The sequence below is a fragment of the Phascolarctos cinereus genome, unplaced genomic scaffold (genome assembly GCF_003287225.1).
Source record: "Phascolarctos cinereus isolate Bilbo 61053 unplaced genomic scaffold, phaCin_HiC Scaffold_7;HRSCAF=346, whole genome shotgun sequence".
Classification (NCBI taxonomy): Eukaryota; Metazoa; Chordata; class Mammalia; order Diprotodontia; family Phascolarctidae; genus Phascolarctos; species Phascolarctos cinereus.
In genome coordinates, this window is record NW_027556180.1 from 54826774 (window position 1) to 55044448 (window position 217675).

A 217675-nucleotide genomic window follows, 5' to 3' on the forward strand; every position below is an offset into this window, starting at 1 on the left:
TCCAGCTCATTTTACAGATGAGGAAACTGAGGCTAGCAGGGTTAAGTGACTTTCCCAGGTCACACAGCTAGTAAGTGTCTGAGGCCAAATTTGAACTCAGATCTTCTTGACTCTAGGCCCAGCACTCTATCCACTGCCCTAGAATCAGAGGATGTGAGTTTAAATCCTGTGTCAGCCACTTACTGACTGTGTGGCCTATGACAGGCAACTTTGCCCCACTGGGCTTCTCCTCATCTGAAAAATGAAGGGATTGGACAACACGATTTCTAAACTTCCTTATGGCTCTAACCCCATGATCCTATTCTTTGCCCCACATGAATATCATTGGTTTGTTTTGATATTGCTCTGTTTGGTGATAGCCCAGTCTGCTGGATTCACCTCCATATTCTATTTTTTCGCTCATAAGTGATGCTTGTACCCCAAAGTGTCTATGAGTATGCCTTCCGCTTATGCACAACTCAACCTGCTTCTGAGACTTACTTGACCTTGGTCAAATCATATCATTTCTCTGGGCCTCAGTTTCCTCATTGGTGAAATGAGAGGACAAGGACCAGACTAAATGACATGGGCATAAGGTCTTTTCCAGCCTTAAATTTATAACCTCATGCTCTAATCCCTACTCCATGAAGGATATTTCCCCAGAACTTTCCTCTGTCCTCCTCCCGTGGTCCACAGATAAAGGGAGCATTTCTAAACAGTGGTTGGGAGATAAGCTATGGTATTGACCTGATGGGTAGGTCAATTTTTTTTAGCCATACTTTCTTTTTATTTGATTTTTTTTCTTTCCAGGGAAAACATGCATTTTACAGTATTTGTAAACACATCAATATGTTTACACTGATTTGTGAACTTAGTACTTTTTGGAATGTTGTAATGTCATCAAACCCAATGTAATATGCAACGATAGCAAAAGAGAGAGGAATGCATTAAATTGGGACATCTTATGGTTAAAAATACTCATAGCAGCAGCTTTTGAAAGATGATTTTATTAAATGAAATCATTGCATTGGTCATTTTATTGTTATAGTAAAACAAGACTTTTATTATTATAACACCTTTCTTTTCTGATTTCAACTGTCTTATTCTGCTCAATCATTTTAAGTTTTCATCTGGACAAATATATATACGTATGTGTATATATATATGTATGTGTATATATATATGTATGTATATATATATGTGTGTATGTGTGTATATGTGTGTATATATATGTACATGTATACACACATATACATACATATATACATACACACACACGTATATGCTCTTTGGTGAGGCAATTAGGGTTAAGTGACTTGCCCAAGGTCACATAGCTAGTGAGTGTTATATGTCTGAGATCAGATTTGAACTCAGGTCCTCCTGACTGCAGGGCTGGTGCTCTATCCACTGCACCACCTAGCTGCCCCGGGACAAAAGATTTAAAAATAATCTGGAGTACATTTCTTTGTGCTGTGATCACAGTGAGAAATACAGAAAATAAATTTCTATGACATCAGGCCTACTTGTCTATTTTCATCATTAGAAAATCTTAAAAGGTAATATTTCTGAAGAAAAATATTTTACAGACACAACAAATATTTTTAAAATTGGGAGTATTCATTTCTGATGCCTTTAGGAAGGTAAGTGAATACTGAATCAATGCATTACATGTCAAAAATTGGTGTACCTGTATACGTAGTACATTCTCAGATGATTTAGCATTTTAATGGCCACTGCAGATATTACACAGATGACAGGTCAATTCTTTTTTTAAATCATAGGATCCTAGTGCAAGAATTGGCATCAAATGCCTACTCAGTGGAGGTCTCCAACTCTGCAGGTCCACAACAAAATATATGAGACAACTACATGAATATCAAGGTAATAATGTTAAATCAGCTCAGCCCCACATTTAAGCACGAAATCTATTTCAATCGCTTAATAGTTGTTTGTATCGATTTTCATTGATGTTTAGTTATTTGTGTTGAGTTAATGTTGCAGCTAATAAAAAAAATGAAAGAGGAAATCCTGAAAGTAATAAAGCAATCACATCAATACGGGTTATATATTAATAGCTTTCTACTTATCTCTATTAAAAAAAACTAGCTTGATTCTCTTCACAAGGAGGATTCGGTGGGGTTCTGACAGGTGATGCAATTGTCAATTTTGTTCTTTAACTTGTTATTCAGTAAAGAGGTTTCTGTACCTTAGAAATCTTATTGGAGAAGATCTGAACCAATAATACCATGAGAACAAAGGACCTAGAAGGATCCCTAATCTGACCTTTGCTTCTTCATGGCTAAGGGTGCTTATTAATTAAAATAAAGGGGAGTCCACCAGGTAGAGCACTGGTATGTGTCCCTTTCTTGGTGGAGCACCTCAGGGAACCAGGCAAAGACTCAGGCTGTTCAGAAGAAGAAAGAGCCAAGGATGCACTCTTCTGAAAGCTGATACCTTCCTTCCTTCTCTTGATTCCTTCTCTTGATACACCTTGTCCCTAAGAAAGAAGAGTCATTCTTGCTCTGAATCCTGTTCTGAAAGGCATTGACCCTTTCCAACTTATCTAGCCTTGACAAGTGCCCTTCATGATCCCATACTTCAAGTAGGTGAGATGATGTCCTAGCTAGTGGTCATCCCCCCCCCCTTTTCATCCTTCCCCCAAGGCTCCCTTTTTTATCCAACAATTTCACTTTCTTCATTTCCAAAGAGAATGACAAATAGCTACCCAGAGCCAGGAGAATTTTCTTAGTCACTCAAGTCCTTTTTAATTTTTCTTCCTCTTTCTAATGTGCATTGCACTATTCTCCTATCTAAGCTGGAATAAGAGGGGTAGGGATCAGACAATCAAAGATCCAGAGCTAGAAAGAGATCATAGTGCAATGCTTTCATTTCACAAACAGAACTGAGGCCTGTGGAGGTTAACTGACTTGCCCAAGGTCACCCAGGCAGTAAGCATGAGAAACAGGATTTGAATCCAGATCCTCTGACTCTTTTCCTCTTATTTTTTCCCACTGTACCAGAGAGTAGGGTACAATTAAAAGACTTTGTTGGTTCAGTTGGTAACCCATTGGCCTTTTAATCTGAACCTCCAAGGGTTCAAGTCCTTACCCAAAGGGAAGTTTTTTTCTATCTTATATTTTAGTCATCTATCAGTTATCCTCTTCTGTATCTCACTACCCATGGTACACACTCCTAAAGTATCTGTTGAACAAATGAAGAAGGAATTCTTCTGGAACCCAGAGACCTAGGTTCTAATCCCACCTCAAACACTTAATAGGTAGATGATCATGAGCAAATCACTTAGCCTGTGAGAGCCTCAGTTTCCTTTCCTGTAAAACTGAATGGAGAGTACTTGTACTAGCTGTGTCAAGGAATGATTATAAATAAACTGTCTTGCAGACCTTAAAGTGCTGTAGAATTGTGAGTTATCATAGACTTAGAATCTTAGGGGCCATTGAAGCCCAATCCCCCATTTTACAGATGAGGAAATAGAGGCCAGAAAAGCTAAGTGACCAAGTCACTTACTGAAGTGTTTGAGGTTGGATTTGAACCTCTAGTGCCCTTTCTGCTTTACCGTGCTTTAATGAAGTTGGAAAGCACAGTCACCATTCTGTTCCAGTTCTGTATATATATAAAACATTAAACAGGACACAAAAATATATCAGCCATTCAATTCTGATTTCAACAAACAATTGATTGTCAATAATATTCTCCCATCCCGTGGACCCAGAAATGAACAAATAGTACCTGATTCTCTACTGAAATGTGGTTCCAGTGGAGAAAGTCCCAGCCACGCAAAAGGGCTCCCTTGCTATGTGGTTTCAGTGCCCGTGGAGATAACTGCAGAGGGCTGTCAAGAGTGACAAGCCTCAACTCTGGAGTCTTAACTGAAGCCAAGAATCCCGGCGAGAGGGGAGGGTGAGGCTATTTTCATCCAAGAAGAAGGTTGCGAAGCGATGAGTGCGATGACAAAGCTGTCAGAAACGCGTAGCCCTGAAGCAGATTTCTTCTATAACTCAAAGCTTTAAAGATGTCAGTGACAGAGAAAGAGGAGGAGGGAACATCCAAGAGATAAATAGAAAGGAAAAGGACAAGGGGCAGTTGGGAAAGGGAGAAGGGGGTATGGGGTGGGTTTCTCATACTAAGATTATGACTATCGACCTCTCTTCTGAGTGATACAAACTCTTTTCTTTATATGAGAGAAGCCAAAATACCAAATAGGATATTTTTGTTTCCCAACTTTCACTTTGAATGCATATAGGTGTAACCAAGGCTTTCAGCCCTTCTGTTCAAGGTGGGAATTTCAATTACCCTTGGAGAGAGAGGTTCCTGAGATATCTACCTATGCTGCACCTATACATTTAGATATCCCACCATGTGAAAACATATATTACATGAGGATTTTCTCTTACAGAGATCATGATGATGAGTCGCCATATGTAGTATGGAAATGGAAGGCAAGAGAGGAGATATGGTCATTTTGGGTGAGCAACAAGGGAAGAGCCAGTTTGGAATGGACCTTGAGGGAAACAGGAAGGAGGAAGAAAAGGTTAACTTTGGCGGAGGAGGGCGGGGCATGATACTGCTTTCTTTTTCCTGGTAGGTTCAGAATGTTTCTTTTCTAATTGCTCATTCACAACAGAAAGGTTTGATCCGACAGAATGAGTCTCCATGGAGTAGATTACAAAGCAGATTGATTTTATGTGTGTAACCAGAGAAAGAAATTAAAATGGTATCCTTAGAACATGGTAAGTGTCTGGCTATGGAATGCAAAAATAATCCAATCAATCAGCAAACATTTATTAAGACCTTGGCTCTGTTCCAAGCATTGTTCTAAGACCTGAGGATACAGAGAAAGGTAAAAACTTGCAACAGAGATTCTTTATCGTAGGGGTTAGCCACTTCTTTAAACTGCCTTTCTTTCATTTGGGATCTTGGATCCCAGTGGATCTGTGTAGGAAAAAAAAGGAAAACAAGAAAGTAATGGTAACTACTAACTTAGTAACTGATTGAAGCATTCTCCTCAATATGTGTGCCCAACTACACCTATTACCTATATGTGTGTTTGCTTTTCTCACTGGTAGTACATATCTTTGTAGAAGAATGTGCCTCAGGTTTCTGAGGGAAATGATCTATTACCATTTTCCTGCTCTGCATTGAGTGCTTTTGATTTTGAACGATTTGTCTTACAACTGACTTCAAAAGGTAAACACATTGGTGGGGGCTCATGAGCTATGGTTTTGAGTAGATAAAGAAAGAGACACAGAGGGGGGGCAGCTAGGTGGCAGTGGATAGAGCACCAGCCCTGGATTCAGGAGGACCTGAGTTCAAATCCGACCTCAGACACATAACACTTACTAGCTGTGTGACCCTGGGCAAGTCACTTAACCACATTGCCTAACCAAAAAAAAAAAAAGGAACCACAGAGTACCATGAATATGGAATAACTTTGTCTGGTGGCCCATTATGAGTTAGGAGGCTTCCCAAGTGATATAGACACATTCTACTTTCTAAGTAGATTTAGCAGTGAGACTTGGAAGATGGAGATGGAAGAGAAGTATAGTTGAAGAGAAAGATGAGTTAAATAGGCCATGATGATAGATAATGCTCCTACATCCTTATGATGTGGCAGATTCAGCCCTTCATGAGAAATTTGACTCTCCCTACTAGGAAGGTTCCATTTGGGAACTGGCAGAGAGTGATGGAATTTTCAGGACCAAGAAATGAAAGAAAGACAGCTGCTAAGGGAAATGACCTCTGTGTCTCAGCTTGCTGATACTGAAGGGAATTTCCTTTCCTCTACTGAGCAGATAATTGAAGTAGCAATCTTTTCCACGGATGAGCCTAGTGCTCATGCCTGGCTAGGGGCACGATGCAGGCCACACTCCTCTGGACCCTGGTTTCTCTGACAGAAAACAGAATTCCTGGGCCTAACCAAATTCCAGGTCAAAAAGGCTAGGCTTCAGGATCCTGCAGACTCACGTGCCCTGATTATGCCCATTATACTTAATTGGGTCGCAGGTGATTAGAAGGAAAAGCTTGCCTCTGATTTATCTTGTATATAACTGGTATGTACATGACCCCATTTGGGGTTTTCTTGGCAGAGATACTGAAGTGGTTTGCCATTTCCTTCTCCAGCTCATTTTACAGATGAGGAAACTGAGGCAAATGGGGTTAAGTGACTTCCCTAGGGTCACATAGCTAGTTAAGTGCCTGAGTCTTGATTTGAACTCAAGAAGATGAGTCTTCTTGATTCCAAGCCAGGCACTCTATTTACTGTACCACCTAGCTGCCCAAAATGCTGTTATGAGATCTGTTATTTCACCTGAACCAAAGAAGGGGGAAAAAAAAGGAAATAGGAATCAATCATTTAGTAAGCAAGAACTTTGTTAAACACTGGTGATATCAATACGATGAAAGAATCTCTACTCACAAAAAACTTACATTTTATGCAGGGATTCATAACCTGGGACCCAGGAACTTATTTAAATTTTTTTGATAAATGTTTTTCAATATGCTCCACCTTTATGTGCATAATCCATTTAAGAGCATTATTCTAAGAAGGTACCCATAAGCTTTGCCAGACTGCCAAGGTGGGGATGTTCCATGACTCTGAGAAGCTTAAGAATGCCTATTCTACAATAGTGGAATGTGACAGAGAAAAAGAGGAGGGAGCAAGAAGAAAAGAGGTACAGGCATTAAGGGAGTCTTATAGTAGCTCAATTAACTAAGAAGTTGTCAAAGCTGTTGTCAAAGTAATGGTATACTTATAGTCATGGGACCTGGCTGTGCTACTTATTAACTGTGTGACCTTGGAGAGGTCACTTGACTTATCAGGGCCTAAGATTTTTCACCTGTAAAATGAAGGGTTAGGATTAGATGCCCTAAGGTCCTTTCCAGCTCTGTGATTTTTTTGCCACTCACATTTCAACTGCTCTAAAGTACGTATTCTTGACATTAGAGAACATGAAAACTAACACTATTGCTTTCCTTTCCAATAGGGAAACCAATTAATCAATAAGATTTGACTGAGTGACCAATACTACCCATATAAGCTATATCAGAGTGAGCCTAGAGTTCATTAGGTGCTATTCAGAAAAGACCCCTTGGCTTTCATATATCCAGACCCACAGAACATTGAAGACAAACTAGACATTCCAAGGAAAATTGGCTTCAGGACACTACCAGGCCAAGCAGACAGCTACTTCAAACGCAAATTCATGAGAATTCTGTGAAAGGAGAAAAAGATTTCTAGTAACCAGAAGAAGAGATTACCCATTGGTCACATTTTCTCAGCATGAGCCCACTTTCCCCAGGGACCACTTTGAGCAAGAGAAATGTGTACCTTCAGTTTGGGGGAATTAAAGAAAAATAACAGCCTTGCCATACCTGCCATATGTCCTTTCTAAAAGCTGAATCATTCTGGCTGATAATCATTGGAGTACACTGATGGGGGCTTGTGAATGACTACTAGAAAATACCATCTTCCTTAGAGTTGCTTCTAGAACTTCGAAGGTGTAGTAGTAATCCCCCTCCAGGGACCCAAAATACTAATTTGAGTGGAAATGGGGAAAATAGCCCAGAGGAGGAGCTACATTGTGAAGGATGACCTCAGAAATCTGCTAGAAGACCACTCTCCTACACATTTAAGTTCTTACTGTGTGTCAGGTACTGTTCTAGGTGCTAAGGATAAAAAGACAGAAGGAAACAATCCCAAGACTTGGGATGCCCTGTATATGTATATATGTAGTTTCCCATAGAATATAAGCTCCTTGAGGGTGACTGTTTTCTTTTAAGCTATTAAAGCTTAAAATTTTAGTAAGACTTTTCAGACACCCTATTATATTTGCATATAATATAGTTATATAATATCACATATAATTATAATATGTTATATATGATGTACATAATATACAGTATAATTATATTTATATGTTATATATGGTATATGATATATTATAATTATATACGATTTATTATCATAACACATTTTTAAAATTTTTTGTGTTTAATTTTTTCTTAATTACATGTGAAACAATTTTAAACACTTGCTTTTAATTATAATAAATTGTCATACGTTATTTTATAATTATATGATATACATAATGATATTTTTACTTTGTATGTGTTTTCCATATATTTACTTTTTACACAATATGTTTACTTTGAATGTATTTTCCATACATGGAAAATACATACAAAGCAAAACAAGACAGTTTCAGAGGGAGTCAGTAACATTTGAGGGAGTAGAAAATGCCTCACGTAGGAGGTGGCTCTTAAGATGAGCTGTGAAAACTAGGGAATACAGAAGCAGGAGGTGAGGAGGGAGTTTATTAAAGGACTTTCAACACTTGGGAACATCTAATTCAAAAGCTGGAATAGTAGGTTGAGACCAGACTTGACTCAATTAAATGGAGGTTGGCTTTTTTTTTTTTTTTGCAAATCTTAGAAGGCCCTAGAAGTGTGAGCTGCTATTATTAGTTTTTCCATATATCTGTCCCGGCTGTTCGTGAAGCTGCGCTACTCAGAGGTTCAAAACCCAATAAAAAGAGTGAAACAGGACTGAGGCTTTACTGTTGCCTAGCAACAGAGACACAAGATTCCAAAAGAAAACCCAGAGTTTTTGCACCTTCTAAGGCCAGAGACTCCAGTCCCTTGCTTAACACCTCCTATATTTGATATTGAACCTGATCTATTCCCTGCATTCCATGTACTTGCGGATATTCTGTAGCCAAGGGAGAGCTGGTTTCTAACAGTTTCTAATCTGCTTCTAACTGATTGTGTAAGTATCTTTGTCTCTGCTTGTGGGTCTGGTGCCCAAAGTATTGATTAGGCAGGAAGAAGTGGAGGAACTTGCCATCTTGGATGGGCAGCAAAACCTTCCATTTACTTTCAGGTAAGAGACACAGAAAATGCTTTGATTGTTAAAATGTGCTATATGTTTTTAGGAATGGTCTCCTTTCTTATTCTCATTCTCTTCTACTTCAGGACACCCTGTAAACAAAGAAATAAGACAAAACAAACAAAACTAAAAACAATAAACGGTCACAACTGGGAAGGACTTTCAATCAGTCTCTTCACTTAGCTAGCTGAGCCTAAGCCTCCCCATCTGTAAAAATACACAGCTGGACTAAAGGATTTCTGAAGTCGCTGGACACAATGCCTGGCGTGAAGTGCTCAGCACACAGTAAGTGCTTAGTAGATGTTTGGTGATGGATCGATTAACATGATGAGTTTGATCACATCAATGAAAGTAAGGTAGCATTATCTATCTGATGGCATTGATTGGTAAGGGGAAAAAAAGTCTCTAATGCTTTTGGTACATCATTCTTATTAGCTGTGAATTGGAATGATTTAGTGACTTGAAAACCCCAGCGAAAGGTAGTTAACTAAGCGGAGTTTGGATGACTTTACCCCTAAGGCAACTCTTTGGAGGGAGGTTAGTTCCTAAAACATGTCCTAGACAGCTTTTCCTAGGTGTGGGTAGGACAATGTGGCAAATATAGCCTTGGAATGAATTGAATGCAAAAATACTAGGTGAAGATTTCCTTTCTGTCTGTTTGTTGGTCTGCTTCTCATTCAGGCATCATTTTCTGGTTTACTGAACATAATGATCAGCAATTTGTCTGCCATAATTGTAGGTACCTGAAACCTAACACCTGAATGTCTTTTTCCATGAAACAGAAAAAAAGGGTAAGACCATTCATAAAAATGATTTCAGGATCTTCCGTGTTGACATGTAATTCACATCTTAAAATCATATTATTTGACCAACTTTGGGGACATGAACCAAGTACTTTTATCTTAGGACTTAGGCTTCTGCAACTCAAAATAGAAGGTACCTTTAAAATCATCTTAGGATAGAAATGGGTACCTTATATAACCTATTGATAAGTTACTTAGTATTTAGGGGCAATGTATCACAATGTATCACAGGCAATGTATGGAAACAATTTTATTTTGTAGGAGTTTATAGTGGAAATGACACTGGATTAAGGACTGGCCTAAATGTTTGCAAGGTCCCAACTAATTTTAAAATTCTATAATTTCACAAATAAGGCCAGGATTCTAATCTTGGCTCTGCTACTTATTATTTATTCAGTTATAGGCAAATTACTTAACCTATGTAGGTCTCATTTTCCTTATCAGTAAAATGGGAAGGGTGGACCAGATGAGCCCCAAGTTCCTTTTACAGCTAATAATATTTATAATAATATATAAAAATTATTATATAATATATTAATAATACATATATAATGCTATTTATAATATTCATATTATAGTATATATAATGGCATGTTATTATATAACTATTTTATATGATAATAAATACTGATAAGTACAGTAATAATAACTCATTTTTATAAAGCACTTTCAGATTTACAGGTTATTATAACCTTCATTATACAAGTAAAACACAGAGATGTTGAGTCCAAGTAGAATGGATATTCCTTAGGACAGAGCTCATTTTCTTTTTTTGTATTTGTATTTTCAGCACTTAGCATGGTGCCTGCCACATATGGCTTAATAAATGCTCACTAAGTTGATTTTATCCAGAGTCATAAAATCATTAAGAGCCAGGAAGGGACTTGAGCGGAGATTTGTCTGACTCAAAGACAAAGGTTCCTTCCACTCCACTGAACTGTTTCTCATATTATCAGGTTGATATGTAGGATGGATGGAACTAGGTCCTACACCGTGCCTGTGATTCTATTTTCTTTATATATTCCTATGTAATATATATACATCCCAAACTGAAAATGATCAATGTAGAAGCATAACTTCTTTTAAACATTTTAATTTATTATTTGTTTGTTAACATTTTTTAAAAAATTGAGTTCCAAATTCTCTCCCTCCTTCCTGTTTCTCACCCACCCATCAAGAAGGCAAGCAATGTATCAATTATGCATGTGAAATAATGAAAAACATATTTCCATATTAGCCGTATTTTTCAAAAAGCAAGAAAAATAAAGTGAGAAAATTATACTTTAATTTGCACTCAAAGTTCATCAATTCTCTCTCTTTCTGGAGGTGGAGAGCAATTTTTCATCATGAGTCCTTTGAAATTGGGTCATTGCACTGATCAGAGTAACCAAGTCTTTGACAGTTGATCATCATTGTAACATTGCTATTGCTAGGCACAATGATCTCCTGCTTAGAAGCACGATTTTTGTTCTATAGTACTGTGCAGGCACACCTTAGAAATTCAGAGTCATGAAACACTCCCCACTCCCAATACATACTTATACATTCCTGGGCCCTCCACAGACATAGAGGGGGTATATGTGTAATAGTGCCCCATCATCTTCTAACACTCCAGTTGAGAAACTGGATCTCTGGGTTGGAAAAATGGAAAAGATATATGTGTGGGTTAGGGGTGTAAAAGGTGGCCAGTATAATTATTATGTGAAAGCAAAGTAATTCACTCCCTTATTTTAGCCAAATCTGTCACAGATCCATTATGTATTAAATGTATAAGCCAGGGGTGGGGAATCTGTGTCATTAGGGCCATATGTGGCCTTCTAGGTCCTCAAGTATGGCCCAATTTGTTCTGTGAAGTTTGGATTCAGTCAAAGGACAGCACTTGGGGACCTAGAAGATCACACATGGCCTAGAGGCTGAAGGTTCCCCACCCCTGGTACGCATATTTACTTGGAGAAAGGTTCTGATCAACGGTTTCTTCTGCTGATTCAGAAAAGACATCTCCCCCGGCAGATTCTGACTCACATTTCTTTCCCCACATTTATGTAGCGTTTTAAGGAGTGGAATGTTTGAGGCAATTGGATGATATAAAATGACAATACCTAGGAAATGTATTGGGATTGGCTAAAGAGGCTAAGTCTTATTTTGTGGGATTTGAATAAAATAGCAAGCCAGTTTGAAACTCGTAATTTCAGTAACAAGCCAGCTAGGAGGAGGGAACAGCTTTAGCAAAGTCCCAGAAAGAGAAATTCTTGGGAGGAAGGAGAGGAAAAAGAATATCTCCTCCATTGCCTTTTGTCCTTGACTAGAAAAAGACTTTACAAACTTCAAAAAATCAGAAGATTTTTTTTAACTTCCTATGAGCACTTAGCAATGTAGGTTTAGGACAAATTAAACCTACTGAGGAAAAGGAACTCCACAAAGAGCCCAGCAGAAGGCTACACCACACCTAATGGGAACTTCATGAGGGCTCTCTGAACAGGAGAAGCATACTTCTAGTTATCAGAAGCTGTACACTTACCCCTTTGCCATATGAGATTTTCCCTTAATTCTCTATAAGGAAGAGTGTGTCACATTTGTCCCAATCATTCTTATTATTCCCCCTTGGTAAATATTTGTATCTAAAAGCTAATTAACTCAGTCTGGTTAATTAATGTAAATTTATAATCAGTAGTCGGGAAGCACACTGGTAGGGGCTCATGCACAATTATCTTAGAAAGGATGCTCCACTCCATCAAGGTGGGGAGGAGCAGTTACAGATGAAGTGACCTGGCCTGCCATTGCCAGTGGGGGCTTAGGAGAGTGAGCCCTAGAGCCTCTACCTATAAGATAAAAACCCAAAGAAAGGACTTTCTTAGAGCTTTGAAACCAGAATTTTGATCACCTTACATTGGGGAGTCAGTTGTAAGTTATAATTTTCCACATACTGTGCCTGTCTTCCTGGCTTTACTCTTGTATTCATCCAGGAGCATGTGAACCTTGAGATTTTGGTTCTTATGAAATTCAAGAGAAGGATTCTTATTATAGGCCCGTAATTGCTACTCCTGAGCTTGGGTTTTCACAGTAAAAATGGCTGGGTGGTAATGAAGCCAGACCTTTTAAATTAGGAGGTTGAAGTAGTGGTACTGTGGTAGGTAAGCTACTTCATAGCATGGAGAAGAGGCATGGGGGTGGGGCAGCATGGTGGTGCAGTAGATAAGCTCTGGCCTTGGAGTCAGAAGGACCTGAGTTCAAATCCAGCCTCAGACACATAACACTTACTAGCTGTGTGACTCTGGGTGTCACTTAGCCCTTATTGTCTCACCAAAAAGGAGGAAAAAAATAGAGGCATGGGGGAAAAGTTCAGGATTTTGAGGAAAAGGACACGAGTTTAACTCTAACTCTGATAGCTTCTGTGTGACCATGAACATGTCAATTAACCCTTCCAGCCTCAGTTTCCTCATCTGTCAAATAGGCATAATACCTGCAGTACATAATGGGGGTTGTTGTGAGGAAAGCACTACATAAATGCAAGTTACTATTATGACACATTATTATACTTTTGTGGTTTTTCTATATTAGCACAGGGTTTATTTTGTTATTACAGTCGTGCCTCGACATTGAGAGGTTAGAGACCCAGGATATGTATGAATGTGAAAAATCATAAATGACTCTAATCCCCACCCCAAGCTTTTATTTTCAATGATTCCGATCATATTTATTTAACACACTAAACAAGTAAAACAATACAATGTACCTATAAAAAAAGTACACAAGATACAAAGATCATGTGGATGAAAATCACTGTGACTGGATTTGAATGGTAGAAGACAAAGAGGAGGTGTTCCCAAAGAATGTGTGTAACCCATAGTTCTTTAGTGCACTGGAACTTTTAACAAAATTTAACTGATTATAACATATGTATGGTAGTAAATTATAAAATAGATTAATAACTAAGTATTGTTTATTTATGACATATTAATGTATTATAATTAATATATTATATTATTCATTTATGACTTACTAATTTTTTGTTTGTTTTTGTTTTGGCTAGGCAATGGGGTTAAGTGACTTGCCCAGAGGCACACAGCTAGTAAGTGTTATGTGTCTGAGGCCAAATTTGAACTCAGGTCCTCCTGAATCCAGGGCCAGTGCTCTATCCACTGCGCCACCTAGCTGCCCCCTTGACTTACTCATTTTTTTGTTTCCTTTACATAGGCGTCATCTGTGATTTTCTGCACTGTGCTGCAAATCTCCAAAAAACGGCGAATAACCAAAAGCACAAATGTGAAACTCCCGAATGCTGAGAGATGACTGTATATTCTGATCTTGACAAACTCTAGCAAACATGAACATTTATAGATACAAGAGTAACATAAAGAGACTTACAGTCTCTTGCCTCCAATGGAACTACAAATTCTCCATCACATACCATAAGGTTTAGCTAAGTGGGTACTTCAGTAGACCTGTGACATCATGAACGTAGATACTCCTTCCAATGATGCAGATTGCAACTCACCTATGCCTACCTATGCTGTGTGATTCTTGTCCATATTCTTCTGCAAACCACCACAGGGGTCCTTCCTTTAGATCTCTTAACCTTATATGGATTCCCATGGAGCATATGAGGTGTCCTTGATCTCATAAACAGTAAGGGAAGAAACCCTGATTCACTTACTATGGTCTTTCGGAAGATAATTTGGTCATCGAGGTAAAGAAATGCAAAAACAAAGCTGGCTAAGAAAATACATATTTTTTTTGTATGCAATTCGATCATCAAGCATTAATTGTATCTACTACGTGCCAGCCACAAATCATATCTCCATTATCTGTATCTGAGGTCAGGGCTACCTACTGAACAGCATTGTGATGGAAAGAATCAGGAAGCAGGGCAAATTTATATGAAACTACTCAGTGAGTTAGTTACCAAGTTGCAACCACCTAGATATTTCAGTTCAATTCAGCAAACATTAGGTCCCCACTATGTTCAAAGCAACAGGGCTACAAAGACAAGAACAAAATAGTACTTGCCCTCGAGAAGCTTACATCCTACTAGTACAGATACACAAATCTTCTGCCTTAAGACTCATAGAGTGAGTACAAAGAAAAGGTTCTGAAAAAAAATTCTTGGAGTATGTTCATCCTTAGTGTGTGGGAGAAAGATTGTGATCAAGAAAGGAATGGTCAGTTAGGTAGAAAATAGGTTGAGAGAGTAGTATCATGGAAACTATAGGAAGAGAGTGTCTAGGAGGAAGGGGTGATCAACAGTGTCAAAAACATCAGAGGGAACAAGAGAAGCATTAAAAAGGCTTTGCAAGGTAAGTAGATTCCATTTATTCTGGGAGAGAGCAATTTCAGTAGAGGGTCAGAGCTGGGAGACAAATTGCAACAAGAGTAAGAGGTGAATGGGAAATGTAGAAAGGGAGAAGCTGAAAAGCATAGTGGATAAGTCATTTGACCTGTCTCAGCCTGGTTCCTGATTTGCAAAATGAGGGTATTTGGATTTCTTAGCCTCTAAGGAGTGGTACTGGTGCAGAGATTCCTGAGACCCTTTTGGGGAGGTCTTTGAGGTCAAGACTTTTTTAATATAATGATACTAAAACATTTTAATTTCTAACATCTATAGCTTATAACACACGAAACTAAAAACTCTTTGGCAGGTCTTCAGTGGGCATTTTTTGGTGAGGCAATTGGGCTTAAGTGACTTACTTAGGGTCACACAGCTAGTGTCAAGTGTCTGAGGCTGGATTTGAGGGTCTTCAGTAATTTTTAAGAGTGTATAGGGGTCCTGAGACCAAAAAAAATTGAGAACTATTGCTCTAAGATCCCTTACCTATCCAACTGATTCATTACCGAACTCATCAAAGTCCCATTTCCCAACCTTTTCATCCCTCTTCTAGAATCTCCCATGTCTCCCTCTCTGCCACCTTCTCCACTGAGAAGCTTGCCTCATATTTCACAGAAAAAATTGAGGATATTCAGATTGACCCCTCTATCATCCCAACTCTTTTTTTTTTTGTCTTTTAAAAATATTTATTTAGTATTTAATCTTTCCCCAATTACGTATCATCCCAACTCTCTCACTAATCTTCACTTTTCTTATCTACTGGCATCTTTCCTACTACCTACAAACATGCCCATGTCTCCCCCATTCTCAAAAATTCATAACTTGATCTGTCTATCCCACTATTGTCCCACATCTTACCTCCTTTTTATGGCTAAGCTCCTTGAGAAGGCTATCTACAATAGGTGCCTTCTTTTCCTTTCCTCTCACTCTCTTCTTAACTTTCTATAATCTGGCTACTGATCTCATTATTAAACCAAAATGCCTCTCTCCAAAGTTATTAACAATCTTTTAATTGCCAAATATAATATCCTTTTTGCAACTTTCATCCTTCTAGATCTCTTTTCGGTCTCTGACACTGCTGACCACCCTCTTATTGATAATCTCTTGTCTAGCTTTTTGTGACTTGACTTTCTCTTGGTTTGCTTACCTACCTGATCACCCCTTCTTAAGTCTCCTTTACTGAATTTTCATCCAGATCACACCCCCTAACCATGGGTATCCCACAGGATGTTGTCCTGGTGCCTCTCCTCTTTTTCTTGTTATACTTGGTGATCTCATCAGCTCCTGCGTATTACATTTTCATCTCCCTGCTGATGACTCCCAAATCTTCTTATCTAGCATCTCTCCTATCCTCCAGTCTCTCATCTCCAACTGCCAATTGGACATCTCAACCTGGATTTTTATAGACATATCCAATAGACATGTCCCTTCTTCCTAATTTTCCTGTTACTCTTGAGGATACCACCATCTTCCCAGTCACCTAGCTCATAACCTAGGTGTCATCCTTAATTTTTCACTTTCATCTCCTAGGTCAAATTTGTTGCCAATTGCTAGCAATTCTACCTAAGAAATAGCTCTTACACATGCCTCCTTTGGTCCTTTGACACTGCCCTGGTGCAGGTCCTCATCACCTTCTGCTTCGACCATTGGGAGAGTGTGCTGGCTGGTTTCCCTGTTTTAAGTCTGTCTCAAATCTCACCCGTTCTCCACTCAGCTGTCAGATTGATCTTTCTGAAGTGCAAGTCTAACCATACAAATAATATCAATAAGAAAAACTATAAACACTAAATTATTATAGAAATGGCATAATATAAATATATATATATGCATGTAAAGTCTATGGAAACCAATTATAAAAATATTTTGATGAAGTACTATACCAGTTAATATCTTTAAAAAAATTAAAATGTATCACAATGGAATGGGTTTTTTCCTTAGCATGATAAAAAATGTTTAAGTGAAATAAAGAGCTAGCATTAGCTCTTTATTAGAGAAGTATTAGAAGCTATTATATTAAGAACAGAAGGCTGCATTCTCACCATTCCTATGTGACATCATTTTAGAAATGCTAGTTATGACAATAAGGTAAGAAAAAGAAATTAAGGTAATAAGAATAATTATTTTTATTGTTTTCATTAAGTCTTTTTGGTTGCTTGAATATGACACTAAATCAACTTTCATTTCTGATTTGAGTGTATGATTTTTCTCTTCATTTGCTAATGGCCTATCAATTTCATATTCTTTTAAAAAAACTCTGCTTGATTGTTAGTTCAATTATTCTTTTATTCATAATTTTATTGATTTCTCATTTTTGAGGGATCTATTATTGAATTCAGTTTCTTCAGCACTCTATTCATATCTATAACTTCATTCTTTATCTTTTGATTTGATTTATTATAGTATCACTAGGGTTTTGAAATCTACTATTATTGATTTTGTATCTAATTCATTTTGCAACTCCATTAACTTTTTTCTTTACAAATTTACTTGTTATGCAATTAGGTATATAGACATTTATTACTGACATTAAGTCATCCTGATTTGAAAATGTCCATCATTTGTCTTCAAAAATAATACTTAGCTTTTTGGGAAAGCTGATTTTGGAATGAAGTTGTATAGCTCAACTTTTTTTATGATGTATTTCAGGTTCTCTTATTCCTTCAGTATGTAGAAAAATGTAAAATTCAAACTTTTTTTTTTTGAGATGTCATGGTCTTTTTGGCTGGTTATAAGATCATACTGCTATTGTAGACTTGAAAGTTGATAATGATGTTTCTGGGAGAATTAAGTTTTGAGTTTACCTCTGTTGATGTTCTTTGCATTTTGTCAATTTCCAATTTGTCCTGCATTTGAAATATTTATGAAAATTATTTTAAATGATTTCCTGAAATGTAGAATCAACAATATTTTCTTTGTCATAGTTTTTGGGAAGTCCAGTAACACTTGATTTTTTTTCCTTGCTCTGTCCTCCATTTCCTTCTCCTTACCTACATTCCCTCCAAATTTTTTTTCTAGTCAAGTAATTTTATGGGTTTATTTTTCTGTTTCTGTTGTTCCTTCCCAAATTCTGCCCTGCAACAAAATAATTCTACTTTTCATTGAAACTATTGTTTTATTTATATTTTCCATGTACATTTTATGCTCCTCTATGAAGTCCTACTCTGATGCCTTAGCATGGTATTGTGGTGAATGAAAATTCATTGTTTTTATTTGAAGAAAAAAATTTACATGTGCTTTTTATGTTTATATCATAGTCATATATTAGTAAATCCTCCACCACCAAGTGAGCTTTCTCCTGCAACAAAGAAAAATGATTAAGCACAACCAATCAACATAATGATCTAATCTTACAATACATGCAACATTTCACACCTGTATTCTTCCACCTTTCTGATGCAAGGAAGTAAATACATGTTCTCATCTCTTTTCCAGGTCTGCCATTTGACTCTTGGTATAGTTACCAATACACCCTCTGCTGCAGAGGATAAATAAGTAGAAAAACTCTAGGAAGAATTTGACAGGATCCTTCCAGAATAAATCAACATACACTTCGTTACTTAAATGCAAAGATGGTCTTAAAGGAGAATGGAGAAAATATATTTAAAAATATTATTTGATTTGAGAAACAAAAGAAGGCAAAGGCTTATGGACTATCCAGAAGCCTCACACAGTTATGTACCAACTCATGAAGGAAGGAGAGGAGGAATGGTCCTGAACTCCCCATCTGGGGAGTCGAATTGGGTATTTCAACATTTCAAGCACTGCAGAAATAGAAAATATGTACAAGACATTGAATATTTTGCAAACCTATACTTTTTACCTACCTAATAGAGGCCTTTTGTCTGGAAGGGTGAAGGTTACTTAGAAGTCTATGGGTTACTTAGAGTCACTGGGCCAATGACTTTATTGAATCAGGAATTGTTTTGTATTTGCACAGATTTAAGAGCTGTGTTGTACTCTGGTTACAAGGATTCTTAACCAGAGGTCTATGAACTTGTTTTTAAAAACATTTTGTCAACTATATTTAAATATAATTTGTTTCTTTTGGAATCCTACATTTTATATCTTTTGCATTTTGTTCTGCAATATTTTGTTATACAATATTGTTCTGATAAGGGTCCACAGACTTCACTAGACTGCCTAAGGGGTCCATAATACATGCAAAAAAGATTAAGAACCCTCAGCTTACAGGAATTGATGGATTGTCATCCAAGATAAGTCTCCTTGAATTCCATATTCAGGTAATGAGAGAACCTTGCTAAGAAGAGCAAGGTGCTTCATTTCTGCTCAACACTAAAACTCTCCAAAATTGTTATCTCAGTAACATGACCCTTTAAAATTCAGAAATGGTAAAAAAAAAATTACATGCTGGATGATAATGATCTGGCTTCATCCCCGGGGAGTAGGGCAGGTCATCATTTCTCAAACTTGTTTCATGGGGAGCAAAATCTCTATGTGCTATTTTACAGAATAGCATAAATAAACTCAGAGGAGTTCCCCACAAGCAAGAACAGGGAGAAAACATTTTTTTTTAGCCCCTCTCCCCACAACCCATCTCTTTCTTTTTCTAAGATGAATGAATTAACTTAGCTGATTAGTCATATGGAATGAACATTAGATCAAAATTAGCGGTGACTCGTGAATGCAGAATTGAAATTGGCAAGAGCACTTTCTTCCTTTTCTGGTTTTTTTCACCTTATTTTTGTAGGTGTGTCAGTTAGCAGGTGCCTTTTTGTGCATGTGACCCAAAGTTTTTGTTGTGTTTTGCTGTTGGTCAAGACCTACGATTTCATTAGTGTTGGGAGCGCTCAGTGGGGAGACTGACTTTATTGATGTAGGTTGGCACCGTTCCACAATTGGTCGTCTTAGAGATTTGTCTGCTTTGGGGCCATGTAGCCAGTATGAATCAGAGGAAGGACCTTCCTAACTCCAAGGGATTCTTCTCTATCTACTCTCAACCAAAAAACTGCTCTTTTAAAATGGTACAGTCTTCTATTTTTTTCCCTTCATTTTCCATTTTAATTTTCTAGACTCAAGGAACATGAGGAGGCATTGAGATCCATCCGCCCCTTGATAAAAATTATCTTTTACAATGACATCTCTTCAGGATCCCCATCTGTCACACATGTCTGGACCCATCCCATGCCCCAAGCTTCTGAGGACTTACCTGCTTCCCAGCATGTGTGATGAAAAGGGTCCTATGAGGATGCTATTCTAATATCCTCTACAATGTGGTCTGCCAACCTGTGTTTGAATACTTCTAGTGATGGAGAAATGTCACCACCAAAGGACCATTTAGCCTGGAGAGACACTGAGTAGAAAAAAGAACTTTTTTCCCAATAAAATCTGACTTTCTTTTTTTTATCATTTTTTTTTAAGAAAAAGAAGCATATTATAAGCTTGTATATTAAAACTTAAATGCAAAATAAGAAAAAATATCATGTGCATAGCAGAATATGAGATTATTTAAAATATATAGCAATAAATTTCCATTTCAAGAAAGCCTATGTAATAAATACTACACATTGTGTTGAGCGCTGTCCATCTTTTCTTTGCTTCCTTGTAAATATACTTTTGTTCTCTGCTGTGCACTTTTTGCTTTATTCTTTTTCACCCCTTCCTCCCCACCCCCAAGAAGACTACAGCTAAGCATGGATATTAAAGTCTGATTTCCTTAAAAAGAGAACCAGAAGTACTAACACATTTTAATCACCATTATTTCCAAATGCGGAGTGTCAAAATAAGCATCAGACAACAGCTTGGAAGAAATCTCTTGCTTTGGCACTCCCAACCACACTGGAAAAAAGGATGCTAAAATCGCAACAAGATATGTTCCATTATTTGTTCGCCATGCTAGTAAAAATACCAGGCAGCAGGGGTGAAGAGGGAAGAATGCTGAATTAGGAGTAATAACACCTGGATTCAAATCCTAACTCTACCACTTGCTGCCTTTTGACCTTCGATGAGTTATTTCTCTTCCCCAGGCCTCAGTTTCCCCTTTTGTAACATGAGAGGATTGGACCAGACCACCTCTTCCATCCATCACTCTATGATGCTATAGATTCCAGAGTTGTGCTTGGTGAGTAATGGACATCTGGATCCTGGGTTCTGGGGCAGGGTTAGAGGAGCTGAAGGCAAACTTGAAAGCCCCCTATCAGATGCAGAGACCCTTGCTGACTTTACAGTCTGTTTTAATGGGGAATGGGGAAAAACTCACAAGTGGAATCAAAGCAGCATTTGGCCATCCAAGATGAAAAATTAAAATTTAAAAAATATTATTGTTGGGAGGACTTGGGAAGGAGCTAGTGTGGTGCCTTTTACACAAATATTGTGAGTCACAATAACTTTGTTTACCTTATTTTTCCCTAGGCAAATAAGGAAACATCTGTGGGGGTGCTGCTGTTTATTTTTTCTTGATGAGCCTGGTAATAGTGGAAATATTTTCTACAAGATTGTAGGAATGGAGGAACAGTGAGGCAGAGCAGAGATTTCATTTGGAAAATAATCTCACCATGGCCTGTGAAACAAGAAAACATGAGAATTCTAAGGAGGACTGTATTGGTTAGAGATGTCAGGATTCGAATCTCTCTTCCTTTCTTTCTGAGATGCCAGGTCAGGCTGGTAGACAAAACTCAGGGTTGGGAAGAGGATTCTTGCTTTGGTCAATATGAAATGATTTCCATTTTTTTTTTGTATCTCAGTTTCCCCAGGTGCAGAAAAGAGACGACAAACCTTGTTTTCATGCTTCACATGGGTGTTGTGAAGTTCAATGAGGTTGCCTGGGAAAGATCCTCATCTCTTGAAGAAAACCCCAGAAAAATAGCCCATAAATTCATATTTGATTATTGTCCTACCACCAGAATATTGGATCTTCATTAGGGCTTGCTATAGGACGTTCCAGAAAGGGTGACTTGTATCTTCAAGGTGAGAGAAAAAAAGGCTCTGCCTTGCTGGGAATATTGTGTGGGGGAAAGTAGCAATGGTAAGCCAATTAATTCAGCCTGTTACTATAGGTACTATTGAGGCTTACCCTGGAAAGAATCAGACTGCCTATAGTCAAAGATGGCCTCTGACACTCTCTATCTGTGCATTCTTAGGGAAGTCACTTGACCTCCAGGGACCTCAGTTTTCTCATCTCTAACAAGAGAAGGTTGGAAGCTGATGGCCCCCGAGGCCATCATTACATCTATAATCCATTGATCCTAGGTCACTTCACCTCTTCACCCTGGGCCTCAATTTTCTCATCTGCAAAATGAGGGAGTTAAAAAAATGCTTTTCAGTCCCTTTCTGGCTCTATACCCATGATTCTATGACTGAGGAATCAAATAGCTAGAAGCCTCAACATGAACTTCCAGGACATGCTGTATATTTAGCCTCGATGTCCTGTATCTTCCATATCTGTAGCATGGGGCAGTAGCATCTATGTGAATGGCAGTGCAGTGTGGTGGGAAAGCTTTGGATTAGGAGTTAAGAGAACTCAATGCTAGTCCCAGCTCTGCCTTTAGGAACCTCTCTGGGCCTTATTTCCCTCATTTGTTAAATGGAGAAGTTGAAGCAGATAATACGTATGATCTCTTCTAGCTTAGAAATAATAAAATGTGGCTCAATAGAAGGAAGCACTTCTAAAAAATTAGAGCTCTCCAAAAAAAAAAATGGACTGTGTTATGTCTTGGATATTAAGCATTCTCTGTACATGTCCAAGTTTCTTCCTCCCAGGAATGGCTGACTTGAAGTCCCCAATTTGGTAAAATTATGTCATGGACAAGCTTTTTCTTTGGCATTATCCCTCTCTTCTGAACTTCTTGACTTCCACAGATGTGTTTGGGCACTGATGAGCAATGACTAAAGGAAGAGAGGACCCAAAAGGAGAGTGTGAAAGAATGCCAGAGATAAAACTGACCCATCACCTGTGTAGGCTGACTTCTCCAGTGGGACCTTTTATAATGGAAACACCTTGGTTGGGTCACCATGGGGCAAGGATCAGAAATTCAACTTTATCAGAGGCGATTAGGCTTTGGGGAACAGACTTTTGCTAAACAAACTCAAAAAAGACTAGTTAGTAAAACAGAAAAGAGATTTCTGAGAAATATAGTTGGCTAGCAAACCAGTACTCTAAAGGTCATGCCTTCAGGGTAGGTAAATCTCAGGAGAATAAATGACAAAGAATCAGAAGACTGAGCCCAGAAGTAGAGTCAAGGGTCTTAAAGGCAATCTCAGGGAATGTTTTCACCTAGCTGGGGCAGTAAGAGTGTAAACTCACTGAGGACAAGACTGTTTGTTTGTTTTTTTAGTATCTATAGGACCTAGCATCTTGCACATTTTGGAAGGTGGGGAGGAGGGTTCCAGATCTATGCTTTCAGCTCAGTATGGAGTAACTCCCTTGGAGAAGATTTCTCCAACTAGACATATCAACAATTACTCTGTAGCTTAAAGTCATAGAAAGTTTCCTGGGAGGAGAAAGTAAAGAGACTTTCCCATGCTCATAATAGTAGGATGTTTCAGAGACAGGTCTTCCTGACTGGAGGGCAGTCTTTTATCTATGATCCTATGCTGCCTTTCTCTGCTTTGTACACAGTAGGCATTTAATAAATGCTTATGAATTGATTTGTCTTCTACTCTAAATATATTTGAATGAATGAAAAAAAAAAGCATTTATTAAATGCTCTCTAGGTGCCAAGCATTAGACTAAGTGCTGGGGATAAAAAAAAAAAAGAAAAAGCACAAAGATAGTTTTGCCTGCAAGAGGCTTATATACTAATGAGGGAGAAAGCATACAAAGGGGAATGGTGGCCAGGGAGGGGCACTTGGGTCTGAAAAGTTCTAAGGATGATGAGTGGGGAAGCCTAGGTGAGTACATTGGCACATGGTCCAGAGGTATGCTGGGGTCAGCTCTTACTGGCTTGGGAGAGCCAATGATTAAATTTCAGCGTAAGCATTTCAACGTGAACATTTCCTGTGAAAAATCATCAAATGCTATAAATGAAGGCTGGATTTATTTTTGTTGATTATTGACTTAAAAAAGTGATGGAGATGTTAATAATGCAGATTAAATGTAATAATGTGTTGGCACTACACCATGCTCGTTGCTAAACATTTAGCAGCACACCTCATCCAGGAACAATACTAGGAGATGAGGGTATCCACTTAGGAGCAAGATGACTGGCAACACTGGAATAAAGTGAAGCATGGTTGGGCTTTCCTTGAAATAGTGAGAAGCATTCACCAACCAGGAGCGTATACATTCCTATATAAAGGACTTGCACTGGTTTTCCCAAAATAAAGCATCATCTTCCCAGGGCAGATGTTAGGGGGAATGCTAACCAATTCTTCCTGTTAGATGCTCCCTTTTCCATATTCCATACATACCTTAAAGGACAAAAAAGAAGATTCTTTCAAATCTCACCCTACTCCTTTCATTCATCGTACTGGACATGGATTTGGTGGCTTCCCGGTTTTCATTTATATGTAACATCTTGTTATAATAATTAGCTTGGTTTAAACATAGATGGCAATATAATGGTCTCTAAGGTTCACGTGGTTCCCTCATCTTTGACATTAGGAAGTTTATTTTAGATGAAGACTTATGAGTTTAATCACAGTGATTTTGAGCCCTCAGTTGGAAAAATTCCCAATACTTTAGGCAGAAGTTGGGCTTACTGCAGAACTTCACCTCTCTCTCTCTCTCTCTCTCCTCTCTCTCTCTCTCTCTCTCTCTCTCTCTCTCTCTCTCTTTCTTCTTCTTCTTCTTCTTCTTCTTCTTCTTCTTCTCCTCCTCCTCCTCCTTCTTCTTCTCCTTCTCTTCCTTCTTCTCCTCCTCCTCCTCCTCCTCCTCCTCCTCCTCCTCCTCCTTCTTCTTCTCTCTCTTTCTCTCTCTCTTTTTCTCTCTGTCTTTTTGTCTCTCTCACTCTCCTCTCTGGTATCTTTGTGGTTAAATTAAAATTCAGTTTGCTAGAAACATCTGGGTAACAAAGAAGAAGATTAAATTATAATGTCAGTGACAGACACCAGGAAAAGCAGCTGGGGGAAAAAACTGACTTTGTCTCAGGACTTCCCTTAGTCTGAGCTTTCTGCTGTGAGATGCCATGGAGCCAAAGAACTTGCTCCCTCATGGCTTCCACCTTGCTTCAGTCTCTTCTTCTCTGCCACAGATCTTTCAGGGATGTGTTGGGAATGCCACACAACTTCTTGAATTCTTTGATTCCAGCCAACTTGATGCTCTGACAAAGGATTCAGGTGCCATAATGAAATCCCCTGGCCAACTGGAGTAGGCTTCTCCTGGAATTGTTTTACTTCATCTAATGATTTTCTTTCTTTTTTTTTTTTCGAATGGCTTTCAAAGACTTTTCACAGTCTAAAGCCTATGGCCGAAATTGATTATTTAGGCATCTTGTCATTTACTTCAAGTGGAGTGAGGTAGTCTGAGTAAATAACAGTTATACCGCCTTTTCAGTCTCCCTCCAATTTTGACTTTTTCTGTCCACATCAAATCTACCAGAATGTGTTTGGCAAAGTACACAGTCTCATATCACAGATAACTTTTTAGTCACTTGAGGAGGTTCTACATTTCATTTTTGATTGCCTTCTTCACTAACTGGTCCTAAAGAATCTTACAAAAAGTCTAAGTGGTACAGTTTGAAATCAAACCTGGTAATAATTCACATTCTTCTTACTTTCAAATACATGGTGGTACAATTGAACAAATATCATTTTTACAAAGTCCTAATGTTTTACAAAATCCTAATAGGTTAATGCCCATCTTGTTGTTTCCAAAAATGGCCTTCCCCAACCTCAAAAACAATTAATTAAAGAAAGGAAAAGAAAATGAAGTGTTCTTTCTCCCAGGGAAGGCTTAATCCCTGCAGTGACCTCAGATTACCTGATATTCTCCCCACAGGGATTAGGGACCTGGGATTGAATGGAAGCCACTCTTTGACCCTTTGCTGAGAAACCAAACTGTTCTAGGTGAAAACTCAAAACTCTTTCACGATTGCTTCAGCTTTTAAGGCTATCCACCTGGCATCTGGACGCCCTTTTCTATGCAGGGTACACCCAGATTCCTCTAGGCACTTCTGCCCCATTCCCTAAGAAGATCATGTCAATTTCTTCTGGGTCCTTATTCCAAAGGGCACCTTTGGAATGCCCAAGCAACACTGCCTCTTCGAGGGCACGCCTACTGTAATTCCAAACTCATTCAGTAACAAGCCAAATAAACTCCGTTAAAGATAACAGAAAACAAGATCAAATAAACCCTAAACAGGGGGAAGGTTTCCCTTGAACAAGGATTAAGGATTTAGGGTTGATTACCAGAAGTTTCTGGGCCAACAAATAAATTGTATCCAAAGGATCTAGACCAATGATTAAGCATCTTATTACTTTTTACAAATGTGGGAAGTTGACTTGTTTTAGTAAATATTAATAAAACTTACCCTTACTTACACACACACACACACACACACACACACACACACACACACATACACACACAGAGTTAGCAGTTGAGGATCCAATCATTCAGGGAAGCAGCTGCCTAGGTTGCTTGTGATAGAGAATAGGATTAACTCCTTCCTCTTGTTGTGGTTGTTATTCAGTGATTTCAGTCCTGTCTGACTCTTCAAGATTCCATTTGGAGTTTTTTAGTGAAGATACTTGCCATTCCTTCTCCAGCTCAGTTTACAGATGAGGAAACTGAGGCAAGCAGGGTCAAGTGACTTGCCTAGGGTCACAGAGCTAGTAAGCATCTGATTTCAGATCATCCTGATCCAGGCCTGGAACTCTGTTCACTGGGACACCTACCTGCCCTCCTTTCAATTACTGTTTCTTGTGTGTGTGTGTGTGTGTTTGTGTGTGTGTGTGTGTGTGTGTGTGTGTGTATGTGTGTGTGTATGTGTGTGTGTGTGTGTGTGTATGTGTGTGTGTGTACACACATACATATACATATGCATATATCCATACATATACACACACATATATGTACATAGGTACACATATATTTATACATACAAATATGTTTATATATTTAATACATGTTGATATTGTTGAATCATTTCAGTTGCCTCCTGACTCTTCATAACTCCATTTGTAATTTTCTTGGCAAGGATCCTGGTTTGCCATTTTCTTCTCCAGCCCATTTTACAGATGAGGAACCTAAGGCAAAGAGGGTTAAGTGACTTGCCCAAGTTCACACAGCTAGTAAGTATCTGAGGTTGGATTTGAACTTGGGAAGATGGATCTTCCTGACTCCAAGCTCAGTGCTCCATCCATTTAATACACACACACACACACACACACACACACACACACACACACACACACACAATGTGCATATACATATTATATATCTTTTATGTAAATAGCTGTTTGTATATTGTCTCACTTATTACAATGTAAGCTTTTTGAGAACAAGGTCCATGTTTTTGCCTTTCATTGCATTCCTTGTGTATAGCACAACGCCTGGCACATAGTAAGCAGTTAATAAATGCTAGTTGACTCTGTGTAAAGGTAATCAAATCATGAAACCTATGACAGTTGTTTCTCCTGTCAGGCCCATCTTTTCTCCTGCCTTTCTTACCTCCTTCCCACTGCCCCCCACCCCACCCCTTGCTCCAAATCAGTGGCTCATTCCTGCAAATCCCTGCTAAGGTGTTAACTCAGCAATTGGCCAATCCTGGCTGAAGCCATAGGCTACAGGTCTGACCCTTCCCAGGGACATTGGTTCTTGACAGAGGATCATAAAAAGTCCAAAATCTTTCAAAACTCAAAGGAATGAAGTTGCAGAGACCACTGGAATAAGTGGTGGATGGGATTGATATTTTTGGACAAGGAACCCTGTGCAGGCTCCCTCAAATAACACCCTAGACTCCTAGTGTGAAGCTGACCCCAAATAGAAATCAGACTGAAACAGGTAAAGGGAGCCAATAAAATGAGCTGAATTAGGAATTTCCAACTCACCATGAGCTCCCAGCAGGAAGAGACTTATCATTTGCTATAAACAGGGCTTTAATTAGATCCTGGTGGATTTAAATCCACAGGTTTGGCATTGGTATTTGAGAAAATACCGAAGGGCTAATTGGGATTGGTGAACCATGATTTGGTAGAATCTCAGTATTTTTTTTTGTAGAGCTGGAAATTGACCTTTTACAGATGAGGAAACTGAGGCTGTAAGAGGGAAAGTCACTTGCCCAAGGTCACACAGCTGGAAACTAGAAAAACCAGTGTTGGAATCAATCAATCAGTCAAGAGCCCAGGTCTAATTTCTCCTCTAAGGCTCTTTCCACAAGAAGAGGAAAAGCAGGAGATAGAAGTAGAAGATACTGGAAACAAAGGAAATGGAGCCAGTGGACATTGCCTCTAGTCTTTAAAATGACAGTCGCTCTTTCTCAGAAACAAGCTATGGGGTGCTGGAGATTTCTGGGGAGCTGTGCAAAATATGCCGCCCCCTCTCAGTGACCTTTGTCAAGAATGTAGAACATCAGATAGAGAAGACAGGAAGGCTTAACCAGAAGGAAAATACAAACCTGGAAAAGATTACAAATTAATTGGAAACTCTAATCTGTAGCCCTTGGCAGTAACTAAAGAGAGGGCTACCTGGAACTCCCTCTCTGCCTATTTATAAGAGAAATACGGGGACCCACTCCAGCCCAGACCGCATTAGAGAATGAATGAAACGTGGCATTGGCCTGCAGAGTGTCGTTTCCCCAGGAACATCATCAATACATTATAAACAATAATCGTGGTGCTTCAGTTCTTCCAGGAGCTCATTAATGTGGACCTTCCGTTGACATAGATCAAAGCCGGTCTTTATCTCCTTAGACATCACCCTTTGGGCGATTGTTGTCCTTTGTGCTAGAAGAGGACCAAAATGACATCACTATATCAGGGTCAAGGTACAGTGCTTCTGACTGTGGCTGATCAGACCAATATGAGCTTGGAAGATTCTTCCATAGTTAGAGCACAGAGAGTTCTCAGGCCAAAGAATTTCTGACCTGGCAGCCAAACTACCGAGAAATGTCTCCAAACTTGGACACATATATGTAACCGATCATCTGATTGAACCCAAATTTCCATTGTATTCTCAGTGGAGTGAAATTAAGGCAGTTCCATGCCTGAAATGTGTGGCCTTGAGTGTTTGCATGGGATCTGGGGAACTGTTTTCGTTACATCTGTGGAAACTGGGACACAAGCTATACCTGGATTTTATTTTGGAGACTTCCTGGAATAACTCCAGGTGGGGGGCAATGAATCAACAGCAGAGTTTCATTAAGTGCTAGGCCGTGTGCTAGACAGTATACAAAGAAAGGCAAAAACAGTCCTTGCCCTCAAGGAGCTCACATTCTAAGTGGGGAAGACAGTACATATGTAGGTATATGAAAGAAAGAATACATAGTAGGTAGCTACAAGGTAATTATAGAGGCGCCTGCCTAGTGGGCGGGGTGTGAATGGGGAGTTCTAGGAATTGCCTTCTGTAGAAGGTGGTCCTTGAGCTGAATCTTAAATTAGCCTCCAAAAGAACATGAGCTTTTGGGGGTCAGCCCCCAAGACTGAACGGGTTCTTTCTTGGGACCTGGCAGTGTTTGTGCTAGACTGGCAAAGCCTTTTGGTCACCCTCCCTGGAGGAGGATTTTAGTTAAGGAATAAAAAGTAAAAATCATACCATAGTCATTCTTTGATAATGGAGAAACTTGCCTGTAATTTGTAGATTCTGATGACGAATAAGATTTCAGAATAATATTACTTATTAATTAATGACAACATATTATTGTCACCCACAATAATCAATAGCATTAAATATAACAACTGCTGTTAATTAAATGAATAATATTTGTTGTTCAGGTGTTTTGGTCATGCCCAACTCTTAATGACTCCATTTTGGGGTTTTCTTGGCAAAGAGACTGGAGTACTTTGCCATTTCCTTCTTCGGCTCATTTTTATAGACAAGGAAATGGAGGCAAACAGAGTTAAGTGATGACTTGCCCAGGGTCACACAGCTAGTAAAGTGTCTGAGGCCACATTTGACTCAGGAAGAGGAGTCTTCCTGATTCCACCCTGTGCTCTATCTACACATCTACCTAGCTGTCCTAATTAATAATACATTTAAATACAATTAAATATTAATGGTAATTAATAGCAATGAATGACAATAACACTTATTCATGATCATCAATAATATATTTATGCAACACTTTCAGGTTTATGTGGCACTTTCCTTACAGAAACCCTTGGAGCTCTATGGTATAAGTGTTATTACCCCCATTTTTCAGATGAGGAAGCTGAGACTGAGAGAGACAAAGGGCTGTTACAAGAGTATGCTGGAGCCAGCTTATACCACTCAGCAGATTGTTAAACTTTCAGTGTGAGCATTTATACTTTGGAAATTGGCAAACACTACAAATGATGGCTTGATTTATTATTTTAATGATTTCCTAAACTTAAGAAAGTGACAGAGCAAATGTTAAAAAGGCAGATTGAACTTAAAAGTCTATTGTACATATACCTTTCCCCCCCCCTTTCCAGAGAGCCAGTTGTTAAACATTTACCAACCTAGGGGTTGTGCCCAAGGCCACAGGAGGTTAAGTCTTGTATATTAAGTGTCAGAGTTGGGATTTGAAAGCAGGTCCTCTCCAATCCCAATGCTCTTTCTAGGATATTGGCATTAAAAAAAACAAAACCAAACCAAAAAACTCTGGCTAAAAGTTTTCAAAAATATGGTCCATCAGGTCAGTATAGTGGAATGTGTCCTGATGCCACTGGGACAGGACTCGTGTTTGAAGAGTATATGGGGGGTTGGGGTGGTCTATAAGGTATAAGAAGACTGGAAATCAACAAGCATTTATTAAGTGCCTAATATATGCTTAGTAGGCATTAGGGCCCTAACTTTATGGATGTTCCAGGGCTATATGTCCAGACTGAGAGGAAATGTAGGGTATATTTTATTTTGAGGGCCATACTACATTTGATCTAGACCTGGGCTGACCTAGTTGAAATATAGCACTCGTGTGAATGTGAAGTGGTTCTATTGGGGTGCAGTGGAGAGTTAGCCTCAGTTTACCAGGCTATCCCAACTTCCTAGGAGACCTTTATACAGGAGTTGGGAAGTGGGGACTCCCTAGCAGAGCCTTAACAAGAGGCTTTGTCTTTACCAAGATGAAGACTAGGCTAACAATACTTCCCCTGCTTTGGAGGTAATAGAATCAACCAACCTCAGCCCCTAGTTAGCAAGAATAATTAATTAAAATAGGAAGCTAGTATACTTCCTTCTCACTTATGCCTCTGCTTACTTGCTCTGGGGCAGGTTCCCCAGCAACCATTTCTGGATATCTTTGAGATCTCTTTCTCAGTCTCCTCAGCTCCCTTCCAAATGCATTGGCTTAACAAGTGTGTGAATGAATAGAGTGAATGTGATCATAGTAATTCTAAAGTAGGATGAGGTGTCAGAATGCCTAAATTGATAGCTTGGAATATTATAAAACACACCTGCGAAACAAAAGGAAAAGGCAGAGTTGTAATTCCAACCTTGTAAATCTAACATTGCAACGCTGTAATTTCTTATAGTTGTCCACAAAACAAATAAAGTGGATGCAAGTGTTACAGAGATAGAAATGGAATGGCTTTTAGCTGTATGGATTGCAGATTACAATCAAAACCACATTCTCCTTAGAGCCGCCATTTGGACAAAGGCTTCGGGTTTATTTAACACAGAGAAAGAAAACTGAAATAAAGTGCAGAGTGAAGGAACCTTTACTGCTCTTTTCGGTTGGTTCAATAGCTTTAAAAGTCTAATTTAATTGCATAATGTTAAAAAAAGAATTACTGGAAAGACAGCCAATGCAGATGAGGACGCAGTAGCTAATCGCCTTGATATTTTGAAAAAAATAATTGAAGTTTGATACACTGATCAACAAACTTTTAATGTGGATGAAACATTCTGGAAAAAGATGCCATCTCGAGCTTACATTTATAAAAAAACAAAAACAAAAATAAACCTCCCCCCCAACATCCTGGATTTAAAGTTAAGCATGCCTAACACTTATCTCAGAAGTTAATGCAGAAGGGGATTTTAAATTAAAACCAGTGCTTGTTTCTGACTTTTGACATGCTTGAACTCAAAGGCTACAACCATTGATTGTTTCCAGTTCTTTGGTGGTCAACTAAGAAAGCATGGGTGTTTCCGAAGACTAGTTTTTGAGTTACTTTAACCTATCTGTTGATATCCAGTTTAAAGCATGACTGATTTTAGACAATGCTCCAGGTTATCCAACCATGTTTGGCTCATGTGTGAGAATGTGAGCTTGCAAATTCGAGGAGAAGCTGGTAAAGCTCCCTCCACCTACCAGAGGTATTCATGAAGATCAGTCTATCCTGTTAAAATGTTTTAAATGATAATAATGATTTTTCGTATCATCAATATAGTCTTATCTTTAGCTATGATATTCAGTAATTGAATTTTTAAAAATTTTGCTTTCTATAATTACTCTTTTATTTTGTAATAAACTTGAATCAGAAATGCATTTGCTTCAAAGTGCCATATTAGTTTAGTACTTAGCACTGTGCCTGGCACATAGTAGGCACTTTAGAGATGTTGATTGATTATTGAAGTATGAGTGATCATTAACAATCTGTTCATCCTTCTGCTTTCAGAAACTGAACCATCGTAGTCAGATGATGATTGATGGCTTTTTAGTGAAATTAGTGATGATAATGCCCATGGCATTAATCTTACAGGATTGTGTGGGGATTAAATGGGATTATGTATGAAAAGTGCTTTGCAAACCTTAAAAAAGCCAGCTAAATATTATTATTCATAAGCTCATTGAGCCTCAGTCTTCTTCATCTATGAAGTGGGGATAACTATGCCTATAGAACCTTGCAAAGGGGTTGTGTGGTTTGGTTTCTTTTGAACTAGACAGTAGATTTCAATGGTAGAGAGTTGAAGAATGTATTCCTCATCAGGAAAATTTCTCTTCTAAGTCAGATCGGCCCTTTTTTAGCAGGTTACCATTTTAGAGAGTTGCGTAGAGATTCCAGGACTTCCCTAAGGTCCAGAGTCACCCAGATAGTAGGTGTCTGAGGCCCTGCTTGAGTCCCAGTCTTCCCAATTTGGAGGCAATTTCTCTCAGATCGAATACTAAGATACAATGCACATCCAGTCAAATTCGAGATCCTGCATAATGGAGGCTGTTATTTTTCCTGGATTTGAACAGCATCATAATATATTTTTTCCTTTGTCCTGCCCAATCCTTCCCCAACATTCTTGAGCTAATAGTGGCTAACATTTATGTAGCCATTTACTAACTGTAGCATTTGTCACATTTCTTATTTTATTTGATCCTCACAATAGTAACCCTTAGAAGTAGTTGCTCATTCTACAGACCAGGAAATGGAGCCAGACAGAGTCTCAGTAACTTGCCCAAGGTCACCCAGCCAGAGGCAGGATTTGAACTCAGGTCTTTTTTTTTTTTTAAACTCCAAGCCCAACTCTATAATCACTGTGCCACCTAGCTTCTTCTGTGATAAGGAATGGCTGGAATTGGAGACCTGCTTCTGATACATACTGACTGTGTGACCCTTGGCAGTCACTTAACTTCTCTGTGCTCTAGGTAACTCTTGAAGACTATAAGTTTCAGAGAATGTGGCAACCTGCATTGGTAGAGGGAGTTTCCTCACTGGGGAGTTCCCCACAAAAGTGAAATCACAAGTCCAGTTCTGATTCTTGGATGAAGTGCTCTGCTTGGTGCTGGGGATACAAAGTAAAAGGAATAAAAAACAAAAAAACCAACCCAGAAAAAAAAGAATGGCTGGAATTAAAGTATCAAAAGCTTAACTTGGAAGTGATTTTGGTTAGTTGTCATGGAAGATCTCCTTTACTGACATCGCTCATCCATTGCTACAATATCCCATATGTGCTCACTGAAATGGACATTCCCATCTTGGAGGATGACTGGACAGTAAAGCCAGAATAAGAAGGCTTTAGGGAGTAGCACACTTCCCCTAAGTCATCTAAAATTATTTCAGTGCTGACACATTATCAGTTTATTCATCTCCGAAGTGTTTTTCTGATGTAAACAGGACTTGCCTAAAGTGATGGGAGGGAAGGTCATTAGAAATGTTGGATACACTTCCAAGTGGAGTTATTTGCCTCAAGAATGCAGCGTTGGAAAGGTGATCCCACAACTTACTTCACTAATTGGCAGAGCCGGAACTAACCAAAACAGGACCTGGAGCAAATGCAGTTGCGGGCAGGAGGTCAGAGTTTTCAGGAAGCATGCCCCCCTCACGTTGGCTCCTTGAGGCAACTCATTATGGCTTTGCTGATCCATCACAGAGGCATCATTTGAAGACTGTCTTTCACAGCAACCTCAATGCTGAGGAAACCTTTTAATTTTATTTTTAAGCTTTAATTTCTAGTTCCAAATTCTCCCCCTCTCCTACCCATTGAAGGCAAGAAATAGGATACTCTATACATATGAAGTCATGCAAAACATATTTCCCCATTAGCCATGTTGTGGGAAAAATAGCAATTACAATATAAAAAGTGAAAGAAATGCTTCAGTCTAGCATTTTTCATTATGGGTCCTTTGGAATTGTCTTGGATCACTGTCTTGATCAGAATTGCTAAGTCCTTCACAGTTGATCATCGTTACAATATTGCTGTTATTTGGGTACATTGCTGAGGAAACTCTAAGAGTACGTATGGTCAGGTTTAGGTTTAGGCATTTTGGACTAGGAATTCTTGCAAAAGCCCTCACATTGTGCTTGGCATTTACTTTAAAATGAAAGTAGTGCTAATGATTAATTGCTGGCATTCAAATGGGGTTTTCTACATGAGACCTATTTGATCGTCACAGCAACTCCATGAAGTAGGTGCTAACATAGCCCCACTTTACAGATGAGGAGACTGGAGCTAGTACTGAAAAGGAATTCAACATTCTGGCAAAAATAACCCTCACTTGGGCTCCTTTTAGGCTTACTTTTTTATTCATACTTTTTGTTTTGCCATGTCCAACACTTTTTTCAATAAACAATCCTCCTTGCCATTGTTCTTCTTGTGAAAAGAAGAGTCCATCACAACCAGCTTATGTAGCGATTGCAAAGGACCAACCGAGTAACTTTCCACTCTGAAAGCCCAACATTGCTTAGCAGAAAAGAAGAAACATGTTTTAATTGAAGTCTTCTGGAAGCAACATTTGGCCCTTAATTTTCAAAGCAGTTTTAGGCCAGGGCTATTTACTTCCCTGCCACAAACGTTAGTATCTATTTTTTCTTTGTCATTGCCACCAAAGCCTCCCCAAAACTGAGGCCTAAAAATAGACCAGATCTACACTCGTTGGCCACACGCTCTTAGCGTTATGCCAAGTACGTCCCACTGAGCGAAGGAAGAGGGCCGCCAAGCGGCTTGCCAAAGGTAACAAAGTCAGTGATAGGGATGGAACCCACAAACTTTTGAATCTCAGTTCTGCACCCGACCCTCTTCACCTACTGTGAAGTGCACATGCCAGATCCTAAATATTTTTCTCTGACAAATTACAATGCAGTCCTATCAACCCTATCTGGCTTCCTAGTCGATTTTAAATAAAAAGCATCCCAGGCAGGCTGTTGGCAAACCAACTGAGTCCTGTTTCCTATTAGTCACCATAGCCTCTTAATATGGTCTCCATAGCTAATTGCCCTAATTATATTCTGCATTCCTTCTCTGTTCACCTCCCACTTCTCTACCTCCCTCCCACCTGACCGTCCATTAGAATGTTTCATTTATAACATTTGGTCATTTCAAGGATAACCAAATTCCTGTTCTATTTTAACTCATGTCTCTAAAGGATGAAAGCAAGGTCCATGGGGATATAGTCTTAGAAGGTCAGCTGAAGTGCAATGAATCTCAATGATGCAGAATTGTGTGGCTCGAGAAGAGCCCCAGACAGCTTGTTTAGAAAGTACCAGCCCAAAGGAAGGTAAAGATAAAGACATAGGTCACTTAAAGATCAGAGGAGTTTGAACTGTTCAGGAACCGAGGAGATACTTAATTTACCCTTCTCCTTTTGCAGATAAGATACTGAGGCCCAGAGAAGTGTATCTTGTCCAAGGCTACACAGTAAGTCAAAAAGTCATTAGGACTCAGGTGTCCCGGCTTCAAATCCAGTTCGACTTTTGCCCTCTACCACTTAAGTGTTCGGATCTTCAGGCATATTGCTCAGAAAAGCATTGGAAAGGGGTGGAATTCACTCCTAAATGCCTGTAAAATGGGCAAAGGAAGCCCTTGTTCCTTCCTCACACAGCACGAATTTGTCGGTATGTTAACAGACATTTATTAAGGGTCTCATGTATGCCAGCTATTATATCAGGTACTAGGGATACAAAGATAAAATTGTTACTGATCCTGTACTCAAGAAGCTTACGTTCTCATTCTAATATGTAGAAGACAGTGTGACACTGTGTAATCATCTCTGGACTCATACCACTTGTGTTTGAAACCCACCTCAGACAAGTCACCCAAAGTCCCTCAGCCCCAGTTTCTCCATTTGCAAAACGAGGAGGCTGTTCCAGTTGACAATGTTTAGGGTGTACCTGATACTGGCACCTTCATTCAGATTTGATGTTGGGACAAACTGAGGCACTCATAGGTCATTGAACAGTTAACAAAAAATGTGCTTAGCCCTCCCAGAGCAAGTCACAAAGATACGGTGACACTTAGCTTCCATAGACACTCAGATCCCTCACCTTATCTCAACGTGGAGATGTGTCTGGTCAGCCAGGCATGGTGTAATGATTGTGTAGTCTTCAGACATCCCTCAAGTTGGAGGGGTAAATCTCTTGCCCTGTGATGGGGAGATTACCATTTTGCCAGTTGCAACTTGGTTAAGGGCCACTTGGGTTGGGTAAGTGTTCATACTGGGACAAGGAGCTTACTTGGGCAGAAAGTTGCCTCGTCTTTGTTTTAGGGGGATCATATGGTCCTGTGCCCATGCACAACATGGCATCAACACTCCAATGTCCGTATTGCCAACAGACATACTTCTTAATCTCTGTTGTAATGGCTCTAAAGGCCCTTTTATGGGCAGTTTTACTAGGGTCCTTATAGGTTGGTCATCAATTGCTTTTTTTAAATTTTATTTTGGCAAGGCAACTGGGGTTAAGTGACTTGCCCAGGGTCACACAGCTAGTAAGGGTCAAGTGTCTGGTCTGAGACTGGATTTGAACTCAGGTTCTCTTGACATCCGCTGTGCCACGCAGATGCCTCATCAATTGTTTTCTTAACTCCCTGTTTCCAGAGCCACATCCAAAGCTCCCTCAAAAAGAGTGTGTCGTCATTGCTTTCTGCTGGCCTGGCAAGGTGGTAGGCAGGTTTTGTGAATCCTGCCCCATTCCCAGAGTACTTGTTCACCCTGCCAGTGTTATTTACCCAAGTCACAGCGATCCCAAATGCTTGCTCGGATTTTATCAGCTGATCAGTTCACACCTGTATTGTGTGGCAGAGGAGATCTAGATGTAAAGTCTGAAGCTATTTTGGTAGGGCCCCCCCTAAAAGGGAGGATCTAATAGTCCCACGCAGGCGGGCCTGGTAGGTCTCACCAGCCTAGATCCATTTCCTTCAGGAATTTTGCAGATCTTCAGGAGAAAAAAAAAATCTTTTTTTTTAATATGAAAATCTTTATACAGATGGTGATGATGGACAGGAAGGTTGGGAGATCAAGATCTTAGCATTTGCTTCCTCATCTCACCACGTCTCCAGGTTGGCTATTTTGTCAGAGAGAAGTTAATTAGAAACATTCTCTGGAGAAAAATAACACTCTTTTTTTGGGAGGGTGGGTGGGGTGTTGGGATTTTTGTTACCAACCATCAGTGTTACTAACACTGCCAGGTTTGAGTAAGCTTTAAAAAATGTTCCATTTGTAGTTTATAAAGTGCTTTCCCTACAACAAACATGAAACTGGCAGTAAATGTATTATTATCACTTTGCAGATGAGGAAATGGAGCCTTAGAAAGGTAAAAGTGACAAGTCCCAAGATCATATGGCTAGCAAGTAGCAAAACCAGGTTTCCTGTAGAGTCCTCATCTGACTTAAGACATAGCACAAAGATCTAGCAGAATATTGGCTTCCTCATCCATTTGAAGTAGGGGTCAAACATGAGCTGCCAGTAATGGACAGAGCATCGTCAAAGCTAGAGATGGTAAGATTAGATGAAGTCAACCAGGAAGTCAATTACGCAGAAATTTTGAGGAAAATTACGCAACAGGATAAGATTAACGTTACTGGATAACAATACTGTTGGATAAAACAACAGATGATGGGCCCCGAGCCTCAACCAAATTAACGACAGGATTGGACACAGTAGAAACTTTGGGCAAAATTACCATCAGGTGAGGTTTCACGTAGGGGTTGTTGGCATGAAAACCCAAGCCCCAACAATGTCAGATAACTGCTGATACCTCAAAGTGGGTTCCAGGTTCTTCTTAGAGGTGGGTGCAGGAATGGAGAGGAGATACTCTACAGGTGGATCTTGATACTTAAGGAACTTGCATACATCAAGAGTATCAAGGGTGACAAGTTTCCTATCCTTGTTTGACTTGTATTGGCTCTGGGATTTCAATTGGGTCTTCATTATCACAATAGGTTTCAGATTCAACAGATGGTCTCTGGAGAGTGAGCTAACCCAACAGGAGAATAGTAAATTGCATTCTGAAGACCCTGCTGAGACTTCTATCAGGATCTCCCTTTTCCTACACGAAAGGGACATAGACAGCTCCCACATAGCTACCTCCAGCAAAATCCAGAAATGTTTACCAGATCTGATAATGATTAGGGACTGTAATGAGAAAATTTTGAGTATGTGACTTCTACCCCAGAACTGCACAAAAAGGCAGCTGGAAGCCCACAGGCAAAAGGGCACTGCCAGTAAAGCCAGTGTCAGCTCGGGCAAACAAGCTGGCAGTCTCCCAGCATGACCAGAGATGGACTAATGTAATTGTCATGTCAATAATACTGACTGCCCTGAGATGCCCCAGGTGTTCCTATAGACAGAGCTCTGAACTTCAAGGATTCAAGGAGGCCTAATTCTGGGAGGTAGAGGCCACTGAAAGAACCCAGATGATCCACAGTGAAACCAAACTGGACTGACAGCCCCATTCAAACTGCAGCAGGGGGTGGAGCTTGGCCCTGGCACATAGCCTGGGGTGGGGTGAGTAAACCAGAGAAGAGTGACCTGTACAAAAAGTTACTGCAAATCTCTAACTCCCTCAAAAGAAGACTTACTCCATAAAAACTGCAAGCACAGACTCAAAAGAAAAAACATATTTTTTAGAAGGACTACATGATTACATAGAAGACATGAAGCAAGAGATTAAAAAAAAGTAAAATGGAGAATAAGTAGCTTATTAACAGAGAATAAAAGAAATGGAGAAAAAGTAGCTTAAAAGTGGTAAACTTTACCTAATTGTGGATTCCCTGAAAACCAGAACAGACCAAACAGAAATCAATGACTCTATGAGTCAGCAAGAAATAATTAGAAAATCAAATGAAAAATACAAGACATCTAACATGAAAAAAAAACAAAACAAACTAAAACCCTAACCTAGAAGGCAGGTCAAGGAGAAATAATTTAAGGATCATTGGCTACCCTGAAAATCATGGTTTTTAAAAATTCTGGACATTCTATTTTAAAATTCACAAATGAAAACTCCCCAGATCTATTGGAACCAAAGTGAAGGGAAAAGGAATCCATCGATAACCTCCTGAAAGGAGCCCCCAAAGGAAAAGTACTAGAAATGCTATAGTGCAAATCCACAGCTATCACAGAAAGACACACAGACACACACACACACACACACACACACACTCTCTCTTCCTCTCTCTCTAGCACAAATACAAGTATCTACAAAGTACTTCAAGTACTAAAGAAGTAACACAGTCAGAATCACACAAGATTTAGCAGTCACATCAGAAAGGAGTAGAAAGATTGCAATAGTCCAAAAGGCAAAAGAGATAGGTTTACAGCCATGAATAATTTATCCTGAAAAGTTGGGTATAATCCTATGTAAAAAAAAAAAGGGCCTCTCCTGGAAGAGAGAACTTCCATGCATTTCTGATGAAAAGATCACACCTGAGTCAGAGCTCTGAAGTACAAACACAAGACCGCTAAAGGTCGCTTTATCTGAACAATCAATGAGCTGTATGATATGGTGCTGGCATTCTAATAGAGGAAGAACCTAATGCCCCTTGAGGACCTGAACCTGAATGCCTTCAAAGGGTATCGAGGGAATTAAATACTAGAAGGACCAGGCACATCACCAGACAAATTCTGTCCCCTGGTGGGGAAGGAAACAAATGGAAATCAGCCCCAAAAGGCCCAACTGCCACTTTGCACAGAGTACATTAAATCGCTCCCTTCCCCCATCTGTTTTAGCATTCAATCATTTCATTATCATTGTTCTTTCTTTACTTTATAATCATTTAAACAATTCTGAAAATGCCTTGGAATCAGCAAAGAAATCAACTTTCATGCAGAATAAGTAGGCTTCCTGTAATTTATTTGAGTAATTTTTCAGCAACAGTTACAAAAGTTTTAAACTTTTTTAATACTCTTGATAAGAAAATAAAATTTAAATAAAAATACATTTTTTAACAATACAACACTTACACAAATGAAAACTACAGTTTTGATAACTTACATTTCAAACTGGACCATAAGCAAATATTAATTGTTAGGTTAATAAAAATGCAAGTTAACTTAACATTGGCATTGGTATGGGACAATCATTTGACTCTAGAATGACTTGCACATTTTTAACATCCTGAAACAACATCTGAAGTTTAGGCCTGGTTTTCTGCCTTTATAGGATGTACCATCAGAGCAAATTAAAAGTGCATTTGTTAAAAAGTCTCTATTGAAGGGTTTCTGAAATATGAACTTCAGGTGACATGAATGAGTCTTTGCTGATAAATAACTGAAACTAGCTTAAAAAAAACCCAACAGTTGTAAGAACAATGAAGCCTAATTTTTACTTTCATCATTATCACAGTGGTATTTTAAACTTATTTTAGAAAATAAAATATTTCAGTTTGATCAATAAAGTATATACCCTGGAGTCAAAAATCTTTGCTTTGGCTTTGTCACCTGATTTAAAGGCTATTTAAATTTTCAGAAGAACTTTCAGTCTATAATTAAGTTTTACATTATTTTTGGCTCATTGAAATCAATGGGGTAGGTCAGCTGGGGCAAGTGGTTAAAGGAAGAACCAGTAATAATTAGCACATAAGGACACAGCCTTTCCATGCCCACCCCTTTCTTCTTGCTTTTCAGGATTCCAGGGTAACTCCGGGTACCAAGAGGCCAATTCTAGTCAGGGAAGAGACTTAGGAAACAGAAGGGTATAGGTCTAGGATCTAGGAAGATTAAGGAATGAACAGATGGACAAAGTTAAAGAATATTACCAAGCAGTGGGGTGGAGTGTGAAGTCACAGAGATGCCCGTCTGCTTCTACTGTGTCAGCCTCTCACTAATTCTTTTAATGAAGTCAACCTTACAAAGAAAACTAATTTACTTGTGTTTCCCATTCTTAGACTGAGTCAAGATCAGGGCATTCCAAATTGGTGGTCTGAGCGACATGTAGACAAGATGACAGTGGATGACCAGTGTTTTGTCACTATAGACACGGCTCTGTTCTTGTGACACATGCTGTCTCCTTTAAGGACAATGACACAGGAGAGAATCTCTGTTGCCTTTAGGAATCACAGAGTGAAACAGCGACTTTTGAGGCCTCAGCTGCAGTTACCTTGACTGGCACAGGCCATAGGTAGGTAGCTCCTGGTTCTTTTAGACAGGGGGAATTCAAGGATTGAGAAAAAGGTAATATGTTAAATTCACATGCCAAAATATATTATGAACTGTAGCTTATGTTTAAAAACATCAACATCACCAATACAACATAATCCAGACTTATTTGATAAGTCACAGTTTGAAACAGAAAAACATAAATACTCCAAGAACGAAGTACCATAGGAAGTGTTTCTGCATTTAAAAAATAAGAGAGTACCATAGTTTTTAATACTGATGAAGCAACATTTATGCCTCCTACCATCTGCAAAGAGGCAACTGACTTCTCTGCTTCTATATAATTATCATTTTTAGGGTAAATTTAGAGAAAACAAAATTTGAATTTCTGACAGGCAAAACTTGCTAAACCAAATTCCCCCGAGTCTAGCAAATTCTAAAGAAACACAAATGCACTACAAACATGTTCACTTAAGAAAATGTTTTTTAGAATCAAAAAGACAAAAACAAAAACAAACCCCTCCCACTGATCATTCAACTGATCATTAGACCATTAGATACTACAAGGTATCTAATGCACAATCTGGGACAGGCCAGATTTGTAAAGTGCTCTGAGTGATTATTGTGGAGTAAAATTCTTTAACGTGAGATGAGCTGGGCCTATTTAAGATGACCCTTCATTTTTCAGGAAGTAAGTGAAATCAAGTGATTTTTCTAACCGCCATCTTTCACTGTATCCTTTCTTTCCATTTTCAGAAAAGATATCCGTCTTCAGAAGTGATAATACCCTGAAATTTCTATTACAGAAAAATGAGTACCTGATTTTTTTTCTTTGTGAAACACATAGTGGTCTCATCTTATTTTCATCTGCCATTACTCATTCCAAATGTAAACAAGATGCACAAATTCCCTGATTTCTCCTACTTGAATCATATTTAAATTTTAAAAGCAAGCACTGGTTTACCTACCAACCTGGCAGTTTTCCAAAGCATCTGCTTCAGTCACCTTTGTGACTTGTTATGATCAATGGATTATCAAAGAAAATTATTATTTTGAATTGGGAGCTCTGGTTATCCTAAATGGAGAGCTCTGGATAGGTCGGTGCCATGTGTTGGAATTTTCTATTGCAATAAACTGTTGGCAGCATATAGCAGGCACTGGTGGTGAACACAGGTTCTCAGACCACAGACAGACTATGAGAAGCTGTCTGCAATGGGAGATTATAGCCTTCATCAGAACTTATTTCCTTAGAAATATTCTTTCCAATTAAAAGCAGTTGCAGAAACATGGCTGCAAACACATTTGATATGAAAAGAACCTCGACTTGAAAATTTTCTGGCAATATAACACAGGAGGGAAGCCTCAATATGGCTTCCCAAACAGTTCCATCTATTACATATTAAATACAATGTGAACACAGATAACATCGAAGCCAATGTCCATTCTTAATACTCTGGACCGTATATATTATTAATAAAAAAACTCCAATAAAAACAGTAATTCCAGTTTCTTCTGAATCAGCTGGCCATATTCTAATCCGATTAGGACACTTTCCCAACAATTGGATTTTCCCTGAAAAAAGATGAAAAGTAATTGTAAAACTTTTAATTTTTAAATTTTTAAAACAAAAAAGAATGTCAATTGTTTTTGTACCCAATACTTTTTATAAACTGCAACCCTAAAATGTTATCTCTTTGAAAGAAAACAACATGGAGACACACTGAATTATTATGTATAATTATGGTTTAATTTTTTTTCATGGAATAAAAGTGCTTGTTCGGTTTTTTACTTTCTTCATCATTTCCATCATAGAAGCAGGGGATTTAGGATTATACCTAAATATAAACATAAACCCTTTTTTCACAGAAGAGGAAAATGTGATAAAGTACTGCAGCCTTTGGGCAGCAGCCCTGAGCCTGGCATTCAGGTGTGATGATACCCAAGCCAAGCCTCTTCCTCCTTCAGCACATCTTTCCTTGTCACTACAGCCCACTACCAAATGTGTGACAATAACTACACATACATTTGACAGACACGACGTGGGAAAACAGGGGTCCTAGACTTGTACCACTCTGGTACCTTTCTACAGCAGGCCCTGGGTTATCCTGCCATGGGTTTGCATGAAGGATTACAGTGTAACAATGAATTGAATTACTCTCAGAGAACTTACTGCACCGACAAGTGAGCATCTAAAACAAGGCGATCACGTTTAGAATCCAAGTTTTTGGTCCATAAAGAATAAGAAAAAAAGTACCGTGGTCTAATTAAGGAGTCATATGGATGGACCTCCTTCACTCTAGCTGCCGAAACAGTATGATCAGTAAATTGTGTGTTTACATCTTAGTTTTCAAAGAGCTTTACAAACAGCTCACTGAATCCAAACAGTGAGAAGGAAGTAAATCCATTCATTTCCTGGAGGCTTAAGAACTCTTTAAGAAGCAACACTTAGTGCCCAGAAACTTAAAACATCTAAGCAATGGCTAGCTAATTTTCAGTTCTGCACATTGTGGATTACCTGGTGGGACCAGGGGCTTTCCTTTCAAGGGTATGGTTGGGCTTTGGGCCAGTATCAAGGTGAGCCAAGAGGCAGCAGAGGAAAGTGAATTTGTAATGTATCAGAATGACATTACTAAGAAAATGTAAATTCATTTGTGGCTGCCTATTTTAAGCTGTCCTTCTCACTCCTCTCCTGCATTTGCCAGGGAAGCTATAGGGAAAGTCTATAAAAATTCATACAGGCCAAAGTACTCACATGATGACCAAAGTCCATACCTGGCTTTCTCTTTTTATCTGCAGACCTATTTTAATTAGTCAAGCAGGAAACTGATTTTGTAAGATCTTAATCTTGTTAAGATCAGTCACCTTGCGTGACTGTGGGGGTGGGGTGTGTGTGTGTGTGTGTGTGTGTCTATTTTTCCTGAGATTTACCTTCTATTTACATTTTCCTGTGATTTACATTCTATTAATTAACTCGTTAGTACTGTATTTACTGTCCTTAAGGCTCTGTGTTAACTACTGAATCTGAATCAAGGCTATGCTCTGGCTTCCTCTTTGGTTCCAGCCTGCCTCCCAGTCTGATTTCAGAAGACTCCCCTTCCTGTGCTGGCTCCCAGCTGTTCCTGGGCATGCACAACCCCCCACACCTGGAATCCCTTGTCTGGTTTGTGCTTGGCTCTTTCTACTCCTCTGGACACATTTTGTATTCACTTATCGAGGGAGGCAGCCGATCCTTTCAGTAGAATACCAGCTCTGAGGGCGGGGACGGTTTTGTTTCTGTATTTTTGTTCCCACTGCCCAGCAAGACAATGTACTGCATTAGAGAGTGGGCCAGCCTCAGACTCAGCATGACTCGGGCCAGTCACCTTGCTTCTCATGCCCTCAGACACTCTTTAAGACTTTAAGTTGCAGAACAGGGGCCAAAAGACACTGACAAAAGAAGTTTCCTCCCTTGGAGCTCCCCACACCAATGTAACCCCCCCTCCCCCCATGTAGGAGCAGACACAAGGTAGTACATAACCCAATGTCAGCATGGTGGAGTGGAAAGGATGCTGCATTTGGAGGTGGAGGACCTGGGGTCTGAGACCCAGATGAATATGTATATATGTATGCATATGTTCTTTAAATGTCCACAAACATGGCCTTTTCCACAGAACATATCTTTGTATAGCCTGCATTGAAACAGTTTTGGTTACACCATCCTCGCTGTTGAGCCAAACCCTACTCATCCTATAGTGACTCAGCTCCATTCTGTCCTCCTTTATGAAGACTTCACATGCTTATGTGTCCTGTAGTCTGATCTCTCCTGCTATACACACGTGTCACTACATCAGGCATCTGTGACTCTGCTGGTGTGAGGACACCCTCCTCTGATGCAGATTGCAACCCATCTGTAGCTCAGCAGAGAGAAAGCTGCCTATGGCTCCCTCACCATGGATGCCTGGCTGGACCATCTCACAGATGACACGAGCCTTTCTAACATCAAGGTTAACTCTACCCATCATGCCATGACGCTTGTGCAGAACCACGTGTGCACACGTGCACAGACACAGACACACACACACACACACATATGACCGTCTGCAACAAATACTCACTCACTACCATATTTGGCATTCGTTGATCTCTTCTTTCTATACTTTTCATGAGGTTCATTTAGCTTTTCAAGGACGACTTTTATTTGCTGAAGTGTTTTAAAAGTTGTTACAGAGTCCTCAATTGTAAGATAGGAATAATCATCTGGCTCTGTCCGTGGTCCTTGGTAAACCGCTATACTCCCACAAGCCTCTATCAAAGGGAGAAAACATCTGATTATGAAATTATCCTCACTGCTATTCATATAACCTCTCTCTCCTTTTGGCAAGAAGAAATTTTAAATCTCTCAAGAAAATTAATTATGAAATTTAATTAATCACATCACACAAATCATACTAGTATTTATCCAAGTCATATACCATCTCCTAAAATATTTACAAGCCCTAAGATTTATCTGCAATGGGCACCTTATTGGCTTTACTTAATCTGTAGCCTTTTACATTACAATTTCCAAATGGTTCTTCACCAAGACTTCAGCGTTTAGAGTTCTTTTTAAAATGAGGCTGAAGAACCAATTTTGTTTCTGTTGCAGCTAGGCGGCCCAGTGGATAGAGCACCAGGCCTGGAGTCAGGAAGACTCGTCTTCCTGAGTTCAAATCTAGCCTCAGACACTTACTGGTTGTGTGACCCTAGGTAAGTCTTAACCCTGTCTGTCTCAGTTTTATCTGTAAAATGAGCTGGAGAAGGAAATGGAAAACCACCCTAGTACCTTTGCCAAGAAGGCCCTAAATCAGATTACAATGTCAGTCACAACTGAACAGCAAGAGCCCTCCTGCTAGGATTTGCGGGTTTTTCCTTGTCCCTTACTTTCTATTTTTCTCCAAATGGGATTTTCTCAACAAAAATGGAGGGTAGAATTTCCTGTACCATGCAATATAAAACACTATAGTTACCATATAGCAAAAACATAACTCTAGGACAAGATGAGATTTTAATTTCCCTTTAAAGAATATTTAAAAAGTATATTTTCATTCAGTATTGTCGTATGTTATCAGTATTTGGATCAATGTTTAAAGGAGCATGAATTGCAACCCTCACGGTCCACTCTGAGTTTTGGTAGTGGTGTTAAGCAAATGGGAAACTACCAAACAGCGCACAACACACGGGTGAAGATAAGAAAGGCCTGCTAACTTCTTTAACAACTTCTCGTACTTCTGTGGTTATTTTAGTTGCTCTCTCATGTTCTCTCACTGACTTCTCCTATCCCTTCTCTCACTTTATAACCACAGGTTAAAAACGAAGATTAGTCTGATCAGTGTCACAAACACTTTCTATGTGTTAGCTGTTATTGCATCATTATCTTCAAACAAACAAAAAGAGTGCCATCTTGCTCATTCACTGACTCACAAATCTGTTTCTGTTAAATCTGGACACAATATATCATTCCTTACCTGGGTAGTCTACCTTTATAAAGACTCAGTGTTCATACATACGATAGTAGGAGAAGGAATATTTATTAACATAATAAAATACTTACGTTTTAAAGAAAATGCTATAGCTTGATGGATTATACTGGTCCTCTCACATTTTTCCTCCACCAAAATGAGCATGACTTTCTTGTGTTGGAAGGGGCAAAGGGAAGGACAGGGACTAATACTGATGGTTTCCTTTGCTCCTTTCAGAAATGCTACCTTAGATCACATAAATGTAGATAAATTTTAAATTTACCTTCCATCTTCTGCAGTTTAGGCATGCAAAGGGTAAAAAGGGAATAAATTCTTTCTGTTTCTCTGTCTTCATCAATATCTATTTGGATGTCTGCAGGAACACCTCTATGTATAAAACAAAAAAACAGAATTAATATGCTAACAAGGTAACTTGCTCTTCTAAAAGTGTTTGCTAATTTATTTATCCAATTCCAATGAGATCTGTCTGAAGAGACTGATGAGGATGCTAAGGGAACACTCATCAAATCAGATATTAAAAAGAAATGTAGAGACAAAAGAAGCAAGCATGCCTTGGTCCTACAAAAATAGTGCCATGAATGTTAAAGCTCAGAGTGTGTGGTGGCTGCCGAAGGAAGCCAAGGACAATGTGGTACAGCGGCGAGTAGAGGGTCAGCCTGGAAACCAGAGAAGACCTGGGTTCAAAATCACGCCTCTGACACAGCCCTGCTGGGTGACTCTGGCCAAGTCATTTAAGCCCTCAATGCTTTAGGCAACTATCGAAGATGTACTTAAATTGCAGAGAAGGTGCTGGTCTGGTTAGTGGAAGGAGTTTCCCTACCCAGGAGTTCCCAGTCCTAACAAAATCCAGTTTAATTCCTACCTCTTACTAGCAGCAAAACAAGAATGAAAGAATGGACTGGATGGGACGATGATAATGGAAAACAGAGGATGCATAACTGTTCAGTTCTCATTATGTTTCTATTTTCTCTGCAAAGAAAATGACCTCTATGCTAGAAATGACAGGAAAAAAAAGACAAAGAGAAACTGATCTTCAGAGAAATAAGGACCTATTGAGAAAGTGCCCTTGAACTACCCGGATGAACTACCACCTTTTGCGGCCCTGAAAGAACTGGCTGGGAAGACCCTTGAGTCATTGCTGATATTTGGAAGAGTCGAGGACAATGGAGAGGAGCCGTAAGCCTAGACAGGATAAATATTGCCTCAATTTACAAAGAAGGTGAAAGAACAGACTCTGCCAAGGAGTCTGATTTAGATTCCTAGAAAAATCTTAGTAAGGCTCATTAGCGAAATGGCTAGCAAATATGTAGAGAAAGAAGCTATGACAGCAAAGAGTCAGCATGCTTATTAACAACAGGCGACTGCAGGTGACGATGAAGAGAAAGTGCTGGTCTTTGAGTCAGAGAGATCTGGATTTGTATCCTGCCTCAGACATTTCCGAGCTGTCTGACCCTGGACTCCTCATCTGTAAAATGGGGATAATAACAGCACTAATCTCACAAGGACAGCGTGGGGATCAGATGAGATTTTGTCTGTACATAGAATAATGATGATAGTAACAAGAACGTTTATGTAGCATTTGCTATGTGGCAGGCACTGTTTATTATCTCATTTGACCCTAACAACAACCCTGCGAGATAGGTATTCTCATCTTCAAATTTAACAGTTGAGGAAACTGAGGCAGAGGTGAAGTGACTTGCCCAGAGACACAGGGCTGTCAAGCATCTGAGGACAAATCTGAACTCAGGTCTTCCTGATTCTAGGACTGGCATTCTCCATCTACTGTGCCACCCTGGCTGCTCTATATGTTTATATGTATGTGTGTGTATGGATATATGAGTACTCATATATACAAACACTATATAAATGTTAATTACTATTATTTCTTTTTTTGACAGGATTACTAAACTAGCAAATAAAGAGGACTGCAACAGACACAGATCAGTGAGACTTCACCAAACTTTTGAAAAAGTATCTCATACTATTCTTGAAGAGAAGACGGGGAGATACGGATTATATTAGTGGTTATCATTAGATGATAATATGATCAAAGAGATTCAGAACCGGTTCGATGGCTTGACTTAATGGTTTCAGTAGAGTACACCAGGGATCTGTGCTTGGTTCTAAAACATTACCATGACTTGGATAAAGGAATTCAAATTTGCAGATGATATAAAGCTAGGAGAGGGAACTAAGACAGGGATGAGAGAGTCAAGATCCAACAGGATCTTGTGGTTAGAGCAATGGGCTCCATCTCATAGTAAGAAACTCAACAAGTGTAAATGGAGAGTCTTATACTTTGGTTCAAAAAAATCAACTTCCTAGTAAAAAAATGAGGAAAACACAAACAGTAACTTTTTCTAAAAGGAGCTGCGGACATCAGTGGACTGAAAGCTAATGGGATCGTGGACTGTGTTGACAGTGGCAGTGTTTCCAGGACAAGGACAATAATAAGCTGAAGAGTGTCTAGACTTGGCCTACCAGGATGGTTAAAGGAGGCCTTGAGCTATCATGACATATGTAGAAGGAACAGGACATCCTCAGCCTTGAGGAAAGAAGAGTTAAGGAGGATGTGATATTGTATTTGTGTATTTTAAGGGCTGTTCTGGAGTACAGACTTCACTTGCTCTGTCTAGCCCCAGGGCAGAATCTGAAGCAATCAGTGAAAGTCAGAGAGGGGCTGATTTATATTTGACAGTGGGAAATACTTCCTAACAATTAGAACTGTCCAGGTGTGGAACAGACCACCTAGCGACGTGATGGCTATCTGCCTCCTTCAAGGTCTTCAAGGAGAGGCAAGATGACCACTTGTTGGGTGTTTTAAGAGTGAGGATTGGTATACAGGTGACATTAGATAAGAAGTGTCAAAAACGTGGCCCCCACGCTCCCCAGCGCTGCTATACCAGATTAAAATGTAATTAGAGAATATTCAACAAAAATACAATAGAACACATTGAATGTTATTATGTAGTTTTCTAAAGTCTATATGTGATCTGCACAAGAATCTTTTATGTATAGTTTAGTGGTTGCATTTCTCTTTGAGTTTGACACCACTGGACCTAATGACTACAAGTTCCTTCCAACTCTCAATTTGTGATTTGGGAATAAAAGCTGCATCTTTGAATGTTTTAGAGCTGGAAGAGACCTCGAGGTATGTAGAGTCCAAACACTTCTTTTATAAATGACAAAAGCTGAACAACACTGAAAAGACAAACAACTCTAAAAGACTTAAGAACGCTGAACACCACAATAACCAGCCATAATTCTAGTGGACTAACAAAGAAAGATGCTGCAGAACTGATAGAGCGGTAATGGACTACAGGTGCATATTGAGACATCCTTTCTGGATGTGCCCAATCACTAAAAAATGTCATGGGCCTTTTAGAAGTTAATTTTCCTAATTCTTATAAAACAAGGAAGAGACCACAGGGACTTGGTTTCCTCTAATACGTTCAACTATGATGCAACTTACGCAGTACACGGAGTGCAGCCTGCAGCATGCTCGCTGGTAGCTTTACAGCAAAGCCAATTTCCATTCAGGTACGCCGAGGGATGGTAGGCACTCAGTCTCCTATGGTTACAGCGGCTTACCCTACACAGTACTTCTATCCACTCACTTGCCTCAACACAGTTATTTGCCTGGACATAAAGTGGTTTCTCTATGTGTGGTTTTTCCATATGTATCACTTGGAACATCTGTGTAGGAATTAAAAAAAGAAATGATCAACACTAATTTTTAAAAAATTTTATTATTATTTGCATTTGTATTGTTGTTCAATATCATACTGGAAACGTTAGCTTTAGCAATAAAAGAAGATAAAGAAACTGAAGGTATTAGAATACGCAGAGAAGAAACAAAGCAATCACTCCTTGCAGATGATATACTTAGAGAATCAAGTAAAAAACTACTTGAAATAATAAACAACTTTAGTAAAGTTGCAGGCTATAAAATAAACCAACATAAATCATCAGCATTTCTATATGCTACCAACAAAGCCCAACAGCAAGAGACAGAAAGAGAAATTCCATTTAAAGCTACTGTAGACATCATAAAATATTTAGGAGTCTACCTACTGAAATAAACCCAGGAACTATATGAACACAATTACAAAACACTTTCCACACAAATAAAGTCAGATTTAATTAACTGGAAAAACATCAGTTGCTCATGGGTCGGCCAAGCTAATTTATAATAAAAATGACAATTCTACCTAACCTAATTTATTTATTCAGTGCCATACCAATCAAACTACCAAAAAAATATTTTATAGAGCTAGAAAAAATAGTAACAAGATTCACTTGGAATAACACAAGGTCCAGAATATCAAGGGAACTAATGAAAAGAAATGCAGGGGAAGGTGACCTAGCTGTTCCAGATCTTAAATTGTATTATAATGCAGCAATCATCAAAATTGCTTGGTACTGGCTAAGAAATGGAGCGGTGGATCAGTGGAATAGGTCAGGTACACAAGACACAGTAGTCAATAACTACAGTAATCTATTATTTGGTAAACACAAAGACCCCAGCTTCTGGGATAAGAACTGCAGGGAAAACTGGAAGAGTATGGCAGAAACTAGGCACAGATCAAAATCTCACACCATATATATACCAAAATAAAGCCAAAATGCTTTATGATTTAGATTTAAAGGCTGATACTATCAGCAAACTGGGAGAGCAAATTATAGTTTACCTGTCATATTTATGGAGAACAGAAGAATTCATGACCAAACAGGAGAGACGGAACATTATGAAATGCAAAATGGATAATTTTGATTACATTAAAATGAAAAGTTTTTGCACAAACAAAGCCAATGCAACCAAGATTAGAAAGAAAGTAGAAAATTGGAAAAGAATTTTTACAACCAGTGTCTCTGATAAGGGCCTCATTTCTAAAATACATAGGGAATTAAGTTAAATTTGTAAGAACACTAGTCATTCCCCAATTGATAAATGGTCAAAGGATATGAACAGACAGTTCTCAGATGAAGAAATTCAAGCCATCTATAGTCATATGAAAAAATGCTCTAAATCACTACTGATTAGAGAATTGCAAATCAAAACAACTCTGAGGTACCACATCACACCTATCAGATTGGCTAACACGACAAAACAGGAAAATGATAAATGTTGGAGAAGATGTGGGAAAATTGGAACACTAATACATTGTTGGTGGAGTTGTGAAATGATCCAACCATTTTGGAGAGCAATTTGGAACTACGCCCAAAGAGCTATAAAAATGTGCATACCCTTTAACCCAGCAACAACACTTCTATATTCCAGAGAGATCGTACAAATGGGAAAAGGACCTACATGTACAAAAATATTTATAGCAGCTCTTTTTGTGGTGACAAAGAATTGGAAATTGAGGGGATGCCCATCAATTGGGGAATGGCTGAGCAAGTTGTGGTATATGAATGTAATGGAATACCATTGAGCTATAAGAAATGATAAACAGGCAGACTTCAGAAAAACCTAGAAAGACCTGCATGGACCGATACTGAGTGAAGTGAGCAGAACCAGGAGAACACTGTACACAGCAACAGCCACACTGTGCAATGACTAACGTTGGTAGACTTAGCCCTTCTCAGTGATGCAAGGAGCTAAGACATCTCCAAAGGCCTCATGATGGAAATTACTATCCACATCCAAAGAAAGAACCATGGAGTTTGAATGCAGATCGAAGCATACTGTTTGCTCTTTTTTTCCTTCTGTTTTGTTTTCTTTCCTCTTTCTGATGGTTCCTCCTATTGGTTCTAATTCTTCCTTACAACATCACTAATGTGAAAATATGTTTAACAGGAATGTATATGTACAGCCTCTATCAGATTGTGAGCCGTCTTGGGAAGTGGGCGGGAGCAGAAGAAAAATTTAAAACTAAAATGCTTATGGAAGTGATTGTTGATAAATCAAAATGAATTAATAAAAAATTTGCATTACTGTTTAAAAAACAAAAACTAAGAATTCTTCTGTATTATTTTTCATCAGACACTACTGCTATAGCTTGTGAGCTCATCTATACAGCAACATCTGTTTATCCATCAAATATACCTGCAGGTTCAAAGCACTGAAGGAGGCCCTTGAGGAAGTTACAAAACTAAGAAATGATTTTTTACTTACAGAAGCTTACGATCTATGAGGACATGGGGCATGTACACTAAAAACTATAATATAAAAGAAACATCAGTAGTACATAAAGAGATGTATCAAGTGTAGTGGAAGGAGATGGTATTTTATCTGGGTCTTAAAAGAAGGGTAAATTCCTTCTGTTCAAAGGAATAGATAAGAACTCTAGTACACTTTTGAGATAAGTGGTGCTAAGGAGAAAACTAAAATACAATTTTAAAGAACTGAACAATGAACCCTAGAGCAGAGGTTCTTAACTTTTTTTGTGTCATAGACTATTATCATGTTTTAGATGCACAAAATAAAATATTCAAGATTACAAAGGAAATCGATTATATTGAAATATAGTTATTAAAATATATATTTAAAAATTCATGAACCTCAGGTTAAGAAGCTTTCCCTAAAGGAACTGTCTGAAGTTTAGGGAACTGTCAATCTGGAAAATTGGTTTTTAGAAGTAAATTTCCTTGATTATCTGAAAATCTTATTTTTTGCAAATCTACCAAGAAACCCAGTAAAAATGGCAAAGACAAAGTTTATTTACCCATAATTTTGTAAACTACTACATAAATGTGAGCTGTAATTTCTCCAAAGGGTTCTTCATTCCAGAAAACATTTCTTTGGAGTCATTAGTTTAAGGTTCTTATTATTTTGACAATTATTAATTGAAATGAATCAATAACCATTATGTCAAAATCACAAATTTAATTCTTTTCCCTACTCCTTGTTTTGAGACCACTCTGCCACTATTCATCTATTTTGACTGATGCTCTAAACTCTAAAACAAAACTTTCTTGGGATCAAAGAATGGTTAGTGATGCCATTTTTAAAGAATTCAGTTTCATTTTCTTTTCAATTCCAAATTCTTTCTTTTCCACTTCCCCCACCCACCGAAAAGGCAAGAAAAACAAAACCCATTATTCACCATGTCAACCAAAACAAATTCCTGAATTAACCATGTCCATACAAAGAAAGAATACATGCTTGAATCTGCACGTTCAGTCTACTGGCTCTCTGTCGAGTTGGATAGCATGATTCATCATCGGAATTGTGTTTGGTCATTGTACTGTTCTTAAGTCCTTCAAAATGGATTATCTTTACAATGTTGTTATTGTATAAATTATTATTTTTGTTCAGCTTATTATCAGTTCATACAAGTCTTCCCCAGGTTTCTCTGAACCAAACGCTTTATCATTTCTTACAGAACAATAGTATTCTATCATATTCATATGCCATAACTTGTTCAGCTATTTCCCAACCAATGGCTGCCCCTCCCCGCCTCAGTTTCCAACTTTTTGCTATCACAAAAAGAGCTGTCATAAATATTTCTTGCACATATGGGTGCTCTTCGTCTTTCTTTAATCTCTTACAGGTGCCGACTTAGTACTACTGCTGGGTCAAAAGATATGCACAGTGCAATAGCTTTTTGGGGAATAGCTCCCAACTGCTTTCCAGACCAAAGCTCCAACAGTGGGTTGGTGAACCTGTTTTCTCATAGCCCTGCTAGCATTAGTTGTTTCCCTTTTTCTGTCAACTGTGCCAATTTTACGGTGTAAAGTGGTACCTTAAAAATTGTTTAAATTTGCCTTTTTTTAATAAAGATTTGGAACATTTTTTAATCTGGCTATTTCTTCCTCTAAAACCTAACTATTCATATCATACCCTTTGATCATCTGTCAATTGGACAGCTCTTATTCTCATACATTTGACTCATTTCCCTCTATATATAATTTTACAAATCACACACTTTTGTCAGAAATCTACAGAAATGATGATGATTTATGTGGTTTATATCCTATAACTGAAGTTGTTAATGGTTTCAGTTAGTTTCTTAGTTGAGTCTTCTCGAGTTCTCTAAGCAAACCATCCTATCATTTGCAAAAAGAGATATTTTATTTCCTCTTTGCCTGTGCTCATTCCTTCCATTTCTTTTTTTTTTTCGTATGTGTCTTATTTCTATAGCTATCATTTCTAGCAAAACACTCAATAGCAATAGTGATAATGGTCATCTTGCTTTCCCTGATTTTACTGGAAAGGTCTCTAGCTTACCCCTCTTAGACACTACTTACCATTTTAAGGAAAACTCCTTTCATTCCTATCCTAATGTGGGATTTTTTTGTGTTAAAAACCAAAACAAAACAGGAACAGGTATGGTATCTTGTCAAAAGCCTTTTCTTTATCTATTAATATAAGCATTATGTGGATTGTTTTTGTTATTAACAAGACTAATTATGTTTACAATTTTCCTAATATGGAACCAACTTGGCATTCTTTTTTTTTTTTTTTTGGCAATTGGGGTTAAGTGACTTGCCCAGGGTCACACAGCTAGTAAGTGCCAAGTGTTTGGTCTGAGGCCGGATTTGAACTCAAGTACTCCTGACTTCAGGGCTGGTGCTCTGTCTTCTGCGCCACCTAGCTGCTCCCATCAACTTGGCATTCTTAGCATATATCTAGCCTGGTTATTGTGTAAGACCTTAATACTACGGTACTGTAGTTTGTTCGCTAATATTTTATTTAAAAATATTGCATTAATATTCATTAGGTATGTTGGCATAATCTTAGTTTAGGAAACCGCAAGGGTAGTTTATCATTATTATGATTAGTTATTTAATTTTTTAAAATTCAGAAGGAAATATCAAATAATACGGCCATTTCCACATACAAAGTAGAAGATTTTATAAACTGAAGATAGAAATATGTTTCATATACAGCTTCCTTCCTTCCAAGTACGTAACAAATTAACATAATACTTTAAAACCTATTCTGCTTATCTGTTTCTTTCCTTCTCTTTTGTGTATTTAAAATACACACATAACATATACATACGTGTATGTATATACATACTTTTTAGGGTAACTATCACAATATCTCATCTCCCTGCCAATACCCCACCCCCAAAAAATAAAGAAAAAATCCTAATCATTAAATATGTATAGGTAAGCAAGACAAAATTTGATGCTTGTCATATAGAAAAATGTGTGCCTCATTCTGTATCTGAAGCTGATCATCTCAAAGTCAGGAGATGGGTAGCACGTTTCATCACTGGTACTGAGGAATAATCATGGTTGGTCACTGCACTCATCAGAGTTCTTAAATCTTTTTTGGTTGTTTATTTCCCTTTTCTTCTTTTTCTTACGTTGTCATTACTACTAGCTATTAGTATTTCTAGCCATCTATCAAATAACAATGGTGATGATGGACATCCTTGCTTTTACCCCTAATTTTATTGGAAAGGCTTCTAATTTACGCCCATTATATGCTGGCTCTTGGTTTTAGATGGATATAATTTATCATACTAAGAAAAGATCTATTTAGTCCTATGTTTTTTAGTATTTAACTAAAAAGGAATGGGGGATGTGGGGTGTGGGTTGTAGTTTATCAAAAGACCTTTTTGCATTTATGGCTATAATTATGATTTTACTCTTATTAATATGGTCTATTATGTTTATAGCATTCCTAACACTGAACCAATCCTGAATTCCAGAAATAAATGCCACCTGGTTACAGTGTATGATCTTTTTAATATGCTGATATAGCTGCTCTGCTAATATTTTAATTTAAAATTTTCGCATCAATAGTCATTAAGGACATTGATTTATCTTGGTCTATGTATCAAGATCATATTTGTACTAAAGAAATAATTTGGAAGGATCGTTTCTTTTCCTATTTTTGCAGTTTATGTACTATTGGAATTAATTTTCTTTGAATTTTTGATACAAGACAGTGGCTTATGTAGGCATTTTTTAACACTAAATGTTACCAAAAGGATACTAGAAAATATATTGCTATAATACAAGAGAGAACATAGGTTCTTTAAGGAAGGATACAGGATTTAGGTTCAGAGAGACCACTTCTAACAGAAAGGATCTGGGAAGATTTCCTGGAATAAGCTAGCTCCAGGGTTTGGCCTTGAAACCTGAAGATTTAAACAGGCAAATACGGTGGTGGAAGATGGCAGGACCATCCAAGACCCAGCTGGTAGTTCAGTCTGGCTGGAATGTATACTGTGAGAAAGAAAGTAGTGTGAAAAAGACGGGAAGAGTAGTTTGGCCATGGAATATGGAAGGCCTTGCAACAAGTTTCTTGGATAAATGTCTTATTTCCAAGATAAATAAGGAACTGATTCAAATTTGTAAGAAACAGAATCATTCCCCAACGAACTGATGCAGAGTGAAGTAAGGAGAACTAGAAAAACAATTAACATTATAATATTATCATTATTAATTTATGCTATAATATAAAAGTGAACAGTTTTGAGGACTTCTATACAATGATGAAGAATGAAAAGAATAGAACATGGAGAATAATATTTACAACAACATGGTAAAAACAACTTTGAAAGCTGTAAGAACTACGCTATCCATTTACAGACAAGTAATAGATTTAGGATACAGAATGAGATACATATTTTTGCATACAGCCATTAAGGGAATTTGTTTTGCTTGACTGTGCATATTTATTATTCCCCCCACAATTTTTTTTTGATGGAATGGGAAGTGGAAGGGAAAATACACTTCTTTCAATTTGTTAAAAATAGAGAGGTGGGGGAGATACACTACAGATGTGAAATACTTGATGCACTTTTAGACGATGTCACTGTCTTACTAGTTTTACTTCACTGCATTTGTTACAAGAGACCTCTCACAAAGTGGGAGTAAGCAACAATGTTTGTAACGTAACAATAAAACACATCAATGCAACTTTAATAAAAAGAGGGAGAGGTGGTCACAAATGTAAGAGGTAAACCAGGGGAGAGCAGCTCCATGGAGGCCAAGGGAGGAGGGATTATCAAGAAGGAGCAATCAAAAGGGCCAAGGAAAATGAGATTTAAGAAAGTGTGGCTGGTTTGGCAATGAGGAGGACATGGGTAACTTGCAAATAGCAGTTCCCCTGGAGAACATAAGCTTAAGAGCAGGGACTATTAATTTTTGTCTAGCAACTAGACCATTTAATAAATACTTTCTGAATTCAGTTCAATTGCAAAATTCCAGCTTGATACTGGCTAAATATAGAGGTTATTTCTGTGGAAGACTGGTCTAGTTAAGGACAGAATTACTCATCACCAGAAACTGTCACTAGGTAATGAATGCTTTGGCCGCAGCAACTCTAGAAAGGGCTTTATACAGCCTCCAAAGCAAGGTGACATAATATTTTGAAATGTGGTGACATTAATAATGAAAGTAGGTATAGGGAACAACAGTGTAAAAATATAGCAAAAAAATAGTGAAAACAAGATTTGGGAAGGGAAAGAGGCAAAAGTCTCCAGTGAATACTTTCTCTAAGAAAAGAGTGGAAAGATTTAAGACAAGGCAATTACTACACAAAAATCACAAAAAAAGTTTAATTGGCTATAATTTAATGGACAGGAAATGAATAGTTATTATTGTGGGCATTATTTCAGAATCCACTATCAGTGTACAGTTAGAGATTATCTGGTCAGAGCAAAAGAAAATTAACATTAAAATTTTGAAAAAAGAATAATGATGAAAAGATAGATCCAATCGGAATAATTTAAATATATGGATGACTACGAAAGGTGGGAAATGACTCGGGGGGGAGGGGAAATACATTAATTGCCATTACTTATGAGATAAAATTAAACTAAACTGACGATCTGCTGTAAAAAGGAGGCAAAATGAAGTCTGGAAATGGCTATAACCAACAAACATTTTTCCTTGACAAGTAGAGAGACATGGTAACCAAAGGCAAAGTCAACAGTATGAATATAAATTAATTTGTAAAACATTATCAGGAATAGGATGATGGAAAAGTATAAGCAGTTTGGCCTCAGAAAAAGCATAATAACATGGAAGGAGGAAAAGTATCCCACAGAAAGCTTGGCATGAGACTCAACTAAGCCAGATCGTCCTGGAAACATTTATAGAATAAACTGGAAGGACAAGTACAGATGTGAAACTGAACAGATATCTTAGTACTTCTCTACTTTTCTAGTGTTTTCACTAATGACACTGGAATTACTGTCTTTTTGGATGGTAACATCTGTATCTACCATGTAAGGAAGTAAATATGGAATTTAAGTTAATTAGATTGGGAAAATTGCCAGATCTGATAAAACAGAAAGAGGAAATGCAAACTGGGGTTGACAGTCTTAAAGGCACTCAATATCAGTAATTACCAATACATAATACATACATACTAATTCATACTTTTTTAGCTTAACAAAATCTACCCACTTATCTCTCAGATACCATGAGTTTCCAGTGGATCTAGCTGCCTCTGCTCCATGACTTACTCCAGCAGTGATCAGGAATAGAGCAGGTGAGGGTAACTGAGGTTTAAGCACCAACCGAGCCTAACTGACAGGGGGACCAGGGCAGAAGAGGTGGATATTGAAGGGTACAAAACATGAGAGCTCAAACGTTTAACTCCAGGCTCAAGTGTGTGAAGGGAAGAACTAGCTAAGGAGAACAGGGAGGAACTGAAGGACTCCAAGTGGTTCAGTCAAGCCAGCAAGTCCACAAGCATTTTTTAAGTGCCTACTATTTGTCAGTCACTATGCTAAGCACAGAGGACACAAGCAAAAAACCTTCAAGGAGCCATGCTCTCATGTGGGAAACAGTATACAAATAACCGTACATATAAGATCTACAATGGACCAACCAGAGATCATCCCAAGAGAGGGTACTAGTACAAGGCACCTTACAAAAGGCGAGATGTTAGCTGAGACTTGAAGGAAGCCCGGGGAGTCCGGAAGAAATGAGAAGGGAAAAAAGTCCAGCTGTGAGGGAAAGCCAGTAAAACTGCAGGAAGTGGGGAGAGGGGAGTGTCTTGTGTAAGGAGCAGCAAGGAGTCCAGTATGATTAGATCACAGAGTACATGGAGGGGAGTGAGGTATAAGATTGGAGAGACAGGAAAGGACCAAGTATGAAGGGCTTTAAAAACCGAACAGAGGACTTTATACCTGATCCTAGAGGTAACAGGGAGTAAGTGGAATTTTCTGAATTGGGTTTGGGGAAGGTAGTAGTGGTGGTATGGTCAGATCTTTGTTTTAGAGGATCAGTTTGACATCTAAGTGGAAAATGGAGTAGGGAGAGACAAGCAGAGACCAGCCAGCCAGCTAGTGGAACAGTGCAGGCATGATGAGGGCTTGTACCAGTGTGGTAGCTGTGTCAGAGGAGAGAAGAGGATAAATATGAGAGACATTAAAGAATACAGAATCAACAGGACTTGGCAAAAGATTGGTAGGGGGTTAGAGAGACTGAGGAGTCAAGGAAAACATTCCACAGAAAAGGCCTGAATCAAGTGTGTTCAAAACCTTCATAGGTGGCAAGCATGGGTAAACGGGAGGATGGTGGTGTCCTCAACAGTAATAGGGAAGTTTGGAAGTAGGGAGGGTTTGCGAGAAAAGATGAGTTCAGTTTTGTTGAGTCTGAGGTGTCTCTGGGCCATCTAGTTTGAGATGTCCCATAGGAAGTTGGAGATAAGGAACGGTTAGGGCTGGATAAGTAAATTTAGGAGTTATTAGCACAGAGATGAAAAATGAATCTATGGGAGCTGATAAGAACACTACGTGAAACAGCACATAAGGGGAAGACGTGAGGGCCCAGGAAAGAGCCTTGGGAGATACCCGTGGCTCTACAGATGAAGATGCAGCAAGGCGGGCGAAGTAAAAGCCATCAGACAAGTAGGAGAAGGAAAGAGCAGTGCAATGAAGGAGTAGAGGGAAGAGAATATCAAGGAGAAGTGGAGTGATCAACAATGTCAAAGGCTGCAAAGAAGTCAAGAAGGGTTGAGAAAAGGTCACTAGATCTGATAACTAAGATATCACTGGAAAATCTGGACAGAGCAGTTTCAGTTGAACGAGGCTGGAAACCAAACTACTGAGGGGAAACAATGAGAAGAAAGAAACTAAAGGTACCAACTGCAGTCTGCCTTCTCAGAGAGACATGACAGCTGGTGGGTATGGATGAATCAAAGGGGGTGGGGTGGGGATGAGAAAGTGAGGGAACAGAGGTTGAAAATGGGAGAGATCTGGCTGTGTAGGCAGCAGGAAAGTCCCTAATAGATAAGAAGAAACTGAAGATTAGTGAGACTATGGGAATGATCAAGGGGGTCAATATGCTGGAAGAAGACAAGATGCAATGGGATCACCTATGCATGTGGAAGGTTTTGCTGGGGCAAAGAGAATGATCACCTCCTCATGTGAGACAGGAATTAAGGAGGAGGTAGTAGCAGAAGGCATGTGGGTGATATGAGATGAGGAGGAGGTGACAAAAGAAACTCTTGGGAAAGGCCCTAATTTTTTGAGAAGGCAGGAGTGTGGGAGGTCTGGGAAGGGATGAAAAGGTTTGGAAAAGCCTACTGTGGTGAGTGTTCTGGACAGTGAATTGTTGCCTTGCTATGATGTTGATACTGTGATGGAGGTCAAGTAGAGATTACATTACAAATTTGTAGTGACCTCATTCAACATTCTTCGGTGATTTTTTCCCAGCCTTGTTCAGCATGCTGTGAAGACAATAGATGATAGGAGCAATCTAAGACTGGACCTTAGCAATGCAAGAGTGGCAACTGGATGAAGCTGCAGGGGACTTCAGAAGAAAAGTACTGAGTTGAACGCATTCCTTAAGGAGTCAAGAAGAGGGAGGAGAATGTAGTTAGTGCAGGGGTGATGGCCTAGGAAAGAACTGACGGTTGGAGAGATTGGAGGGCACAGTGAGGACAAACAATAGGCTTAAGGGTTGTTAGATAGAGGGGAAAATGGAATGACAAAATATTATGATCAGATAAAGGAATTTCAGAGTTTACGAACAAGGAAACAGAGGAGTTGTGGCTGAAGGCAAGAGCAAGGGAATGGGATAATTTCTATAAGTAGCCGAGAAGACGTGGAGGAGGAGGTCATAAGAAATGAGTAATGAGGAACAGAGAGGGTGGAGTGTTCGAAGGCATATTAATATGTACGTTGAAGCCCTCTGGTGTGAGGGAAGGAGTGGAGGAAGAGAGGAAGACTGAATTAGGCACTTAATTCAATGAGGAAGGAAGGAGAATATTCTGGAGATCAACGGATAACTGCTACCAGAATCTGGACTGGGTGATAAATATAGGCTGAATGGACCTCAAATAAAGAGAGGCTCCTGAGTGATGATGGTACAGGGAGTGTCTGGGAATGGCAATGGGTTTAGGAGAAGTGAAGTAAGACTGCTGGAAAGGACAGGGAAACAATGTTCAGAAAGGAGAATCCCAGAATTCAAGACCAAGGAGATGGTGCAGTTTGGAGGTAATGCTAAAGTCTAAGGTGGGACTGTGTTTATGAATGGCTATGGTGGAGCAGAGGTTTATTAGTTCATGGGAATTAAGACTCATAAGGCTAGTATTCTCGAGAAGACAACATGTGCTCAGAAATAATCTCCTCCAGGGAAGAGCCTTAACTTTTTTTGTCATGGATCTCTTCTCAAAACTTTTTTAAATGCATAAAGTAAAATGCACAGGAATTCAAAAGAAGTCAAAAATAAGCTCATGGACTCCAAGTTAAGAGCCCCTGATCTACTCCAGCATTTTGCAGATGAGGCAATTGAGGCCCAGAGAGGCTTTATGACTTGCCTAGTCACAGAGATGAGAAAGAGCAGTGAAAGAGAAAACAGTATGCTTTGATCTGCATTCCAACTCCATAGTGCTTTCTCTGGACATGGACAGCATGAGTCTTTTGGGGTTGTCTCGGATCATTCTATTGCTTAGAGGAGCTAAGTCTATCAAAGTCAGTCATTACACAATGTTGGTCATCACACATTGAGCAACATACTTTTAACAACTCTTACAGTCTACCTTGTAGAAAGTTTCAATTACTAAAGGGCCTATTAAATGAAAGGTAATTACATTCACTTGTATAACTTACATTTTTCTTGTTAAAAGAGCTCTCTTCCAGTTTTTCCACAGCAAGAATGTTTCTGATTGGAATGGTATAAATTGCATCTTTGCCTAAAAGAATGAAATGGATATATAAAATGAATTGAAATAATCTTGAAAAACAAAAATGAGAAATCGCGAATAGAAGGTAGACAAAACAATAAACACCATTTGTTACATACTCTTTTCCATTGCAGATTTAACCAACATGTAGCTTTTTTAGGCTTTAGTTGATATCCCATACTCACAAGGAGCCCCAAGAATTATATTTCAATATTAAAATCACAGTTCTTTTAGAAGAAATGTGCATTTCACATTTAGGTAAAAGTGTGAGCGTGAGTATGTATAAACATATATACACACATGCATGTGTGCATACACATACACAGTGCTACTTGGATGTCTCATCACGTATGGAGGTGATCCCGGGTTTTAGAAAGCTTCATTAATGCAGTACAAACTCTGTGTCCCTCCTCCCATTCTAGAAAGGCTACGAGCAGGAGATGAATGAATTTGTATGTCTATCACCTGAGGACCAACACAGCTAAGCACAAGGCTCATCACTGAGGAAGTCTGCCTGACTGATTAAACCACTATGGAAAAGCTGTGACCTGTGCTAGTGGTTACAGTGAGTATATCAATGAAATCAAAGGTCATTAGATGTATGTCTGTATACACTTACACAGATGCTTTACACTAGAAATATGTGAGGTCTTTCGTGAAAGATGAAGAAGATAGAACCAGAACAATTAATACACATCAACTATAGCAATACGTATGTGTGTATATACATACATGCATACATATATATGTATATATATATGTGTGTGTGTATTTATAGTTAAAGCAGCAGCAATTAAGCCAGAGGGGGGAAAACACAGAAGAGTAGAGGGTACATGAAAGTAAACAGGCATTTAAAAAAATTATCTTATTTAGGTTAATATACACTAAAAACAAACAAAACCAAATTGTAAATGGAGTTTGTGTCATTTAAAAATCGTGTCTGCATATTTGGATGTTTCTGTTGAGTTATTAGACTTAAAATTTATTTTTTAAAATGACCCATTTACAAGTGGGTATCCTTCACCACCTCTTGAGTTCTGTCCAAATTCATGTTCGTTGTATGTGTATATGTGCATGTATATGTATGTATATGTACACACGTACAAACTCACATATATATTTGTACGTAACCTATATACAAAGTGTTAAGTGAGATTTTTTTTAACGATAAATTTAAAAAATTCTATCTTAAAAGCAGCACATCTTGTTCCTTTGTTGATATTGTCCGGTTGTTTCAGTTGTGTCCAACTCTTTGTGACCTCATTTTGGGGTTTTCTTGGCAAAGATACTAGAGCAGTTTGCCATGTCCTTCTCCAGCATGGCTCCATTTTACAGATGAGGAACTGAGGCAAATACGGGCTAAGTGACTTGCCCAGGGTCACATTGCTAAGTGTCTTAGACCAGATCTGAACTCAGGTCTTCCTGACTCCAGGCTAGTGCTCGATCCTCCGCACCACCTAGCTGCCCCTATTTTTCCTAAGCACACCAACAGAACTTTATCTGCAGCAGACACATGAAAGACCCATAAATAAGTAAAAAAAAAAAAATTAAAGCAAAACCCATCAAAATACCCCACAATACAGAGTAAGCACAACTACCTGGCTGCTTGTGGTAGGTGAGTTCTCTGCTTGTGAGGCAGAACCATCGTTTCTTGAAATTTTTTTTTCCAATCCGATTTCTTCCCTGAGCCCTTTTGTACATTTCCCTGTTAAAACAAGGCACATATTAAGGCCCATAGACTCACTTGGGTAATTCAATATTGGCAATACTAGCCTTTGAATAGATCTGTGTGTATCTAATAACAATTTTGGAAGGCTGTCTTTACCTACCTATCTCACATAAACTCAATCTTGCACTTGAGTACTAAGGCATAAGATCAGTATTATTTTAGTGCCTATACTTACGTTACAAAGCATACAAAGGCTGGCTGGGCGCTTCTGGGATTAAAGGCAAGTGCTGATCAATTTAGTAAAGGCGTCAAGTGCTACCGCCGCCACCTTATACTTGTTCAGTAATTTTAACTTTTTAAAGGACAATGATGTAGGGAGGAAATGTGTTATTCATGCATTGAGGCAGAGGAAGAAACCACTACAGAGTCACATGAATTTAGTTACAGTAACACAGCTGGTCAGCGGCAGAGTAGGGTGGTACTAAATCTCCAAAGGATTCTGGCTCCCACCAGCTCATATACTCTGCACCAGTACATGATGTTTAATCTCCTTCCTGTAACATAACTTAAAATAAATAAATGAATGAAAACACACACACACACACACACACACACACACACACACGATTAAATTACCCTTCTTTTAGATGTACTGGCTCACTCATACCACTGGGTTCTTTACTTTCAGTAGATGAAATTTCTTCCAAGAACTAAGTAAAGAGAAAAGTTTTTTACATAAAAATTACTGACATAATGAAATAAAGAAGCTGGACCGCTCCTTAAATTCAATTTTTAACACAACTTGTTCACTATAAAGGTAAAGCTGCTAGTTAATAGAAATTTAATAAACAAAGATTGCATAACACAAAGGTCCCCAACTTATATCCTCTAAAATTTAATTTTTATGGGAAAACGTATCCTGCACCATGGCAAGAAGGGAATTTAGATCAATAGGTCCCACAGCTACAACCACGCTGGCTTGCCCAATGAAATAGAGCCATGTGGTCAGGAAAAGCTTTTCCCTAAACCACTGGCCACCTGGATTCCAGAGAGAAAAGAACAATGACTGAGAAATATTTTTCTCCTGAACCAGGAATGTAAGAAGAAGCTAAGAGTGGTTTCAGGGACCAATTCTTACTGTGAGGTCCAAAGGGGTCCCCTACCATCTTGGGGCCTACTTTCACGTCCCCAAGATAGGTTGCACTGTGTCTAATTTGATAGAACTGTCAGCTTTAGGGCTCGAAGGAAACTTTAAGATTACATAGTACTATGTCTTTATTTTACTATAGGAGGCAGACCACCAGAGAGGTAAAGCCTCACAGTGACCAAGGTTGTACATAAGGAAGAGCTTGAATTCAAACCTTTACCAGCTGACATCTAATCCTGTATCCTTTTCTAACAGTCAGGCTACATGACTCTTCAACCCAGGTCCTTCCCAATTAACAAATAAATTACTGGGTTCCTTCCATGGACACTTGCTCCTTTGAATGGACTCTTTTAGAAGTAACAAGGGTATCGAGGGAGAAAAAGACAAAGAACACTGCCTTCAGGGATCTCAGTCCTTGAGCAGAGGTACGCAGTAGAATTAGAGGGATTCTCCAAGTAACTACCTCATTTCTTTGTGACCCACAAATGACTACCCCACAAACTAGACACAACAGAGTTACTCAAGGCCTAAGCCTCCCCACCTCAGCCTCTTTAACAAAACCTAGCAATGATGATGATGATGTAGGTAACTAAAATTTAGGAACATTCTTTAGATTTTCTTCTCCTAAGGACTGTCTTTTTCCATAGGCTATAAAGAACTGACAGCCAGAAATATTAAACTAGGGTAGAACAGTGTGAAAGAAGGAACCAGTTACTATGTAACTAATGGTCTGACACCTACCAGCTGAGCTTTCCTTAAGAGAGTGCCAATGAAAAATCAGACACTAGAATGTATAACATTTTAGAATTTCTAGTACTGTACATAGCTAGCCTTAACCAATAGCCATGTAGAATACTAGCATATCGGGCTAAAAAAATCTTACCAGTCCAGGTGCCAAGAGCAAAATTTGAGACTGGGGGTGGAGTATGGTAACACTCAATGAGAACGTGAGTGGGTGATTCAGGGCAAAGAGAGAACAAGACTAAACTCCTACCATTCTTAAATCTTTTCTTGACTGACATTATCAACTGCATATTTTGATTATATCAGCATATGTTCAGCCATAACCAACTCCAGAAAAAATCATTTTCTGGCACACCAGTAGCCAGAAAACACAGGGAAAAAAAAAGGCCACATCTTTAAAACAAAAGATAGTGCATCATAACCTTGCCAACATAACTCAGCCCACGATGTCCTACTAATGTTTCAGCAATGTCCTAGGAATAAAAGGACAGCTTAGCTTTGCCTGTTCTTTTGAAATAAGAGAGAATTTACAGTCAAAGACCTCAATGGCTAGCATTTTTAGTTTTGAAAAACTATCTTTTTTCTTGCTTTGAAATGAAACCTACCAATTTTGTCTTTCTGTCTTTTCTGTCATTTTCATTTACTAAATGCTGCCTCTGAGTAGGACATACTGGCAACATCCAAAAATAGTCTTCAGGGTAACAGAATTTCTTACCTTCAGAGGCGGTACATATAATTTTATGGATAAAAACACATTAAAAAATAATTTCAGAAATGGAAGGGCCTTCAGAAATCATCACTTTGAGCCCATAACTAAACAAAAATCTGACCTCTAATACATCCTCCCTCCTGTTTTTCTCCCCACCTGGGTAAGTGACAAACTTCCTGGACCTTAATTATAAAACAAGTGGCCTGGATAAGATGGCCTCTGAGGTCAATGGTTCTAAGATGAACAAATGGTCATTTAGCTTTAACCGATCACTTTAGTAAGGGAGAATGCACTAGTTCTTAAGGCAGTTCATTCCAATTTTAGGCAGCTGTAATTGCCAAGATGTCTTTCCTTATGTCAAGTTAAAATCTGCCTCTGCTTCTTCTTAATTTCTGGGACCAAGGAGAACAAGTTTAGTCACTTATGTGACAGTTCTTCAAACACTTGAATCCCCTCCCACGTCCATGTTTTCTCTTCCTCTAAGTGAAACGTCCATACGTCCATCAATCAATCTTGATATTGCACTGCCGTGACTCACTTGGACACCCTTCTCTGATGATGTTTTAGTTTGTCCTTAAAACCCTGAATTGAAAACAGCATTCCAGATGTGATCTCACCGAAGCAGAGAGCAACAGGACCACTGCATTCTTCATTCTGGACAGCATACCTCTTAATACAAACTAAGCTATTGTTTGGCTGTCATGTCATACTGTTAATTCATGATGAGCTTGCAGTCCACTGAAATCCCTAAAATTTTTCCCACAGAAATCAAGCCTTGTCTTCTCCCCATTGATAAAACCTAAGTATAGTATTTTCACTTACTCCTACATGTCATCTTATTTGACTTGACCCACTGTTTTGGCATGCTGAGATCTCTTGATACTTAGGCTTTGTCATTTAATGTACTTGATATCCCTCTGAGTTTTATGTCCTCTGTAAATGTGACAAGCATGACATTAATGCCTCTGAAGAGCCATGGAAAGATCCCTTGGTCACTAGTATATTGGGGGCTTCCTCCAAGTTGGTTCTAAACCATCAATCTCTTTCGGTGTGATTGTTCAACTATCCACCTTGTCTACACTCTATACCTCTCCATCATGCCCACAAGTATAAAATGATAAGACTTTACCAGTTAATAGGCTAAAATTTTCCTTTGTGAGTTTTTCAAGTATTATTAGTAAGGCAAGTCATGTCCAAAATCAGCAGCCTTTTCAAAGTAAGAGCTTGAAATATTAAGTATTCAATGTGCTTTTTATGGCTAGATAGAATCATTACTTTCATTTACTGGGAACCTCACGTTTTCATATATAGTGACATACATACATTACTAAACGTAATTCTTTCCACTACCTTAACCTTGTCTTATTTAATATTCACTGACTTTAAATTATTATATTTCAAAATAAAAGTAGAGTCTTTAAAAATATCTTATAAGTAGGGCTTTTCATTAAAACACACCAGCCTCTCTCTTACCCTTAATCATTCCATAATAGTGATGGCTATTTATTTATTTGTTTATTTATTTTTGGACTGTACAATGAGACAACGGAATTGCTGGCTTCCAGGGTTGAATGACTTACTGCTTTATAGCACAGAAAGTTCTTGCCTTTCATGTACTGTAGGGCTTTAAAGTTTAAAAAAGAAATTAAATTTAGCTTTAACCCTGAAAACAACATGAAGGAATTTGGAGAAAATGATAAAAAAAATTCACAGAAAAACTTTTTTTGCCTTTCATGTCTAAAATATACTATTTTATTAATTCAATTACACATGGTAAGGAATTCTTAAGTATTAACAGAGAACAATATTTTATTATACCTTTTTAACTGCTTCAATATATCTCTCTTCTTGAAACATTTTGAAAAACTCGCACATGAATGTCTCTTTGAAACTTGACTAAGAAAGAAAACAAGATTTCTGTTAGTAGAAGCCTAAATATATCAGTACAACACGATTCATACACCAAAAGACAAGACATGAGGGAGTCAAAAAGGCAATGGAAGAGGATGACTATGAGAGAGGTCTCATAAATGAATGGGGTGAGCAGGCTTTATGATCCATCCATCTATCCTTGCACTAGATTTCTTCCACCTCCTAGCCTTGAGATTTACTTCAGAGACCACAATGAAGCTCTGCAGAGAGCTGCTTAGGGAAGGTAGAAGACTGCTGTGTTTTGTCCATCATGATTTGCAAGAAGGCAGGGGGAAGGGATGAGAAAGAAAGGATTTGTGGTTATGATGGCTACAGATTTGAAAATGTCTATATTAGAAAGAACTACACTCACCTTGCTTTTAGACAGACTTCCCCAACTTCCCAAAGTCTGAATGGCTTTTGAGATGAGAGTTAATGTTCTAACTGTCTGTGCATCCTAAAGAATTTTCAAAAAAAGCAATTATGTTTTTGATAAGGTATGAATAAATACACTTTATGTCAAAAGTAGACATGACAGGTCAAGCAGCCTGTTTTTCCCCAAAAGCAGTAGGGTAAAAAAGTAGAGCAGAATAAATTTAAGTCAATGATTCAGCTGAAAAGGAGATTATTTCAGACTCAAGTCATAAACTGGAGAAATCAAAGACTAAAGAGTTCTAGTCAAATGAAAAATTTCTCCTGGAGAAGTCAGATTTTAAAAGATAATTATTTAATCAATGAATACACAGTAAGGATATTATCCCTTTCCTTAAGTTTCTGATACACCACACCCATTTACGCATTTTTAGGATGTCCACCTTCTCTCCCTTTTATCTGAAAATAATAGTTCATAAACATACTCTGTTCAATGGTCTTACATATGTTCAATGGCACTCATGACCAACCTTTCCAGCTGTATTAATAAGACAAGAGAAATTAAAGGACTAAATATCAACAAACACGGAAAAACCTTGGAAATTAATAATGAATTTAAATGGGAGGGGGAGAGAGAGAAATCACAAGGGAGATCTAAGGAAAACGAATGAAAGGATTTTAAGGGTTGCCATTAAACATATCACATACATTATTATGTGTGTCTGTTTGCTTTATACCATCACTTAAATTTATTCACAAGATTTCATTTAATTCTTAACTCAGTAACTGCATATGGCCACCTGGAGTTCTACTTATATATATATGAAGTGCTTCTACAATTCTCTGTCAAAACAATAAAATTCTTAAAAACTGTCACTAGGTAATTTCAAATTTGGTGTTAAACTCAATATTCTATCTATGTTCAATTATCTCTCCTGAACAGAAGAATGAAGCAAAGGCCATCCTATGTGGCATAGTAAAATGAAAAAGAAATGTGGCATGGAGTCAGAAGTTTGGCTATTACCTAATATGTGTCATCCTTAGTTTTCTCATCTGTAAAATAGAGATATACTACTTGTACTGCCAACCTTTCAGGGTTATTGTGGAGAAGAAGTGGAGGAGAAAATTATTATGCAAATTGTATAATGTCATAAAAACATGAGCTATTATTCTTCCCCATCACAGGAGGCTGGCATATTTCAGGTCTCGGACCCTAACTTGTGGCTGGCAATCCTCTTATTTATTTCTTGATGTTTCTGGTTTACTACATTCCTCACATTTTTTATTTTAAACCATTTTTATGCTGATCCACTCAAAAGATTACTTACCTCCTACTTTACTAAAAAGGTTGAGCACATTTGATGACATTCCTTATACATCTTTCTTTTCACCTCAAAATAATTTCTTCCTTTCTCAAATGAAAAGGCACCCCCTCCTTTCAACAGCAACTCCACCCATGTCCCCAAATCATGAGAGAATTCTATCTTTGTTTTCCCTAGTATCTATATATAGTCTCTGCTTTTCCACTAAATGACATTTTTTTAATTTTTACCACCAAATTTCTCAATAATGGTTTACTATATTAACTTCCTTTGTTACTTTAATATCCCATTCCTCCTCAGTTCCCAGTAATACAGCTTCTACCCCCCAATCTTCTCCTGAAACTGCTCTTTCAAAGGTCACCAATGATCTCCTAATCAAGAAATCCAATGGCCTATTCTCACTCCTTACTTTCCCTGACCTCTCTGCAACCCACAACAATATTAATAATTAGGTCATCACTAAGATTCTTTTCTCTCTGGCTTCCTCAGAGCTCTTAAATGCTGGTCAGACACTTCCATTTGGATATCCCACTACCATCGATGTCTAAATGGCCTATTTACCCTCCTCCTCTCAACCCAGAGGAATCACACCTCATGGCTGAAGCCTCTGTGGCAGTGCTTTGTTCTTAACCTTCTCTACCCTTTAGAGGGAACTCAGGCTTACAAACCCTCTCTTCCTTAGCCATTCTTAATTTAGTTCGAGTAATTTACTTGGGCAGGAATAACTAAAATTTAATATGTAACTGCATTTTTGAGAAAGTGAAAACTACATATTGTCACAAAACTTTGATATTTTTGCCAAGGGATCATGCAACATGATTATATACTAGAAAATTGCTGAAACGGTATCTCTTTCCAGCTGTGTCCTGTGTTGCCCTGACCTATTGGTGTGGTATACCGCCGGTCAGCAGGGACCCTCCCAACCCACAGAGGGGCCAGGTCCAGGGTACAGTGGCAGTAGGGCCAAGGGTACATGAGCAGGTCACCTCAGGCCTGATCTAAGGTTCAGTCTATGGTCTATTATACACCTTCTCCACTGGAATGAAGGTTCAGGGAGGATGTGGTCAGCATGTTTTTTCTGAGGTACCATGAATACCAACATAAAGTCAATTGTTTTCTCATGAAAAGTAAAAAAAAAAAAAAGAGGTAATGGTAATAGAGTAGACATATGAATATATCTCATACAAAGACGAGAATAAACACAACCTAAACATAACTGCAGAGAAATTTAGGCCCCATTCCATCATGAAATACCAAGGCTGAGAAAACAATAAAAAGGGCTCCTGTCTGTTTAGTTGCTATCATATGAACTGTGATGATGGTTGCTCCATCCATTGTGAGGACCTTCACCTCCCCTCCTTCAGGCCTCAGAACATCTGTTTTCACTCTCCTTTCCTTCTTCCCTTTGTTTTCAGGAGCTGGGAGGAACTCCTTGGCCCCAGGTAGGTCAGTTACAGCACCTGGGTCCCTGACCTCATTCTGCCTGGGGCCTTGTTCCCACTGATCATTCCTGACTCTATTCATCTTCAGTCTTGTTCTCTGTTGGTTCCTCCATTCTAAAAAAAAATCTACCACCTTAACTGTCTCCTTCCCTTCGAAGCTAAGCTTAGCAAAGGAGCAGAAGAAGCTTGCAGCTTTTACTTCAGTATCAACTCAGTCTCCAGCCTCTGGCAATCTAACTCCAGTCTCTCGTCACTCTTGAAACTGCTCCCTCTGAGGTCATCAATAAACACTCAAGCCTTTGGGATTCAGCAAACCTCCTACCTACCTGGCTCTTCCTTCTCAAGTCCTTTGCTGGTTCCTCTTCCTTCCTCATCTTCCTCCAGGCTCTGCTCTTAATCTCAATCTCTCATATACATAAGGATGTGTATGTACAAACATACACACATACAAACGCACACACGTACACACACACACACACACTCTCTCTCTCTCTCTCTGCTTTGACAACTTTGTTCACTCTCATGGATTCAGTGATCACTTCTGCACAGATGACTCCAAAACCTCTTCGTCCAGCCTTAATCTCTCCTGTGAACTCTTGCTACAAACTGCCTTGTGGGATGGCTTCACCTGGCCAGTTCCTCAAACTTAAAATGTCCAAAGATGAATATTTTCCTCAAAAAACCTGTCTTATTCCTAACTTCCTATTTCTGCTGAAGGCATTAAGAGAAATACTGGCAGAACTTTTAGCTCTTTCTTCTCCCCAATGCCAATAACCCACTCGATGTCCAATCAGCTGACACATCTATCTATTCCATCTTTATAGTATTTTGTACGTCTATTCCCTCCTCTTCATTCACATTGTTACCACCCTAAATGAACTCTACTCAACTCTTGCCTACATTATTATAATGGCCTTCTAAATGCTCTCCTTGCCTATAGTACCTTCCCCTCTGTAATCTACCTCTCATATAGGTATAAAACTACCTATGTTACTAATATAGAAGACTCACTCTATCCTTCTTTTAACTAAAAAACCTTCCATGGTTTCTCGTTGTATATAAAATAAAATACAAAGTCCTTAGTTTGGCAGTCAAAGCCTACTCGAATCTAGTTTTGATCTACCTTTGCAGCAGTATTTCACGTGCTCATCTTCATGCACATGACTTTATAGCCAAATTGGACAACTAGTTATTCCTCAATTTTATCTTGTTCTCTACTGCCTCATGCAGGCTGTCCATATTGTCTGGAACACATTACCTTCACTTCTGCCTACAAATATATTCCTCTCCCTTCAAAGCCCAGTCCAAGCACCAATTCCACCATGAAGTCTTTTCTGACGCTCCAGTAAAGTGATCTGCCTCCCATCAAATTTTCTTACAACATTTTGAATTTCCCCTTCCTCCCCATCCCAATTACTTTTTTTTTTAACTTTGTTTTATATTTCTCTGTACGTATGTCTTATCCTACTAGTACTGTAAGCTCTTTGGAGAGAGACTTTCATTTTTCACTTCTGCAACCCCAGTAGCTAGCACCTTAACGAAGGTATAAAATAAATCTATTGGATTAAAGTAAATTACATATAAATTAGCAAAGAGCAGAAGTAGGCTGTATTATGCAAGGAATAAAAACACAAAAGCTAATGTAAATGGAAATTAGGTATGAGGGAGTTAAATATTATTTAGATCATATGGTAGCTCTGACATTATAGTTTTAGATAATTAAACGTGGTGTTAACATTATATCAGACAAAAAAATCATATAATTTTTAAAAACATAAAGGAGCTAATTTCTTGTGGTTTAGAAAAGGCCTTATTTCTATACAACCTGTTCATTTGTTTATCATATTTTTGCATTTATTCACTTGAGGTGAAATCCTAAGAATTCAATATTGTGATAAAAAACGTGACAGAAAAATTAAAAGCTAATTAAAATACAGATGTAGTGCTTAACACATTTAAGCATTATCCATAACAAGAAAGTTCCAAGACTTTCAATGGTTTTAGGTCCTATTTCCTTAATAATATCTATAAATGAAAGAAAAAAATTGCCAGCTTTTTACTGGATAGCTTAAAAGGGTACAGCAAATATTAAAATAATGAACTGTCACAGAATACAACCAAAGAAATTAGTTCACTATTATTTGTCTTTCTTCACTCTAATGAATGCACGTAAAAAGGAGTAGTTTGAACAGAAGAAACACTTACTGGATGGTGAGGTCGTAAATGAAAAGTATGAGGTGACACTACGGCTACAGCAAAGAAACGAAGAAATACAAAGCTGCTGACGGCAGAATACTGTACATGAGGGTCATCTGCAGAGAAAAATGGGGACATGGGACAGTCATGAGGGCCAACCATGAGCACGTAACAGAGAGGGCAAAACAAAAAGATCCTCCACAACCATGCAGTGAACTGGTCCCCGACTGAGGATCAAGAGCAGGCGAAGTGACAAGGATGACTATCAAGGGCGGCTTAAAGAAACAAAAAGAGAATCCCTTAGAGTAGGCTGAGTGTCATCCAACGGAACGCCGCACAGGGAGATGAAAGAGCCAGGCCGGTAAGAAGGCTCCAGGCCTATGTCAGTGGGAGAAAGAGCTCCTGTTTCAATAGCAGAAGTGGACTCTAGAAAAGATAAGCAGCATCTAGCACGACCTAGTGGCAATCCCAGAACTTGACTAGGCCAGATAATAAAGCTCTCCAGCTGGTGCGGGTCTAACCTTACCAACTCGGCTGACAGGCTCTTGAACCTTAAGGCCTAGGTATTTAACATAAAACTCCAAAGAGAGACTAACATCTACTTGGGTATCTATCTATGGCTATTCACATGCATGTGCCCTTGAAAAATTATGAGTGCTTAAGATAGCAAAGCTTCCTCATTGCATCTGGTTGTAAAATATATATATATGGGAACCAACAGGTACAAACAGCTATGGCCATCTATACTGGCTTTGTATGCTAATTATTAAGTAGACATTTCTGCTACAACAGGTAGATATATAAAAGCAACTTTATCAAATCAACTGAAATACTGAAGCTATAATAACACCATGTGTTATAATTAGGTAACTACACGGAATTTTGCCATTACTAAACTTTTTGAAGCAAAACCTCCAGGAAGTAGCTGCTGCTCTTAATATATAAAGTCTATGTAAAGTATGTAAAGTATGATTAGAGTTCTCTGGTGAAATTAAAAAGCCAATGAGGTATTTCTTTCTTATTTTTTTTTGGGGGGGGGGCTAGGCAATGGGGTTAAGTGACTTGCCCAGGGTCACACAGCTATTAAGTGTTATGTGTCTGATGCCGGATTTGAATTCAGGTCCTCCTGAATCCAGGGCTGAGGTATTTCTTAATACAAAAAACACTGCCTTAAAAAAAAAGAAAAGAAATTAATCAGAAAAAGATGAACTAAGTTTTGACTCAGAGGAGACAGCTATCCTGGGTGAATGGGAGAAGAAATAATCAAAATCTGATGGCAGATGATAGATTTGGAGACATTTTTTTTTAGTGGAGCATTGTGAGGTGATTAGAAAAACAAAAACAAAACCCTGGCTACTAAAAGACAGAGAAAAGTACACATAGGATCACGTATAGGTAAAGTTAACTCAAGATCCTTCTGGAAATGACAATCCTAGACAAGTCATAACTTCAGCTGATCAAAGATTTACAAATTTACGAGACCAGGAAATGACAGACGGCCCCTTCCAACTTCCAAATTCTATATAGGGATTGTTTTATTCATTGTATCTGCATCCTCAGTGCCTGACTGACATTACTTAAGGAGACAGGACTTACTTAAGATATTTCAGTACTGTATAGAAGCACAACGTTGGCTAACAGGTACTCATTAAGCACAGATTATGTGTCAGACATTGTGCTTAATGCTGGAGATACAAAGAAAGGCAAAAAAACAGTTCTGGCTCTTCAAGAGCTCATGCTCTAATGGGGGAAACACAAGCTAACATCTAGGTACAAGTGAGATCTCTGCAGGACAAACTGGGGTGAGACTTTAGCTGAGACTTGAGAGAAGCCAGGAGGTAGAGAGAGGGAAATGTTAAAAGGAAATCCAAAATGACAACAAAAAAAGGGATGGTAAATATAGATTCTGCGAGGAATTTTCATCAGTTCTATTCACCAGACTCATCAATAGTTCGCAGAAGTGTAACCATTAATATATCTTTCCTTCTTTGCCAGGGACACATGTCCTAGTTATCTTTGGGTAGTTTTCACCTGCTCCTCACCTGAAGCTGTGTCTAGACAGCCTGACAAAGACCACTTCTTAAAGCTGTCATGAAACAAAACTGATAATGTGGCTTTGAATTTAAAGGAAAAGAAGACTATATATTGTTCTTGTCATAAGATGGAACTATTCACAAATCAAATACCCAGACAACTGTACCTGAAGCACCTTAACTCATTCTTTTTTCGGACTGGACCTATGATTTTGCTGGTATCAGTAACTCCAAGTGATGACCCTCCTTCTATTAATGCAGAGTGGCATCCTTCTGAAAATACAGAGACCTTGTGTGGTAAAGAGACTTGTGCCAGGCCCCTGGCTATTATGTATCTGAGGCAGGACCTGGGCCTAGGACGCTTTAAAGTTAAACACCATGCATGGAATGCGATGTGAATGCCTGACAAAGACAAAAGTAAAAGATGTGGCCATAGATGCACTTACTAGGAAATCTCTGAGCAGCCATATGTCTCAGCGAATAGAACACATCACACATGACAGTGGGGCAGCTCATATTGGACTGTATAATCATACTGAATAATTTCTCTACATAGTAGCGCAGATTCTCCTATAAGAGTAAAATAACATTAAGTATTATGTAACTTCAACAAGGTTTTTCCTTACATTTCGCTTGAACATGACAAATGCAATACAAAACATCGTTATTACAAAACTACTGGATGGTATTAAGAATACCTAATCTTAAAAATTCTGCTAGCACAGAAATCCTTAGTAATTCTTAAATGACTGACAGCCTCCTAGCTGCTGCAGATTAAGTTGTCACCAGCTGTTACTATATAACTACAGAGACTTGTGTATAGCTTAATTCTTTCATGCAGTCTACTTTCTTGACTATATATAAGAATTTTTGGAATAAACTATTCAGGATGATGATTATATCTGAGAAACAGAGAGCTTAATAGTAAATTCATGAAGTTATAAAATGACTTAGTTCATGAGCTATTTCAAGGAGTTAAAAGGCCAAACAGTGAAGCAAAAATACATGGGCCAAAGCTGGTGTGAGACATGTGGAGCTAAAGCGTCTCAAAGGTAAGCTAGGGACACAATCAGTGTAGGTATGCAGGGTGGTAGGGACTGTTCAAACCATAGCTTTGGTCATGAATAAATCCGTTTTAGCAAGCTGGGGGAAGAATTAGCAAATGAGAAATGAAGTTCTTCAAATCATCCTCAAGTATGTGTTGCTCACTGACTACAAACTCCGAACACAACCACAGTCTCAATTTAGTACTACTGACGCTAAAATTTAAAAGAACTAGGAACTGAAATAAAAATTTTTGAGGAAAAAGAGTTAACCATGAGAAATATTACTATTAATAATGTTAATGAAAATATAAGATAAGCTTCCCTTACTCTATCATTATAATTATATAGCTAGGAAATGGATTCAACTTTAAATACAGCTTTATAAAGGCTTATGAAATAAAGGTTCACCTTATTACTTTCTACATTATCCCCTTCTTTCAATCTGAGAGGATCAATTTCACAGGATTTTGAGGATTCACATATCTGAAAAGAAAATTGCTTTGAGTTACTTTATTCTCTTCCTACATTTCCAGAGAATTATGCAAAAATAAATTCCCAGAATATTCAGAAAAAGAGATAAGTCAGAAGCACAAAGTTAGAATATAAAAAAGCTCCAAAATACAATAACTTACTGAAGAAAACTAGAGAGAAACGCCAAGACATTTCCCAAGAGGTTAACCTTGTTCTTTAAGTAGTCTTTCAAAAGACCAATGGTCTCCTCAGTGTGAGGACACTATCTAAAGACACAGATCACAATTTCTCCATACCTTGGCAGACAGTCCTCATGATCTATTGTAGTCAAAAAAATTCACCACCTGGTGGCCAATCCTGAATGACAGGCCTCTTCAAACTCAGACTGATGAGATACGGGGATTGTACTATATTTAGTGTTGGGGGGCCTGGATTCCAATCCCAGTTCTGCTACCTACTAGCTAGGCCTCGTTCCTGATATATAAAATGAAGGGGTTGAATTAAATACCCTCAAATGACAAACATAAGTCAGGTGCTGGACCTATATTCAAACCTTTCTGGCAGTCTTCAAAATATTTAAAGGACTCTCATGTAGAAATAAAATTAGGCTCATTATGTTTTGTTCCAAATGGCAGAATGAGAAGCAGTGCAGAGACACTTCAGGGAGGGCAATTTTGTCTCTGTGTATGAGCAAACTCCTCAGTGATCAGAATTATAGAAGAAAGGAACTGACTTCTCCTCCTCAGACACTTAAATGAAGGATGGAGGACTCCTTGTTGGGGACGTTGTACAGGTGGTTCCTAGACAGGCCTCTGAGATATCTTCCAGCTCTAAGAACCCATGGCTCTGGAAGGATGTGCTGCATAAGAAAGTGTTCTGTTGGTGTCAAGAACCCAGGTACTGGCACTCACCTGCCATCGAGAAGCATCAGAACAGAACTGTTGTGGACGTTTAAATAAGATACTGATGAATTTAGCTTTTTGGATAGCTTCTTTATTTTAAATAACAGACTGGTGGATTTGGCTTTATAAAGCTTATGAAATAAAGGTTTCCCTTATTACTCTCTACATTATCCCCTTATTTCAATCTGATAGCATTAATTTCTTTAGTTTAAATGACATATCGGTGAATTTAGCTCTCTGGATTACTCCTCTTTGGTCAACATGTCACTTTTAATCAAGAGATTCTTGAAGTGCACAAAGTACAGTATTGGTAGCTGCCACAATACCTCATCTAAGATAGGTTTTAATGTCACTTTCAGGTAGTGCCTTCCCACTATTTTCATCATCTCATCCAGACATCGAGTAGCCAAGGAATTTCCTCTAAAAATTGTGTTGGCATCTCTGGAATAAAAATGTTCCCAAGTTAATATCAACTTTAATAAACAAATTATCTATGTTGGCAGATGCTGAATTTAAATTTAAACAAGGTATCCCCAATTTGTAAAACTTATACAAAAACAATAAAAACATTACCTTTAGGTTCTTAATGTTTTAAGGAGCTGTGATTTTGTTATTGTGGGTGTATCTATAACTTTCTATACACACAGAATGCAAACCTTTTACAATTTTTACAGAATGCTTTTGAGGGCTGCTCTTGTTGAAAATTAATCACCCTAAAGTCAAGCAGTTTGTTACCAGGCCCACCCAAATTTGAGCCCTTGCCAATTTAGCAGGACTTACTAAAGCTTGTGCTACCATGGCATAATCAATGAATGAATCAATCAAGAAGCATTTGCTAAGTATTTACTATGTAACCTTTAAGAACCATTTTCCCAGTCTCCCAGTTTTACAACCTGGACATTTTTCTTAATGCTTCCCTTTCATTCACTCCACATATCCACTCAACTGCCAAATGTCATTTCTAGCTTCACAACACTGCTCATATTCAACTCTTCTCTCTATTCAAATGGCCACCTATTTAGCTCAGGTCCTCGTCACCTCTCAAGTGGACTGTCTCCTGGCCTTAGATCCCTACCCACACCAATGCACCCCCTACAAAGCAGGTCTGACCACGTCACCTCCCCTACTCAATAAAATCTAGTGGCTCCCTATTGCCAGGAGGATCAAATATTGAACATTGACTGTATGTGGCATTTAAAGCCCTTCACAATCTGGTCTCAACTTTTCTTGCTGTTCTAAAAACACATGCCATGCAATTTCTCATCTCTGTGCCTTTGTATTAACTATTCCCCCTGCTGGAAACGCACTCTATCTTCACCTCCTCCTCTCAGGGTCCCATGTCCTTCAAGACTCTGTTCAAACACTACCTTCTACATGAAGCCTTTTCCAATTCTCGGCTCTGAAGCTCACCATGCTCCATGCAAATTGTCTTATATTTATTTCGAACATACTTATTTATGTATATTTGTTCCCACTGAGACAACGTAAGCTCCCTAAGCTTCCTTTTTACTTCTGTAAAGCACGTAGCACAATGCCTGTCACACGGCAGGAGTTTAAGAAATGCCTGTTAACTGAATAATGATAAGGCATGAAGTGCAACTTTATGGTAGGTGCTTCTTATACTTTTTCCAAATTGTAAATGTATAGCATTAAAAAAAGTCAATACAACCAAACATTAAGATGTTATACTAATATTTGGGTATTAGAGAACAATAAAAAAGGTGGATTTTACAAATGAATTTGTTAAGATTTAGGGGTGGAAAAGGGTAATTGTATGAACCCTAAGAAAGGTTATTAGTTTCTGTGAAAATGTGAAAGCACTTTTTTCCTTTATAAAATAAGCCTAAAGCTTAGTCAATATAATAGCAATTGAATTACAAAAAAGGTGACTTTGAATAATTTTTTTTGTAACTTTCTATAGCTGTCAACTACATCAGAGCGAACCAAAGACAATAACTTTGTGAAAGGGTAGATTGCCAGGTTCAAGAATGCTGATAATTAATAGTGTATTAATATCTAAAAAAGTGAAGCACTTACTGAGTATCCTTCAAGTCTAATTCAGCCACTGCAGTGGCAAAAGGAACAAACTTATTGTGATGCAGCAGCAGTCGCACAAGAGGCAAAACAGCATCATATTTATCTCGACAAACTTCACCCAGAATGTAAGCAGCTGAGGAAGAGATAGGCTAGAACAGAGCACGGTGAAAACAACAGTCATAAATACAGTAAAAAAAAGAAAAAAAAGAAAAAAAGGAAAATAAACCCTCAAAACTCAGTTGCATGTCTATGTAATAATCATAAAATCAAAGTAGCAAAAATAGTAATGAAAACTGCATTCCAAATAATTCCAAAATGCATAAAATATCTAGGGATTGATCTACCAAAGCACATAAAAGATTTGTAAAGATTCAATTACAAAAGGTTTCTTAAAGAAATAAAGAAGAACTTAAAACACATGGAAGAATATTCATTGCTCACGGTGAGGCTGTGACAATGTACTAAAAATGACAATACTATCAAAGTTAATTTACCTTTCCAATGCTATATCAATCACATCACCAAAGGGATAGTCTATAGAACGTGATTAAATAAAAACAAAGTTCATTTGGAAAAAAAAATCTAGAATATCAAAGAAAATTATGAAAAAAGGTAGAGAATAAATGGGGAATAGCACAATGTGGGAACTTAAACTAGACTATTAAGCAGCAGTCCTCAAAACTAGCTGATACTGGCAAAAGCAGAAAGAGAGTGACAGATCAATGGAACAGACTAGACAAAAGAGAATCACAAACAATTCAATAACCCTGTATTTGACAACACAAATTTAAGAAAAACTCCTATTTGATAAAAAATATGGAGAAAAGTGAAAAGCAGTCTGGCAGAAATTAGGCTTAGACCAACACCTTACACCATATTCTACAATGCAATCTAAATGACACTTTTAAGTATTAAAGAGCACATGCCAAAAAAATTAGAAGAGAAGCAGATCATATGCCTCTCAGAGCTATGGGTAGGAGATATACTCTACACAGATAACATTAGCACATCTAGGATAAGAAGATAAATAGCTGGAGAGGAAAAAAAAATCTAACACAGAGAAGACTAATAGCCTTCCCCTAACAGATACATAGTCAAAGAACATGAACCGCTTTTAAAAGAACCTGCAAAATATTCACAACCACATGAAAGAATGCTCCAAATCACTAATAATATGAAGAAATCCAAACCAAAACAACTCTGAGGTTTCAACTCGCACTCTGCAAACTGCCAGAGATGACAAAAAATGGCAACAGTCAACATTGGAAGGATGCACTAATATGCTACTGGTGGAGCTGTGAAATGGTAAAACCATTCTGGAAAGCAATTTGGAATTATGCAAAAAAAGGTGTCTAAAATGTTCATAGCCTTTGAACTAGAAAAGCTATTAGTGGGCTTATTCCTCAATGAAACCACCCTAAGACAGTCCCCATATACACCAAATTACTTATAGCAGCATGCTTTGTGATAGCAAACACCTGGACATAAAGTTGATGTCCATCAAACATGTGAGTCTGTGAATGTAACGGAATAGTACTGTGTTGTGAGAAATGATGTGTAATGAATAGAGAAGCATGGAAAGATCTACATGAACTGGTGCAGAGTGAAGTAAGCAGAGTCACGAAGACAACAGAGTTACTATGACAATATAAATGGAAAGGCCTCCCCCCTCCCACCCATCCCCAACCAAAAGTGAATATAACATAAAGATCAAGCAGGACTCAAACGAAGAGCTAGGAGAGGACATGCCCAACGCATCCCTTCTTGGAAACTGAAGGTTCTCAGGTGCTGCACATTCCATATCTTTTGAGACTTTTAAAATTATATAACTCATGGCATAAAGATTGGTTATAGTCCTAAAAATACTTACGTATCAGCTGAAAAAGAATGACATACAATTGTTTTTTAAAAATAATTTGTCAGGCGCCCCCCCCCCCATTCAAATAAAGATGCTGTGTTAATTGCTTCTCATTACTGCTCTCTTCAGGTTTGTCATCTTTATAGGTTTTGTATGAGTCTGAGTTGGAGGAAAATGCAGCCTATTTTTAGGTCAATACTGTATTTGAATATACTTTATGTGTTTCAAATAATTTATTCAATATTTGTTGGCTATTTTTTCAATACTTAAACTAAAAAAAAAGTTTAATTAATGTACCTGAACATCTGGGGATTTTAGCAGCAAGCTTCTCAAAGGACCATAGTACTCTGAAGGAAGCACATAGTCTTCTGTATAGCATATGTATAATCTAAGCGACCCCAGGTCATCAGTTTTTGAGGACTTATTTCCATTGTCTCTTGGCTGTAGTAAGTACCTAAAGTAAAGAGTACAAAATTAATTCTTTTTAAAAACTTCACCTTTAGGATTAGAAAATATCACGGTTATGTTAGCTAGGAGACTTTTTTAAATACTGGTTTCGGTCTTTAATATATAAGTGGGAGTAAAGAGGTTTTTCGTTTAAGAAAACAAAGGAAAGTCTTTGGTTAGGTACAAAGATCAGGGTCTCAAAGAATTTGATCAGTTAGTAGCTCCAGAAAAGAGACTGAAAGGCAACATACTTCTAAAATTCAGTGCATAATAAATAAGGAGAAATTCAGAACCATCTTTGCCAACCTAATTTCTAAAAGAGCAGACTTTATTTACAAATAGTTAATATAGCACACTTTACACAACCCCAATCTGGGAAAAAATCTTGATTTGTACAAAAGACAAATTAAGAAGATACTTGTTTTAAAAGAGAATTTAACTTAACAAAAGACTTTAGGGTAAAACAGCCATTATGAAAACATAAGTCTACACACAAAATACCTAATTTGTAAATAGCCTTTTAGGAACCACCTAATATAAAGTCAAAGCAAAAAAGTGCTACGAACACCTAAGGAATCTAAGACTCACATGGGAATCAGGAGATAGCTTTTTGGCATCAAACATAAAAATTTAGTAGTTATGCCTCTTCAAACTTTTTAATCATATCACCACAGTTTTCAATATTTTAGAAAAATTGATAAGATAAGCTGATTAAAAAAGACAGGCAGAGGCAATGGACAGGCTTTATCTCCTCATCCAAAAGCTGGTGCAGAAAGCAGCACAGGTTAACAGAAGAAAGTGATGTTAAAGTTTTAAGGCCCTCCCTGTTCGACTTCCTAGTTTGTATTCTCCTCAGGGAGTTGCAAGTCTTGGTTTGAAAAAATATAGCTTTAAAACTATTATCAGTGAGTGAAATCACTAGGAACAAATACTTCAACCACTGAGTCCTCAGTAAATATCATTGTTCTGGATGGGGAAGATGACATTCCTGCTGTGAACGCTCACCGCTTTCGCTTCAGGAGGACCCGATGCCTTAGAAAGGGTCCCAGAGCAGCAGTTGTGTTTTGTTTTGTTTTGTTTTTTAAAGCTTTAGCAGGGAGGGGAGAGAGGAGAGAAATCACTGCTCAGGCAGCACAGGGGCTCCTGTTGATGAACTGCCCCGCTCAAAAAATTATACCAAAAACAGTTAGTGCTCATCAGAATTAGCTTGACTTAGCAAATAATTTGGATGAAACAGTGATGTCACTTACATAAAAACCACTGGCATATTCATGCCAGAAGCGGTCATGCTCAAACATCTGATAACTTAGACCTGTGATTACATCACTTTAGGGAACTCCAGGGAGGAAGCTCCCTCTGTCAATGCAGACCAGCAGCTGTTCTGAACCGTGGAGCCTCAGAGAGTTGACCAAGACACGGACACGGTCGCAGAGCCTGTAAGCATCACAAACGAGACCTGAACTCAGGCCTTCCTCAGTCTGGAGTCAGCTCTCTCTCACTAAACGTATGACCGCTGCAAAAAGCAAACTAATGAACTACTTATGAGACCAGTGTGAACTACCAGTGGCCTGAACTAGAGCTAAAAGAGGAAATTTTTATCTTTCTATCATGAATGAAATCTGTTACGAAAAGGAAAGTTATCTATCAAGTAAGTTAAATGAGATAAGATATGGCCAGAGCTTAGGGAAGTAAGTTTTGGTTATTTCAAATGCAGCTTAATACCTTTGTGTCTCATAATTTGAAATTTTAATTAGACCCAAACAGGTTACAGGTCTGAAAGCTTATAAACAGACAGTTTGGAACTAGAACAAGTTTTCTTGTAGTACTAGATTAAGACCAATGGTCTGTCTCAGTCTAGCCCACAAAATCTTATTTAGCCCTTAATATACCTTAGTCATGTCACATACACATGTCTATACACATAACGACATGCCTTTATATCAGTGTAAGACATGCAAAGTCCTTTCTTCACAACAACTCTTTCACATACAATGCTCGTCCAAGTATTACTGCTCTAATGTGATATATGGGAATTGAAGCTGAGGCTCTCAGTCACTTGCTTAGGGTCCTCCAGCTCTTCAGTGGTCTCAGGCAGCATTTCCTAACTCCAAAATTAGCTCTCTTTGCACCCCTTCCCTCCCTCTCTCACTACATATCATTGCTTTCATAGGAAATGTGTCCTAGTCCCAACCTGGGATTCTAGATGCACATTCTTTCCCTTCCACCCCCATGCTGAAGAATTGAAAAAATTTTCTCCCACATCTCACCCACTAGCCAGGCAGTTTGAAACAATCACACTCAGCTCCAATGGGCAGTAGAGCAGGGAAGGGGCTCTGTCTAGTAGGGACAGGCAGAGGTGGTGGTGGTGGGGGGGTTTAGTATCCTGGGGATAGAAATGTCCAGCGGCAGTTCCTGGTTCTTACTTTTCTTTTACAGGCTCCAGAGACTGGACTACCTCGCTACCTCTTGCTTCTGACCAGTTTCCTTCCTTAGCGTGCCTTGAAACAGAACGCGTTCTCTCAATGTCTCTCCTAAATTTCTGTCTCTGAATAAGTACAAAGTCCCACTGAAGTTTTTTATCTCTACTAACACGGGGGGATAGAAATACAAATGGCCCCTTCCCTGTTGTTGTAGTACAGCACCATTAGGCTCTGTAGGGGATCTATGAAGGACCTCAGAAACCATCACATCCAACCTCCTCATTCAAAAGATGAAGAGCCTGAGGCCCAGCCAAGTCAAGCTACTTCCAAGGTCACAGGGATATTTGAAAATAGCCTGTCTCAAGTCCTCTGACTCCAAACTGCCTTCTCCCTCTAAGGCATTTATCGTTCTTGTTCTCGTTCACTAGGTTCAGGCATGTCTGCCTGTTCATGACCCCCATCTGGGGCTTTCCTGGCAAAGATCTTGCAGCAGTTGGCCATTTCCTTCTCCTGCTCATTTTACAGATGAGGAAACAGGGTGAAGTGACTTGCCCAGGGTCACACAGCAAGTAAGCATCTGAGGTTAGATTTGAACTTGGGAAGATGAGTCTTCCTGACTCTGGGCCCAGCGCTCTATGCACTGTGGCGCCCCTTAGCGCCCACTCCATCCCCCTCCTTTCTTTGACTGGCTCCAGGGCACAAAGGTGCTAAAGGAGAAATTAAGTATGAAGCACACAATAAACTCTATCTACATTTCAATGGAGTCATCTAGACAAAGGAAGAGTGAAAGCAGGAATCAGAGTTCCAGGAGAAGAACAGGAGGTGAGGAAGTGGGGCAGAGCTCCTCTCTGACATCAGGGGACAAAGAAGCAAGGTGGCTGAAGTGCAGCAGGCAGTGCCAGCAGAAGTTTCTGAAGCTTCTACTGGCAGGAAAGGGAAGGTCCCAGAGATACGAGCCACTCCTGGGAAACTCTTCGGCCTCTCTCCTGAGTCAGAAGAGACTTTTTAAGCAGTGATTAGTAAGCCACGAGTTGCTTCATCATCACTGAAGCCAGCAAGCAGCCCTTGCTCACATGCTGAAGTCTTCATAAGCTCTCAGGACAGAGCTGGTCATATTTACTTTGATGGAAAGAGAAAGCACTTTAAAGTTTTGAAGCATCAAATCTTTACGGTGTAAATGAAGCGAAAAGGACAAAACCAAAACACTTTAGGGTTCAAACGTTACAGAAGATGGAAAACTACAGTCTCACAGTAGACTCATGAAAACTAATTATTTGGCTGTCATTCCTTGCTTCTTAAAGGTTATCCATCAATGGATTTCCATTAACGAGAGGTTTGCCACCATTACCGAAATTAAAATTGAAAAAGGACAAGAAAGTGAACTAAAATAAGACAAGGGACATATTCTGACACAAAAGAAAGAGGCAAAAATTAAACATGCCAGGTACTCAAAGCTTTCTGGAAAGGAGAAGAAATCATGTTAAAATTTATTATAGATTGTCGAAGGATGTTTTTCTTTTGAAAGCATAAAGTATGTCATAATAGCTAACGTGCTTCTCACAATGCCTTTTTAATCTTAACAAGGAACTATCAAGCTGTACTTACCAAGCTTGTTCTACCTATTTGTCCTTTATAAACACGACCAGTATATATATGTGCAACTAATACACATATCCACACAATTAATCCTTCTGACTCCTTTCTTCTTTCCACCCCAAAGGGTAAGATCCTAATCAAAAGCATATTTATATTATACATAGGGAATTCTGTAGGATAACAGATACAGTGTCGGAAGGGATTGGAGAGATTCTTGAATTCATACTTCTCACATTGATAAGAAAATTGAGGTACAACGATATTAAGTGACTTGTTCAAGATTACAGAGGCATTAGGTGGGATCTGAACTCGTGTCCTTTGACTCCAAATCTAGAACTCTTTCCACGGGGCCACACTGCCTCTCTGTGAAAAAGCCCTGCCAGAATAAGTGTGCTTTTGTGAATACTTCTATTCTTAGGGTTGTTTGGTTATATGAAGTCTTCTATCTTTATCAGAAGTGGTTTCACATAAGATGATATGGTTAGTTTGGCTTCTGGGATGAAATGAATATGCTGTATTCACAGCAAAGGACAGCATTATGGAAAGAAATTCAAATTCTCAGACCAAGTTCTATTCAGACATAGAGAGAATGAATTAAGCACCTAGTTCATCTTCTAGCAAGAGAGCCAACCCTTATCACAAAGAACAAAAAGGAAGAGGAGATACAGCTTAGCGAAGCTAACTGACATAACCACCCTGTCAGGCACCTTCAGTATTGTTCCATGTCCACAGGCTGAGACAGAGACTCATAAATCTGAAATGGGAATAGATGATTCCTAAGCTCCCTTCTAGTTTTAAAATTCTATTGCTTACCTGCAGAGCTAATGATTAAAGAAAAAGTTATCTCATAAGCAGCATGGACAGACAATTCAGAAGGAAAAACTCACATCAAACAAAGGAGAAGGCACTCAATACTAGAAGCGCAATCTTACGATTTGAGAATTAAGATAAAAATTCTCACTGAAGAAACAGCTGAGAAACAGTGTTCCAACAGCTGATTCTATCTAGCAACTTATGTAATAAAAACCCAGGAAATAGATATAGGTACTTTCCAAATATGAGAATTAAGTTTCTGAAAATAATTATATTTCCTACTTTGAAGGCAGGCATAGAGACATCTGAAATCATATGAAAAGGCACGGAAATAAATCACCGGGAAAAAATGTTTTAGCATTAACATTTGCAAATTAGAATTCCTGGGCTGTTATGCTATTAAAATAACCTCCACAAGGGGATGCTGTGGGGCTGAAAATGGAAAAAGGAACCTACTAACCAATCATAGCATTTTTATATTGGATTGCATTACTGATGTAACAGGAAGTTCTGTTCATTTGCAGATTCCTGTCTCTATCAGTTAGCAAATGCTCAGATTTCACCTCCTCTATTAATACATTTAGCACGAATATTTCTAGGGGACTAGTTCTAGGGGCTCATGACAGTGTGTACTCCTTTCTGGGCCTTGGAAGGACTACCGGATATACTTCTAAGCCTGGTCATTAAAAGGTTATAGAAGTCTTACCTGAGGTGATCACTTTGCTCCCTGTCCTGCTGACTTAGAAACAATTAATGGCTGGAAAAGTTAGGGGCTGTCACCTGGCACAGTTACAATCACCACCAGATGGTATTCACTGGTGAGGACAGGCAGCTCCCTACAGACAACCAGCTAGCCCACTGAGTAGAGTGCTGGGGATAGAGTCAAGAAGATCTGAGCTCAAGTCCAACTTTAGACGTGTACTGGCTGTGTGACTCTGAGCAAATCATTTGACCTCTGTCAGCCTCAGTTTTCTCAAACATAAAATGGGCAATGATAGCACCGACCTCTCACAACCGTGAAGATCAAATGAGATAATATTTGTAAAGTGCCTGGCACATCATAGGTGTTTAATAAACATTTGCTTCCTTCCTTTTTTTCAGCAAGTGGAAGCTTTCAGATACGAGATGGCTGAAGGAATGAATGTGTAACTAAAGTTATGAATACCTTAAGTTTCAAATCCTGTTAATTACATTTGTTTACTGAAAGATAACCTGTGCAGATAGTATAGTACTTCACAACATTATTATGGGAAGCAGTGGTCCCTTTATCTTGCCAAGCAAGATCAAAGGTCTAAAGACTTCCACTTGGAATCTGGGGCCCTCAACAATCTGGTATCATTCTCCTTTTCCAACCTGTTTTCTCCTCAATCCAAACCACCTGCCAGCCCCCAGACACTCCATACTTCACTGTTTCCTACCTCAGTTCACAAAATTCCATACGTATGGAATGTCTTCCCACTCCCCTGCTTCCATCCTTTAATGCCTAAGATCTCCCATGAAGGCTTCGTTGATGCTTCCCTAAGGGCTAATAACCCTCCTTCCCTGATGGATCATCTAGTTTGCTCCTGGTAATGGACTTTGCTATGCTACAGGTATTTGTGTAAGTGCTGAATCACTATGTACATACTAAATTCCATAAGAAAAGAGATTACGTTCTACCTAGCTCTTGCTTAGAAAGCACAACACTCTGTACACAGTAGAAACTTAATAAATGTTTGCTGAATTTGTTTTGTTTGTGAAAGAGGCCTGGGAAAGGGTATGACGCTGATAACTGAGGCATCTCCGACCATCAGGAGCATGATGAAACATTTCTAGAATTAACTTTGGCAAAATGGACAAATGGAGTCCCTAAGAGCTACTTTCCAGGCAGTTTTCACATCCCTCCTCTTCACACAGGACACACTCCAGGCACACAGACCTTGGGAGCTGCTTCAACTGCAGCCTCCCACAGCAAAGGTGCTTGGATTCCTCTAGTTGTTACTGGTCTTTTCCTTCCTCACACTATCTTGTCTTTACATTCCTAATACATTTTCATTTGTGTCTGTGTCCCCAACATTTAGCACAATGCCTTAAATATAGAAGCTTAACCAATGCCAGGTGAGTGGCAAAGAAATGTAAGGCAAAATCTTTCATTTCCTTTTTCAATAAGATAAGAGGAGATTTTTTTTTAATGTCAAAAAACTGTCCAAACAGAAAAAAATGAAGACTGAAAAACCCAACTGAGCAAAGCATTACTTAAAATTACAAAAAATTGGCTCAGATTTTCACAATCTAGCCAATAGCCCACAGATGCTCAGATTCCTTAAGAGTCTGGTTAATATGGCAAATCTTCAATAAACCTTGTTTTAGCTGGAAAAAAAAATCTACAAAAAATAAACTCTGGAGATAAACATGCCTTTATGTGTATATACACAGCGTTACCTGGGGAAGCACATAAACGAATAGTTACGAGGTGTGGAAAGTGTTGACAGTTTATAAAAACATGCTCACTGTCAGTCTGAGGATGTACATTAACTGCAAACAGGAAGCTGACAACAAAGTTCTTATTCCTCACTAAGGATACAATAGCTTCCGATCCTGACCACATCATAGGCTCTAACTGAATCCAAAAAGGGAAAAATAAAGAGAAAAACAAGGGCTTTTTTTTTTGAAGAAAACTTCTATAAACAACAGTTTGTTGAACAAAAGGGTTGACAAGACTTAATGACAGACCACTGAGTTCACCAGATTGTCCCAAACGTTCTTACCAGGCTTGATGAGAGGAATCATTTCTTAACACCTTCACAGGAACTTTGATCTCTCCCAGAAAATTATCGGCCAAGTTTCCATTGTTCCATAAATCAACCCTGAAAAGTGAAAACCAATTTGTTTATTTTTTCAATGTAAGAAGACACATGCCACAGAAGAGCTTCAAACTATTGTAGCATTAATTTTACATGCTCAAAGTAGGAGATGTTAGCACTGTCAGATATAGCTATGTAGAAAACAGAAAAAAAACGCTGTAGTGGCTTTTATTTAGAAACAAAGAAAGCAACAATTTGTCAAAATTTAAAGCATAAATAAAATGTCATTTAAATTTGTGCTCTTTTTTTACCTGTAGAAATCAGGACTACAGTGATTGTTGGATTTGAGAAAAGAAACACCAATAAAAATACTATAATTTCTCTCAAGTAGTTGCAATCAATATTTAAATATAGTTAATTCAGTAGCACACATTATCCATATATTTTAATTACATGATTAATACAACCTTTAAAATGAACACACCATTAACACCACACTTATCTTATACATGCATTTACAAAAAATTATTCTCTTAACCAAGCAACAGATAAAATATTTGAGACCTAAGAAAGATAAGCGACTCCAAACACATGCACCTGGTTTAGTTATCTTACTGTACATCTTACCTCACTGACATTTCAGTTAGACAGCAGATATGTTAAGAGGAATAAGACAATTAATTCGTGAATGTGGTATTGTTGCTTTTCTAAATAGTATCTGCATCTATAGTGTTATGATTAAAGAACAAAAAGGTAATAAAATCTGAAATAACAACAAAATGTTCTAGAAGGCAATTTGGGTGGATATCTGTAAAATAAAATATACCTTGAGTATTGCACTGTGGAAAAAACCTTTAAAATAAAAAATTAAAATCTAAATAAGTAACTTTTAGAAGGAAAAAAACTCTGCTAAATTAAAAGCTTTTGAAGAGACTTGTTATTTCAGTGGTGTGAGAGACTCCTGGTATGGAGACTGCCTCTATAATGCAGAGCACCAACTCCTTAGTCCCTTATAATTTTTAGGAGTCGCCTGGAGGAACTGAGAGGCCGTGACTCGGCCTTGCTCACACAGAGGAGGGCTCATAACTGCAAGCGCCCCTCTAGTTACTCTACCACATTTCCTCTCTTAACTTTAACATTTCCTCTCAGTTTATAAGAAACTAAAAAGCAAGATGAATTGTTTTCAACAATCTAGTAATTTTTAGTAAACATGGAAGCAACTTGGTTTCAATGACAATAAACATATTTAACACTCTACTTGTTCAAAGAGCTATGAATGGAAGTCAGTAAGTATAGCAAATGCTTATTTTTAATGGAAAGGATTTCTACATGTGTTTCTACCTACCCTTACTACACTGACTGAATACATAGTATTTCTATAGTTTTCACAAGATAAAGTTGGCATTTGTTCGTTTAGGTTTCTGAAATTATTTTGAAGACAAGGCGTAAAACTCACCTTAGTTACTGAATCTCTTGTATATTAAGATTTCACAACTTCACTAGTAATAATAAATTTTTCTTTAAATGCATGAAAATAGTAATTCTCTATGACATCAAGAAACATACCTGATTTCTAGCTTTTCAATGTCTTCCTCCTCTACCTGAAACTGGGATTTTTTGGTGTAGCTACTAGATCTGGTTACCTGTAAAATAAAATTCTTCAACAAATATCCTTTACAAACTCAAAAGTTTTCCCTCTCCACATCCTTTCTTGTAAAAGATATTTTCAAATGACGTACTATCCTGTGTACAAATATGGAGAAAATTTTATTAGTCCCATTCTTTGTTCAAAAGCTGAAACTAAAAATAATAATGAAAGAGATAAGCAACAGGGAGATTGGGGTTATGCTCCTAAAATACATGGAAAACATTCCATATGTGATCCATTTCTCTCTCCCTATACTCATCCCTATCTTGATTTCATCCATTCCTATTCCTTTATTTATTATTTCTATGTGCATAATCCTCATCCATGTCCTAACAAAAGAAAAAAAGACTGAAATAAACAAAAATCTCTATTGCATTAGTATGTCAATTTTCCATGTCATTCTCAAAATACAGGTCCAAATTTATACCTGTTTATTGGATATTTTCTCTTAGATATCATGCTAGCAATCATAAGAGCCTATTTTTCATGCAAGTCACTATGTGAGAAGCACAAATACAAAAGCGAGACAGTTTGTACCCTCAAAGAGCTTACACTCTACCAAGGGAAATACACAGAGGGGAAGGGTTTCCAAGGAAGGGAGTTCTGGTCCAGTCGGATGCAAAGCAGTAGGTTGTCTTGTTTTTACTATGATACTATTGACTTATGTTCCAGAATAAAAGGAGAAAGATAAAGTAGGGGATATATAAATGCTGTGACAGGGCAAGCGGCAAGATGAGATCTAAAGCATGGTCTGGAGCATTTAATCTCAATGTAAGTTTTCATTCAACAAGTATTTATTTAGCATCTACTATGACAAGGTAGAAGAGGAGATACGATGACAGCTAAGACCTTCACTATCCTTAAAGTGCTAACAATTTTGTACAGGAGATAACTGATGTATACAGATAATGATAATACAAAAAATGAAATAAGTATTGCAGAAAAGGTATAGAATGCTAAAAGGGTTCAGTCCAGGGAAAGAATTATTTATTTATTTATTTTTTGGTTTGGTGGATGAAGTGGAGAAAAGGAATCAGAAGAAGTTTCAGGAAGAGGAAAGCATTCTGACCTTGAAGGACAAGATTTAAATAGATGGTGATTAAGGCAGCAGGAGGCACTTTGGAGTGAGTAGAGTCTGAGGGAAAGCACGTTCAGACAAGAGTAAGTAGTTTAATTGACAGGTAAGTAAGACATGTACACAGGAATGACAGACAAGTTAGCGTAGAGGACTACAAGTCAGGAGACCCAAGTTCAAAGTCCAAATTTGCTATTAACTAGTTAGGTGACAAGATGTAGGCTATTTAAATCTTTAGCTTGAATTTTCTCATATGCAAAATGAGAGGGCTTAACTAGATGACCTAGCACCAAGCTCTAAAAATCTATAATTATTTTGGATAGTGAAAAAAAATTCTAAGAAAGGTAGAATGAATTACATACTAAGGAGTTCAGACTTAATTTAGTAAGCCATAAGAAACAATGCAGATGACACAAAGATAAAAATGACAACTAAAGCACTAGATGACAGGATACAAAAAGATACTGACACAGATTAAAATAATGGGCCATTTGGGCTCAAAAGATCAACTTTACAGATACTGGTTGGGGAAGGCACAGCTAGACAACATTCACACAGAAAAGATCTGAGGGCCTCAGTAGACTGCAAGTCAATAATTCAACAGTGTAATATGGCAGACAAAAAGTCACTGTGATCTTAGGCAGAATTGATAAAGGCGTAATACATAACGTCTGGAACAAAGGAGGTCTTACTCCCAATTATCCACTGCTCCAGTTAGACAACATGTGGATGATTGTAGTCACATTCATTTCTGGGGACTACATTTTAGGAAGAACATCAATAAGACAGAGGATCCAGAGAAGGGCGACCAGCACAGTGAAGGACCCAAATCATATGAGGATAAGTTGAGACAACTGAGGATGTTTAGTCTTAACATAACAAGGAGGGGTGGACTGTTGCATGGAAAGGGGCTTCAACTTCTTCTGTTTGGCTCCAGAGGGGAGAATCTGGAATAATAGGTAGAAGCTACAAAAAGGCACATTTAGGCTTGATGTAAGGGGAAATTCCTTAAAATGGAGCTATCCAAAAATGGACTGGACGGCTTGGAACTAGTAGGTTTCAGCTCACTGCAGGTCTTCCAGAAGATGCTGGATGACCACTTGATAAACGATGTCTAATGAGGATTCCTCTTCAGGTACAGGCTGAACTAGTTGAGAGTTTGCATGAATTTGGATGGGAAAATAACTACATCTTTATTTATACTAACTTCTAAGTGAAATTTTGTATTGTCTTCAATTATTTAAAAAATTATTCTGCGAAATGGTCCACAGGTTTCACCTACCTGCCAAAGGGGATTATTACACAAATAAAAGTTCAGAATGGCCAGGTAAGAGAGTATCTGCTCTCTTCTAAATATGAGATCCTGTCACTTGACCTCCAATTGGTCACATGTACCAGAATCCACAGCTTCTGACTCCTAGTCCAGTGCTTCCTACTTCAACAAACTTCTTCCATTCAATTAAAAACTTCTGCTGTCTCTACTACATGCAAGGTAGTGTGCTAGCTGATGGGAATACAAAGGTTATGAGAGACCCACGACAGCTAAAGAAGCTTATTATTGAAACTATACAAGAGTAGGAAAAAAGGATCTTTAGAGATCATTTGGCCAACTCCCTCAATTTTCCAGATACAGAAAATGAGTTCCACACAGTCACCTGTCCAAGTGTGACTAGTTCAAGATAATATGGCAATTAGTGACACAGCTGGGATTAGAACCTCCCACTTTGATGCTGCTTCTACGCTATCATAATACACATCGATGTTCATTTAATGAGGAGGAGGAAAAAGCTTTCCTCAAGGATAAGCTCCAGAGCCATGTCCTACACAAATCCTGTCCTGGTTCCCCCAGGTGTTAGAACCTACACCACCAAGCTACTTTTTATATGTCTTGTATTTATTTATTGTGTACACAATATTCCCCCTCTTCCCCTACAGAATATAAGTTCCCTGGAGGCAGAGACTTTCATTTTTGTCTTTGAAACTCCAGCCCCTATGCACAGTGCCTGGCACAGAGCAGGCATGTAATAAACGGCTGTTGAAAAAATCCACCCTTCCAAATTTTCATCATATTTCATTCAGTTGTCTGTCAGGATCTCTTTGAAGTTTGCTTCTGTGATCCAGAAGAGTATAAGCTATCCTTCCCAGCTTTCTGTCATCTGCAGATTTAGCAAGCACGTGCTTTATGCCTCTATTCAAGCCAATTATAAAGATGTTAAACAGCCCAGATCCCTGGTGCACTCCCCTGGAAATCTCCTTCCAAATTAATATGGAACAATTACTGAAAATTCTCTGTAACTATTTAACAAATTTTGAAACCACTAAATTGTGTATTATCGTCCAACCTATATTTTTCTACCTTTCCACAAGAATGGCATAGAATGCTTTTAGAATGCGACATTCTTTAACCCCCCGTAAATGCTCAAGCCTTCCCTCTGTTGATTGTTTCCAATTAATCCAGTATAGATCGTATCTTGTGTGTATGTTGTCTCCCCCATTAGACTGTGACCTCTTTGAAAGCATGGACTATTTTTTGTCCAATACACAGCACAGTGTCTGACACACAGTAGGCACTTAATACATGTCTGCTGATTGAAGTTTAATCCTGAGCATGAATGAAGCAGAATAACTTCATTTTATAAATAAAATTTATTTAATGACAAGCAATGATCATATGATTTTGGTTACTTAAAAATGATAATTATCTTTACAGTAGTCTACTTAAATGTGTGAAATACTATTAAAACCAATTCTCAATATTAAAAACAAACAACTTGAGTAGTTATATAGAAAAAAGTTACCTACCTCAAAATAAAATATTTCATTAAACTGTGGATTGCTTGTTTTCTTCTTTACCTTTGTCTTCTTCTGATCATTCCTGTTCCAATGTAGTAAAGTTTTACTTTGTAGAACTTAAAAATACACAATTATAAAACGTGCTATTTTCAACCAGGGAACCCTCTGCTTAACTTTTAAAGTCAATGGGAAACTCAGGATGAGAATAAAAATTCTTACATTCTTGTAAGTTAGAAATATTACCTGAAGTAATTTGTGAACGGAAAAACTACCTCTTCAAGAGGAGTGAAAGAAAGGTTGCTTGGCACAGTGGAAAGAGCACTGTGAAATTAGAGGATATGGATTCAAATCCTGCCTTTGATACTTACTACCTTTGTGACTTCAAGCAAGTCATCTACCATCTTTGGGCTTTGGTTTCTTTGGGTGTAAATTGAAAGGATTAGATGAGAAGGCTTCGGAGCACCCATATATAAGTCTGGCAAATGTAAAGATGGCATTAGTGGGATATTCCTTTACCCTGTCTACGTGCCATATCTATGTTAAGTTTCAGACCAATTTTTTAGCAGATAGCATGACAGAGGCAGTAGCAACGATAGCCACAAACTGTTAAAAGAACTAGGGGAAATTCTCCAGTGTGGTGGGTAGACTCTCTGGGGTGGGGTGGGCAGGGTTGTCTCAGGAAGCTCATGGACAGGAATCATACAGGAATTATCTCATTCTCTGCATTTCTACCTTTACTGCCCAGCACATAACAGGCACTTAATAAATACTAGCTGAGTGACTGACAGAGAAGGTATGGATGGGCCACTCTCCATGCTGATGAGAAGGTATTGAGGACAAAGCATGGGTTGGTTACCTGTCAGCTCTGCTAAAGTACAACCTAAGTAAGAGCAAAACATTTTATAATGTGACATATACCAAATGATGTCTGGCAAGCAAAAATCAACAGAATATAAACTAGTTTTGCTAAATTGGAAATTAAGAAAACTCAAATATGTTTAAGCCCATTACACTGGCATTACAGGATTACATATACTTTGGTAGCTTAGTGGTATTATTGCAGATTTTTAAATAAACATAGCTATATTTAAGTAGATACAATTTAGGTTTAAAACATTTTCATTTTGGATTTCTTTGTCCCCTGGTCTTTTCTCACGTGGTTGGTGATTTGTACCAAAAAAACTGCCACTAAAAGAGCTTCAAAAGAACCTAGCTGTGACTCCATTTGTAAAGCAACATTCTATGTGCAATTATGTGGTAATTCTGTGAACTACGTACCCAGTACAGTCAATATAAGCAGGTGTGCTCAATGCATTAGTAAAAGTAATTATACAAATCTGAATTTGATAAAGATAATAATATATAAATATGTATAATTATAAACTGTATTGAAATAATTTTCCCTTTAGAAAAAGGAATTCCTTTAAATTTCCTGTAAATTCTTTTATTTTAATTGTGACTTACAAAAATTAAATTTATGCACAGCTTTTAAGAAGTTAATTATGTAAAATGAGGGTGTGCATCTGTAAGGAACATAATAAAGCACTTTGTTCAATTAAAGAGTACTTCATGGGTTCATAAATTATAATACCATGCAGGGACCTTAGAGATACATTTGCCATACAAATATTTACCAGTGGCTGTTAAGTCATTAGCAAAGGAAGATAAGATACCAAAATCTATTTGTTACTTTGTGTTATTTCGGTTTCCATCTCCCTTCCTTCAATTTCATTATTAGCATGACCTGATCATTATTTCCAATTTATCCTGTACATAGCCTGTTTGTACGTAACTGTTTGCATGTTGCCTCCCCTTTAGACTGGCGTGCTTCTTGAGGGCAGGGGATGTCTTTTGGCTGCCTTTGTATCCCCAAGGCATGGAGTAGGCACTTTAAAAATGTCTGACTGATGACTTTTTCAAAATTTTAAGTACAACTAATTTTCACTTACACAGAGTGGGTGAGGGCTGACATTATCCTATAAAAAGAAATTTTCTATAAAAAAAGAAAAAATTTAAATATATTTCATTATTATGTTCATTTTCCCTAAAAATACTTTATGTAGTAGTATCTACTTTGTATATGTTCTAAGCTTCTAGAGAAAAATCTTTCAAGATAAGAAAGGAGGAAGTGGTTAGTTAGGAAGGGGAAATAGCTACAAAGAAAATATGAGAAATGTCTCGTATAGAAATGTTTGTTTAACTGACTGACTGAAAGTGTCTCAGTTCAATGTTACATAGAGGATGGGGAGACATTAAAAAAACATATATATATTTATCCCATCCCCAAAATAATTATTTAAAAATATCATATTTTTTAAAAAATTGTCTTCCTACCCTCTATGTAATGTTGAACTGAGACACTTTGAGTGAGTCAGTTCAACTACATATATATAAAATCTGGGACTCCAGCTTGTCTACACTTTGAGCCTAGGGTTCACCACCCACCAAAGCATGAGGCTCACCAGAAATAAAGTCATCTTTTAGTATTATGTTCTGAGTTACTTTGAAGTAGATAATATGGAAATAACCTTCATAAAATAAATTGCAACATTTATTAAAATAATATTCTACCTGTATAGTATCTGTGAAATTTTAATGTAGACTACCTGATCTGATACAAATCGTCAAAGCACTTTAATTAGCATAAAATCACTAATGTACTCAGAGTTGTTGCAAAGATCAGTCTAACAGATCTGAAATGGCAATCACCTTTGTCCTTCAGAAAAATGAAAAAAAAGAATTCACTTTGGATTATCTTTAAAAATAAATATTCATTTATTCAAGTCTCTAGTAAAAGACTATTAAGCTATTTAACAATTTCTCTTAGCGAGCTAATTCTGTATCTTCTAACCAGAAAATTCCATACTTAAGAACCACATATTTTAAAAAAAAATCTTACCTTGAAGGTCCCACAAGAGAAACTGTAGCATAAGGGTCACAGCTCTGTCCATTTATGAGAGGCAACCCATGGCATGCCTTGATACTAAAAGAAAATAAATAATTTTTGTAAAACTGACCAATCATAAATCAAGGTAAGAGAGAAACCATTAATTTTTAATATACAAAAGGTTTACAGCTATGTATTTTATTTGTATAGCACTGACCCGGACTATATACGTTATTTCCATAAAATATAACTAACAAATGATTATAAAGAAATCCTATGTGCTGCATATTACATTACACTGAAATATCAAACATGTCAATTAGGAAGCATCCAGACCTCAATTTTATTCAATACGCTATTCTTAAGTCTTTTAAAAACAAAAGCTGCAAATAAAAAAACATTCAGGGACGTTTGTGGTGTGACACTCTATCAAACCCACTGACGTTTTTAAAGAAAGAAAGAAAGAAAGACAAAAAACAAGCAGCACACATTTAAACTGCATGACCCGCCAAACCAACATAGAGCGTCATATCCTTTACCAAGGTGTGAATGAGATATAAGGAAACAACTGTGGTTTCAACCTTCAATTCATAAAATATGTGGGTAAGCTTGCATGAGAAGTAACCTTTTCAACCAAATAACATCTTGCATCATTACACATAATTATGAAATTTTTTATTTTGTACCTTGGTAACAGTTGGGGCTGCATTTTTTTTTAACAGAAAATATTTTCAACCTTAAGAAACAATGTTTTATCATTACAGTTGGTGAATTATTGTAGAGTAGTGACTTGCCACCAAGATCTTTCTGAAGACTTGCTGAATTCATGAGGTCAACTTCTGAGAGCCTGTATTTCTTAATGAATACTGGGTGTGGACAGTGTAGTCTGTGATGAAAGATGCTGCCCCAAATGCGGACTAAGTGGGGAAACATTCTCACTCCTCTATTATCCACCACAGAGGTGGGATAATACTCTGCTGAAGGTACATTAAAATAAAACATGAAAAACATTTTCTGAAATAAAAGAAGTCAAGTATAATCCCAGATAACATGTTCTAGTTTTTAGTTCTAAACTTATGTAGATTCAAAAAATTTCTCAACACTCTATGCTACCTGACCAGTCAGTCCTAAAATGTCAACTCACTTCTGTGGAGCTAAATCACAGCAATGTCTGATCATATTGTGTTAATCTCATAAAACAAAATTTATCACAGGTTAACCTCAAATTAAGGAAGACATAATGAATTACAGGGTATATACTCAACATACAGAGTTACACTTTCATGCAAATATATGAAAGATTTCAGATAATCCATTCTGATATAACAGTTAAGTGGCAAAATCAAAACGTTAAGAATGCCATCATTCTAGGTCTTTTTCAAGTTCATTATGAGAGAAATGTAGTGTACACAGAATGGAGATTTTCGGATAATATATCATAAACTGAAAACGCTAAACAGAAAAATATTTTTAAAATGTTTTTATTTTGCTAGGCAGAAAAATTTAAATAAATTGTGTTCTCTTCCTTGATTTTAACATTAGTGAAATGAAATTATGAAATAAGATAATATGATGGTCATTTAAAAATTCTAAAAATACAGGAAGAATCAGTGATTTATTCAGTGTGGGGCATTCACAGTATGGGTTCTCCCTTTAACAAGGCAGATCACAACCTCAGACTCAGTAGAGCAGGCCTAGGAAGGTGTTTGAAGCATACAGAGGGTAAGTGATGTGGGAGACGGGAGTGGGACACAGGGGCAAATAGCTAAGTGCCAGAGGCAGGATTTTAACACAGATCTTCCAAGCCCTGGCTCTATGCACTATACTTCACTAAAAAATCAAGAGATAAGAAACATAAAAGATCTTTTTTTCAAGTGTTTTATAGATCTACTTAACTTTGTGAGTAGTATACTTTTACATATACACACTTATCTGAAATATTATGTCATAACACTTTTCCTGGGGGAATAAACTGTCTTTTATAAATCAAACCACAGCATGATATTAAGAGCATCTGGGCAGGACATACCTTTTTTCCTAATGATTTAAATCTAATGGGCACTACTTTGTAATTTGTTTGCTTCTATGTCACTAAATACCTGAACCCCAAGTTTTAGTTTCTCTGTGTCAGGCAGTGGCCAAAAACAAACAACCCCCCCCCAAGAATAACAACCAAAAAACCCCACAGTTTCTCTTTATTCCTTTTTGAGTCAGACAGTCTCTAAATGGAACTCTGTGAATCTTAGTTTTCCTAACTAAAAAATCAAGAAAACATATAACTTCTTTTCACTGGATCAAATGTGATAATATATGTTAAGTGAAATAGAAATGTAAATTATAGGGGCAGCTAGGTGGTTCAGATGATAGAGCGCTGGCCCTGGAGTCAGGAGGACCTGAGTTCAAATGCTGCCTCAGACACATAACACTCGCTAGCTTTGTGACTCTGGGCAAGTCACTTAACCCTAACTGAAGAGAGAAAAAGAGAGGGAGAGAAGGGGTGGGGGGGAATTCTTTGTATGGAGTTTATTTCTCTTTTTTTCTTAGGCAATGTAATTTTAGAAATAATTTGCATTTCTTTTTTTTTCTTTGCTTTTTTTTTGGGGGGGGGCGCTAGGCAATGGGGCTAAGTGACTTGCCCAGGGTCACACAGCTAGTAAGTGTCAAGTGTCTCAGGCCACATCTGAACTCAGGTCCTCCTGACTCCAAGGGTGGGGCTCTATCCACTGCACCACCTAGCTGCCCCAGAATTCCTTTTTCTTAAAAAGAAAAAAATTAAGTAGCAAATAAATGTCCATACAAAAAACACTCTAATTGCTAATTCCTGGATCAGCTGTAAGTTTTTGAAGACCAGATTTATGTTTCAGATACAGGCTGTACCAGATATGGATAACTCTAAGCTTACCAATTACCAAATCTAAGAGCTTATAATTAATATATTTTAATGCAGCAAACAACATGAGCTTCTAGGCGCCTTTGTTTTGTTTAGTTTCATAACACAATTCCAATCTGGGAGGGGCAATATCTGAGAAGAATCATCACCTATAATAAATTAATAGAAGTCAATGAATTACGACCTATCGTAAGTCACAGATTTAACTGAATAAATCTACTTTTGTAAGGAGAACACAAAAATTACAAGCACAACATGTGGGGAGCTCCCTGACCTCGACTTTAATAAGATCTGGGCTAACTTCTTTGCTGTACTGTTTTGATCAATCTGCCTATTCTGGATTCTATTATTACAGATGATAAAAGAGAAGGGTAACTGGGAGGAGATGAGCTTAGAAGTCTGGGCCTGCTTTGACCTACTACAAATCACTTCACACTCAGTGTCCCAAACAACTCTTCAAGGCTCTAAGCTGCTGGTAATGTGCCTAAAGTGAAAGCACTCGTCTCTTTCTTTGACCCCCTCCCCAACAATGAAAAGAAAGATGTCAGGCAAGCCCTTATTGCCTGCCAAACAACCAAACACTACATAGGCAAGTATACATATATGTACTATTAGATCATTGGCTTGTTTTTAATTACAGGATGAATATTTTCCATTTATATTTTCATATACCTTTCTCCACAATTCATTTAGTGAACATCTATAAATACACAATGCCTTAAACTACAAGAAGACAAAAACACACCACAACCCACTAGAAAGCCGAAAATGACTCCATCTGTTTCACGCTGAAAAATTCAAAGTTCTACACATGCTTAAGTGTATTTGCTAGATCTAAGAGGTTTATGATGAGGTATCATGTAAGAAAGTTTACTACTTAAGAGTCTTCTGAAAACATTTCAGATTTTAATGATAACTGGTAAGAAATATAGCTTAAGAAACCACTATTTCCTTTCTCACTATTTCTAGTATTAACAGTACTTGTCTAAATAGGTCAGGTGGCTGTTATCTCAATTGCTTACCATCTTGTCCTTTCATTTTTATCCCTTTTGGTCTTGATTTTGAACTCTGCTCTAACGAGTGGTGATGATCTGACTATACAGACAGACAATTCGGAAATGACTCCCACATCAGTAAGCAGTCATTTCCTGTTTTTAAAACTATAACCAATTCATTTTTTGTGATATTACTTATTGACTCTATCCAGCGCCTCCCAAGGCTAACTCTGAAAAAAGCACTCACGATACACAGGCATGAAGTTTCAGCCTCTGCTTCTCTTGATTGTTACTCTTGAATTACATTTTGCCAGCATTTGGGGAGTGTGGGGGGGTGGGAAGTAGGGGTGCACAGGACATAGACAAAAGTTGTATGGGAAGGGAAGGCCCATAAGGGAGGAATAGACAACATCACAGCGTGGACGTAGTGTACCGCAGGCACTACACTGATAAAAGGTTCACCCAAAGCATTAATAGGACACAAAGAAACAATTCCCCACTGGAACAACTCAATCCCAAATTACAGATCAAAAAATGGGGTATAAGAATTCTAGCTGAAAATGGAATACTATAAATAAGAAGCAGCACATCACAGCTACAAAAACATTTATGGTAATTCTTGTCCTTCAACTTTGGAAATACTCTTGCTTAAATAACACAAGGTTCCAATGTCACAACAGGAAGACGTTTATCGCCTCTGAAAAACCTTATCTTAGGACAAATCTCATTGATGACAGTTGTCGGCACTGTGTAGATTTGGAGGAATGTATTAAATAGGGTATAAAAGCACCAAGCAATGATAATGGCAAGGCAGAGTTGGGGGAAACATTCAGGTGTGAAGGAATGCAAAGAGTAATGGTAACAGAAAGGCAAGAACAAGCCAGTGACAGTCAATAGCCTTGTTCTAGACCACTTCAAGTGACATCTGTGGAAGGAGAACTCATTACAAAGAATAAAGACACAATGGGACTTCTTCCACTCCCTCACAGAATGTTATCCTATTTTTAGGCTTTCTATTGCACCACCCGGAGACAATAAGCATATTTTTAAAGTATATGGGTATTCATGATCTAAATCTATTTTCTTATCTAGAAAATGAAGGGGATTGACTGTGGTATTTACAATACCTTCCAATTTTGATATTCCATAATCTACAATTTATTAACCAGAAAATAAGGAAAATGTATACAATTACCATTTCAAATGAATTTGACATAAACTTTTTTGCATAGATATTTTTGTATATAGACATGGAACAATGTTAATTAAGAGAAAAATAGTATCTACAAACTTAAGGTATGTAGGTTCTGTACTGAACAAAAACTTTTTTTCTGTTTAGGCTGGGCATATTACAACTAGTATAGTGACAACATTGTCCTCCTTCTCTCTTCTAGAATTTCATTTTTAAAATTTTATAAAAACACTCCTCTTGTCTTCCTCTTCTTGTTGGCTTCTTACTAGCAATAACATCTCCCTGTGGAAAGGCCAAACAAGTAATATGCAAAGGTCTGAGTTGCTGATTTTATAAAGCCCCAGAATATCACCTTGGAAGGTCTATAAGATCAGATGTGATGTTACTGTCATTGGTGTTCTCATTTTATTGGGAAACAAGGGTAATAATATTGGGGCTACTGGCAGTGCAAGGGATAGAGTGCTGGGCCTGGAGCCAGGAACATTCACCTTCCCAAGTTCAAATCTGGCCTCAGACACTAGTTGTGTGCCACTGGGCAAGTCATTTAACCCTGTTTGCCTCAGTTTCCTCATCTATAAAATGAGCTGGAGAAGGAAATGGAAAACCATTTTGCCAAGAGAACGCCAAAGGGGGTCATGGAGAGTTGGATGTGATTGAAATGACTGCACAACAACTATACGTGTGATCAAGTAAGACATTGTTAATGGCTAAAGCACAGTATTTTACTTAGGTGTACAGCTTATTTCTGAAATTATTTTTCTCTTTTAAAAGTATACACAAAGGCAAAAAAGATCACAATGTGAAGTCAAAAGACTTGGGTTTGAATTATAGCTCTTTAAATCTACTAGTCCTGAGATCTTGGTCACTTCATCATCCTGGGCATTCTTAGAATAGATGATCTCTAGTCCCCTTCTATCTTAAACTTGGGAGTGGGTGGGGGAGGAAAAGTAATATGTATCATAATAACCGAAGCCTTTGTGGAATTCTGTGAATAACGAAAGGACCAAGACACTTCATAGCCTTCAATGATGTGCCTGCCTATACTCAACCCAACATATAAGTTGTCTAGGCAAAATCAATTTTCTTAAGGGTGTGAAGCTCTTAAAAGTAACCAGAATGAGAAATTACAAATCACAAATCTAGATAAGATACCATCAACCTAATTTATTTTATAGAGCAGAGTTTCTGTTATTATAACTATTAAATTTTCAAGAGAGAGACAGATTTAGGATTATCAACATAGATACTTTTGTCTGGAACCAAGTTTCACTTCTCATTATATTTTTACAAGAACATCTGTTCCTTACACGTGAGATATTTCTTTTCTTCTAAATTATTTTGAAATTTCTCCCCCCAACAGTTCATTCTCTGTGGGAGGGGCATGGCTTGTTTCACATGGTGGGTTCTTCATAAAGCCAGATGGGCCTGTTAGACTTGCCTTTCTAATTCTCTACTCCTTGGCTTCCAGTGCAACAGTGCTAGATGATATATAGCTGACTAAGCACATTTTGGTGGGCAGAGGAGGTATAAATTTTCAGTTTATAATTTGGTCAGAAGCTATCCTGGCCAAACAAAATGTATGGAACCCCTGAAAAGCCTCTGGATTCTCTCAGACATTCATTATCCAATCCTACCTGAGAACTCATGTCAATTACATCTGACTCTAGTTTCATCTCTGCCTCCTCAAAAATGAAGCACACAATCCTTGTTAAAAAGGAAAAAGGTGAACTTAAAGATGTTACCTACTGGTCTCCTCACTACTGTAATGGCCTCCTCACTAGTCTTACTGTTGCCAATCTTTCCCTATTCCAACAGGGGAAAATTTTTCACTTCTACTGAAGGCATTTTAAAAATCAAATAGACAGATCTCTGACTGTGCTTTGCTCAAAAAATGACAGTAGTTCCTTACAGTCCACAAGATAAATGCTAAATCCCACAGCTGAGATCCAAGGCCTCCCATACTCTGGGCCTGGCCAATGTCTTCAGTCTTATCACATACATCCTCTCCCTTATCCAATCTATCCACTGAACCTTTATGAAGCACCCACTGTGTGCCAGGCACTGTGCCAAACACTGGGGATGCAATGAACAAAAAGAAAGATAGTCTCTGCCCTCAAGGAGCATATTATCTAATAGGTACAGTCCTCATTCAGGCTCCAGCAAAACAATACCACGTCCCCCAATCATATCTCTTCCTTCTCACTCGACTTTGTATATGCACACATCATCCTCCTATGTGGAACAAACTAGCCATATATCTCTGCCAAGGGAAATCTTTCTTTTCCTTTAAGATAGGTAACCATGTGGTGCTGTGGATAGAGTAAGGTGCTTGTAGTCAGGAAGACCTGAGTTCAAATCTAGCCTTAGATACTTACTAGCTGTGTGACTCCAGGAAAATCACTTAATCCCTGTTTGCCTTAATTTCCTCATTTGTAAAATGGGGAGAATAAAAACACCAATCTCCCAGGGTTGACTTCAGGATAAAATGAGAAAATATTTGTAAAGTGCTTTGCAAATCTTAAATCTGCATGTGTATACTACTATATATGACATACATGCATATACTTCTCATTATATTTTTTCAAGAACATCTGTTTTTTACATGTGAGACCTTTCTATCCTTCCAAATCATTTCGAAATTTCTCCCCACAACACTGCATTCTCTGTGGGAGGGGCATGGCTTGCTTTCACAGTGGGATCTTAGTGAGGAACACACATATATATACCCACACGCACGCGTGCATATGTATGTTACGTGTGCTAGCTTGTAGTAATAGTAGTTGCCCTAGTTGAAGTACTGTCTCTTCTATGAAACTCTCCTCGATTCCCAATTAGAAGAGATTCTTCCACTGGGAATGTCTCATAGCACTGCAGTGTGTGTGTGTGTGTGTGTGTGTGTGTGTGTGTGTGTGTGTGTGTGTGTGTGTGAATTTTAGTTCCATATAGACATGTCTTATTCTAGTTATTTATGGACATGATCCCTCAGGCAGAGACTGTTGTGCTTTATTCTGTCTTAAAGACTTCACCCAGTACCCTGCACACAGCGTTGAATAAATTTTCATTTGTTGTTCAGTCCAACATCTTTCAACTAAGCACTTGTATGCAAATGCCAGGGGAAAAATAAAGTTTAGAAAATGCAGCCTGGGGCAGCTGGGTAGTGCAATGGAAACAGCACTGGACCTAGAGTCAGGAGGATCTGAGTTCAAATCCAGTCTGACACTTGACACTTACTAGCTATGTGACCCTGGGAAAGTCACTTAACCTTGACTGCCTTGCGAAAAAAAAAAAAAAGAAAAGCAGCCCAGTTTCTATTTTCACAGAGCTTATCTTCTAACAGGGAGATTTGGAACGTATAAAAACAGTCTTCATAAAACAAAATAATTCACGAGCACACAAGAGACATAAATAAAGTGCTCTGGGAGGATCAGGTGGCCTCTGGGCTGGACTTTAAGGAATGGGTAGGAATTCAATAAGGCAACAGGAGGTGGAAGAGGGAGAAGGAATGAGGCATTTCACGCAAAGGAAATAGCAAGAACAAAGAAAAAGAGATGAGGCATACGTGGGAGCGGTGAACAGTCTAGGGTGCCTGGGTGACTGAACACGGAGATGGGAAGAGAATTAGGTGAGGCTGACAAGGCAGGGTGGGGGCACAAGGGGTGAAGGGCCTCAAATGCTAGGCTAAAAGGCAGTGAGGAGCCAGTGAAGCCTTCTGAACAGTGAGTGACAAAGCCATGTCTACAGCTCAAGGAGCTGGGCTTTTGTCAGCAAGAGTTCCCCTAACGAGCTACTGCACCACAGTGGACAGCCTTATCAGCTGCTGTGACCAAAAATCCATCACCCTGCTTCTAACTTGATCATGAGTCCTTCCTAACTTAGCTGGGCCAATCCTTAGAAAATGAGGCAGTTTGCTGCTGGCTATCCTTGAAGTCATCCCGACTGTGTAGGACCTACAGCAGCTTCACTGGAGCAGACAAATACGTTGGAGCAGAGAAACTCATTGATCAAAAATAATCAAGTCCGAAAGTGAAGGAATTTTTTTTTTGAGGTGGGGGAAGGGGATGGGTATAAAGGGGAAAAATAAGAGTAGTGTTAGAATGGGCAGCAAATACCTTCCACAGACAAAGACGAGAAGAGGGTCTGTAGTTCAGCCCCTCAGATTTGGATGTGATGGGCACACAGTAATAGTAGTGGAAGCTGTAAGAGCAAATGAGATCGCTAAGGATACAATGAAAAAAGAAGGACAAAGCCAAAAGCCTGAAGAATACCCACCCCAAAGATGACATGAAGAAATGAAGAGTGAATGAAGGAGATATTAGGTCAGTCAACAAACATTTATCAAGCATTTATCACATGTGAGACACAAACACTAAGTGTTAGGGAGAGAAAGAAAGGCAAAAATAGAGTCTTTGCTCTCACATTGTAAGGGGGGAAGACAATATGTGAACAACGATGTACATACAAGAGATATACAGTATAGATGGCGGGCAATTTCACAGGGAAGGCACGAGTGACGAGGGCTACCCAGAAAGGCAGCTCCCTTTGCACAAGGCGGGATTTAAACTGAGTCTTAAAGAAGGCCAATGGAGCCAGGAAGGAAAGTGAGGTGAGGGGGCAAAGTATTCCAGATACAGCAGATAGGCAGTGAGGAGGCATGGAATTGAGAGAAGGGAAGGGAGGAGGCATTTGTTAAGGGTCTACCATGTGCCAGGCTGTGGCCAAGCACTTTACAAATATTATCTCACTCGATCCTCAAAACAATCCTATGAAGTAGGTGCTATTATTATTCCCTTTTTTACAGTTGAGGAAACCGAGGCAAACAGAGGTAAAATGACCTGCCCAGGCTGAAAGAGCTAGTTAGTATCTGAGGCTAGATTTCCCAGCTCCAGGCCCAAGCGCTCTATCTGTTGCACCACTCAGTTTCAAAAGGAGTGCTGTGTACAAAGAACTACACGCAGACTAGCATAGCTGAACTGCAGAGTACCCACATGGAAGTGAGGTATTCAAAGAGGAACGGAAAGGTAGAACGGGACTATGTTTTAACAGGCTTTAGATGGCAGAGAAAGTATTTCATATTTGATCCGGGAGGTGACGTGAAACCATCACAATCTGCTGAGTGAGGAGTTCACGGAGCCAGGCCTAGGCCTCAGGAGAATCACTTCGGCAGCTGAACTGAGGCTGGCTTACACGTCAGAGACAGGAGATCAACCAGAAGCCTGCTTCAATAGCCCAAGAGGGAGGTGATGAAGGTGGAGAAAAAGGGATATACGCCAGAGTTATAAGCTGTCAAAGCACAAACAGCAAAACTCAACAGGATTGGATAAGTGAGGTGAGTATGATAGGAGCTGAGGATGACACCAAGGCTGCAAGCCAGGACGACTGGGAGAACAATGGTGTTCTTAACAGTAACAGGGAGGTTTGCAAGGGAAGAGCGGTTTTTTTTTTGGTGGGGTGGGAGCAGAATGATAAGTTCTATTTTGTACATATTGAGTTTCAGATGTCTAGGGAACATCTAGTTTGAGATGCCCAAAAGGCAGTTGGTGATATAGAACTCAGCTAGGGAAAGAAACTAGGGCTAGATTTGGAACTATGCCCAAAGGGCTATAAAGCTGTACATACCCTTTGACCCAGCCATAGCACTTCTAGGGCTGTATCTCAAAGAGATCATAAAAATGCGAAAAGGAGCCACATGCACAAAAATATTTATAGCAGCTTTTTGCAGTGGCAAAGAATTGGAAATTGAGGGGATGCCCATCAATTGGGGAATGGCTGAACTAGTTACAGTATATGAATGTAACAGAATACTATTGTTCCATAAGAAGTGATGAGCAGGCAGACTTCAGAAAAACCTGGGAAGACTTGTATGGACTAATGCTGAGTGAAATGAACAGAACCAGGTGAACGCTGTACACAGTAACAGCAACACTGTATGATGATCAACTATAATAGACTTAACTCTTCTCAGCAATACAAGGAACCCCAAAAGACTCATGATGGAAAAGGCTATCCACATCCAGAAAAAGAACTATGGAGCCTGAATGCAGATCACAGCATACTATTCTCTCTCTCTCTCTCTCTCTCTCTCTCTCTCTCTCTCTCTCTCTTTCTGGTTTCTTCTTTCTTTGGTTTTTCCCTTTGGTTCTACTTCTTTGTTACAACATGACTAATGTGGAAATATGTTTAAAAAAAGAAAAAAAAGAGAAAGAAACTAAGACTAGATATACAGACCTAGGAATCATCTTCATAGAGATAACCAAACCCATAGGAGCTGATGAAATCACCAATTTAGACAGCTATAGACAGAAGAGAAGAGAAGAGAAGAGAAGAGAAGAGAAGAGAAGAGAAGAGAAGAGAAGAGAAGAGAAGAGAAGAGAAGAGAAGAGAAGAGAAGAGAAGAGAAGAGAAGAGAGAAGAAAAAAGGGCCCAGGACAGATCCCTAGGAAAATACCTAAGCAGCAAAAATGCTCTTCTGGTAGAAAAGCATGGCACTTCCTAAAGGCAACGGAACAGAGGAAATCTAGGATGAGGGAAAAAGGGTGGTTGGTTAAGTGATAAATGCTAAAGAGAGGCCAAAGAGAAAAAAGGTCAATGGGTATGGCAATTGGGAGGTCACTGATGATCTCTGATAAAGGCTTCAGTAAAGTAGTGGGGGCAAAGGTCCTCTTATAAGGGTGTGAGAGAGGGATGGTAGGAATGGAATACAGACACCTTTTTCAAGAAGTTTGTCTATGCTTTTCCCAATAAATAAATGGCAAAAGGATATGAATATGCAAGTTTCCAAGGAAAAAAATTAAAAATCAACAGTAGTATGGAAATAATATTACAAATCATTAAAAGGAATACAAATTAAAACAAATGAGGTTTCACTTTGTACTTATCAGATTGGCAAAGATGGTAAAAAGGAAAATGGCCCTTTTGAGGAGGCTGCAGGAAGACAGGAACAATGGTACCCAGTTGGTGGAACTGCAAATTGGTTTCACCATTCTGGAAAGTCATTTAGAACTATGCCCCTAAAGACTAGATCTTTACCCTAAAAAGATCAAAGAGATAGGAAAAGAATCCATATGCACAGACACATTTATAGCCTCTCTTTACTGCACTAACCTCTACTTGCTAGATCTTTGAAGTTCCAAATGCTGGATCCTCAGGGCACTTTCTAGCATCTTAAAACAAAGAGCTAGACACCTCAGAGGTCCTAAGCCTGCACTGTGGTACCAAGCTCCTCAGTACTACTGGCTGTTACCTCCCTAGGGCTTCCAAGATCCTTTGTGGGGAAGTTCTGATCACCTGGGGCTTTCTCAGGAGTCCTGGTACCTCTGGACACAGGCTTGAAAACTACATACTTCATGGCTCTGGTTGTGCTGGTATCTTCTCTGCTGCAGAAATCCCCTTTCCTGCTGCCCATGGGCTCCTGGCTCAAAATTTGTGCCATGCTGGAGTGGAAGAAGTCACTTCTTGTGGTTTCTCATCAGACAGATTTCTTACATTATACTAAGGTTTTGTGGGAGTAGGGAGGTGAGAACTTGGCAGTCTGCCTCTGGCTCAGGAAGCTATTTTGCCAGGAATTCTCTGCTAAGCTTTTAAAGCCTTCTGTGACCTGGCCCTAGCCTACCTTTCCACCCTTTTATCTATTCCTCTCCTTCCTGCACTGCCACAATGACCTTGCTATTCATCACCAATGACACCCCATGTCCAGCTGGGGGACTTTGCACTGACTGTCACCCATGCCTGGAATGCAATTGCCACCTCACCTTTGAGAATCCCTTTTTTCCTTCAAAACACTGTTCCTAGATGCTGGGATTCTCCCAACTGCTAGGACTCTCCTACTATCCCAAATTATCTTGTAGTTATCTTGCATGTAATTTACTCAGATACATATCTCCTCTGACAGAAGCTTCTTAAGGGGTGGGGCCATTTTATTTTTGTTTATGTATATTCAGTGCCTGATACACAGTAGAAGTCTGGTATATTTACGTATGTGTCCCCAACAACAGATTTGCCAAATATTTGCTTCATGTAAGAATATGAAAAATCCTTTGGATGTGGCCTATAGAAGAATTTGCTTTGCTTGACTGAGTATATTTGTTAAAAGGGTTTTGTTTTTCTTTTTTCTTTTACATTGGAAGCTTGGGAGAGAGAGAAAATACATGTTTTTTTAATTTTTAAAAATGTATTTTAAAAGAATTTGAAAGTTCAAGTTACAGTCTCATTTTATGGTACCTAAGAGTCAATCTATGCTCTTTAAGTTCCCCCAAATTAGACTTAAAACTAAAAAGAAGCAGATTTTACAAATTTAACATTTATAAAAATGTATGAGTGAAATGCCAATAAAAAGCTAACTTGATCCTCATAACAACCCTAGGAGGTAGGTGCTATGCTTAGCCCATTTTACAGGTGAGGAAATAGGAAAAGAGAGGTTAGGGACTTTCCCAGGTCACATACTAGTAAATATTTGAAGCTAAATTTGAACTCAGGTCATCCAGTCATCAAGCCTATCATTCTAGCCACTGCATCGCCCGGTTCCTCATCTTTACACAGTGCTTTCTAGTTTATGGTGTTTTTTTCACAATCACTCTTGAACTTTAAGGGACTTAGAGATGGTTACATTTCACGTGAGTAATAAAGGCAGGACTCAATACTAGGTTTAAAGATGATGAATTTGTTTGGGTCCAGGTCTATGCTGTTTTTCATATTAATATCCCTAAAGCCAATGTTCAATCAAACTGTTATTTCCAATCCAACCCGCAGGCACCACACCATGCTGCCTCTGCCAAGAAAAGATTAAAATATAATTCTCATCTCTAAGGGCATACCTTATGCTTTTATGGAGGCCTCACTCTATATTCCTTCCTACATTAACTGTCCCTTCTACAAGATCATAAAGGAGCACAATTATCACAAGAAAAGACAAAATCTTTTTAGAAAACTTTTAAGGTAGTTGATAACCAGCTGGACAGTTTGCTGGCAAATACATCTAACTAAAGACTACCTGTGCAAAACAAACTGGAATTCAATTTTGGGTGAGAAAACAAAGCTATTAAAGATATTCCAAAGATTTCTGAAATACCTAATACTAACAACAGTAATGACCATCATAACAATAAAAACTGATGTTTATACTGTGTTTTAAGGTTGCAAAATACTTTACACACTTCATCCTCACAACAACCTTATAAGGTAGCAATTATTTATCATCTCCATTTTATAGATGAGGAAATTCAGCTTGAGAGAGACTAAGTGATTTGTCTAGGGTCACACACCTAACAAAGGTCTGAGGCAGGATATGAATTCAGACTTTACTGATTTCAGGTCTATCACCCTAACCACAAAACCAAGCTGTCTCTCTAAATAACTAAAATTAAAAGCTAATAGATACAAGATTCAAAAAACAATAAAAGTTTAAGTATTTATGGTTTGGTTTTTTTTTTGTAAAAGAACTATTCTTACTGTACTACAAGCTGCTGGCACACAGATCCATTATCAGTGATGAGTTCATTCAGTTTTAATTCCAGATGAACTTTACCCTGAAACAAACAAAAAGTACATGTATTAGTCTTCTTTTAATGACAAAACATAAACATGTCACATAAAAATAGCATGCAAGTACAGTTTTAAGTAGTAATCAAGTTATATAAGCTATATATACTATTCCACTATTTTAAAGACTTTAACTTATCAACTTAAATGATGATGCTAATACAGATGAACCGTTATCACTCTAATGGCTCGGTTGCCCTAGATGAGAAATAAAATAATATATATTTGAGGGTAAAGTAATTTTAAATAAAAGCTACAAGTAATAATATTAGTATAACAGAATAAAATATTAGTATAAACAGAATGACAGGAGAGATACCTTCCCTTCCAAATACTAATATCACTAAGCTAGAAAACAAAGAAATTAATTCTAAAACCAATATAAAATTAAAGCCAAGTTAAATAAACAATAAGGTCTAAAAGTTTTTTTGTTGCTTGTTATATCAATCAACATTAATTGAACCACTATGCAGAAGACACTGTGGGTAACACATAAAAGGAGCAGACCTAACCTGTCTCAAGCAGCTTATAATCTAGTTGGGGAATCAAGATGTGTAGCTAGGAATCAAGAATTTGCAGGGGTGAAGCAGTGTTAATACCAGGGAGATGTCTATGTTGAAAAGTAAAAAATAAAATTAAATGCAAATACTAAGTAGGTAAGTGATTAAAACGAACAAACAAACAAACAGATGACTGCAAATTATGTGTTATAAGAAATTTGGTTTGCCAAATTGTATATAAACAATGATTTCTGTGGTTTTATTAGGAAAAAAAAAGGAGGCACTGACATCCTAACTTTCTTCAATTCTAACTACTGAGCACATATTATACCACTATTAAAGCAAGGAAAAAGATCCCTCTCCCACATCCCTCCCACAAGTCAGCAGCACTTTTTGTTTAAATTTTCCTTTTTATTGCTATAAACTTGTCAAATATCAATAAGCACACCGTTCTATATGAAGAACAGGAAAAAAGACCTCCATTGGAGTCTACGAAGTACATCTTGGTTTTTGGATAGATTTCAACTTCAACCTGACAGTTCCAATACTGCCCTGTTTATCTGTCTCCCCTTTTGAATTTTCTCCTGCTTTCTTCAGTATATTTTTAAAGATTTTAAAAACATTCTTTTTTGACAGTTTTTTACTACTGCTATCATTTTCTTTCATTGTGTTCCAACTCTCCCCTCCCCAAATTAAAGCCCTTCTAAATTCTTCCAAATAAAAGCCTTTTTATGTTTGATCCATAAAGGCAAATAAGTATAGTCAAGTAAAACAAACCCACACATTGGACAGGTCCCATTTTCATACAATCTTAACAAATAAATACATATTACGCTTGCTAAATTAATGCAAAGAGTATGGAAGCATGCAGAGAAAAATTTTCTGAACTTAGCAGTCAATTCACAATTAAAAGGTAAAGTAGCGTTATGGCTACAAAAAGACAAGATTTTAGAAGAGATCTTGCTGAGGATCATTAGTTGCTGTAACAGATCCAACTTCCTATGTTTATTACTCCCACTAACAACTTAACAGCACATTCTTTAGGCATTAATCTTTAGAAAAACATAACTGTGAGCTGACTTGGTCAAGGCAAGGGAGTGGGGACAAAACACGTCCATGCATGATAAAGAAAAACTATTAGGAGAACACTTGAAAAACTTAAGAGGTACTGAGGTACAAAAGAAAATGATCATTTCTAATCAACATAGACTATTATATTCAAGGTTTCTTTACAATTTTAGAGACTTTATCTTAAACAAAATTATATTTTAGCCCTGTATTCCATTTTTGACCAAAAATTTGTGAACAAAATCAGACAACTATTAGATGAGCTGTTGTTAATCTCTTATTTCCTGCTATATGCTGTAACTAAAACTGGGACTGTGAGTAATGGTCTTATGGTTTGCATAGCCAGATTTCTCACAGGCAAGGTTACTGAGCCAAAAGGTTAAGTATGCTTTTTCCATAAAAATATGCCTTTTAAATTATAATGGTAGCTGTCAAATAGCTAAGCACAAATATAATTTTATTATGTATTTATATAACATATCATTTTTAAGAATCAAGTACATAGTGTGAGAGCAGGATTTTCAAAAACGTAATCATCTAGTTGCCTTACTGATCTTTACTTTCAATAGTTGCTTAATCTTATTGTGATTTTATCTCAGACTTGAATAGAATATTTCCCCTCCTAAAACTGGGCCTTGCTGGAGTTTTTAGCATTTCCACAGCATCACAGATTTAAAGCATGATTCTTTAGCACATACGCTGTCATCCAAACCTCGTTCTACATATGAAGAAATGGAGTTGCCTGAGGTCATACAGGTATGAAACATCAGAGGTGGAGTTTTACCCAGGTCTTAACAGTCCAAAGGTAGTGCTTGTTCCATTGTATTCTGTTGCTTACTTTCACTGAATAGCAAAACCTCTTTCACCTTATAGTTTACTAAGTACTTAACAGCATTACCAAAAAAAAAAAGTTTATCTCATCACGATATTTCCAAGAAGGTGCTTTCCTTGAAGCTTTGCCACTCATTCCATAACCCTAAAATGGCCTCTTCATGACCTCTAAAGGTTGGTGTTATTCTAAGGAAATCAGGGGATAAGGCTGGATGTGGGAGGCCTGAGTCAGTACAGTACTGGTACAGTGAAGGCAGTTATAAAATTAATTTCCAACCCAGCAAAGGGCTAGCCTCTGAAGTTCTCAGGGGAGAGAAGGAGGGGTTGGACACGGCCAACATAGCAAAGAATGAGTCAAAAGTAGGACTTTTTGAGAGGACTGCCTCAAGGCATCTGGCATTGCCTGTCTGCAAAAGAACAAGTCCCTGAGGTAACAGAAATTAAAACGACACGTGCTGGGATTAGCCATCAGACATACATATGGACTTGAATTTTATATATTTGCACATATGAACCATGTGTTATCTGTCCATGTTGCTTGAGTGTCTCATCCTGGCTTGTAAGTGCCTCTGGGTTCTCTGAGGATCTGCCAGTAGAACACTAGCTCTGGAAGGTACTACACCAAGAGGAAAAGACTATTGTCTCTGTAGTGTGAGAACCAATTCTGCTGGGTTCAGGGAGACTCATTACTGAGTTGGTTATGGGTTGATGGCCTTAAAGACTATCTAAAACGTCATCAGGGACAGGGAGCTAAAGGGGTGCCCATGCTGATGAAATTATAGATCCTTGACATACTCATGTAAATATCTATTACTAACAGCTACATGCATTGACATATTACTTTATGGTCTTATAAGTGCTAGACAGGATGGCAATACAATTAACTAGATGGACTCAAGATAGTTGTCATGGTTTACTCAATGAGCTCAGCATACCACCAGATGGAGCTCTTTCTCATGTTATATCAGTGAGTATGGATGGGGGAACGACTATAGATCAACATGACTGTGGCAGGAGGTTTCCAATGGAGGATCTCTGGATCCAAGGATCTACTCTTTACCTCATGCTGTTTAATATTTTTAACCATGGCTTAAAGGCATAGATGGCATTCTTACCAAATCTGTGGATGATCTATTGCTGGGAAGAATAGTTAACAAACTGAATGGCAAACTCAGAATCCAAAAAGATCTTGAAAGGTTAAAGCAATGGGCTGAATCAAATAAAATGAAATTCAAGAGAGATAAATGTAAACTCTTACACACAAAAAAACTAACTTCTTAAAATACAGAATAAGAGAGGCATGGTTAGACAGCAGCTTTTCTAAAAAATAGCTGAAAAAACAATGGACTGAAAACCCGACATGAGCCAGCAGTGTGATGTAGCCAGAAAAACCTGACAAAAACAACAAAAATAATAGCTGATATTTACATACCTTTTAAGGACTGCACATCTTTACATGTATTATCTTATTTTATACTTAAAACAATCCTGTGAAATACGTGCTATTATTATTATCATCATCATCCCTGTTCCACAGATAAGGGTACTCAGGCTGGGAAGTTTTAGTGACTTGCCCAGGATCACATAGTTAGTAAATGTCTGAGGCATAATTCAAACCCAGGTCTTCCTACCACAAAGTCTGGCACACTAGTCATTATGCTATGTTGTCTGCTCATTCAGTATTCAATGACATTAAGAGAAGGACAGCTTCCAGGAAGCAACAAATTATCATCCTCCATTCTGCCTTCACCAAAGGAACTGCATTCAGATCTAGGCCCCATAACCTGAGCTGGAGGTCCAGAGTATAGGCTGGTAAACAAGGATGATGAAGAGACTGCAGTCCATGGGGATCACTAATAGCACTGAAGCTACTTAGCTTGGAGAAGAATGAGGGGTGAGGAGACAAGAGTGGATATAATAACTGTCTTTAAGTTATCTTGAAGGACTGCCATGTTGAGGAAAGATCAGACTTGTTCTGTGTGGTCCCTGAAGTCAGAATTTCCAGGAGCAGAAGCTGCAAAGAGACAAACTTAGACTTGATGTCAGGTAAAACTTCCTAACAATTTAAGCTGCCCCAAAACAGACTGGGGCTAACTAGAAGGATGGTGGATTCCCTCACCCTGAAAGTCTTTAAGCAGAAGCTAAATAGCACTGGTCAGACGCGTTATAGTACTATTCCTTTCATGTCAGAGTTTGATTATACTGGATGGGTGTTGATTTTATATAGCAGTTTGAGCACTATTCTGACAATCAAGAGACAGTGTTCTAGCTGTGGTGTTGTCACTAATTATGTGACTTTGGCACATGACTACCTTATGGGGGTTTCAGTTTCTTCATCTGCGTTAGATGAAAGCCTTAAGATTCCTTCTAACTCTAAAATCTCGTACTCTAAAATGACTACAGAATGACTTCCCCTAGTATTCAAGGTCCTCTACTATCTGCCTCCAACTTAAATGGCTCTGTTAGGAAGGGAACCACCCACAACTGTACTGCAAAGATCACAATAGTGAGTCAGAAGTTGGCCAATCAAACAGACTGAAGGCATATAAGATAAGACGGTCCAAGTATTGGGGCCAATGGTTTCTGTTCACTAACTTAACTGTTCCAGCACTTAAGAAGATGGAACTTGGAGAGAGACTGATGAGGGACAAACTGATCCAGTATGCCCAATAAGTTGCATTTTTTTTTCATAGAGTAGGTATGACTTATAGCCCCCTAATCTCTGCTCCTACTTTATCCACACCCTACCCTCACTATCTGCTCTAAGGTTAGATGTGAATACATTTTCTTTTCTTCCATCAAGAGAAGAATGAGTCCCAGGGCTGTAGCTTTCTGGTCCAAATAGCCTCTGTCACTATCTCTCTAAAGATACACCCTCACTTACCCCAACACATTAACCATATCATGATATCTGGGACTCAAGGGACCTGCCCCTCAGAGAAAAGGGTACTGGATTTGGAGCAAGAGGAGCCAGGCTGGATCCCAGTAGCTTCACTATCTACTACTACCTCGCAGCCTTGACCAAGTCATTCGGTCTTGCTGGCTCTCAGTTTCCTCATCTGTAAAATATGGATACTGGACTATACTACTCCTAGGGGTAAAATGTTACTAGTACTTTCCTTTAAGTACTCTCTATTCCAGTAATGTAAATGGACTCCTCACTGGTCCCTGTTCTTACCCTGCTCTCTCCTGTCTTCATATCTTTGTTTGTACAATCCTCTGCTCCTGGAACGACTCCCACCCTCAACCTCATCTCCAGCTTCTGAAAGCCTTTCCCTTTCTTGGAAGCGCAGCTCAGGCACTAGCTCCTCCATGAACTCTGGAAGCGCTCTCTCTTTCCTCAAATGGTTATGGCGCTGCACTTGGACCTATCCTCTGCTCTTAGCACATTTTGTTTGTGTTATAGTCATGTCTTCTCTCCCCCTTCTCCATCAGAATGTAAGGTCTTTGGGGGCAGGGACTCCATTTTATCTTTGCTCAGTGCCTCGCATAGTGAGTTGTGCAAAGTAGGAATGAATGGAAATGACAGAAAATAAGGTTCTACCAGGGGAAATGAGAAGAATGGGAAGTGAAAGAGAAGGTAATAATAAAAGGGGGTTGGAAGGGGCCTCAGAAGCTATCTGGTCTGACTCAGACCTGGCTAAGAATAACCTCTGACAACACTTCCAACTGTCATGGAGCATATATGACTTTGGGTGAAGAGGAACCCATCACTGCCAGAGAAGCTATGCCTTTCCTCTAGAGTGCCACTGGTTAGCAAGTTTTTCCTTATATCAAGCTGAAATATGCCCTAATAACTTCTTGAAAATTATGAGACATAATTAAACAGCCACTGTAAGACTGAAATATACCAGATTTTTAAGAGGTGATATGAAGGAAAAGCTGGTAGATGACTTAAGCTGACCCCTTATGCTTAGTCCATAGCTGCCTAGCAGGTGCACGTAAAAGTAAAACAAAGGCCACAGCAAATCAAAACCACGGCCTTGGAATGTAAGTGAATCCTGCACATTTCAAAGGATCGCTTGAGAAGTTTTATATAAAAATTACTCATGTATAGTAAAAATTTTGAAAAACATTTTACTCTGGTTAAGTTGTAGTAAACATTTGTGTAATTGCTAGCAAAACTTTTGAATGAGTTAAGTAGATTAGTTTATTTTAAGGCCAACTAATACACATTCTTATTTTGTCTGAATGTGTATAGTACTAGTGGTTTCTATGATAGAATCAATAACTATTTGCTTATCTGTAATAAATCACTTCAAAGATAAGTTTAAATTTATTTAACTTATAACTTACTAATTTCTCCACATAGAAGAAATTTGGAAAATCAGTTGATGCTAAAGATAATTAACCACCACCACCAATGCTTAGATGGTACCTGCTATGTGCCAGTGTTAAAGAGCTTTACAAAGATCTCATCTGATCCTCTCAACAATCCTGGGAAGTAGGTGCTATTATTATCCCAACTTTACAGTTGAGGAAACTGAGATGAACAGAAGTTAAGGGACTTGGCCAAGGTCACAAGGCTAGGAAGTCTCTGAAGCTGAATTGGAACTCAGGTCTTCCTGACTCCAGGTCTAGTGCTCTGATAAAATTCCTTAAACTATGTTTCCCTCTCAAGTTACTATATTAGAAAATTACAGAATTTGAGAGATGGAACAGACCTTGAAGGCCATCTGGCTCAAAATATACACAGCAACACTTTTTGTGGTTGCAAAGAACTGGACACAAAGTCAATGCCCATCAAATGGAGAATGACTAAATAAACAGGAAGCTCATTATAGGGAGGACCTCATCATCCCGTAAGATCTCATCAGCCTTGGTGCACTCCACCTCATCACCACCCTCTGTCTCTCTGATGGAAGGGTAAGGCTCCAAACCTCCCTTTAAGGAGAGAGCTCAGCTCTGACACATCCTCATTTCTTACCTAGGGGCACTATTCTGGGTCTTCTCTACCAACCCCCCCATGGGCACTTCTCCCCCACCCCCTTACCATATTCAGCTTCCTTTCGTATTCTATCTTCCTCTATTAGATTGCAAGCTTCTTGAGGGAAGGAGCTTTCTCTTTTCAAATTTGTAGCCCTAGTATTTAGCACAGTACCTGTTACATGGTAGGTGTTTAATAGATGTTTTTTGACTATTAACAGTGGCACATGAATATAATAGAATATTACTGTGCTGCAAGAAACAAGGACATGAATTCAGAAGCATGTGATCACCGGTCAGTCAGTGAATAAACATCAATTACTATGTGCTAAGCACTCAGGATAAAAAGAAAGATAAAAGATAGTTCCTGATTCCAACAAGCTCAGTCTAATGGGGGGACACAATACATAAAAGACTATGTACACGACATAAACACACACACACACACACACACACACACACACACACACACACGAGATAAATTAAAGGTAATCAACAGTGAGAAGGCACTAGAATTAAGGCAGACTGAGAAAGGTTTCCTATAAAAGGTGGGATTTTAGCTGGGACCTGAAGCCAGGGAAGCAGGGGAAGTCAGGAAGCAGAGATGAGGGAGAGAATTCCATGTGGGGGGGACAGCCAATGAAAATAATTGGGAGTTGGGAGATAGAGTTTTTTATTTGAGGAACACAAAGAGGCCAGTATCACTGGATCACAGAATCCATGGTGACAGTGGTGGTGGTGGTGGGTTACATAAAGGTGTAAGAAAACTGGCAGTTTTCTTACTGTTGTAAGACTGTTGCAGTGGGGGGCACCAGGTGATTGAAGGGCTTTGAACGCCAACCAGAGGAACTTATCTTTGTTCTCAGAGGTGACAGAGAGCCACTGGAATTTATTGAGTAGTGGTGTGACACAGTCAGACCTGACTTTAGGAAGGTCATTTTGACAATTATGTGGAGGACACACTAGACTGGGGAAGACAGCTGAGGCAGGGAGACCAACAAGCAGACTTTTGCAGTAGTCCAGCTGGGTGATGATAAAGGTTTGTACCAGGGTGCTAGCAGCATCAGTGGAGAGAAGGGAGCCTATGTGAGAGATGTTATGAAGGTAAAATTGACAGGCTTTGGCAGCAGTTTGGATACAGGTAGAGAGTGAAAGTGAGCAGTCTAGTCTGACTTCTAGGTTTTGAGCCTAGGGAATAGAAGGATGGTGATGCCCTCAGAAGCAATACGATAACCTATATAAACTGATGAACAGTGAAACAATCATAAAAACAATCTACACAACAATTCTTTTTTTTTTTTTTTTGCTTAGGCAATTGGGGTTAAGTGACTTGCCCAGGGTCACACAGCTAGTAAGTGTCAAGTGTCTGAGGCCAGATTTGAACTCAGGTCCTCCTGACTCCAAGGCTGGAGCTCTACCCACTTCGCCACCTAGCTGCCCCTGAATATAATTTTTTCTTTTTTGTTTAGGCAATGGGGTTAAGTGACTTGCCTAGGGTCACACAGCTAGTAAGTGTCAAGTGTCCGAAGCCCTATTTGAACTCAGGTCCTCCTGACTCCTGGACCAGTGCTCTATCCATCACGCCACCTAGCTGCCCCTACACAACAATTCTAAGAACATAAATGGCAAAGACAAAAAAAAGAAAATGAATGCTGGGCAAATGTAATGAACGGGTTTGGCCCTGAATAAAGAAAAAGAAAATGACTCTCCCCCATCAATGGCTTGCAGAGATGAGTGACATCCCACAGAGATTGGTGGAATACCCCACACACTGTCAACCCTCGGCTGATATACTGCTCCAGTTTCACTGAACTGTCTCTCTACTCCTGCTTTACCTTTCCTTCCTTCTTTTTATTTTTTGTTAAAAGGCCTAACTTTCTAGGCAAGGAAGGGAGAAGGAACAAATTTGGAAATTAAGGCAACGTAAAGACAAAAGATCAATAAAAATGAAAAATTTGAGGTTATTATGATTTCACAAATAAAAATTCCTTCACTCAGAAGAAAAAAAATCCCAGCCAGACTGGATTTCTGCCAAGGGTGTTGTACACAGTTACCAGACACTCCTCCCAGGTACATCAAGAAAATATTTGCCAAACCTTATACAAACATAACAACTATGTCATACCATAAGAGAATTAGAAGGTTAAAACACCGGATGCTGACACATGTTGGCACACACTTAATAAAACATAAAGCTCCTGAATGCCAACTTAATAGCCACCATTAACTGTATTACTAAAAATATCTAATTATCTTTATGCCAAGTTACATGATTTATTCCAGTTTATTGCTTCATCTTTCCTAATTAGGAATACAAACACTACTTATTGATCACTTACTCTTGGTTTAATAAAATCTGTATCTATATATCAGCCTTTTCCAAGAAAAGATTGCCCAAATATTTATGTAAGTTATAAAAATCAGAGGTACAGTTGAAAAATAAAATGGCTGAAACATACAAATCCATTGCAAAATTAAGCCTAACAATAACTTCTTTTCATCATTTTCTATTCTATTATGCACCTTTACAAAAAGAAGTCCTTTGGTTTCAAAATACTGATATTCAGTGTCACCCTTACTATATACACATACTAAGGACATCAGTTATTTGTGCATGTTAAAAAAACTGAGATGGCTTTAAGTAAATTATAATTTCCAATTATATAATTGGAACAAAAACTGCCTTCTACTCTTAAATTAATATTTTCTTTAATCAAAATTACTTCACTCTTTTTAGCTGCATTTATACACTCCATTCTAGATGCTAAGGATGTAAATACAAAGGTACAAAGGTAGAAATAATCACTATTCACAAGAAGCTTAGAAGCTAATACAGGACACAAGCAGATACACAAGCATATTCATTATAAATCAAAGCAGTGAAATCTAAGGTAGTGAAGGACTGAAGGAACTTGCAGTTGGGGGATCAGGAAAGGCTTCCTGCAGAAGATGGTGCTTGTGCTGCATTTTAAAGGAAGAGGGGGAACTCCATGAGACAAAATGGACAAAATTTAGCACAAAAATGCCAAGTAAATGAACATGGACTCAAGAATTTCCTCCCACCTTAATGATCTTGTTTCAGAGTTAGAAGGGACTCCTGAGAACTCATACCCGAAAAGATTTATTGCAACATGAATGACAAGTTCTCAAAATCCTTCAAGACTGGCAGTGAAGAAGAGCCCACAACATTGAGAGCTCATTCCAGTTTTTGATAGCTGTTTCGAGTTCTTCCTAACATACCCAAATGCGCCTTGTTGCACCTTCTACTCATGGCCCCTAGTTCCTTCCTGTCTGGGGCCATCCTTCCTTCCATATGACAGCCCTTTATGTACTCAAAGGCAGCTGCCATGGTCCCCACCCACTCACTGTGGTTCTCTTCAACAAGGTAAACAAACATCTCCAGTCTCTAACCAATTCTCATACGGCATAGACTGCGAGCTTTCATAATTTTGGCTGCTTTCTTTTGGACTTTATCCAGTTTATCAAAGTCCTTCTTAAAATATGGTGCTCAAAATTTAATATAACATTCCAGGTGTGATCTGACCAGGTCAGTGAGTACATCACTTCTTTAGATCTGGCCACTATCATCTCTCTTAAAGAAACTCAAGATTGTATCAGCCTTTTTTGGGGGGGAGTGGGGGTGGGGGTGCCCACATCATGATGTGGCTACCCCCCCACCAAAAGGCTGAGTTTACAGTACACTAAAACCCCTGGCTCTCTTTCAGACAAACTGCATCCAACCATATCTCTACCACAGATAACTTCTTGAAAATAGGTATGACTTTGCAGGTACTCCTATTATATTTCATCTTAGAAGATTCGACCTAGTTTCCTAAGCCTACCAAGATCTTTCTGGATTCTGAATGTCATCAATGCATTAACTAACTTTCCTGGGTTGTCATCTGTAAACTGACTAAGGGTATGTCTAAATCACTGACAACAATTTTAAACAAAACAAGGTCAAATACCTAGGCCACCTGACTGGAGACCTCCTTGCATGGTCCTACTCTTTCTAACAGTTTTGAAGCTATTTAATTGTACTACTGTATACTTACATCTCACTCAATAATAGCATGATATACCTTAATCAAAATTTTTGGCTAAAATCTAGATAAACTGTTATCTACACTACTCTCCACTAAAAAAAGGCAGGGGAGGGAACTGACATTATCTGTTGCTCAGTCATTTTTTCAGCTGTTCACCATCTCTTTAAAAACACATTATACAATTTTCACAGGCATCAAAGTCAACTTTATTGGTCTATAATTATCGCCTCCATTTTCTTCTCTGTTTTTTTCATCCCCCCTTAAAAACAGAGGCATTTGCTCTTCTCTAATCCTGTGGTAGTTGTCTTATTCTCCATGATTTCAAAGATCATCACCAGTGGTTCAGCAATCTCATCCATGAGCTTTATGGAGTAGCTCATCTGGGCCAGGTGACTTCAATTTATCACTACTGCATTATTTGTCATGCTACCCATTAGACATCTAAAACTGAATGCCCTGTAGGCATTTCTAACTCTATTTGTGCAAAACAGAACTCGCTCTCCTTCCTGCCAAACACTCCCCCATTCCTGCTGAGGCCGCCGCCCACCACTACCATCACACTTCCAGTTACCAAGGTTCACAACACCTCTGCCATCTCTGACTCTTTACTCTGACTGACCTGGCCCACCCAATCTGTGGCTACATCTTACCATTTCTCTCCCCACAACAATCCTACATTGAACCACTCCCTCTCCATCCCAACAGTGGCCACCATGCTAGAGGCTCTCAGCATCTCACGTCTGGTTTATTTTAATAGCCTTCTGGCTGGTCTCCCGGCTTCAAGTCTCTCTCCACTCCAATCCATCCTCCACCTGCTGCCAAAGTGATTTTCCTAAAACACAGGACAGATCATACCACCCCCCTACTCAATAATCTCTAGAGCAGCACTATTAAGTCAAACACAGAATATAAATTCCTCTGTCTGGCATATAAAGCTCTTCATAATTTGGTTCCTTCCTGTCCTTGTAGTAGTTTGCTCCCTGCCTTACACTGCACTGGCTAGTCACAAGAGAGTCCTCCTGAAGTCTCTCCTGCTCCCTTCCCCAAACTGCCTTGTGTTCATTTTGGACACATTCTATAGACACTCACCTGAATGCTGCCACTGATCCCCTTCTGTCTTTGTAGCCTCATCCTCAGTGCTTAGCACAGTCTCTGACAATAGTAGTCTGCCACTTAATAAATGCTTGCTATCAACTCACTGTTAGCCATTTTTCTTCTGTCCCTGGCATGATGTGAAATGCTTTCCACTTCCTACTGATGCTTGACATGCAAAAACAGTTTCCTATATTCATTATGTTTTGATCCGACACTGTAAAAATTGACATAACATACGAATACACAATGGAATGCCAGTTGAACTATATAAAATCCTAAAAGATGATGCTGTTAAAGTGCTCCCTTAATATGCCAGCAAATTTGGAAAACTCAACAGTGGCCACTGGAGTGGAAAAGATCAGTATATAACCCAATCCTAAAGATCAACGATGTCAAGGAATGCTCACATTACCAAACAACTGTGCTCATTTCACACACTAACAACGTTATGCTTACAATTCTGAAAGCTGGGCTTCAGCAATATGTGAACCAAAAACTACCAGAAGAGTACGCTGGTTTTCAAAGAGGCAGAGGAGCTAGAGACCAAATCTTCAACATTCACTGGATTATGGAAAAAGCAAGAGAGTTAGAGAAAAACATCTACTTCTGCTTTGCTGACTATACTAAAGCCTTTGCATGGATCACAACAAAATGTAGAAAGTTCTCAAAGAAATAGGAGTACCACATCATGACTTGTCTCTCAAGGAAACTGTATTGGCCAAGAAGCAACAGTTAGAACCAAACATGGAACAACTGATTGGTTGAAGATTAGAAAAGGAGCATAACAAGGCTGTATATTGTCACCATATGTATTTACATAGTACATCATGCAAAATGCCGGCTGGGTGAATCTAAAGCTGGAATTAATCTAAACCTAGAATTGCCAGGAGAAACATCAAGAATCTCAGATATGCAGACAATACCACTCTGATGGAAGAAGCCTCTTGATGAGGATGAAAGATGAGAGTGTAAAAGCTGCCTTGAAGCTTAAGATAAAAAAAAGTAAGATCCTAGCAGCTGGTCCCATTGCTTCCTAGCAAAGAGAGAGAGAAGAAATGAAAGGTGTGTCAGATTTTATATCCTTGGCTGAAAGATCACTGCAGATGGCAAATATAGCCATGATATTAAAAGACATTTGCTCCATTCCTTGGAAGGAAAGCTATGGCAAATCTGGACAGCATACTAAAAAGCAGAGACATCACCTTGCTGACAAATATATAGTCAAAGTCACAGATTTTCCAGCAGCAAGGTACGGCTGTGAGAGCTGGACTCTAAGGAAAGCTGAGCGCTGTAAAATCTATGCTTTCGAACTGTGGTGCTGGAGAAGACTTTTGAGAGTCCCTTGGACAGCAAGGAGATCAAGTAAAAGTAAACCTGTAAATTGTATTGTAAAGTAAAGTTAAAAATCAAGTCAATACTTTAAGAAATTAATTCAGGCTATTTACTGGAAGGTCAACTCCTAAAGCTGAAGCTTAAATACTTTGGCCACATAATGAGAAAATGGAACTCATTGGAAAAGACCCTGATGCTGGGAAAGACTGAAAGGAAAAGGAGATTGCAGAGGACGAGATGGATACACAGTGTCATGGAAACAATGAATATGAACTTGGACAAACTTTGGGAGACAGCAGAGGATAGAAGGGCCTGGCATACTGTGCTCCATAGGGTCACACAGTCAAACAAGACTGAACAGCGACTATTAATATATAAGAGCCTGCGATTCTTTTTCCATACTAGTTTAAACAGTTATGACAAAAACACTATAGAACAGTCAAACTTCTGGATCATACCTTGTAATGAGATCCAGAAATTCAAGATAAGCTTGTTAGTGAGGAAATATTAAGTCACAGCAATAAGAGTTCTGGGTTTAGATTTTCTGTATGTAAATGCTGTCTGCCATCTGCCAGAAGCCCAAGTTCCTTAGGAAATTTTTTCCATATTCTTAGTTTAAATGACCTGAAGAGTTCTATTGATGCCATGTAGAAAGAATATCTTATTTTCACATTTGTGAGGGGGGAATGGAGAAAAGAATTGGAAAGGGGAAAAGGTGGGCAGAGGGAGAAAAGGGGATAGAATTGAGTCATTTTTGGTTTTTTATACTTTCAGTATATAATAGACCAAAGAGAAAAATATAAAGTGGACACAATCTTATTTGTTAAAAAGGAGAGAAATAAAGGAGAAAAGGAGAGAAAGGAAAGATTGAGGAGGAAAGAAGGGAAGGATAGGGAAGGATGAAGGAGGATTGATGGGGGAGAGGTAAGGGAGAAAAGGGGAGGGAAGGAGATAAGAGGGAAGAAAAGGAGGGGAAAGGGATAAAAGAAGAGGAAGGGGAAAGGAAAGATGGAGAGAGGGAAGATGAAGAAAAGTAAGATGATGGGAAGCAGCAGAAGGGGAAGACGAGGAAGAAAGGAAAGAAGAAGGGGAAAGGGAAGATTAAGAACAGGATGAAATGAGAGGTGATGAGAAGATGGAGGAAAGGTGAAGGGGGAAAGTGGGTTTAGAAGGGAAAGAAGTAGGGAAGGTGGGAAATGTACATGCCGCAACCACATATTAGTTGTACTAAGCTCTGAAATGCTTTAGAACATTAAAAATAAGGCTAAAGGGCACCCACGAGGAGAGTAAAGGAAGTAGAATTTGCTGCTCATCTTCATACTGACCATTTACTACTGTTGCCACCAACAAGTTATTGGGAGTTCTGCAAATCTCAACTTTCCTGTAGGTCCTGAGACCCAATTTGGGAACTATTATTCTAAGCTCAGTTTAAATCTGTTTTCTAATTTTTAGATACTCTATTCATACCTGCTACTTTTCCTTTTAGGTATTCAATTAACTCAACACTTTCTTATTCCTTCCAATGGAAAGCATTCAGTGGACATACAGGAACCATCTAGATCCAGAAACGCAGGTAATTTATATATGTCTTTTCACCTAATGCATTTTAGACATGAATTGTATTGTCTAAGCTAAACTGTAAACCAGGGATTTTGTGATTTCTGCAGGCATTGCAGAGCTGAGCAACTACCAACAATTAACAAAAGATCTCTGGAGATTAGAAAAATATCTTGTGGAAAAAAAAAAAAGCCAAAGGCTAAAGAGGAAGTACGTGAATGATTCTGAATGAAATACCATATTTACGTGCATACTTCCTCCTTCTGAATATTTCTACATGCCTGCACATTGAGAAATCAAGGGAAAAAAGTACCCCACATACCATTTCCTCCCCTACTTTTCCTTTTGCTTCAACACAGTAGCTAAGACTTGTGTTACTATTATTATGAATCATAATAATTTAAAAGTATTGGTACACAGTTCTTAAGTAAATGACAGGCAGGTGAAAGTGTGTAGAACTACTTTTGGAAAAAAGCAGGTATCACTTTACTGAGCAACAGATTACAGAGAATGACGACAGGAATATGTCATTAGATTTGTCTAATGTAACTGAAAGTGGCATGTGTCCAGATGGAGTCTACGAAATGACTTAGATCCAACAATAAAATGAAGAGGCCTACCATGGGTGATAGTCGCACGAATGCAAACCACATTTCATTGAAAAAGAAACAAATGGGTGGGTCACACAGATGTTTACAGAAATGGAGGGGTTTTTGTCACTTGCTCACGTAATATTCTACGTGTTCTCATGTCATAACCCAGAGAAGAGACAAGTCAGTCAGTCAACCAGCATTGGTTAAGCATTCACTATGTGCCCGGCACTGTACTAACCACTGGGAGTACAAAGAAAGGCCAGCCCCTACAACCCCCCAACATACACACACACACACACACACACACACACACACACACACACACACACACACCACCCCACCCCATTCCTCGCTTTCAATGAGCTCTCAGTCTAATGAGGGAAACAACATGCCAATGACTAGGTACAAACAAGACACAGCCAGGATAACCTGGGGGCAGTCTCAGAGGGAAAGCACTAAGGCTGAGAAAGTTTCTCGCACTATAACTTTAACTAAGACCTGAAGGAAGCCAACAATGGAGATGAGGATTTTAGGACGAAAGCTGAATGGTGGATGGACTGGAGCAGTGAGAGACTTGAGGCAGGGAGACCAATCAGCAAATGGTTGGAACAGGCCAGGTACGAGGTGATGAAGGCTTACACCAGAGCAGAGGTAGCCTCAGAGGACAGAAGGGGCACACAGGACAGAGGTTAATGAAGGTAGAAGGACTCAACAACTGACTGGATATGGGGTGGGGTGTGACAGGAGCTATGGATGACCTCTCAGCTGCAAGCCTGAGCAACCTGGAGACATTCTTCATTGATTTGTCTCTCCTCGCCCCCACCCCAAGCCCCCCACACTTCCCCACACACCCCCAGCCCTTCTGGTATGGAAGATTCGGACTAATTCTCCCGAGCAATTGTGGATAGAGTGTTCTGGGGCTCAACAAAACCCAGCATTATGTCATCCACAAAGAGAAGCATCTAGAGAACCTGGGCATCCACAGGGAATCCCCTCCTTCACTTACTATATATGGTTTACAAAATAGTAACAATAACCAAACCAATTCACTCATACCCCAAAGTTTGCATTTTCTGCTTACTTAAAATAAATCTGCCAACATACAGTGTTTCATGGATGCATAACAACAAAAACAATTCATGTATACACCACAGGAAGGTTTACGAAGCACATATTTAATTAGTGCTTGTTGAAATGATCTCTAGCCTCAGTACTATTCGATGCAAACAGATGTCTATTGTTGATGGAAAATATTCTCCATTTATTAATTTGGAATTTTTTACACTAATCAGTTGATCTGAGAAAACATAATTATGCTGAAAAAGCTTTCCCTTTCTTAAAAGTGTCTCTTTGACTGAAGCAGAACAATGAATTTGTCTCTTGAAGGAATGTAGAAGTACTTTTTTGTTGTACTCATTTCTTTTTTTATTAATTAATTTATTTTTAGTTTTCAATATTCACTTCCACAAGATTTTGAGTTCCAAATTTTCTCATCTTGCCCTTTCCCCCACCCTAAGATTGTGTGCATTCTAAATACCCCTTTCCCTAATCTGTCCTCCCTCTATCACCCGCCCCCCTTCTCTTATCCCCTTCCCCTTCTATTTTCCTGTAGGGCAGGACACATTTCTGTACTCCACTGCCTGTGTATCTTATTTCCCAGTTCCATGCAAAAACAATTTTTAACATTTGTTTTTAAAACTTTGGGTTCCAAATTTTCTCCTTTCCTCCCTCCCCAACTACCCTCATTGAGAAGGCAAGCAACTCGATACAGGCTATACATGTGCAGTCATGCAACACACTTCCATAGTAGTCATGTTGTGAAAAACTAACTATATTTCTGTTCATCCTATCCCACCCCCACATTTATTCTATTCTCTCTTTTGACCCTGTCCCTCCTCAGAAATATTGCTTTTGACTACCCACTCCCCTCTCCCTTCTATCATCCCCCCACTCTCCTATCCCCTTTCCCCCTATTTTCCCGTAGGGTAAGACAGACTTCCATACCCAACTGAGTGTGTGTTATTCCCTCCTTAAGCCAAATCCTATGAGAATAAGATTCACTCATTCCCTCTCACCTTCCCCTACTTCCCCTCCACTGTAAAAGCTTTTTCTTGTCTACCATTCTACCTCTCCCTTTCTCCTTCTCCCAGTATAATCCTCTCTCACTCCTTAATTTTATTTTTTTAGATATTACCCCTTCATCTTCAACTCACCCTGTGCACTCTATCTATAAAAAAAAAATTTTCCCTCCAACTACCCCAATACTGACAAAGATCTCATGGAAGTGCTTCTTTTTAAGGTATAAATATACACCTTTCAATTTGGAGATGAAAATAAAATAGTATTATAGTATCCTGGTCTCATAACAGTATACATGCATTCCTTTTAAAATAATTTTTATTTTATTAAAATTAAATATTTATTAACATGAATCATGAGCCAAGAAAGTTATTTTTTTAAAAAAAAAAGACGTAAAAATGGTCTTTAAAATAATTTTAACTGCTAATTCCAATTAATAGTGCTCTCTTCTTATGCTTCTCAGGTGAGAGAGATCTCATTTGTAAGTTCTACTTTATGGCCAATAAAATAGTATGTTTTGGGGAGTTATTATGCTATTAGCAAAATAAAATTAGATAGACTACCACACTATATGATCATCCTTCATGGGGATAAGCCAGTCAGATAAGTGAAGGTAGGAAGGGTGTCCCTGCTTGTGGGCTTACCTTGGGGAGTTCAAGGGAGGAGAAAGGGAAGGCAAGGGGGTAAGAGACATGATGATAAAACATTCCAGTGAAAATGTCCTATGGACAGTTGAAAATATTAGTAAGAAGTGGAGGTAAGGTGCAAACTTATAGATTTCAAGTGACTGTAATATGCATAGAAATAATAACTAAAGCTAAGAGGATGGTTTCTCTAGGAAAGTGAGAGTATAAAAAGAAAAAACGAGGGCTGAGGACTAGGTCCTGAAGGATACTCAGACCTAAGAGTACTAAATATCCTAAATATACTCCTTCCTTAAACATAAATTAGGACTTCAAAAATTCTGCTATTTGAGAAATATGGAAAATAGAAAAGAAAGAGAGAGTACACTTCACTGCAATTGTGAACACAGGAAGTGAAAGAGAATCTACAAATGAGAGTCAACGGAATCAGAATAAAGGGAGAGTTCAAATAACCCAGTGTCTGAAAAACCAAGGGAATAGAGTTAAAAGAAGCAAGTGGCAATCAACGATTTCAAATGCTGTTGAGAAGTGATGGAGAATGATAAAGTTTGGAAAGTCTTTGATTTTAATGGCTGTTGGTGATCTGCAGGAACGTGGTTTCACTAGAATGGTGCAGATGATATAAGGCAAAGAGAAAAGGGGGTGAGGAAATGGGGCAAAAAGTTGGACAGCAAAAGAAAATAAATAGATGAGAGAATAGCTAAAGAGGATAGAATATCAGAACAGAGGAAATGCCCATTTTTAAAACAATTATGCAATAGTTCCCATTAAAGCCTTTACACATTCACTCCATTATTCCACATCTGAACCAAAGAAGGTAACTAAAGTGTGGTCCACAGGAATACACTGCATTTAAAAATGGATAATATCTTTACCCTGTTATTTGGAATTTAGGAGTGATCCTTCCTTATCAGACAAGGGGCTTGGGTATCTGTTACTACATATACATCTAGGATAGAGTACAGGGCCTAAAGTCAGGAATATTCATCTTCCTGAGTTCAAACCTGGCCTCAGACATGTACTGTATCATGTTGAGTAAGTCACTTAACCATTCTGGCCTCAGTTTCCTCATCTGTAAAATGAACTAGAGAAGGAAATGGCAAATCGCTCTAGTATCTTTGCCAAGAAAACTCCAAATGAGGTCACAAAGAGTTGAACACAACAAACAACTGAAGAACATATGCAGTGTCTAAAGTATCCTAAATGTTTAAGGCAAGTCTATGGAGGTTACATTTACTTTATGTGTAGTACATACTGTAAAATATATTGTAGATACCTGAATAGGGATATTATAAAAAGATATTATGAATAAGTTGAGTAGAGACCACCTTAACTGGGTAGATTATGTAGAAAATGCCTCAATGTAGAGTTAAAGAGTATTTGTGAGTTTTTTAAAGGGAGGAATAAAGTTCAAGGAAGAAGGACCTGACAAAGAAAATAAAATATGATAAAAAACAAGATCTCTCAGATACACTAAGAAAGTATGTAGGGGTTAATGACACAGACTCCCAAGATCTCTAGATTAAAACCAAGAAGGTACTGACTGAATTTACGAAAAAATGGTTTCAATGAAATTTTTAAAAATAATCTAAATGGAAGTACACTTAGGGTCTATTCTTGAAAGCACTCTGGTCCCCTAAAATTTAGATAACTCATTCAGGAATAGGGCTAAAGATCCAGACTCTAATCTGGGTCTATGCAGAGTAGAAATACTAGCCAGAAGAACTATAAGCCAAAGGTCAGGGCTTACGGATTAAGTGGGTGATGCCAAGGGGCATATGGAATGGATCATTTGGGGCTTTAATTCTACGCAAAACTGAGCAATGATAATTGTATATATTATCTATCTTAAATGTACATAATTAGCCAAAGTGTCCTCCAATTCTCCTACTTCCCCTTACACTATAATACAGTTTAACTGCATCTGAACTATCTATGTGGGCCAGCCTGATGCGGACGGGGCAGAAAAAACTGGAAAAGGGAACAAAGAAGGAATAAGGAAGAGTTAAGACTGGGGCACATTCTGTAAAAGGGATAATCTACCCTAAATGCTTTATTCCTTTGAGTGGTAACAGCAAACAGGGAGCCCAAAAATTATCCACAAGACATGAAAGGGTGCTGCAATCCCCTGCAATAGGTAAGGTCAAACAAAGAATGAAGGTCAGGAAGACTGAGTATCTCTTAAGGCATAAGTGAGCCACTTTTGAGAGAAGGTGATCGAAAATGTTACAAAAGGATGGAGCAAAGTTATCTCTGGAGCTGGTACAATTGGGACTTAGCACCCAGAAGGAGGGCTAGCATTAAGAAAATATACAAGTCTATTCAACTTACCCTTCATCTACAAGGAAAGATGTTAGCTTATAGGACAGCCAGGAAAAACAATAATAATCTGGCTGGCCTACTCTGGCATGGGGGGAAAAGCAGAACTTGAGCTGCTGCAAGACAGAGATTGCATCAGGGCTTGCATTAGCAAGTTCTAGCTGCTAATGTATTTATTTTAAATTTAAAGCTCAAAGGAGGGGCTTTTTCATTCTTTTTTAGAATATCACACTCATTGCTCAATCGCTTCAAGAGTTTCTTTCTGAACAAATGGTCCTCGAAGGCAGAGTCTATTTCACTTCTTTGTCAACACATTCAAGAGAAACAACAATGAAAGCTTCAATAACTCTGATCAATGTAATGACCAACCAGGATTGCCAAGCAGCATTGATGACAGAGCAGGCTGTCCGCCTCAAGATGAAGAATGACACACAGATTTGGGGACAAGGCAAAGGTGTCATTTTATTTTGTTTGACTACACTTATTTGCAACAAGGACAATGTTTTTCTTTTGGGAAGAGTAGAGCTAACAATAATGTCAAAAAAAAAGAAAACGGGATCATAGAGGCATTTAAAAAATACACAGAAGAGATCAGAAGGAAGTATAAAATGAAACAGACAGCTTTCAAAGTAACATGTTGAAATGATTATACACTATTTTAAAAAGCAAACTAAATATAAGAGATTTAGTTTTTTTCTTTCCATATATTTTGTATATTGAAGTATTCTCTGTGTGTGCGTTAAATTTTGAAACAAAAAAAATTATTTAAAGATTAAATGCACCTTTCCAAAGCACCTTTTTTTTTTTAAACCAAGAATCAGCTGCAGAGAGTTATAGATCTGGATAATTAATTCTCCAAGGAGATATAAGAGATACTATGCTTTTTTACACAAATAGAAGTTTACCTTTAGAAAGTATCACACAGAGGAAACATCTGGATGGCTATTTAGTTAGTAGGCAGGTGAAAGCAACTAAAGCAGTACATCTAACACTAGACTTGGAATCAAGAAGATGTGAGTTTGAATCCTGATTCAGATATGCAGCAGCTGTGTGACCCTAGTCATGTCACTTAACCTGTCTGCCTGAATTTCCTCTTCTGTTAAATGGGAATACAATGTGAGTCTTACAAAGAACTGAAATTGAGAGGATACCCACCAATTGGGGAATGGCTGAACAAGTTGTGGGATATGCTAATGATGGAATAACATTGCGCTATAAGAAATGCAAGCAGGATGTTTTCAGAAAAACTTGTGAAGACTTACATGAACTGATGCAAAGTGAAGCAAGCAGAAGCAGGAAAACATTGTACACAGTAACAGCAATATTGTAAGAATGATCAACTGTGAATAGTTTAGCTATTCTCAGCCATACAATGATCCAAGACAATTTCAAAGGGTTTATGATGAAAAATGCTATGTACCTCCAGAGAAAGAACTGGTGGAGTCTGAATCCAGATCAAAACATACATTTTTTATTTTCTTTTTCTTTTTTTTTTTGTCTGTGTTTCTGCAACATGGCTAACATGGAAATGTTTTGCATGGCTGCATATGTATAACCTATATTAAACTGCTTTCTCAAGGAGGGACAGTGGGAAAGAATTGGGAATTCTAAATTTTAAAAAACAAATGTTAAAAATTGTTCTTATATGTAATTGGAAAAAAAGTAAATATAAAATGAAAAGGGAAAAACAAATGTGAGCTTCCATCAGAAAGACACAGTTTAAATCCTATGACAAATACATCCTAGCCCTGTGACCTGGGACAAATCATCAACTCTCAATGGTTGTGGCAACTCTCTAAGACTATGAGTTGAAGGACAATAGCTTATTTGGTGGTGCAAAGAATTTCCTCAGGGGCAGCTAGGTGGTGCAGTGGATAGAGCACCCACCCTGGAGTCAGGAGGACCTGAGTTCAATTCCAACCTCAGACCAAACACTTGATACTTACTAGCTGTGTGACCCTAAGCAAGTCACTTAACCCTAATTGCCTAAAAATAAATAAAAATGAATGAATGAATGAATGAATGAATGAATGAATGAATGAATGAATGAATAAATAAGAATTTCCTCACTGGAAATTCCCCACACTAATGGACTGCTAGGTATGGACAAAAACAAAACTCAATAAAAAACATGGAGACTAACATACAGAAATAATGAGCCGTTGGCTAGGGAAGAATATACCTTTTAAAAGGCTGGAAAGCTTATACATGCCAGGTAACTTGCTTTTAACTAAACGCTGTGGGGGAGAGAGGAAACTCACATACATGTACTAAGAGATACCACACTGAGTCACAACTAAGACACAGGGAAAAGAATAAAATTTATAGACCCAGTAATTCACAGGAGACAACATGTAAGAAAAGGGACAGTAATATTATACATATACAAATGCATAGTGAATAAGTAATAAAAATGAACTAAAAATCTTAATGTAAGATGGTAAATTTGACCTTACAGATGTCATAGAGATTTGGAGGATGTGATTCATGTCTAAGGGCACACCTTAGAATCTAAGGCTTAGACAAAAAGTCTAAGGGACATCCAAGGAACAAGATAGTCCTCCCAGGATAAGCTCATCACTTCTAATCTCACCATCATGCTGATAATTCCAGCCTGGGTGGACACTATCTCCCTGACTCCTCTTCCTTCTGGCTGAAGGGCTGAGCACCAAACTCCTCTTAATGCCTTCCATTACAGAGGGCAGAAATTGGACTCTGCTCATTCCACTTTCCATCTGCTGCACTGACTGGTTTCAACTCCATGAAACAAGACCCTCTCTGGTGTCCTGTGCCCATGCCCACCCCCACCTCCACTCCCACTTTCCTGCTTCCTTTCTGGATTGTCTCCTCTCATCAGACAATAAATTCCTTGAGGATAAGGACCATCCTTCTTTTTATTGATTATATCCCAGTGTTTAGCATAGTTCCTGGCATATGGGTGCTTAATAAATTTGTACTGAATTTACTCGATTTGGAGCAACATCTTACTTCACGTAGGCAGCCTCCTGAGAGAAAATCCACAAACCAGACTGGGCCAAGACAGTAAAGGTCACATGAAGGAATATCAAGGAAGGATCAAAGTAATATTATGGTAGGAATATACTATAGACCAGAAGTAGGGAGGAGATAATCCACTCTGGAAGCATACCACAAAGAGGGAACAAAGGCATAAGAAGAAGCTAGTGCCAGGGGACTTAACTGGCCAGATAGCTATCTGTCAGCATTTTCCTGATTTAAGCAGAGTAGCTGATATACACTGTTGACTTGAAGACAATTTCATTCTTGAAAAGGTGGAGGAAGCAATGAGGGGAACTGCTAATTCTGGACCTGATGGTGACCTATAAGGAGGAACTGGTTGTTGAAGGAGAAATGACGGGAACCTTGGGAGGAAGTGACCACATAATCTTAATATAGCTAAGTGGGGAAAACTAAGCATAATTTTAAGATAAACCTCAGATTTGAGAACAGATTTCAAACAGTTCAGAGGAAAAGATCTCAGGGCCTACAATTCTACAACAAAGAATGGAAATTTCTCATGAAAAGAAGACAAACAATTCCAAAGAGGAAGAAAATGGGAGTTATCTAAAAAACCCCTCATAGTTTCACAGAAACTAATCATTATATTTTTTTAAAGCATGTCCAGAAAATGAGGGCAGCTAGATGGTGCTGTGTGGATACATCTTCCTGAGTTCAAATCTAGCCTCACACACTGTACTAGCTGTGTGACCCTGGGCAAGTCATTTAACCCTGTTTACCTCAATTTCCTCATTTATAAAATAAGCTGGAGAAGGAAATGTCAAACTATTCCAGCATCTTTGCCAAGAAAACTTCAAATGGGTTCATGAACAGTCAGACACAACTAAAACATGACTGAACACACATATAAGTCAAGCACTCAAGATTCTGTGAGACAGCTCCTGTTTAGAAGGAGCTTATGTTCTACTGGGAGAACAGGACATATATCACAGAAGCAATGAGGTATAATGGATGACAAGTGGCATGTGGAGCCAGGAAGACCTAGACTCAAATTTTGTGTTTGACATGTACTGTTTAGGTGACTCAAGACTCTCTGATCCTCAGCTTTCTCATCTCTAAAATGGGAGGTATCTAAAGCTCCTTCCAGTTTTGGACTAGCACCTCTGGAGTGAGGGCTTGTCAAGCCCTTCTCAGGTCTGCTCATCCGCCTTTGGTATCCGCCTGTCACCCAACTCTCACCTGTTGATCTAAGAAGCTGCAGCATGCACAGTGGCCACACCCCAGTAAACTGTCTCAGTGGATGAGCTAAACCAGATTGACAGGCTTCAAACTCACTGGTGAGTTAGGGAGATGTCTACCCCAAGGATCTGAAGACTTCTCCCAGGGAATGGGCAGATAAGAACAATTTATTCCAATGGCCATAAAATCAGCTGAAGCAGATGCTGCAGCGTGCTCAGGGCTTGGTCAGACATCAAAGACGCCAAGGTCATCTGCAGCATCCCAGGCCATCGCCAGTCATCCTGACTTTTGTCTTGCCACTGAACTACAATGACTCAGGAAGAGAGAGTGAGGCTGAGGACTTTGTCCGACTCTGCCTCACTTAAATCTAATCATGACAAAGTCAAGACAACACCCTATGATGCCAACGAATCTTCTTTTGAAAACAAAGAACAACAACAAATTTATGACCCTACGTTTGTAGACAAGTACATATAAATAATGTACAATGAGCCTCGATTGTGAAAGGCTTTAAGTGACAGAAAGAAGTGCCTGTTTTGGAAACAGGGAGCCCCTGAAGCTTCTTGGGAAAGTCAGGTGGCACCACAGTGCATAGAGTACAGGGCCTAGAGTCAGGAAGACCCATCTTCCTGAATTCAAATCTGACCTCAGACACTGTCACACTAGTTGTGTGACCCTGGGCAAATCACCTAACACTGTATGCCTCAATTTCCTCATCTATAAAATGAGCCGGAGAAGAAAATGGCAAACCACTCCAATATCTTTGCCAAGAAAACCCCAATGGAGTCACAAAGAGTAGGACATGACTGAAAATGACTAAAAAACAATGAAGCTTCTTAAGCAGAATGCTACAGACCAATAAATTAGGTGCATGCTGGAGACAGAGTAAACTGGATTTCAACAAGTCGTTTGACAGTCTCTCATAATATTCTTGTGTCCAAAATGAGGAAATATTAGCCAGACATACACTTGCTTAGATTTGTTATAATGGATTAAATGAACTAACCCAAAGAGGGATAATTAATGAATCAACGTCAACTTGGGGCAGCTGGAGATGCAATGGACAAAATGCTGAGCCTAAACTTAGGAAGACCTGAGTTTAAATTCAGCCTCAGAATTCCTAGCTGTGTGACTCTGCTTGCCTCAGTTTCCTCATCTGTAAAATGGGGATAATGACACCACCTAACTTGCAGCATTGTTGTGAGGATTAAATGAGATAATAATTGTGAAACACTTAGCACAGGACCTGGCACATAGTAAGTGCTACATAAATGTTAGCAGTTGCTGCTAACTACCACCACCACCACCACAATCATCACCTGGAGGGAGTTTTCTAGTAGACTACCACATAGTCCAATTCTATGTTTATCAAATATAGTGATGCCAGGAACTGTAGGCTGGAAATTTCCAGCTTCATGTTCAATAAGACCTCTCAAAGTCATCATGCTCAGAATCAGACTCATTCTTTCCCCCAGAAACTCCTCCCTCCTATTTACAATAAGAATGCTAGTATTCTTCTAGTTAAGTCCTACAAACATTCATTGTAAAATTTCACTCTCCCTTCTTAGGCCAATAGTTACTCCTGTCTATAGTGACTCAGAGAAAGAATTTCAAAAGATAGAAATCCAGATTTAGAGTTGGAAAGCATTTCATCAACTCCAACTAGAAGAGAAAAGTGAAGTTAAGAGAAATTCAAAGTAGAATCCAAACAGAGAAAAAACCTACAAAAAATTTAAAACACAGTGAGATAATCTGCATCTTATAACTTGTAACAGACCAACAGACCTCAGGACTCAAGCCCAAGGCCAGAAAGGGCTTGTTGTCTTCTCCCTTAAGCCCAGAGGAGCAGAACCAGCACATGATGTCAATTCGACCCTCCCCCCATCCCTCACCAACTCCTAAAATCCCACAGAAGAGACTATTCTTTTGTCCTTTGCGTCAGCATTAAAAACTAAAATGGCCATGGCCATTCCATACGCCGTCAGACTTTTTAAAATATACTAACTGGTTTCACTGATTATTTTTCTCTTCCTTTTTTGCTTTTTAAATTAAATCTTTTGTTACAAGGTATGGTTCTAGGAGAAGCAGGGAAGGGAGGTGAAGGGATACAGGGGGAATTATAAATATATACATATAAAATATATAATATATAAATATATAAATATTTATATATTATATATAAATATATAAATATAAATATAATATATAAATATTATATCAACAAAAATGTATTTAAAAATAAACTAAAATTGCATACCAACTATACATACTAACCAGTTTTGTTTTACTCATTTCGTGTATGTGACAATCTCAAAAAATTTAAATTTTAATGTTTACCTGAACCTCAGAATTGGAATCAACAGGCTGAAGGGAAAACCATGTTTCTTTTCCCAGTGTGGGTGCACAAGGCTTCTTTTTTGATGGCGACTTTTCCTGAAAGAAAATGAGTGAAATGGTATTTTTTTAAAAACTGATTTGTTTTTCTCCTTAAGATTCATTAGTACTACAGATTAAAATAGTTTGTAGAAAGCCTACTTTATGTGTTTGTGTGCATGAGTGTTGTGCCTACTGGTAATAAGGCATTTTAAATCTACATTAAAACATTTCATTTCCTCCTGCCCTTTGGAGGACCCTGTGTTATATCACCTTAGGTCAGGAGATAAGACAAAAACTCATTTGTATTTCCATACTACCACATTTTTTAATGCTTATTCACATTCACATCCTCATCTCCTCATTCGGTACTAAATGAAAAACCAATGCACATTTGCATTACAGAGCAAAAATCCAAAACTGCATATTTTCTAGGAAAAAAACATTATTATTACTCATACTTAATTTCAAAAGTTCTAATTAGTTACACACACCTCTGAGTTCTTGGTTCTAGAAGAATTAGCCTATTGGGTAATAACAATATTAGCTAGCATTTATGAAGTGCTTTAAGATTTGTAAAGTGCTTTATAAATATTATCTCATTTTATGCTCACAACAACCCTGGGGAGGCAGATACTCTTATTATCAATCCTATTTTGAAAATGAGGCACAAAGGGATTAAGCGATTTGCCCAGGGTCACATAGAGCAACCTGAACTCAACAGTCTCTCTCTCTCCTCTGTCTCAGGGCTCAGCAGTCTCATCAGCAGTCTCCCAAGCCTGGCTTGAGATCTCTTCTTACCAGCTTCCACAAGAAGTCTCCTAAGCATCCCTACCAACTTCACATATGCTTTTATGTGTGCATGTTTTCCTTAGTAGACTGTAAGCCCATTAGACGGAGATGGTTTCCTTGTGTCTCTGAACCCCTAAAGCCCAGCACAGTACACCTGGACTTTCAGAAGCATTTAGGAAATGCTTGTCTATTCAAGGTTTATTGTCCATTAGAAGAGAAGAAGTGACAGGCACATTTCTGTCCGTTATCTCCAGGGCTCCTAGGCCTTACACAGAGTTACTATTTAATGTTTATGGAAGTGAACTTAATTACGACTATGCCATGCCATTAAACATAAGGAAAATGATTGGAGGATTATGTGACAAGTAATACTTTATGTATTAACAAACAAGTCCGAGAGAAAGCCCTGGTCTATACTTCTAGATACGTAAAAATGCAATTGCTTAAAAGAGTTTCTGTCTGGAAGGTAACACAAGATCCATTACAGTGAACCAAATATATAACAAAGAGGCAGAAGGACTCTTTCCTTATTATTCGGCATCTGCTGTTAGTACAGAGTATTTCCTTCCTCTCCTCAGTCTGCTTTAAAGGAACTGCACTGACAGAAGCCACTGTTTCCTAAATATCTGCACCAATTTCAACTTTCCAAAATAAAACTTAAAGGACAAATTGTAAAATTAAAAACACCAATCTCACTTTCTTTTGCCTTGTCAGATAAAGCTCCTCAGTTGACAACATTCTATACTAAGTTTCACATCTTTTACACCCAGAAGGTAGAATTCATTGCTCAAAAAATTCAAGACCAAACTAGTTTTGACTTCAGAAACAAGAGAAGAAAGTGGTCTATCAAAAGATTTCAACATATATGCCATGGAAATAAAATCAATTATAGTAGATTCCGTGAGACTGTAAATTCCTTGGGAGCAGGGATTCTTGTTTAAATTTGTAACCCTTCCTTAGAAGAGCGCTCTGCAACTAGTAGGCACTGTTTGCTGCATGAATAAAAGATAGTAAAAGCTTCACCTCTAACACAAACTGGCTGTGTAACTCTGGAAAAACAAACTCAGTTCTCAGTATCCCAAGGCAGTTTTCTAATACGATGCAATTGCCACCAATCAGCAATGAGGCAGGGAGGAGGATGAAGTTTCCACATAAAGAATGCTAATTTATACCAAAGAAATTAAGATACAGAACCCGCACCCCCAAGCACAAGAAAAAAAATTGAAATGGGCCGTACTGTCAATGAGAAAATTTGAAATTGAACAGCAAAAAATAATTCTATCTGTAAGAAAATGGGCTATAAAAAAAAGCTGAATGCCTGGGTTTGTTTTCATGGTAGTTTGGGTTCATTCTCCCAAAGTAGAAAACTAATAAACAGAAGTCAAGATTACGCTACTTAAATTGAAAATTAAATACAATTACTCACATTATATGAAATGTAAAATATAAGGGGCAGCTAGGTGGCACAGTGGATAGAGCTCTGCCCTTGGAGTCAGGAGGACCTGAGTTCAAATCCAGCCTCAGACACTTGGTACTTACTACCTGTGTGACCCTGGGTAAGTCACTTAATCTTGACTGCCTCACCAAAAAGAAAAAAAGAAAAGAAAAAAAGGAGAAAGTACATTTGGCATTTGAATAACATGGCCAACCTATCGGAGTTGCACTCCCTGTAATAGAATTTTAATGCTTGGCAGTATAGTTCAAGAAAGGACTTCAGTGTCTAGTACTCTATCTTTCCAGGAGATCTTAAGAATCTTCCTAATTCAAATGGAAGTGACTCAGTTTCCTGGCACGGCACTGGTAGACTGTCCAAGTTTCACAAGCACACAATAATGAGATCAGCACAATGGCTTTGTAGACCTTCAGTTCAGTAGGCAGCCTAATACCTCTTCTCTCCCACACTTTTCTTTGAAGCCTCCCAAACAGAGACAGCTCTGGCAACGAGTATTTCAACCTCATCATCTATGTGTACATCCCTGGAAAGTACACTGCCGAGAAAAGTGAACTTATCCACTGTATTCACAATTTCTCCATTTGCTGTAACTGATGGTTCCATGTATGGATGGTGTGATGCTGGCTGGTGGAGAACCTGTGTTTTCTTCGTGTTAATTGTTAGGCCAAAATTAGCACAAACAGCAGAGAATCAATCCATACTTTGTTGTACTTTGGCCTCAGAGACTGCATTGAGTGTATGATCATCTGGGAACAAAAGAACAAGTACCAACTTTCCCTCCTAATTTAGTCTTGGCTTGTAGCCTTTTCTTTTTTTTCCCTTTTTTAAAAATTTTATTTATTTATTTTTAGTTTTCAGCATTCACTTCCACAGGATTTTGAGTTCCAAATTTTCTCCCCATCTCTCTCCCCCCTCACGCTAAGATGGTGTGCATTCTGCTTCCCCCTTTCCCCAATCTGCTCTCTCTTCTATCATTCCCTCCCCTTCTCTTATCCCCTTTCCCTTCTATTTCCTGTAGGGCAAGGTAGATTTCTATACCCCATTACCTGTGTATCTTATTTCCCAGTTCCATGTAAAAACAATTCTTAACATTCATTTTAAAAACTCTGAATGTCAAATTCTCTCCCTTTCTCTCTCCCCACCCATCCTCATTGAGAAGGCAAGCGACTCAATATAGGTTATACATGTGTAGTCACGCAAAACACTTGCAAAACACTTCCATAATAGTCATGTTATAAAAGACAATAACTGTATTTCCCTCCATCCTATCCCGCCCTCTATTTATTCTATTCTCTCCTTTGACCCTGTCCCTCCACAAAAGTTTTAGCTTCTAATTACCTCCTCCCCCAATCTGCCCTCTCTTCTATCATTCCCCCCTCTCTTATCCTCTTCCCCCCTACTTTCCTGTAGGGTAAGAGAGATTTCCATACCCAACTGAATATGTATGTTATTTCCTCCTTAAGCCAAATCCAATAAGAGTAAGGTTCATTCATTTTCTCTCACCTCCCCCTTCTTCCCCTCCACTGTAAAGGCTTTTTCTTGCCTCTTTTATGTGAGATAATTTACCCCATTCTCCCTCTCCCTTTCTCCTTCTCCCAGTACATTCTTCTCTCACCCTTAATTTTGTTTTTTAGATATCATCCCTTCATATTCAACTCACCCTGTGCCTTCTATCTATCTATACACATATACACGTATGTATATACACACATATACAATATATATATATATATATACATATATACACATATATCTATATATAATCTATATCTATATGCGCGCACACACACACATTCCCTCCAACTACCCTAATACTGAGAAAGGTCTCATGAGTTACAAATATCATCTTTTCATTTAAGAATGTAAACAGTTCAACTTTAATAAGTCCCTTATGATTTCTCTTTCCTATCTACTTTTTTGTGCTTCTCTTGAGTCTTGTATTCGAAAGTCAGATTTTCTATTTAGCTCTGGTTTTTTCATCAAGAATGCTTGAAAGTCCTCTATTTCACTGAATATCCATTTTTTCCCCCTGAAGGATTATACTCAGTTTTGCTGGGTAGGTGATTCTTGGTTGTAATCCTATCTCCTTTGCCCTCCAGAATAAATATACTATTCCAAGCCGTCCGGTCCCTCAATGTAGAAGCTGCTAGATCTTTTGTTATACTGATGGTGTTTCCACAATACTTGAATTGTTTCTTTCTGGCTGATTGCAATATTTTCTCCTTGACCTGGGAACTCTGGAATTTGGCTAGAATATTCCTAGGAGTTTTTCTTTTGGGATCTCTTTCAGGAGGTGATTGGTGGATTCTTCCAACTTCTGTTTTACCCTCTGGTTCTAGAATATCAGGGCAGTTTTCCTTGATAATTTCTTGAAAGATGATGTCTAGCCTCTTTTTTTGATCATGGCTTTCAGGTAGTCCAATAATTTTTATTCTCTCTCCAGGATCTATTTTCCAGGTCAGTTGTTTTTCCAGTGAGATATTTCACATTGTCTTCTATTTTTTCATTCTTTTGGTTTTGCTGTTTCTTGATTTCTCATAAAATCATTAGCTTCCATTTGCTCAGTTTTCTTCAGTGAGCTTTTGTACTTCCTTTACCATTTGGCCAATTCTGTTCTCTAAGGCATTCTTGTTCTCATTGGCTTTTTTTGGACCTCTTTTGCCATTTGGGTTAATCTATTGTTTAAGGTGTTATTTTCTTCAGTATTTTTTTCAGTCTCCTTTAGCAAGCTGTTGACTTATTTTTCATGATTTTCTTGTATCACTATCATTTCTCTTTCCCAGTGTTTCCTCTACTTCTCTTACTTGATTTTCAAAATCCTTTTTGAGCTCTTCCATGGCCTGAAATCAATTCATATTTTTCTTGAATGCTTTGGACATAGGAGCTTTGATTCTGTTGTCTTCTGGTTGTATGTTTTGATCTTCTTTGTCACCAAAGTAAGATCTATAGTCTTGAGTATTTTTCTGTTGTTTGCTCATTTTCCCAGCCAATTACTTGACTTTTAAACTCTTTGTTAAGGTAGGGCTCTGTTGCCAGTGTGGAGGGTGTAGTATCCCAAACTTCAGGGGTTCTGTGCAGCTGTTTTCAGAGATACTTCTAGGGACCTGTAAATTTTCAGTTCTTCCAAGGTGATATGATCAAAGGAGAGGTGTTTACTCCTCTCCTGGCTTGTGCTCTGGTCTGTGAGTGACCACAAGCACTCTTTTCTGCCTTGGAACTGTGAGGGGGATTCCCTCTAACTCCTGCCACAAGCGCTACCATACCAGAGCTCCTCCTTATCCCAGGACGGCCACCCAGATCCAAACAAGGGCAAAGCAAGAGAATCCTGCCTCAGTGCCAGCAGAGATCCCTACCACCTCTCTGATCAGCCACTTGATCCCCTCCACAGTCTGTGGGCTGAGAGCTCCAGAAGCAGTCTCTGCTGCAGCTGCCATCAACCCCCCAGGGCTGGGGCCGGACCGTACTCCTCTCTCGCTCAGGTCTTACGGACCTTTCCTGCTGACCTTCTAAGTTGTCTTTGGCATTTGTGAGTGGAGAAGTCTGGAAACCACCACAGCTGCCAGTGATTCAGTCCCCTGAGGTCTGCTCTGGGTTTGCTGGAGCCCAGTCTGTGCCAGCACGTTTTGTGCTAGACTGCGCTCCTCTCTCAAGACCGGTGCAACAGATTTTTCCTGTCCACTTTCCAGGTAATCTTGGACTGGAAATTTGTTCCACTGTCATTCTGTGGATTCTGTTGCTCTAGAACTGGTTTAGAGTCATTTTTACAGGTATTTGGAGGGGTCTGGAGGACAGCTCAAGCAAGTCCCTGCTTTTATTCCACCATCTTGGCTCAGCCCCAACTTGTAACCTTTTCAAGTACATCAGTGCAGTAGCTGACCTTAATGCTGTTGTCATCTTCAATGACGGTTTCTGACAACATTGCTGAAAACATCATGCTAAAAAGCATGGGAGCAAACACACAACCTTGCTTCACTCCACTGGTGACTGGGAAAGTACAAGAGCATCATCTATCATCCAGAAACTGGGCAAACATGCCACTGTGAAATTGATGTACAATACTGATGAACTTCCCCAGGCGACTAAATTCTGACATGATTTTCCACAAGCCTTCATGACCGACAGTATCAAAAGCCTTGATCAGATCAATGAATGTTGTACACAGACCTCTGTTCTGCTCTTGGCGTTTCTCCTGAAGTTGTTGGGCAGCAAACACCATATCAACCATTCTTCAGCCCTTTCTGAAGCCACAATAGTTCTCAGGCAGATGACCTCTTCTAGGTGATGGATCAGCCTATTAAGGAGGACTCTGACAAAAATCTTGCCAGCAATGATTAATAGAGAGACACCCCCCCAATACACACACCCCGTGATTGTCACAGAACAAAATATTTTCTTTACCTTTACAGAGATGGACAATGAAGGCATCTTTGAACTCCTAGGGGATAACCTTCTCTTGCCATATAACCTGGAAAATTTCATTCAGCTTTTGTAAGAGCAGTGGATACCCTGCCTCATAAATCTCAGCTGGAATAGAATCAGCACCTTGCCACATAAGAGAAACCTAATGGCATTCAAAACTCCTTCAGTAGGAAATTCAGCTAGAGAGGGGTTGATTTTTACCTGAGATGCATGGTCAATGGCTTCAGCATTAACTGATGATGGTCTGCTGAGAACACTATGGAAATGTTCAGCCTACCTCTCCAGAATCATGTCCTCATCACTAAACAATGTGGCTTCATTAGCACTGAGCAGCTAAGATGCACCATAGGTCTTTGGCCCATAAATAGCCTTCAGGGCATAAAGCACTTTGGATTGTTACTATTGGCATAAAACTGAATTTCATCTGCCTTCTTACTGACTCAGGAACCCTGTATCTTTTTAAGCTTTGTTTGCACTTTAATTTTGAGCGATTTAAATGCTACTTCTTAGAGACAGATGAACTATCTGACTGGTAAACCCTGTGGAGCTCTCGTTTTTTTTATTTAGCAACGTCCCCATAATTTTTGTCAAACTAATCTTGATGTTTCTGAGCGTTCTGGTCCAGATGACGTAAATGCAGTGCTGTATACCAAATCTCTGAAAGCTGCCCACTCCTTTTCTGCTCCACTGCTGCCAACTGTCTATTGGCTCAGCATTCGCTCTATGTTAACAACAAACTGTTCATGAAGGGAGAAGCACTCCAATCTGTTGACATTAAGTCTTCTGGTAGTTGTCTTGCTTTGGAGCCACCACTTTTGCTCAATGTGAATATTTAGCTTGGAAAGGATAAATCTATAGTCAGTCTAGCACTCTACACCAAACGTTAACTTCGTCATTCTCACATCCTGTTTGTCTCTTCTCCTTACAATGACATAGTCTACTTAATGCCAATGCTTGCTGTGAGAGTGCATCCATGAAGTTTTATTGCATTTAGGTAAATGGAAGACAGTGTTGGTGATGACAAGGTCATGAGATGTACAAGTCTTCAATACCAAGTGATCATTACTATTGCTGTTCCCAATTCCATTCCTCCCAATGACTCCTTGCCAAGTCTGGTAGTCTGTGTCTACTCTCTCATTAAAGTTACCCTGAATTAAAACTTGTCCTCTTTTGGCACACTGATGATAAGGGTCACCAGGTCTTTGTAAAAAAATTTTTTTTAACTTCATCAGGGTTCGTCATGGTGGAAGCACACACACTGATGATGGTGGCATGGCACTTTCTTGCAAATGGCATTGTACTGTCATGAGACTGTCATTTCCTACATTTGGCAGGCATACAAGCTTGTTCACTAGATTACTTCTGATTGCAAAAACTATGCCAGCTTCATGGTGCTCCCTTTCACTGTGGCCACTCTAGAATCCAGCTCTGATTTCAGTAAGCGGGCATTCATTTACCAGCCTTGTTTCACTCAGAGCTGCTATTTCAATGCAACACCTGCTGAGTCCTCTAGCAACAAGAGCTGTTTGTCTTTCAGGTTTAATGGATTTTGTATAGTCTACAGGTATATAAATGTTCATGTACCAATGGTGAGTGGAATTATGTCTGCAAAAGTTTTTGTACATTTTTTTGTTTTAATCTCAGGGAGGGAATGATTCCCGCCTACCGCAGTAAGCAGGCCAAGGCTGGGTGAAGCAATCTTTAGGGCACCTGTTCTAGCCCCTTCCTCACACCAGGACGTGAGCAGTGCAGTCCTTAAAAGGCTGCTCAGACATCCAGGGGCTGCTGAATCCCACCGCTGCTTCCAGTGAGAAGATGCCTGACAGCCTGAGCTGCCTGTGTGCAGGGTTCTTACTACAATTCCCAGTGTATCTGCATCTGCCGCTTTGTCACCACAGGACTTAGAGGCAAGTAAAAAAAGGTTAAATGGTATGGGTGATATCTTTTGATTTGTGCATAAATTGGATTTAAGGGACGCACAGTTGGGCATAGCGAAGTCACAGGCCTTACTCTCTCTTGCAGAGTCACTGGATTCCAGTAGCAAGACAAAATCAAGACATCTGGTGATGGCTCAGGATGCAGTGGATGACTCTGGTCAATGTCTAACCAAGCTTTAAGCGCTCCACAGCACCTGCTTTAGCTGCTTTCATGGCCTTTGGAACTAACTGTTCTAATCTGCCCATTCTGCTAAAGGAAGTCTTCATATGCTTGGGGTAGACACCCCCCAAACTCACCGAAGGGTTTGGGACTTCTCGGTTACCCTCACCCTGGTACCCTGTCTACTGAAATGGTTTACTGGAGTGTGGCCACTGCACATGCCACAGCTTCTTGGAGCTGCAGGTGAAAGTTGGGTGAATCAGGTGGACACCAAATGTGGAAAGCAGCCCTGAAAAGGGCGCAGCAGCCCTCACACCAGAGGTAGTAGTCCTCCCTGAATACACCCTACACCAGATCTGAACTAAGGTCTTCCTGACTCCAGTCAGAGCTCTCCATCTATTGAATTCAGTTAGCTTCAAAATGACTCAGAATAAAATTACATGGGCAGCTAGGTGGCACAGCAGATAGAGCTCCAGCTTTGGAGTCAGGAGGACCTGAGACTGGCCTCAGACACTTGACTCGTACTAGCTGTGTGACCCTGGGCAAGTCACTTAACCCCAATTGCCTAGCCAAAAAAAAAAAAAGAATAAAATTATGAATAACCTTTCAGTATTGTATGCTGTAAACAGTATAATTATAATAATTATATTATATTATTATTATTATTATTAAATTATAATGTTATGAGACCTATTCCATCATTCATCATTGAACTAGGCAAGAAAAAGAACAGGACACTAAAACTTTCATATCCTATGTAATCCTGGTTCTAAATTCTAAGCCTGAACATTGCTTGTATATGGAAATAAAGTACAAAAAAGCCCTCATAAATAATCTGATTTTTTAAGAGACGATTTATGTAAAGTATATTTCATCCATTCAATAAATATTTAATCAATGTGCAAGACACTGTTATAAATTGGTCCCAGACTAGCCCACCAAAGCATTTTAAAGCTATAACTACTTAAAAAACTAATGTGGAATCATTTATAAAATGGCTTTTATGGAAAATGTGCTTTAAGATGAAATTTAGGATACCAGGAACATCTACCACAGCCACCTGTCAAGAAAAGAATGCTTCATATCCTTCTCTTCTTCCTACAACGGCCACTAACCATTTACTTAGTGATTTAGGAAATGCTTCTTGCTCACAACTTGTACAGAATGTTTATATTCAAAATCAGAGAACTAACTGTATATGATCTGTACAGTCTGATTTCCCCCCCTAAGATGAACCAATTACCGGCACTCTGATTTCATTAGACAAGTGGGGAAACACCAAAAGAATTGAACACCTCCTTGATATTTGCAGAGAACATGCAAGATGCAAGACATATGTGTGCTGATCCAGAGTGTGTAGCCTCAAGGAGTCTAACATATACACAGACTTAGAAAAGAGATGCAAAGATGGCTAAATCAATAAATATGTATTACATTGTAAAACAAAATAATCATTTTTATTCCAGGAAATAGACAACCTAACATAGAATGGGAAACAAAAATTTCACAAAAACTGAAAGTTCCCTCTAGTTTTGACCTGTAGTTTTCTTGGTATCAGTTTCTGAAAGAAAAGATCAGAGTTTATGAGCAGGGAAGCCAGGTGGCATAATTAATGACTGAATACTGGAAAGGGAGGTGAATGACTACTGCAGTTCCAGTGGGGTCTCTTAGCTAACTGCATGCCCTCAGGTCAGTTACTTAATCTCAGGACACCTTTTGTTTCCTCAACTTTAAAATAAGGTTTGGAATAGTTCTCTAGACTGCTTTCCAATTCTAAGAAGCTTTTAATTACTCAGCAATTTAGGTTTATATTCCTAGAATAGCTATTTATTTTGCCAGGGTTTTTTTGGGGTTTTTTTTTTTTTAGGCAATTGAGGTTAAGTGACTTCCCCAGGGTCACAGCTAGTAAGTGTCAAGTGTTAGGTCTGAGGCTGGATTTGAACTCAGGTCCTCGTGACTTCAGGGCCAGTGCTCTATCTATTTCACCAGTTTTAAGCCACTATCCAAATGTACATATGCATACATTTTAAAAATGCTTTCATAACACTGTGAAAATGTAAAGGTTCTCAAGTTTTAAATTTAAAATTCTCAAGTTTTAAACATATTTTATAAAAAGAAAAACAGTGACTAAATGCTCTATTGATTCCTTAAAGTGGGAAGGGGAAAGGAAGCAGCCCTCTAAGCAAACATAGCTATGAGTGACATGGGAAACACCTTTGCTGGCCTCTCCTGAGAAGCATCTTCAGCAGCAACAGCCTCCACACAGCCTCTGCAAATGCTACTGAGATTGTACGTGGACTCCTGGTGAGGGAACCTTGAAGAGGATTGCCAGATGGCCAAATCCTGACTGTGGATGCATTAAATGCAGATTTCTGTGCTTCTGCTTTCATCTAGGTGGACACAATAAACTGGTGAAAACAGGAGGTAAAAGGGTCTGGAATGGTGAGTATGGATCTAACAGTCCACAAAGCTACATCTGAACGGGACTGGAGAGTTGGGCAAACTCTGCCTAAAATTTTACAATATGGCAACAGAGACAACAGCAACACAAAGAAACAATAACCCAGAGCAACAGTGAAATCAGACAAGGGGAGGTATTATACAGTAAGGACGCCAGTGGCTGAAAGTAGCTGCACTATGGCTCTGTTACTAAGAAAGGCAACATTCAAACTTGTGGTTTCTGGGCAACTTTATATCATAAGAAAGATGTTATGTCAGTGATTCACTGACTCAAAGCTCAAGTACTAGCACATATCATGATCCACAGAATCACAAAGATTCACACCACAGAGATCTCAGATATTATTTGGTCTAATCCCTTGATTTCTGAGATTAGGAAGCTGAGGCCCAGAAAGAGTAAAGCATTTGCCTAAGGTCACACAATTACAGACTGGAACTTTTATCGTTTGAATCTATAATTCTTTCCTTGCATTTTATTATACTGAGGTACTGAGAGGTAAAACAACAGGCAAAAATGAGATTTTATTATAAATGACTAATAAGACACTAAGCAGGTATCTTTATTATAAATGACTAATTGATATTTGAATTCAATTGATTTTGAACATAAGGAAAGAAAGACTTGACTTCAAATCTTGACTTTTAGACCATTACTCTGATGCTGAGTAAGTCATTTAATTTGTATCTCAGTATCCTCAACTGTAAAATAGGTATAAAATAACAACAACAGCAATAATAACAGCAATTCCCAAGGCTGCAGTGTGGATTAAATGAGGTAATATTTGTAAAGTGCTTAGCATAGTGCCTGACACATAGTAGGAGCTATAGAAATACTTGCTTGTTCCTTCCTTTCTCCCTTTCCTTCCTTCAAGTCTAGGCATCTGAAAACCAAAACCATTTCCTGAACTAGAAAAATCCAAGCTTTGATACTTTTTTCCCCTTAACACTTAAAAAGCTCTACATCTACATTCTTCCAAGTGTGAGATCTGACTCTATTGAAACAGACACTGGTCCTCTGTATCTCAGGAGAGGGTCTCAGTAGAAGGTTTCTCTCTCCCTTCCCCTTAACCTACTGCCAGTGGAATGCAATCTCTTTGAGGGGAAGGCAGAGATTGGTTTTTGTATCTCCAAAAGCTAGAATATAATAAGTGTCTTTATTATAAATGACTGATTTTTATTTAAATTTAAGGGTTTCCATGACAAAATATTCATCATCCTAATACATGCAACCTGGTGAAGACACTAAACTCTGGCTGGTTCTCAAACAACAATCAATCCATTGGAAACCTCTATTCAAAGATAATCTAGCTCAGGCCCTATCAGACCTCATGCTTCAGCCTTCAAGAAGCCAGGGGCACCTCCAACACCAGATGGGGCATAAAAATGGAACATTAGTGGGGTGAAAATACATACTTAAATAAAATATTTTGAGAAAGACAGAAGATTTTTTTCCATCCTAAAGTTTCCTTTATATCTTCTGCAGCAATACATATGGCAAAAATCCTCATACTGCTAAGAGTGCTACTAGAATTTTAACCAAGTACATTTAATGTTTTTTGAGTCCTCTTTTGGGAAAAAGAAAAAAGATAAGGCATCAGAGATGGGGCAATAAGTCCAACTTAACTGTTTCTAAAACCTTAGCTTTGCAATTTCCTGACTTTTTACAGCTTGGTTCCTCAGCCTTGAGATTTCAGTATTAGTGCTATACTTCAAGTTTGTAAACAAAAGCTTTCTTTGTCTCACAAAGAAGTTTACCAAGTTTGGATCCTATGTTAGGGACCTTCTGGGACTTTTGTTCAAAACCAATATTTAAACCTTCACAAGTTGGAAAAATAATCTTTCCTCAACTCTAGTTCAGATTCCATTCCTACATGATGTACATAAAATTGAGTTGAAAAGTACCTAGGAAAAAAAGACACTCAACTTTTAACAATTCAAGATACAAAAGAATTGAAAAATTAGCTTATAAAAATCTCTATAAAGTTTACATGAAAAATGAAAGGATGTGAGACCAGTTTGCAACCTTAAAAAGCAAGTATTGTGAATATAATAGTGAAAATTTCCACATTATGAGGTTTTTTTTTTAAAAACTAGATACAGGAATTCTCCCTGCCCATTACTTCTCCCACCAAAACATTAATATATAAAAAAATTATATCATCAGACTAACAATGCCTATTTCCCATGACTGTAAATGCACAGATACTAATTCTACATTTAAAAAAAATGAAGAGAAAAATGATAAAACAGTTTTAGAAATCATGGTGAGAAAACTCAGCTACATACCTCCTATGACAGACAAATCATAAGCCAAATCAACCTACAGCATTATATGCCTTATCAAGAGGTGAATAAGAACAACTGTGGCTCCAGTGTTCTTTTCCAGAAATTCATAGCAAGCCTGCACTAGAGGCATCTCTTCCAATTAAATCAGATTTTATATTATACAGTTTTATAATATTTCATTCTGCCACCTTAATAACTATCACTACATTCATCTACAGGGAACCTTTTAAATAAGTGTTGAAGTTTATATCAAGCACCATTATTCCTATATAGTTTCTTTATTTGCATTACTATATAAATACAAAACAGAATATTTTGGCTTCATATTTCATGTATTTTTTCAGCAGCTGCCATGGGTATCTCTCAAATATTTCTCAAATATTTGTTTTTTTCCCATGCCAGCTTTTCTCTCCCCAATATTCTTTTGAGGGGAATCCATTGCACTTTGCCTTTTTTTCTCCTCAGTCACCATGTTTATCTTTCATTTATTTGGTTTCTGAGGAGGCAAACAGAAGAGGTCTGGTGATGGTGGTGAGTATAATCAAGGTACAGTTTTGGGTCTGATATGATTGACTGGAGGGTAAGAACGGAGGGAAATCAGCTAAGGAGGTTACTGTAGTAATCCAAACCCAAAGTGTTAAATTCCTGGGTTACGGTGATAGTGACAGTCAGAGAGAGACAGGTCTAATGTAAGATATTTCAGAAAGAGAAGTAACAGGGCTTAATGAAAGATAAGGGAAGAAGGTTGTAAAAGATTATTTCAAAATTTCTAGCACAGAAGACTAAAATAATGGGGGTGTCAAGATTTGGGAAGACCTGCAGAGAAAAAAATCATGAATTCTATTTTGCATCTGCTGATCTTAACGGAAAGATGGCCTATTTTCCAGGAAAAATCAAGGCAATTCAAGTATTCATTCCTTGAAGAAATACACATTAGTTCTATGCATTAGACACTATGGGTATAAAGAGTGTATAAATTATGTTCCCTACTCTCGAAGAGTTTATAATCAAGTAGGAGAAATGAAAATAAGTAACTATAATAAAAGGCAAGATGTGGTAAATGCCAAGGTAGTAGATCAAAATACTACAAGAATTTAGAAGCAGAGGTCACTTCAACTCAATTTATATTTATCTAACAATGTTTCTTTTTTTGTTGTTGTTTTCCAGTTACATGCCTACTGCACTAATCTGCTTGCATTCTCTCTCCCTGTAAATATTTAGAGATATAAATTTTCGCCCCAAGTTCTACTCTGGCTGCATCCTACAAATTTTGACAATCTGTCTCATTGTTGTCATTATATTTAATGACATTATTATTCTATGATTTATTCTTTTGTCTACTCTTTAGGATTATTTAGTTTCCAATAAAATTTAAATTTTTACTTGCATGGACCTTTATTGAAGGTAATTTTTATTACATTATGGTCTGAAAAGGGTGCATTTAATACCTCCGCTTTTCTGCATTTGGTTGTGAGTTTTTACACCCTAATATATGGTCAATTTTGGAGAAGATGCTATGTACAACTGAGAAAAAGATATAATCCTTTCTATTCTCATCTAATTTTTTCCAGAGGTCTATCATATATAACTTTTCTAAAATTGCATTCATCTCCTTTACTTCTTTCTCACTTATTTTAGGGTTAGATTTATCTAGCTGTGAGAGGACAAAGTTGAGGTCCCCCACTAATAGTTTCATGACTTTTTCCTATAACTCATTTAACTGTTCCTTTAACAACTGGGATGTTATGCCATTTGGTATATACGTGTTTAGTATTTTTATTACTTCATTGGCTATTGTACCTTTTAACACAATATAGTTTCCCTGATTATTTCTTTTAATTAGGTCTATTTTTGCTTTGTCTGAGATCATAATTTTTTTTAACTTTTCTTTTTTTAATTTCAGCTGAGGCATAATATACTCTGCTCCAGTCCATTATTTTAACTCCATGTATCTTTCTGTTTCACATGTGTCTTTTATAAATAACATATTGTTGGTTTCTGGTTTCTAATCCACTCTGCTCTGTTTCCATTCTATGGGTGAGTTCATCCCATTCACAGTTATGATTACTGCCTGCATATTTCTCTCTAACCTATTTTCTTCTGTTTAACTTTCTCTTTTTTTTTTTACCCTGTCCCTCCTCAAAAATCTGTTTTGCTTCTAACTACTGTCTCTCTTAATCTATCTCCCTTCATGTAACACCACCCTCCCTTTCTCTTATTCTTCTCCCCTCCTACTTAACTGTTGGGTAAGATAGATTTTTATAGTGTGTATATATATTCTTCCTTCTTTGAACAAATTCCAATGAGAGTAAGGTTCAAGCACTGCCCCCTCCAATTTCCTGCTCCGCTGTGAAAGTACTTCCTTGCCTGCTTCTTTTAAAATAATTTTCTCCCTTCTCTCAATACATCTCTTTCTCATCCATCCATTTTTAAAAATCATTCTAACATAATAAAGTTCTCAAGAATTACATATATCATCTTTCTACAGAGGAATGTAAACAGTTTAACCTCATTAAGTCCCTTATGACTTCTCTTTTAAGTTTAATTATTTATGCTTCTCTCGAGTCTTGTGTTTGAATGGCAAGTTTTCTATTAAGCTCTGGTCTTTTCATCAGAGATGCTTGAAAGTCCTCTTTTTAATTAAATATTTGTTTTCCCCCAAAAGGAATATACTCATTTTCACTGGGTAGTTTATCCTGGGTTGTAATCCTAGCTTCTTTGTCTTCTAGAATATCATATTCCAAGTCATCCTCTCCTTCAACATGAAAGTTGCTAAGTCTTGTGCAACTGTAGCACCAAACTATTTGAATGGTCTCTTTTGGTTGACTGCAATATTCTCTCCTTGACCTGGGAGCTCTGGAATCTGGCCATATTATTCCTAAGAATTTTTCATTTTAATATCTCTTTCAGCAGACGATCAGTAGATTTTTTTCGATTTCTATTTTCCCCTCTGGTTCTGAGATATTAGGGTAGTCTTCCTTTATAGTTTCTTGAAATAAAATGTCTAAGCTTTTTTTTTTATCATAGCTTTCAGGTAGTCTAATAATTCTTAATTATCTCTCCTTGATCTATTTTCCAGGTCAGTTGTTTTTCCAATGAGATATTGCACATTTTCTTCTATTTTTTTCATTCTTTTGATTTTATTATTTCTTGTTGTCTCATGAAGTCATTCATCAGCTTCAACTTGCCCAAATTTAATTTTTAAGAAATTATTTTCCTCAGTGAGCTTTTGTATTTCTTTTGCAATTTGGCCAATTTTGTTTTTTAATATTAATGTTTCTTCAGTATTTTTTGTGCCTTTTTTTTGAAACCAAGTTCATTCTCCTTTCACAATGATTTTGAATTGTCCTCATTTATTTCTCTTAGTTTTCCTCTACTACTCTTATATGATTTTTTAAATTAAATCTTTTTTGCTCTCTTTAGCTCTTCTAGGAATTCTTGTTAGGCTTGTGGCCAATCTGTAATTTTATTTGAGGATTTGCTTGTAGGTTTGGGGATTTTTTTTAAACATCATTGTCTTAAAATAATAACATTATTTAACATTTTTTTTAACATTATTGTCTTAAACAGGAAAATGATAAATGTTGGAGAAGATGTGGGGAAATTGGAACACCAATGCATTGCTGGTGGAGTTGTGAACTGATCCAACCATTTTGGAGAACAATTTGGAACTATGCCCAACTAGGGCTGTATCCCAAAGAGATCATAAAAATGAGAAAAGGATCCACATGTACAAAAATATTCATAGCAGCTCTTTCTGTGGTGGCAAAGAATTGGAAATTGAGGGGATGCCCATCAACTGGGGAATGGCTGAACAAGTTGTGGTATATGATTGGAATGGAATACTGTTGTGCTATAAGAAATGATGAGCAGGTAGACTTCAGAAAAACTTGCAAAAACTTAAATAGACTGATGCTGAGTTAAGTGAGGAAAATGTTGTACACAGTAACAGCCACATTGTGCAGTGGTTAACTTTGATAGATTTAGCTCTTCTCAGCAATTCAAGGATCATGATGGAAAATGCTATGCACATCCAGAGAAAGAACTATGGGGTCTGAATTCAGATCAAAGCATACTATTTGCTCTTTTTTTTCCTTCTGTTTTGTTTTGTTTCTTCTTTTTTGTGGTTCTTCCTATTGGTTCTAATTCTTCTTTACAACATGACTAATATGAAAATATGTTTAATAGAAATGTTTATGTAGAGCCTATATCAGATTGCATGCTCTCTTGGAGAGGGAGGTGGGAAGGGAGGGGAAGAAAATTTAAAACTCAAAAGCTTATGGAAGTGATTGCTGAAAACTAAAAATTAATTAATTTTTAAAAATGATTGTCTTCTTCTGCATTTCTGTATTGATTTTCCCCATCACTATAGTAGTTTTTTATGGTCAAGTTGCAGGGGGAACCACTAAAGATTTAGGGGCAAGGAGTAATAATAAGAGTTAACATTTATATAGCACTTTAAGAACTGCAGATCACTTTACATATATATTATCTTACATAAGCTTACACATATTATCTTGTATAAACTTCATAACCTGTGTATTATAGGTATTATCTGCATTTGGTCCCACAGCAATTGAGTGGTGGGAACAGAATTCATACACCTATGTCTTTGTGACTCCCAAGTTCAAGCATTCTATCCATTAGGCCACACTGATACATACTTAAACAAGAGAAGGAAGGTTATTTTAGCAGTACTGTAAAGAATAATTTGGAAAGGAGACAGACTAGAGGAAGAGACATTACCATAATAAGGGCAAGAGAGTGTGAAGGGCCTAAAAACAAAAGATAACAGTGGGAATGAGAAGAGAGGGTAAATGCTTGAAAGACAATAGTTAAATAATCAGCAGCCCCTGGTAACTGGCAGAGTATAGGTGGTGAAGGAAAGGAAAGAATAAATGATTCTTGAAATTTTATGTCTGGGTGAAGAGGAAAATGATGTTCTACTAATAAGACATTGGAAAGTTGGAAGAAGTGCGAGCTTTGGTGAATGACTGGAGGAAAAAATTAAGTTTTAGACCTGATGAGTTTAAAGCATCAATGGAACAGCCTAATGAAGCTAATGGTAGGTTACCTACATGGTAAGTTGGAAGTTTAGGTTTAGAGCTCAGGAAGGGAGGTCAAGGATGGAGACAAGTTAGAGTCAAAGCCCTTCAAAACCTAGCCCCCTCTCCTAACTTACCAGTCTTTTTACACTTCTCTCCCCACAACACACACTCTTCAATCCAATGACACTGGTCTCCTGGCAGCTCCACAAACCAGACCACTCCATCTCTCGGTGCCATGCATTTTCTCTGGCTGAAATTCCCCCCATGCCTAGAATACTCTCTCTCCTCTGCTCCAACTGACCTCCCTGGCTTCTTTTAAGTTCCAAATAAAACCCCATCTTGTACAGGAAGCCTTCCCCAACCCCTCTTAATTCCAGTCCCTTCCCTCTGGTAATTACTTCCTACTTATCCCGTCTATAACTTGCTTTGCATATATTTGTTTATATGTTTTTCCCTCATTTGACTTGGAACTCCTTGAGAGCAGGTTCTTTGGCCTCTTTTTCTATCCCCAGTGCTTAGCGTAGCGCCTGGCACATTGCAGGTTTTTAATAAATGTTTACTGATTGATAACTGATTGACTGACATAAAGGTGATAAATACAATCAGGTACGGGAGATCACCAAGGGAGAAGGTGTAGTAAAGGTGCAGTAAAAGGGTCATGGGAAAAGCCTTGAAGAAAAAGGCAAGAGGCAAGAAACCCAAAAAGAATTGGGAAGGGGGAAAAGAACCATGAGAGCAGCAGGAAGAAGGGCCTGTCAAGTGGACCAACAACAGCTTCAAACACTGTAGAAAAGGTAAGGCCTAAGAGGAGGCTGCTAAATTTGGCAATTAAATTTCTGCCAACTTTGGAGTGGGACATTTTCAATAATGGTGGGGAAAGAAGTCAGGTTACAGGGAGCTGAGTAAGTAGTGGTGAGGAAGGAGATAATAAAGCAATTATACCCTTGGCAGTTGTGTGGTAATGAAGGTGAGGCAAAACACAAGGTGACAGCTCTATATGGTGACACTGTTCAAAGGAAGGCTTTTAAAGCGGTAGGGAAAGTTGAACATTTTGAATAGCAAAAAGAAGGCGAGATCAAAAAGGAGGGAACATTTTTTTTAAATCCTAGAGAAAAAAATTAGAGATTCGAAGAGAAAATGGGATCAAGAATGTTGGTGAAGGGCTCAGATTCTTAAAATCTAGCCACTGCTCCGATTCCTTAAGAACCTAGCCAACAGCTCAGGAATGTTCAGATTCTTTCTTTAAGAGGTTGGCCAATATGGCAGATCTTCAATAACCTTGTCTCTAGCTAAAAAGAAAAATGATGAGCAAGTGAATTTCAGAAAAACCTGGAAAGACTAACATGAACTGACACTGAGTAAAATGAGCAGAACCAAGAGAACACTGTACATAGTAACAGCAACATTATGTGATCATCAATTTTGATAGATTTGGCTCTTCTCAGCAATACAATGACAAATTGTATACAAAAACAATTCCAAAAGACTCATGATGGAAAAAGCTATCCTCACCAGAGAAAGAACTAGGAGTCTGAATGCAAATTGAAAGACACTATTTTCACCTTTTAAAATTTTTTTTACTTTCTTGTGGTTTTTCCCTTTTGTTCTGATTCTTCTTTTAAAACATGACTAATGTGGAAATGCGTTTAATATTATTGTGCTTATATAACCTATATCAGATTACTTGCTATCTTGGGGAGGGGAGAAGGGAGAGAGGGACAAAAATTTGAAACTCAAAATCTTATAAAAGTGAAAGTTGAAAAAAATAATAAAAAAATTTTTAAAGCCAAAAAACAAAAGCTTAAAAAAAATGCTGGTGAAGGAATAAGAAACTAGAACATGGCTGGAATAGTCATGTATAATTATGACAAAGATTTTAGTCATTCACATAAAGGTGACAGTTGAAAGTCACGGGAATAGATGACTTTACCAAGGGAATTACTGCATATAAAGTTCAAGGACAAAGCCTAGGGGGGAGGAAGAATCTCCAGTAGGAATTTGGAGGAAGTAGAAAAATCTGCAAATAACACAGAGGAGTGATCAAAGCAGAAAAAGATTCTGCAAAGTGCCAAAAAACCATCTTTCTTTCCCTTCTTCTGTCTTCAAAAGCTAGAGAAGTGAAGGACTACACAGACTAAGAAAACGTCAACGGAATTGGCAGGGAGACCCCTGGGACCCATGAAGAAAGAAACTTCCATAGATCGAAAATTAGGTTGTAAGAATTTAAAAGGAGGGGGCGGAACCAAGATGGCAGAGTGAAAGCAGTGACTTGCTTGAGCTCTCCTCCAAACCCCTCCAAATACTCATAAAAAATGGCTCTAAACAAATTCTGAAGCAGCAGAACCCACAAAAAGACAGAGTGAAACAAATTTCCAGCCGAAGACAACCTGGATGATTGATCAGAAAGGCGTATTGCGCCGGGCTGGGAGTGCAGTGCAGCGCAGCACAACGCAGCGCGGCATGGGCGCGCAAGCCGCAGCAAACCTGGAGCAGTCGACTCCTCAATCCACCAATGCCAAAGACAACTTAGAAGGTCAGTGGGAAAAGTCTGTTTCTGTCGGTGCTGAGACAGGAAGGTGGGTTTCAGCTCCATTCCCCAAGAGCGTGGCCGGGGAGGGGGGCGCTGGGGGGCAGCTGCTCCCGAGCTTCCAGCCCACAGACTGAGGGGGAATCCAGTGGCTGATCAGAGAGGGACTGCAGGGATCTCTTTGCCAGTGCTGAGGCAGGAATTTCTTGCTTTGCCCCTGTTTGGATCTGGGTCACAGTTCTGGGCGGCGGTGCTGGGGTGAGGAGGAACGCTGGCCTGGTAGAGCTTGGAGTGGCTGTGGAGAGGAACCCTTCCTCACAGTTACAGGACAGAAAGGAATACTTGTGGTCACAGGCCAGGAAAGGAGTAAACACCTCGCCCCTTATCATACCACCTTGGAAGAACTGAAAAATTTACAAGGCCCTACAATTATCTCTGAAAACAGCTATACAAACCCCTGAAGCCTGGGACGATACATTCTCCACATTGGAAGCAGACTCTTACCTTAACAAAGAGTTTAAAACTCAAGTAATTGGCCGGGATCATGAGCAAGCAGCAAAAAGTCAGACTATATTATCTTACTTTGGTGAAAAAGAAGATCAAAATATACAACCAGAAGAAGACAACAAAGTCAAAGCTCCTACATCCAAAGCCTCCAAGAAAAATATGAATCAGTCCCAGGCCTTGGAAGAGCTCAAAAGGGATTTTGAGAAGCAAGTAAGGGAAGTAGAGGAAAAACTGGAAGAGAAATGAGAGTGATGTAAGAAATCACGAAAAACAAGTCAACAGCTTGCTAAAGGAGACCCAAAAAATACTGAAGAAAATAACACCTTAAAAAATAGCCTAACCCAAATGGCAAAAGAGGTCCAAAAAGCCAATGAGGAGAAGAATGCCCTAAAAAGCAAAATTGGCCAAATGGAAAAGGAAGTCCAAAAGCTTACTGAAGAAAATACTTCCTTAAAAATTAGAATAGAGCAATTGGAAGATAGTGACTTTATGAGAAATCACGACACAGTAGAACAAATCCAAAAGAATGAAAAATTAGAAAACAATGTGAAATATCTCATTGGAAAAACAACTGACCTGGAAAATAGATCCAGGAGAGAGAATTTAAAAATTATTGGAAAGCCATGATCAAAAAAAAGCCTAGACATCATCTTTCAAGAAATTATCAAGGAAAACTGCCCTGATATATTAGAACCAGAGGGCAAAATAGAAATTGAAAGAATCCACAGATCTCCTCCTGAAAGAGATCCCCAAAGGAAAACTCCTAGGAATATTGTAGCCAAATTCCAGAGTTCCCAGGTCAAGAGAAAATATTACAAGCTGCCAGAAGGAAACAATTCAAGTACTGTGGAAACACAATCAGGATAACACAAGATTTAGCAGCTTCTACATTAAAGGACCTCAGGGCATGGAATATAATATTCCGGAGGGCAAAGGAGATAGGATTACAACCAAGAATCACCTACCCAGCAAAACTGAGTATAATCCTTCAGGGGAAAAAATGGTCATTCAGTGAAATAGAGGACTTTCAAGCATTCTTGATGAAAAGACCAGAGCTGAATAGAAAATTTGACTTTCAAATACAGGACTCAAGTGGAACATGAAGAGGTAAACAGGAAAGAGAAATCATAAGAGACTTATTAAGATTGAACTGTTTACATTCCTGCATGGAAAGATGATATTTCTAACTCATGAGACCTTTGTCAGTATTAGGGTAGTTGAAGGAAAAAAATTATATGTATGTATACGTAGATAGATAGATAGATAGAGGGCACAGGGTGAGTTGAAGATTAAGGGGTCATATCTGGAGAATAAAATTAAGGGATGAAGAGATTATACTCAGAGAAGAAAGGGAGAGGTAGAATGGGGTAAATATCTCACAAAAAAAAAAAAACAGAAAAGTCTCTTACAGTGGAGGGGAAATGGGGGAAGGTGAGAAGAATGAGTGAATCTTATTCTCATAGGATTTGGCTTAAGGAGGGAATAACAACACATTCAATTGGGTATGGAAATCTGTCTTACCCTACAGGAAAATAGGGGAGAAGGGGACAAGAGAGCAGGGGGATGATAGAGAGGAGGGCAGATTGGGAAAGGGAGTAATCAGAAGTAAATAACTCTGAGGAGGGACAGGGTCAAAAGAAAGAATAGAATAAATGGGAGGGCAGGATAGGATTAAGGGAAATAGAGTTAGTTTGTCACATGTCTACTATGGATGTGTTTTGCATAACTGCACATATACAACCTATATTGAGTTGCCTGCCTTTTCAATGAGGGTGGGTGGGGAGGGAGGAAGAGAGAAAATTTGAAACCTAAAGTTTTAAAAACATATGTTTAAAAAAAATGTTTTCACATGCTACTGGGAAATAAGAAATATAGGAAATGGGGTACAGAAGTCTATCCTGCCCTACAGGAAAATAGAAGGGGAAGGGGATAAGAGAAGGGGAGAGAGACAGAAGAGAGGACAGACTAGGGGAAGGGATATTCAGAATACATGCCATCTTGGGGTGGAAGGAGGGGGGAGATGGGGTATAAATTTGGAATTCAAAAACTTGTGGGAGTGAATGTTGAAAGCTAAAAATAAATAAATTTATATTAAAAAAATTTTTTTAAATTAAAAAAAAGTTAAAAGGAGAATGAGTATATATACTCATATAAAAGAAACAAATACAGATTCCCAGGCTTGGGATTTTAAGGAGATGATTGTTATCAGAAGAACAGAATAAAGACATGTTTCTGTTTCAAGAGATGGATGAAAAGAAGTAAATATGAAAGAAGGAAGAAGCCAGTGGGGAGGAGAGGGGAAGAAAAATAAGTATAGGTGGTGGCTATTTTAAATACAAAGAAGCAAGTATTAAGTGCTTAACAAGTCATAGAAACTGGGGCTTGAAAAAAGAAATACTCCCTGGCTTCCAGAAGTTTCCATTATACTGAAAGGGTATAATAGGTACATGAAATACATACAACGTAATCTGAGGAGGGGGGAATTAGTAAAGGTTTCATATAAGAGATGGCCCCTACTGTGAGTTTTGAAGGAATATAGGGATTCTGAGGAAAGAGACTGACCATTCCAGGCCTGGGGAATGGCTTATATGGGCATACAAGTTGCATAGTTCAGGGAACAGCTAATTAGCTAATAGATCAATGTAATGAGGACAAAGTGAATGGGTTCAATCTCCACATAAGCCAGTCAGCTGTGACCTGTTTTGTGGTCACAATATGTCCCAATGCTGACCTCAGCAAGCTGTCTTGTCAAATATGTGAACTTGTTCCAGTGAGAACCAGGCAGAATGATCGTAGGATCTTAGGTCTAGGGCAGAAAGGACCTCAGAGACCATCAAGGCCAATCCCTTATTTTCCAGATGAGGAAACTGATGCTCAGGGATGTTAAATGACTTGCCCAGGTCACACAGGTCCTATGCGTCAGGTGGGACTTGAACCTCGGTCCTTTGACTCTAGTCAGCACTCTTTCCCCTCTCCCATCAGTGCAAATATATCATCAAAAGTATAGACTCTCCTAAGAGTGGATCAATATCATTATCATCTTTGTCTAAGTTGCCTAGTACAGAGCTAAACCAATATGCCCGAGAGTGAAGTCTATAGGAAAAGAAAAAGAAAATTTAATATCAGACAACTATCGCCATAGTTCTTAGAGGATTACTGGATGTGTAAATAAAAACACATCATATGTATGACAAATGATGATCATCAATAGTACTTACCAATTCGAAGATCTCTTTGTAAAACACTCTTATCATAAATGTAGAAAGACAAATACTGGAAAGTTCTTGGAATCTCAAAGTAAAACTCTTCACTATAAAATGGGCTAGAGAGAGAAGGAATACAGTCTGTAAGGAAAAGTTCTGACTATCACAAAGCAACATTATGCCTAGCAAAACAAATCATGTAATAATCTTTTTCTAACAGATCCTGAACCAAACCAGATTTCCTCTTATGTTCTGAGAGGACCTAGGTCCCTCAGATTCCCATAGAGAATTCCAGTGGTTTTATGAACAGATGATCATTTTGGCTTTCTGGGGCTATGTTCCCTCTGAAAAGTCCTAGAAACCCAAGTGAAGAAAACATTGCTTATAATTTACCCCAAAGTGAGGGATACGAAGTCAACATATCTCAAGAAATTAAAGTTGGATTGTAATGAATGCTCCGTGCCAAAAAAAAAAAGTCAGAATATAAGCAATAGGAATTTAACTCCTGATCTTTAAACCAACAAAACTCTCTTTTCAAAAATTTAAGCACTGAAATTCATTATCCTAAAATGCTTCTGGAGAAAATATGTGACTTTAAAACTTGTATTTCTGACAAGGTTCCTTCTTTCCTGGAAGTATATTTAAAAATTTTAAAGCCTAAAATCTAATGTTACTTACATGTGCCAAAGATGAATGTCATGTCTTCAGAATACTGCACTACATTAGTTCATAGAGAAATCTAAAACTTGAGTGCAGAATTCTTATGGAGATTTGTTTCTGTTATTTTTGCTTTAACCTTTCAGTTTTTGCTATTTCAATGGATAAAAAAAAAACAACACAAGGCATTTTTATTCCAAATGTACTCAAAATTAAAGCAACCAAATTCTTCCGAACTGCATTCCTCATTTGAAAATCTCTAAGCAGAACTATTTGTAAAAGCAGCTCAAAGGCAAAAATCGAATCACAAGTAAATTTTCACTTCAATCATCAGTCTACCAATAACATTAAAACAACAAAAAGCCACAAGGCTCTGAGATCACTGTAGAAGTACTTAGCACAAAGCATTTGTGCCAGATGCAATGGGATTCTCTATGGCAAATTTGATTAAAGTCTGAAAGTTTAATCACTCATCCAGAGCAGTAAAACAAGTAACAATTTATGACAGGTGATTAGAAAGCTGGCTTCACTCAGCTTGTGACCTGTAGCCTTCCTAAGACGGCAAAATATTTTGATGCTGTGTGTCTTCACTAGTGAACTGGTTGATTTTAAGTATTTATTTGCAAGACTACATATTAAAATGGGATGTAATTTATTTTAGAGAAGTTCATTCACTGGTAAGGTTAGTTAGTGCTAAATTAAGTGATTTATAAAATGTTTCCTAAATAATTATTTTCCTTGATCTTTAGATAAAATGAATGTGAAAATTTTAAAAAAGTTTCTAATGAGGGAACTTTCAGAAGCCAACCAGTCAACCCATAGCTAAATAATTAATGGCTAGAACTGGTCATCTGGCCATTGCTTTTGAAGATCTCTTAATCTGAAGGAACCTGCTACCTCCTAAGAGACCATTCCACTTCTGGATAGCTGGCGCAGTAGATAGAGTGACCAGAAAGACTCATCTTCCTGAGTTCAAATCCTACCTCAGACACTTACTAGCTGTGTGACCCTGAACAAGTCACATAATCCTGTTTGCCTTGGTTCCTCATCTATAAAATGAGCTGGAAAAGGAAATGCCAAACCACTCCAGTATCTCTGTCAACCCCAAAATGGGCCACGAAGAGTTGGATACAACTGAAACAACTGAATAAAAATAACTGTTAGGACATTTTTCTTCATATCAAACCTAAATTTTCTTCTTTGTGATTTCTAACCAGTGCTCTTAGTTCTGACTTAAGGGGTTAAGTAGAAATGGTTGAATCACCCTTCCAATATTTCAGAATCCTCCAAATACACGAAGGCAGAATGCACTCTGACTTCCGCCTTATTCCCTCCCAAGTCGTCCTGTTTCCAAACTAGATAATCCTTCAACCCTATGGCACGATCTCAAAGCCCTTCACTATCCTGGCTGTCCTCCTTTGGAAACTCTCTAGCTTACCCATGTCCTTCCTGAAACAGGGATCCAAAAGGGAATATAATAATAAAAGATGAGGTCTAATCACCTTCCTAATCTTGCACATAATCACTCTTTTAATGCAGCCTAAGATAACGATAATTTTCTGAGACACCATAGCATACTGCTGACTCATACTGAGTTAGAAATCTACTAAACTACTTGATGTTTTTAGTTATGTTTACATTTGGGATTACATGGCAGGATTTACATTTTGGATACATCTAACATTATTTATCAAGTTTTCTACTAACCTTAATGACTTTTCAACAACCTGAGTACGAAAAACTTCTTCTTGGTCCAAATTTATGGTGCAGAAACAATCTCTCATTTTGTTGGGTCCAGGATATGGCAATAAATTCTTGGCTTCACCTGTTGACACAAATTGACATTTTTTAAGTGCTGAAAACTACAAACCATGAATTCCATATGTATGGTATCAATGGACGCAAATCAGTGCTTTAGAGTCAAATAAAAATAAAATTAATCTTCTTGGCCCATTCACTACCAGAATGAAGACCATTCTAAGCAACTAGACCATCGACATCCCAGAAAATGTTGACATCTCTCATAAGGGTCGAACAGTTACTGTGAAGGGGCTCAGAGGATTCGAATCCTCTGTAGAGATTTCAACCATATCAATGTTGAGCTTAGTCTCCTTAGAAAGAAGAAAAAAAGGCTCCGGGTAGACAAGTGGTGGGGAAATCAAAAAGAACTTGCAACCATATGCACAATCTGTAGTCATGTACAAAACATGATCAAAGACATTACCCTGGGTTTTTGTTACAAGATGAGGTCTGTGTATGCTCACCTCCCCATCAATACTGTTATTTAAGAGAATGCCTCACTTGTAGAAATCAGAAATTTTGGGGGTGAAAAATATATCCAAAGAGTATGCATGAGACCAAGTGTTGCTTGTGCTATTTCTCAAGCTCAAAAAGATGAGTTAATTCTTGAAGGAAATAATATTGAACTTGTATCAAACTCTGCTGCCCTGATTCAACAGGCCACCACAGTCAAAAACAAGGATATCAGAAAATTTTTGGATGGCATCTTTTTTCTGAGAAAGGCACAGTGCAACAAGCTGATGAATAAGTTGGAAAAGATGCCAAAGACCATGTCCTGAGGAGTCAACACTTATTCAGATGTCAAAATAAAAATAACTTTTGTAAAAAAATAAATAATATTAATAGAAGCTAAAGAAGTGTGGGAAAGGTTTCACCAAGAAGATTTGACTAAAGTTCATCCTAGAAGGGTAAGGTCATACTGAGAATCCAAGTTTGGCACCTAGAAGGATTTTGATGGAACAAAAAGTGTGGGTGCTAGAATTGAACATGAACTTAACACAGTAATAATTCTTCATAGTAAACTGCTTAGTAAAGTACAGTAAGTACTAGAAGAGGGTCGAGCGATGTAGGTTCTAATTGTTATTTTAAACGAAGGTCCAACCAAACAGGCCTTTTTGCTACTCTTCATCGATGACAATCCATCTCTTACCTCCACGCCATGCCTTTGCGCTGGACGTCCTCTATGCCTTGAACATACATGCTGTTCGCCTAGGCCTTCCAGACTCCCTTGCTTTCCTACCAACTCAAGTCAAATGCTACCTTTTTTATGAAGTCTTTCTTGACTCCACTCCCTCCCCAGATGCTACTGCCCTTCTCCCCAAATTTCCTCATATTTAATGTGTATACATATATATAGATACAGACACACATACACACTTTCATTTGTATGTTTTTTTCTTCCAAGAGAACGTAAACTCCTAAGAGCAGGAATTATTGCACTGTTATCTCCCTACCTCTGACACTCTGCACAATGCCTGGCATGCAGTAGATGCTTAGTGTGGTTAAACTCACTTGGGCTGTGAGATATGTGGCAGGAACCAGACCCAAGAGCTAGAAAACATCTGAACTTCCTGAATGAAAACATTATAGATCTGTACATTACAGTTTCCTTCTTAAAAGGGTTGGATTTAAATGATCTTTAATGTTCCTTCTAGCTCCAAAGTTCTAGGATTAAACACTGGAAAATGGAAACAGAAAAATTACCACAGACCAAATGGAAATCAATAGAGTTAGTCCAAACCAACATGCTTTGAAAGAAATCTATTAGAAATGGAAAATTTGAAGCAACTATCATTATATTAGTGATATATACACATAGTGATTAATAAATCAAGAAAATATATCATAGGGGCAGCTAAGTGGCGCAGCAGATAGAGCACTGGCCCTAAAGTCAGGAGGACCTGAGTTCAAATCTGGCCTCAGACCAAACACTTGACACTAACTAGCTGCGTGATCCTGGGCAAGTCACTTAACCCCAATTGCCTTAAAAACAACAACAACGACAACAACAACAACATTAAAGCATATTTGTGAGATATTCAGGCTATGAAAACTTGACAGAGACAGGTAGTTCACAAGGTTATTTTAAATAAGGTACTTTATAAAGTGTTACTTTCTGATATTGAATGCTTGCATTTACAATTATCTAGTCCTACCTCATACCTCATAAAGAATCCTTCCTTCCAAAATTTTTTTTTCCAGAAATTGTCAGTCTCTGCTTAAATGTCCAAAACGATGGGTAACTCACTACTTTCTGAGGCAACACATTTTACTTTTGGACAGCTCTAATGGTTAGCAAGTTTTCCCTGACATCAGCCAGTTAGCTCCCTGCAATTTCAACCCATTGTACTGAGTGAAATCTTACATAACTGGGTTAAAAAAAAGTCAAACTCTCCTTACACTCTAACAGCTCTCCAAATACTTGAATATAATAGTAGGCATAATTTCTCTGTCTTTTAAGGTTAAACAATGAATCAAAGAGTAATTCAGAGTTGCAATGGACCTTAGCAGCCAAGCTACCTCTGAAATACTTTCTGTGACATACCTGACCCACAATCATCCATCCTCTGCTCCAAGAATTCCAATGAGAGGGAGTCCACTTCAGAGACAGGCCATCCTATTCTTGGACAACTCTATATGTTAGCAAGTCTTCCTGACTTCACATCTGAATTTGCCTCTTTGTCGTTTCTACCTGCTGCTTCTAGTTCTGCCCCTGGGATGCCAAACAGGACTAATTCAATGCCTGTTCCATAGGACAGTCCTTCAAATAATTGAGCACTATCAGGGTCTACTTTAAATCTTTTTTTCTCTAGGCTAAAGAGACCTACTTCTCTCAATGGCTTCTCTTATGATACAGCCTCAAACAGGTTCTGGGGCAATGCTGGTTACTCTCCTTGGGATACTCTCCCATCGTATTTTAGATGGTCTTGTTCTGACATGCAGAACTGGATAATAATACTCTAGAGAGGATCCGAAGAAGGCAGATTGTTGGAGCAGAGGTTCTTACATGCATTTGTGTTTTTAAAAAAGGAGAGGGAGAAGAAGAGGAAGAGGAGAAGGAAAGAGAGATATCCTTTGAAACCCTGTGTTTTATTTCATGCATTTAAAAACATTCTAAGAAGAGTTCATAGGCTTCACCAGACTGCCAACGGAGTACATGACACAAAATAGGATAAAAACTGCTGGTATACATGTACAATCTCTTATTCCAGGAAACTATGCCTCTCAAAGCAACCCAGGATCATATTAGCTTTTTCAGCTGTTACATCACACTATTAACTCATATTGAGCTTATAGGTTTATACAATCCCCAGATCTCATGCAGATAAAATACATCCACTGTCCCTTCAACCAATCCTAGAATATATAGTTGTTCTGCCCTTCATTCTGGTACCTCACTTCTCTGGTAATGCTTGTCAATGTTTTTTCTAAAAATGTAGGGTACAAAACAGAAATGTTTGTGTACAGGAAAGTATCAATTCCTTTTATCTGAACATTATACTTCTATTAATACCTCCCAACATTATACTATCTTTTTTAACTACTAAGTTACACTTTGACTTACACTGAGCTCACCACAGTCTCAGTAAAACTACACGTTTTTCTGCAGTTATTTTTTGAAATAGAGTTTTACATTTACTCCCATTAAATTTCATCATACTGGATTCAGACTACTGTTCTAACTTGTTAAGTTTTAGATCATAATCATGTCATCTCCAGTAATGGTTCTCTTTCCCAACTTTGTTTCATTTACACATGCGATAACGCTTGCCATCTCAACACGATGCCACTCAATACGATTCAACAAATATCTATGAAAAATAAATTCTGATCAGACCAGAGCTAAGTGCAGAACCTGTGATGATCCATCAGATAACCTTCTCGAGGTCTGAATTCATTACTACCCTTTATTAGGTAGTTCAAATGGTTCCAAGTTCATACAACTCTACCACTACCTAGTTCCCATCTCTTCATCTTTTTTCCAAGAAAATTAAGAAATGTTTTGTCAAATGTCTTACTGAACTATTATGAATGTTACGTCTACAGCATTCTCCTGAACTACCTATCAATTTAAGCCCTGTCAACAAAGGAAAATAAAGCACATTCTGTCCTTACCTCTTTCATCATTTCCTTTGATATTCCTGATCATATTTATGCAAATTAACTGTTATTATTTTATTAAGTTCTATAAAATATTGCTTTTGTAATTTAAATGGTATAGCATTGAGAGTTTTAAATGAACTTTGTTAATACTGTCCATTTTTATTGTATTGGCATGACCCAGACATGAGCACTGAATATTCCTCCAGCTAATTAAGTTGTTCTTGAGTTCTTTAAGGAACATTTTCTAATTGGATCTATACAAGTTTTTTGTGCGCTTTGGTAGATTGATCCCTAGATACCTAGATTGCTTTCCAGAACAGCTGAATCAGTTAACTTGCATTTTCCTCTACCCCTACCAACATTTATCATTTTCCTATTTTGACATTTTTGCCAATCTTTGAGGAATGTGAGGTAGGGCCTCAGAATTATTTTAATTTGCATTTCTCTAACTGTTGGTAATTTGGAGCATTTTTTTCTTATGGTTACTGACAACGTGGATTCCTTCCTTTGAGAACTGCTTGACTGCCTATTCATATGCTCTGAGCATTTATCAATGAGGAAATAACTCTTATTCTTATAAATTTAAATTAGTTCTTTGTATATCTTGTAAATGAGACCTTTACCAGAGAAACTTGCCACAAACATTTCCCCCCTGAGTTTCTGGTTTCCTTTCTAATTTTAAATGCATTGGTTTTACTTATGCATAAACTTTTACACATTATATAATAAAAATTCTCTATTTTATTGATTTGCTCTATCCCCTGTATGGTTATGTTATGATCTCTTCCCCATACATAGATCTGAAAGGTAATTTCTTCCTTCCTTCTCTAATTTTTTTATAATGTTGCCTTCAATGTCTAATTCATGTATCCATTTAGAGTTTTTTCTTGGCATGCATTGTGGGATTTATGCCTATATTTAATTTTTGCCAAATTGCTTTCCAGTGTTCTTAGCAGTTTTGGCTGAATATTTAGTTAGTACCTAGTAGACTAAAGGGTTTGTCTGCCTGGGTCAGATAGCTAGTAAGTGTCTAAAAGTTGAATTTGAACTCAGGTCCTTTTGACTTCAGGCCCAATATGCCATCCATTGTGCCACCTGGCTGCCTCTGACCATTTATCAACATGGCAATGACTCTTATTTTTATAAATCTGAATCAGTTCCCCAACTATTTTAGAAATGAGATCCTTATCAGAGAAACCTTCCATTTAACTAACATAATTTTAGCTGCATTGGTTTTGTTTGTGCATCAACTTTCACATTTTATGGAATCCAGATTGTCCACTTTGCTTCCTGTGATCCTCTTATTTGATCATTGTTCTTCTTGTCTCATTGTGCCTTTGACCCCAAGTTTTTACTCTTTGTCCTTTCCTTTAGATTAATGAGATACTCTCAAGAATAAAGTTTTCCTAAAATACAGTTCTAGTCAAGAAGAAAAGAGGTTGGAGGTGTCTAAAAAGATCCATATAGATAGACAAGGAATTCACTGACTGATTTAAATTTTTTCAGTGAATTCAAAAGATAGTAAATGAGGCTTTTAAAACCATGTTTAGGACATGAGGAAGATCAGAGAAAGGTACAATACTGTTGCTTAGAGTTTATAGAAGATAAGGAAGCAGTAGAAACACATAGTTCTTCTAGTTTTTGTTTCCTCTGTAAAGCAAAAAATTTGGGAAATATAACCCAAAAATGATGAACATGGAACCAGTCAATTCATAAGCATTTATTAATTACCTAATGTATACGGGTCCTTGTGGTAGGTTCTGGCAATACAAAGTCAAAGAATGATGTAATACCTGCTCACAAACAGAGCTTACATTCTAACTACAAATGAAATTAATTGAGACCCAAGAAAAGTGAAAAGTAAGAATGATATTACCTACCTACTACCTTTAATAATTTTAAGTCCTGAGGTCTGAAAGAACTGTATCCTGGTGCACTGAAAAACTTCTGGATCAGATTACTGTGGGACACTGCTATTGGTAATTTTTCAGAAATCATGGAGGATACCTGAGGTGCTTTAAAATTGGAGCTGGTAAAATGTCCCAGTTTTTCAAAAAAGGCATGCAAGAGTTGGGAAGAGTGAGAAAGTGGGAAGTTAGGAATATGACATGAATCAAAGTCTCCTGAGGCTTCAAGGCCATCTTCTATCCACTATACCACAAAACCTCTGTCCATCACAACCAGCAAAATTCTACCTCCTCCTCTTCCAATTCCTGTACTCCATACAACCTCGTACTCTCAAACCCATTAGCTCAACCACTTACCTCCTGAGTCCCCATTCTCTTCTATCCTCCCCATTTATTGAGTCCTCTGGAATACTGATCTATCATGAAGAAATTCCTCTTCATCTTACACTTCTTCCTTTCATACTTTTTTCCAACTCCTTGCACTCACAGAAACCTCCATATTTCCCTATGACTCTCTCCTCCTAAAAAGTATTTTTCATCCTCACTCTTATTTCCAGTTCCCTTGACTTCTTCCAGTTCATCACCCCAGCTATAGTGTCACCATCTTGATCTCAGAGTTAACCGGATCAATTATACACTGCCCCTAACTCTGAATCCTTACCTTATCACTGCTAATGCCTTGCAAAACCTCAATTTTGGATGACTATCTCATCTGCCTTTCCCATCCCTCTTCAGGGGCTACTTAAGAGCTCAGTAAGAAGTTATGTAAGTCAACTACAAACTCATATTACCTCATATCAATTGGGCCCTCAATTCTACATATACTTTATTTTTCTTTGACTGACAACATCACAATCCTAAAAACAATGTGCCAAACCTTCTCTTCTTCTCAAACCCCTTAAACCCTTCTCTCTTAGCAGAAGACCTCATATCTCTTATTTTGCTGAAAAAAGAGGTTAACTTTTCTCATACTTCTTACCCCTTTACCCACGTTTTCTCCTTTTTTGCTCCTCAGAGGAAGAGCTGGCCTTTCTTCCTTGCAAAGACCAAGCCTTTACCTGTGCCTTTTATCCTCACTTTCCTCCACAGTAAAATGAGGATAATAATAGCACCTACCTCCCAGGGTTGTTGTGGGGATCAAATGAAATATCTGTGAAGTGCTTAGCAGGATGCCTGGCATGTAGCAAGCTCATAATGTTTCCTTTCTTCCTATTCCCTTTGTCTCCTCCAGGGGCTTGTTCCTTCCTACATTTCTTCTTTCTAATTTTTGGTCTTTATCTACTAATCTCTTCCCTGTTGCCTACAAATATGCCCACGCCTCCCCATCCTCAAAAATGTTTCCTTTTCGGGCAGCTAAATAGAGCATTGGGGGTCCTGGAGTCAGGAGGACCTGAGTTCAAATCTGCCCGCAGACACTCGGCACTTACCAGCTGGGTGATCCTGGGCGGTCACTTAACCCCACTGCCCAACAAAAACATAAACAAAAATGTTTCCTTTTCTCAAGCAATATATACATATATATCTATATCTGTAGATATAGATATATATGTACATACACACACACACACACACACACACACCCACTACCCCTTTCTTATCTACTGTTCAATGAATGAGCGAGCATTAATTGTTTAACTGTGTGACAGGCACCGGGCAAAGAGTCAGCAAAACTGTCCCAGCGCTCAAGGAACTTCAAGTTTTAATGGGGGAAGACAACAGATAAAAGGAAAATATTGGAGGTGGGGGAGGGGTGGCAGGGTTTGAAAATGGCCAGGAATGAAAGAAACCTCACACATATACTGCTTGGTATGTGCAAAGAGTAAATGACAGAGAGGCCTGGCTCTGGGAAAGGTAAGGCAAAAGCTTATCAGAGTGCAGGATTTCAGGGTCAGAGTCCAGGTTCTCATGGGAGACGCCTCAGGAAGATGAACAGGGCTCAGGCAGCATGATTTTGAAGTGGCTGGGAAATCTCAACCCTTTGAAAATCAGTCTTCTTACTCCAGTCTCTCTAAAAACCACTTCCTTGAAGGTTACTAATGATGTTTTAACTGCTAACTCAAAGACCTTTTCTTAATCCTCAACCTCCTTGGCCTCTCTGAAACTTTTTACACTGACCACCCATCAGGCTCTCCTAGATTCTTTTTCCTCCCTTGACTTCCATAACAGGGAACATTTCTGGTTCAGCCTGACCTGCCTGATCACTTCTCAGGCTCCTGTGCTGGATCATCACTCAGTTCTCCAGCCTAAGCCTTGGTATATTCCTCTTTAAATTACTGTTTACTTCTCTAAAGGTCTGCAAGCTTGAGGCCTGGGATTGCCTTGGTTTTTTGCCCTTGACTCCCCAACACCTATCTACTTTGCACATGGTATGCAATTAATAAATGTCGAACTGAGCTGCCAGTTTTAAAATCAAGCTAAAAATCATCAGTGCTATTATTGTTGTTCAGTCCTATCTGACTCTTTGTGGCCCCATTTGAGGTTTTATTGGCAAAGATAATGGAGCGGTTTGCCATTTCCTTCTCCAGCTCATTTTACAGATGGGGAAACTAAGGCAAACAGGGTTAAGTGACTTTCCCAGGGTCACAAAGCTAGGAAGTGTCTGAGATTAGTCTTCCTGACTCCAGGTCAGGTACTCAATTTAGCACTTTGTCCCTCTTTACTTTACTTTGTCTATGGATGCATGGTTTGTCTCCCCTATGGACAGTCACAAGAATTTAGCAAGCTCCCTAAGGACAAGACTTCTTTTTTTCTGTCTTTCTATCCCATTCATTCAACAGAGTCTCTTGCATTTAACTGGTAGGTTAATGTTTATGATTATTCTTTCTTAATTGGATCCTGACACTAGGGCTGGGAGGGGCATCAGAACTCATGTGGAACAGTCATCTCACTCTACATGTAGGGAAACTGAGACTCAGGGAGGGTAAGGGGCTTGTCCCAGGTCACCTAAATAAGAAGGGAGGGGATTGTGTTTACTATGTGCCAGACACTATGCTAACGACTTTTATAAATACTATCTCATCTGATCCTCACAACAACCAAAAGGAAATTGAGGCAAACAGGTTAAGTGACTTGCCCAGGGTCACACAGCTGGAAAGAGAGGCCGAATTTGAACTCAGGTCTTCCTGACTACAGACCCAGCACTTTATCCACTGTGCCACCTAGCTGCTCTCCTATGTGAAGATATAAAAACATGATCATCTTAGCATGTGATGTTTGAAAAAACTTTTCTGAAAAACCCCATTAGTTAATAAATGTATGGTAGACCGTTAAAAGGCTGAAAAGCAGTCTCTGAGACTTGATTGGTCCAGCTTCCTAGCTGCCCACGCACAAAAAGACAAGCAACCCACAGGGAGCATTTGCAACTCAGCTTACCCTTCTCACCAAATACTTTCAGTATGGAGATGAAGGAAGCTCTGCCTATTTAGATTATCGAAGCATTCCCTGCTGATTTCTTGCCCAATGTTCTTTCTATGCTGTGGCTAAGTGAACTTCCTTTGGATAACGAGCAGACGGACACTCTCGGTTCCAGTACTGAACCTGAACTTCCAGACTGGCATCAGTCAGTTAATAAACGTTTATTAAATGCCTGCTAAGTATCAGGCACTATGCTAAGTACTTGAGAAACAAAGAAAGGTTAAGATAGGTCCTGATCTCAAAAAGCTCACAATCTAATAAGGGAGACAACATGCAAATAACTTAACAAACTAGATGCAGGAAAAACTGGAAATAAGCAACAGAAGGAAGGCATTAAAATTAAGAGGGACTGGGAAAAGCTTCCAGTAGAAGGTGGGATTTTGGCTGGGAATTGAAGGAGGCCAGGAGGCAGAGATAAGGAGAGAAAGCGGGGGGGGGGGGTGGAGGTGGGAGTGCCAGCCTGTGAAAAGATAACAATTCTGGAGATGGAATGTCTTGTTTGAGGAATAACAAAGAGGCCAGTGTCACTGCACTGAAGAGGATGGCCACGTCAAGTATAAGAAAGATGCTGGGGAGGGAGCTTATGAAGAATTTCAACAAGATAGGCAACGCTTCTTTCCACTCAGATTTTTCTAACAGGAACATCATCCATGTATAATAGCTTTTAAACTATCAGATTCAATATAGGTATAGATTTGTAAAGGAAATTTGATCTGAAAAGTATATGTTTATGGAGACCTCAAACTCTAATGTGTTAAAAATATTCAATTTCTTAAACTTTTGAGTTTTCTGTGATGAAATTACTTTTATCACTGGCATTTTCTCCCTAACTTCATTTTGTTATAAGTCCACAATCCTACCTCTAATCTGTGTCCTCCAAATTCAAAGGGGAAGGAAGTAGCATATACTCTCCCCATCTAGTGCTCCCTAAAAACTGTATGGGAAAGGTGCTAGGGCACGCACGCTATTCCCAAACTCCCAGGAGAACTCACAGACACCTCTGCAACCAGCAGTGGTGTACCTACAGGTATGCAGCATGGGGAAAGTACATCTTCACCCTCAGTCAGGAAAATCTGAGGGTCAGAAGATCAGGCTCATTCAGTGAAAAGCTTCTGCAGTTCTATAATGAAACAGTCATTCAAAGATGCTGGTCATTCCAAAAACTCAATGACAGAATCTTAAAAAAAAAAAAAAAAAAGGGAAAAAAAGCATTTTATACTTCTGTTTTGTTCTGCCATAGTCAGGACAGCCTTCTGTGGGTGTTGTTTCAACCTCATTTTTCTTTCAAGTATGAGTCATTACAGCCATTACATACACACCAAAGTAACCTTTAAAAGAGAAAGAAAGAAAGAAAAACAACTAATTTCTTTTACCTCTTTTTCATAAGGCAATAATTACTGGTCTTTCTGAAGAGGCCTAAATGCCTGAGTAAGGTGAGAACTATAGTTTTTTCGATGGGATATTTTGAGGGAAAGAACAAAACAGTTGTCTAGGTATGTTCCTACTACTTTTCCCAACCTCAGGAATGCTTTAAATTTATCAGCAAGCTTTACCAAGTCATTTTCTTCACCTTCAAACAAACAAATACACACACAAGAACATATACTCTGGGAAGCAACATGGTAGAGTGGATCCAAGGCCAGGCCTGAAGTCAGGGAGATCTAGGTTCACAGTTCTGCCTGCCTTCCTCCTAACCAAAGGCATGTCACTTAAACTCTCCATGCCCCAGGCAACTCTCTAAGCCTGTCAATTACAGACAGTAGCCAATCTGCAGAGTGAGAGGAAGTTTCCATAGGCAAAATTCCCCACACTGATGAAATGACAGGTCTTGACCAACACAAAATACTGTAATTTTAAAATTCTATCTACGTAACTGCCACAATCATCAATTTTAGTTGGCTATGAGGAGAAGGTCTAGTCTAGGGTGTGGTGAGTCACCTCAAAAAGCAAGTAGTGTCTTATGGACTGATGAAAGACTACAGACAAACAAGGCATTCTGTGGCAACTAAATCAGATATTAATTGAAGCTTTTTAAAAGTTAAGTCATTAACATGTACATTTTGAAATAATAAATCACTCTTTTAGGTTTTGCTATACTGCATAACAATACTGTATAATGGTATTAACTGCAAAAGAAAAACTTGATAGTTCCTATCCCCAGAATCACACTATTCAGTTACAAACACAGTCAAAGATACACTGAGGGGGAAAAGTGAGAGGCCTTCTAGCCAGCTCTTGAAGCAGTGCCTAAATGTAATGATTTATTCTAACTTCACTCAAATATTATTGCCTGTTTGGCATTCTAAATAAAATGATGCATGAATTTAGATACATATTAAAAGTACAAATGTAGCAATTAAAGAAATGCAACCTCTGACCTATCACTCAGCTTTCAATATACAATGAATTACAGTTACAGTTAGCATGAACATCTAAAATCCATGGTGACAAAGACTTTTGTACATAAAACACCCATCATTCAATACAAGATTTGATAGGGAAAAATAAAACAATCCAAAGTTTAGACAAATGCCATCCCTTAACTCACAATCTTCAGCAATACAGTATATGGAGAAGGCTGAGTTAACAAGTAATGTCTGGTACTTCACAGTTGTCATCTTGAACATATAGCAAGATGGTCAAAAAGGAAAATACAATAATTCTGTGAATTTGGCATTTAGCTACTTTCCAGGAATATCTGATAGGAACATCTACCTAAATTATCCTGACTAAATAACAGTGCATTCTCAATCTGTTCTTCTCACATCCAACAAAACATATGCTAAATACACATACTAAGCATTTAAAAAAATTATTGATCTACCATTCTGGGATTCTACTCATTGTTGGCCTAGCAAATCAAAATATTAAACTTATTTATATGTATGGTAATTTTGTTTCCTCAAGAACAGTGTGCTGAGAGAGGACATGAAGCTGGGTCCAGTAAGTTAAGGAAATAAGGATTAATTTTTACCAACAGTGCTTTAGGAAGTAAAAGGTTACCTAATCAACGAGTCTAAGAATAAGGTCGTACAACTAGACAGCCATTTGCATGGGCACAGGGAATCAAGTAACAGACAGTAGAATTAAAGTGTTCTGTGTTCAGTGAGCAAAAGCATCGTGCTTTTTTTATGGTTCTTAAAACTTCACTCTGAGAATTTTCCAAGGGGTGATCTCAAGGCTAAGAACAGATCTACATCCTTCTGCTGTCTCTCAAAGCTAAGCTCAGGGGAAAAGCTATACTTCCACTGAGATGAGGAAACACAGCCAGAATTTCACAGAACATCTAACTGGGTACCAATTGCTCCATCCAAGTCAAGCAAAACGACAACTGTATAATCACATGGGCCTAAAGAGTATTCTCAAGTAATAACAGGACACAGTAATCAAGAGAGGGCAATTAGGCATCAGACAGAGTACAGGGCCTTGAGTCGGGAAGACCAGAGCTCAAATTTACACTCAGAGCCTACTAGCTGTGTGATCCTGCATAAATCACTTAACCCTGTTTGCCTCAGTTTCCTCTTCTGTAAAATTAGCTAGAAAAGGAAATGGCAAACCACGCCAGTATCTTTGCCAAGAAAACCCAAAATGGGATCACAAAGTCAGACACGACAGAAACAAATGAACAAAATCAAGAGAACATAAAAGCTAAGTTTGCAAGCATAGGTCAAGACTACAAACCAAAGACAGACCCTGAACTGTCAACAAGACACCAGCGAGGTATATGGTATACCCTCTTCACCTCCAATTTCCATTTGGGGCATGCTTGGAGCGTACAACCTGCTGGGTACTTAGAAGAGCGCCCTTGTATCCTCCCCACTAAGCCACGTGCTGTAAGATCAGCGCTGCCTGGCACACTATGTCTTGTCTTTCTGACCCACTGTGACACTTACCAAAAGAAAATGAAAGAAAAAGCATTAATTTAGCACTTACATGTGCCAAGCATTTTGCTAAATGCTGGAATATAGCTAAAAGCAAGTGAGTACCCTCTCTCAAGAAGCCCACATTCAAATAATGGAAACAAGACAATGGAGGACTTGGCTGCAGATAGAAAGTGGTCCTGAGGGCAAATCTCATATGAACAACAAAAGCTATCAATAAAAACGATACCAAAATGAAAGGGGCTTTTAAGGCTTTTTAAATTTTAGCAAGTACAGTCAGTTCTGCTGCAGTGGGTATTTTGAAAACACAAATTTGTTCCAACAAGATTGATAAATTAGGGAACATTCGGAGCAAAACATGAATTTCAAGTTTGCTTCTATGCGATTTCTTGGGAGAGAAACCACTTCAATGCAGAAAACCTCACCACCGCACAAGAACTCCCAGGCTGTAATCCTTCTTAGGCCCACTTCCACAAACAAATGTCAGGTCCGTGTCAAGGTAAAGTGCCACAGCTATCGTATATCTTCTGGGGTAGGAGAAGCTGAAGTCATGGTCTCCAGCCAGTTTCAGCCTCCCCAAGTTGCACTCTGCCAACCCACTCCTGCGAGATGGGGAGGTAGCAGGCCTATTCACTGTAGCTGTATGCATTTCCTAACCATTTAACACGTATAAAACTGTGCTACCACTGTTATGTTTCTTGTTTTTTTTTTCAACTGTGTCACTGTGTCATAAGCTCTATGGTTTTTGTTGCCTGATTTTGCACAAAGAACTCATATGCTGATTATCGAGGAGAACTAAGCATGATACGGAATGAATGATTGGTGGCTTTGGAGTCAAAGGGCCCGGGTCCAAACCGTGGCTCTACTCCCCACCTCTCATGAGGTTCTAGGCTTCACTCCTCTGCTTTTCAGGCCATCTGTAAAATGAGGACAGTGGACTAGATGGTTTCTAAGAGGATTTCCAAATTTCCAAATTTATGATCCTATGACTACATTAACAGAAGGCTTGAAAAATTAAATAAAATGTTTGCATCAAATATTTTAGATCCAAAGTATATTTTTTTCATTACTTCCTTCAATAAGCATTTAATCATTTCACTCACCCACTGAGCAGTTTCAGATGTTCTCTCCTATTCTGGTTTCCATGACACTGCTCTCTCATGGTTCTCCTATCTTTCTGACCATGCCTTTCTAATCTCTTCCAATTCTTTCTTCCAACTACTTGGCAAGTTCTATCATAGATTCTCTTCTGTCTCTATTCTCTCCACTGGTGAAGCCATCAGGAAGAGAGCAGCAGGTGGTAAGGAGGCTAGATTGGCTAGAACCACTCTATGATCCCCTTACACAACAGAGCATGCTCCTTGTCTTTGCCCACTCCTGGAAGGTTCTCCCTCCTCAAATCTGCCATCTAGAATCCCCGAATTTTCTTCAAGACACTGATTCAGGGGCCATCACCTACTAAAAGCTCTTTCTAAGGGTGAAATGCCTCAGTGTTAGAGCTCTCTTTATAGTTTTAAATAGAAAATTATATTTACTCTTCATATATTTATCTGTGAAGATATTTTCTTCAACAGTAAAGTCACTGAGGCTGGGAACAGTTTCACTCTTGTCTTTGGATGTCCAGAGTCTGGTATATAACAGAGGCTCACCAAATAATCAATTGAGTTCCCAAGACTTCAATAATCATCTCTATGGAAAAGATTCCTAAATCTATACATCCAGCCCTAATCTCTCACCTGAAATCTATTCCACCTATACCAACTATGTTTCTACCAGAACGTCCCATAGCTATCTACAACTTCTAAATCCCTCCCATCTCTAATCTTTATTACCTGTGCGACCTCAGACAAATCACTTAACCTGTCTTAGCCTGAGTTTCCTCATCAGTAAAATGAGGGAGTTGGCCTAGATGACCTCTAGGGTAAAGTCTAGCTCTAAATCTGTGATACTCTGATCTTAATTCAACAAATCCAAAGCATTTAGTAAGCATTTTCCATGTGCCAGGCATCATGTTAAATGCTGGGGAGACAAGGAAAGGTTACAAGTAGTCCTTGTCTTCAAGGAGTTCACATCCTAACAAGGGAGATAAGATGTAAATAACCAGGTCGTATAAAGACAACAGATGGGTAGTCTGATGAAAGCAAGTACTACTAACCCTCTAGTCAGATGCTCAGGGTCCTAGCTTTGAAATGATTCTTGACTCTTCCTTCCCTCTCTCTCAACCCTCATGATTAATCAACTACTAAGTGTTGTCGATTTTGTAATATTTCTAACACAGCCTCCACTCTAGTGCAGATCCTCATCACCTCTTATCTAGACTATTAAAATAGCCTCCTAATTAGTCCTTCTGCATCTAGTCTCTCTCCTCTCTAATCTCTTCTCCAGAGCTGCCAAATGTAGCTAAAATACAGATGTGATCATATCTGTCTATTCAAAAATCTTAATGGCTCTCTGTTGCCTCCAGGATAAAATGCAATCACACCTGATAGGCATTTAAAATCCTTCAACTAATCGAACAAGCAGTTAAGTCCCCCCTAGGTACCAGACCTGAACAATGGGAATACAAACACAAATGTGAGGGGACCTGTGCCCTCCAGGAGCAGAGAGCATTTCTCTACTGGAAGAATACACCATCATAGTAAGAAGTCAAAACACAGAACTTAGCCGGGCACAGGAAGCACTCAGAACTGGGGCAACCAGAAAAGACATTTTGAAAGAGACAGCAAGCAGCATTTAGGCTGAATGTTGAAGGAGATGAAGTTTCCAACAGCAGGAAACAATGGGGAGCACTGTTCTAGGTATGGAGACAGGAGATGGGCAGTCTGACTCAAGAACACAGTACACAATGGAAAATAATGTGGAAGCCTGGGAAGAGGTTGCAGCCATACTAGCAAGGCTTGTATGTGCCAAACATAGGAGTTTATATTTTATCCAAAAAGTAATGGGGAGTCACTGAAGCTTCCTGAGCAGGAAAGTCAAACAGTCAGAGTTGTGTTTCAAGAATAAAGAATTTCAGTTGACCTGGAAAGAAGAAAGCCTGGATGACCAAGGCAGAAGTAATTAGATCCTGAACTGAGGTGGTTATGGTATGAATGAACAGAAGCGGACTGATGTGAGAGATGGTGAGGAGCTGGGACCACAAGATAGCAACTGAATGTGCCAGGCAGTGTGCTAAGCACTTTACAAATATAATCTTAATTCATCCTCACAAAAACCTTGCGAGGTAGGTGCTATTATTATCCCCATTTTACAGTTGAGGATACTGAGGCAGACAGAGGTTAAGTGACTTGCCCATATCACAGAGCCAGTAAAAGTGCCAGGCTGGATATGAACTCTAGTCTTCCTGACTCCAAGCCAACCAGCTGCTTCCATAAGCAAATAAGAAGAGCAGAGAGTCAAGGCTATGAACCTGGGTAACTAGAAGAATGGGTGATGTTCTCAAAAGAAATACGGGGAGAAAGAAAAATGGGGAGGCTAGGATAAGGAGTAGCTCTTGGGGAAAGATCTTAAATTTGGTTTTGAAATATCAAGTTTGAGAGGCCTATGGGGCAGCCAGGTGTCAAGCAGGCAGGTTCAGACGTTGAGCAGGTAAGACTGGATGTTTAAATTTCAGAATCCTCTGCAGAGACAAGAGGTGAATCTACAAGAGATGACAATGCAATCAACAAGCATTTAAGTGCATATAGAAGTATATAAGAAAAAAAACAGAATATAAGTAAATACAAAGTACTTAACTACAGCTGATAGAATCACCAAGATAAAAGTGTAGAGGCTGAAGATAAGCTCCAGGGAAGTGCTTCATAACACAGAAGATTCCACTTTCCATAGATGATTGTGCCAAGGAGACCAATTAGAATTGGTCCAACAGGTAGAACAGAGCCACAACATAGCAGTAACACAAGAACCCAGGAGAAAGGAATATTCAGAAAGAGATGATAGTCAACTAGGTCAAACACAACAGAAAAGTCAAGAGGGTTGACGACTAGGAAAAGGCCACTGGATTTAGCAAAGAATGATTGGCTATGGAGAGGTGAGTAGGAGTGGAGCTGAGTTCTGGGAGTCCTTGGTGATTCTTGGAGAGGCCTATTTCAGGTAAATGGGATATAAGCCAGATTATAAGGGTCTGAGAAGTGAGTGAGAGGTAAGGAAGGAGGCAAAATTAATATAAACAGCTTTTTTTTTCTAGTTTCACTATAAAAGTAAGGAGAGATAGAGGGTGTTAGTTGGAAGGGGCCAAGTAGAATCAAGTGAAGGCTTTTTAAGGATGGGAGAGAGTTGGGTATGTTGGAAGACAGTTGGGAAGGAGTGAATGGATTAGATAGAGTTTGAAGACAGGGAAACAGAAGGAATATTCAAAGGGGCAAGATCCTGGAGGACACAGGTGAGATTGAGATCAAAGACATAAAGGACTGGAATTAGTGAAGAGGATCACCTTATCCACCATGACTAGAGAAAAGGAGGAGAGGATAATAGATGATACAGAGAGTAATCTGAAATGTGAAACTGAAGAGGACAGCAAGATTCACTATGTAGCTCCCACCTACCTCTCCAGGCAAATTTTAAATTATTCCACTTCAAAACTCTCTACTTCAGTCAAAATGATTGACTATCTATTCTATACAGGACATGCTTATCTCTCACATCCACTGTCTTCTCATCTCATCTCCTGGAATCCTGAGCTTCTTTTCAAATCACAGCATAAGCTCCTCTTCCTCCAGAGCCATACAACCACAGATTTAGAGACGGGAGGGACCTCAGAGACAATCTAAACCCAAACCCAGAGGCTTAAGAGACTTGTTTGAGATTCAAACTCTGGTCCCCAGCTCCAAACCTCAGACTGTTCACTGTGCCATGCTACTGAATTCTCTTGGCCAGCTGATTAATAGCACTCTTTCCAAACTATTAGTCAGCAAGCACTAATTCAGCCCTGAGACAGAATAAGTGCTGATGATACAGAGACAAAAGTGAATGGCCCTTGGGGAGGAGGGAAGAGTGGGAGGTATGGCTCAAGTGGCCATCCTGGAGAAAGTGGCCCTCGAACTTAGTTTTTAAAGAAACTAAGGATTCTAAGAGCCAGATGTAAGGCTCCTGACACAGGGACAATCAGCACCAAGCACCGTGTGTGTGTGTGTGTGTGTGTGTGTGTGTGTGTGTGTGTGTATAACAAAACAGTAAAAAGGCCACTCTGGCTGAAGCTTAGGGATCATAAGGGAGAACAGTATGGAAAAAAGGCAGGAAAGGTAGGCTGGGGCCAGGATGGGAGGGACTATTTTTGCTTTTTCTTTGTATTCCCACGCTTAACAGTACCTGCTACATAGCACTGAACAGATACACATGATTGATTGGCTAATTGATGATAGAGTTAATAGTTATCACCAAAGCTGACTGAGAAGAGTGACATAGGCAGACTTGTGCTTTAAGAAGACTAAATGGAAGACAGACTGGAGAGGGGAGAGACTTGGGGTAGTGAAGCCAATGAGGAGCCTACTACCTCTTTACTTTACATCTGCAACTCTGCCTTGTTGCAACTCCAGGATAAGCTCATCACCTCTAAACTCACCACCATTCAGCAAACTGCAACTTTGATTGACACCATCTCCCTCAGCCTCCTCTCCCCTCTGGGGAGGGCTTGAGAATGGAGTGCCAAACTCCTCTCAATGCCTTCCTGTATTGAGGGCAGAAAAAGGACTCTCAGTTCATTCTGCTTTCCTTCTGCTGCCAGGCCCCTGTTCCCACTTCCACTTGCACTTTCCCTCCTCCTTTTGAGTGCTGTCTCCCCCTTTAGATACTAAGCTTCTTGAAGACAAGAACTAACTTTTTGTTAACTGTGACCCCAGCTCTTAAAAATGCCTGGCACATAAGTAGGTGCTTAACATTTACTGGATTGGGCAGTCCACATCAGAGCTATTCAGTAGGTTAACCAGCAGAGAAGCTACGTGAGTGGAGAGAAGGAAGCAGATGCTAGAAATCTTAGGGAGACAAAAGTGACAAGACCTTGCAAGTGACTGGCTGTATGGAATGAATAAGAGTGAGGAGAGAAAAAAGCATATCACACTGAGTTTGGGTGTGTCAGAGATTCTAAGGATCATGATGTCTCTGAAAGAAATAGGGAAATATTGAAAAGGTGCGGGGTTAGAGGGGAAAGATGAGTCATTTTTAGACATGCTGAGTTTAAGATGCTTGTGCAAACTGAGATCCAGTTCAAAATGTTCAACAAGTAATTAATGGTAGATAACTAGAGCTCAGGAGAGAGAGAGTAGATATACAGATATGGAAGTCATCTATATAGATGTGAGATGACGTAGAGAAGGAAGAACTGGGAGTCTAGGAAAGAGCCTTGGGGCATATACCCACAACTAGAGGGCTTGATAAGGATGATGATCAAGTAAAGTAGGGGTCAGACAGGTAAGAGAACTGAGAAGAGAGCAGTCACATAATCCCAAAGAGGACAGGAGGAGAGAGTGGTTAGCAGGGTCAAATGCTGCATTTCGAAGAGCTGTCAAGAACGGTAACAACTGAAAAAAGGTCCTAGGATTTATCACCATTAAGAGGACCCTGGCAACTTTGAAGAACTCAGTTTCAGTTGAATGATGAGGTCAGAAATCAAATACAAGAAGTGAAGGAGTGAGAGGCGAGGAAGTGGAGGCAAAGAAGGCAGGCAGCCTTTCCTCTGTCTTCACTTATTTGTGCACACTGCTACATCTACCAATAGAATGTACAGTCCTCAAGAATAGGGACTGCTTTCATCTGTGGAACCTAGCACAGTGCCTTGTCCACAGCAGGTACCTAATGGGGATTTAATTTGAGAAGGGAGAGGCCACTAACAAATAAGGCAATTGGGAAAGTCTTCAAAATGTCAAGGATTAGAAGAGGCAAAGATGAGAAGAGTCCATTCCTGGTCTAGAGGATGCCATCCAGCAGCAAAAGGATAGCAGACAGAATGCTGCGGTCAGACAAGAAGTAGACCCAAGAGACTGGAATGTCTGAGCAGGGAAACTGCTAGAGTTAAATGAAAAAGAGCTTTAAATTTTAATTTCAGCTTAAAAACTGAAGAGTTTCATTTTATCCTAAAGGTAATAGAAAACTACAGAAAATTAGGGACAAGAGGGTGACAAAGTCACACTGGTGCCACATAAAGACTAATTTGTCAGCAGTGGGTAGAATGCATTAGAGGGCAGAGACTAAAAACAAAATCATCAATTAGGCCATGATAATACTTAAGAAAGAAGTCAGATTATTGGTATGGAATCTCCAATATAATACCAATAAAACAGAAAGGTCCCCAATTTTGATTCCATCGATTTTACAATTTCTTTAAAAAGTTCTTCGTTTAAAAAAAAAAAGCTCACATTTATGTGATATTTCAAGGTTTTACAAGATACTTTCCTCACAAGTACCCTGAGATAGCAATATAAGAATTATCCTCATTTTATAGATGAGAAAACTGAGACTTGGAGAATATAAATGAGTTGTTTATGGTTACACAGCTAACATGTATCAGACCTGGAATTCAAATGTAGGTGCCCTGGCTCCAACTCCAGAAATAATCTTAACAAGTCCATCCTCCACATAGCATAGGTAGCAGCTGTCTTTGGGTTATTTCTAAAAAGAACTCTCTTCTCCCTAGTTCCATGTACGTGAAGTAAAGTTTCTTCAAGCATCCTTCATGCATGGTGAACTCTTCACCTCAAAGTACCTTATTTTCCTCCCTGCATTTCTAATGACAAAATCTGGCCAACTACTTTTAGATTCATACTTTTTTTAAAATCACCCTTACCTATGTTAAAAACTTTTGAAGTCAAAGGTATGTTTATATTATATTAACAGATTTCATTATATTAGCAGATTTCCACATGCCACAAATGACAATCAGTCCTGCTTTAGTCTCAAATACACAAGTACACAAATCTACTAAAAGTAACAAAATTCAAAAATAAAAAAATCCCAACTAAGAGATGTATTGGTATCTCTGCAACCCTGCAGATACCATGTTTAAAATGTATAAACAGAGATGAGTTTCTAGAAATCGACGTATTATTTTGTTACTGACAGGATCACTTAGAAAAATGAATAAAAGTGAATGGTTTTATTTAGACCTTTCCACCAAATCCTTAAGTGATAACAAGTGCACAAGGGTTTTTAGATGCAGAAAATTAGATATACTAAAAACTTCCGTATGAATGTAGAGAATAAACATGTAAGACCTATTTGTATTGTAATCAGGTAGCAAAATTTAATAATTTAATAATAATAATACAATAATTTTGTAGAATATGAGTTCTTAACTAGATAGATTTCAGGAGGTCTATGAAATCTGATGGGGTAAAAAAAACTTGGTAAGTGAAATTTAGCATTTCCCTCAATTATGAGGGCAGGCAAAAAACATTATTCTAAGAAGAGGTTTATAGACCAACATTTGGTACCAGTTCAAGCAGTAGCAATAGCAGGAAGTAATGGTTTTGAAAGGGATAAACCTTTCGTTGCTATAGGTACCCAAAAAGGTTTGGGAGGAAAAAAAAAGAATGAAGCAAGGACACTGGCTAGTCACCTCGTGCTCTATGGGCATCCCCCTCAGGAAATGGTCCAGTTCTGGTGGAGTCCTTTGGATACAGAAAGGCAGCCTCAGAGTATGTGCTTTGGTGAACAGTTGTTCTTATTAATAAGGACCTCAGGTGGTACAAGTCAGTTCCAGGATAAGGGTACAGTAAACTAAATTTTCAAAACCAGAATGTCCAAAGATTCAGCCCTAATAATAACAGGTAACATTTCTATAGCACTTCTAATGTGCCAGGCACTGTGCTAAGAACTTTTACAATTATTATTTCACTTGATCATCACAACAGCCCTGGGAGGTAGGTGTTATTATTATCATCCCTATTTTTACAAATGAGGAAACTGAGGCAAAGAGGTTAAGGGGATTTGCCCAGGTCACATAGCTAGTAAATATCTGGGACAGAGTTTGAACTCGATCTTCATGACTCAAGATCCTGTACTTTAACCCCCATACCACCTCCCCGTTCCCAATCTCTATATGATCTCCCTCGGTTCTGGGCTTGTCTAATCCCAGAGTAAATCATACTGCTTGGATTCCTCTCACCACATTCTTAAACAGACAAATTATGTTTCAATGAATAGCAAGGGCAACCTCGCAAAGTAAAAACACCACCGAGAGAGGAGACTGTAAATGACATTCATTCTTAGGGAGGTATTTGTGACCTTACTACTAAAATAATGTCAATTCTGTTCACAAAAAAAAAAGAAAAAAAACGATGTGTGTGTGCACACTTGCACACGCAGGCCTGGTCGTGCAAGTGTTTGCTTGTTTTTTGAAGGGAGAGGAAGCCCAACACATAAAGCAAATAACTCTTAACCTGGAGCAATCCTAATTGGATTGGACTTGCCAGAAGAGCAAGTTAAAATACAACTTTTTATATGGGAAAATCAAATACTAGAATGAGTTACCAAGGAAAGCAGCAAAAAGGTTTAGTCTTTTAAAGGAAGATCAAGCCTCATATCCCTTGGGACGATCTGCAGTAGAGAGACTGGAGAGGTGGGGAGAGGAAAGACAGGCTAGATTCCCTCCCTTTTCAACAGCCATAAGATTCTCTAAAGCAGAATCTACAGCTCCAAAGTACTAGGCTGTGTGACTATGGTCAAGTCATTCATACACTCGATAGCATCTGTTTTTCTCATCTGAAAGATGAAGGTTGTACCACTACTTGAGTCAGTCAGCACAGTACAGGAGAAAGAGGAATGATTTGAGTCTGAGCCCCTACTTTCATATCCAGGCACTGACACTGCCTGCAACCTTGCACAAGTCTTTGAAACCCCGCGGGCCTCAGTTTCCTATCTACGAAGTGAGGGGGAGGACTAGATGGCTCTAAGATCCCTTCCAATAAGAAGCGTCTGAAGACTTTTCTTTGCCCAGCCACTAACGCCTTCCCATTCCAGTTTACCTCGTTCTTGATCGTAGCTTATGTACACACACGTTCTCTCCCATTAGGAGAGTTCCTAGGAAGCAGGGGCTGGCTCACTTGGGTCTCCGCACCTTCTGCGTCCTCAGTGATCAGCACAGAGCCCAGCAAAAAGTAGCACTGAAAAAATGCTCAGTGATTAACCTACCTCACTGGGCTGTTGTACCCTGAAGCTGCTGCCATGGCTATGATTTCCTAGGATTCCCCCTGGAGAAGAGAGCAAGTGTAGAGAGAGGCCACGTCCCTTCTCCTAACTCCTCCAACCCTCTCAAGGCTCATCCTCATAAAAACAGAGTGGGGGACACCTGCTCTACAATGGTGAGTGTGAACCCTCCACTTCTGTGTTATGCCAACGAAAAGTTTGTTTTTCCATAAAGGGGAAAAAAAAACACAAGGGGGCGGGGGAGAGGAGAACTTCAGGGTTTTCTCTTTCAGTGAAACATACATTCTACAACCTGAGTTAAAAACTTAAGAAAGCACAGAGTTGATTGATGTCTCGGAATACTAGCAGAACAGTAACTATAACCATGATAACTGCAATTCCAGCAGTCGGCTGACATCAGACTGAGGGCCTATTTCCAGGTCTGTATGGTAGAGATGATTTAAGCCCACAAAAGAAATGTTTCAGTTTTTAAAAATAGAACTTTAAGCCTCCCCTACCCATAATGAAATAAGAGCTTCAATTTTACTGATGCTTCCTTAAAGTGTTGTGCTTGGCATCTGTGTCATGGAGCATTATCATATATTCCATGCTGGAACAAGATTCTTTGAGTAACCAAACCCACAAGATATTCTACTAAATTCTGTGCAAGAACCTAGGCTTGAAGCATAGTAGATATCTACCTGATTATCAAATGATACTAAAATAGAAACTGGGAAGGAGTGGGCTATACTGATTGGCTGAGTTTGCGTGTATGTGTTTTTGACACACTTGGCACACACACATACATATACATATGTATATACCCCCCCCAGATGTATAACATTAAATATGTCCTTACATCTGTGGATCTAGTTTTTTCTATCTGCAGAAAAGGGCGCTCACTATAGCATCTTTTGCCCCAGGATCACAGATTTAGAATCAAGGAGCTGTGTGAGGTTTTCTAAGTCTTTTTATCAATAGAGAAAACAAGGTACCCTTGAGCTCTAAATTCCTGATCCTAACACAGACATGAAATAGAGCCCTTCTTGCCATTAAGTTCCTGGTAATGAAAATAACTGTATGACCTAAAATTTAAGTTCAAGGCTGGAAAGTGATAGGTAACCAGAGCCAATACCCTGCTTCATTTCCTAGTTTGTAGAAAACTGTTCTACAAGACTCCAATAGCCATTTAGGGAGAAAAGCAATGGAAAATGTGACAGGGTTTTTCTAGGGCACAATTAAGTCCCAAATAAACGAAGAAGGGGAAAGAAAAAAATAAATCAACATACCAGGAGAGGGAAGAAAAGCAAAAATGTAATCATGTGACAGGCAGCCTGGTATAGTGAGAAGACTGCTGAATAAAAATGCCCAGTTTGAAGTCAAATGGCCACGGTTCAAATCCCAGCTCTGCCATTTATTTGCCCAGGTGACCTAGTATGAACTGTGACTCAGTTTCCTCATCTGTAAAGTGAGGGGGTTGAACTAAATGACTTCTAAGGTCCTTTCCAACTCTATGTCTATGATATCTTTTAGTATTAAAGGCCCATTGTGGGAGTAGTAAATAAAAATTCTAAAAAAAAGCAAAATTTTCTGTCTTTTGATAAATGTATTTTTGATCATTTACCTTCAGATGAGTTTTGGCATGTATTTTCTAAAGCAACCTTTCCAAATGAGGATCACTTATCTTGGACACCAAGCTTAATGATCTGGGTAAGCTAAATAAAAACACACAACCCTTTTCAGCAAGATGGCAGAACATTTTTTTTAATCTTTAAAATTAACTGTAGAGATCACAGAATCATATATATTCGAGATTGGAAGGGACCTTGGGGGTCACCTAGTGCAGCCCTCTCCTTGTGCAGAGGAGGAAACTGAGGTTCCCGGAAGGATATGCCCAAGGTCCCCCCTGGGACAATCAGTAGCAAAGCTGGGCCACCTGACTCCAGACCCAGGATTCTTCTCACTACATCAAGCTGCCTCTCAAACCAAAGTAAAAGAGAAGACTGAGGCTCAAGTGGCAAAGCATTTAGTAAGCTCCGACGATATTCCTTAGGCTGGGATGACTTGCCCAAGGTCACATAAGCAATTACATGGACCAGAGGCAGCATCGGAACCCAGATCCTCAGACCTCAAATCCATTAGTCTTCTACTGTACTGTGCTAGGCGTAGTTCAGTGGAAAAGGGGCTCCCTGAACAAGGGATCCTGAGTTCCAATCCCGCCTCTACCTGGTCGGGCAAGAGCAAAGCCACCCGCTCAGGGGGAAAGGCAGGCTTGGCCGGGATGGCCAGCTGCAACCCAAGGTGCCAGGCTTGGGTTGGCAGCGTGTCCGGGTGCTGGCGGGCGGTTTGCGGGCTGTCCACTCCTCCGCCCCCGCCATGGGACGGAGAGCATACAGCAGGCGCCTAATGGATGCCGGGGGCGGAGGAGTGAGAGACCTCCGAGCCCCGGGAGCAGCCGAAGCGAGCGAGAGAAAGGAAGCGGCAAGCGGGCGAGGGTCGGCGGCGCGCACAGGAAGCCGCGACATCCTGCCCCTCCCACCGGCCGACCCCGCTCCCGTGCGGCCCGGCCCGGCCCGCGCCCCTGCCCCGCCCCAACCCCGCCCCGCCCCGCGCCCACCACGAGGCCGCAATCGCGGCCCGAGCGCCCGGGCGGGCGGGGCGAGGCGGGGCCGCCGGGCCTGCCGGCCCCGGAGGGAGCCGCGGAGCCTGCGCCCGCCGCCCCTGCAGCCCGGCCGCCGCCCTGGCCGCCGGCCGCCCCGTAGCCCCGGCCCCCGCTTACAGATCTTGCCGCGCAGGCTCTGAAGCACGCGGACCTCCGTGTCGCCGGCCTCGGCCACAGCGCCGTTCCCCGCCGCCGCCTCCGCCGCCTCGCCGAGAGAAGCTGCCGCCGCCATAGCGCTGCCCCGGCCCCGCCGCCGCCTGCGTAGCCCGGAGAGGCCTGGCGGGGAGGAGGCGGGATTGAGGCAGGACGGGCCCAATCCCGAGCCTCGGCTCCGCCCCCCGCCCCCGCCGCGAGGGCCATCACCCTCCGCCCCACCCTCCGCCTGGCCACGCCCCCTCCGCCTCGCCCCCGTCCCTCCCTCGGCCACGCCCAGCCCGAAAGCGCCCGGGGCTCCCAGAGCGCAGGGCGGCCAGCTGTCGCTCTCTCCTGGTGGGGGGTGGGAGCGAAAATCCCCGACTGAGATGCCCCCAGACCCATCCCCCTGGGCTGCTGCGATGGGGAAAGGGTCCTTATCGAACCCCTAGGCGAGACCACTCTTCGTGGACAATCCCTGGGGGCTCGCCCACTCGGTCCTCTTTGGTAGTAACAGCGTGAGGGGTAGAGGGGGGGCTGCCCTTGGGAGGAGCATGGGACTGTGCCTGGCACATAGTAGGTGCTTAATAAGCGTTTATTGAATAGGATTAGATTCTTTGGAAGCTCTGATAGACTGTTTGGAAGCCCATAGTAGGCGCTTAATAAATGCTCGTTGATGAGTCGCTGTGATTTTTAGTGAAACTAGGTTCTGCCATGGTTAGACTGAAAATATACAAATCCTGCCTCAGCGGCTTGGTAAACCCTAGACTGGTTACTTAGCACCTCTGGCTGGCTCCTTTGACCGCAGTGATAGAGGCTAGATCACAAAGTTATGAGGGTCAAGTGAGATTAGAAACAGAGATAGATAGGTAGAAGATAGATAGATAGATACAGACATCTATAGAGGTAGATGTCTTTTTTGTTTAGTCGTTTTTCAGTCATAACTAACTCTCCATGACCCCATTGGGGTTTTCTTGGCAAAGATACTGGGGTGGTTTGCCATTTCCTTCTCCAGCTCATTTTACAGATGAGGAAACTGGGACAAACCCGGTGAAGTGACTTGTCCAGGGTCACAGAGCTAGTAGTGTCTGAGGCTGGATTAGAAGTCAGGTCTTCTTGACCCCAGACCCAGGCATCTATCCACTATGCCAACCTAGCTGCTGTATGTGTATGGTGCTATAACCTAGTAAACCTTAAAGGTCTATAAAAGTGCTATCTCATTTGTAGATAAATTAACCAGAAAACTTAGTTGACTTGTCCAAGTTGACACAGGAAAAAGCTGGGAATTTTAACCCAGGTCCTCTGATCCCAATTGGCTTAAAAAAAAAAAGACATTAATATTATTATGGTGGTGACAAGTTCAGGTTCTCAAAGCATTCCCCCCCCCATTTTTCCTTGTTAAAATGTATTCTTTAAAGTGATTCTCAGATAAGACCACATAACATCCAGTAATGTGTTGAATCAAATTAGCTCACTCATATCATCTGTTTTCTGGATGTAAAATGTAACTGTAACTTTGAGATTTCTTTAATCAAGTTTATTTGTTATCAATATCAGTTCAGATTGTTGAAATTCCTCCCAAGAGAAGGGCTTCCTACAATTTGAAATTTCCAAAAACCAAATTTTTAAAAAGTTTCATTTCATTTTCCCCATTCTACTAAAGATATTAAAAGTTTTATCCAAAGTGACATTTCATTGTTTTATCTTTGTTGCAGGCAGTTTTCCCAGTTATACCTGGTTTCTGGATTATCTTAGTAAATTTTGTTGCTTAAAAAGAAAAGCCATCTGTTGAGATAACATGTAAAGAATTTTTTAAATGATAAAAAATGATATAAATATATGCATGTACACATATATTTGCATATATACATATGAATGCTAGTTATTATTTTTCCTATACCTTGTATTTACTTACCATGAACAGGTTGTAGTTTCCTTTTCTCCAAAAATGCAAGCTCCTTGAGGGGAAGGGAGGGGAGGATCTGTCTCACTTTTGTATTGGTATCCCCTGGCTGGGTGGCCCAATGGACAATGTGTTGGACCTAGATTCAGAAAGACCTTAGCTCTAATCCAGCCTCAGATGCTTACTAGCTGTATGGCCCGGAGCAAGTCATTCTTCTCTGCCCCAGTTTCCTCATCTGTAGAACAAGGATGATGCTAGAACCCACCTAACAATTTGTAAATTGCTGTGGAAACTTTAGAGCACCATGTAAATGCTAGCTGTTAGTGTTATATCTATTAGAACACCCCATGGCACATAGTAGGCTCTTAATAAATGCTTGTTGATTGATCATGTGCCACCCAGAAATTCATATTCTTCCATTATTTGAAGCCATGTCTAATTGATCCCTGTGTGCAAATCTTTAAGTCACTTAACTTTATATTAGTGCCACTGAACTACTTCAGTGATAGTAAATTTAACAATCCATTAGTATATTCTTTTAAAATTAGGTTTCTTTAAGCTAATTAATTTAATTACAACATAATTAGGAAAATAGGACTTACATCCCAAACCTGTTATTGTATTCCCCATTGTCTTTAAATTCTTCTAGAGTTCTGTCATTTCTTCATGCTCTTTGGTAACTGGAACAATATTGCGTCATGAGCTTTGCAATCATCTTCCTTCCTCAAATCATTAATGAATGTAGTTAAAGACCATTGGCCTCCATTCTGATGAGCAACCATTCATTACTACTCCTTTTCCTATTTCCTAACTTGCTTTTAAGCCATTCAGTAAGTTTAACCCCGTCCTGTGCTTTTGTCATGCACAAATAATTAAGAAACTTGGACTGATTCTTAACATTCCATATACTCATTGCATAGTAGAAACTGGGATTTTATTTCAGTTTATCACACCCTTTGGACTCTTTGCCCACTGACATGTACAGCACAGCCACGCCAACATCACCTCCATTCTCTGCATTATTTATTTCCTTACTTTCAAAGAATGGTATTTTCAAAGGAGACAAATAACTCAGTGAAAGAGAAGAGTTCTTACTTTTGGTATTCAAATATGTTATTTGTAGGGCTGTGTACTAATAGCAGAAAACTGCTATTCCTCTCCTCTCCTTCCTCCCACCTAAATGTTCCCACTCCCCAGATCCTTGTTGGCCTTGGCCTTCCATCTCTAGCAATCTAATGAACATAATTTAATTATTGCCCTTCTGTAAATCTAACTCTCCAATCCCGGAGTTCTGTTTTTCTTCCTAACTTCCTTCTGGATATCTATACCTGTACTTTGCACTGAGTGCAAAACTGAACTCATCACCTCCCCAAACCTGTCCATCTCCTAACTTCCCTATTTTTTGATGGTACCACCATTCTCTCAGTCATCCCTTGCAAGAAACTTCATTATCATAATTTGCTTTTCCCCCTCCCTCATTCCTCTACCATCACTTCATTTACTAAGCCTGATGGATTCTGCCTTCCCAGGCTCTTCCATCTGTCCCTTCCTTCCCAGTTTCAATGCAGCTACACCAATTTAAGCCCTCATCAATTATTGCCTGGACCATTCTAACAACCTCCTGACATCTTCCCACCTGTAGTTATTCCCCTCTCCATTCTACTTAATTCACCAATCAACCTTATCACCAATCAATCAATAAGCCTTTGAGTTACTGTGTGCCAGGCACTTTGCCTTAGCATAGTGCTAGGGATACCAGTAGAGAAAATGAACACAGGATTTCACTGCTTGAAACTCCTCAGTGGCTCCCCTTTGACTATAAAATAACAGGTAAGCATAATCTGGCATTCAATGCCTTCAACAAATTGACTCACACCTATACTTGCAACCTTGTTTCACAAGACTCTTCTTTTATAAACTCAAACTAATTCTAGCAAAACAACATCCTCAATTCTGTTCTTGTCCTCTTTATTTTCACTGGATATCTCCTTACCAAATGTGAATGAGGGACTTTTTTTTTTATCATTTTAGATTCATAAGCTCATAGCATCATAAGAAGTTAGGACTGGAAGGAACTTTGGAGGTCATCCCATCTAATCCACTCATTTTCCTGGTGAAAGAACTTCAGCCAGATGGCTGAAAAGGGACCTTGATAAACTGACTAATTTAGTATTTTCAACCTCTATTCAGCAGCAACCTGTAAATTGAAAGTGTATGCTATCAGCCTTGTTAGTTTACCATGTACCATTAAGAAATACACTTCAAGGGGCAGCTAGGTGGAGCAGTGGATAGAGCACTGACCCTGGAGTCAGGAGGACCTGAGTTCAAATCTGGCCTCAGACACATAACACTCACTAGCTGTGTGACTCTGGGCAAGTCACTTAACCCCAATTGCCTCACCAGAAAAAAAAAACCAAACAAAAAAAGAATAAGAAATATGCTTCATCTACTTGGGTCAGTTCCCCCTGTACTCTTTCAGGAGAGCACAACATTAAAAGCCAGGAAATAGGCAAACACCATGAGCAGAAAGCAGAAATGGACAATGACCATAGATTCTTATGGGAACAGGGAAGATCAAGGTACAAAATCAGAAGAAGTCAACATTGTCAGTACCCACCTCTGAAACCTCAAAGGGGAATATGAACTGGTCTCAAGCCCAAAAAGCCTTCTTAGAAGAGCTAAAAAAAAGATTTTAAAGTCAAATAAGAGAGGTAGAAGAAAAAAATGGGACAATAAATGAGAGGTATGTAAGAGAGAGTCAATAGCTTGGAAAAGGAAGGATAAAAATTGACTGTAGAAAACAAGTTCTCAAAAAAATACAATTGGCCAAATATAAAATAAGTATACTCAAGAAATCAACTCCTCAGCGGCAGCTAGGTGGCGCAGTGGATAGAGCATTGGCCCTGGATTCAGGAGGACCTGAGTTCAAATCCAGCCTCAGACACATAACACTTACTTAGCTGTGTGATCCTGGGCAAGTCACTTAACCCCATTGCCTAGCCAAAAAAAAAAAATCCTTAAAAACTAGAATTGGCCAAATGGAAAAGGAGGTACAAAATCTAATAGAAGGAAACAATTCATTAAAAATTAGAATTGGCCTGAAAGAGATCCCCAAGAGAAAACTCCTAGAAATATTGGAGCCAAATTCCAGAGTTCTCAGGTCAAGGAGAAAATATTGCAAGCAGCCAGAAAGAAACAAATCAAGTATTGTGGAAACATAATCAGGATAACACAATATTTAGCAGCTTCTACCTTAAGGGATCAGAGAGCTTGGAATATAATATTCTGGAGGACAAAAGAGAGAGGATTAAAACCAAGAATCACCTACCCAACAAAACTGAGTATAATCTTTCAGGGGAAAAAATGGAAATTCCATGAAATAGAGGACTTTCAAGCATTCTTGATGGAAAGACCAGAGCTGAATAGAAAATTTGACTGTCAAATACAAGACTCAAGTGAAACATGAAGAAGTAAACAGGAAATCGTAAGAGACTTATTAAGGTTGAGCTGTTTACATTACTTCATGGAAATATTTGTAACTCATGAGACCTTTGTCAGTATTAGGGTAGTTGGAGGGAAAAATTATATGTATGGATAGATAGATAGATAGATAGATAGATAGATAGATAGATAGATAGATAGATAAAGGGCACAGGGTGAGTTGAAGATGAAGGGGTGATATCTGGAGAATAAAGTTAAGGGGTGAGAGAGTATTATACCGGGAGAAGGAGAAAGGGAGAGGTAGAATGGGGTAAATTATCTTACATAAAACAGACAAGAAAAGACTTTTACAGTGGAGGGGAAATGAGGAAAGGTGAGAGGGAATGAGTGAATCTTATTCTCATAGGATTTGGCTTAAGGAGGGAATAACCTACACACTCAATTGAGTAGTAAATCTATCTTACCCTACAGGAAAATGGGGGAGGGGAAGGGGACAAAAGAGCAGGAGGATGATAAAGGGGAGGGCAGATTGGGGAAGGGGGTAATCAGAAGCAAACACTTCTAAGGAGGGACAGGGTCAAAAGAGAGAATAGAATAAATGGGGGGCGGGATAGGATTAAGGGAAATATACTTAGTTTTTCACAACAAAAAAAAATTAGAATTGGGCAAGTGGAAACTCATGACTCTATGAGATCTCAAGAATCAGTCAAACAGAAACAAAAGAATGAAAAAAATTGAAGAAAACATAAAATATCTCATTGGTAAAACAACTGGCCTGGAAAATAGATCCAGGAAGGACAATTTAAAAATTATTGGTCTACCTGAAAATCATGATGAAAAAAAGAGCCTGGGCAAACATGTTTCAGGAAATCATCAAGGAAAACCGTCCTGAGGTCTTAAACTAGAAGGTAAGATCTCCTGACAGAGATCCCAAATTGAAAACACCAAGGAATATTGTAGCCAGATTCCAAAATTACCAGTCAAAGAGAAAATACTGCAAGCAGCCAGAAAGAAACAATTCAACTATCATGGAACCACAGGTAGGATTACACAGGACCTTGCAGTTTCTACATTAAAAGATCAGAGGGCATGGAATACGATATTCCATATGTCAAAAGAACTTGGATTACAACCAAGTATCAACTACCCAGCGAAACTGAGCATAATCTTTCAGGGGAGGAAATGGATATTCAACAAAATAGGGAACTTTCACAACACCCATTCCTATTAAAACACACTAGAGAGCATATTAATAAATGGAGTCTTCCTTAAAATCATAAGTAGCATCTACCTAAAACCTTCAGCAAGCATCATATGTAACGGGGACAAGCTAGAAGTGTTTCCAGTAAGATCAAGGGTGAAACAAGGATGTCCATTACTGTTGTTCAATATCGTACTGGAAACCTCAGCTTTAGCAATAAGAGAAGATAAGGGAATTGAAGGTATTAGAATAAGCAAAGAAGAAACAAAGCCATCACTCTTTGCAGATGATATGATGACATACTTAGAGAATCCTAGAGAATCAAGTAAATAACTACTTGAAATAATAAACAACTTTAGTAAAGTTGCAGGCTATAAAATAAACCACACAAATCATCAGCATTTCTATATGTTACCGACAAAGCCCAACAGCAACAGATAGAAAGAGAAATTCCATTTAAAGTTACTGTAGACATCATAAAATATTTAGGAGTCTACCTCCCAAAACAAACCCAGGAACTATATGAACACAATTACAAAACTCTTTCCACACTAATAAAGTCATATATAAATAATTGGAAAAACATCAGCTCAGGTAGGCTGAACTAATATAATAAAAAATGACAATTCTACCTAACCTAATTTACTTATTCAGTGCCATACCAATCAAACTACCAAAAAATTATTTTATACAGCTAGAAAAAATAATAAGATTCATTTGGAATAACAAAAAGTCCAGAATATCAAGGGAACTAATGAAAAGAAATGCAAGGGGAGGTGACCTAGCTGTTCCAGATCTTAAATTGTGTTATAATGCAGCAATCATCAAAACTACTTGGTCCTGGCTAAGAAATGGAGCGGTGGATCAGTGGAATAGGTTAGGTACACAAGACACAGTAGTCAATGACTACAGTAATCTACTATTTGATAAACACAAAGACCCCACCTTTTGGAATGAGAACTCACTAATTGACAAAAACTGCTGGGAAAACTGGAAAAGAGTATGGCAGAAACTGGGCATAGACCAAAATCTCACACCATATACCAAAATAAAGTCAAAATGGGTTCATGATTTATATATATATAAAGGCTGATACTATGAGCAAACTGGGAGAGCAAGGAATAGTTTACCTGTCAAATTTATGGAGAACATCTAAGTCAGTCATCTGACCAAACCAGAGAGAGAGAGAGAACATTATGAAATACAAAATGGATAATTTTGATCACATTAAATTGGAAAGTTTTACACAAACAAAGCCAATGCAACCAAGATTAGAAGGAAAGTAGAAAATTGGGAAAGAATTTTTACAACCAGTGTCTCTGATAAGGGCCTCATTTCTAAAATATAGAGAGAATTAAGTCAAATTTATAAGACTACCAGTCATTCCCCAATCGATAAATAGTCAAAGGATTTGAACAGGAAGTTCTCAGATGAAGAAATTAAAGCCATCTATAGTCATATGAAAAAAAAATGTTCTAAATCACCATTGATTAGAGAAATGCAAATCAAAACAACTCTGAGAAACCACATGACACCTATCAGACTGGCCAACATGACAAAACATGGAAAATGCTGAATGTTGGAGATGTGGGAAAATTGGAACATTAATGCATTGTTGGTGGAGTTGTGAACTGATCCAACCATTCCGGAGAGCAATTTGGAACTATGCCCAAAGGGCTATAAAATTGTGCATACCCTTTGACCCAGCAATACACTTCTAAAGCTACATCCCAAAGAGATCATAGAAGTGGGTAAAGGACCCATATGTACAAAAATATTTATAGCATCTCTTTTTGTGGTGGCAAAGAATTGGAAATCGAGGGGATGCCCATCAATTGGGGAATGGCTGAACAAGTTGTGGTATATGAATATAATGGAATACTATTGTGCTATAAGAAATGATGAGCAGGCAGTCTTCAGAAAAACCTGGAAAGACTTGTATGGACTGATGCTGAGTGAAGTGAGCAGAACCGGGAGAGCATTGTACATAGTAACAGCCACATTATGTGATGACTGACTTAGATAGACTTAGCTCTTCTCAGCAATGAGAGGATCTTAGACAATTCCAAAAGACTCATGATGGAAAATGCCATCCACATCCAAAGAAAGAACTTTGGGGTCTGAATGTAGATGGAAGCATACTATTTGCTCTCATTTTGTTGTTTTGTTTCTTCTTTCTGGTGGTTCCTCTTGTTATTTCTAATTCTTCTTTACATCATGACTAATGTGAAAATATGTTTAATATGAATGTATAAGTGAGCCTATATCAGATTGCAAGTCATCTTGGGGAGGGGAGGCAATTTGAAACTCAAAATCTTATGGAAGTGAATGTTGAAAACTAAAAATACATTAATTATTAAAAAAAAAAAAGAAATATGTTCATCCAGCCAGATTGAGAGGAAACTTGTCAATGGAGTACCTAGCAGTCCAATCTGGCTAGATTGGGGCTGTTTGTTTTGGAATTTTTAATTTTTTGATGCCCTAAGCCCTGAAACAGTGTCTGCACTGTTCTTGCATTCTCAGGATCCACAGAGAGCCTGTCTCTATCAGTCTAAATATCTCACCTGCCTTAATATCAGTGGCCCTAATTGTGAATTCTTCCAAACCTTTCATTTTTTTGCCCAATATCTTTAAAATGTCCTTATTCTCAAGTTCTGGGTCTATTCTTTCTTTTTAATTAATACATTTATTTATTTGTTTTTAGTTTTCAACAATCACTTCCATAGGATTTTGAGTTCCAAATTTTCTCCCCACTTCTCCCCTCCCCCCACCCCAAGATGGCATGCAAATTCATATAGGCTCAACATATGCATTCATATTAAACCTATTTTCACATTAGTCATGTTGTAAAGAAGAATTAGAACCAATGGAAGAAACCACAAGAAAAGAAACCAAAAAAAAGAGAGAAAGCAAATAATATGCTTCAATCTGCATTCAGACTCCATTGTTCTTTTTCTGGATGTACATAGCATTTTCCATCACAAGTCTTTTGGAGTTGTCTTAGATCCTTGCATTGCTAAGAAAAGCTAAGTCTATCAGAGTCAGTCATCACACAATGTGACTGTTACTATGTACAACATTCTCCTGGTTCTGCTCACTTCACTCAGCATCAGTCCATACAAGTCTTTCCAGGTTTTTCAGAAGTACAGCTACTTATCATTTCTTATAGCACAATAGTATTCCATTATATTCATATACCACAACTTGTTTCTGGGTCTATTCTTGATATTAGGAGACCTCTAGTGTCAGGCTAGGTGACACAGTGGATAGAGCGCTGGCCCTGGAGTCAGGAGGACCTGAGTTCAAATTAGGCCTCAGATCAAACACTTGACACTTGCTAGCTGTGTTACCCTGGGCAAGTCACTTAACCCCATTGCCTAGCCAAAAAAAAAAAAAGAGAGAGAGATCTCTATACTTTCAAATGCAAAAGCAAGAGAGTACCCCTCAAGTATCTTAGCTCTTATCTTTTCTAGAGATTGCTTCATATGTGCCCACATTAATACTCAAATATTAATGCAGTTAATATTTGTACAGTATTACAGTCTGTTGGATTAATACACCACACTTAAATAATACAATAGTACAGTAAAAAAAAAAGAGAATTCAAATCATAAAAGTAGTATTATTGAATGTGATCTGGAACTTTGTCTCTTGGTTGAGCTGAAATGTTTTGCTCCTAGTGAGAGAACTAATTCATTCTCATTCTCTTCCTCTCTCTCTCTCTCTCTCTCTCTCTCTCTCTCTCTCTCTCTCTCTCTCTCTCTCTCTCTCTCTCTCTCTCTCTCTCTCTCTCTCTCTCTCTCTCTCTCTCTGTCTCTCTGTCTCTCTCTCTCTCTCTCCCTCTCTCTCTCTCTGTCTTTTGTTTAGTATAATCTCATCTGCATACATTCTCTGATTTCTGTTTACTATCTGCTTGGATAGCAAGTTATTAATTATACATTCAGTAATGTTCAGACTTTTAAGAAATATACCATATCAACAAATACAGCAATTACATACCAGTAGGTTGAAGCCAAGCCAGGATAAGTTTGCTATATCTCCAAAAAACCCACAACATAACACAATTGAAATTACATTAAAAAAAATTCAGGACATAACTTGGAAGAAACAAAATTGTGGCTCCAAAAATATGGCATTGGCACACCTCATTTTATTGCTCTTTGCGGATATTGTTTTTACAAATTGCAGGTTTGTGGCAACGCTGCGTCAAGCAGATCTATAGATGCCATTTTTCCAACAGCACACGCTCATGTCGTGTCTCTGTGTCACATTTTGGTAATTCTTGCAATATTTCAAACTTTTTCATTACTATAATATCTGTTCTGGTGATCTGTGATCACTGATCTTTGATGTTACTGTGGCAATTGTTTTGAACTGGCTCATGTAAGACAACTAACTTAATCGATAAATGTTGTGTGTGTTCTGACTGCTCCACTGATCGGTTGTTCCCCCATCTCACTCCCTTTCTCTGGGCCTTCCTGTTCCCGGAGACACAATGATATTGATGAATATTACATAAACTTAGTTAATAAAGCAGTGGCTGGGTTTGAGAGATTTAACTCCAATTTTGAAAGAAGTGCTAAGTGGGTAAAATGCTATCAAACAGCATCATTTGCTACAAAGAACTCTTTTGTGAAAGGAAGAGTCAATTTATAGGCAAACTTCATTGTCTTATTTTAAGAAATTGCCGCAGCTATCCCAACCTTTAGCAACCACCACCCTGATCAGTCAACAGCCATCAACACTGAGGCAAGACCCTCTACCAGCAAAATGATTGTGACTCACTGAGGGCTCAGATTATGGTTAGTATTTTTTAATCAATAAAGTGTGTTGAATTAAGGTATGTACGTTGGGTTTTTTAAGACATAATACTATTGCACACTTAATGGACGATAGTGTAAACATAACTTTTATATGTATTGGGAAACCAAAAAATTCATGTAACTTGCTTTATTGACATATTCGCTTTATTGTGATGGTCTGGAATTGAACCTGCAATATCTCTGAGCTATGCCAATGGGCAGTTAGATGGCACGGTGGACCACAATTTCTAGATAGTGAAACTGTGGGTGACCCAAAGGGCAATAGAAAGATGTGTGGTAGACATAAATAAGGCACAGCATATTTCCATTGGTGACCTATGCATCCAAAACGGCATAAAGGACGTTAGCCAGGAAATGTAAGACTGGAAAAGAAGGTAGGTGGGTCTGTCATATAGAGTGAGCTAGGACAGCCAAATGCTACTTTGGTCCCCTGCCCCCACCATAAAAAGATCTAGAAAAAGGCCACCAGCATGATCCTCTGTGGAGAATCTATGGAAGAACATAAAATAGTATTGCACAGGATGAAGAGACATAGATTGGTTGTAATCTGCACCAGTAGAGGAAGTACCCACACTAATGAAGTCACAGATCCATTGAAGTCCTGAAGTGACCACAAACAAATCACTTTTCTTTTGAGCCTCCGTTTCTTCATTTTTAAAGTTACGATGCTTGACTTATTCTAGTCCAGACATTGATGAGCAGATGCCATTTTTAGGGATGCAGATATGCATGCATGCATGTACTCATAAATCACACATATATACACACATGTGCATAGATGTATGTAGATGTATACATGTAATGCACATATGTATCTGTGCATATATGTTCACATAAATTGTTCAATCTATATATGTGTAAACTATATGTACACATATGTATATGTATATGTATATGTATACACACATATACAAACTCTCAAGAATACCAGTTAATGTTTACTATAACTAGATGCTAAAAAGACCCATGGAAGGTTGGGCTGATAAGTTGATAGAGGGAAGTCTACCAGATAGATGCCCAAATTTTCAATCATACTTGACTTCCCCTAAGTAGAAATTAGTCTATATTTATGTAAATGTTTTTCTTTAATTGGGAGTTGTTATCATCAGAAATTTGTTCATTATTTGTTCAATCTCTTGTTTTATACCCTATAAAGAGTGAGGTTCTCAATCTTAGAACCAAATATAGATAAGAATGAAACAGATGTTGGCATGACAGGAAGCTGTGTTGGTGATTTATATATGACCTTCTCTTTGAGAAAGTACGTGTTAAATAAAGAGAAATCAAGGGAGTGCTGTTTTAGCACCATCTGTTGGACAAAACATAAAATCAAAATCTTTTGACAGATTTCCCTTGCTTTTCCTCAGATTAAACTTTCTCTCTCTCTCTCTCTCTCTCTCTCTCTCTCTCTCTCTCTCTCTCTCTCTCTCTCTCCTCTTCTCCTCTCTCCTCTCCTCTCTCTGTCTCTCCCTCCCTCTTCTAACACACACACACACACACACACACACACACACACACACACTCCTTGTAGTGGGGGCCCCTTACTTAAACCTTTCAATAATTGCTACATTTCACCTCATAGACAAGAAATCCAATAAATGGACTATGTGTGTTCTAACATTTTCTCTTTTACAGTATGGGCAGGAAATAGAACCTTTTACATCATGAAGAGTTACTTCATATATGAAATACACATGACTAATTTTCAAAGAAGTAAATATGACAAAAAATATGTAACACTAGAAGTATAATGGACATCATTCAATCATTCATTGATACTGGAAACCAATGTTATTGGATAGAAAACTATTTCACAGAATTTTGGATAACAGATTTTATTCTATCAAAAAATCTAGAAAATTTGGCAAACACTGATTAGTATGAAAGATAATGTGTAATTATAAAGTTTAGCTTCCTATTAATATGTCAACCAACAAGCATCTATTCAACATCTACTATGAGCCAAGTACTGTACTAAGTTCTAGGAATACAAAGAAAGTAAAAAACATGTTCGCTGCCCTCAAGGAGCTCGCATTCTAATGGGGGAGACAACGTGTGGACAACTATGTACATAGAAGACCCATGTGGTGTAAATGGGAGGTCGTCTCAGAAGGAAGACTCTAGTAGTGGGACCTCTTACAGAAGATAGGACTTGAGTTGAATCTTGGAGGAAGCCAGGAAAGACAGAGGCAGAGGTAAGGAGAGAGAGCCTTCTAGACATGGGCAACAGCCAATAAAAAGGCATGAAACTGGGAGCTGGAGTGTCATGTAAGAGGAACAGCAAGAAGTCCAATGTCACTGGATCATAGAGTATGTGGAGGGGGGTCAAGAGTAAGAAGACTTGGAAGGTAGGAAGAGGCCAGGATGTGGAGAACTTTTTTTGTGGATTTTATTTTATTTTTTTATTTTTTTATTAAAATATTCTATTTTTCCCAATTATATGTAAAGAAAAATTTTGTCATTTAAAAAAAATTTGAGTTCCAAGTTTTCTCCCTTCCCCCCTCCCTAAGATGGTAGGCAATCTGATGTAAGTTATAGATATGCAATCATAAAATATATTTCCATATTAGTCATGTTGTGAAAGAAGAAACAGACCAAAAGGGAAAAAATCATGGGAAAAAAAAAACAAAGAAAGTGAAAATAGTATGCTTCAATCTGCATTCAGACTCCCTCAGTTCTTTCTCTGGATGTGAATAGCATTTTTTCTCATGAGTCTCTGGATTTGTCTTGGATGATTATATTGCTGAGAATAGCTAAGTCATGCATAGTTGATCATTATACAATGTTTCTGTTACTGTGAGCAATGTTCTCCTGGTTCTGTTCATTTCACTTTGCATCAGTTCGTGTAAGTATTTCCAATATTTTTCTGAAATCTGCCTGCTCATCATTTCTTAGAGCACAATAGTATTCTATTACATTCATACATCACAACTTGTTCAGCCATCCCCCATTGATGGGCATCCCCTCAATTTCCAATTCTTTGCTATGTGGAAAACTTTTAAAGTCAAACAGAGAATTTTATATTTGATTCTGGAGGTAGTAGGGAGCTCCTGGAGTTTATTGAATGTATGTGAGGTAGAGGGTAGGGTATGTGTGTGACATGGTCAGATCTGTGCTTTAGGAAGATTACTTTGGTGGATAAGTGAAGGAAGGCCTGGAGAGGGGAGTGGCTGGAGGCAGGGAGACCAACTAGCAGGTTATAATAATAGTCCAGGTATGAGGTGGTGAGGATTTGAACCAGAGGAGTGGTTGTATGAGTAGAGAGAAAGGGACATATACAACAGATGTTCTGAAGGTAGAAACTACAAGATTTGGCCAAAAAAAAAAAGGCTATGTGGGGTGAATGCAAGAAAGGAGTTCAGGATGACACCAAAACTTGAACGTGGGCACCTGGAAGAAGGGTGGCGCCCTCAATAGAAATAGAGAAGTTAGAAAGAGAAGATTTTTAGGGAAAATAATGAGTTCTATTTTGGACATGTTTAGTTTGAGAGATCTAATAGGCAGTTGGTGTTATGAAATAAGGTCAGAAGAATGGTTAGGTCTGGATAGACCTAAGAATCATAGCCTAGAGGTGATAACTGAACCCAGGGGAGTTGGTGAAGTCATTAATGAGAAGAGGGAAAAGATAAGAAGATCCAGGACAGACACCTGGCAGACACCCATAGCTGGCAGGTGTGACATGGAGGAAGAGCCAGCAAAGGGGACTGACAAGGAGTGGTCAGACAGGGAGAAGAATCAAGAGAGAGTGGTGCCATGAAAACCTGGAGAGCAAGGAGTATCCAGGAGAAGGCTGAAGAGAGATTAAGAAGATTGAGAAAAGGCCATTTTTAGATTGGGCAGTTAAGAGATCATTTGTAACTTTGGACAGAGCAATCTCAGCTGAATGATGAAGTCAGAAGGCTGACTGCCAAGGACTTACAAGAGATTGAAAGGAAAGAAAGTCAAGACATTGATTATAGAGAAAGTTCTCAAGAAATTTAGCAGCAAAAGGGAGGAGAAACACAAAGACATAAACAAAATAGTCCCTGCCCTCAAGGAGTTTCTATCTTTTGAGGTGGGTAGAGAGAACATGTATATGTAAAATTAAATATAAAAAATAACCTGCTTTATAGTCTCCACTGGCCATAAAATAAGAGGCGGCAGAGAGCTGTCTGCTGCCTGGGTGTTTACCTTCTCCAGGCTCCAGTGACCTTGGATTTACCCTGGGAGCTGATTAAACAGAATACTGATGATCTTGTCCTTGGAAGGGGCTTGTGGGAAAAAGAAGCAAGAAGTGAGGGCAGGGAGATGACACATAGTAGGCATCATATAAAGAGGGTGGTCAAGGAGGTATCATGCTGGACCAGAGGAAAGATCATGACAGATCACACTCTGAGACTGTTTTCCGAGAAATGGGAAGGAGGAAGCCTAGCAGACCTATGTGTTACTGACTAGCACATACCTAGGGGAAGATCAGAGACAGCTGTTAGACAGCTGATGGTTTTCAGTGTTGGATTTACACAGCGAATACTAATCAGATCTCCATGGCAGAAGAAGAAAAAGAGAAAACTACTCTTATCTAACCATCTGGATTTTTACCTATTTATGCCTATACCCCAAAGGTTCTTGGGATCATCTGTTACTTGTCAATGGAAAAAGTAGTCAGAAACAGAATTGTTTGGAAATGTCATTGTACCCAAATGGCTTCATTGTTGTAAGAAAGAGACTGGAAGAACATGAGGAAAGACTGATGAAAATGTCAGATCGGTTAGGGAAACTGACCTAAATTCATCTTCCTTATTACTGGTCACATTTTCCTCACCAGAGATGGGCTCAAAAAAAGGTAATTTTTCTCCCATCACCAGGTTTCTTTCCTGGGGTCCTTTCTTCTGTCTTTAGTGCTGGCTTGGGGGACTGACCTGAAGCTGTCACCTGACAAGTGCCACTTTTCAAGTGTATAGGTCACGTAATATCTATCTCAATAAGATGTGAGCAGAGACATAGACAAGATGCAAGTGTCTCCTGGACTCACCACAACCAGAGAACCTTTGAGATCTAAGAACATTTCTAGGGTTTTTTAGCTATTATTGAAAATTTGTTTAGAATTCTATTGTTCCATAAGAAAAGATGAAAGGGACAAATTAAGAGAAACCTGGGAAGACTTGTATGAACCAATGCAGAGTGAACTGAGTGAAACTAGGAGGACAATTTATATAATGACTGCAATATTATAAAGTAAAATAACTTGGAGGGACTTAAGAACACTGATCAATGCAATGAGCAATCACAACTTTATAACATACATTTTCCGATGTAACCACTAGGTGTATTTGTTTTGCTTCACTACTTGTTACATCAGAGAACTTTTATTTTAAGGAGTAGGAGAATTGTGGTGGAAAGCAGGAGAGTAATGATAGAAATGTCCAAAAAAAAAAAAAAGGAAAGAAAAAAAGTATCAATAAACTATTTTTAAAATAGAAGGGAACAGAAGAAAGTTCACAAGGTGACAAAGGCAAGCAGGGAAATTGTGATATTATCATATACAATCTTCTCATTTTATTCTTTGTGTGTATGTGTGTATATGTGTGTGTATGTACACATACACACATATGTACATATATTAATCTTTCCTTCTATATATCCATATACACATATAATACACACATATAGACATATACACTGGGTGTTCCAAAAGTTATAGTGAAGTTTTAAACTTTAATAGCTTAAAAACTTCAGGCTTTTGTCTAAGTGTGTTATGTTTGCTAATATTTGTCAAGATGAGAAGGAGAAAAAGGAGGAAGAGAAGAAACAGGAGGAGGAGGAAGAGGAAGAGGAAGAAGAGAAGAAGGAGAAGGAAAAGGAGGAGGAGGAGGAGAATTTTGGGAGGTACTGGCTAGGTAGACTGAAAGCCCTAGCCCTTAGTGTTTTTATTTATATCCCTAGAGCATATAGCAGTGCCCAGTACATAGTTCTTTGCTTCTTATCCACTCCCTCCCCCATTAGATTGTGAGTTTCTCAAGGGCAGGAGCTGTCTTTAGCCTTTCTTTGTTATCTCCATTGTTTAGCGCAGTGCCTGGAGGTAGAAGGTACTTAAGAAATGCTCATTTTTTTCTACCTGTAAACTATCATTTATTTTTTTTTTCTTTTTGTGAGGCAATTGGGATTAAGTGACTTGCCCAGGGTTACACAGCTAGTAACTGTCAAGTGTCTGAGGCCAGATTTGAACTCAGGTCCTCCTGACTCCAGTGCCAGTGCTCTATTCCCTGCACCACCTCGCTGACCCAGTTTATTTTTAATGATTAGATTTTTCCCCCCCAATTTTGTTTTCTTTTTCGAAGATCAGTTACCTTGAAGTTGTGGTGTTTTGAACTGGATCTGTGATGTGTGTTTGCACAGTTTCCAATTCTTTTAATAGCTGAGTTTGTTTTGGAATTTGTTTTTGTGCTTCAAGCACATTATAATTCTCTTTTCAGTCATTAAAAGCTAATTGCTTCTCTTAATCTTTTCAGATTTCCTATCATATTCTTCACATTGGTAATTTTTTTCATTATTTTTTGCCAATCTTTTTAAAGCATCCTTTATTTCTAGCTTCAACTCCTATGAGTTTAAAAATTTTATGAGTTCTCCTTTTTTCTTCTTCTTGTGATTGTCTTGCAGTGTTAATTTTTGCTCACGTTGTCCGAATATTTCATTTTGTCTTTTTGAGGATGTCTTGTGATGTTTCTTTTTCAATCTCTAGAGTTCTTTTAATCAAATGCAAAAGTCAGTGCAAAATGGGGGTAGGAGATTAGCCTAAATGATTCTCAATTCCTTTTCAGCTCTAAATCTATGATTCAGTGAATAAAACCTTGGGTGAAGGAGGTACTTTAGCTATTTCATTTGCCTTATATACTTCACAAACACTGTATCGGTCCTTTCAGCTTATAGTATTCTTGTAACATTTTCTTTTGGGGGTAAGTTTTCCTTATTTTGTTTGGAATTCTGACCTATTTCTTTTTTTTCTGTTATTTTCTTGTGAAGGTGATGTGAAGAACCTGTTTCCCTTATCTTTTCTCTGAAAATTATAACAAATGGGATAATATTTATAAAACACTTGGCACAGTGCCTGACATAGGCACTTAGTAAATTTGTGTTGCTTTCTCTCTCCGCCCCAATTCAATTAAATATCCATTAAGTGCCATTGTGAAAAAGTAGACGAAGCTGGATATAATAACAACAACAGTAATAAAATAATGATAATACCATACATTTCTATGAAACTTTGTATACTTCAAAGCACATTTGCATTTGTTGGTTTTCTAATTTAATTCTCAAAACATTTTTTCGGGGCAAAAATTATTAGCCCCATTTTATAGATTAAAAAGGTGGGCTGAAAAGAGGTTTCATGTTTTGCCTATAGTGAATGCTGGTAATTAGTGATGATTTCATTGGCTGGTTTGTACTTGAGTTTGCATGGATGAAGTTATACCCATTCTCCATAAAACCTTCTAAATTGAGGACATGCTTTCTGGTTTCCTTCTCTTAGGTAAGTGGCTATGTTATAGCAGAGACTCTTGTTCATGGATGGGTTGCACTAGACGGTTGTTTAAATACCTTCCAACTCTGATGTTTCATGATTCTGAATAAGAAAGGGAGGTAATTGGTTTCCCCTGACTAGAGTTCTTCATGCAAAGGCTCCTTGACCATTTAGCCAACGTTTTGTAGAATGGATCCTTGTTCAAGTAAGAGTTTGAATTCAGTGACCTCTGAGGTCCCTTCTAGCTCATACTCTATAATTATCTCACAGTGGAGTGGGATGGTGGAAGAGACTCTTCCCTGGGACATAATGGCAAGAGGTGTCTCGAATTGGGGAAAAAAATGTATTTTTGCCCATGCGAATATCATCGCTATTATATTTACAAAAATTTGGGAAGACTTCATTTCATAGCTAACATTGAATAGATTTTTATGACTTAAAAAATGGAAGAAAGATAGATAGACAGACATAGATAGGAAAGGGGTTAAGCTGAGGAAGTATTATTGTGAAGTTTCACTGTTTATCTTCATTGAATTCAAATAAAGTATTCTTGTGTTAACTCGTTTATTGGGGAAAAAGGGCAATTTGTGAATCATTTGTTTAAATGGGAAGTCGTAGAAAATTGTTTTCTTATGAGTGAACACTAGATGTCTCAGTTGTACTAAATCTGTGTTAGAAAAACAGGAACCACAAAAAAAAAATAGTAAGCACACACTAAGATTTGTGAAGTCTGAAATATGGCAAACAATGTTGATTTATATTGTGGAGATTAGAACTTCATTTTCAACCAGCATTTTCTCTGAAGCAAAGCTTTGTGATATTCTTTGCCTTTAAAGTACTTTTCAAAATATGTTACAAGACAGTCCCTGTGAATCTGTAGTATTCTGTCAATTTCTCTTATGAGGAAACAGGAAGAAGGATATTGAGAAGTTTGCTGAAGATGAGGGCTGGAGTCTGCATTAGAGCCAGAGTTAGAATTTGAGACTTCCCAATTCCTATTTTTGACCCCTAAAAATCACCTCTAAATCTTGAATTGTAGATTTTAGATCTTAAACTGGACCCGAGTTCTAGTGCTATTTGTGTAACTGAAAAACTCAGGTCACCTTCTTGTTTTCTCATGTGTAAAATGAAAGAGTTGGACTAAATAATCTCTAGTTCCTTTGGAGCGCAAACATTCTATAATTCCACAATTCTATTATACCCCAGAAATACATCAGAGACAATCAATCAGCAGCAGGGCGGTGTCAAATAATAATGATTGAGCACCATTTACTTGGGTTTGCCATTTTATTGGGCACTAGCTATTAGTCCTTGTTGATTTGGTATATATTTATTGACCTAAACTGAGGTGGAATTTGTATAATAAATATTCTATGTCATATTCGCAGTTGTAGAGAGCTAACCCCAGACGCTCTCTCTAACGAAGTCCTCTGACAATGAAAATTCGGAAATGAAAAATTGCTACATACCAGGAGCCTAAGCAGTGATTGAGTGCCAAATAATAATAATGGTTGTGTATACCCTTGGTTGACGTCCCAAATGACAATTCATGCTCTGTAGCTTCAATAGTCCACGTTAAGCTGACACCCTACTTTCTGCAAGGTCTGCAGAGAAGTAAGCTTTCAATAAACCAGGAGAGTGTAATATGCAATTTGTCCACAAAGTGGCGCTATATTCAAGCCGCCAGTTGAATGATTTCATCAGGGTGTATGCGTGGACTTCTCAAAAGGAAGCTTTTGTACATATCGTCGATGGTGCCCTCCTCCTGGAGAGGTCTCTTCCCTTGGCTTCTATGACCCTGTTACCTTTTACCTTTCTGATTACTTCTCTATCGCCTTTATTCAGAAGTGTGTAGAAACTAGCTCCAACCGGCTCAGGAGAGCCAATTGTTAAATTTTCAATGTATTTGCACCTCAAAAATCAGCAAATGCTACACATTAGGGCCGGTTTGTTGTTTTGTTGATTGTCTAAGCTTAATAAAGTGATGGAAAAATGTTAGTAATGTAGATTAAGTTTTAAAGTGTGCTGTGTATATTTTTTGGAGAATTGGTTGTTAAATATTTACCAGCACACCTCTATGCTTTTTATTTTCCTGCAGAGCTGGTTGTTAAACATTTAACAGCATACCCCTGCCTTTATTGGACCATCCACCTATCTCCTACCGCTTAATTCACTAGGGCTCAGAACTGATCTTCCCCTTTATTCGTTTTGTTGTTGTTGTTCAGTCATTTTTCAGTTGTGTCCAACTCTTTGTGTCTCCACTTGGGGTTTTCTTGGCAAAGATATTGCAGTGGTTTGCCATTTCCTTCTCTCGCTCATTTTACAGGTGAGAAAACTGAAACAAATAGGTTTAAGTGACTTGCCCAGAATCACACAGCTGGTAAGTGTCTGAGGCCAGACTTGAACTCAGGAAGATAAGTCTTCCTCACTTCGGGGGAGAGTGGGAAGGATCTATCCACTGCACCACCTAGCCCTTTTAGAGATTTCCTTAGCTTCTGTGGGTTCAAATAGCATCTCTAAAGCAGATGATCTGCAAGCATATTCAGTCTAATTTCTCTCTTGAACTCCAATCATGCAACATCGACTCCCTAATGTACACTTCCAGCTGGATGGACCATTGGAATCTCAAACTTGGAGTATTCCAGATAGAACTGATTACCCTACTCTAAATCTCTCCTGCACCAAAACTTCTCCACCTCTACTGAGGGCTTCATCATCCTTCCAGTTCCTCAGCTGTGCAACCTCAGAAACATCCTTGACTTTTGCCTTTCTTTCTCCTCCTCATCAGTTACCAATCTCCTCTCCTAGAATGTGGGCTCCTTTAGGGCAGAAACTATTTCATTTATGTCTTCATGTTCTCAACAGCTCCTACAATGCCTTGTACATACTGGGCACTTAATACATGTCTGTTCAATTTAATCCAAGGAAACTGAGGTTCAGAGAAATTAAATGACTTGACTGGATCACACAAGCTTCTAAATGCAGTAGTTGCCAAGTTTGAATCTGGTCTTTCCTGATTTCTATCCCAGAGCACTTTTCTTCTTTCTTTTTTGAGCTTTATCATTACTTTTTTTACATGATTCATTTCCCCTTAAGCTCCCTCCCTCCTTTGAACCCTTTCTTGTAACAAATAAAAATGTTTCAGCAAAAGCAACATATTGACTGCATTTGCCAGCTCACACTGCGTTTCTCTTTTGTAGTCACCTGCTCTTTACTGAATGGAGGAAGGTGTATTTCATTAGCAATTCTCTGGGACAGAGATTGCTCATTTAAATTAATTAGTCTGACTGTCTTTGAGTGTTGTTTTCATTTATGCCATTATAGACATTGTGTTCTTCTTTCCTGTTCTTATTGTTACTGATTGTCTTACTTTGTAAAACTTATTTTTGTTGGTTGGAGATACTGAAAGGGAAGATCACTTACTCTGCCATCTTGTCTCTCTTAAATTATTTGCCCTGCACCCAGATACCTGTCCTAGCTGGTTCCTTTGTGTTCTGCATCTGTCTCTTAACCAAATAAAATCGT

The 217675-nt window shown here is 38.7% G+C and overlaps 1 protein-coding gene and 1 pseudogene across 1 annotated transcript; one reads left to right on the top strand and one right to left on the bottom strand.

The window, feature by feature from the left end:
* Positions 1-43192: 43192 nt before the first annotated feature.
* RASA2 (RAS p21 protein activator 2) lies at positions 43193-195444 on the bottom strand. Its single transcript, XM_020970925.2, is given in 25 exon segments — positions 43193-43338; positions 45861-46050; positions 47527-47630; positions 50737-50960; positions 63239-63321; positions 64911-65017; positions 65618-65691; positions 69400-69477; positions 69866-69949; positions 74834-74940; positions 77304-77427; positions 78312-78386; positions 79603-79717; positions 81314-81462; positions 83469-83625; positions 91195-91293; positions 92797-92873; positions 96756-96828; positions 99646-99729; positions 114155-114231; positions 141787-141840; positions 141842-141882; positions 166630-166733; positions 168979-169096; positions 195273-195444. Coding segments are annotated over 25 exon segments (2544 nt in total). The 5' UTR covers positions 195388-195444; the 3' UTR covers positions 43193-43307.
* Positions 169237-169858, top strand: LOC110197217 (large ribosomal subunit protein uL6 pseudogene; annotated as a pseudogene).
* Positions 195445-217675: the final 22231 nt, after the last annotated feature.